This window comes from Notamacropus eugenii, chromosome 4 (genome assembly GCF_028372415.1).
Source record: "Notamacropus eugenii isolate mMacEug1 chromosome 4, mMacEug1.pri_v2, whole genome shotgun sequence".
NCBI classification, from domain to species: Eukaryota; Metazoa; Chordata; class Mammalia; order Diprotodontia; family Macropodidae; genus Notamacropus; species Notamacropus eugenii.
Window position 1 is genome coordinate 37,932,813 of NC_092875.1, and position 222,446 is coordinate 38,155,258.

The 222,446-nt window shown below is 45.2% G+C and overlaps 4 protein-coding genes and 1 long non-coding RNA gene across 15 annotated transcripts; 3 read left to right on the plus strand and 2 right to left on the minus strand.

Moving 5' to 3' along the window:
• Positions 1-7,629: 7,629 nt before the first annotated feature.
• DENR (density regulated re-initiation and release factor) lies at positions 7,630-27,421 on the plus strand. The gene is made up of 8 exons (XM_072600607.1): positions 7,630-7,780; positions 10,278-10,392; positions 22,102-22,121; positions 22,670-22,754; positions 24,372-24,455; positions 25,658-25,774; positions 26,709-26,848; positions 27,112-27,421. Exons 2-8 carry the CDS (start codon positions 10,287-10,289, stop codon positions 27,154-27,156), a joined length of 597 nt encoding a protein of 198 aa, XP_072456708.1. The 5' UTR covers positions 7,630-7,780; positions 10,278-10,286; the 3' UTR covers positions 27,157-27,421.
• Positions 27,422-27,972: 551 nt separating this feature from the next.
• On the plus strand, positions 27,973-79,347 carry CCDC62 (coiled-coil domain containing 62). Of its 7 annotated transcripts, XM_072600602.1 has the most exons (14): positions 28,003-28,296; positions 34,529-34,657; positions 36,957-37,152; positions 40,770-40,936; positions 44,897-44,998; positions 45,859-46,030; positions 46,791-46,892; positions 58,564-58,652; positions 59,909-60,009; positions 62,790-63,533; positions 68,146-68,302; positions 70,934-71,050; positions 77,423-77,512; positions 78,503-79,347. In XM_072600602.1, the coding sequence occupies exons 3-13, from the start codon at positions 37,062-37,064 to the stop codon at positions 77,486-77,488; spliced, it is 1,908 nt and encodes a 635-aa protein (XP_072456703.1). In that variant the 5' UTR covers positions 28,003-28,296; positions 34,529-34,657; positions 36,957-37,061; the 3' UTR covers positions 77,489-77,512; positions 78,503-79,347. The 7 variants fall into 7 exon arrangements, with proteins under 7 accessions (XP_072456706.1, XP_072456701.1, XP_072456705.1 ...); XM_072600599.1 differs by lacking the exon at positions 34,529-34,657 and having other exon boundaries at positions 28,002-28,296; XM_072600603.1 differs by lacking the exon at positions 34,529-34,657 and having other exon boundaries at positions 28,003-28,120.
• A 3,773-nt stretch (positions 79,348-83,120) lies between these two features.
• On the plus strand, positions 83,121-157,081 carry HIP1R (huntingtin interacting protein 1 related). Of its 3 annotated transcripts, XM_072600608.1 has the most exons (32): positions 83,121-83,301; positions 115,168-115,231; positions 116,862-117,004; positions 117,230-117,286; positions 121,818-121,898; positions 125,136-125,212; positions 126,487-126,548; positions 128,861-129,001; positions 131,018-131,075; positions 132,472-132,547; positions 133,347-133,487; positions 133,716-133,777; positions 135,264-135,336; positions 136,387-136,570; positions 137,426-137,514; positions 137,887-138,003; positions 138,198-138,299; positions 141,321-141,515; positions 142,629-142,776; positions 143,801-143,887; positions 144,884-144,991; positions 146,559-146,695; positions 146,951-147,061; positions 147,525-147,583; positions 147,798-147,828; positions 147,954-148,016; positions 149,917-150,017; positions 151,771-151,876; positions 153,315-153,438; positions 153,613-153,674; positions 154,667-154,873; positions 156,399-157,081. In XM_072600608.1, the coding sequence occupies exons 1-32, from the start codon at positions 83,209-83,211 to the stop codon at positions 156,444-156,446; spliced, it is 3,207 nt and encodes a 1,068-aa protein (XP_072456709.1). In that variant the 5' UTR covers positions 83,121-83,208; the 3' UTR covers positions 156,447-157,081. The 3 variants fall into 3 exon arrangements, 2 of the variants coding, with proteins under 2 accessions (XP_072456709.1, XP_072456710.1); XR_011965402.1 differs by lacking the exon at positions 149,917-150,017; XM_072600609.1 differs by lacking the exons at positions 83,121-83,301; positions 115,168-115,231; positions 116,862-117,004; ... (2 more) ...; positions 125,136-125,212; positions 126,487-126,548 and adding an exon at positions 127,382-127,516.
• Positions 157,082-161,595: 4,514 nt separating this feature from the next.
• On the minus strand, positions 161,596-183,422 carry VPS37B (VPS37B subunit of ESCRT-I). Of its 3 annotated transcripts, XM_072600611.1 has the most exons (5): positions 183,271-183,422; positions 166,493-166,664; positions 165,486-165,568; positions 164,147-164,676; positions 162,700-162,788 (listed from the first exon to the last, which is right to left on the minus strand). In XM_072600611.1, the coding sequence occupies exons 1-4, from the start codon at positions 183,409-183,411 to the stop codon at positions 164,173-164,175; spliced, it is 900 nt and encodes a 299-aa protein (XP_072456712.1). In that variant the 5' UTR covers positions 183,412-183,422; the 3' UTR covers positions 162,700-162,788; positions 164,147-164,172. The 3 variants fall into 3 exon arrangements, with proteins under 3 accessions (XP_072456711.1, XP_072456713.1, XP_072456712.1); XM_072600610.1 differs by having other exon boundaries at positions 161,596-164,676; XM_072600612.1 differs by lacking the exon at positions 183,271-183,422 and adding an exon at positions 182,696-182,783 and having other exon boundaries at positions 161,596-164,676.
• Positions 183,423-197,434: 14,012 nt separating this feature from the next.
• LOC140498080 (uncharacterized) lies at positions 197,435-221,186 on the minus strand. The gene is made up of 2 exons (XR_011964998.1): positions 220,642-221,186; positions 197,435-197,745 (listed from the first exon to the last, which is right to left on the minus strand). It is a non-coding gene; the product is annotated as an uncharacterized lncRNA (long non-coding RNA).
• Between the last annotated feature and the right edge of the window lie 1,260 nt (positions 221,187-222,446).

Below are 222,446 nucleotides of genomic sequence, written 5' to 3' on the forward strand. Positions count from 1 at the left end.
TCCCAGCTCCGTGTCCCCCGTGGCTCAAGCTGGGGTCCAAGGACTTCACCATCTGTATATAGAACAGAAAAAGACAAAGGAAACGAGATTAAAACCCCAAAGCTGAATTCTCAGTCATAGGGCCTAAAGGGAGAAAGGGCAGGTAGTCCTCTGTCCCTTGCGGGGAATTTAGTTCATGCTCCCTGCTCTGTGGGTAAACATCACCCTCATCCCCTAGAGCTGCTGTGGCGTGGGGGAGGAAAGAGAGACAGAGACAGAGAAAGTATTCCTACCTGATGGACACAGACTGTTCTGGAAAGCAGCCAGTGGAGACTATTCCCACCCACATGGTAGGCCAAAACAGGCTATCTTCTAGAAGGAAGTTCTCGCTGTCTCTCACATAGTTTTGCCCTCCCAGCCATTTTATTGGAACCCAATGTTCTGGTGGGCAGGTATTTTAAATATGAAATCAGAGGATGTCAGTGATGTCTGAGCCCAATGACCAAGTGAGGCTTGGGCTGGGACCTTTTGCTGGTCAATCAATGAGAACCAGAGTGATTTGGGTTTGAAGCATGGTCCTTAAAAAAGAAATCTAGCTCATAAACCCCAAGATATCTCACTAGATTATGACAACCAAAATATATATATTCCTTTGGGCAGAGAGTCCACAAGTAAGAGTATGAATTCCTATGTGAATGGAGGGAGAAAAGAGGAGGAGATTAGAGAGGAAAAGAAAGGAGGGAAGGAAGGAAAGTCAAAAGATATTGTTACCATGTATGTTTTTTTCTTCCCTCCCCCCACCTACCCTAGAGATAGCCACCATTAGACACACACACACACACACACACACGTAAAATTATTCTATACATACTTCTATTTATCAGTTCTTTCTCTGGATGAAGATAGTGTCTTTTTTCATATGTCCTTTACAACTAATTTAGATATTTATAATAGTCACAACGCCATATTCACTCAAAGTAATTTTCTTATATATTGAAAATAAAAAGCAAGTTGTACATAATAGATCTGCAGTTTTATATGCAATCATCTTTTTTATTATACTGTGTTATGGAAGAGATTGTTTTATCCCATAAATTAAGAACAAATGAAAAAAGTATATTCTCTTACCTCAATGGTTATAGCCTCAATTTTTTTTTTTTTATGAGGGTGGGGTTCTTTGCTCTGTAGACTTGCGATTCATTCATGAAGCCAGACCGGATGGCATCCCATTGAATAGGGCAAGGAGATTTGACTCTGGAGACAAGCTCTGTCCTTATTGTGAGGTACTGAATGAGATGTACCAAATAAAGTCCTCCACAGAGTAGTAAGGTCATTACTTAAAGGCAGGATGTTATCTAAAACAGACTCGTTAAAAGTCATCAAGTTACTGGGAAAACAATAACTGATATTCAAGTAAATTGAACACTTCCATCACTTAGAAAGGCTTTAAGACCTGATTTAGTTAGTAATTTTGGACAAGAAGAATGATAGTACTCCTATCACAGATGTCACTATGCCCTTTGAAAATAGTCTACCTTTTACTAGCTGTGTGACCCTGGGCAAGTCACTTAATCCTGACTGCCTTCGAAAAAAATGAAGGAAAGAGTCTACCTTTCAAACCCCCAGAGATAGTACAATTAAGAAATGCCAGACACTTTGTCAACAGCTGGCCCAGGAAAACACTGAAACCCACTGTTAGTGGGGGGCCTTAGGAAGATGGGATCCAGCTAACATATTGGACTATACTAAATTAAAGAGCTTTTCAAGGTAGGCTAGCCTGATATTGAAAAGCTGATAGTATCAGATTCCAACCAGTGATCAGGGATATAGGTGTAGAGTGAGTAACCAGAGAAAGAATGAACCCATGAGAAGACATTCAAAAGAAATTGTGTTTGTTTATTAATTTATATACAATATTCTCTGATGTTCCCTTGTGGATTATTTTAGGATTGAAATGTCCAAATGTGATTTTTGCCTCTTGATTTTATAGTACACTTTTACTATTATCAGATATTTGATTAACTGTAAAATATTACTGAAATCCCTCTAAGCCTGTTCACTTAAACATTAGTTGAATAATGTAACTTTGGGGGCATCGTCCCAAATTACTGGATCAATTCACAGCTTTATTAACAGTGCAATGATGTGCCTGTTTTTCCACAGTCTCTCCAGCATTTGTCATTTTTCTTTTTTGTCAACTTCGGCAGTCTCTTGAGTGTGAGGTGGTTCCACTTGGTTTCTTTTGCATTCTTCAAATTATTAGAAGCATTTTTATATGTCTATTAACAGCTTAGATTTCTTCCTCCTAAAGGAACTTACATTGTAATAGGGAGACACAATATATAAAGGGAACCTGGAAGGGGGTAGGGGAAGAGGGTACCCACTCAGGGAGAAGGCTGCTGGTGAAGAGACAGAAGAGTCAGGAGGGTTAAGAAGAGAGGGCTCTACTTCTTAGGTCCCCCTACTCAACATCTGTTTTGATTTCTATGTCTGATTTTTCTTCCCTGCAAGCAAGCTGGGCCAAGGTCAAAGTACTCACCAATAGTAGAGCTTTGCTTCCATTGTGATAAAAAGACCTGCAAAGCTGGGAATGACAGTGGTAGACAGATGAAATTCTTGGCAATCACACCTCATCCACCCCAGGGGTATCTGTGGGCAAGAATTCAAGGTAGCAGCTGTAGAGGGTGGTTGGGCATCTGACCTTTACCTGAAGGCCTCCAGTGAGGGATAACACATATCCTCCCACTGTGGTAGATAGCCCATCTGCTCCCCTTTTGAATAGTCCATGGGAAGGGTTTCCCAGCAACAAGCTGGTAACAGGAGATAACTCATCACTAAGTCCTCTGCCTTTTGGGTTCAGGCAGAACAGGGGCTGGGATTAAAGGGGCAGAAAAATTCAATGAGCCAGCTGAGGATGAAAGCTTTATTGAATTTGTTTATAGGAGGGGCTGAAAGAGAAGCCCACGTGACTTAATTGCAGACACCTAAAAGAGTGGGAGGCAGGAATAAGGATGAAATGCTACTAAGGGAAGCCGATGAAAGCCTCTCCCTGGAGTCAGGATAGAGACCTTCAAATTAGTGTTGTCCCCCTCTCCCCAACTCTCTCACACTGAGAACAAGACAAACCTCTAAAGTAAGCCTGGGAAGGGCAGGAAAAGGTAAGTCTAGAAATGCTGCTACGATGGCTTTCAGGTCATGGCAGGCCAGGATCAGCTTGGGAATTCCTGGGGGCTAAGGGGTTAGGGGTGGTCATGGCCATTTGCTCCTCTGGGGGGGTGTCATAGTATATCTTGGATTAGAGCTACTTGGGTGCTTAGGGGTGCTGGTGCTACTAAGAGAGTCTGGAGAGTGTTAGACTTGGAGTCAAGAAGACCTAAGTTCTAATCTTACTTCAGACACTTACTATCTGTGTGACCTTGGGCAAGTCACTTAACCCTGGCTACCCTCAGTTCCTTTATCTGAAAATGGAGAAAATAAGAGCCCTTACCTTCTAGGATTGTGGTGAAGATCAAGCAAGATAACATAGGCAAAGTGTTTTGCAAACCTGAAAGTAATAAATGCTAGTTTTATTTTCTCCAGGTAAAGATCATGCCTTCTGAATTCTGAGTTTCGCCTGTGTGGGGTGGGGGGTGGGGATGGGGGTGTGAGATGTAAGAAAACAAATTTTATATAGTACCTACTATGTGCCAGGAACTGTGCTAAGCACTTTAAAAACACTATCTCATTTAACCCTCGCAACAATTCTATACAGATTGGTCAGCTCTGTAGCTTAGTATAGTACATACTTAGTGCATTCTGCTGGATTGTATTGAAGGATCTTGAGGCCTCACACCAGGTGAGCTCCAATTTATCAGGACTACCACCTCTCTTAGACCATGTGACACCAAGATTGTGAAGCTTTCTTTCACTAGAGGTCCACTAGAACCCCTAGATCATTTTCACAGTAAGCACTGTTGATCCTTGCCTCCCCCATTATAACTTGTGAAATTGATTTTTTTTCTCTATCCAAATGTAGGACTTGCAATTTACCAGTGTAATGTTATGTTATTAGATTCAGCCTAACATTCCGGCCTCCCAACCTCTTTTTGTTTCCTTACTCAGTCAGCCAACATTAGCTATCTTTACAGCCTGGTGTCATCTAGATTTGATAAGCACACCAATTATGCCTTGGGTCAAGTAACTGACTAAAACACACGCACACATTGAACAGCACAGGGTCCAGGACTAATCCCCCTGGGTGCTCTGCTCGGTGACAATATTCCACATTAACAATGACCTAATCAATCAATCAATCAATCAGTAAGCATTTAGTAAGCAACTAAAAAAAATATTTATAGCAGCTCTTTTTGTAGTGGCCAAGAACTGGAAATCAAGGGGATGCCCTTCATTTGAGGAATGCTGAATAAGTTGTGGTATATGAATGTAATGGAATACTATTGTGCTATAAGAAATGATGAGCAGGAGGACTTCAGAAAAAACTAGAAAGACTTATATGAACTGATGCTGCTGAGTGAAGTGAACAGAACCAGGAGAACATTGTACACAGTAACAGCCATAGTGTGAGAGGACTGTTTCTGATAGACTTAACCCTTCATAGCAATGCAAGGACCTAAAATATTCCCAGAGGCCATCCACATCCGGAGAAACAACTATGGAATCAGAATGCAGAATGAAGCAGACTATTTTCTCTTGTGTCATGTTTTGTTTTGTTTCAGTTTTTCTCATGGTTTCTCCCATTCATTTTAATTCTTCTATGCAACATGACTAATGTGAAAATATGTTTAATAAGAATGTATGTATAGAACCCATATAAGATTGCATACTATCTCGGGGAGGGAGGGAAAAGGGGGGAGAAAACTGAAAACAAATTAATTAAATTTAGAAAGAATAAAAACTAAAATGGCTGCCTTATTTTAAAAAAAGAGCAAAACAGAGTTAAGATCAAATGACTTATTCTTTTTAAAATTAATTTACTTTTAACTTTCCATATTCATTTCCACAAGATTTTGAGTTTTAAATTTTCTCCCCCCCCTTCCCAAGATGGTGTGCAATTTGATACAGGCTCTACATTCATATTAAACACATTTTCACATAAGTCACGTAGAAGAATTAGAACCAATGGAACCACAAGAAAGAGACAAAATAAAACAAGAGAGAGCAAATAGTATACTTTAATATACATTCAGACTCCATAGTTCTTTCTCTAGATGTGGACAGCACTTCCCATCATGAGTTTTTGGTGTTATCTTAGATCCTTGCTGAGAAGACCTAAGTCTATCAAAATTAAGTCATCGCATAATGTTGCTGTTTCTGTGTACAGTGTTCTGGTTCCGCTCACTTTACTCAGCATCTGTTCATATATGTCTTTCCAGGATTTTCTGAAGTTCACCTGCTCATCATTTCTTATATAACACAAAATTATTTCATTATATTCATATACCACAGCTTGTTTAGACATTCCCCAATTGATGGACATTGCCTCGATTTCCAATTCTCAGCCATCACAAAAAGAGCTGCTATAAATATTTTTGTACATGTGGGTACTTTTCCCATTTTTATGATCTCTCTGGGATACAGGTCTAGAAGTGGTATTGCTGGGTCAAAGGGTATGCACATTTTTGTAGCCCTTTGGGCATAATCCAAATTGCTCTCCAGAATGGTTGGATCAATTCACAACTCCACCAACAACCCACTAGTGTTCCAATTTTCCCACATCTCCAACATTTATCATTTTCCTGTTTTGTCATGTTAGTCAATCTGATAGGTGTGATGTGGTACCTCAGAGTTGTTTTGATTTGCATTTCTCTAATTAATAGTGATTTAGAGCATTTTTCATATGACTATAGATAGCTTTAATTTCTTCATCTGAAAACTGCCTGTTTTCCTTTGACTATTTATCAATTGATGAATGACTTGTATTCTTATAAATTTGACTCAGTTCCCCATATATTTTAGAAACGAGACACTGACTGTAAAAATTATTTCCTAGCTTTCTGCTTTCCTTCTAATCTTGGTTGCACTAGCTTTGCTTCTGCAAAATATTTCAATTAAATGTCATCAAAATCATTCATTTTGCATTTCATAATGTTCTCTGTCTCTTGTTTGGTCAAAAATCCTTCCCTTCTCCATAAATTTGACAGGTAAACTATTCCTTACTCTCCTAGTTTGCTTGTGGTATCAGCCTTTAAATCTAAATTATGTACCCATTTTGACTTTATCTTGGTATGGGGTATAGGATGTTGGTCTACGACTAGTTTCTGCCATACGATTTTCTAGTTTTCCCAGCAGTTTTTGTTAAATAGTGAGTTCTTATCCAAGAAGCTGGTGTCTTTGGGTTTATCAAACAGTAGATTACTATAGTCAGTGACTATTATGTCTTATGTATTTAGCATATTCCACTGATCTACCCCTCTATTTCTTAACCAGTACCAAGTAGTTTAGATGATTGCCGCTTTATAACACAATTTAAGATCTGGTAAGGCTAGGCCACCTTCCCTTGCATTTCTTTTCATTGATATTCTGGACCTTTGGTTCTTCCAGATGAATTTTGTTATTAGCAACTGACTTATTCTTGATGCAGCAGTCCTGGCTATTTGTGATTATGGTTTTCCCTATATTTACCAACCATTTTTTACCAACCTCTAATAGTAAATACATTCTAGAATACTTCCAGGCGTAATAACAATGAACAGTTAACATTTTTAGAGAGCTACCGTTTTATTATCTCATTTGGTCCTCGCAACCTGTGAGGGAGGGGCAATTCTTGTCCCCATTTTACAGATGAGGAAAATGAGGCTTAGAGACATTGAGTTGCTCAGGGTCATGTGATTCTTTTCTAAGGTTGGATTTGAACTCAGGTCCTCCTGGCATCTGCTGCACCACCATGTTGTCTTTGGACTCCCCAGCACAAGACCCGACGCTAGTGGCTTAATACGTGCTTGTCTAATTGAATGGAAGCCAAAGCCTGTGTCCTTCACCTGTGGATCCAGGTCAGGCACAGTTAACCAGTACAGATTAAGACTTGTGTTTCAAGCATTGCCTTAAATAGTAACAAGTCCCAGCCTCGGGAAATTTACAGTCTGCGGGGAAAGAAAATAGGAAACTTTGTATCCATCTCGTGGGATCAAAGAGGGCAGGCACGAGCATTAAGCAGGATCTGCTACAAATAGGATTTTAGCTGGGATCTGAATCCTGGATCTGCAGCTGAGAGACCCTGGAGCTCTGCCAGTCCTCCCCACTGTAGAGATGAGGGAGCTGAGGACCAGGGAGTTCAAGGGACTTGCCCAAGGTCCCCATGGGGGTGTGTGATAGCAGCAGAATTTGAACTCGGGTCCCTTGGCTCTACACCCAGAACTTTCTATCGCCCAGCTCCACGGCTGTGGCTTCTGCAAGGCTGATCCGACCTCAGGGCTGGACTCCAAGGCTCCCTCCCTCTCAACGCCCACATCCTGGGGGCTCCCAGCTCGGTTTGGAGCGTTCTCCCCCTCCCACCGCGGAGCCCGGCCCCGCCCACCTCGACGTCACCCAGGATCTCCAGAGCCCCGCCCACACTCCCGCCCCTTCCTCCGCGGCGCGTGCGCACCGGGCTCTTCCCTGCTTCCGCCTTCTCGCGACCAGCCCCGGGCCGCCGGCGGCCTCGCGGGACGCGCCGGCTTCTCGCGTGAGCGGGGCTGCGGGGGCTGCGGGTCGGGACCACGGGGTGGACGGGGCTGCGGGGCCTGGGCCGGGGCCGAGGCCGGGAGCGAGAGCTGCATGTGTCGCTTCTGTGGCCGGAGGCAGCGGGGGCTGTGCGAGCGCACGGGTAACGAGGGCCCGACGGGGCCTGCGCGGGGCCGGGGAGGGGGCGCGGGCGGACCCCGAGGGTCCGCCGGGCCTGGAGCCTGCGGCCCTCGGCACGCGCGCGCACGCACGCACTCGCCCCCTCCCCCCCTCCCGCGGCCGCTTCCGCCCTGCCCCCTCCCCTTCCCCCACCTCGCCATCCATCTTCCCCTCCCCCTCCCCAACCTTCCTGCACTCTCCCTCTCACCCCCCCCCACGCTCTCCTGGTATTCCCTCCTGGCCCTCCGTTCCCCCCAGACCCTCCCCCTTCCCCCCCCATCTAGACCCTTCTCTTTGCTTTCCCTTCCCCTCCCCCTCCCCTTCCTCACCCCCCCACTCCTTTCTTTCCCATTCCTCCCCCTCCCCCATCTAGACCTTCCCCCTTTCCTTCCCTTCCCCTCATCTAGACCTTTCTCTTCCCCCTCCCCATCTAGACCCTCCCCTTTGCTCCCCCCATCTAGACCCTCCCCTTTGCTCCCCCCATCTAGACCCTCCCCTTTGCTCCCCCCATCTAGACACTCCCCCTTTGCTCCCCCTCCCGCTCCTCCCTCCCCGCGTCCACCCTCTCCTCAGTCCTTTCCCGCCCCCCCGCAGTGTCCTCTCCCTTCAGGAGCCCTCCCACTCCCCCCCCCTCGACCCTCGCCCGGGCCCTTCCCCTTCGCCCTTCCCTTGCACCTGTTCCTCTGTTCCTGCTCGTGCAAACGTGTTCCCTCCTCCCCCTTCTTGATCCCTCTGCCCACGGACCCCCCCTTCTCCGAGCTCTGGGACCCTCCGCCCTCAGGCCTTCGCCCCCCTGGCCCACCCCTTCCCTCATCTGGCCTGGCTCTGGGATCCCCCTCTGCTTGCCTCGGGTTCCTTTGCCCCTTTGGACATCCAGGCTCACGGCCTTCAGACCCTCACCTTTCTATCTTCGTTCTCCATACGTTCTGGAGAATGCGCTTCATGAGCACATCTTTCATACGCTCTTCCATGTAATGGGTTCATCCCTCGCTTCCTTGGATTCCTTATTCTTACTCCCTTTCTTCCCCTCCATCTTGGGCTCCCCCTTTGCCTCTCGAATCTTTCAATTTATTTATGCCTCCTATTGGCTTTCCCCTTCAATCCTCCGTAGTCACTCGTCCTTCTTTCCTTATTCTTTATTTGGCTACTCTTTTCAGCCTTTCATTGAACAAGTTATTCAGCCTCTTTTAGGGCTTGCTTTCTTCTTCTAGCTGTTAGATTGGGATGCTGTGGTCTTTCATAATTTCTTATACTCTTTGAATCTTCCATACTCCACCTGCATCCTCTTTGAGATTCTCTGCCTCTCATTCTTCTCATACATTCTGTTCTCTCTAAATTTGATTAGATCAGGAATTTTTAAACTGGAGTCCATAAATTTTTTTTTTTAATATTCTGATCAAATGTATTTCAACATAGTGGTTTCTTTTGTAATCCTATCTAAAATTCTTATTTTATACTTTTAAAAGCATGGTTCTGAAAAAGATCCCTAGGCTTCACCAGACTGTCAAAGGGGGTCCATGACCCAAGAAAGATAAAGAACTCATGGGATTCAGTGATCTCTAAGTTCTATTCAGATTCTAACATTCTCTGATCCATTCTCTCCCCCTTTCCTACTCCCCACCTCCCTTACAGCTTCTTTCTCCCATACTTAAGAAGCCATCAGACCTTCATAGGATTGTAGCTTTAGAGCTGGAAAAGACATCTAGTCTAACCAGTTGGTGGTGTGGAGGAGGAGGTTGAGGCTCAGAGATGTGAAATGACTTGTCCAAGGTCACCTGGTCCTTGGATCCACTTCTTTTTACTCCAGATCCCGCCTCTGCCTGGTGTCCTCTGCTGTCCTCCTCCTGGCTGCTGGCTTAGTTTGTGTTTTTTTGCATGAGGCTCTTGATCACATCCTTATCCATTCTCTTTTCACAGACTCCCTAGACTAGAGAGTTGAAAAGGACCCAAGAGACCAAGTAGTCCAGTCTCTTACAAATGAAGGAACTGAGGTCCAGAAAAGGGGAGTGAGCACCTCTTTGTCTATGTGTTCTTGCTACACAACACATTTTTCTGCTCCCTCTTGAATCTCCGTATGTTGCCTCCCCCTTACTTTACTGATTTTTCTCCCTTGTCCAGGTCATGCTCACTTCTTCCTTTTGTTTACCTACCCCTTCATCCTTTTCATACTGGTTTGTTTTATGTGGTTATAGTTTTTAAGAGTTTTTAAGCTGGAAGTCCAGTCTTCCTGTTTGACACATGATACAACAGGCCTATAGTGGTCAAGTGACTAGCCTACGTTATTGTCTTCTTATCCATACCCTGTTATGTTTCATTTTTTGTTTTTGGCACTATCTTCTGAGCCTCATTATTACAGTTTAGTGCTCGATAATCCCCTTGAAATGGATAGATGTAGGAGGAAAGTGGATTACTACATTTGAGTGTTTGGTGTTCTAAAGGAATTCATTGAAAATCATAAAGTTTATCTTTTTGTCTTCTAGGTTTGTGAGATGGCTACAGACTTTTCTGAGTCCACTGCCCCTGACTGCAAAGGAGACCTGAAGAGCAACCCCAGGCTAGACACAGACTACCCGCTTCGAGTCCTTTACTGTGGAGGCAAGTATTCAATCTGTGGTACATCATCTGATTGTCAGTAAGCAGTCTGCTTTTCATTTTCATGTGTCCTAAATTCCTTCAGAATTTTGTATTTTTTATTAAACTCTTCTGCTAAATTTCCACCTGGATGCCTCAGTTTGATGAAGAGGTGACCCTGGGTTCTCAAATACTGTTCTGGTAAACCATGACTGAAAAGATTTCAAGCACAGTGCCAAAGGGTAGATCAATTTACTTGTTAACTCATGTCAGGCAGGGTCATCACCTGTTTGACCCCAGGGTGAGGAATATTCTCCCCATAGCTCACCTGAGGCATAAAAGTAGCTGACCTTTGCATTGTACTTATAAGTCCAGAAAGCACTTTACCTACATATCCCATCTGACCTGGACAATAGCCTTACAGAGGAGGTACTATGAATATCATCCCCATTTTACAGAGAGGGAAACTGGGCCTAAAAGAGGTCATTGTTTATGGTCGCACAAGAACTTGTGACCTGTGTCTGGAAGGAGGACCTACACTGGCCCATTCTTGTCCTCCAAGTATTGTCATTAAATTAAAGTAGTGGATGGAATTTCTTATATGTGGACACAAATCTTCGTATTTTTTTGCTTTGTGTGTTTTCAATCTCATGTGGAGATAATTTGAATGGGGTGTGCTTTTTAAATGTTGTCACAGTGGATAGAGTGCCAGGCCTAGAGTCAGGAAGACCTGAGTTCAAGCCTGAAGATTCTTACTAGTTGTGTGACCTTGGACAAGTCACTTCACTGGGTTTGCCTTAGTTTCTTCATCTGTAAAATGAGCTAAAGAAGGAAATGGCAAACCAGTCTAGTCTCTTTGCTAAGAAAAGCCCATGTGGGGTCATGAAGAGGCAGATACAAGTAAAATGACTGAACAACTCTTTTCAGGCCTGTGCCAGGCCTGAAAGGCTCCATTTCTCACCTTTCCCCTCTGCATTCCTCACACTTCCTGTCACTTTTCCATTCTCCTTCACACCCAAAATTTGGAAGGAATTTAGGATACATAAAAATGAAAAGTTCAGGGAGTCTGGAGTTGATAGAACAGATGCTGCTGAAGGGGAAGCAGCTTGGGACAGGAAAAGATTGCTAGCCCTAGAGTCCAAGGACGGGTCCCACTTCTTCCCTACTGGGTGACATGGGGCAGTCAGCAGGGCCTGTGGGCCTCCACTCCTTCATCTTAAGGTGAGAAGACTTGGATAGCATGGCCCCTGAGGTTTCTTCCAGCTCCCTGTCTCTGAAGACCTTTATAGGGAAGTGGCACGGTGCAGAGGGAGGGGGAACCTGTAGGCTGCAGAATGCTACTATCATCCTGTTTTGTGCCAGGGAGAGCTTGCATCAGGCTTGTGACCATGGAAGTGGAGGAGAAACAGCAAAGATCAGACTGCATGTACCTACAATTGAGATAGAATGAAGGAAGAAGAGAACTGAAAAAGGACTCTGAAAAAATGGGACTAACCCTAAAATGAGACATCTGGGAAAGGGAGGGCTGTGTTGGAGAGCAAGCTGGTGAATTTGACTTTAAGCATTTTGCATTTCAGATAACATCTAAGTAAGAGAAATCCATTGGGGTATTTTGAGATTTGGGTGTAGAGAAGTAGATTTGAGAGTCCTTAGTTTGAGGTAAGAGCAGATGGTATCTAGGTTATGATTAGAGAGAGAACAGCAGAGGGTTGGAGCCCTGGGTGGCACTGACCCTCCGGAGGGAGACACTATCTTCAGTGGATCTGCCAGAGAATGGCAGAGTTGGAAGGCATCTCCGAGGTCCTCCCACTCTGCTCAGTAGCCAGAGCAGTAATTCCCTGTCCTGGGTCTCAGATAAGTGATCACATCCAGCCTTGGAGACCTCCTGTGGTGTGCGACTCACTGATTACTGAGGCTATGTCATTGTTATCCTGCTCAGATTGTTAGTAACTTCTGACTGATGTGGAGCCAAAGCGCCTCCATCATTGGTGCTAGTTCTGCCTGCCAGGTCACAACAGAATCAGTCTGATCCCTCTTCAGCATGCTCAGATACCTCAAACAGGAAAAGAAAATACTGAGATTTGGTGGAAAAACTATGGCAACATGTTTCTTTAGATGTCTAAAGTGTGACTGGAGGACAGTGTCGTCCCCCTTGTAGGCTTTCTCTAACTATGATAAGAGGCATTGTGGTCTCTTGGGAACCAGGAAGAGCTGGGCTGCCTCTCACTCAGGTTATATGACTGGGCAAGACCTGAAACCTTTCAAAAGAGATTTGTGAAGTGCTTAGCATAGGGCCTAACACACAGAAGGCACTTCACAAATGCTTGTTCCCTGCCTCTCTCCCTCTTAATGACAACTTAGGGGCAACTTCCTAAGTTGCAGAGAAGATACAGACCTGAATTGACTGATAAAGGTGGGGCTTCCTCATGTGGGAGTTTGCTGTGACAATAAAATCGTAGGTCCGGGCCAATCTGTGTCTAAGTTTAGATAATTGTTCACATTTATATGAAGTTTTATGGCTTTCAAAATACTTTACTTTCAAACAACCTTGTGTGGTAGTTGGTGTTCTGCCTTATTTTTTGTAGACGTGGAAACAGGCTGGGAGAGTTTAGGTGACTTCCCTGGGGTCACAAAATTAAGGCTGAATTAGAATTCATATCTTACTGATTCTAAGCTTGATGTGACATGGAAACTTGAGATAAGTATTTTTTTTTTAAATCCCACTTTTCCTCAAATAGTTTTTTTAAACATAATTTTGTTTTAGCCTGAATTATCTGGACAACCGTGCCTATGTGATTGTGTTGTGCAAATGTGCGTGAATGCACAAAACTTGCATAATGTAGAGTAATCGAAAGAGGGAGTGGACCTTTGGCCCCTTCTCAGCAAATTATAGGCTTAGAGCTTTGTCCAGAGCACTGAGAGTTACCATTTTGCAGGGTTTCAGAGCCAGGACTTGAACCCAGGTCTTTCATCCTAGCTCCTAGGCTGTGTCTATTTACTGAGCTGTGCTGCCTTGTAAAGTAGTCTGCAAGAAAGGGTTACAGATGAGAGGAAGAGATACAGAAGTGAAGAGAGGGGCAGCAGTCTGATTGGGGAAGGGAGTTCTGACTGATGGTATGTATTAGCCTTGAATATTGTTGGACTTAATACGTAACTGCTGTTTGACATTTCACTGGCTTTTTATAGCATGAAGCTTTTTAATAGTGGCCATTGTTCTGAAACTAAAATATGTTCAGCTTAGCATGGACATAAAATTACAAAAGCAATTGTTTCAGTGAGAAAGTAGGAATCTTAGAGAGAATCTCAGCTTTGTCTTTGTAGTTTTTAAATTTGGTGATTGCAAGAGCAGTGACCAGAGAGAAAATTTCAGTAACGTGACAGTTCTATAGCTAAGGGCTCTCCAGGGGTCACTGTGGACATGAGTTAATTCTCTGAATCACATGAGTGTAGGGGTGAAAGGGAGCTTGGTGGTTAAGCGTGTGCTCAGAGCATCTCCATGCAGTCATGCAGGCTCTCCTGGAAGGGGAGCTCAGTCCCCCCCATGGGGACCTGTTTACTTTTGGGCAGTGTTAATTGTTGTGAAGTTTTTCATGACATCTCCTCCAAATTGATTCTTATGCTTCCACCTAGGACCAAGCACTCTAAAGCTGGATTTTTCTTTCATGTGACAAGTCTTCAAATACTTAATAACAGTTTTTGTCCCACTTAATCTTCTCTTCAGGCTAATCATCCCTAGTTCTTTCCTCTGGTTTTAAGATGATATGGACCCAAGATCCTTTCTGGTCCTGGTTGGCCTTCTTTCTGCTTTCTCCAGTGCATCAATGTCCTTTCACTGTCTTGTGTAAAATAGAACACAATATTTGAGGTGTGGTTTTTGACTGGGAGCATGAGGGAGTGTCACCTCCTAATTCCTGAAGCTACATATCTCTTAATTCAACCTGAGATTGCATTCGCCTTTTAGCTATCACATTAATGATTCATTGAACTTGTTAGGCCACTAACACCCCTAGATGTTTTTCAGAAAAACTGCCATCTAAATGTAAATAGTACTTGTGAAGTTTGGGATTTTTTTTTCAAGCCATGTGTAAAATTTTATACTTATCCCTTTTAAATTCCATCTTCCTAGGTAACAGCCTTGAACTCTAGCCTCTCAAGCTGTTTTTAAAACTTGACTCTGTTGTCCATTGTGTTAGCAGTTTCATCTTGTCTGAGGACGTCTGCCTTTATCCAAGTCATGGATGAGCTCCCTTGAGGGCTCCATTGGCAACTTCCTCCATAGCTGACATTGAGCCCTCAACTACTCCTAGAGTCTGACGAATCAACAAATTGCAGATGATCCAAGTTCACTGTCTTTTAGTTCACTTACTTTTCCATAACGGTAACAATACATGCTTTCTCCAGTGCTTTGCTGAAATACAGGTAACTACAGCGATTGCATTTTCACACTTAGCAAACCCTGTCAAAAAAGTAAAAGGCTGCTGGGACCTATGCTTGATGAAACCACTGATGACTCCTTGTATAATCACCACTTCCTTTTCTCTTATATTTACTTAATGAACTTATTAATCCGAATTAAATTAATTAGATTCCAATTTAATTAATGAAAACCTACCTTTTCTTTCTCCCACATCCCCCTACCCCATGGAAAAAGAAAAACAAAACATATAACATAACAGTTATGCACAGTCAAGCAAAATAGATTCCCACATTGCCACGTTCCAAAAAAAAAAAAAAAAGTTTTTATGTCTGCACTCTGGGTCTGTCACTTCTGTACAAGGAGGGTGAGTTCCGTGTTTCATCATGAGTCCTCTGTAATCAGGTTAGCCATTTTCTTCAAGGTTGTATTGTGAACATTGTTTAAATTGTTCTCCTGGTTCTGTTTACTCTGTATCTGTTCTTACAAATCTTTCTTTTGTAGAGATTGATCAACTGTCTCATTGTCTCATTAATGAACTGTTCTAGAATGTTCATAGGAGTCAAAGTCCAGCTCACTGGCTTGAAATGTACAGACAGTTCTTTTCCCTTTTGGGGAATGAAGACATGCCCCTCTTCATCCCTCTGGTGTTCCTGTGGGCCTCATGTTTTTGTCCAAGACTCTGGTAATCTTTTGGGTTTTCCTTTTGGCTCCTTTGAGCTAGTTATCAACCTATGTCTTTTGACTTGAAACTAGATTTTCTTGTTGTGCCTGCCATACTGCCTCTGCTATAAAGATGGAGAAGAATGCTATGGCAGTATCCTTTCTATTGAATCCATAAGAGTTTATGAGATCACCAAGAGAACATGCAGAGAGAATAGTTAAGGGCCTAGGACAGCATTTTGGGTACCTCTCATAGGTAAACGGTCTGATGAGAGGGAAAGAGGATGATCTAGCAGAGGACACTGAGGAGAAACAGCTTAGGCAGAGAGAGAGAGTTGTCATGGAGGCCACGAGGCGAGAGAGGATCCAGGGAAGGAGGTAGTTGTCAGTGTTGGATATTACAGTGAGGTCCAGAAGAATGACTGGGAAAAGAGCATAGCAGTTAAAAAGATTGGTGGTTTTGAAGAAAGCAGTTTTGTTAGAAGGGTTGGAAGTCAGATTTCAGGGGTTTGGGAAGTGAGGAAATGGAGGTCAGTTTGGGGGAGTTTTTTGTTTTTGTAAAGGATTTCAGGAGAGCTGGGCATGGTGCAAGTAGAAGGGGAAGGATAGTGTCTATAAGGAGAGTGAATATGAGAGAAAAAGTAATAACCAGGGCAAGTTGCTGGAAGAGAGGGGATCAAGAGGACAAGTTGAGGCAGCCTGGACTGTGGCAGTGAGAAGCCTCAAAGGACTAAAAAAGGAAAGGGGGATGATGGAGGTGGGGAACAGAGGAGAGGAGGAGCAAAGCCGGAGGGGACGTCCTCTGCTGGGACCCTGGGGGGTAGTGGAGGAGGCTAGATGGCTACAGCTGTTGTTCAGAACACAGTGGAGAGTCAGCCAGATACCAGTGAAAAGGTTGTAAAGCCAGAGAGCCTCCCACTTAAGCAATCTGGAGTGCACTCCAGGGGCACTGCCACTCATTTCCAGAAGGGGTCAGTAGAATGTAAACAGGAACTGAGAAGATGGGTAGTTGGGGGATGGTTTCCAAGGCAAGAGTGATACTGGGGTCAGTGAATCAGACAAAAATGGGTGGTCAGGATTACAGAAGGAAGGAAGAAGGCCAGAGCAGGGGTAGAGTGGAGAACAGGGAGCAGGACCAGAGTAGACTGGGGTGATGTCCAAGGGAGAGATGCAAGAGAGAGAGCTCAGAGCTTTGGCTCATGGAGGTACAGTAGTTATGGGGATGGTGAAGTCAGATAGCAGTGGTGGAGGGGAGCTGTAGTATTGGAAGAGGTGTTGATAGCTTGTCATCAAGTCTCCACACATAGGGGCAGGGACCGAGAGGGATGTTGTTCGTCCGTCCTTTTCAAAGAGGACCAGTGACATCCCAGGTGATAGCCTGTCTTGTGTGCAAATTGGACTTAAGTGAGGCAGAGTCACACAAAGTCCTCAGTCTTACTCTTCCTAAGTCATCAAAATCTAATGGCAGGATGAAAGTCAGAATGACTGACAATGGCTCAGGCTTCAATGGATGACCTCGGTGTCTTCAATGTCTAACCAAGCTCTAAGTGCCCCGCAGTGCCTGCTTCAGCCACCTTCATGGCTGTTGGAACAAAATGTTTTATTCTGCCTGGGAAAATGCTTGGTGTAGACACTCCCTAACTCACAGGTTTGAGACCTGTCAGTTCCCTTCAACCTGCCTTAGCCCGTCTGTTGAGACAGTTTGCTGGATTGTGGCTGCTGTGCACACCACAGCTTCTTGGAGCCACAGGTGAGAGTTGACTGAATCAGGTGAGCACCCAGAGGTGGCTGATCAGTCCTCATACAAGAGATGCTACTCTTTTCTAACACGCCATCCAGAGGGGGATACAGTGAGTGAAGAGTACTGAATGCCTTGAGAAATGAGGGGGAATGGCCCACAGGCTTGTAGTTGGCTATAACCAGGGTCTGAACAGGGTGTTGTAGACAGATGGAATGAACCTCAGAGAAGGAGAGGTTGCACAGTGGTGGGGACGGGTGAAAGAAGGTACTTCCCTTGAGAGAAGCAGCACTCTGTTAGTCTCTGACAGTAGCAGACTGCCTATCTGACTAATCTAGGCCTTGGTCCCCTCCCCCTCTAAGATGAAGGGGTTGTTCAAGGATGTAGAATTCTCTTTATTCTCCCTCTTGGCCTGCTTCTCCCAGAAGGGAAAGATACCACAGTGTGAACTTGGGGAGGGCTGGATTGAGGGATGCGAGGCTGACATAGGGAAATTAGGCCTAATAGGAAAAATTATACTGTCCCATCCCCAGGTAAAATAGTGTAGTGAGCAAAGGTTTGGTTTTTGTCCTTTTCTGAATGAATCCATTGTTTACCTGTTTTTGCCTTCTCACCTGCCTTACACTACTTAGTCTCATGTTTCCCCCTGGCTGAAGTCCCTCACCCCCAGCTAGGTTTACTTTTCCTTTTCTATCCAAATCAACATTCCAAAAGTTCTGGGCTAAATAATTTATACTAAGGTATGAATAAGGCTTAATCTCAAATAAGGCATCCACATACTGAAAGGGAAATTGTTAGCCCCAAAGCATCTTCGGTAGTGGGCTTTTAAGTGTTCCTACTCTCCTTCCACAAGCAGAGGAAATCAAAATGGTCTCTGCCTAGCACACTTTCTTCTTTGCTAAGAGGGTCCTACAAGCTGCAGGGCCCGGTAAAATGAAGGTTCGTTTATTGCTCAGAGACACAGTGCACGCTTGATTTATGATTGCCCCTTTCTGAAGATCAAGATGGAGCATTTTCTGGGTTTGTCCTTTTTCCATTCAGATGAGATCTTGCCAGGCCTTGAGGTCATTAAAGTTCTGTGGCAAAAGCTTTCTTCTGAGTGAAATGGGAAGGAACTTTCCAAATTGTTGCTTAAAGAGATTTAGTGTCCTGCAGTTCAAAATTATGTTACTGATTTTCATTATGTTACTGATTAATAAATGCAAAATGTGCATATATGGTTCAGTGATTTCATTATTCACAAAATCTCATTGATCTGCTTTTTTACCACCCTTGGAATTATTTGACATTGTCAGTTACATACATTTTTTCCTTGGGGCAATTTGAGAAGGGGCCTGAGTTGCTACCATCACCTCCCTTTCTTAGGGGGAGCCCTGAGCCTCACCCTCTCAAGGGATTCCTGCTTGCTAGAGAGTGGAAAAGGCTTCATCCATATGCTGTGCAGTATGCAGGGCTGAGGTCATGTACAAGGAAAAGAAACCAGCCTCTAGGCTGGGTATCTGGAGTCTGCCGTTTGCCATTTCTTTGTTGAAGAATGCCCTTTGAGTGAAATCAGTGCCGCATTCAGAAATGTTAGGGATGAGGCATTGATCAGTGCACATATGTGCACCTTACTCTAGCCTTAAGAATACTTTCTCAGACACCAGGGGACAGTGTCTACCACAGTGTCTACCTTTTGCATTATCACTATACAGTAGAAATTTTCTAACATCTTTAGAAAATATTAGAGTAAGTATTCTAATTTATTTTCTAATACTATTTAAGATTAGCTCAAAGTATTGTATTAAGCAATTTAGCATCAGCTGATTGCTGATCTAGCTAAACTATGTGTGTGTTCATTAAGTTTCCTGAATTCTAGAGCTTGTAGGCCAGAAGGCTAAAGGATGGTAATGAGATCCACATATTGAATGATCCAGTGTTCTAAGAATAATGAGTTGACATTTCCCAAGCACTGTAAGGAGAAAGACTTGAGCTGAAGAAAGACAAAGACAATGAAGGTGATTAGGAGACCTTCAGAATTGTAATGAAAGCCAGAGATTGGATCTGAGGAGGGGAAGTCTGGGAAGACTTGGGAAAATTTGAGAGAGAAAAGTTAGGATAAAAAAGTATATTGTGATCAGCAGCCCCATGATGATGGTGATATCAATAGTTCGCATTTATATGATGCTTATTGTATGCCAGGAACTGTGCTAAGAAGCACTTGACAATTAGGATGGCATTTGATCTTGAGCTAAAGGAGAAGAATGATTTGAAAAGAGGGAGGATTCAAGGAAAAGTTAGTTAGCTCAACAAGGTGAAATGTGCAGAAGGGTTTAGCTTCTAAGATATCCACTAACTGCCAGAGGTGGCCTGCAGTACCAGTTACAGGCAGTTTGTCATAAATGTTTTTCAGAGCAGCTCCTACAAGAAAAAAAATTAGGACTTACAACTCATTTTTAGTAATTCTGGATAGCAGAGAATTTGGGAGGGAATGTGCGATGCGTATGTGATGTTTGTATTTCTGTTCAAAATGTTGACTTATAGAGGGTAATCAATAAGCATTTATTAAGGGCCTATTCCACTGTGCTTTAGCAGTGTGACGCGTGCAGAAAGGGGTAAGAGAATCCTTGTCCTCAAGGAGCTTATAATCGAATGGGAAGATAACATGCAAATGTATACACAAAGCAATCTACATACAGGATAAATAGGAAAAAAGTAATGGAGGAAAGGCAGTAGAATCAAGGGATTGGGGAAGGCTTCCTCTGTAAGGTGGGATTTAAAGAAAGCCAGAGCTCAGTAATTGGAGTAGAGGAGAGGGAGAACATTCCAGGCATGAGGGACAGCGAGAGAGAATGCCTGGAGGTGAGAGATGGAAAATCTTGTTTGTGGAACGGCCAGGAGGCCGGCATCACTGGATAGAACAGGAGACAGCAGCTTCTTCCTTAGAGCATCTGCCTCCCTCTTCTGACTGGTTTTTAAGCTGTAATTGTAGCATTTTCCTTTTCCTTCTGCTTCCTCTTTGGCATACAGTCTCCTGTCTTTCATTTCTGATTCTGACCTCCACCCTCCCTTTTCCCTGTTCTTGAAGCCATGTTTCTGTTTCCTTTAGGAACGTCAGTTTTCCTGGAGTGTGGAGAGGCAGTGTCTCTCTGTACCTTCTCCTCTAGGAGGGAGATTAGACTGTGGGAGAAGTACAGACATCACCCACTTGTACAGTCAGTGCACAATTTCCCGTTCTCTCCATAAGGGGCGAAGTTTTTAAAGACTTGTGGGTGTTCTCAAGCCTGCTCTAAGCACCTGGTGAAAACAAGCAATGTTCATCTCAGCTCTGGCAGCCATACCCTCTGACCCCTGCCTCGCACCATTTTCACCTGCCCATCCATTCTGCTCTTTCACTTTACTCTGAATAATTGTTTCATTTCTCTTTTCTTAGCTTGCCTTGTCTTACTGACAGCTTTCCCTTTCTCCTTCTTGGGTCTCCCTCCTCAGGAACTAGGCTCTAACCCTTCTTGATCTTCCTTAATCCCTTTTTAGCCTTGATCCTGCTCCTTTTTCAACCCTGAAGTATAGAATCTGGGTGTAGAGATCATCCTTCACATTCTGCTCACTTCCCTGGCACTCTCAATTGTCTAATTCCCTCCTCTGAAAGGTTACCAGCATAATTTCCTTTTTACTCCAAGTTCCTTGCTTCTCCCTTTCCTTCTCTCTCAGAAGCTGGAAATTGAAGGTCCAGCAAAGAGAGGAAATGAGAGTGGTTGCTAGCTCACATGTGGTATTTGAATGCTTGCTATGTCGAACAAGGGATAGACATTTTCTTAACATCTCATGAGAGCAGAATGGGAGTGTTTGATGGAATTTTCAGAACAGATTTAGTTTTGATGAGGAGGAAAATGCTTTAAATGATTTTCTCTCCCAAAGTAGAGTTGACTTGTTGGGAGGTAGTGGACTCCTCTTTATCAGAGATCTTCAAGCAAAATCTGCATCTTCTCTGTCAAGTGTGTCAGAGTGAACCTTATTTCAGTCTGGCTCTCTTTAGATGACTCCGAGTTCCTTTCTTACTCTGAAATTCTGTTAAAATTATTTGGGCTCTTCTGTATCTTGTGAAAACAGAGCATGAAGCTTATGGAGTCAGGTGGATAGGTAGCATAGAGGAGAATGGAAATCATACCATGAAACTCGGTATTATTAGAGTCTTGGTGTTGCCACCCACCAGTGTCCCTGGTCAGGTAACCCATGAACAAGTCATTTAAATTTTGTGGCCACAGTTTTGCCATCTGGAAGATAAGGGGGTCTGATTTGATATTTCTTTCATTCATTTTATTTCAACTCTGCAATTCTCTGATCCTACTTACTCAGAGAGAATGTGAAGGATAAAAGAAAATGTGTGTGTGTGTGTGTGTATTAGAAAAAACAGGAATTGTATTAAAGGTGGTTCTATACAGGTATCTTTGAATACAGAGGCAGTGATTGAGGGCTTGCTTTCAATCCAGGAAGCTTCTCTCTAATTCTTCCTGGTGGGAGGGTGTTCGAGGTCCACTTGAGTCCACCAAGGGGACTTGAACAGAGAAGGTGTCAGTGTAGGGAATATCCCTGTAACCCTACAATTACAGGTCCAGTACCTGGGAACCAAATGTGAGCATCTAACCCAGCTTATCTAATAAGCCTTTGGTCTTTGTTAGAGAGAAGAGTTTAATTTAGCTATGTCTGAGGGTCACTGAAATAATTATGACAGTGTTTTAGTGGAGAAAAGACTTATTTCCTGGTCTGTCAATGGCTTATAAGCTCATTAGACCAAATTTGAGAAAGGAGCTCGGTACACTTTATTTTCAAACTAACAGAGGAAGATTTGAATAATATTCCATAAAATTCATAAAGAGGAGGGGAGGGAATGAAATAACCTGAAAGAAAATTAATTCCCGTTTTTTTTTTCTTTCCCCAGTCTGTTCATTACCAACAGAGGTAAGTCTTTTTAATGCTCTTAGGATCTTTCGCTACTATATGTTTGAGTTGTCTTTTCTACCTTTGGATTGGTCAGTAGTGTTAATCTTCTGGGCGTTTGGATTTAGGAAGATTTTTTTTTCCCTTAGCTTCCAAGTCATAACTCCTTTGTTCTTTCTGCCTGTGCAGTTAACAGTTTTTTAAATGAAACTTAGCAACAGCCAGCTGAGAAAGGCAGTGACTTGGATTTAATGCAGCTGAGATGGTGACAACGAGGCAGATGAGAAGACACTGAAAGTTTAGGGAATATTCATGTTTTCTTTTCTTCCCTTGTCCTGCCACTTTTTCTTTATGCCTGACTCTGAATTGTAATAATGGAATTGACATGATGCGATTCTCCCTGACTGCGGATTTCCTTTAGGTCTTTCCTGTTGCAATCTAGGTACTGGGTGGACAAGTGGGGGAGATATTGTTTCCTCACTGAATATAATTATGGCATGCACATTAAAATAATTTTAATAATGTACAGAGTTGACCCTTGTAACTGAAATTTGGTCTTCTTCCTTCAGTACTGTGAATATATGCCTGATGTTGCTAAATGTAGACAGTGGTTAGAGAAGAATTTTCCAAATGAGTTTGCAAAACTCACTGTAGGTAAGAACATTTTTATTTTTCTGTCTTCAAAGCTTATGGGGGGTGGGGGGTGTGTGTGTGTGTGTACGTGTACGTACACACACGTACTCGTCTGCCTGTGTATAAGTAAAGCCTAACAACTCTTTTTTTAGCCTCCTCCCTATTTTTCTAAGTTTATTTATTTTTAGTTTACAACATTCACTTCCATAAGTTGTAAATTTTCTCCCCCCTTCCCAAAATTGCATGCAATCTGATATAAAACTGAATAACTTTTAATACCATAAAGCTTACCTGTACTGGGGTAATACCAAACAGACTATATGTAGAAGATATTGTCAAAGCAAAAAATCTGAGCTGAGTGTTGTAAAAAAAATAAAATTCAGGTAGGAGTAAATATTTTATAAAATGTTGTTTTTAGTAATTCTAAAACTTTGCATGGGAACTTTGTAGCTAGAGAAGCACTCACATGCCATTGCTCATTATTTCTGATCTTTTGGAAATGGGATATATCATTCTAGTCCAGGGGTGGCCTCAGGGTCACATGTAGCTTTCTAGGTCCTCAGGTTTGGCGTTTTGACTGAGTCCAAGTTTTACGGAGAAAATCCTTTTATTAAGGGGATTTGTTCATGCAGTTTGGATTCAGTCAAAGGACCACATGTGGCCTCGAGGTCACAAGTTCCTCACCCATGGCCTAGTTAATAAAAGAAGGGAAGTTCATGCTTTGACAAGTTAAATGATTTAGGCATAAGTCTAAAATCATAAACATGACTTCCGTCTAAGATTGGGAACAGTGTGGGTTGGTAGCTGGGGGAGAAGTCTGGGTTAGGTGTCCAAAGGGGATGGTGCAAACAGTCACTTGGTGTATGGATGATTGGTGCCCGGCCCTCTTGAGGCACAGGAGTTGTAGCTCACACGACTGGGATCCTTTCTGCCACTGTGCTAATCAATGCTTGCTGAGCTCTCAGCCTTCAGTGTTTGGGGCGGGAGTGCCTGGAGGAGCTGCTGGGGCACTTCTGAGTTTGACCCTGTGCCTGCTGTGCCTTACTTTGCCTCCTAGGCTCTAGATTCCCAAGTATTATGTGGGATTTGGGGCATTAATTACCCATTAAGTGGGATTAGAATCCAGCCCCTATGACCCCAAAGTTAAATTTGGGTCTGTTCTGTTAAGTTTGATGTCTTGGAGAAGGTGCTGTTACATCTGATCATGACCTTGGCAGGAGCAAGCAGTTCTCTATGCTGTCATGCAGATGAGCATCCTGCTAAAGTATTGTCTTTATGTAGAGCCTATAGTCCTTTCGCTACCTACTTACACTGTTTTTGGAGAACAAAATACTCATCAAAATTGGCTCAACAAGCATTTACTAAATCTTTGTTCTCTGATACTTTGTTGGTTTGACTTTCTCCTGTGGAATCTGTCCCTGTAACTTGTAGGGCTTTCAAAATTAGAGCACTTAGGGATTCAGTCATTTGTATTGTCAGTAGTAGACTCTCTCTTTAATGTAGACATAAAATAGAAACTCCTCCTACTTTATCCATAAGGTCATTTTTGCCTTTCTGGAGGTGCACAGGGGTTGGAGGGGGCAGTAAATGTGAAAAAAAAAGAAATTAATGCTTTTGTGATTGCTTTTTTAAATGTAGAAAATTCACCCAAACAAGAACCTGGAATTGGAGAAGGCCCAGGAACAGCAGGAGAAGAGGAGGAGAAGAAAAAGCAAAAAAGAGGCAAGGCCTAAGTAGACCCTCATTGGAGGAAGAGAAGTGCAGTGACAAGATCTCTAGTTGGCAGACCCTTCATAAGATAATGAATTAATCATTTCTGCCATTGACTGTTATAATTTCTCATGCGTGATTTTATACAAGGAATATGATACCACAGTCCCTAGGGAGGAATTGGATCCAGTCTGATTTGGGACCACTGGTCTCTTTCCCATGAGTCACATTGGACCTTGGGGAAACAAGCTTCCTTTGTACATGTCAGAGATGACCAGCCAGCTGCCTCAGTATTATTCAGTATAAATTAGAGGCAGGTCAGTGCTGCTGCTGTTTTTATAGGAATGCTTTCTAATTAGAATGTGTCTGTACAAGATTTCTCCTTTCAAACTCCAGAGTGTGTGGCTGAGAGTTTTTGTATTAACTGCTTTTGGAGAATACCTGTGTCTCCAAAAGAAGCAAACAGCTGAATATTATGATTTAATATTTATATATATTAATTATATTAATATATAATATACATTATATAATATTATATGATATTGTATATATTAATATATTATTGTATTAATAATATATTCCTTTAATAATCTATATAGCCCCACTCACATTTAATAAAAGTTGTTTTCAATATGTTTCACATAAAGCAAAGTAGGTGAGAAAATAGGTCAAGGCCCTTCTGTTAAAAGGAGTAATGTCTACCTGGTCACTGAGCACAAATGCTGTTGAATGGCTGTTATGATTTGTCCTTTTCAATGATCTTTTTAAATTGAAGGCTCACCTTTTAGTCATAGACTAGAAAGGGACCTTAGAGATCATGTAGTCCACCCCCCACCTGCCCTTTTTCATTTTATGGCTAAGGAAACAAATTCAAAATAGATAATTTCCTATTATTTAAAACATGGAAAAGAGAGGTGAAACTGAATTAATATTGGAAATCTGCTTACTGTTTGTTTTATATTAAAGAAGCATTAACAAAACTTGCCCCAATGAGTGACATCCTAACCTAATTCTGTTCATCATGGCTTTAAAAATTGGGATGTTTGTAATAAATTTCCACATGTATGTGATCATATAAATTCTGTAACAAGGAAAAGAAATTGGAAAATCTTACTCTTTTCACTTTAAGTAGTAAATTTTAAGAATTTGACTTGGTGTACTTTATTTTTGCCTTAAAATCACAAATAACATGGTGTTCTCTTGTTAAAATAAAGGTGGAAGGGGTCAGATAAAACAAAAAAAGAAGACAGTTCCGCAAAAGGTTACAATAGCCAAAATTCCTAGAGCAAAGAAGAAATATGTGACCAGAGTGTGTGGCCTTGCAACTTTTGGTGAGTTTGGGTTTAAACATGTCAAAGAACCCAAGGTTGAACTGTACTTTTAACCTGTTTTGTCAGCTATTAAGAAGCTTTCACAAGCCTGTTATTTTTTTTTTTCTGAGACTGAAAATCTCTGATTTTATAATTCTGGTTTTAAAATCAGAATTTTTTGAGAGATTGGAAAAGTATTTTTGCAGTGGGGGCCATTAGGAATTTTTTCCTTCCTTGAGGGTCCGATTAAGGGGAAGTTTAGCTCCGTAGGAGGAGGACTGGCCAGGATTCCCTTTGAAGCCTACCAATGCTGCTCCTCTGTCCTCTACAGGGTTGGTGGCAGAGGGTTGCCAAGTGGCTCATCCCTCTGTGAGTGGCAGTGGAGGGTAAGGGAAGGCGGGTAGCTGCAGAATGACCTGCCTTCACAACTCCTTCAGTCCCTGGAGGCCTTGAACAAGTAGTGAGACTGGGGTGACACATTTAACCAAGGTCTCTTCGTGTGACAACACAGATTGCAGAGCAGTGGACTGGGCCTCACTATAAATATTAAGGTCTGTCTCTGCTGGGAACGCTGCCTCTCTTTTTCCTTTTCCAGAAAAGACAACGGCAACAAGATATTCTGATTTTGAGTGTGTGTCATCAGTGTGTCCCTCAAATTAAGTTTGCTCTTACTACGTATACTCTGTATACACACACGTAGGTTCTGCGTGTGCACTCCGGGGTTACTGTTTCAAGTAATGAGGTTTCATGTGACTTTAAAAATCAATCATGAAAATCACTGTAGTTCAGTGATCTCTTTTTAAAAAGAGGAAAGCAGAATGCATTAAGTAAGTAATACGTAGTGAATTGACATGAAAACATACGTTGTTTTATGAATTTGAAGTCAGGCTTAACGATGTTGAAATAGAGATTTCCTTGTGACACCCAGGTACGTTCTACCCCTTTTTTTTGACAGAGATTGACCTTAAAGAAGCACAAAGGTTTTTTGCTCAGAAATTCTCCTGTGGTGCCTCAGTTACAGGGGAGGATGAAATCATCATTCAGGGAGACTTTACAGACGACATTATTGATGTGATTCAGGAGAAGTGGCCAGAGGTGAGTATGGAAGACAGAGGGCGGGCGCTCAGGGAAGGAATAGGATAGCGGGGTTTTCTGCCCTGACTGACCCCTTCCTGCGCCCTGCTCCCCAGACTTGGGCCTCAGATTTTTCCTCCTGGCTTCTGTGATTCGGAAGTGAGCATGTTCAGCTCTGAAAGGGAGACGTAGAGTAATTAAGTTCATTCATGAAAGTGAAGATAAGGCTCCTTCAGCTCCTAGGTCTTACCCCAAACCAGCTAAATGCCTTGCTTGTTTTACAGGTGGATGATGACAGCATTGAGGATCTCGGAGAAGTCAAGAAGTGATGTAAACAGTGTGTCTGTATTTAATGACCTGAAGTTAGAGTTGATGTAGCCAAAGGGAGGGAGGCCTTTAAAAATATATATATTTATCCTACAGTGAGACTGTAGACTGCCCTGATCCTTGGCATTTCACTGTTCTGTACAAGGCTGCTTGTGTGTTTTCTTTTGTTTTATTTTTTAAATTGCCAAAGTCCAATAAACTGGGGAGATCCATCATGCTTCTGCATGACATAGAGATTTAGCGAAATAAAAGATTTTGGGCATCCGGTCCTGACGTTTCCTTTCTCAGCACCCCGGACTTGGCGGGAGCGCTGACGCCTCCCTTGCCATCCTCACTCACTGTACCACCCTAAGGGAATGCGGCTTCTCCCCGCAGGCTCCAGCGGGCGCTAGCGGGCGGTGGGCACAAGGCGGCCGGCGGAGCCGAGGGGGGCAGGACGATGCCGCCTGGGAGAGAGCGGGGCGGCGCGGGGCCTCGCGGCCAGGCCTGCCGCTTTCTGCCCAGCCTGCGTGCGGGGGGCCGGCCGAGGAGGCCCGGGGGGGGGAGGGGCCTGGCCTCCAGTCTGTGTGTACTCTTGTTTGTGACATTAAAATGAAGTTGGACGAACCCTGCTCGGAGCTCTAGTGGTGACTGAATCCGACGGAGCGCCCACGGGCGGGATGGCGAAGCGGGGCCGCAGCGTCGCGCCCGGCCGCCGAGCCCAGCCGAGCCCGGGGCCGCACGCCCAACCCCCACCCTTGGCTTCGGAACTCGGCCCAGGGTTTCCTCGAAGGGGAGGAGGGGGCCGCACGCAGGCCTCGGTCCGCCCGGAGCAGTGGGGGGGGGGAGGGGAAGGGAGGGGCGGAAGAGCGCTCCGAGCTGCCCGGGTCCGGGATCTCGTGGGTGGCCGGCTCTCGCGAGAGCCAGGTTCGCCCTCCGGGCCGCGTTTGATTCAAGAAGGCGGTTTGTGAGCACCGAGTTGGGCAGGTAAAGGCGAGGGCGCGGCCCCTTGAGGCCAGTCCCCACGACCTGGCCGGCCGGTCTGGGGAAGGCAAGCCTATGGAGCTTCCAGGGTGAAGCTCCCCGACTCCGACTTTGTCTTGAGGCGGACGGGAACCACCGAGCTGCGGCCCCCTATGAACCCGACCCCATTCTCCCGCATGGTACGTGCGCCGCGGTGCGGCCCCCCCCTGGCGCTCCTTGCCCAGACTCCGGGCCCGGCGGCCTGGCCCCGCCCCGTCGGGCCCTAGTCTCCTCGGCCTCGGCGGCCTGGCCCCGCCTCCCGAGGCCCCGCCCTGTCGGGCCCCGAGTCTCCTCGGCCTCGGCGGCCTGGCCCCGCCTCCCTGGCCCCGCCCTCCTCGGCCTGGGCGGGCCCCTCTCGCGCCTTCGCCGAATCCTGCCTGCGGTCCTCGTCTCTCCTGGCCTTTCTTTCCTTCCCAGCCCCCTCATTAACCTTGGTTCCGACACCCGCCCGAGGTGGGCTCTCGGTTCCTGTCTGCACGGGCCCTCGTTAGACTGGAGCTCCCTGGGGGCAGTGCCCCCAGCCTGCCCAGCCCGGCCTGGCCGCCCTCCCTGCCCTGGGAGTGTAGACTCGTGGCTCGGGAGGTCCGCGGGGCCCGGCAGGTGTACGCGGAGCCCCGGGCAGGGGCGGGACAAGCACCTGCTGCTTTGCTGGGCCTCTCTCCTCCCGCATTCTCTTCCCTCTCTCCTACTCTTTTCTAATCCACCAGCATCGCGTGAGTGCCTTCCTGTGCCGGTCTTCACGTACATCATCTTCGCCCCCCCCCCCCCCCAAGCCTCCGAGGACGCGCGCCTGTAACAAAGAGAAACCTCGGACCCACCCTGCCCGAGCTCTCCAAAGAAGTCCCGGCAGGATCTCCCCTTATCTTGTTTCCGGGGTCGATTTCATCACCAGGACCTAGCTTGGCACTGGTCTGGGAGGGGGCGGGGCCTGGCCCTGGGACTTCCCTGGGGTGGGGCACGCCCTCCCCCCGGAAGACCCGCACAGCCCTGGGGGCTTGTTAGAAGGCCCCGCCCCCCATTGTGTAGCTTTCCGCGGGCAGCTCGCTTTGCTACAGTTTCCACTAGAGGAGGTTCCTCCCGGCCCCGCCCGGAGCCAAACTCGCCAGGTGTCTCCTGCCTCCTCTTGGTCCTCCTGCAGCCCCCCAGCTCCGTGCCGCCGGGGGGGTGGCTTAGCGGAAGGCCGGAGAGGAGCAGACTTGGGGGGAAGCAAGCTTTGGCCCCGGGAGCAGTGAGGGCGCGTGTAATCTGTGCCAAAGGGAAACCCCCAAACGTTGCGAGCCATGGAGGATCAGCCGGCCGCCTTGGGGCGCTCCTGCCTGCCCTGTGACGGGGAGGCCTTGGAGCAGAGGTGGGAGGGCCACGTGCTGGGGAGGTGGCGGAGAAAGACAGTTCTTAGACTCAGAGCTCCCCCCACGCTTAGGGAGCGCTTCCGGGCCTGGTCTCCTCCATCCTGGTCCTCCTGGTAGCCTACCCCTTCTCTTTCTGGCCTGGCCTCTTTTTTGGTCTGGTTTCCCCCCCCCCTCCTCTCTCCAGGCTTTCCATTTGTCCTTTCCTTCCATCTTCTCACCTTTGTCCTTCTCCTCCTCCTGTGTGCCCCACTCCCCTCTCTTATTTCTCTCCTCTGTTCTCTCGTTTTTTTATCAGTTCAACGTCAAGCACTTAATAGCTGACAATCTAGAGTTTTCACAGCACTCACGTTTATAGGTTTGAGCCATTGAGGAAACTGAGGCTCAGAGAAGGAATGACTTACTGACGGTCGCATAGCTGGTAATGTCGGGGGGGACCGGACCAGCTCTTGCCCACTGTGTCTCTCCGTGCGCTCCCTCAGTTCTAGGGATGCTGTTCTGTCCCGCCCGACTCTTCTTGGCAAACATCCTGCGGTGGTTTTTCCATTTCCTTCTCCTGGGGATTGGGGCAAACCGAGATGAAGTCACTTGCCCGGGACAGTACGTCTTAGTGAACGTCTGAGGCTGGATTTGAATTCAGATCTCCCAGACCCCAGGCCCAGCGTTCTAGCCGCTGAGCCATCCAGCCGCCCTGGAGATACGGAGACTGAAAGAAAACTGTGCCTGCTCTCAAGCAGCTCATGTCCCATTCTGTGGAGTGGTGGTTGTCCTTCGTATGGCGTCACCATTGTAAAGTGAAATTTCAGTGTGTCCGGCTGGGAATGCCCTGCCGCGGGTTGGGCACAGATGGTCCCCATGAGCATTTGGGGTGGATGCCCTGCGTTTACTTTGGGCTGTCTCATTCTATCTCTTTGTGCTGAGACATTCTATTGAGTATATATGCCATGAATACAGTAAGCAGCTTGGAGAAGGAGAGATCATTTACAGCTGTGGGCAGTAGGAAAGGCTTCCTTCCCTGGGGATGTGGCTTTGGAGTCTGTGGAGCTAAAAAGAGTGAATTTCAGGCCTGAGTGGGTGCACGGACAGAAATGTGTTGGAGGAAAAAATATTAACACCATGCTCTACATTTAGGCACAGCAATAATCTAATTTCTCATCTTTCTAGTATCTAGCTTGGGGGAAAGAAAGGGAGGGAGGAAAGAGGGGAAGAAGGAAAGGGAGAGAGTGATATTAATTTTTCTTCTTAAGGACCTCATAACCTAAGCCCTTGCTGAATAACCAGGTTGTGATCTCATTCCCTCAGGGATCACTTTCTCTTCTTTCTAGGAGTTAAACAAAGAGACCAAGGGAAAGAGAATAAACATTTATTTAGGCTTACTGTGAGCCACAAATATCTCATTTGATTTTTACTACAACACTGGGAGGTAGGTGGTATTAGGATCCCCATTTTATGGTTAAGGAAACTGGGCCAGACAGAAGTTAAATGGCTTGCCCAAGGTTGTACAGCAAGTAATTGTCAGAGGTTTAATTTGAATTCAGGTCTTCCTGACTCCAGGCCCAGAGTTCTCTATCCATTGGGCTACCTAGCCACCTTGGGATAGGTTAGTCACTTCCTGGTAGAGAAGATCTCTCTTTTAGACACAACTTCCTAAGAAAGCCCTTAGCTAGTTGGCAGTACGTGGAGTACTAGATAGTGTGCTGGAGTCTGGAAGACTTATCTACTTGAGTTCAAATCCAGCCTCAGATACCTCCTAGCTGTGTGACCCTGGGCAAGTCACTTCACCCTGTTTGCCTCAGTTTCCTCATCTGTCAAATGAGCTGGAGAAGGAAATGGCAAACCCCTCCAGTATCTCTGCCAAGAAAACCCCAGATGAGATCACAGAGTCTGACAGGATGGAACAGCAGTAAAATAATTGAACATTCAATGTTGCCTTTTGAACAATTCTATTGAAATAAGACTAATAGCCATTTAATTAATTTAAGCAGATTCTTGGATTCTTGGATGTGCTAATTTTAAAAATTAAGTTTAGAGTTGTGGTAAACATATTTAACCCTGAAAACTATTAGCAGATCAGAACCATGGCTGGGCCAAAGGCCATCAACCATTAAGCATTTATGAGGAGCTTCCAGATGCTGGGGACACAGTAGCAAGAGTGGAATATTTCTTCCCCTGGAGGAGCTTATGGAGTGTGGAGGAGACAGTATGTACAAATGTAGGCATACCCCAAAGAGATACAATGGAGATGGAACATTCAGAAAAGAGCTTCTGTACTCAAAGGAAACAGTGAGAAGCACTGCCTTCAGTCCTTCCAGTTATGGGGGCTGGTCAGTTCAAAGGCCTACACCATTCAGGTAGAGTGTTAGTGACTCTGCAGCCTGCCCTCTCTCTAGTGGTATTTTTAAAAACCACATGATCATTTTTAAATTTTTATATTTTTAAAACACTTGGAATACTGGCCAGCCCTGCTACTGGGGAGGCTGGACCTGGTGAATCTCTTGAGCACTGGAGTTCTGAGCTGAAGATTAGCTAAACCAATTGGGCATCTGTGCTAAATTCAGCATTTGTACTAGGAACCCTCAGAAAATGAGGAAGGGGGTGCATTGGGATGCCCAAGGAGGTACAAACTGGCTGGCTAGAACCTGAGCAGCTCCAAATCCTGCTAATCAGAGTAGGTCCAAGCCATGAATAGCCTCCTCATGGCTAGCCTAATTGTGGTGGAGAAACCATGTGTTAAAAAAAAATTTTTTAATTAAGAAACAAACAAACCAACACTTGATATTTACTGTTCTATGTCCTGGAAATACAATGGTGAAAAACCCCAACATAGTCCCTACCTTCAAGCAGCTTAAAATCTAATAAAGGAAATGTGACATGTACACAAATAACTTTGATGCAAGGTAGAATGTGATAAGGGCAAAGAATAAATGTGAAGTGGAAAATATTGTACTTTGGTGGAAGAGGTCAAATGGAGGAGCCAGGGCAAGTGTCTTGAAAGGTTGGTGCCTTGAAGAGCCATTTTAGTGGGCAGAGATGAGAAGGCATGGCCTTTGCACATACATGGAGCCTAGTGGGTGAAGGGTGAGCTGAGAGGCCAGTATGGCTCAAGTGTGGGCCTGAGAAGGTGAGCCCAGGGAGGAAAGACTGGGAAGAGATCAAAGCTGTGTTGTGGAAGGTCTTCAGTGCTGAAGAGTCTGTTGGAGGCTATTGGCTCTCCTCTGCATTCTTAAAAACTATTGAAGATCCTACAGAGCTTTTGTATCTGTGGGTTATATCCATCAATAGTTACTATATTAGACATTTAAATGAATAAAATGTTAAAATAGTTATTATTCCTTTAAAATGACAATAATATGTTTGTGAAAAATAGCTGTATTTTCCAAAACAAAAAACTAGTGAGAAAAATGGCAGTTTAACCTTTTGCAAACTTCTTTAATGTCTAGCTTAATAGTAGACAGCTAGATTCTCCTATATGCTTTTGCATTCAATCTCTTTTTGTGATAATGTTGTTTTGGCTGAAATATATGAATAAATCTGGTCTTAGATATGTAGTTGGAAGAGGGGGGGTATTTTAATAGGCTAATGATATCTTAGTAAGATGATGAAAGTAGTTTTGACCTCATGGCTGCCCTGGAAGGGTCTCAAGGACCCCAGTTTAAGGATGGCTCTTTTAGGCAATAGGATCTCAGAGACCTCCAAGGGTCACTTTGAGAACTGCTGCTCTAGGTAATAAGGTCTTAGGGACTCCCGTGAGTCTGCCGATCCCACTTTAAAGACCATTACTCCAGGTAATAGGTAGCAACCAAAGGTTTCTGAGCAGACGCATGCGCTAGGAAGATTATTTTGACAGCTGGGTAAAGAGTGGATTGTTGTGTGTGCTTTGTCCTTCGTTCTGGAAGATGACTGTGATGTCAGGGAGATAACATCATGATTTGCAATTCACTTTGATTTAAGTGAGAGAGGGCTGTGGAAAGGCATCAGCCTCTCTCTCTCCTCTGGAGCCATCTGGATCCAGTAAACAGATATATAGATCAGGACAACTGGAGATAGCCCGGGATGCAGTGGGAGACCTTGGCCTTTTTAAGCTGAGGTCTTTTCAAGTTCTCACTTTGAGTGAGGCAAAGCCCAGCAGGGAAGGCAGGTAGGAAGTTCGTGCAGTAGATGTGGCAAGAGGTGTGATGAGGCCCTGGAGCAGAAAGGAGAGATGAGAGAGATGGTAAAAGTACCACTATGTAGGTCTTCACAGCCTGAGGTGGATGTGAGCAGGGAGGGAAAGAGGAAGGAATCCTTGATGGAGGTTTCAAACCTGGGTGGCAGGAGGATGATGGTGATGTCAACAGAAATTGGGAAAAGTAGAAGATCTAGGGGAGAAAGACAAATTTTGGTTTGGGGTGTGTTGAATTCATCACATTACACCATCCCATGGAGATGTCCAGTAGGTAGGTGGACATGGAGGGCTGGAGTTCAGGTAAGGGTTTGATTGGGGCTGGATTTTAGAGATGGCTACTGAAGCAGTGGGAGTGAATGAATGAATAAATGAATGAAAAAACACTTAGGTGTTTACCAGAAGGCACTTTGCTGAGTTCTAGGTATGCAAAAGCAAGCACACCAGATCGCCTCTGCCCTCTAACAGCAGACCTGGGGAGCAAGAGTGGAAAGAAAGGGGAATGCAAAAGCAAGCACACCAGATTGCCTCTGCCCTCTAACAGCAGACCTGGGGAGCAAGAGTGGAAAGAAGGGGAAGCCATGGCAGGTGGGGGAAGTCTGCAGTGGGTCAGAGCCCGAGGCCTCAGAGGTAAAGTCCAGGGGCCACAAGGGAAGGCCAGTTCAGGCTGCTGGCTTAGTGTAGATGGGAGAACAAGAAGAAAGGTGAGCCTTTGAAGGGAGCTAAATGAGTCATAACTGACATTCATGCAGCACTTCAAAGTCTGCAAAGCATTTGAGATCTATTATCTTGTTTGAACCTCACTCTCAACTGAACAAGATCAAAACGATTTTCACTTTGTATTTCTACTGTCTGCTCACTTAGCCCAGTGCCTGGTGCATAGAGGGTGCTTCATAAGGACGTGCTGATTGATGCTGGAGGGATTACTGCCTCTGGAAGCCTCCTCAAAGTGAAGTGTCTTGGTTATAGTCATGGAGCCAATAACTAGCTGAGGTAGGATCTGACTCCGGGTTTTCTAGTCTCAGAGGTCTGGCCCTTCATTCATACTGTCATGCGGCCTCCCAGGACAGAGTTGTCTTCCTATGTTGTCCTCCCCATTGATCCAAATAGGATTGTTTAGTCTTCAATTCAACTTACTGTCGAAGCATAATGTGGATTGGTTCAGAGTAATAGAGCTTGGATTTATGGCAAAGACAAAAAACACAGACTGTTGTTGTAGAGTCATGACTCTTCATGACCCTTTTGGGTTTCTCTTTGCAAAATTACTGGAGCGATTTACCATTTCTTTCTCAACGTCACTTTACAGATGAGGAAACTGAGGCAAACAGGGTCACACAGTTAGTGTCTGAGGCTAGATTGAACTCAGGATGATAAAGTTTTCCTGGATTCCAGGCTGGACATTCTGTCCTTTGCACCACCCAGCTCCCCTGTTAGACTAATAGCCTCGAAAAAAAAAACAATTTGCAGTGAATAAAGTGCTGAACCTGGAGTCAGAACATTTGAATTCAAATTTTTCCTCAGACACTTATTAGCTATGCTGTTGGTTGGTTGGTTGTTGTCCTTCGTCATCAAAGAGAACCCAAATGACATCACCATGATAAAATGAAATTTCAGTGTGTCCGACCGACTGGTGAAACCCATACGAGCTCAGAATGCCAGATACTCCATGTGAATATTTGGGGTGGATATCCCAAATTTGCGCATCCTGTGTTTACTTTGTGCTGTCTCAATTCTGCTTTGCTCAAAGAGCACAGCACCCTTTCTGATGTGGGCACGCCATGCTGAGCGATATTGTGCCAGTGTCTCCTGTATCCCACAATCAAATCCAAAGTTCTTGAGAGAGACCTTGAGAGTGTCCTTGTATCGTTTCTTCTGGCCACCATGTGATCACCTGCCCCATGTGAGTTCTCCATAAAATAGCCTTTTTGGCAAGCATACATTTTGCATTTGAACAAAGTGGCCAGCCCATCAGAGTTGTGATCTCTGAAGCATTGTTTGAATGCTTGGCAGTTTAGTGTGAGCAAGGACCTAAGTGTCTGGTACCTTATCCTGCCAGGTGATCCTCAGGATCTTCCTAAGACAGTTCAAATGGAAGTGATTCAGTTTCCTGGCATGGCGCTGATAAACTGTCCATGTTTCACAGGCATACAACAATGAAGTCAGCACAACGACTCTGTAGAGCTTCAGTTTGGTCATCATAATGCCTCTTCTCTCCCAGACTTTTCTTCAGAGCCTCCCAACTCTGGCAATGTATACATTAACACCAAGAAAACACAGGTGCTCCATCAGCCATACCACACCATCCATATGTGGAACCATCGGTTACAATAAGTGGAGAAATTGTGAATGCTGTGGATAAGTTCACTTACCTTGGTAGTGTACTTTCCAGGGATGTACACATCGACAGTTAGCTATGTGATCCAGGGCAAGTTACTGGCAGACTATGAAAATAAAGGTTATAGCAAAAATTTGATACCAACTGTCCCCTCTGACAGCTAAAATAAAATCGAAGAGCTCACAGAGGTTATAAGCAAAAGCCTTCTTTGTTCTGTTCGAGGAGGGAAACTAGACATATGTGCCAAGACAGTGAGGCTAAGCCTTGATAGATATAGTTGTGGCCCAGCGCTGCGGAATGGCAGCAACAATGAGGTGTGTGAAAGAAAGGTTATTTATGCAAGGCTTCTTGACCACAACATGGTTCCTGCTTAGCTGAGCTCAGCCCCCCGGGGCTGGAGTGAACCAATTCTGGGATTTAGCGGTGGGAAAGGTCATCCAGAGGGCAAGCACAAAGGATTGTTGTCATGCCAAGCTCAGGACACAGCCTGCTTGCTGGTCTGTAAGTGCCAGAAAAGAGAGGAGTTGCAGTGGCATGGGAATCCTGGCATCCCTGAACCTCTGTCTGCCTTATCTATGTAATGGAAATGATAAGAGTATAGACTTTCATGGGAGATTGTGGGGATCAACTGAGATTCTGTTTGTAAAGTGCTTTGCAAACCTTAAGGTGCTCTGTAGGTGCGAGCTGTTATTGTGTTATAGTGTTGTGGGGAGTATAGGTAGAAAGGCAGGACACACCGAAAGGGCATCTCTGGGGACATAGTTGGATTCTGTTTACTATAGAACTTCTTCGTGCTCTTTTGTAAATCTTGAAGATAATTATACTCTGTGAATTCATTTAACTCTGAACTAGATCTCATGTAGCCAGACCAGTCTTTTGTTTAGAAAATGTTTGCTCAGGGGCTTTTTGATTAGTCTTCTTGATTGTGGGATGGTAAGAAAAATTTTCTTTGCATAGAACATCATCTATTCAGAAATTGAGGCTCACACTATTGAGAAACAACGGAAAGAACTGCAACTGTTAATTGGGGAACTAAGAGATCGGGACCGAGAGCTCAGTGAGATGGTTCTGGCACATCAGAGACAGCTTCTGGCGTGGGAAGATGATCGGCAGAAAGTGCTGACTTTGGAAGAAAGATGCTGCAAATTGGAGAGTGAGTATTGTCCCAGACAGCCATCCTAGCTGCCCCCAGCAGGTCCCAGCTGCCCCCAGCAGGCCTCAGCTGCCCCCAGCAGACCCCAGCAGGCCCCAGCTGCTCCCAGCAGGTCCCTAGATGCCCCCAGCAGGCTCCAGCTGCCCCCAGCAGGCCCCAGCTGCCCCCAGCAGACCTCAGCTGCCCCCAGCAGACCCTAGCCTCTCCTAGCAGGCCCCAGCAGGCTCTCTGGCATGCTCTCCAACCATCCCCACAACATTCTCTTAGGCACTGCTAGAAAGAATGCCGGAGGCAGGGACACGCAGGCCTTGCTGAATTTATGGTTCAACTTTATTCAGAAACACTGATTAAATATCCACTGCTTGGAGTGCAATGCAGAGTGATTAGCACTGTCCCTGGTACACAGGCAGTGCTATACAAATACAAAGCTTAGAAAAGACCCCTTAGATACCCCCATTGGAGCAGGCAGGCTCCTGTACAGATTCCTATGGCACAAATGAATAGGTGGTATGTGCATTGGAGAGACGTGGATCAAGTGCTGTGAGTCTGTAGTGCTGTGTAATTGTTAGCAAATATTTTTCCGTTGTGGTCAGAATCATTAGGAAGTGATAATGTTATTTTAAAAATTAGAAAAGAGTATCAATGAAATATTTTTAAAAAATAAAGAAATAGAACAATATCAAAAAATAAAGTGGTAGTCATGAACCTATGTGGCTTTGTAAAAAACAAGTCATGTCAGCCTAGTTTCATTTCCTTTTTGACAAGTTACTAGACAGAGCAGATGAAGGAAGAGCTATAATTGACCTAAGATCTTAGCAGAACATTTACATATTACTGATATTGTGAATGGTTATAAGCTAGGTGATTACACAATGAAGTGTTTTCAGGACTGGTTGAATGCGAGACCCAAACAACGGTCATTAATGATTCCACATCAGCTTGGAAGAACTAGTGACGTTCTAGGGATCTGTGCTTGGCCTTGTGCTAATGAGCATTTTTATCATTTACTTTAGCAGAGCCAGTGAGGGCAGTTTGCAGATGACATGAAGCTGGAAGGGGTGGCTAACAGTAGGTGGCAGAATCAGGACTGAGGAAGCTCTTGGCAGGCCAGGGCCCTGTGCTGGATTGGAAAGGCTGAAAATGAATTGTTGTAAATATAAAGTCTTCCATTGAGGTTCAAAAACTCAGCTCCACAAGTATATACTGAGAAAGACGTAATTCGAAAGTATTTCATCTGAGCAAAGTCTGGACTTCTAGCAGACCGCAGTATAAGTTCAGTACAAGTCAGCCATGTGGTATGGTATGCAAGAGTATCCGGAGCTAAGGAGGGGATGGTCCTGCTGTGTTCTGCGCTGGTCACACCATATAGCGTGCTCAGTTTGGGAAGCCTCATTTCAGATAGAAAGTGCCAGTTCCAAATAAAGATGGTTAAAGGAAGGTTAAAGGTGAGTAGTCTAGAGAAGACTTAACAGGGACATGATAATAGCTGCCTTTCAGCATTTGAGGAACTGCCCTGCGCAATAGGATCTGACTGATTTCATCTACTTGGCCCCAAAGGAGTCATGGATAGAAGTGGCAAGGAAGCCTGTTGAGACTGCGTGTGAGGAAACCTTTCTCACAATCAGGAGTCTTCACAAGTGGCCGGAACGGGCTTCCCAGAGTGCCCGGATCATAGTAGTAATTTAATAAATGTTATTGACTGACTGGGCTCCCTTGGACAGTATTGAGTTCGTCGTCACATGACGTCCTCAAGTCAAAGCTTTTTGGGTGTTGGACTCAAGGCTCTGCAGCCCACAACATACCCAGTGCCATCTGAATAAGGTGAAAATGTAATTGGAAAATGTTTAACACAATGAATAGTAATGCAATACACATACATAATGTCAACTTGAAGTTTTCTAACTCAGTCTATACCTGCAGCGACCCGTTTCTCTTTGATTAGGAAACCCCAGAGACAGAGGGAGTTCTTATTAAGGTTCCAAATGGGCTAGATAACCTCAGAAGGCTTTTCCAACTGAGATTTTGTGATTCAGATTGCAAATTTGCACTTTACTCTGTTGGCTGTATTCAATATTTCTAAGCAGAATGTTTCTAACCGTTGAATGTTTCTAAGCAGAGCAGTATATGACCAGATACAAGAAATAACTTAAGTATACTTGTAAAGCAGTGTACAAACAAGTGAAATTCAAATTGGTACAAAGAGATTGCATATGGATGGGATGATACAAAGTGAAATACATACAGTGCACAGAGCAATAACAATATCTTAAGATGATCAGCGGTGATTTGCTTAGCTGTTCCCAGCAGCCAATGGTCCAAGTCAGCCTTGACAGACATGATGAAAAATGCTTTCCTTCTCCAGAGACGGATGGTGTCTGAATATAGATTGAAGCATACATTTTCTTAAACTTTATTTTTCTTGAGTTTTTTTGTCTGTGTTGTCTTTCACAACATGACTATTATAGATATGGTTTTGCATGTCTACAGATGTAGGTATAACCTATAACAAATTACTTGCCTTCTCAATGCAGGGGACGGGGTAGGGGGAGGAAGGGAGAGAATTTGGAACTCAAAGTTTTTAAAACAAAGATTTAAAAATTGTTTTTACATGTAACTTGGGAAAAATAAAATGTTAAAGAAAAGCTAAAGGAAAAAATGAGAGAAGTTATGTATGCAGTGGTGGAAGGGTTTGGAGTTAGAAGGCCTGAATTCACTCTGAACCTCAGTTTGTGTCTATGGGGAAAAAAAGAGTTGGACTAGAAGATTTCTGTGGACCCTTCCAGCTCCACATCCCAAGTTTGGAGAGGATGCCAAGAAGAGCAACAGTTGGAATGGGACATCATTGGGCACAGGAGGGAAGGTTTCCAGAGAGGGGTCTTAAGCCAGACTGTAAGGACAGGATCCTCCACTTTCCTGCTTGTGCCTTTAGTTCCTGCCATGGTGGTAAATCCAAGTATTCTTGAAGCTTCCCATGGAAATAGGTGCATTTTTAAACTTCAATACTTCCCTGTTTTGGAACCCATCCAGAATAAGCATTTAAGGCAGAAGGCTCTGGTAACATGCCATCTCTTCATCTGTGATGCCCTGGTTCAGCGTCCAAACTGTCCGCCTTCTCTTGACACCATGTTTATTGCTATGGCCATAAGAGAATGTGGTGAGGAAAAGGGTCCCAGAGAATGTAAGACTGTGCCTTGTGTTCTCACAGCCTAGCCAATTCTGTCTTTAGTTTTGATTTATACTCAACCTGAGGTTCTTTATTACAAAGTACACTTGAGGAAATGTGGTTTTTCGGTTTTCATGATGACATATCTATGTTGTTTGGTATGTTTATTCAGTGATTAACATGCACCAATACCCAAGTACTGTGTGTGATGCCTAGGCACCTCAGTATAAGGTGACAGATGCCCTTTAATTCAAGCAAGTGAAGAAGAAAATGACTGGTAAAAATTTATACTTTTGATTATTTAGGCCATCTATCCATGCCTAGGTGAAAATGTCTGTGTGCCTTTAAAGAAAAAAATACTCCATAGCTAGGACTCCCCCCGGCCCCCCCAGAAGGGCACCCTGTCACTCCTCAGACTTGTCCATAAAGAAATTCTTGCTGTCATTTCCCTCAGATGAAGTGCATAAAAGGAGTGAAGTAATTAGAACCCTCACCAAGAGGATCAAAACACTGGAATCTCAACAAAATGACCACCAGGAGGTTCTTCAGACAGCTCAGCAGCAGCTCCAGGAAATGGCTCAGAAGGCCACCAACGCTACTTTCATCTGTGAGGACCTCGAGGTAGGCAGGGAGTCTCTGGCTACAACTTCCTGTTGGTCAGATGGTGCCAAGCTAGGGAGTCTTACCGTGTTCCACACATGCATAATAAAGGCAGGAGAGTGGGCCAAGAGGAAGACCACCACTTTCTCTCTTAGTTTAGCTTTGTTCTCGCTTTGATTCTTTGGTGTGACAAGACCCAAAGGGGGACCTGGGGAAAACCATGGGGCTTTGAGCTCAGATAGCTCTTTGTAGTTTGTTGAAAAGTAGTTACTAAAATGACTCGAGGGACAGGCAGGGAGGGAAGGGGCAAGCATTTGTCCAGTATCTACACTGTGCCAAGCATTGTGCTAAATGCTTTACAGATATTATCTGAGGGGAATGCAGATTGGCAGGAATCCACAAGAGTTAAAGAGAATCTTCTTACAAAACAAAACTTGTCTTTTTTAATTTCTGTAACAAACTTTTATTTTCTCTCCCTTTCACCTCCCTCCCTCCCTAAAGGAATCCTTCTTACCCTAAGTCCAATAGAGGTTTGGGAAAGGAGGAAGTGAGGCTAAGGGCCTGTGGACTCTAATTAGATGTGACTGACTCTTGGCCCAGAGACCCAGAACTTCACCTCTTTAAAAAAGGCCAGGCATTGACAGTAGCCAGTCACTGGACTTCATGAAGGCCCTGCCTTTTTCAGTAACTTTGTTTTCTTAAGGAGAGATTTGGCAGCTCCCAGGGTCAGCTTTGCCTCTAGGGGCCACACTCTTTTTGCAGTATTTATTACTTAGTAGTACAATGAAGTAAGGCTTGAAATTAATCAGAAATTCAGTTATGAATTCTAAAGAATTGTATATAAAGAGAAAAAACAAGTGCTAAATGATATATCTTCCTTCAAGGCTCAACTCCAGTGCTACCTCTACCATGAAGTCTTCCCTGATCCCCCAAGTGTGTGCTTACTTCCACCTCAGTTTCCATTCTGTTTTTATTATCTGTGTATGTTTCATCCTCCTAGGAGGATGCCAGCTCCTTGAAAGTATCTTTGCATTCTCTAGCACAGTGCCTTGGGTGTAGTAGGTCACTGTTTATTGAACTGAAAAGAATTATCCAGCATTGGAATCAGGGTTTCATCTTTCATCTTCATCAAAGAAACAAACATTTATTGAGGATTGACTCTGAGCAAGGCAGCCTGACAGGTAGGCCCTATCATGGAAGCAATGAACACGAGTTTAGGTAAACTTCTGGAGAGAGTGGAGGGTAGAAGGGGCTGGTGTGTCATGGACCATGGGGTCATGAAGAGTCAGCCACAATCCAATCAGCAGGATAATCCCGAAGAGAAGGCAAACCCAGGTTTGTGAAGTATAATTACTGGGAGGCTTAATCTAGGTTTTTATGGGGCACCCACACACATTTTGTATATGTATGTACATGTCTCTACCATGTAATACCTATTTTATTATTGTTTCAGTCATGGCCAACTCTTTGTGACCCCGTTTGGAGTTTTCTTGGCAGAGCCTGGAGTGGTTTGCCATTTCCTTCTCCAGCTCATTTAGCAGATGGGGAAACTGAGGCTAACAGGGTGAAGTGACTTGCCCAGGGTCACCCAGCTAGTTAAGTGTCTGAGGCTGGATTTGAATTTAGGACATGAGTCTTGCTGACTCCAGGCTCCAGCACTCTGAGCACTCTGGCACCCCCTGGCTGCCCTACAATGCCTACACTCAGTGTCAGCGACACAAAGTTCCATTGACCTTCTTTTCTTCCCTCTTCACAGCACCATTCTGAACAGTCTTAAATGGCTAATGCTTTATAAGCTCTTCTAGTTAGAGCATCATAGGGAGTTTATCTTTTTTTTTCTAAAATAAAGATCACACTTGTTACCACAAGTAACAACACACATAAAACACAGACAGCTTTACAAAAATGATTTTGGTAGAAAAATATTTAAGTGTAAGTACATTATGATGCTGGAGGAAAACCACACACTCTTTTGCTGTGCCTCCACTAATGCTCCAAAAAACTAAACATCTCATAGTCAAGATATCCATTTTTACCATAACCTGTCTTTGGAAGTAAGTTTGTTGTGTTTTTTCTTTTTTTAAAAGATTTTATTTCATTTTTTAATGTTTATTTATTTTTAGTTTTCAACATTCATTTCCACAAAAGTTTGAGTTCCAAATTTTCTCCCCATCTCTCCCCTCACCCCAAGACACTGTGCATTTTGATTACCCTTTCCCCCAATCTGCCCTCCCTTCTATCACACCCCTCCCTTCCCTTTTCCCCATCTCCTCTATTTTCTTGTAGGGTAAGACAGATTTCTATATTCCATTACCTGTATTTCTTATTTCCCAGTTGCATGTAAAAACAGTTCTCAAAATTTGTTCCTAAAACTCTGAGTTCCAACTTCTCTCCCTTCCTCCCTCCCTACCCATCCCCACCGAGAAGGCAAGCAATTCAATATAGGCCATATCTGTGTAGTTTTGCAAAAGACTTCCATAATAGTCGTATTGTGTAAGACTAACTATATTTCCCTCCATCCTAACCTGCCCCCCATTTATTCTATTCTCTCTTTTGTCCTTGTCTCTCCCCAAAAGTGTTTAATTCTAATTACCAACTCCTCCCATTTGCCCTCCCTTCTATCATCCCCCACCCCACTTATCCCCCTCTCCCCTAGTTTCCTGTGGTGTAAGATAGATTTGCATACCAAATTGAGTGTTCATGTTATTCCCCCCTTAAGCCACATGTGATGAGAGTGTGTCACTTTTTCTCTCTCTCCTCCCCCCTTTTCCCCTTCATTGAAAAAGCTTTGTCTTGCCTCTTCTATGAGAGATAATTTGCCCCATTCCATTTCTCCCTTTCACCTCCCAATATATTCCTCTCTCACCCCTTAATTTTATTTTTATCCCTTTTATCCCTTCCTATTCAACTCACTTTGTGCTCTCTGTCTCTGTCTCTGTCTCTGTCTCTCTCTGTCTCTCTCTCTCTCTGTCTCTCTCTCTCTCTCTCTCTCTCTCTCTCTATATATATATATATATATATATATATATATATATATATATATAAATACATGTATGTATGTATGTATAATCCCTCCAACTACCCAAATACTGAGAAAAGTTTCAAGAGTTACAAATATAATCTTTCCATGTAGGAATATAGACAGTTCAACTTTGGTAAGTCCCTTATGATTTTTCTTTCCTGTTTACCTTTTCATGCTTCTCTTGATTCTTGTGTTTGAAAGTCAAATTTTCTATTCAGCTCTGGTCTTTTTATCAAGAATGTTTGTAAGTCCTCTGTTTCATTGAATGACCATTTTTTCCCCTTGAAGTATTGTACTCAGTTTTGCTGGGTCACTGTGCTTTTTTAACAAGCCAAATCATGTACTCATTCAAGTTAAATTGCAAGCTGTATGGTCCTTTGGTGTCATTGATACAGCACATTAGTAAGTAGTAGAATCAGAACTGAGCAGGATCTGAGAGATCATCTAGTCCAACCTTCTCATTTTACATATGAGAGAACTGAGGCCCAGAGAAGAAATGATTTGACCAGAAGAGATAAGGCTGAGAACCCAGGTCTCCTGATTTGCTGGCAGATGTTCTTTACCTTCTGTCAGCCGGACATAAAAAACAAACCAAAGGATGCTGATGACTTCAGACATTCCTTCCTCTGTGTGGAGAATCACACCAGGTGGGGAACAGTTTAAAGTAGTGTAATCAATGGAACAGGCTGAAAACTCGTCATCAAAGGTCACTTAGGTCAAGGGGCTGGCTCAGTAGGGCCAGCGTAACAGCAGCTTATCTTATAAGGGGTGAGCTGGACCCAAGACTGGGAGATTCTGCTTGAAAAATATTTTTTTTAATGGATGCTTGTTTAGCCTACTGTCACACTAGACAGATGTAAGTCACCAGCGAGGAAATGAAACGAAGCCAGATTCCTGTCCTAATGGGAGTTCTGGTAGTACAGACAGAATGTGCCAAACATCTTTTTCTCTTCTCGTAGGGAAAAAACAGATGTCTCAACAACTCAGTGATGGAACTTTCAGCACAGGTAGGACAGTTACAAGCTCGAGAACAGGCGCTGTCTACAATGATCAAGCTTAAGGTAACACACAAGCTTTCTTGGATATCTTTATTAGGCTTTATGAGAACCTTGAATAAACAGTTAAGTAACTGGTGCATTTACTTGCAGTGTACTTCCCTAGTGGGCACTTTGCAGGGCTCCTTTTGACCCTCAGGCCAGTTCTGTTACACTGGCCACTCACTGAACTCTAAAGAACAATTTTCTCCTGGGGGCTGCTGTGGCCTTGGGCCTGAGTTTACTCATAAAGTCTAGGTGAAAAGCTGTCATACATAACTCAATCAGCAATTAGTATTTCCAAGAAAGGTTTGGCATGTCTAAATCTAAAACCAACTTAACCCAGCTTCCTTTAAAGCTCCTTTTGGTCACCCCCTTTCCAAGCATCCTCTCCTGAGAAATGACCTTATGTATATTTTGAATTGAATTTCTGTGGGCATGTCTATATGAATACAAGTAAACTTCATGGTTTTTCCAAAATTTAAACAATGATAACTTTTAGGAAAGAATTCTACCTAAATGTTTTAATTACTTTATAAAGATTTTAATTAGTTGTATTAGTCTCTCTGTAAATACATTGCCTGCTTAAGCAGCAATTCTGTGCAGTGGGGAGCATGCCCCACTGGGAGTCCCAGGGAGACAAGTTCAAATACAGCCTCAGTTACTATTAGCTGTATGACCTTGGACAAGTCCTTTGACCTTTTTGTGCCTCCTTTTCCTCAGCTGTAGAATAGTGGGGAGGAGAGCAGACTCAGTAACCTGAAAGGTCTCTTTCATCTCTCAATCTATGATCATGTTTCCTAGGGCATTTTTTTCCTGCTTTGGTTTTCTGTGTGTGGTTAATGTAAAGGTAAGTAAATTGAAATGTTTCCATTTCTGATCTGCAGGACAAAGATATTGTGGAGGCAATCAATCATATTACAGACTGTTCAAGTAAATTTAAGATGCTAGAACATGCCTTACATGATGCCAAAATGGTGGAGTCCTGCATTATCAAGGAAAAGCAAGACTGTAAGCAGAAAATGAAAATGCTAAAGTTTGAAGTCAATAAACTAAAAGGTGAGGAACAGAATTACATGATGCTATGCCCTCCATGCTTTTGTGTATTGAGAAGAGTGTTCCTAAGGTGGTTTTCATGTTGAGAAGCTCTTTAAAAAACCAAAGCCTTTTGCACATGTAGCCTAAGTGAAGTTTTCCTTAGCAACTGTCCATTCTTCTAGCAAACGAGAAACTATTTTTACAGCTCATCTTAATGTATATTTAGCTGCCATGCTTGAATTACCTGCAGAGACCTTGTGGATTTTCTGGCCTATTTTTATCTTTTCCTATTTTGTGTGATTTAAAAAGCTAAGATCTTAATTAGGCCTTATGAACAGTCTTAATACATGTAATTCAGGCCTTGGAAGTGCTTCCTAACCTCAACTCTGTCACTGTCCTAATTCTTAGCCCAGAATATTCCTGTTATTCATACAAAATGATGCCGCAGTAGATGGGAGCAGATTGAGAGCAGGTCAAGGGTCAGACCTTTTATGGTCGTAAGCAGTATTGAGCAGAGTTGATCATGCCCACACATGGAAACTTACAAGGACTGTCCCCATTTGAAATTTCATATCAAACCCTTATCACAGTCATTGTGTTGAGGTAGGGAATTGTAGTCACAGGAAGGCCAAGTAGGTAGTACTTTATCTCTCCTCTCAAGTAGTACATTATCTCTCCTCTAATGATATCAAAAGATAGGAAAAGATTTTAAATAATAGTACTCTTGGTACTAGTGCTTCTGTGTAATTCAAAGAATAGATTCTTCCTATTTATATTAAAGATGACCTGAATGAAAAGACAACTGAAAATAATGAGCAGCGAGAAGAAATTATTCGCCTCAAACAAGAGAAAAGTTATCTTCATGATGAGTTGGTCTTTACTGGTAAGTGTGGGCAGCTTGTTCAAATAGCATTTATTTTTACTTGGTATATTTGATGCAGTTAGGCATGTGTGTGCAGTGAACTTTTGTCGTGTTCTTGTCTAGTGTTAGTTACATTCCTGTAGTATGTCAGAAGATGCACCTCTCCCCAAAATATAATTTTTAAGCCCTTTTAGTCTTTTCTCTTGTTAAATATGGACATTCGTCAGTAGTGATGGACACCTCTATGGATGCATACGCTGATGCATCCTCGTGGTATGGACGGTGCCCTTGATTCTCTTGTGCTAACTGAGCATAGATCGTTGAAAAGTCTTACCGAGCAGGTGAGGCTTCCAGAATAGGTCCAGTGGTGCACTGTGGGTGTGACTTCTACCTGAGGAAGGAGTATCCTTTCCGGCTTCTGAAGGGGGAGTGTGTGCGGCACAAGGGGCTGGAGACTTGAGCTGACTCAGAGGGAGGAGGAGGACTTTGTGAAGGCCATCTGGATGATTTTAGACTTGAGAAGATGGCCAGAGATTGGATTTGGGGAGAAGACATTGGAGAAAACCTGAGAAAAAGTTGGAGAACAAGCCAAGTTGTAGAATGAGACAGCTGAGAAGAGCTCGGTTGGCTCCTTTTGAAGGATGAGGGAAAAGACTGACAAGAAAAGCCTGAAGAGGAGGATGAGCATCCAGAGAAGAAGCCAAGAAGACATCAAAAAGGCAAGGTAAGGAAGGAAAGGTGAGTCAAACACATCAGTAACACAAATGCAAGAAGGGAGAGGAGGTTTGGGAGTGCTGGCTGTCCAGTTGTTGAGAGGAGGGAAAGGAAGTGGGCTGTGCTATTTAGGGGGTTAAAGATAATAAATAGACGTTACAGAGTTGTCCTCACCCAGAGGAGTTTGAAAGATAAAGACCGAGGCTCTTACTACCAGTGAGAAAGGAGAGCTTTGCGCTGATTGGCATTTTTACTCTGTGCAAAGTGCACAATGGTCTCCCTTCCAAAGTAGAAGGTGAGAAGATTAAGAAATGCCTCCTTGTGCTCTAGGTTGTGAGGGATAATGAAATGTTCCTAAAAGTCCTGGAGGAGTAGCATTGATATCTCTAAGGCTGAGGAAAGACCCAAAGTGACACCAGAGAGACTAGCCCTGTGCCAGAAGGTCAGAGAATAGAATGGCACCTGGTGGTGGAACATTTGAGCCAATAAAGAAACTGGAGCTTCTTCGACAGGAGGAAGTGGAGTGCCTTGGGAAATGAGAAGCTGCTTGTCCTGCAAGGTGTGACAATAGACACTTGGTAAGAGATCACTGGGAAAGATGAGAAGAGAAGACCAGGGGCGCTTGGTTACTCCTTGTTGAGGGAGGTAGCAGTATGTCTCTGTGAGACCAGTTGGTGAGAAGAGACATTCCATGTGTCCAAGACATAACTGAGAACCTACCAAGACTTGTCCAATCAGATGACTGCTACCCTTTTTGTGATTTATGTAGGCATAAATAATTCTGCTAGAAAGAAGTTAGAAGCATTATGCCAAAAATTCTAAAATATCGGACAAGAAACTGAAAACCCTCAGGCATGAGTGGTATTTTCCTCCCTGCTTTCCATTAAAGGCTAAGATTGCAAAAAGAGAAAAATGGATTTGGGAGGTGAACAGCTAGTTGAGTTGGTGCCTGAAAATGGAACTTAGGGATCAAGGCTTACAATATAAGGACTTCCTGGCCACAGATGGAATACAGCTAACATATTTTGGTAAGAATGTATTTGCCTAATATCTTGCAAATCCATTCTTTTCTCTAAAAAGGAGCAGAAGAGGAGAGGAAATTTCCTGTGTGTGTACTCCAAAGTAGACGCCATTGAGAGCAACTGCAGAAGAAGAAGGATGATAGCTAAGACATCCAGAAGTTCACAGGAGACAAAGTTCAAATGGTGAAACTCGAATCCTCAAATGTCTAGCCACAAACGTGCCAGGTGTAGCCAATGGTCAAAAATGAACCAGAGGATTTAATTTTAGGTGATAACTTTGCAGTGGGATCAGACCATATGACCCCAGTAGGCTTATGTGATTTGAAAGAAACATGCTAGGGAAAAGAGATTGGGAATTAGCAAGGTGTATTAAAGTGTACCCATATGAAGAAATTCAGAACCCAGAGAGGGGAAGCATGTGGTGGAGACCACTTGGTTGCTTGCAGTAGAGGGAGAAGCAAAAGTAGTTTTGTCATTGGTATATATTGTAGAGTACCGCCTTGGTTGGCTGTTGTTCTTCATTCTTGAAGAGGACCAAAATGACATCACTGTGCTAGAGTCACGTTTCAATGTGTCCTACTATGGCTGATCAGACCATAGATTGATACGAGTTCAGAATGCTCTACCACAGGTCAGGCACAAATAGTCTGTGTGAACATTTGAGGTGGATACTCTAAATGTGTGCATCCTACGTTTCCTTTGTGCTATCTCAATTCTGCTTTGCTGATAGAGCACAGCACCCTTTCTGATGTGGGTACGCCAAGCTGAGCTTTCCTGTACTAGTGTCTCCCATGTCACAAATCAATTCCAAAGTTCTTGAGAGAGATCTTGAGAGTGTCCTTGTATTGCTTCTTCTGACCACCATGTGAATGCATACCCTGTGTGAGTTCTCCATAAAACAATCTTTTTGGCAAGTGTATGTTTTGCATTCAAACAACATGGCCAGCCCATCAGAGTTGTGCCTTCTGAAACATAGTTTGAATGCTTGACAGTTTAGTTCAAGTAAGGACCTCACTGTCTGGTACCTTATCCTGCAAGGTGATCTTCAGAATCTTCCCAAGACAATTCAAATGGAAGCTATTCAGTTTCCTGGCATGGCACTGGTAGACTGTGCAGGTTTCACAGGCATACAACAATGAGGACAGCACCACGATTCTGTAGACCTTCAGCTTGGTAGTCAATCTAATACCTCTCCAACCTCACATTTTTCTTCAGAGCCTCCCAGATGCTGAACTAGCTCTGGCAATGTGTGTGTCAACCTCATTTTCAATGTGTACATCCCGGAAAGTGTACTACCAAGGTAAGTGAACTTATCCACAGCATTCAGAACTTCTCCAGGCTACCTGGATAGAAAAAGGAAAGCAGTGAGGCAGTTTGGGAAACATCACGAGTCTGCACAGAGGCATCACATGAGGGAAGAGTTCACTCATCCAGTCCTTGGAGTTTTCGTTCTGCCGAAATCAAAGGAGCTAATGATTTCTTGCATTGCCCTAATAAAATGATCTTATTGTTCAAGTGGCAGAGAAATCAACAAGGAGGAATCTGATTCTTGAGCTTATGTTTAGCCAACAGGGCAGAAGTGGTTTCTGGGGAAGAAACTGCAGAAACTTTGGGGAGAAGTGGTAACTCATGGATTGGTAATCATGAAGGAAGGGAGAGCTAGGCCTAGTTTAATGTGCAGCTTTGTGCAAACTTACTTCAAACAATTCAGAGAAAAGATAAGTAAATTGTCATGAGTCCAGAGGTCTGCAGGGGAAGTCAGGTTTGGAGACCTAGAAGCTCTCTAGAATGAGATGTTGTACACATAAAGGAAAATGGTTTTTAATGAGGGAGAAAACCATTAGCTATTTTTAGACGATGATGTGGGTGCCCGGGGAACTCATCACCTAGCGTGGGTTTTAAAAAGATAAATACAGAAGGCAGAAACAGTGTTCAGTAAGAGAATAGGAAAATCAACGTCTGTGGCACGGTGCTGTAAGAGCATGGCAGGTATTCTGGGGCTCCGAAGTCGCTGAACACAGCCAGGGACCACCAAAAGGGGGGCCACAAAGCTCTGTCGGGAAATGGAGGCTCAAGGAAGAGGCAGACTTGTCAGAGAGAGGGCTGAACTGCACTATTCTGATTTTGTTTTTGTTTTCTCTACCAAGAAGAGTGACCTTTGGATGGGCAAGGACAGAACAAAAAAGGCTAATAGGGAGTTGATACCCAAGAAAAGTAAGGAGATAAGAGAGGACATAGCTGTCCTTGATGAATTCAAATCATCTGGCCCAGATGAACTACAGCCTTGAGTATTGAAAGAATATGCAGCTGCCGTTTCTGGGCCACTACCACTGATATTTAAAGGCTCATAGAAAGCTGGAAGGGCATGATAGGCCAGGAGAAGGGCTGAGGTTAGCCTGATGTTCAGAAAAGAAGCGTACAGTGACCAGTGCACTTGCTTTCAATTTTGGGGAAAATTCTGGGATATATTATTAAAGTCAAGGTTAATGACCATTTAGAAAAAGAAGCGATGATCACATAGATCCAAGGACAGGTCATGAACAACTAACCTTGTTTTCCTTTTTTGACAGGTTTCTTATACTGATAGTTCAGAGGACTGTTGTAGATAGGAGTTTACTTAAAAGTATTTACTGAAGTATCTCACTTTGTTCTTGTGGAAAAGAGAGAGAGGTGTGAATTAGCTAATATAATGTGGGCCCTGTAATGTCTGCTGGGCTTGAAATTGATTGGATGACTGAGCTTAGAGAGAAGTCATTAATGATCACCTGTCAGTTTGGAAGGCAATCACTGGTGGAACCCCCCAGGGGAATTTCTGCTTAATCCACAAAGAGGAATTTCATTCTTGAGCTTATTTTTGCCAACAGGAAAGAAGCAATGATTTCTGGGGTTAAAATTATGGCAACCTTGTAATCCTGCATAGTTTATGAGTTCCTTGTATAGTTAACCCTGTATAGTTTAATGTTTTATTTTTTATCCAAACTTGGACTAAAGCAGGGCTGGGGAACATGTGGCTTCGAGGATACATGTGGTGGCCCTGCAGGTTCCCCACCCCTGGACTAAAGCATATATAGCATGCTTATCAAATTTGCAGATGACACAGACCTGGCAAAAATAGCTGACCCCACTTGATGATAGAGTCAGGATCCTACAATTTCTTGAGAGGCTGTAGCATTGGGCCAGTTGTCATCAGGAGTAACTTGATAGTAACAAATATGAAGTCTTATACTTGAACTTTAAAATCCTCATAAGAGCAGTTTGGGACGGCAGTATAATTTGGCTTGTCTGGAAAAAGATCTGGGAGTTCTAACGAACTTGCAAATTCATTATGAGTCAGTAGGGTAAAATGGCGGGCAAGAAGGCAAATGCAGCTTGAAGGTTTCATAAACAGAGAATGATACTTACTTATAAGCTGGAGAGAAAACCAAACGGCAAAATGCTTTGAGGTCATATGAGGATGAGTTGAAGGAAATGAGGGTATTTAACCTGCAGAGCAGAGGACCTGGGAGAGAGGGAAAGGGAATGGGAAAACTGTCTTTTAGTGTTTGAATGACCCTAGTGTGGAAGAACATTCTGGAACATGGAAGAAGGTCTACTGTTTGGCCCCAGAGAGCAGAGTAGGAGGTAGAAGTGAGGAAGCACATCTTGACTGGGTGGCAAGAAAAGCTTCTTACCAAGGAGACATGTTTCCGAGTGGAAGGAGCTGCCTTAGGGACCTCCACCTCATTGAAAATCTTCAAGTAGAGACTGGATGACCATTTATTTGTCTGATGTCTCGTGTCAGGGATTCCTTTGGGATCATGACCATTGAGGTCTGGCCCTTTTAGTTGTGAAATTCTGTAATTCTGGAACCAGCCTCATATATCACCAGGATACAACCTATCAAATGATTCATTGGTGGGGGCAGGGCTCCCAAAATCCTTGGTGGAGGAAGCATCACCCATGTTGGTACCTAGTCCAGAGAGGTCCACATGGATGAAATTTCAGATCTTTTGAAGTAAATAGTGAAAGATGTGTAATTAAAAAAATAGTGGAATCCCCTCCCTCACAACAAAATTCCAAAGTTAAAATCATTTTAAACAATTGAAAAATATTCCCTTGCTAGTCTTTTCAATATTATTACAAATATTAAGTGCACATAGTACAAACATTTTTACACGGGCAGGTTAGAACACATTTTATTAGGTTAGCAGTACTCATGTGCTTATAGTATGCTCCTCTTTTATCTGTCTTCTTTACCCCTGTAGGCATGCTAATTATGAATTGATCCTTTATCAGTGCACCTGTGATCTGATCCGTGTGACCTCTTGCTTCCGTGTTCAGTATGGTTCTTGTTCATGTCACTCCATGAGTCCTCTGGTGGGTGCTTGAAACTTGTCTCGAGGGTGTGTTCCTATTCCAGACAGGCCTTCCCTCTCACTCTGTGACCTGCCTCTTCCTTTTCTGGTTGGATGCTGCCTTTACATTACCTCTCATTTATAAGAAGGCCTGGGAACGGGCTGGAGCCTCCTCACTTGTATCTATCTCGTGTCTCTCTTTTGTCTTTTGGGTCACCCGCAATTGTGATTACTCTGAGATCTGGAGTCATTGAACATCATGGGGAGAGTCTCGGTGTGAAAACCATGGGTATGGTGGGCAGAGAGCAGCTTGGCATCGTTGAAAGCACCGAAATTATCCTGAGCTGATGGACTGAGAAATTAGAGAGAGAGAAAAAAGACAGAGTTCTCCACCACCAGAGGCCACTCTCTTTATTGGATGAGATGGACTGAGCAGTTGAGGTCATGTGACTTGCTAGAGTCACTGACTAGTGAAAAGGTGACACTGCACCTGCAGGTCAGAAGAGTGTAGTTGTGCTTGGTCAGGTCAGGGAGCTCAGGGCCCTCTTGGTCAGGTCAGGGAGCCCAGGACCCTCTTGGTCAGGTCAGGTCAGGTCAGGAGAGCCCAGGGTGAACTTGGTTAGGTGGGGGAGCTCAGAGTGTGCTTGGTCAGCTCAGATGAACTAAGGGCATATTTGATCATCTCTGGTCAAGAGAGAGCCAGGAGCACTTGGTCAGGAGTATGGTGACCTGGATGAGTGTTGACAAACAGCCTTTGGTCTTGTGGCCATCCCCTAATTCCCACCAGCTGGAGCTGCTGGGGCCATTCACAGGTGTTTGCATTTCCCTTAATTCAATTGAACTCTTTATTAAAAACATTATATTTACTGTAGACATTTTCATTTCACTTTACTTTTCACTACAGACATTTGCATTAGAATTCAGTTGACCACTTTAAAAGTTTTTTGGATTAAATGTATGGTGCCAGGTTCTAGAGATGCAAAAAGAGACTGGATACGGTCTCTGCACAAGAAGCTCTAACCCAAATTATAACATACCAGGATAGAAGATATCCAAACAGGGAGGGGTGAAAGACTCAAAGTGGAGAAAACTGTTTGTTGCTGGGAGGAATCAGTGAGAACTTCGTAAAGAAGGTGGCAGCTCCTGCTGGCCTTAAAAAAGGGGAAGATTTCAGCATGGTGGGAAGGTAACAATCTGGGTATGGAAGGAATAGAGCCCAGATAAGGGGGGATGGTATCCAGAAACAGCGACTAGTTTGGTGGGAATGTAGAGTGCAGGATGAGTGCTGTGTGATAAGCATTGGTATCATTGGGTGAAATTAGAGGCCTCAAATGCCTGTGACTACAGAATCATTTTTCCTTCCCCTGAATCCCTGTTGTATTTACAGGGGAGGAAAGAATATGTTCTGTCATCTTCTGAAGGCTTTCAAACAGGGAGAGTGAAATGATGACTGATCCCAGATATGCGCTAGCTATATGATCCTGGGCAAGTCATTTCACCACTGTCTGCCTCAGTTTCTTCATCTGTAAAATGGGGATAATAATAGCACCCACCTCCTAAAACATATTCCTAAAGGTCTGTTAATGAACATTTAGAAAAGGAAGTGATCAGCACAAAGGGAAGCATGAAGAGCAGGTTGTGCCAGACTAACCTCATTTCCTTTTGTGACAGGGTTACTAGACTGGTAGGTCCAGGAAATGCTATAGAAAAGAGTTTACCTTGATTTTTACAAAGCATTTGATTGGATAGCTTGTGCTTTTCTTTTGGAAAAGGTGGAGAGACACGAGCTAGAAAATAATACAATTAGATGGATTTTGAAGTGGTTGAAAGACTTGTCTGAAGGAGTCATCATTAATGGTCAGGTGTCAAGTTGGAGGGTGGTCTCCAAGGAAGCTGCCCAGGGATCTGTGCTTCACCCTGGGCAGCTGAACATCTTTACCAGTGACTTGGATACAGGCATAGAGGGTGTGCTCATTACAGTTGCTGCTGACAAAAACTTGGAGGAAAGGACAGGATCCAAAAAGATTTTAATAGGCTAGAAGATTGAGCCAAACCTAACAAGGTGAAATTCAGTAGATGTAAATGTAAAGCCTTACATTTTGTTTCAAAAAATCAACTTTATAAGCACAGGGTGCAGAAGAATGGATAGATGACAGTTTGTCTGAAGAACATCTGGGGGCATTAGTGGGCGTGTAAGATCTTAGAAGATCAAGGATATCATTACCTTAGAGTCTTTCAGAAAGTTACGTCATCAAAAATATTAGACTTGTATTTTGAATTTTTTAACGTATCAGTCTAAGAATGACTTAGATGTCTATAGTGCTCCTGGAATTCCTTAGGCACTATTTCAGTTTTTACTTCCATCGTTGCATCACAATTCACTTGTCTGGAAGGAGGTTTGGTTTACTCAGGTACTGAGGCAGATCTCTGATCACACGCCATCCATGTCCTCCCCTGAGCTGCCCTGGGAGGTTCATCCAACATGCCAGAGGCCTTCCTCATCCTCCCTTGACATTGTGAGCATAGTAGCAAAGTCCTCTGCCTGTCCAGCCTCCCTCTTTCTGGTCACAGGATGAGCCTACATTGTGTTCTCACCAGCCAGCTCTTTAATGACATCTTTGACTCTTATTCTCCTTGAGAATTCTCCTTTGGTTACATGTTGTGTGCTATTCGAACCTCTCACCTGTCTCCATCCATCCTTTCTGTGTGAGACTCGTTTTCATATCTTTGGAGGTAGTCATATTACTTCTCTGGCTGCCGTGTACCAGCACCAGTGCAGTGATAATATAGAAAAAATGAGCCTTTCTTTCATGGGAAGTGTAGGATCATTAAAGGAGCCCCCGCAGACAGCCAGCTTATTCTGTTTCTTCTGTCTCACTATGAGCTCAGCTTGCTTTCTGTCTGTACTGTCTGTCCCAGATATATTGAGGAAAAAACTCTTAGAGGGGAACAAACATTTGTTAAGCACCTACTATATGCCAAGCACTGTGCCAAGTGCTTTATAGATATTTAATCTCTCACAACATCCTTGGAAGGTAGGTGTTATTCTTATCCTCATTTTACAGGTAATGAAACTGAGGCAAGCAGCTTAAGTGGCTTGCCCAGGGTCACACAGCTAAGAAGTATCTGAGATTGGATTTGAACTTGGGTCGTCTTGACTCTAGGCCCAGTGCTCTGTGCATTGCACCACCGGCTGCCTCTAGAATAAGGTTTCTTTACCTGGGAACTGTAAATTTTTTTTTCTATTTTTTTTCCTGGTTTTATAACTATATTCTAATATACTTGGTTTCCTTTGTCTATGTATTTTATTTTATTTCATACATTTAAAAGCATCATTCTGAAGAGTGGCTTTACCAGACTGTCAAAGGGGTCCACGAAACAAAAATGGTTACTGTCCCCTGCTCTGTGGGTATCTATCCAAAACAGTAGATAACTTTTCAGCCATTTGATCTTTCCTTTGTGGGTGAACAGGCCAGACTCCTTTGAGTGATTGCAGATCCCTTCCAGGAAACATGACAGTGTCTTGGATTTAATACAGTCAGCACAATGTCATCCCCAAATAACAGTATCTAGAGGGTGATGCCATCGACAACTTGTCTTTTGAGCTCTGTCACAGTGGCAGATGCCTTTGGCAGGCACATATCTCCTTGTCTTAGACCTTGCCTGATGATTATCAGAGGTCATAAAACAGGATTCTACCTTCCAAGGAACCTTAAATAGTTTTGCTATATGGATGAGAGCCATCTTAAGAGAGATCCTGTAAGACACTGTTCTGTTGACTCAGATACTTTCTTGGCATCAACAAGCAATAAATGAGTGGGCTCTTACATCTCCACATCTGTTGGTTAATTGTGAAAGGTAAAGCTGTCATCCATTCTTGAATACCACTTGTTCTCTATGAATGACCTCATCTCTTCCTTTCAGATGCAGCTCAGGCCCCATATTCTGCAGCAAGCCTTCCCTGGTCTCCCCAATTACTGATGCCCTCCTTCTCTAACTATCTTGGGAGGGGCAAGGTGTATTCACTTCATATTCATGCCGTAGATGTTTCTATATGTGCTTGTTTCTTGAATTAGAATGTGTGCTTGTTAGGTGGGGATAGGTCATTATTTGTGCTAATGTCCCCAGGTCCATTAAGAAATCCTTACTGACTGATTGTTGGTTAATCAGATATGTATGGAGGATTCTTGTTATATCATTGAGAGTTAGTCTTGTCGATCAATGTTGTTGATGTGTTTTCTCTTCACATTCTCTTTCTGTTTTGTTTTCACAAGGTCCAGCATTTATTTCCCCCAAGCCTTTGTCCCTCGGTGCCCTCCCAGCTGTGCTGCCTTCTGCACAGATCTCTTCTGGCTAGTTTTCACCTTTTTGTTCTCTCTAGAGACTGTTGTGTTAGAGTCCAAGTGTGGTGATTCTGCTGTGTTTAATGAAGAAAACAGCTTGTTATAAGACTTTGTGCAATTTTTTCCATTTTTACTTTGTTTGTAGCCCTCCTTCACTTTCATCTGCTGGTTTCATTTCTGGCAAGAATGTCAAGATGGCATCATTTAGCTCCTCTAGCAACGTTTGGGGAAGGTTCTCCTACTCAGAGGGCCAATAGTTAAAATTTATGGATGGTCTAAAAAACGTGATTCTTAACCTCTGAGACCCCTTTTTCTGACAGTTTCCTATGGTCACTGCATGAATAGAAGGGACCTGCTAGGCCTGAGGGAGATTTTATTTTTCTAGTTTTCATGGATTGCTGTGGCCCGGAGTGGCTGCCATCCTGGTAACAAGGCTCTCTGTAAAGAGGGAGCCTGGCAGAGCCTGCCTAGGTTCACACTCACACCAGGAGCAGGCATCCAAGTAGGCCTGGGGAAGGGGACATTTACTTAACAGTTTCAACATTGGATTGCACTTCAGAGTGGGTTATTTGTTCTAAAGAGATTGATTTGTCAAAACGAAATACATTAATAAGAAATGCAAAGTCCAACATGTCACCGTGTGTTAGTATAATAATGCTGACAAATTCCTAATCAACAACTCAAGTCAAACCACTGTGCTGCTCAAATAAGCATTGGTCGCATCCCCATGTTTTGGATTGGTTTTCCTTTTAAGACAGTATGATAATGCTACCGTTCTTCTGGGAGCTGCTCCTCAAGCATGTGAGCCTCCTTGCATTCACAAGATGTTGAAGCGTGTTACTGATCACTCCGACTCCCTGTGGCCTATTTTCAGGAACAGAAGGAAGTGTTCACATTTGAGTCCTGCATTGGAAGAAAACCAACTTCACCTGATCAGACTTTATTCACAGAGTAGCCAAATGTATCATTACTGTATGTCAGAAAATTCATGCCTTAGTGATCCAAGTCTGTGGTGAAAAAAACCCATGGTCCTTAATGCTCTCCTGGGCTTTTAACAAAGATAAAACAGATTTTGCCTGTGAGATGTGTATTGCCTGCAGAAGAAATGTCAAGGGTTATCTTTAAGCTATTGCAGGCCAAAAAGGAGTATCCTGTTTGTGAAGTTTATGGGCTAATTTTCAGTAATGAGAAATCTTGGACTTGAGAATTGTACTTCTGGAAATGATATTTTTTTATATGACTGGTAAAAAATATTTTAATCTTATTTATTTTTAAACAGTTGAGAGAGAAAAGAGGAAAGAACAGTTACTTGATATTGCAAAATCAAAGCAAGAACGAACAGATACTGAACTTCATAATTTGAGACAGGTACGGATCTAACTATGATCTGGGCTAGAGTTTTGTTAAAGTCATTATTAGGTGTGTGTGTCTCTGCATTCTCCTTTGATTTTTTTTATGAGTCTTGATTCAGGGATATCAGGGTAGAAGGTATTCTCTCCATCCAGATAGATCATACCTAATCTCTTCATGCAGCATAGACCCCCACACAAGCATAGTCACAGACACTCCTCCGTTTGGCACTAAATCTGCTCCTTTCCAGACTTGGGTCCATTGGGTTCTACCCAAGTGCTTCCTTTTCCCATAAAGCAACTACTCTGGGGCTCAGAATTGTGGGCATCAACTACCTCCATCTTGGTCATCCTTGTAGCCCCAGAGGTTCATAACATTCCTTGGTGATTGATATGGGACTCAGGGCCTGGAGCCTCTCAGGTTCACAATCCCCAGTCACTCTCCCCTTCCTCTTCTTGGCTTTAGAGACTATTCTCCATGTACCCACTGCAGAATGGGCTGGCAGGATCCCCATTTCATGTCATTATTTTCACTCTCTTTAAACAGGGTCAGTGCTATGAGTCTACTGATGCCCACCCTGCCACCTTCCCCTTCACCTCCCCATTTCAAACCGTGATTTGTGCTTACTCTTTCAAAAATACTCCTCAGACTGGCTCTCACGTGGCATCTATCAAGTTGGACACTCTTTAGCACCCCAGGCAGTTAAGTAGCAACTGCATGTAGCTATGTGGATGTGCCACCTTCCCTGCACATCTCTCTGCCTGCTCTCATGATCCTAACTTTAACAGGAACCTTCTTGTCCTGTCTGATTCTTGTGACACAGTTCCACGAGGATCCACTTGATGCCAGTGCCTATCCTCCCAGGACACTTTGGCAGCACTGCCCACCACTCTCATTGCAGGCCTTTTGTCCTGGGCCTGCATGCTGAAAGGTGCAAAGCTCTCAGTGGGAGCATGCTGCAGCCTGCTCCCTCCCACCTTCTCATTGTATATGGATGTACATGTGCGTAAATAGATATTTTTGGAAACAAAGCCTGGGAGATTAGTTTAGAAAAGAAAAAATTAAGCTTGGCCCCAGTGAGTCAGACTGTTTGCCTGCACTTGGAGAATTTAACCTGGGCAGTTGTGCCTTGACTCGAAGGTTTAGAGACTGCATCACACTGAGAAATTTGTACTCTATTAAGTTGTGTCTGACATGCCAAGGGTCAAATTGAAGTGACGTCATTGCATTCTTTAGATTAAAAAATGAAGTAATCTCTCCATGTTTGTATGCAGGTATATGTCAAACAGCAAAGTGACCTGCAGTTTCTTCATTTCACTGCAGAAAATTCTAGAGATGACTCAAGGATGGATGAGTCCCGGACTCATGAAACTAGGTACAGAGCATATGCCATCTGAGTGCTGAGGAAGGGATGCCAGGGGCTTTCTAGCCATGGGCTGATCAGGGGTCTTCTTATGCTCCTCTTCTCCTTGGGTGCTGTGGGAAGGAGGCTTCTCTTACCCACCAGAAGCAGATGAGACTTTCAGTTCATGTCTGGGAGAGGAACATCACCATCTGTCCCACTGGTATAGCACTCTCTGGCTTCTGGGCCCTTCCCCGTCATTCTCTCCTGCAGTCTTCACAGCAGTCTCAGTGATGATTATCCCCTTTTTACTGATGAGGAAACTGATGCCTGGGCATTTTGTCCAATGCCTCCAGTACCCAGGGCACTTGTTAGGTCATCATCCTGTAGCTGAGGGGTTCTTATGCCCATCTGACCTACATCATGGATCCATACGTAGTCCATGGCTCTGTGGTTTGTCATTAGGAAAGAGCAAAGGCAGGCCGAGGTGGAGGGGCCCCTGGGAGCCATCGCCTGCGGAGAGTCTTACTGGCTACATAGATGCACTCAGATGATTTTGAACAAGTGGATTTTTAAAATAGTAGGGATTTATTTTTTGTACAGTGATTTAAGTCCTCATTAGCATTTCATTTAATTTCAAGAACTTGTACTTTTCCCTGATGGCCGGAATTCTGCTTTGATTCCGAAAGCTGAATTTGACGACCTTGACATTAATAGCTCATTAAAGATGACAGGGTTGTGACTGATGGCACAGCTTTCAAGTAGCAGAAGAAGTCCTTGGAGGCAGATGTGATTAGGAGACACAAACACATGCTAATGACATCATCGTGCACATGGCAATTTTCTAAGCCTCAGTTTCTTCATCTGGAAAGTGGGGATACTGTTCATTCAGTAAAACATTGATGAAGTGTCGACTGTGAGCCAGGGACTGTGCTAAGTGCTCCCCACAGGGTTGTGATCCCACTCCAATGACAGAAGGGATGGAAAGGGCTTGGGGAGCTTTCCAAAGCTCTAAACCATGTTAATTTCTGTTGTCGTTGGTAACAATAATGATATAAGTAAAAAGTATTTCACTTGGGATTCCCCAGAGCCTCCTGGAATCATCAGGTGGAGGGAAATGTTCCCAGCCCTACACTCTCCCTCCCCGAGCAGGTCCGTCCTCAGGGCCAGAGAGAGGGCAAACGCTCTGCTCCCAGCACAGCCCTCAGCAGGGCAGGAGGGCTGGTAGCTGCTCCCTGCTATACTTGTGCCCCAAGCAGCTCTGCATCCACACCTGGGAGCACCAGGGGAAAGCAGCCCTGCTGCTGGTGCTTCAGAGTCCTGAGGCCTTTCTCCTTTATTCTCGGCTTCCTCCGGGGGTGAGCTCATGGGGTAGTATTAGGCTGGCAGTAGGTTTTAATGCAAAATGGAGAGTTGTCATGTTGGGATCTGAGCAGCCCTGTGTGATCCTGAGCAAGACTTCTGTCCTCTCTTACCCTCAGTTTACACCTCTGTAAAATGTGGGTAGTCATACCCTACTAACCTGAAAGGGCTGTGGAATAGAGCCAAGGAGCATCTCGTAACGTGCAAGTGCTCTGTCAGTGGGGATTGCTACCATTAGAAAGCTGAGCCACCCCCACTGCCCTTAGAATACAGCTTGGTCACACAGTGCTAGAGAAAGGCACCCTTTCTCTGCCTGATGGAGATACTGCTGGAGGGATCAACTGAGGGGGTGGTATGTGGAGGGGGGCTTTGCATCCTCCAAGGACTGTCGTGCTTAGAACCACCTGCACAGCTCATCCTTGTTCAGCCACACGGGGGTCTCTGGGATATTGTTATTTCACATACACATGTTGGGGAAGAATGCATGCACCTGGCTCTTACTGTTTTGTGGTATGAGCCTGAGATCCAGTGAGGGGATTTATATTTCTCAGTTTACTTTTATTCCCTTATTATCATCATTCAATGATGATTTCCCTTTCCTTCTTCCCTGCCTTCTTTCCCTCCTTCCTTTTTTCCTTCCTTCCCTCCCTTCCTCCTTCCTTTCCCTCCCTCCTTTCCTCCTTTTCTTCCTTCCCTCCCTTCTTTCCTCCCTCCCCTCCCTCCCTTCCTCCTTTTCTCCTCTCCCTTCCTTCTCTCCCCTCCCTACCTTCCTTCCTTCTCTTTCCCTCTGTCCCTCCTTCCTTCCTCCCTCCCTTCCTCCCTTCCTCTTTCATTCCTTCCTTCCTTTCCAGCACCGTCTCTTAGATGCAGTTTGTCTGAATTAGTTGTTGACTGGAATTCCTTGCTGTGAGACTAGCAGCATTAGGCAAGGCCAGATTAGTATGGAATCCATCAGTGAGTGAAGAGACTGCCCTGGGCCAAGCCTTGTGCTAGTTACATTTACCATTGAGCCAAGTATGTAAAATGTGTTCCTTGCCCATGAAGAACCCATAGTGTTATTGGGTAGATCAGTCATACTCATGTGAAATAGTGATACATGGTTATATGCTGAAAAAATAATGAATGAAGCTCTGGATTTTATAGCATAGGTAATCAAAGAATAATGAGAAAGGCAGTGATCATGCTGAGCACATTTATGAGCACAATGGCGGCTGGGCCAGGAACATTCAGCTTTGACTAGAGCATTGAGGGAGGGCTTCCTGGAACCTCTGGGGGCTGGAGCTGGACCATGAAAGATGCCCTTTTCAGCATGGGTTTGATATATAGATTTCAGACAGAAGTCATCTTAGAGATTTGTCTGTATTGATGAGGTCCATATAAAATGTGTAGAGTAATGGTGTTAAATATATATCATAAATATATATCATAAATTCTTTGTAATGTCATTGTAGCAGAGAATTGAGTTTCTCAGATCTCGAAAGTAACACCCCCAAAAGCATCATTAAGAGAGAGGGAAATCAGAAGATGTACACTAAGAATCATGATAGTGAAGCCTCCCAGGTTCAATACTGGAGGCCAGAAAAGGGTGGTTATGATGGAGGCAAAGAAGATAAGAGAGTTAACTCTACATGTGGAGAGGAAACTAGTACTGGGACTTCAGTCATTTTTGCCAAAGATGTACTAGAAAGACAAAGGCCCCTGCTCTTAAAAGAGAAAGTGCAATTTAATACAGTAACCCCAATTGAGTCCAAAAGGAGAAGCATGTTGTGCAGAAGCAATATGAAGTCAGCTAAGAGCAGCGACAGTGAAGTCCTATCCCGGGATCATCCCCATCCCTACCACCACTTTGGAGGGCCCGATCACAAGCATTGTGATCTCCATATCTTTGTGAACCCAGGCTCATCAAGAGCAAAACAGGTGGAAAGACTAGGAATGGAATGTCCTGAGCATATGGAGGTGGCTGAAACCTCCTATTCCCAGTTCAATGAAGGCTCTTTGAGTGACTCAGACATTTGTGAATCTAAATGCTGCCACCCAAGTAATTTCATCGTTGAAGCCCCAGGCCGGAGCTCTGTTTCTGATATGGAGTGGATGAGGATTTTCAAGCCTTCTAAAGTGGAGAGAATTGTTCGTCCCAAGACTGTTTGCACGTGCTCAAGGAGTGTCTGTGGAATAAAGTATCGTGCCCTCAAAAGGTGAGTTATGTGCCCCATTGGCAAATACCCAGAATAAACTCAACTATTATATTTAGAAATCCTTTTTAAGAAATCCTTTGTTTGCCACTTGTGGTTATCTTATTCATGCTTATAGTATTCAGAAGGCAGAATTTTAAAACAACAAAAAGAGACCTTCCATATAGTCTTCATTCATTCAAGAAACATTTGTTAAGCTCCTTCTGTGTGCATGCTGTTAGCCCTAGGGATGCAGAGATAATACAATTTCTGTTTTCAAATGAGTCAGTTGATCAGCAAACATTTATTAAGCGCTTGCTATGTTCCATAGTACTTTGCTAAGTACTGGGAGTACAAAAAGCGGGAAAAATTGTGCTCTCTATCCTTGAGTGGTCTACATTCTAATGGAGCAGACAGTACGCAAATGACTATGTACGTACAAGATATATACAGTATGGATGAAAGGAAGGTACAGATCAAACTCCCTCACTTTACAGTTAGGGAAACTGAGTCACAGAGTGGTGAATTGATTTGCCCAGGTGACATAGCTAGAGTCTGAGGTGGGATTTGAACCCAGATTTTCCTCACTTCCAGGTCTGACCTTCAGTCTGCTATAACATGACTGCCTCCATGAAGTTCATAGGGATGGGACTTAGAGGAGGGAAATGGAGTAAGAGGGTCAAAGGAAATTATTTAGATTCTTTTTCAAATACTCAAATGGGGTGCCTTAATATGAAGGGGCAAGCTTGGTAAATTAAAAATAAATGTCCAGATGAAGGCCTTGGAGTCCCCTCAAGATATGTGTGCTAGCAGAGAATTCAGTATTGGAGGAGAGAGGCTCTGGGTTCAGATCCCCATTCTGCCACTTCATGTGACCTTGGGAAATTACACTTTATTGGGAGTGGGGGTGAGGAGATAAGAGAATGTGAAAGGTACACAGATAAATAGTAGAGCATAGGAAGTGCTGGAGGAAGAGAGAGATCCAGACAAAGCGCTACAAGAAAATTAGAGGAAGTGTCATCATCAAAGGATGAAAGGCTTTGTGGAGAAGGTAGCCCCTAAGCTGCACGTCAAAGGTAAATCAGAACTCTGAAAGGTAAAGGCAGTTCAGTGTGACTGGAACACAGTGCGCAATAAGGCTGGAAAGGGAAGTTGGAGCTTGGTTGTGGGGGGGCTTAGATAGAAGGCCAAGAAGTTTCTGTCTTTTCTTGGAGGCAACATCTGGAGCTTGGGAAGATGATGGTAGCAGCTGCATGAAGTCATGATGGAAAGACTAAGGGGAAGTCAATTAGAAAGTTCTTTGCTGTAGGCGAGAGATGGTTGAGACTCAAATGTTGGTGTCGGAGGCATTCAGGATTAGGGTTAGAGTTGGAATGTGCTCCTGGAGAGGACTTGTCATGGGCACAGATGTGATTGAGCCTGGCAAGGCGTGGGGGGCACAATAAGGGGGCAGGTTTTGAAGTGGAATTCTATGGGGCTCTGCCCCTTACTGCCACCACCCGGCTCCTGGGCAGGTTTTTTCACCTTTCTGGGCCTTGGTTATAAAAGTAGGGTGTTGAACTATATGTCTATGGGTCTTTCCTGCTCTAAAATCTGTGACCCTTAGGTGAGAGATGATGAGTTACATTTTGAATATTTTGGATATGGTAAATTTAAAGTTGACAGCAAGGCATGTCAGTGGAGGGAGATCCTGGGGCTGACTGGGTAAATGTGAGTCATGTAGGTAAAAGTGGCATTTAGGTGAGATCTGAGAGAGAGAGAGAGAAAGAGAGAGAGAGAGAGAGAGAGAGAGAGAGAGAGAGAGAGAGAGAGAGAGAGAGAGAGGGAGGGAGAGAGGGAGAGAGAAACAGAGAGGGACAGAGAGAATGAAAATGGAGAGAGAGATGGAGGGGAAGAGAGAGAAGAGAAAACCCAAGTCAGAGAGAAAGGAGCATGAAGCATAAAAGGGAATGGAGCCAGGAGCCAGGCAGGAGCCTTGAAGAGATCCAAGGGATGAGAGGGAGGAGAAGGCTCTAGAAGAGCCAGCAGTGTTAGTGTGGGAAGTTCAAGGAGGATGAAGCCTGGAGAAAGCTTCACATTTAGCTGTTAAAAGGTGGTTTGAGAGGATCCTTGGGGGTGAGGCAGGATTGGAGGGAGAAGACATACAAGCTGAGAATTTGTAGGGATGTCAGGGTGCACAGGAAAAAGATTTTTAAGGAGAGAGGAGACTTGTCATTGTGTGTGGCCCACAGGGAAAGGGCTGGTCCACAGGGAGATACTGAAAAGAAAGGGAAGAGAGGGGCTAACCATGGATGGGGGGAGCTCCTGAAGCAGGAGAGAGAGGATGGACATGAGGGGGTTTGACCTTGGAGAGGAGAACTGGCACAAAGTAGGGGACAGATGAAGAGGTAGAGAGGTTTGAAGACAAGTCTTGGGGAGGTTAAGGATAATGAACTGATCTCAATAAAGTAGGTCACAGTTATCTGCTGAGTGTTTGGGATGGTGACAGGCACTGGAGGAGGAAGAGAAAGGCGACGCTTTGTACCAGCAGCTCTGGGGAGTGTGACAGAGAATCAATCAATGACTAAGTGCATTGCTCTCTACCAGCGAGGGCCCAGTTGAGTTCAGATGACATGAATCTGTAGTAAGCTTTGTTGGCACATGACCCCCTGCGAGTCATCTTGAGTAGCTAGGAGTAGAAGACAGAGAAGCCTGCAGCAATGAGAGGTCGCCCAGGAGGGAAGACTGACTGAAGGACCAGGCCAAGGAACTCAAGGGGTGGAGTAGTATGAGGAGTTTGGAGGAGAAGGTAGTGATGCTAGATAAAGAATGATGGAAGAAGAAAAAGCAGGCAGGGATGGAGGAACTGGCAGTCCACTCAGGCTTATAAGGAGAGAGGCAGGGGAAGAGGCCCCGAGGCCTGAGTCTGTGCTTGGAGAGGGATCTCATAGTTGAGATGGGAGGTTGGGAGGAATTTAGTGTGATTGTGAGGTCAAAGGTTTGATTCCCAGGGACAGCTGAGATTCAGTGGAGATACAGGATGAAGCACTGAGAAGACTGAACAAAGGAGAGGACAGGGCATTGCTGGGAATATTGTTGTCACCCACGATGAGGATGGGGGGGTGGGGAAAGAATGTCAAACAGTCTTGAGTTCATTGAGGAAAAAGGAAGAGTGACTGGGGGTGGGGGGAGATTAGAGCCCTAAAGCTGGGGTGGGAGGTGGGGTGGGTGGCAGGCTGCCGAGGGGGGCGGGCTGCCAAGGGATGCAGGCCCAGGTCTGGCAGGGAGGCTCACCCTCTTTCTGGCCTTTTGTGCTATGCTGTGAGGAGGGCCAGTGATCAGCATCCCAGAAGGGAACAGGGATGTGTCCTCAGGCAAAAGCCACATTTCAGTAATGGCTTTTAAGGCAACCCTGGAGTGTGAGAAACCAGCTCCTCTGCTGCCTGCACAGGATTGATTCAACTGACTTTTCCACAAGTCTTTCCTAAGAGGACTCACTGGTTTGTTTTTTTTTTCATTTTTAGCCTTTTCTGGATATTTAAAAAAAAATTTTATATCACTGTCGTTTCCCAGTGATTCTATTTGTTCCCAGGAGACTCTCTCTTCTCACCCCTCCCTTGGATACAACTCTGTCTGTTCAGCATCTGTTGTCCACCACCTCTCTGAAGAGAGAGAGGCAGGCAGCATGCTGTGCCGTCATATCCTTAGTAGTCATTGTTGGTCATTGCGTTATTATCTTCCTTAACATTATTGAGTTCATTATGTCAATAATTGATCATCACAGCCGTCATTCTCTTGGTTCTGAGTTTATTCTGCATCCATTCTTGTCAGGCTTCCCAAGTTTTTCCTGATTCTTCCAGTTCATCATTTCTTACAGCCTCTCCCGGGATCTTAGACTGTCACAAGTGTATGTACAGTGTTTGCTCACTGTTGCCTTTGTGGGGCCTGCTTGTGTGCGCTTATATAGGTCACTGGCCCTCTTGGGGCCTCCTCTGGTCTGGGCTAGAACAGGGCAATGGGCCGTTCCAGGTCTAACAGCTGGGAGTGCTTGATTGTCAGCAGCACCTTCCCATTTAGGCAAAGCCTTTTCCTCACCTGCAGCAGAAAAGTGGGGCTACTTCGGTTCCATTGGACTTCCTCCAGGTGTACCAATGGGCTCCCTGCCACCCACTCTCCCCACAGTGAAGGAATTGGGACATGACTCCAAAACATCAGGTGGGCATTTTTTAAAAACTTCTATTATACTCTTACCGCCACAAACAAAACAAAAGCTCCCAGCAACTTCCCCCACCCCCAGCACATTTTATTGCACACAGTAGGCTTCCTAAATGTTTGCAGAATTTTATGACCATGTTAACTTCGTTTCTCATGATTTATTCTCTTGGATGACTCTTCCTGGGATACTTAATTTTTTTTTTTTTACCTTGGAAAGACTCTCGATGCTATAAGCATGTTTCAGTAAGGTGTCTGGATTCTTACTTGTAAAAGGATTTCTATAATATTGATCAATCCAATTAGGATTTGAGTTCCTTGAAATTGGATTGTTTATTTTTCAGCCTAACATGGTACCTTGCCCTGGGGAGGTACTTTTACTACAAGCCTAGTGATCATGATGATGGTGATACTAATATGAGAGTTTTCTGTATTTTATTGACAGCCCGCCAATCGCCTTCTGGCATTCCCACCGCCTGGGCTCCTCTAGTATAAAGTGCTCACCAAAGAACGAGGAGAGACTCACAGATTACTCTTCAGATAAAAGGCATTCATCTGGATTTTTATCAAACAGCAGATGCCTAGACCCTGCCTTCCATCATGTTAGTATTTGACTGAGAATGACATGAAGACGCAGCTGGTAATTCCAGGGGGCTCTTAACCATTCTACAGTACAATGATCAGCTGCTGATATTTGTTTTATTTTAGGAATCTGAGGCTCTTTTAAAATGGTTTTTGAAAGTTAGAACATTTAATTTCCCAGATTAGATTCCCCGAAGGAGGCTCTGAGTGAATCTGGGTGTTCTCAGTAGTGAACATGCTAGTTACATGGATTTTATTGTCAATTACTAAAATCAATAAAGATGGGCATTCTTTATGACTTATTGTGTAAAAATAAATGCGATAGGCATTCTTTATTATGCTTATTTTTTAGTCCTTTTACCAAGGAGAATAAAATTAATTTCTGAGAGCAAACATTCTAGATTCCTCCTATTAGTAACCTGCAATGTGGCTTGTCTTCCATGACTTGCGCATTGATGACAATGTAGAGGACCTTCCTTTGTAGAAAAGTACAGACCAAGACCACTGGATTTGGAGCTGGGAGACTTGAGTTCAGATTTTGGCTTAGCTACTTATTCCTTGTGTGACCTTGGGCAAATCATGACCTCTTTGGAAGTCTGACCATATCTGTAAAGTATTTATAAAGGATCAGACTGTGTGATTTAAAAAAAAACAAGCATTTAATTGTGAATTAATTTATCAAAATTGATCAACAAGCACAAAAATTCTAATATCCAAAGAGGAATATATATATGAAAATTGTGATAAGAACAGGTATTAGAATGGAGGATTTAGTTGGTAAGAGAACTCAAAGGTGAGGAATCTCCATCAATACAGATTGGTGCCTTCTCTGAAACTCATACTCCTAGAAAAATGCCTAGAACACAAAGAAAGTAAGTGACTTCGTCGAGGTCAGTCAGCTGGATGTCTCAGAGGGAAGACTTGAACCCAGGCCAGCTCTCTATCCACTGCCCCTCAAAGAAATTGTGACCCTCTGTTGGATACAGTTTGATTATTTAAAGTATATGTTAAATTTAACAAGGTAGCAGCAAAGTTGTCCTTTTTGCCCTCCCTTCTGACCTTTTGTTTTCCTTTGTGCATTTTCTCTTGTTTTATTAATGGTCTTTCCTTCTTCTTGCACTTTTCTCACTTCCTACTAACTCAACCTTATCCCGCCCTCAACTTCCTTGCAGCTAATAGGCAACTGATTTCTAAGGTCCCTTCCAGTTCTAAGTTCTGTTGTCCTGTGATCCATTTTAAGCAGTCGTAGATGACATTTAAAGTGAAATTTAAATTAAGAACAGGAAATGTAAAATCCCATTTCATAAATTTTACCTGCTTCCCAGGGGATAGCGAAGAAAGTACTTTGTAAACTGGAAAAGACAATATAGAGATGGTTTATTGCTGTTGTCTATTAATAATACATTTTTAAAAAACATGCTTTACTTTCAATATTTCCATGAGTTCAGAGAGGAATTGAAGAAGAGATACAAAGGAAGACACTCACTCTGCCTCCTGTGGTTTTTTTTATCGTGTCTTAGTGGCCTTCCAGAATATTTCTGCTAAAAGTTTTTAATATTTGTGTTGCCTTTTTGTAGCTGTAGGCATTAATGAGGATGTCACCTTCCAGGATCCAGCAGAGAACAGACATGTTTGACCAGAACTGCAACAGGAAATCAGAATCACTTTCGTACATCCCTCTTTTCTTTCAATATTATCAAACCACTTCTCTTGAAGGTTTCATTCCCCCACGCATGTCTAAGAGTAGAGGGAGCCTTTACAGCAATCTATTCCTAATCTTTTCACTAGGAGATTCTGACAGTTGGACTACCTTACATTTGATAATGTTACAGTTCTGTGTCTCTTTCCTGGATCAGGAGAGAATTAAGATAATTGACAAGAACTGATTGACCTCAGTGATGGTCAGTTGCTAAACTTAAAGAGCATTTCCTCATTGGAATGATGATGGACACCATCATTTCCTTGGAAAACAAAGTAAATAGTCCTCAGGAGCAGCAAAACCCAATACAGAGGGGATGGGTGGGACATCTCAGCTATAAACCTTCCTGGGGAGAGATAGGATTCTAACTCTCCTTCTAGATCCCAGAAACCTTCCTTGGGCTCCTCTTCTGACCCTGGTCATGCTGACATGTGACCCTGCACGATATCACATGCATATGAGGAATGAGAAAGTACTTTAAAGAAAAGACTCCGTATGCTCCGAGGGAATTTCAGCAGAGTTGTGAATGGCTCATTTTCACAGTGAAAATGCAACACAGGAAGGAGCCATTTCAACAGGACAAACTGGCAGTCATGATCACATGTTTTAGAATAGCAACATAGTTTTGAGTGTTTGCTACCACAGGTGCCAAAGGAAAGTGGTTCTAATGTACTAATTAGGGACCTAAAGAATTGACAAGAAAAGCTCAAGGATCTGATGTATAGATGTTACTAATTACTTGGCACCAGTAGTACCTTTGGAGATGGGAAACGATTTTTGTTGGGTAGGCCTTAGCGAGAGGAAAGGAACTTGTTCATATCATTTATCAGTGCTGCTGAGGAAGTCAAAGATTTGTTCATTGAGAGCTCTCATTTTCACACACCCACAAACAAAAAACATTTTCAAATGCTTCTTGATTTCATTAGCTTGTTAAAACTGTTATGTCTTCCAGGATGACTGTTCTCCCACAAGTAAGCTTCAGCGCTTGCTGGCGGAATCTCGAGAGATGGTTACTAATCTGGAACTTAGCACTCTGCTCCCTGTTAGCCCTAGCAATCCCAGCCACAGTGTATGTTCATTTTTCTCTCAACTAAGTTTATACTCTCTGAATACTAAGTATAAAGGTGCAGACTGATCTCTGGGGAAGCATGGAAAACTTCTCTGGTGTTCCTGCAGAGTGCAGGGAGTGGTGCATGGGCTAAAAGATGGCCCTGCTTCCATACTGTTTCTAAAATATGATACTTAATGGGACATGTGAGGGGAAGAAAAGCTTAGTAAAATAAGACCTCTTTCACAAAATGACCCCTTACTTAACCCTCTTGAGGCAGTGCGTTCCACTTTTGGATAAACCACCTTGGTAGGAACTTTCTTCTTACATTGAGTCTAGATCTATCTGTCTTCACAACTTCCCCACACTGCTCCTGGTTCTACCCTCTAGAACCAAGCAGAACAAACCTAATCCCTCTTCCCCATGACAACCCATCAAATACTTGAAAGGCAGCCACATTGGACCCTGTGGTTGTTTCTCTCCAGACTGAACATCACCATTTCTTTCAGACAGCTCTCATCTCCAGTATCATCACTATCCTGCTCACCCCTGCATTTATCAGTGTTCTTACCCAACACTGGATTGCCATACAGATGTCATAGACTAGGGCAGTGGTAAGCAGGGCGAATGCCATCCCTTTTCAACATGCCTCTCTCAGCTTTTCTTCTGGCTAATGTGTCATGCCTTTTATTCCTACTGAGGAAGATGGAAAATCACTAACCTTCCTTCCCCTATAGAACTGTTTTCTGGTCATGCCCCTGCCATAATGTACCTGTGCTGTTTATTTCTTGGATGTCTGTGTAGAACTTTACATTTACCTATTTTAAATCCCATCTTATTTGATTTGGCCTATCATTCTTTCTTACTGAGATGTTTTTGGATCCTGATTTTATCATCTGTGGACTCACAGGATTTCAGTATTGGAAGAGACCTCAGTGATCCATACATGATCTGTTACAATATGCCCAGTTAGTTGCCCAGCCAACCTTTGCTTGAAGACTTCTACTGAGGGGGAAACATAGCACGTCCCAAGGAAGCCCATTCCCCCATAACTCCAAATGTTAATGAAATGTTTCAATATATCAAGCCTAAATTTGGCTTCTTGCAATTTTCAGTCATTGCTTCTAATTGAACATATCTTGCTAAATTTGACAGAGGTGCCTTCTGTGCCTTACTCAAGGCATTCATTAAAAAAAAATGTAAACAGCACAGATCCCTCGGGCATTCTACTTAGAGACCTACCTCCAAGCTGACACCAAACCATTAATGTTTTTCTCTGCAGCCATTTATTCATTCAGTTCTAAATCTACATAACTGTGCTATCACCTAGCCCACATGTCTTCAGTTTGTCCAAAACAATAGTCTAAGAGGCTTTGTCAGGGGCTTTGCTCTAGTTGGTCTAAAAGCATTTCTCTCATCTACTAGTTGAGTTACCTTTTCTTGAATGGAAATGAGATTAGTCAGACATAACTTATCATCATCAATGAACCATGCTGGTTCTTAGTGATCACTTCTTTCCTTCCTAAATGTTTGCAAGGGATTCTGTTGGTTCTCAAATTTTCCCTTGAATTAACATCAAGTGCCCTGCACTATAATTCAGAGATGTTCCCCCTCTTTCCTTTTTTGAATATCAGAACTGTGCTTTCTTTAGCACCATCTTATGTTGCTCCTCCCCTGCTCTACCTAAGTTTTCAAGTCAGCTGTTCATCAGTCACTTTCACTAACCCTGGGCTGGCAACTTGAACTCACTGAGGGCAGCGAGATGCTCTCTTATCATCTATTCATGTGTCATGGGTTTCAGTTCCCTTTAATTTCCTTGTTCTCTCTTTCCCAATTGGAAGACCATTGTTCTTGGCAGAAGGGTTGGGTAGTCCTGTCTTCTATGTCTTATCCATTATCATTAGCTCATTCATAGAAATCCAGTTTCTTCTTATTCTTTTTCTTACCTCCATCATATCTTAAAAAAAGATTTAAATGAATCTGTGATCTCATCGATTTGAAAATTCTCTCCACCAGTTCCAACAACAAGCTGTCCATGCCTGCCCATCCCATGGGACTCTCGTCCGTGTTTTCCCCAAAGTTCACCACTGTGGGTCTAGCCGTTGTGTTGAAACAAAACAGAACAAACATCCTCTTCACCATCGACTTTTTTGTGTGTGCTGATTAGCTTCCTTTCTTCTTGGCATGTTAATGGAAAAACATCCATTACTTTGCAGACTCCGTCACATTAACCGAGTGGTGTCTGCATCAGAGGGATGTATCTGGTCCTGCTTTTGCCTCTGGCAACTTGAGTGATCTTGGACCAATCACCTAACTGGTTTTTAATCTCGTTTTCCTCGTCTGTAAAATGAGGGGTTGGGTTAGATAATCCCTTTCAGTTTTAAAATTATATTCTAAATCCTTGGGTTTATGTTAGTTTGCTTTGTTTTTGCCAACCTCAAACAGCTTAATATTTCCAAATTCATATGGAAAGTCATTGTTTTTCATGCACTTTTCTCAGTACTTGAATTCACTCGCATCTCTCTGGCTGTCTTTGCCTAGTAATGATTACAGTTTGCTATAATCTTGTGTAAGTAGGAGCGTTGATGCTGAAAGGGGTCAGGAGCACAGTGTGCTTCTGGCTTTGGACTCAGAATACTAGGGCTCAACCCCAGAGTACCCTGCTGTTGGCACCTGGGCTGGTTTTGAGCAAGTCACTTAACTCTTCCAGTCCTCACTTACTCCATCTGTATAATGAGAGATTTGGACGCCTTCATCTGTCAGATGGTTGGTAGTTGAAAAACCCACAATGCTGTGACTGGAATGGCTAGTTTGGGCTAATGGAGGAGACCTTCCTTGGCATCTTTGGGACAGTCAGAGATCTGGTAGTCAGGCAAACAACAGTTCAAGCACTATTAGAAAAGTACTAGTAGATTGGGCTTGCACTTTCATGGTCCATGACTTAAGTCTAGGTTCCTCCAAAGACTGAGGAAGGAAGGAAGGAAGGAACTGGGTGAGAAGACTTCTGGGACCCCTCCCCCCATCTGTGTTCCTATGTCAGTCTTTTTTGATCCTTCTCACTGCCCCTCAATACAGTGCCAGGCCTGCAGTAGGTACCCTGTGGAGAGAGGTTGACTTGAACTATGCATCATCTTATTTCTAGCACAATGGCTCTGTGGTCTGTTCAATTGGTGGCAGGGTCTTCATTCAGGGTCTCTCAGAATAGTATGGGTTAAATCTGGCAAAGAGCTGATTGGGACAGTAGATGACCTCTATATAGTGTAGTTACAATGTCAAGTCAAGAGAGCTGGGCACTCCAGCTGGTGACAGCTGGAGAGTGGCATGAGAACCTTCCCTCCCTCTTCAAAAAAAAAAAAAAGCCAAACAACCTAAAACTCAAGAGATGTTATTCCTTAGAGTGAATTGTGTTGAACTAATTCATTAACTCCTTAAGATTAGCTATCTTTTAAAAGAGCATTAGAAGCAGCTGGGGAGCTCAGTGGAGAGATGGCTGGGCCTGGAGTCAGGAAGCCCGAGGTCAAATGTAGCCTCTGACACTTGCTACCGGTGTGATCCTGGAAAAGTCACTTAACCCCATCTAAGGCACAGTTTCCTCATCTATAAAGTGGGGATAATAATAGCACCTACTTCTTTGAGTTGTGGTGAGGATCAAGTGAGATAATACTTGTAAAGCACTTAAGACGGTGCCAGGCACATTGTTGTTCAGTCGTTTCAGTCTTGTCTGAGTCTTCCTGAACCCATTTGGGGTTTTCTTGACAGAGATACTGGAGTGGTTTGCTGTGTCCTTCTCAAGCTTGTTTTACAGATGAGGAAACTGAGGCAAACAGGGATAAGTGCCTAGCACATAGCAGGCACTTAAATGTGTATTTCCTCCCTTCCCTTCTACTGAGACATAATCTGAATAAAAAAGATGTACTTTCATCTATGTTTGTATTTAGTGGTAGAGTCACAGAATCAAAGTTTGATAGTTTAAAGGGAGCTCAGAGGACTTGTTTTCCAGGCCCCACCCAAAAAAGAATCCTTTCCATAACTCTTAACAAGGGGTCATTCAGCTGCTGCTGAGAGACCTTCTAGGAGGTTAGCCCTTCTAGGAGGGCTAACCTACCTGTTACATATGTGCATGGCTCTAATTCTTACAAAGTTTTTCATTACTTTAGATCTAAATTTATTTCTTTGCAATTTCTAACCACTGCTCCTCTTTCTGCCCTCTGGGGCCTGATCCTTGTTTCAGGCAACAGCCTTTCAGATACCTGAACACAGCTCTCATTGTCCTCCTCTTCTTTAGGCTAAATGTTTCCAGGTCCTTCGAATCATCCTCTTCTGGTATGGTCCCAGGGCCCTTCACCAGCCTTCCTCTGGATACTGTCCACTTTGTCAGTGTCCTTCCTAAACAGTAGTGCCCAGAATGAGCACAGTGCTCAAGGTGTAGTATGACCAGGACAAAACGCTAAGGAACTATCGCCTCTTTATTTCTGGAGGGGAGACCTCTCAGTGCAGCCCAAGATCAGGCTTTTTTTTTGTTTGTTTTTTTTGGGGGGTGGCAACCACATTTAGCTTACAGGCCACAAAAATCCCTCCATCTTTTTCAGATAAACTGCTGTCTAACCAGGCCTCCCCATCCTATACCCATCAAGGTCAATTTCTGAATCCATGTATAAGACTCATATTTATTCCAATTCAGTTTCATTTTATTAGATTTAGCACAGAGCTGTAGCCTGTTGAGATCTTGTCTGCCCTGACTCTGCTATCCAACATGTTAACTGTTCTTCACAACTTTGTACCATCTGATCATTTTATGAACGTGCTAGCAATGCCTTTAGTCAAATTATTGATAATTGTTAAAAATCCCACGGCTGAGCATTGAGACCTCATGGTTTCTACTGGCAAGCTCCAGGCAATGGGTCTTTTTGCTACTCTATCCACCCCTCCCCTCATCCCCCAGTTTGGAATTCTTCAGATTGTATTATCATCTAGTCTACTCTTTTGCTTCATTTCACAAGAATGGTAGGAGATGCTCTACCAGTCAGTTAACTGAAGTATAGGTAAGTTGTATCTAAGACCTTAATTACCCTGATCTACTAGTACAACCTAGTGTCCCTGTCAAAGAAGGAAATCAGATTGCCTTGCCATGACCTATTCTTGGTGAAGCTAGTTCATCATTATAAGCATTGCTTTGGATCCAGAGATTCCTTTAGTGATCTGTTCTAGAATTGTCTTAGGAATCAAAGTCCAGTTCACTGGCCTTTCCTAGTAGTTTACAGACTCCATTCTTTTCCTTTTTTGAAAATCTGGAGATTTTCTGTTCTCCAGCCCTGTGGTACCTGCCAAGTGCTCTTGCCTTCTTCAGGTATCACTGGCAGAGGCTCAGCCAGACCACTGGTCATCAACCAGACTGACTGATTACCAGTACCCAAGGATAGAGTTCAGCTGCCTTGAGTTCATCCAAGACAACTAAGTTCTCTCTTATGCTAGCTTTACCTGTCTTGGGTATCATCTCCCTGTCTGTCATTTTTATTCTTCTCCTTGGCAGAGAAAATAGAAGCAAATGAGATTTGAACAAGTGTTGCTTTTCTGTATCGTCATCCCCATTCACCCTTGCCAGAGCCACTGCTTGTTCATCCTGTGCCTTTGATCCTCCTCTTTCTCCCATGTAGCCATAAAGGTATTTATTGGGATTCTTAGTTTCTTGCAACAGCACCATTTCAACCTGAGCTTTAGGACTCTGGCCGCTTTATAACTCAGTGCCATCCCTGGCTTTTTGATCCACGTCCACTGCCATTTTCTGTACGTCTCTTCTTAAAGGGAGTTTGGTGAGTTCCTTTTGCTTCCACTTCAGTGTCTTTAGACAACTCTCATTCTTCCCCCCACCCCCCACCCCACCCCTGCCACTCCTCTTTTTGGAATTATTTCCATCTGTATCTTCAGAATGTGATTCTTGGGAATTTCCCATTCCTTCTTGGCTGACTTCCTCTAAAGGGTTTAGTTCATGCACTTCATTCCTATCCTTTTGCTGACCGCTACTGGATTCTGATTCTAGTGGGTACAGTCTAGGGCGTGTGTCATGCTATGCCCAGCTTTCCTCTCCTTCCTCACCTCAGACTCTAGTCTCTTCCTCCAGATGTCTGTGTCATTCACATCCTGGCAGCCAGTCTTTCCTTGTTAGTGAGAATTAGAATCGTGATAGGATTCCCCTGGTTGGTGCCTTCACTAAGGCAGTGAGCTGCCTTTCTTTTTAGTAGACTCTATACTACTTGAGGGCAGGGTGATCTCCCTTTAGTGCCCAGCACCAGATCTGGCACATAGTAGGTACTTAATAATAAATGCTTGTTGATCAATTGATTGGATTGCTTTCCTGTGTCTGTCCTGAGTACTGACTGAAGGGTTCTTTTGTAGACAGACGTCTCCGACCTGACAAATCACAAAATGCCGCTGCCAGTGATTGAAGAAAGCAGCTCTTGAGTCCAGTTTTCCGGGTGATCATGGGTAAGTCACCTCTGCTTATCTTGTGACATTTCCTAAGCAGCTTCAGAACACTGATAATGAAAGGTCAAGGCCATACTTTGTTTGTGCCCCTTCTCTTTCACATCACCTGTACCTGCCAACAGGCCCCTTCCACATTTCAGGGACTAAGTAAGTGTGGCCATGACTTGGATGGAGAGTCCTCGTTATCACAGAGTGTTGGATAAGAAATGTACCCTAGAGGTCACTTAGCCCAGCCTCCTTATTTTGTAGGGGAGGGCACAAGGACCCAGAGAGTCAAAATAATTTGCTCAAGGTCACAGCCAGGACCAGAACCTGGATCCCCAAGTCATCCCATTGCACTGCTTTGAACAAAGGAGGCACTCAATATGTCCTAGACATTCTCTAACATGATTGTATATCAGCATTTTTCAAAATCAGATCCTATACGAGTGGTTTACAAATAGCCTCTTCAGAACTCCTCTTTTGTGGAAAGAGATTTTTCATATTTAGTTACAGGATTAATAAAGGATAGTCTTAAACTTTGGACCTTTCCCACCAGCAGCTGAAGTTTCTGTCATGATTCCTTCCACTAGGGTCATTTCTCCCTCCTGAATGGTCCTGTATAGAGTTTCTCTGGAATCCAATTTCATATGGGCTGTTTGTTCAGAGATTTTTGAAGTTTCTGAAAGTCAGCACGAGCTCTTGAGATATAGCTAACAAATCATTGATTTTTGGTGTCAGCAACTTTTCAATTCTTAAAAATCCCTTTTGTGATAGTGCAGTTCTGATTTGTATGCATTTAGGAAAGGAGAGAAGAGTCCCGACCCATTTCCTGGAGGCAGCAGGCGAAAGGTTCCTACAAAGTCCTCTCTTCTGCAGCAAAGGGGACTTAGAGGTCTTTCACACACCTCCGCTGTGTCAGGAGGCAGAGGCAGTGGGGAATTAGACGTCACTATTCTCTTTTTACTGATCTTGTTAAGTATGTGTGTTTTTCCTCTTCCTCCCCGCCAGAAGCAGATTTCTTGTCTATTTGGAAGGAAGGAAGCAAACATCCTTGTATAACACTTACTTTGAAAGAAGAGGATTATAATTTTTCATAAGCAATAAACCGCTAATGGCCAAGGGCACCAGAAGCTAAAAGACCATTTCTTAACACCTGGATTTTGAATGTTGTCAAGTTAGTAGTTTCCAAATGTCAGACCTAGATGCTAGGCCTTATTTGTATATATTTGTGAAACCAAACTTGGTATGATGCTGAGAAAAACATGACTCTTGTGTGTAGAGATGCCCTCCCCCCAAGTGTTAGAGAAACCTTGGGAAAGCATGAGCATCAAAGTGAGAGCCCAACGGTCGCTGAGGAATGGTACAGAATTCTCCACGCTTTTGACCAATAGTCTGAACTCTTTTTTCTTGGCTGTATGTGCATTTTCCTTTGTTACTGGTCTATTATCAGGGTCAGTTCATAAATGCCTAAGAAATAGCATTCTCTTATTGCTCTGTTGTTTTGGCTCTGGACTTTGCTGTGTAAATAGACACGAAATAATGTGCAAAGTGTTTTTAACTGGAATGTACTTCCTGAGTGACTGAAAATTGATGTCCTTCAGCTCCAAAAAACAAGCTGAGCAATCCCCCTCTTGTAGTTGGGGGCCCCTTGTACACTAAAAGCTCACTAGAAGATCAAGTGTTCTGTGTGGTATTTTAATTTTTTCACCTCCAAGGAATGAGAACAGTACCGTATTTAACTTGTAAAGTCATTTTATTTTTTAAAAATATGCTATGTATATCTGTCTCATCTAAGAGAAGCAACAGCTGCATTCAGTGGAAATACTTTTTAACAATAAAGAGGATGACTTTTCTGTGGTCTCTTCTTGGTCTTAGTACTGGAGTGGAATCAGAGTGGTTGGTGGGGAGATGGAGACAAGGGAGGCGAGAAGAAGTTGGTGTCCCTAGGCCCTCCCACTCCCTTTCCAGACTAGGAACAGGCCATCCAATACATTCCATTATTAAGAAAAGGCCCGGCCTGGCAGCTTTGCTTAGGAATGTGGGGATTTATTTTTTAATGCTTTGCCAGCTTTCTATTGTGCTCACCTAAGGGCGTCTTTGTTAAAAAAAAGTTCTCCATGTTGTGTCAGCTGATTTTCATGAGTGTGGAGGACCCACCCCTTTGGGCCTGTCTAATTAGGGTGCTGAAAGTAGAAATGGGGTGAGGTTTGCTTATGTTCTTCATAAATGCATACATTATATTTGGACAGAGTGAAACTGAAAATATATAGTTTGATTCTTAGTAAAAAGGCTGCCAAGTTAGGAAACCTAACATGTCCTGAGAAAGGCTGGATTCCCACAGATATTCTCCTTACTGGCTTGCCTAATGACAAGTGAACACTGCTGATTTGCTGGATCTTAAACTCTTGGGGAACCAGATTTTAATGGGACTAGTCTTTGTGGGGCTGGGAGATTGGAGGCTGAAGGTCTTTTCTAGATCATATGATTACAAATTCTAGACTCCTTAGCATTGCGTATGCTCTTCCACACAGTTCAAGAATAGGAGAAATTTTAAGTTTCTTACATTATCTACAAGAGATTTGGGAACATCAGCTGCAATGCTTTTCATAGTGGCCTTTTTGCAAGCACTTTGCATGGCCTCTCCAGCATGAGATGACCAAGTGTTCCATTGGGTAATGTTCCAGTGATGCCTTTGGATGCACAATAAGGTGACTTCACCAACTCCTTTACCCACCACTTCTCCAGGAACCACCTATGAGCAACCTCCTTCCCTTTATTTTTGGATTTTGTCTAGGGGACAGTTCCTGTTCAAAGGTTGGTATCATCACACTAATTTAAAAATGGCCTCCAAGTTTTGTTTTAAAATCATATTTTAACATACATTTCCATCACTGACATCCTTCAGCTGTAAGAGAGGGCTACCAATTTATTTGTTTCAGTTGTTTGTCAGTCAGGAGTCATCTCAAGCTGCTGCATGAGACTCTCTTTATAAGGGTAATTTAGAGTTTATGGAAAGACTTGTGGTTTTTTTTTAACAGAAATTGAAAGACTATTTTAAAAAGTGGGGGGTGGAGCGTGGAAATCAAAGCTTAAGATACATAAGAGCTAAAAAGAGTTTTTTGCCTCCAGATTACGAATATTTCTGCCTAGGGCCAGAAAAGGTCTGAGTAAAAGATGGCAAATGAAGAGTCACTCGGGAGGTCAGCTAGAGGCCCACCAGCTCCTGGGGCTCAGCTCTCCTCCAGGATTCCTCTCCATGCCCCACCCCTTCTCCCTCCCCCAAAGCACCTGCCTCGAATTTCCATTCTCATCAGCAGGGTCTTGTGCCGGGGCCATTTTGCATTTTCGCTTCTGTTTGCTTGATGCCTTTCTCAGAATGCATTTGGAGCAGGTTTGTTATTCCAGGCCTTCCGAAGAATCATGTGGGATGGAGAGCAGAGTGGGCTGGAGATGGAGAGCACTGGGCAGGAGACTGGGCACATCAAGATAGCAATTGAAGAGGGAAAGGTTGAAAGCCCAGTCAACTGGGAGGGTGCTTAGATCAGTCTCAAAGACACTCTTGCTTTCCAGGTCCTTGGGGACAGATACTCTCAGGAGGATGTATGTCCTGTACCAGCTAATGTATCAGCCAGATCAATTGTGTTGTTTCAACAAATGTTAATGTATAAGACACAGCATAAACAGGAGTACAAAGTTTTTAAAAATACATGATCCCTTTCCACTGAGGAATGGATATGCCCAGATAAGTATAGAGGCCATCTAAGTCATTTTGCAGATGAGTAAACTGAGGCCCAAGGAGGTTAAGTACAGGTAATAAGAGGAAGAGCAAGTATTGGAACCAAAGTCTTCTGACTTGAAATCCAGTGACCCTACTGTGGCACCATGGGGATAGCTGCATTTCTTACCTGGCACAGGGAAGAGGGAAATCATAATATCTTACAATAAACACGTATTAAGCAACTACTGTGTACAGGGCACTGTGCTTGGCAGTGGGGCAGAGAAGTGATAAAAAATTTAGAGATGACCAAGTCCCTACCCTCAAGGAGCTCACTGCCCAGCTGAGAAATACTGCATAATATTATATAAAGCTATTAGAGCATTACAAAATAATGTCTGAGCAGGATGGGCAACAAGGAGAAGTTGGACTCTAAAGGGCGGGTAGGAATTCAGTAGGGAGAAGAGAGGAGGGAGAACCAGGAAAAGAATGTTGTCCTCACCAGGGGAGCTGTCCAGAATATGAGGCACCCCTTGGCAGGGGTGGGCTCTCCATCCCTAGAGGTCTTTAAGCAGAGTCGGATGACCATGTGTCAGGCATGTGGAGGAGGTACAGGGTGGACAGGGTGGCCTCTGACAATCTGTGGTTCCATGACCAGGACAATGCATGAGAAAGATTATTTTGGCCAACAGCATGAAGTTGAGATTGGGGGTGGGGGAGGGGAAACATGAAAGGAAGGTCTTTTTATTGTTGTTCAGTCACGTCTGACTCTCCATGACCCCATTTGGGGTTTTCTTGGCAGAGATACTGGAGGGGTTGACCATTTTACGATGAGGAAACTGAGGCAAACAGGGTTAAGCGACTTGCCCAGGGTCACACTGCTAACAAATGTCAGGCTGGATTTGAGCTCAGGTCTTCCCGATTCCGGACACGGTTCACCTAGCTAGCTGCCCACCTAGGAAGAGGATATTACTGTTAATTAAGGCCATGGTAATGACTGAATATACTAGCTTCATAAGAGCCCGGACCTTGACTTTGCTGGGAACTCCCAGGTGAGGAAATTCCTCTCTATGTGTGCCTGCCTTCACCATCTCTGCCACGTCTAGCCTTAGAGAGTTGCCTAAAGCAGATTTGCCCAGGATCACAAATGTTAGAAGCCCGGCCCAAACCCAGGTCTTCCTGGCTTTAAAGTCCGCTTTTCCACCGGCTATCTTATGTTGACTCTGGACTAGGGAATGTAGGCGGGGTCAGATTCCACAGGGCTGGGGAGGTGAAATTGACAGGACCTCGCAGCTGATAGGATTTGAGGTCTAAGAGAGATACACAAAGCGAGCCCCCCGACCTGGAGCGTGAGAATGGCCAACCCCCGCAGGATGTGCCAAGGAAACCCCATGGCCATCATGGTCCGCGGGGTCTGGAGAGTCAGACCCTCCCGAATGACTGAACAAGAGTGCTGAATGGGGCTTGTTTGTGGGGAGAAGGACTCGGGCAAGCCTTGGTGTTTTAAGTACTGGGCAGATGCGAGGCAGAAGGGAGAGGCGGAAGGGAGCGGGGCAGAGGCAGGAATGAGCCGCGGTAGGGACTGAAGTTCTGTGACCTTTGACGAGGAGACGAGCTAGAGATGGAGGCCAGGTGATCTGCCCTCAGGGGACCTGAGGAGCAGGGAGATGGGAGGGGGTCTAGCTCAGGTCCCAGGCTCCAGGGGAGGCCTTAGACTTGGAGGGTGACCGGCGTGGGGCGGGCAAGGATGGAAGGTGGAAGGAGGGCCGGCGCCTGGAGGCGGGGTGGGCGGAGCTCTGGGTCAGGTGCGGGGCTGGCCCGCCCTTCCTTGTTGAGCCCTGGGCAGGGGGCGGGGCGGGTCCTGGGCGGGGCCGGGGGCGGGGCCGGCCGGGAGGCGGGGCCTGCGGGTGACGCGCTCGCTCAGTCGCGCTGGGCTCCGGGCCGGAGCAGACGGGCCGTTCCGGGTCGGGAGGCGCTCGCGGAGCTCGCGGGCGGGAGGATGAACACCATCAAGAACGTGCCGGCGCGGGTGCTGAGCCGCAGGCCCGGCCACAGCCTGGAGGCGGAGCGGGAGCAGTTCGACAAGACGCAGGCAAGGGAAGGGTCCGGGGCGGGGGCCGGGGGGCGCGGGGGGCGCCCCGAGGCGGGGCCGGGCCGGGGGGCCGGGCCGGGGGCCCTCCCCTCCCCGCCGCCGGCTCCGCGGCCCCCACGCCCGGGGCCGCCCAGCTTCTACCTGGCCGGCATCGTGGGCTCGAGCCCCGGACCGGACCTTAGAGGTCAGCTAGGCCGGCGTTCCCGTTTTACAGGGCAGGAAACTGAGGCCCGGAGCGGGGCGGGGGCTGGCGGCCGGGCAGGGAGCGCCGCAGCCCCCCTCCCAGCCTGGCCTTCGCAGCCGCGCTCGGGCGCTACCCACCCTGCCTCCCTTCCACGCGTGCGGATTTCCCCATGCTGCCGCGTCCATGTGCCTGGATGTCATTGGCCTGGCGTGTGGTTTCCCACGGGGGCGTGTGTGTGTGACCCCCGTGTTTGTTTCCTCGCCGCCGGGGCATCCCTCCGCGCCCGAGCTCGTAGACGGAGCTCCCGTCGGGGTGGACGTGTAGACCTGTCTGGACATCGGTGTGTTTGCGGCCGGGATGGGGCCTCGGTGTGTGTTTCCCTACATAAATGTGTGGATGTGTCACTTTGTGCGCCTGTCCCTGCCCATATGTAAATGCCTTCCTGTCCGGACGGATCCCAGTAGGTGTTCATATGTAAATACTTAGAACTGTCCAGGCATTTCAGGGTTTGTGGGTCCCTTGTTGTTCTGTGTTTAACTGGATATTTGTGAGACAGTCTGGGGTGTGGGCAAGGGGACATGGGGGGGCACACTTACCTGCAAGAAAGGGCTGCCTAGAAGAGAAGTATTTGCCCCTTTCCAGGGGTCTTGGGACTGAAGAAGGTGCCTGTAGGTTAGGGAGTGGGGTAGGGTGGGTCACCCCCTGCTGTGCCTCTGGGTTCTTCTTCTTAGCCCAAAGGTATTCCAGAAAAAAAAAATGTCCAAAGAAGGTTTTCTTGGCTTAAGGAAACACGGAAGCCCAGTTGGGGCTCTGCCACCTCAGCTTAGCTGACAGAGGCCCTGGCAGCTAGGGGGAGCAGGGAGGTGAGGGTCCTCCTGCCCAGCTCCTTCCCAAGGAAGCCAGGCCAGGTGTTCCATCTAAAGGGATTCTGGCCTTCTGGGCCACAGGTTCATCTGTTCTGTAATAGTAGCTGACATTTACATAAGCGCTTTGAAATTTACAAAGGGTTTTGCATAGATGATTTCGTTTGAGCCCCTCCAACACTGTGACTTCCTCCCCGAGATGTACCTGGGAAGGGCACTTAGGCTATCCAGAGCATCCAGGATGGTTTGATTTGGCTGTCCTCCTGTCTCCAAGGCTGCCAGACCTGGACTTGGAAGAGATCCCGTCTAGGCCAATCTCTTCATTTTTGCAGCAAAGGAAACTGAGGCACAGCAGGGTTATGGGATTTAGAATTAGAAGCAGAACTGGTCAGAGAACTCAGCTGCTCTCTGTTCCAAGCCCTTTATCTTTTAGGTGAGGAGATTGAGACCCACAAAAGTGAAGGGGCTTGCCCAGAGGCACCCCGTTTGTGAGCATCAGTGGCGGGGTGGAGGCCAGCTCCTTTCACAGTGATAGGACAGGTTGTGTTGTGGAAGAGGGGGTTATGACTGTCCCTGTGGGCCCCCACAGTCAGCACTGGGAGCAGTGAATGGATGGAAGTTGCCGGTTTAGATTCGACGTTAGGAAAAACTTCCTGACAATGAACACTGTCCCAAAGTAGGCCGGGCGGCCTTTGGGAGGTGGAGCAGTTTCTCCTTCGTTGGAGGCCTTCCAGCAAAGGCTGGATGGCTCCTTGTTAAGCGTATAACGGAGGAGATTCTTGGGACTCAAAGGCCTTTCTGTGTCCCTTTTAGCCCTGAGATTGTCAACACCCATGGAGGCAGGTGGGACAGGGAGAGATGATTATACCCATTTTACAGATCAGGAAGCTGCATCTCAGGACTTGCTTGTAGGAAGCCTGAGGGCCTACCTGCCTGTGCTATCCACAGCACCGCCCTGCCTCTCAAATGCATCCTTTGTAGTGTTGGGGGGGCTGGCTATCAGTCTTTTCCATATGGAAAGAGAAGTCTGTGCCTCTTTTCAAGGCTGAGTCACTAGAAATGAAGGAATCTCTTTCTCCATCTCCCCCTCCTATCCCCAAGTCTTTGCTTCTCACGGTAGGACCATGTTTCCTTAGCGGAAACTCCTTGTTTCCTTTTCCTCTGGATTGGAGTTTGCCAGAGAGGCCTAGTATCTCAGTAGTGCCAAGGTGAAAAGTTTGATGTATGTGGTCAGACTTGTTTGTCTGAGCTCTTGCCCAAATACAAACATGTGCACACCCTCTTATTAAATACCTGTTCCTCACAAACACTTCCGGCCCCAGACAGGCTTCCCCTGCTCTTTCCTTGGCTCCAGAGCCCAATAGGACCAGAGTTCTGAAGCCTGTGTTTATTTAAACACTTAAATCATGGAGGACCCTTTACTGAAGTCTTATTCTGAATAGTAGGAGCAGTCAAGCACCAAGCATTTATAAAGCACCCACTGTATGCTGGGCACCATACTAAGCCCTATGGATACAGAATCATTTCATTAACTAGCTTTTGTTAAGGACCTACTATGTGCCAGGTAGCCCCACTGTGTATTCAGTCCTCTTTATTAGAATTGAGAGCAGGGATTATTCCCAGGATTTAACATAGTGTTTTGCATATAATTAAAGCTTAATAAATGTCTTCTGATCATTCACATGGGTAGGCCCTTGAGAGGGGCCAGGCGGGGATTGTGATTTCACTGGTTTAGGGTCTCCTAGGTAAGGCAATTCCCTCTACTCATGCAGGTTAGTGCCTAGAGCCAGGGTCACCCAGCTAGGATGAGTCAGAGGCAAGATTTGAACCAGTGACTTCTTGACTTTGGGGCCCAGCACTGGACTGGACACTGGAGATACAGTCCTTGGCGAGATCCTGTTCTATCAGGAGAGATGGCTCGGGAGAGAAGGTGCCAGGATGATGGAGCCAGGGCTCAAAGGGACTGCAGACTGCATCCAGTCCCCAGCCCCTTCATTTTACAGAGGAGGAAACTGAGGCCCAGAGAAAGAAAGGGGCTTGCCAGAATTAGATCCTGGGGTATCAATGCCTGTACTGTTGTCCTGTCTCCCTTAGTTTGGCAGCCTGAAATGCCCAGCTCTCCTGGAGGCTTGGCCCTTGGTAAGGGCTTTCCTGACCTCAACTTGTTTCACTACCCATCCCCCACCCCCTGAAAATATTACTTTATTTTTACCTTACATATACTTTGAGTAACTGTCTTAGATCCTTTGGATCTTCATTTCATCATATGTGTTGTGGCACTAGGTGACCTTTGAGGTTCCTTTATCTCAGAATTCGTCATTCTGTGAGCCCGTGTAGACATTCTCTGTATTTCCCTACGGCTGGAAAGGGTCCTCCAAAGCCACCTGGTCTAAGCTTTTCATTTCACCGATAAGGAAACTGAGGCCCCGAGAGGTTAAGTGAAATCACCCAGGGGATAAAGATAATAGGTGGGCTTCAAAGCCAGGTGTTCGGACTGCAGAAGGGAGGGGAAGGGGAACAAACAGCCATTAAGTGCCTACTGTGGGAAGTTGGCACTTTATTATCTCATTCCACTGCCTGCCCTTCTGCTCCTGTCCCCCTGGAAACCCCCAAAGTAGCATGTAAACCATCAAAGGAAGGGCCGTGTTTTCCAGTTTTGTATCTCAGTTGTCTAGCCCAGCACCGGGCACGTAGTACATACTTAATAAATACTGAACTGACTTGAATTGGTGTTTACCCAACCGAGTCAGCTGAGAACTGATATCACCCACCCATTAAAGTTCCCATCGCTTCTCATTGGGTTTGGAGTCAGGAAGACCTGAGTACAAATGTGGCCTCAGACACCTAGGTGTGTGACCCTGGACAAGTCACTTTACTCTTTTTGCCTCTGTTTCCTCATCTGTCAAATGAACTGGAGAAGGGACTGCCACACTACTCCAGCATCTTTGCCAAGAGAATCCAGAATGGGGTCACAGAGTCAAACATGACTGAACAACATCCCTACTTAATTGAGGTTGAAATGTCCCCTGCATCACAGGGTGAAACAGTTGAGACAACCCATCAGCAAGTCACTTCCCCATCGTCCATGTTTGCAGAGAGCCAGCCCTCTGACTTCTTGGGCTGTTTTAGAATCAAGTCCCCACAAGCGGCCTGCACCTGCATTTTCACTCTGAAATGAGAAAAATGCATTGGGCTGCCCCCTTCCCCATGTGATGAACAGTAATGACTTCATGGTAAACCTTGGGCCGCCAGCAAGCCCCCACCTGATGAGAATCATCTGCCCAGAAATGGCCCTGCAAATTACTAATTTATCACCAAGATTACCATCATTACCCTACAGTGTCCTGCACTTTCTTGGCCCTGACATCTAATTCATAAAAACTGAATGTGGTTTTAAAAATTCTAGCTCTTTTAGAGGTACCAGAGTGTTACAGGGCCCGATGCACAGCAGACATCGACAGAACTGTTTATTGTTTGGACGGAACGTATATTATGGATGTTCCATAGGACTCACCATCTCTGGGAGGAGCAGTGTGACCCAATGGATGGAGCCCTGGACCTGGAGTCAGGACTGTGGTTCTTAGTTCAAATACTACTTTTGACTGGTTTGTTTTGTTTTGTTTTTGAGATTGCTGAGTTCAGCAGTCACTCTTGGGCTGATTTCTGTGTTAATTATCCCAGAAGCTTTAACCTGCCTCATTTTTCTGACCTGGGTTACTTTATTCCTTGGTCCTCTGCCCCAGAGGTCACCATATTGGTGCAGGGCTCAGTGTAGACCCCTGGTTGGCTTTAGCTCTGCTGTAGCCAAGAACTTCCAAACCCAAGGGATCCCTCAGATGCAGCCTTCCCCAGTAGCAGAGGTCAAAGGATGTGCCACCATATGTGTGGCCTTACTTTTTAAAAAATGGTTAATTGATAACACCTTCATTTTCAAATGGATCCTTTCCCTTTCCCCTTTCCCTCCCCTGTGAGCCATGTTTTGTAATAAAGATAATAACAAAGTGGGGGAAAAAATGTAGTTGAGTGAAACCTTTGCAGCATTCTATACTCTTAACCCCCTCCCCACCTCTGCAAAGAATCAGTCAGTCAATCAACAAACATTGGTTAAATGATTACTCAGTGTGTCTGTGGGACTGTTCTAGGTGCTGGGCATACAAGAAGAACCCCCAAACAGTCCCTGCCCTCAAGGAGGGAGTATATATATGTATGTATGTATGTATCTATCTATCTATCTATACACACACACATACATGTGTATATACACATATATATGTATACACACACACACAAAGTAAATCGGTACCTCTAATACTATGAATAAGTCACTTTTCCTCTGGGTCTCAGTTTTCCCATCTGTAAACCAGAGGAGCTAATAGTACAACTTACAAAGGGGTGGTTAGGAGGATCTCTCTTTCATTTACAATCTCCCTGTTTGTGTCAAATGCTTTACCAGTATTTAAAGGCCTACTGAATGCCAGTTGTTATTGAGACAATGGGATGAAGGTGAATCTGGCAGTGCATTCTGGACCCAGGTGTTCTCCAGGGCTCTTGGTGTGTGATATCGAAAGGACTTGATGGAAGTAGTGACCCCTGGGATGCCTGTGGGTCCCAGCTAGTGCTTTGGTGATGCCCCAGTAAGATCGTGCTCAGAAAGGGCTCTGCCAGCCTCAGCACCCTGGGGAGATGGATAGGAGCTCTTATTTGTGTCTGGTGCCCTTGGGTCAAGGACCTGTGACTTCAACAAGCCAGCACAGGTGGGCAGAGGCACAAACTACTAGGATGGGGGGATCAGGAAAGGCTTCAAGTAGAAGAAAAGGAGGCTTGGGCAAGCTTTGGAAGCAATTAGAGAGGATAACTTAACAGGTCAAATTGACAAGCATTTATTTATTAAACCCTGACTGTGTGCCTGGCTCTGAGCTAAGGGCTGGAGATATACAAAGAAAGGCAAAAACAAAAAACAAAAAAAAACCCCCCCACCCCAAAGAAGTCTTAAGGTTTGGAGGCAGAAGGACTTGCTAGTCAGTGTCAGAGGCCAGATTTTCATATACTCATTTATATGTTATTATTTTGCATACATGGCTTCTCTCCCTTATGAGATTTCCCCCTTTTCTTTGAGGTTTTTTTTTTTTATAAGGGATGGAACTCAGTAAATGTTTGGAAGAAGCAGAGAAAGCCTTTGATTAGCTCAGGGGGTCAGACTCGGTTTTCATTCATTCATCCTTCAGTAAGATTGATGCAGGTGCCTTTTGAAAACTGACAAACGATAGTGATAACATTGAATTCAGACTCAGGAACCAAACGATCAAGTATTTATCAGGCACCTCCTAAGAGCTGGGTCCCAGTCCTGCCTCCGAGGTCTGGTGGCTTGGTGGAGCTGGGTTGGTTCTGAGATCTTGGGGCGGTGCTCGAAGGTGACAGGGTACAGATAGTTGAGGACAGGTAATGTCCACCAGGTATGCTGAGTGCCTTCCTGCCATCTTCTCATTCAATCACTCATCTGCCGGAAAGACCCATTGATCGAACTCTGTAATATGTGTCCTCGAGTATCAGCCAACACAACCCTGTGAGATGGGTACTAAAGGGGTTATCCTCATTTTATAGATTAGCAAACTGAGGCTTAGGAAGGCTAAGTGACTTGCCCAGGGTCACACAGCTAGGGCTTCAAATGGAACCTACGCTGTCCTGCTTCCAAGTCTAGGAGTCTTTCCACCCTGCTATAGATAAAAGGGTTCCACTGCCAACTTGAGGAGATGGAATTTAAACCAACTCACCTTGATCTTATTCCAAAGATATCTTAAAGCATCAACGTCTCCCTCAAATGGAGTGGGGGTGGGGAAAGGGGGAAAGATCCATGAAATAAGATCGCCCTAGACGGCCAGTCTGATGACAAGGAGCCAGGGGGTTGGCTTGGCTTTTTCCCCTGATTGGGCCTCTCTTGGGAACTGGAGGGATGAGACAGTTGCTTGCATATCATTTTTCTTCCCATGCTAAACAAGCTTCCAAGCCCTCTGTCCCCCTGGAGAGATGAGCAAGAGCCCCGCCTTCCCCAGCGATGTCTTGACTGGGTATGGAGTCTGTCCTTCATTTTAAACTTTCCATGATGGATGAGTGAGGGCTGTGGGAATGAGGCTTTGTAACTGGTTAATATTTAACGGGATTGCTCCCAGGAAGATCAAATGAACTCCCTTCAGATTGAATTGCTAGGGGGAAGCTGTGTGTATATATGCATCATTCAGCAGAACATCTGCTTGTCTATCCATCCGTCCATCCCTCCATCCCTCCATCCGCTTGTTGTCCCATCTGTCCATTCGTGTATCTCTCTATCTACCTGTTTGTCTTTCAACCTGTCCACCTATCCATCTGTCCATCCATCTATCCATCCATCCTCCCATCTACTCATCCCTCTGTCCATTCATCCATCCACCCATGCACCCATTCATTCATCTATTCATCTTTCCATCTCTCTGTCCACCCACCCATCTGTCCATCTATCCAGACACATACACACTCTCTCTCTCACACTCTCACACTCACACACACTCACACACACTCAAACATAGGGCTTATTGACCTGCCTTACAGAAGATTGTCTAATCCTTTGTTGTAGACCCCTTTTCTTCCATCTCCTGTCAGGGTGTTTTCAGGTAACCAACCATCTTGGTTTCCTGAGAGCCCAAGGGCTTGGTAAACCCTAAAGTGCTATTTCAAGGCTTATTATTATTAGACACTCAGCTGCTTGCCAGCCTCCCTTTCTCTCTCTTTTTGGGCGCACATTGGGCTGGGAGGAGGGGGGAATGTTTCGGTGTAGAGTTTCTGGCTAGGGCAGCCTTTTCAATGTGCTCATCTCAGATGTTGATAAGCTGCAGAAATAGGAAGCTTTGGGGTCAGTCCTCTGCTGTGCGGTGAGGAGGTAGGAGGGGGGAAGCCTGTGAACTCATCTCTCTCTGTCTCTCTCTCTGTCTCTCTCTCTGTCTCTCTGTCTCTCTCTCTCTGTCTCTCTGTCTCTCTCTCTGTCTCTCTGTCTCTCTCTCTCTGTCTCTCTGTCTCTCTCTCTGTCTCTCTGTCTCTCTCTCTCTGTCTCTCTGTCTCTCTCTCTGTCTCTCTGTCTCTCTCTCTCTGTCTCTCTCTCTCTCTATATATATATATACACATATATGTTTCTCTGTCTCTTGGGCTTATGAAGGTTGCAGCCTGGGCATGGAACAGGGAGCTGAACTTTGTGTGTGTGTGTGTGTGTGTGTGGTATGTTTATCTGGAGTGGGTTTATCTGTGTGTATATAATACTCAGGTGAGTTCCCAGAAAACCTGCTTTGTTGTGTCCTTCCCAGTCCCCTTGGTGATAGCATGCACTTTAAAAGTGAACAGGCCTCACTGGGTGCTGGCAGCCTGGGCCCTGGGATGTGCCTGTCACCGCTGGCACCCAAGAGCTCAGACTGAGATAGGGCAGGTGATGCCATCTTTCTCCATAGGGAGGGAGTGTCTCCCCTCCCCTGGGGTGGGTTTGGGAGCCTTGGAAACTTTAGGCACAGATCCTTTTTCTGACCCCAACTCAGACCTTTTCTTATCCCAGCCTCAGCTTCCCCATGGGATTCAGTTCAACTAACCCAGTGTGTATTAATCACTAACTCTTTTCTAGACCGTATGCTAGCTGGTAGGAATATAAAGACAGAAAGAAACAGTCTCTGTCTTCAAGAAGTATATATTCTGTCAGGGAAAAGAGCACATGTGTGCAGATAAGGAAATAGAAAGCATACGAAAAGTACTTTCCAAAAGGAGTAAGCCCTAACAATTGGGGTAGATCAGGAAGAACCTTATATGAATCCTGCTTTGAAGGAAGTTAAAGGATTTTGAAGGATTTGAGTAATTTGAAGGATTCTAAATCGTAGAGGTATGGAGGGAGGACATTCCTGGCGGTGGGAACAGCCCATGCAAAGTCACAGAGGTGGAAGATGTACACGTTGTGTACAAGTATGTACTGGCAAAGGACTACTGCTCAGGGTCAGGATACAAGAGATGGCCTATGGAATACAGTCATTAGGAAGTGCTTGGTGACTTTGCATCAGATCCAGCCAAACTAGGCTGGTGGGTGGTGGGTAGGAGAGGGGTGTGTGTGTGTGGTGTGGGCAGGGGTGGGGATAGGTGGGTGTTGCACCGAAAGCATATTTATGGTCACAGCTATTTTTAAACAATCAGATTCTTCAGAGGACCCTTTCTTCAGGAAGGAGCTTTATCAAATTCCTTTGGTTATGTACGGAGTAGTTGGTCAACAAGCGTTTATTGGGCTCTTGTTGTATGCCAGGAACAGTGGAGTCCCTGGGGCCTTAGCTTGAGTTCTGATTCTGTTTTTTGCTAGCTAAGAAAAAGGGTTCAAAGATTAAGAGGAGAATGTGGACCTTAGATGCTGTCCAGGTCAGCCCCTCATTTTACAGATGAGGGAACTGAGCCCCAGAGAGGGAGGCTGCAGCCCAGTGAAAATAGCAAAGGATGAGCGGTCACCTGCTGGTGCAGATTCAGATCTCCCGGCATGAGCCGCTTTCTACCCCAAGGCAGATGTGGACAAATGTCTTTGCCTCCTTGGGTGGCACTTTTCTCGTCTGTGGACAGAAACCTTCCTCCCCATCATGGATCCTGTGCTCTTTGGTCATTTGGCCACGTTTGCACATGGAAGGGCTCCTAGAGTTATGATCTGGACTCGCTGAGGTCTCTTGACTTCACATCAGCCCCTGCTTTTTCCACTCTATTATGCCAGTATTGTCCAGAAACAGGGAAGGAGCCTGTCTCAGTATCCCCTACTCCAACCAACCTTTGGAGGAATTGACCAGCTGAGTGACCTTGAATGGGTTCTTCAGGCAGTCGATCTCTCTCCTCTCCTTGGTTTCTCGATTCTCTTCTCTCTCTTCTTTTTCTCTTCTTTTTTCTTCTCTCTCTTTCTCTCTTTTCTCTCTCTCTTCCTCTCTTCCTCCTCTCTCTGTCTCTCTGTCTCTGTCTCTGTCTCTCTCTCTCTCTCCCTCCCTCCTCTCTCTCTCTCTTCTTCCTTCCTCTCTCTCTCTCTCTCTCCCTCCCTCCCTCCCTCCCTTCCTCCTCTCTCTCTGTCTCTGTCTCTGTCTCTCTCTCTCTGGTTCCCCACTTCAGTTTTTTCATCTGCAAAATGGGGGTGCTCCCTTCCCTGCCCGCTTTCCCAGGCTGTTGTGAAAAGGCACCAGGATTCGGGGAGTCACTTTGTGGCCACAGAGCATCAGTTACACACATCTAAGTGATCTGGATCATTGTTCTCCCTTCCCCCTGGCACGGTGGGGCCAGGCCCTGGGGGTTCACTGCCCTGACTGGCTCTGCCAATGCTACTTTCACTCTGATGATTGCTGGAGCAGAAACCTGGTCAAAGATTAACTAACATTTATGAGCTGCGGCTGAAGAGCTTAGGAAACAATGAAAGAGGAAGGAAGGCAGCCAGCCAGATCCGAAGAGGAGCAGGGGGCCCACGTGAACCACAGCTATTTGCCAATCTCCCTCCTCCCCCTCTTCTCTCTTATTTATTTTTTAAAGTTAAGCAAAGCTGTCTGTTACATTGACCTCCACTGAGCGTAGATAGTGCAGAGGCTGGAATGCCAGGCTTGGAGGCAGGAAGACCTGAGTTCAAATCCTGCCTCAGACACTTACTAGCTCTACGATCCCTGAACGAGTCGTTTGCCTCAGTTTCCTCATCTGTAAAATGGAAATAGTTAATAATGCCCACCTCCCAAGATCAAATGAAATTGTAATTGTAAAGCACTTAGCACAGGACCTGGTACCTAGTAACCTCCATGTTTTCTTGTTCAGTCTTTTTTTAGTCATGTCCTACTCTCTGTGACCCCATTTGGGGTTTTCTTGGCAGAGATACTAGAATAGTTTGCCATTTCTTTCTCCAGCTTATTTTACAGATGAGGAAACTGAGGCAAACAGGGTGAAGTGACTTGCCCAGGGTCATATAGCTAGTTAAGTGTGTGAGGCCGATTTGAATTCAGGAAGATGAGTCTTCCAGACTGGGCCCAGCCATCTGTGCCACCTGACCTCTACGTAAACATTAGTTATTTTTGCCATAATTACCAACTGAAAGGGAGCATCTACAAAGCTTTGTAAAGTGCCCGTTGTTCCCAGGGCTCTTAACCTGCCCAGTGAAACCCTCAGACCCCCTTTCACCCTCTCAGAATCAGGCCCTGTTGCTAACAGTCACTGAAGGAAATGCTGCATTTCAGTTAGAGTTTACTAAAAATAAAGATGTTAGGGTTTTTTTTTTCCCATTCAGATTTCCAGACTCCCTGAAGTCTCTCACAGATCCCAGGTTTCTCCTGATGGGGAATAAAATGGGGCCCTCAGGATACAGAACGTCCCCTGGCCTCAAGGAACTTATGTTCTAGAGCATGTATGGAATTAAATATTGCTGAAAGGGAAATTGAGGAGGGAAAGACCCACCCATCACTGGTTTGGGAGTCAAGACCTGGGTTCAAACACTGCATTGGGGAAATCACGTAACTTCCCTGGGCCTCAGTTTCCCCTTGTGTGAAATGAAGGGGTTGGCCTCAATGGCTACTGAAGTCTTTTCTGGCTCTGCTTCTATGATCCCAAAATCATGAACAATGAGTGACCAAGATGTCCCAGGCCCTGTTCATACGTCTTGGAGAACCAGGGCTGACCTCTTAGGAGGAGAGAAGGCACAAGGTTCACCCTTGCCCTGATGCCAGTCCCAGGTGTGTCAAAGGAAAGATTTTTCCTTAGACTGCATGTGCATGGATGGTTGGCTGCTCTCCCAGTGCCAGGAGCCAGGATGGAGGGCTGGTCTGCTATGTCCTTCCTTCTGGGAGCACCTAGATCTGCCCAGGCAGCCAGCTGGGTGACTGTCGCTCATCATACTGGAAGGCCTGGGAAGAACCTCCCCAGAAGGTAGAACCCCCAAATTAGGATCCACCCCTGGGCAGGTAGCAGCATTTTCCCCATAGCGTCATGGGAGATAACCGTGCAAGGTGGGAAAGCCCCCTGGTAGGTGTGGGGGGAAGACAGGATATGACTTCCTTGGTAGAAATGCCACCCTTGTGGAATCATCATGTTCCAATTGGCAATACTACCTTCCCTGACTCTGCCTGGAGGCCTCTACCCTCAGACCCAGGGCTGCTGGTCTTGTTTCATCTGAAACTGACTAAGCTACTGGAGAGAGAACCAGGTCTGGTGTCGACCCCTCACAGGCCAGTCTCAGGCTGGCCAGAGTAGAGTGTGGATGTCCTCCACAGCTCTGGGCTATTCGGCTGTTAGGAGAAAGAAGAATTAGCCTTGGTCCCCTGGGTCCCAACAGCCAGAATTAGGAACAGTGGGGGAGGAGGTGTCAAGTCAGCAAGCATTTATGAAGCGCCTGCTGGGTACCAGACCTTTTCTAGGGGTTGGAGGAGGGAGGGGTGTTGCAGAGAGACAGATTTTGTCTTGGTGAATCAGAGCTGTTCAAAAGAGGGGCAGGTTGTTTGGGGGGGGGGGTCCCTCCCTGAGGTTTAAAGGGTGACTGCTGGTCAGGGTGTTGTAGAGACAATTCTTGGTCAGCTGTGGCTTGGACTGGGTGACCTCTGAGGTCCCTTTTAAATCTGATTGTTCATGAAAAACCCACGGACCAAATCATGTCAGCAAGCATTTAAGTACCTACTTTCTACTAAGTACCAAACATTGTGCCAGGGTTACACAAAAGGACAAAAGATACCCCCAAATCAAAACTGGCTCCTGTCCTCAAGGAGCTCACAGTGTAATCGGGCAGCTCCCTTCCTGGGGAGGCATTGGATTCTCATTGAGGACTTAGATTTCCCTGGATCCCCAGAATCCTTCTGAGGAGGAGGAGGAGACGATGATGATGACAGCTAGCTCTCTAAGGTTTACAGCATAATTTACAAATGTCACCTCATTTCATCCCACAACAACCCTGGCTGGCAGATTGTTATCCTCCCCATTTTATAGTTGAGGCAGAGTGAAGTTTAAGGGATTTCCTCAGGGTCACACAGCTAGTAAATGTGTGGGGCTGGATTTGACCTCTGGTCTCGCCACGTCCAGGCCCAGCGTCTTCTCTGTGGGGCCACCTCACTGCCTTGGCTGTGCTAGAGAAAGGGGCTCTAGAGGAAAGTGGAGTTTGTTTGGTTAAAATAAACCCCAGTCCTCGCCCTGCCAGGAGCTTGCTTCTTGGGTTGTAGGATCATTAGGCCTGGGTGGGGTGTCACCTGGCTTTAGGAATGAGGCTGAACAGCCCGACCTGGTACCCTGTTTGCCTCTGACTCGTCATTCCAGGCTGGCCAACCTGTGGGAAGACTGACTCCCTTGTCTGGCATCCCAGTGAACCCTGGGGGCAACCCAAATAAGCCATGGAACCCTGGGCAAATCATTTCCTCTCTCTGGCTCTCAGTTTCCTCATCAGCAAAATAGGTTTGTTGAGGGGACTAACTAGTTGTCTACCACCTGCATGGTCCTAAACCTCCATGCATCATAGAAATGGGAATTGGGATGAGGATTTAGCTGTGTTTGGGAGCAGGGGGAGTTTAAGTAGAAAAAGGAAGGGAGGGAAGAACTCTGGCCCTGAAGTCAGAGACCTGGGTTCTAATTCTGCCTCTTCATCTTACCATCTGCTTGATCTTGGATAAGTCACTTAACTTATATGAGCCTCAGTTCTCTCATTTGGAAAATGAGGGGTGGTCTGTCTCTTTATTGGATTGGATGGGCTTTGAGGTCCCTTCCAGCCCTGAGCTGGCTCCTTTGACATTTGAGGAGAGAGTCCTCACTAGGTTGTAGGCCATTCATCCTTCTGGCCATCCTGGGCTCTTGAGGATGCTTGGGCCCTTCTATGCTCTTGAGATGGCTGCTGTATAAGTGGATCTGGTTAGTGTTGGACTCAGGAAGACCTGGGTTCAAATCCTACCTATGATACCTCATAATAATAGCTTGACTTTCCATAACCCATCAAAACCAGCAAAGTATTTCTATTTGGTGTCTTATTTGGACCTCACAGCAACTTTTGGGGGGCAGGTGGGAGCGTCACTGCCATTTTGTTGTTCAGTTGTACCCAACTCTTCGTGACCCCATTTGGGGTTTTCTTAGCAGAGATACCAGAGTGCTTTGCCACTTCCTTCTCCAGCTCATTTTACAGATGAGGAAACAAAGACAAAGTTACTTGCCCAGGGTCACGCAGCCAGTAAGTGTCTGAGGCCAGACTTGAACTCAGGAAGATGAGTCTTCTAGACTCCAGGCCTGGTGCTCTATCTACTGTACTGCTTAGCTACTCTTCTGCCATTTTACAGAAGAGGAAACAGAGGCTCAGAGTGGTTCAGTGACTTGCCTGGGATGACACAGCTAGAAGATAACTGAGGAGGGATTCAGGCTCAGGTCTTCCTGGTTCCCAAGCCCAGCATTGTCCCTACTATGTGCTGCTCGGTGACCATGGGTCAGTCCCTGAATCTCTGTGAGCCCCGATTTTGTCATCTGTAAAGTGAAGCTAACACCATCTATGACCTCACTTCTCCAGTCATGTAAACTTTAGGTGATAGAGCCTTTGGTCATTGGAGAGCTTACGGTGAGAACGAATCATAGGGTCATGGGATTCCCCTTGACCTTACTGTTAACACTGACCCAGGCATAGGTTTAGAGCCAGAAGGCCCCTTAGAGGTCGGTAAGTTCAACCCTTTCATTTTACCCAGGAGACCCCGAGGCCCAGAATCACACAGCTTTTAAGTGTCTGAACCAGGATTCAAAGCTAGGCCTCCCTTACTCAGATCTGGCCTAGTATGCATGGTCCATTACACCGCCCTGCTCTTGGGGCAGGATTGATAAGACCAGCCCACAGGGGCTACGGACCCATGGGAATGCCTGCCTGGTTACGTGTGCTAGGGCTGAAGCGAAGCGTCTCAGGCCTGATTCAGCGCCCCAGCTTACTTGTTAATTTGGCTTTGGGCGGCAGCCCCAGATCCCCAGCCTCCAGGCTTTGTGAGCTGCGGAAGCCCCAGGTTTCCCTTTGTCTGAAGGGCTTCTGGAGGCCCAAAGGCGTGTGTACGGACAGCAGCTCCCTCTCTGGGAGGTGGCTCATGGTTCCGTCTGGGTGTAAGTCTTCTACGGCCCTGTGGAAGGAGGGCTGCTTCTGGGAAAAGGCTTCGCCCTGTGACATTTAACAGCGATGATGAAGATGATGATGACGATGATGGTGGGAGTGGTGATGACTGGTGACGATGATGATGATGAAGATAATATGTAGGGCTTACTATGGGCGAGCCGTTGCACTAAGTGCTTTACAATTTTTATCTCATTTGATGCTCACAACAACCCTAGGAGGTTATTCTCATTTTGCAGATGAGGAAACTGAGGCAGACAGAGCTTAAGTGACTTGCCCAAGGTCACACAGCTAGTCATATGTCCAGGCTCAGTGCTTTATCCAGCACAGCCCAGCTGTCAACAAGTCGCATACATGTGTCTTCCCCCATGTTCTGGCTCGTTCTAGAGCAGGGGTTCTTAATTCAGATTTCGTGGGCTTGGCTTTGTTCTACGTGTTTGTTTACTTATTCTTTTGCTAGCTGTGTTTCAGTAGAATCGGTTTCCTTTGGGATCTGTTGTGTTTTTATATTTTATTTGATGCATTTAGAGAAGGGCATTCTGAGAAGGGTGCCCTGGGCTTCACCGGGATGCCCGAGAGGTTTCGTCCTAAACACAAATGTTCAGGAAGTCCAGAATGGGTTCAGTAGTCTGGCCTTAAATTTAGGGACCAAACCAAAACCAGAACCTCCCCTCAGGAAGCTTCTGGAAGATGCCAGAGGGCTTCGTTCCTGGTGAAGTGGAAACTCCTCGAGGTCAGGGATCGCTTCACTTGGGGCTTTGCATCACTCGTTTCTGGCACGTAGTAGGTGTTCATTAAGTTGACTGAAGCACATACGCTGAGTCTCAGAGTTGGGAGTCCATCAGTCAAGTCAGCAAGCCTTTATTAAGCTCCTGGTCTCTATCAAGCACTGTGCTAGGCAGAAGACAGGCCCTGCCCTCAAGGAGCACGAACTCTCATGGAGGATACAGCCAGGTTGCCAGATATACTCAGCATGAATTGTGGTGCCCAGCCCCTGCCTGAGCAGAAATCTCCTCATCCATGCTTATCCAGCTTGTTCTGAGAGCTGGTTCCATCTGTGCCCCCAGGCTTCCTGCTGCAGGAACCAGGGCTCTCCTTCTGAGGCTCAGCTCAGAGCTTAGAGGATTTGAGTGAGCCCAGACCTGGCAGAAGGAGGCCCTTTGGGCTCCACTTGGGGTTATGTGCTGTTAACACCTAAGAAAGAGAAGGACCTTTTGTCACAGAGAGTTCCATTTCACTTGAGGCTTCCACACACCTCTGCCTCTTGGTGAGACCAGGTGAAGTGGTGCTCTTGGGGCTAGGAAGACCTCGGTTCAGATCCCAGCACTGATGCTTAGTAGGTCCATGACCATAGGCAAGTCATTTGAGGTTTCTGAACCTCAGTTTCCTCATCTGTCAAATGGAGCTGTTGCCTGTAGCCCTTGCTTCACAGGGTGATGGTGGGTCAGGAGATAATTGCTGAGATAATGCCTTTTGCAAACCTTAGGTGTCCTCTTGTCATTCAGCAAGCAGTTTTTAATTTACTAAGTAAAGCAGTTAGTACTTCTCTAAGAGGGCAGCCAGGTGGCACAGTGCTGGGCCTGCATTCGAGAAGACCTGAGTTCAGACACCATGTGATCCTGGGCAAGTCACCTCATCCTCTCTGCCTCAGTGTCCTCATCTGTAAAATGAGCTGGAGAAGGAAATGGCAAATCACTCTGGTTTCCTTGCCAAGAAAACCCCAAGTGGGGTCACAACGAGTCAGACACGACTGAAATGACTCAACGTCATCTTATATTTTAGTTGTTTCAGTTAGAAGTGATTCTCGGACAAGTCGCTAGCCTGCTGGTACTCTTTTATTATTAACAATCCCAACAGTAGGGCCTGTTTCTATGACTCTCCTCACCTATACATCTAATCTCGATTATTAATAATCTAACAAGCTAATGATAATTAATAAAAGAGTGCCAGCAGGCTGAGCTTGACCAGACATGTTACATGTGATCTGTCGTTAGATCCTCGTGACAGCCCTGGGAGGAAGGTGCTCTGATTATCCACACTTTACAAGTGAGGAAACTGAGGCTTCGAGAGGCGATTTGCCCAAGGTTGCCCCCTTGGATCTGAACTCGGGTTTTCTGGCTCCACCTACTGCCCCTCCCTGCCTGTAAAGCCTGAAACTCTTGCTAAATGAGCTTGCTGTTGTTATGGGGCTACCATGGTGTCCATGTGGGTATTCAGTAGGTACTCAATTTTTGCAGCCTTCAGCAACTTGCTGCACCGATTTCTGGGAATTATGTGTATGATGTTCCTTGATTGGTCATTGACTCTGGGCTTCCTAAGAACCGCCTTTTCTAAGTTCTCCTGATGACCTAATCCTCAACAACTGTTGGAAATCCTGGCATTTGATTTGATGAAGAAACAAAAAGCCCTGCAGTTGACAGATTTGGTATTTGAGCTTTATATTCAAAGAAGGGTCAGGTCAGAAAGCGGGGCTGCAGAAGGGGGCTGCTGAGGCTGCTCTGTGTGTGCATGTGCGTGTGCATGTATGTGTTTTCACAGGACACACATTTAGAGCTGGGGAGGGGGACTTTAGAGGCTATGTAGTCCAACCCCTGACTTTACAGAGGAGGAAAGTGAGGCACAGGGAGATTTCATGCCTTGACCACAGTCCCATGGAATATGACAGAGACCAGACTGGAATTCAGGGGCTCGGATTCCAAATCCAACTGTATTCCCACCATCAAGAAGGGCACAGTGGCATCCCAAGAAGGCAGATTGCTACCCACTTCTGTTCCCCTCCCCATCCCTTCTTTCTCCTTGATTGTTTGGCAGTGACCATTCCCTGAGTCAGGGGGCAGCAGCCCCCCTCCATCCCAGGCATGTACCCTCTCCCCCAGCCTGGGGCCTGCTTGTGGCCGGACCTGCCAGGCCAGGCGAGCCTGTGCAAAGAGCAGAGGACCACTGAGGCGGAACCCAAGGACTTACTCAGGGTATGGCCTATGCAGCATCAGCAGAGACCTCCAAGGCAGAGGCAGTGACCATTCCCCCCAGCACTGGAAGCCTGGAATTCAGCAGTGACAGCAGATCACTTACATAAATTCAGTGATGGGGGCGGATAGGAAGTAGAGGGGGACACCAGCTTAGAGCCAGCTTTGTGTAGGAAGGGTAGAATGAGTTGAACCACAAATTGAACTAAGGATTCCCACATTTTGAGGTGACGTAGGAGAGCCTTTTGGGCATGAGGGTACCTCATACACATGGGGAAACTGAGGCCCAGTCACATTGAGAAACATTGTCCTTGGGATATGCTGATAAAGGACTACCTTTAAGGGAGATTTGGACCCAGGACCCGCCTTCTAACAACAGTAAAAAAAATAATAGCTTGTATTTACATCCACACTTTTAATACATTACCTGATCTTATCCTCACAGTAACCCTGCAAGGTCTGTACTATTATTATCCCCATTTTACAGATGGACAGTTGAGACGGACAAGTTGTGACTTAGCCAGGGTCACACAGATAGTGTCTGAGGTAGGTTTTGAACTCAGCTCATCCTGATGGCAGATGCAGCCCTGCTAGCTGCCTAATCCCACACTACCACCGTGTGGCTTTGAGCAAGTCACTTCATCTCTGGGGAGCTGGACTGGATGATGATGATGATGAAAGTACTTTAAAGTTTGTAAAGGACTGTGCACATTACTTCATCTGAGCCTCCAACATCCCTGCAGGTGTTACTCTCCCCATTTTACAGCTGAAGAAACTAAGGTCCTAGAGCTATCAGTGGCAGGATTTGAACCCAAAGATCCCTGACTCTTGAAGGTATCCTGGAGCCTTCTAGCTGTAGACCTTACAGTCTTGTGCCATGTGTGGCCTGCTTTGTACATACTTGCATGCATGTGGCCTCCCCAGGTAGATGGTAAGCGCCTGAGGGCAGGACTTGTCTTTTGACTCTTTATGTATCCCCAGCATTTGGCATAGGGCCCAGCGCACAGCAGGTGCTTACTAAATGTTTACCAATTCCTTAAAGACTGAAGAAGCCTCCTTGCAGATGCTCACGTCCTACCCACATTGGTCCTGTGTGGGAGACGTGGGCAGCATGTCCCCTATTGGAGGTCGGCTACCCGACCTGGGGCTGCTTTCACAGTATCCCTTAAGATACTGGTGGGTTCATTTTACGCAGCTGGTCCTCATTCCAGGAACTGGTCCTGTTGGCACTCGTGAGCCTCTGTGGAGCCAATCAGCAAGCAGGGGAAGGCCAGGGGCTGTCCTTGGTAGCCCTGGGAGGTGCCCAGTTACCACCTCCATTCCAATGCCTTGGGCGTCAGGCCTTCTACTGGTACCTGAGTGGGTTGTTTTTTTTAAAATTTATTTGCATAAAAAACAAAGATGGGCTTGTTCCTAGAAGCATCGGCAGGTATATCTTGATAGTTTCAAACTTCCATGAGCAGCAGACAGTGGCCGCTTCTCAGAATCCCAGGGCCCAAAGGCACCTCAACAGCATTTGGTCCAGCCCAAACCCAAGCAAGGGTTTGGCACCTGGATTTTGGGGAGCGAGAGACCAGCCAGAGTTGTATAAAAAATTGAAGGAAGGAAAGGAGGAAGGAATTAACATTTATTAAGCACCTACTATGTGCATACCCTGGAGATGAAAATACAAGGAGATTATATTCTGAGATGGAGAGCTGGCACACAGAGCAGGGCGTTAGCCAGAAAGTGATATTTACCGAATGGAGTCACGGCAGGGTGAGGGGAACTGGTACGTGTGCCCTTTCTAGTAGCATCGACCATGTTGATTGGATTATACATCCCAGGTCCAGAAGGAGGGCGGAAGGTGGTGGTTTGGGCCGTGGCAGCAGGGTGGATGGCAAGAAGAAGGCGGGAGTGGGATGATCAGGGTGTCAGGGCCAGCCCCCCTGTCAGCTGGGGAGGCAACAGAGGAAGTGGCCCCTTCCTTGAAGGGTGATTGAAAGTGAGGAAAAGGGCCCAAGCCTGGAAGAACCAGCCAGAAATCCTGTCTGACTGGACGTAGACCACATTGAGGGCAGTCTTGTGCCCAAAGACTGGAAGCAGCCACTATGGGGAGAGCCTCGAATGCCCCTCTAGAATTAGAATCAGGGAAGCCTGGGTTCAAATGTCACCTCTGCTGCTTACTGGGTGACCCTAGTCCAGTCACTTAACCTTTCCCAGGCTCCATTTCCTCATCTGTAAAATGGGGACAGCAGTAGCACTTTCTTCCCAGGGTTGCTCTGAGGATCAAATGTATTGCAGTCTTAAAGTGTGTATTATTATTATTATTATTATTATTAATGGCATCTAGGTGGTCCAGTGGGGAAAGTGCCAGCCCTGGAGTCAGGAGGACCTGAGTTCAAATCTAACCTCAGACTAGCAAGTCACTTCATTTTATTTGCCTCCATTTCCTTATCTGTAAAATGAGCTGCAGAAGGGAATGACGAAAGCCCTCCAGGGCCTCTGCCTGGAACACCCTAGACAAGGTCACGGAGAGCCAGACATGATTGGAAAGATTCAGGGACCGCAGCACTCATCAGATTGCCTTTATCATCTTTGTCGTCAGTATTTTATCCTAGTGGCAATGGGGAGCCAGAGGCTTTTTGAGCAGACCGGTTACATGACCAGACTTGGGCTTTGGGAAGGTTATAGACGTGGCTGCACCAAGGCTGGATTCTAGAACTCTTGTGAGTTAGGGGATCGTAGGAAAGGTTACTGCTATTTAGAACCCTGCAGGACAGAGAGACAGACCCATGGAGGCACGGCCGGGCATGCTGCATTGGACCCAGATTTAGTCTGGGGGCCTCATCAGATCCTGCCTGTGTAACCCTGGGAACGCTCTGTCCTTTCCCCAGGCCTCAGTTTCTTCTGTAAAATGGAGACAGGATGGACGCTGGGGTCTCCTCCAGCTCTGTCCGCGACCTCATGGATCAGGCTTCCTGTCCCCGCTCTGACAGTTGCTTCCCTATTTGACCTCAGCCTCTGAGCATCTTTTTCCCCATCTGTGAAATGGGCCTATGGCAGCAGCTGTCTCGAAGGGGCATCCGGTGCCTGCTGCATGCTCCGCAGACTTTAAACCCTTGTTTAAATGCCATTTGTGACTCATGAGTCAGCAGGTTGAAGGTGAGCCTGTGGATTCTGCACCCGGATCTTTGGAGCACTCGCAGTCTGATTGCTGTTTGTGGGTCCAAGAGTCTTCCACAGCTGAGCTTTTCTTCCTGTGTTTGTGAGGCCCGGCGACTGTTGGGAACCCGGGTTCCTGTTGTGGGTCAGAGAAGGATGTTTGTCCACCTTGGGGGGCTTCCTCCACCCTCTGGCTGCCGGGGCTTCCAGCTTGTCCCCTCTTGTGTCCTCCCTCCCCCCCCCCCCCACATACACAGACACACCCTGTCTCTCCTGAGGGTCAGGCTCACTCTGCAAGCTAGATGTCAAGGTGGATAAAATGCTGGACGTGGGATCAGGAAGCCCCAAGTGTGAATTGCCCCTCAGACATCTGGATACTCTCAGTCTGTTTCCTCATCTGTAAAATGACAGGGTTGGATCTGATGACCTCAAAGGCCCTTTCTAGCTCTGAATCAATGATCATTTTCACCTGTGCCTTAGTCTTCTTATCTGTGAAATGACAGGATTGGAGCCAAGGCTGTCTGAAGTCCCCACACATCTGACTCTTAGGATCCCTTGATCCTTGAGGATAGCAGAAAAATGTTTAGGCAACCCCAGGCCTCTGCCTGACTGGACATCAGCCATCATCTTTTTCCTCAGTGACCAGTGGGCTGGACATAATCTCACATATTTCTCCATGGGGAGAAACATGCTCAAAGCCCCAAAAACTCTACTTGAGGAGCCGGCTCTTTCTGCTGTCTAGGGCGCCTAATGTGAGACCTGCCCTAAAACAGAAGATACTGGCTTGAGGCAGCCCCCATTGCACCCATTATGCAGAGGTGTGTCTGTGGTATTGAGGAAGGAAGTTTGCCTGCTGGCTAGAACAGCAGAGGAAACCCAGAACCCTCCAGCTTTGGTTCCTGTGTTTCAGTGAGTCCCTGTTTCTGGCCTTAGTTTTTCCACCTGCAAAATGGGGAGAATTGTTCTTTTAGTAAGCATTCATTCGACACCTACACACCTACTCTTTGCTCCCATGTAGAAAACCCTTCTTCGATATTTTCCCTTAGTTTAGGAGGTTGTGCTGGGGAGTAGATGAATGGGAAGAGGGATGAATGAATGAAAAAGCATTAATTAATCACTTGCTACGTGCTGAGCTCTGAGCTAAGTAAGGACTGGGGATGTAAGAGTAGACACAGTCCCTGGGCTAACCCTTAAGAGGGGATGGGTGTCCAGGAGGGGGCATTTTGATTTGGACATTCCCGAGAATGGGGAGTGGACTCAGCTCACTTGGACACGCCCTTCCCAGCAGTAGTTTGACTGTACTGCCAGAGCAGGTAAAGCAGTAGAGACTGGGGGTGCTTGAAGGGTGCAAACCCAGTGATCCGACTTACTAACTCAATTCAATTCAACAAATACTTATTAAGCCCCTCCCCCAGACACTGAAGGATATTAAGGGAAAAAAGCCCAAACCTAAAGTCCCTCAGCAAGCTTCCAGTCTGAGCAAAGGCTTTGTAGTCAGAGGTTTGTTGTAGTTCAGTTGGTTTGGTCATGTCCGACTCTTTGTGACCTCATTTGGGGTTTTCTTGGAAAAGCTACTGGAGTGGTTCATCATTCCCTTCATTTGACAGATGAGGAAACTGAGGCAAACAGGGTAAAGTGATCTGCCCAAGGTCACACAGCTAGTCAGTGTCTGAAGCTGGATTTGAGCTCAGGAAGATGAGTCTTCCAGATTCCAAGCAGGTGTGCTATGGTGCCACTTCACTGCCCCTAGTCAGAGGACCTAAGTTCAAATTCTGCCACTGCTTATTGCCTGTGACATCTGGGACAGGCCACTTCCCTGCCCCCACCTCAGTTTCCTCATCCATAAAATGAAGTTTGTTCTAGACGACTCCTAGAATTAAGACTCTGTGCTTGTGAGAACACTTTAGCCGGTATAGAGAAAGGCTTCATGGAAGAGGTACCCTCTGAGCTGAGCCCTAAAAATCAAGGAGAAGCCTGGAACTTAGAGGAGGAGAGACTGGAAGGATAAAGGCTGACCGTCTCCCTCCCCCAGGGGAGGTGACTTCACCTGGACACCTGGCCTAGACCCTCACCAGAAGATTGGACACGGCCACCACGAAGGGTGGCTGCCTGTGTCATTGGATAGAGTATTCCCCCGCTGGGAAAATGTAGATACCTGAGGTCTGTGCTCAGCGCTAAGGACACAAGAAAAGGCAAAAACTCGGTCCTTGCCCTCAGGAACTCAGTATCTATAGGCTTGTGGTTAGATGCAAACAACCAAAATGTGTGTGTATGTAACACTGCTGTGTACTATATGCACACGTGTACACACACACACAGTGAGGCAGCTAGGTGGTACAGTGGGTAGAGTGCTGGGGCTGGGCACCTGTTTTTCCATTGATTTTTGTCTCCTCAGTGCCCGGCATACTGCAGCCACTTACTAAGTGCTGCCCAGGTTGGGTCAGGAATCCTTCCATCATCTACTCCCACAGGGTAAGAGAGGAACCCAATGCACATTAGGATTGTGGGGTTGTTGATTTGGAGCTGGGGGACCTTAGAGATCACTGAGCCCAGTCCACCCATTTTATGGGCCACAAAACTGAGGTCTTGGACACATTAAGTGGCTTGTCCAAGGTCAGACGGTGAAATTCACAGGATCGTAGATTAAGAGGCGAGGGGGCCTCAGAGGAGTCTGGCTCCAGAGTCCAACCCTGCGTTGTGCAAATGAAGCAGCTGAGACAAGGGACCAAGAAGACCAGGTGAAGGGCCCTTCCTCCCAGGCTCTTGACTTCTGAGTCCTGAGCCATCCCTATACCATTCCTGGCTCCTGGGCAGATTTCCCTGGTATAAGGTTGGAGGAGGGGAGCCGAGGGGAGGGCAGGGCAGGGCAAAGCCTGTGTCCTTTCCCTCCCAGTTTCCCTGAAGTGGCCCTGCCCTGTCTTCTCCTGGGACAGGGTTTGGCCAGCCCAGCCTGTTTCCAATAGCAGGGCCCTGTGAAATATAACAAGCCCCCACTATGCCCAAGGACTGTGTCTCCTTGTGTGTGATTTCCTGTGCCTGGGGAAGCTGGAGGCCTCGTTCCCTCTGAGCTGCCCTCCTCGGCCCGAGACATCTGCCTGCCCAGCACACAACGGGGCTGTGTTTGCCAGGGGGTGGCAGAGCAGGAAAGACATCCAGCCTGTCTCCTCTAGCACACACGTACGTGTACACGCACGCGCGCGCACACACACAGACACACACACAGAGTCACGCTCTTCACAAGACACTGGGCTGAACTGGGTCCTGTTCTCTGCCTCCTGGTGAGGGGCTGATGCCATAGCCAAGGGATGGCTCTGGAAAATGGAGAGTGGGAAGGGACCCCACTAGGTTCTCAGCTCCCCCTCCATGCTTAGGCAGCCACCCAGACCTCCCTCCTCCTCTTCCCTTTGCCCCTCATCACTCTCTCCACCTGACCCAGCCAGATTTTCTCTAAAAGCATAAGGAAATCCTGCTCTGAAGTGACCTGGGATGTGGAGGAAGGAGGGCGGAGATGCCCGTTGCTTCTCATTGGCTGGAGATGAGCAGACTTCTGATAATGCCTGAGAAAGCAGCTTTCTGAAGCCCAGAGCCGTGTCAGAACAGCCTGGCGCCATTGGCTGGGATGTCCTGGGGAAGGAGCCCGCAGTGCCAAGGACCTAGGACATGGAAGCTTCTTCCCCCACTTCCTGTGGCAAATGCTCGAAGACCAGGTCAACTTTTCAAGCTTGGCTTCCATGTAGGATCCTTGACTTTAGGGTTGGAAGGTTCCACTGGGACTATCCAGTCAAGAGCCATCATTTTACTCATGAGAATATGATGAGCACCCATGAGCCACAGAGCTCGAGAGTTCTGGGGCTTTGGAGCTGGGGGGGGGGGGGAGAATTTGAGACTTGTCTTACACTCCCACCCCCATTTTTTAGAGGTGAGGAAACTAAGGTCCAGAGAAGTTTATGGACTTGGCCTATCTAGTAAGCTACGGCCAGGATTTGAACCCAGATCCTCTGAGTCTAAACCCAGTAGCCCTTCTGCTACATCAGGCTACTTTACCATAATATTAGCGTGCATTTTGTCAGTTCACAGTTGCATGAAACTTTCATTACTATTCTGTGAGGTGGGTAGTATAGGTTTTATCATTACCCTCATTCAGCTGAGGGAGGTGAAGTTGTCTCCTCCATTAGACTGGGAGCTCCCTGAGGGTAGGTCTTAGCACACAGTAGGCACTTATACTTATTGACACAAGTAAATAGCACTGGATAGGTCTCAAACTTGCACCCATGTTGGCTTGACTTCAAGTCACGGGTCCTTTCAGCTCCAGCCCGCTGGCACTGTAGTACAGTGGGAAGAACAGTGGCTTTAGAGTCAGACCTGTGTTCAGATCTTGCCTTGGATACTTTCTACTTCTGTCACCTTCAGATTTTCATGGACCTCCATTTTCTTTTCAGTAAAATGAGGAATTTGGACTAAGTGGCCTCTAAGGTCCCTTCTAGCTCCTTTCCCATTTCTGTCATCAAGGAGAGTTCTTTTGGGTCTAGAGTTTTGAGTCAGGGGTCTAGGATGAAGGCCCTCAGAGCTTGACTGTCCTGCAGGAGCCGTCACAGTCTGCCAAGTTGGTTTAGTAGGGAGGATGCTTGACCCCGGGTGGACTTTGAAGAGAGGTCAGGAAGGCCACCTTCAGACAGGAGAGCTGGCCATCAAGCTGGCTGCCAAGAAAGCTGATGCATCCTGGGGCTGCAGTACATGAGTCTTGGTGTCCAGGGCTAGGAAGATGATATTCAGTAAATGGGCCTTTGCCCTGGCCAGACCACACTGGGGATATTGTGTGCAGTTCTGAGCATCCCTGGGAAGTCTCCTTAGCTGGGGAGGGATCTTCAGGCTGTGGATGATAACAATAATAAAAATAACAAAACGACTAGCATTTATGTGCCCCTACTGTGTGCTGGACACTTCTGAGCACTTTACAGTTTTTATTTTATTTGATTCTTACAACAACTGCACAGGGTAGGTGCTATTATTGTCCTTATCTTACAGATGCGGAAATGGGGGCAGACAGAGGTTGTGACTTGCCCAAGGTCGCACAGCTCATATCTCAAGCTAGATTTCCTGGCATCTAGCCTAAATTAGCTTCTGCGGTTTCCACAGTTGTCTATGAGCTCAGGTCCATCAGTCAATCAATGTTTACCAAGCCCCTCAGTGCCCCACATTAAGCAGGTGCTGCAGATATCAAAGCAGGGCTGAAACCAGTTCTTGGCCCAAAGGAGCTTACATCCAGTTGAATTCTGTAAGTATTTTTCAGACAGAAACAAAATGATCCATCCTGACGAGTCCTGTCAGTGTCTAACTCATGTTGTGTTACCTAGAACCTGTTCTACATTGGATGTTTCATAAGCCCAAGTGCTTGCAAGGGAGCTGAGGTCACCCCTGGGAGGGAAGTTCCATGCATTCATGTTTCCAGGGAAGAGCAGTTGAGCCAGGCTGGTGTGATGAGGGAGATATAAGGGCTGCTTTCGAGGAGGATCATGTTCCAAGATTCCCAGGATTACCTTGGGGTGAGGATGAGAAACCTCCAAAGTGGCCCGGATCCTTCAGGTCACACTGGTATTCAGTCCTCCAACTCAATGAGAGCCCCCCCATTTCAGTATTCAGGACTGAAAAGACCAAAGCATCCCGATGTTTTGAGATGACTCTGGGAGAAGCTGGCATCCCCTGAGGTCCAGTGCCCAGTGGTGCCCTGGGGGGAGAGAAGAGCAAAGCTTCCAGTAATTTATACAGTTGAATTACAGCCTCAGATCTCAGAATCTAAATGAGTCAGGGGCACAATGGGGGCCTGTGTGAAAGGAGGTCAGAGTGACTGGGAGCTGGGGGTGGGAGGGCCTGGGAAGAGCAGGCTGTGCTGTGGTCAGCTGTGGGCTTGGCCATGTGGCCTGGAGAAACAGTGGAATGGCATGGGAAAAGCCTTGGACTGGGGGCGGTCAAAGGACTTGCTAATCCTGGCTCTGCCACTCACCATCTGGGTGACCTTAAGCAAATGGCTTAACCTCTTGAGACCTCGTTTTCCCTTTCTGTAGAAGGATGACTTCAAAGTCCAGATTGATGATTCCTCTCCCTTCCTCTGTCCTCCACGGTTCTGTGTCTTCCATGTAGGTCTCTGGGTTGGTTCCGAAAGCGGGGAGTCTTGGACTCCTCCCATGGTATTCCTTCTCTTATAAGAGTAACTGGCATTCATCATCTCATTTGATTTTTCACAGCCACACGGTAAGGCAGGAACTGTAGGCATCAATGTACCCATTTTACATTTGAGCAAACTGAGGCTCACAGACGGTGCAGTGACTTACTTGCCCTTTGTCACCCAGCTAGTAAATGTCAGAAGGGGTATTTGAACTCAAGTCTTTGCTGAATCCAACTTTAGTGGTCTTCCTGCTAGACCACACTGTCATTTATAGGGAGGCATAGAGGGCTCCTGTAAAAAGCCTGGGAAAATTGGCAAGGTCATGGTGCCCACTGGGAGGCAGGGGTATGGGAATAGCATCTGTGGTCAGAGCTTCAGTACAACCAGTTTGGCAGCTGGGCGGAGGATGGACTGAAGAGGTGGAGGTAGGGAGGGGGCTTTAGAAATGGCCCAAGGGGTGATGAGGGGCTGCATGGGAGAATCCATGCAAGCAGAGATGGTGGTTATGGGGGATATGTGGGGCTCTGTAGGGTAACATGAGCCTTGCTGGGAAGGTCCTCGTCCCCATCATCCATCATCCGCTGGGCTGGCTCATAGACTGGATTAGATCAAGCCTACCAGGCCATTCCATTTTCTAGAAAATCTGACCACACTCTTGTATAGATGAGTAAGAAGTAAGGCGTCTTTATTTTTACTAACCAAGGACTATGTTGTGAATTGGCCCTGGGTACAAATCTCTCTGTATCCACTCCTCCCTCAACCTTTTCCGCATTGCCAAAGGATGGGGTAAGGGTAAGGTTTTCTTGCTTCCCCGGACCTGCATTGGCTGTATGTACAGCCTGTTGACCTTTGGGGATGGGATCGAAATAGAAACCCAAACCCCTCCTCTGTGCATCCCTCCCTCATGCCCCTTCACCAAAGCTCTGACTACCTCCATCGTTGTGAATCAGCTGTGGTAAGTGAAGGCTGTCTGTCTGAACCACATTTCCGGTTCACTGGGGCCATGGGTTATGCCTCTAGGGGGGGTGTTGGTTGGGTGCTTGTTCTGGGCACACCAAGCACACCCAGCTTGTTTGCCCCTCCCTCAACCTTGGTCTACTCTGATAGACCATTCCCCATGGCTAGAGGGCTCTCCCTCCTTCCTCTCCTCCTGGCCTCTCTGGCTTCCTTGAGGGTCGCGCTAAAATCCTACCTTCTGCCCGAAGCCTTCCCCAGACTCTCTGCATTCCAGTGCCTTCCCTCTGCTAATTATTCCCTATTTATCCTGTAGATAGCTTCTCTGTAACATATTTACTTGCTGCCTCACCCATTAGACTGTGAGATCCTTGAAGGCAGGGACTGTCTTTTGCCTCATTTTGTAAACCAGATAAGTGGCCTAGTGCCTGGCACCTAGTAGGCACTCAGTAAATACTGATTGATTGACTGACTGACTGAGTTAAATTATCTGCGATTGAGTGTCCTTGTTCTAGCATGCCTCTGGAAGCTCTTTCACAGTTCAATCCAGAAAGCATGTGAGTGCCTACTATGTGCTAGGGATAGATTAGGGAGGAGAGAGACTCAAGTCTGGGAAGCCAATGGGGAGACTGGCTGACTGGAAGGATGGTGGCATCCTTGACTGCAGTTGGGAAGAGGAGGAGAGAGGGTCAGGGGGAATGAGAACGGTTTCTGTTCTGGACCGGTAGAACTTGAGATGGCTTTGAGGATATGTCTGAGAAGCAGCTGAGGCTGGCACTCTGATCAAGCCAACAGGCATTTGTTAAGGGGCTGCTGTGTGCTGGGCTGGGAGCTAAGCCCCTGGAATAAAAATAGTGAGCACGGCCGGCTTGGGCATCTCTTCAGAATGTAAGGTTCCGGAGGAACTCAGGAGCGGAACCAGGATGTGAGTGAAGGAGGAAAGTTAGCTCTGGAGCTATCAGCTTCTAGATGATAATTGATCCTGTGGGAGTTAACAAGGTCACCAGGTCAGGGAATGCCCAGGGAAAAGAGAGGGGGGCCCCAGTACAGAGCCCTGCCTGCTTGGATGAACCCCAGAGATAAGTTGGAGGTAGAAGTGGGGGGCAGAGAAGGGAGTAGACATGTATATAATACCTACTGACACTGTAAAGCCAAGTGCTTTACAATGATGATCCCAGCAACTCTAGGAGGGAGGTGCTGTGACAATCCTCATTTTGCAGTTTGGGAAACTGAGGCAGACAGATAAAGTGACTTACCTAGGGTCATATAACTCCCAAATTAAGGCCAGATTTGAACTCAGGTCTTCTTGTCTCCAGGTCCAGAGCTGCCTTATGACAAGACCTCCCACCACAGCTACCATCAGGTGGTGATTTTTTTAGCCACAACCACTCTGAAATGGATTTCAATTCAACAAGGATTTATTAAGTGCTTGTACCTCTAGAGTTGGAAGGTGCCCCAGAGGCTGGATGGTCCAGCCTCAGTGCTTTACACATGAGGGGCCTGAGGCTTAGAAAGAGAAAGCTGTGTCAAACAGCAGTTATCAAGGAGGAGGTCAATCAGCTGATCATCAAGCATTTATTAAGCTCCTACTGTATGCCTGGGACTGACGGTACAGAGACAGAAATTAAGTAGTCCTTGTTCCCAAGGAGGGAGCAGTAATTGTTGTTGTCCAGTCTTTTCTCCATCATGACTGACTCTCAGTGACCTCATTTGGGGGTTTCTTGGCAAAGATACTGGAATGGTTTGCGATTTCCTTCTCCAAGTCATTTTACAGATGAGGAAACTGAGGCAAACAGGGTGAAGTGACTTGCCCAGGGTCACACAGCTAGTAAATGTCTTAAGCCAGATTTGAACTCAGGAAGATGAGTCTTCCTGACTCCAAGCCTGATTCTCTATGCATTATGACACCCTCTAGCTGTCCCTAATTTACCTCTAAGTTCCTTTCCGACATAGAGAATCCTGTGATCCTCTTGGCAAAAGACTCTTGCCAGCCCCAATATTTAGCTGTGAGAGAAATTGTGAGAGTGCAGAATCCCTTGGAATCAGACCTGCTGTGTGACCTTGGGCAAGTCACTTCTCATCCACAAGGGACTTGCTGAGAAGACGTCATAGATGAGTGACTTGTCTCCATCAGGAAAGAGTTTCCACATCAGGAGTCTTCTGTCTCAGTGTAACCACCAGTCAGGGCCCAAAGAGAAAGATCTTAGCCAGTTTTCCAGCCTTCGGTTCTTTGCAGTTCCCTCCCTCCTCCCAGACCCTGAGCCCTGCTGGTAGAAGCAGAATTTGTGGTTGTCTGTTGTTGGGGTGAGATATGTGGGGCCTGTGGATGGCTTGGTTTCCTGGGAGGTCCATAGCCATACAAGCGAGTGGTTATGGGGGTGATAAAGAGGAAGGAGTACCAGCTGTGAGCTGTTAAAGGCTGGGTAGAGAGGTGTCTTTGCCTGAAGGGTGGAGATCAGTTATCACTGGGGTGTGACACTAAGCCATCTGTTTGAAAAGAGACTACAGCAAAGATGACTCCCTCCCTTCCTGGGGGGAGGGGGGGAGAAGAAGGGGATCCCTCATTTGGGGAGAGTAGGTTGTGTGAACTTGAGGGTGTTTCTTGTTCACCAATAGGTCCTGGTTTTTCCAGCATCTCCTGGGCCCTAGAAGGTTTCTGGAGACTCAGGGAGGGGGTGTGTGTGTGTGTGTGTGTGTGTGTGTGTGTGTGTGTGTGTGTGTGTGTGTGTGTGTGTGTGTGTCTGTGTGTGTGTGTGTGTGTGTCTGTGTGTCTGTGTGTGTGTGTGTCTGTGTGTCTGTGTGTGTGTCTGTGTGTCTGTGTGTGTCTGTGTGTGTCTGTGTGTCTGTGTGTGTGTCTGTGTGTGTGTGTCTGTGTGTGTGTCTGTGTGTGTCTGTGTGTGTCTGTGTGTCTGTGTCTGTGTATGCCTGTGTGTGTCTGTGTGTGTCTGTGTCTGTGTCTGTGTGTGTCTGTCTGTGTGTGCATGTCTGTGTGTCTTTGTGTCAGGGAGGGCATTGGGGAAGAGGACAGGGAACAGAAGAGTAACACTTTGACAATTTTTTTAGGCAGAGATACTATACCAAAACCATTTAGCTGGAATATAACATTTCCCTCCTTCTATCTCCTTCTTAACTCTGATTAATTTCCTTTCTTTCCTCAGCTTTGGGAATGGTTCCTTTTGTGGCCAGGTTAGGTGGTATAGTAACATGAATGAGCATTGGCCTCTGGATAGTAAAGGCTGGGTTTGAATCTTGTCTCAGACACTTATTAGTCATGTGACCCTGGGCTCTTAATCTCAGTGTTTTGTGGGGGTTTTTTTTCCCATTTTTAAAATGGTGATGATGATAGAGCCTCACTCCCAGGGCCGTTGTGAGGAGCAAACAAGACGAGATATATAGAATGCATTGTAAACCTTATGGAACTGTCTGTAAATGATAGGTGGGAGAAATGGTCGTCCTGGACAGGTGTCTGACCTCTGCTGTTTTCTCTTTCATAGGCCATCAGCATCAGTAAAGCCATTAACACCCAGGAAGCTCCAGTGAAGGAAAAGCATGCACGCCGTATCCTTCCAGTCCCTCTGCTCTGGATCCCTTGGGGAGAGGGCTGGGGGGAAAGGAGAGAATGTCACCATGATTCTTGGGAGTGGGATGCTGTAGAAGGGATGTCATCCCCCAGGAAATCCATTCTTTCTGCAGTTTGATGAGGCTTTTCATTTATTGAGACTTGGGGCCAAGGCAGGTATGTCTTTCCCTGCTTTCTGACTCGGCTCTGAGCATCCCAGGGCAGTCTGTCAATTTGGCTCTTCACGGAATTTGCCTTGGCCCTCCCCTTGAGGAGTTCATAGGAGTGGCTGATTTAGAGCTGGAAGAGACCCCAGAAGTCATCTGTCTAGTCAAGTCACCTGATTTAACAAAAAGCCTAGGGGGATCAAGGGCTAGGGACCTTAGAGGTCACCCAGCCCAGCCCCTTCATTTTATAGCTGAGAGCAGTGAAGGACTTTACCCAGGATGACGAAATTGTAGATTTAGGCCCAGAAGGGTCCTCAGAGGCCATTTAGCCTACTGAGAAAACTGAGACCCAGAGAAGCAGACTTACCCAAGGTCACACAGCTTGTGTGTTCTGACTCCATACCCAGCTCTGTGCCTTTTGCCACCACAGGTAGTCAAAGGCGAGCTCAGCCTCAGGGCCTTTGACACTGAATCCTTTGTCCCAGACTCCAGCCTTGCAAACCCATGGTGCTCTCTTGTTGAAGGAAGAATGCAATATAGTGGGAAACAGTCCCAGATCTGCAGTCACTGGACCTGAGTTCCAATCCTGCCTTTGGTACTTATGAGCTGTGTGACCTTCTGCAAGTCACTTAATCAATCAATACGTATAAAGTCTCTTCTATGTCTCAGGCTTTATGCCAGGAGCTGGGGACACAAATATGAAGGATGAAACCATTCCTACCCTCAAGAGGGGAGATGACAAACACTTATATAAGTATATGAAAAGTTAAAGAAAAACAAATACAAGGTAGAAGAAAACAAACATTTATTAAGCACCTACTGTGTGCACTGTGCTACAAATGCTTTACAGATGTTTTGTTTGATCCTTATAACAGCCCTGGGAGGTGGGTGCTGTTTGTTATCCCCATTTTACAAATAAACAGACAGAAAGAGGTTAAGTGATTTGCCCAGGGTCATATGCCCAGTAAGTGTCTGAGGCTGGATTTGAACTCGGGTCTTCCTGACTTTAAGCCCCGTGTCCTATCCCCAGTGCCTTCTAGGTGCCCACACAGCCCAAATACAAGCTGAGTCAGGGAAGGAGCCCAGCCGTGGGGAATTAAGAAAGCCTTCGTGTACAAGCTGGTATTTGGGCTACCCTCGGAAGACCTTGGATTCCTCCTCTTTGTAACCAGGGGGTTGGACTGGAGACTCCTTTAGGTGCTGTCAGTTCTAAATCTGTGGATTTACTACCTTCCTACCTGCAGATACAGGGAGGGTAGGAGATATGGAGAGTCAGTGACTTGCAGCCTTTGATAGAAAATCCCTGCAGACCGGAGCTGTTCAACCTACATCCCCCCACCAAAAAAGGGGAGGGGGTAATTCACCCAGAAAACCCTTATTAAGTACCTACTGTGTGCCTCCCCCTTTGCATGTCTGAATGTGAGCCCTCTCCCTCTCTGTGTTGACCTTGACCTCTGAGAAGGCATCATTCTGGGCACCCACCACGAGAAGGGGGCCTTCACCTTCTGGTCCTACGCCATCGGCCTGCCCCTCCCCAGCAGCTCTATCCTCAGCTGGAAGTTCTGCCACGTTCTCCACAAAGTCCTTCGGGATGGACACCCCAACGTGAGTAGAACTCGTGCTTCCTCTGATTCCACCCTCCCCTGTCACCCTGGAGGACTCTGGTCCCTGACAAAGGCCTGAGGGTCTTGGGGCAGTGATGCAGGGTCTGGACTGGCCCTCTTGGGCAGAGATTGCCCGCCATCCTCAGTAGCAGCAGCCACCACACTGATAAGGAATGCAGATCAGACCCTTCCCTCTCCCATTCTCCTCTCCTCCCCTTCATTCTAGGTTCTCCATGATTGCCAGAGGTATCGGAGCAACATTCGGGAGATTGGCGATCTGTGGGTAAGTGTCCAGAACCAGGCTTGGGGCAAGGGGGGATGAGCAGGAGGCAGTCGGTTTGCTCCCTTCCCCATTCCCTTTCTGCCCCCGACATGGTTTTTAGTGACCATTTCCTGCCTTACTGTGATGTTTAGTTCCACAGAGAGAGGCTAGAACCCCGGACTTGGAGTCAGAAAGACCTGGGTTCTACTTTTGCTCCTGACACTTCCTGCCTGTGGAACCTTGGGCAAGTCACCTCTCTGTCCCTCAGTTTTCTTCATCTGTGAAATGGGGATAATGAAACCCTGAAATACCTTCCCATAAAAGGTGTGATGAAATTCAGACAAACCACCAAACCCTGTTGAGGCATGTGTCTGAGGAGAGAAGGCAGAAGGGGCCAGACCTGGAATCAGGAAACCTGGGTTCGAATACCCCTCCAACACACAATCACTGTGGGGTTCTGGAAAAGGCACAGAACCTGTTTGAAATGTCTTGTAAAATAAGGGAAAATAAGAGATATTGGCTTTAAAGCACTCTGCACATCCTAGGGCTCTATGTAAAAGCCAGCTGGTTGGCGTTGGGTTTCATTTTTTTAAAACAAATTTGCAATTTCATCAGTGTATTGGTCATTGGGTTAGATTTTAAGTGGGCCTTGAAGGTCATACAAGGACAAAATGCCATAGTCCCGATCCCATGGAGCTCATATGCTGGCAGGGAGACCCTTCCCTCTCAGTACCCACCCTTCCTGGGGACAGCTGTCTAAGACTCCACATTTCCAGTGGTAACTAGTTTATAATTATACTCTTAATAATAGCTGTATTTACGCAGCACCTTCAGGTTTGCAATGCATTTTACAAATATTGTCTCCTGAACCTCATTTCAACCCTGGGAAGGAGGTGCTCCTATTATCCCCATTTTCTAGGCGAGGAAACTAAGGCAGACAGTGGTTGTGACTTGTCCAGGGTCACTCTGCCAGTAAGCGTTTGAGGCTGTGTCTGACCTCAGGTCTTCCTTCCTTGAGACCCAGCACCCTCTCCACTGTGCCACCTTGCTGCAGTTAAGTGACTTCCCCAGGGTCACACAGCCAGTATGGGTCTGACTGCAAAGACAAGTCCTCCATCCACTGTGCTAATAATGTCATGGTGATGACAAACCCTTCCAGTGAAGCTTTATGCGGGTTCTTTTGGCTTTGACTTCACGTGTATAATCAATAGCAAAATGCTAAGCTTCTCAAGGGGGAGAGGGAGAAAGTTTGGAACTCGTAAATTTTTTTTTACATATAACTGGGAAATATTTAACAAAATAAAAATAGATTTAAAAAGGGGGAAAACCCATTACATTTGCTTTTATTTATTCATTAATTCAAGCAGCATTTTCTTTTCCTATTTGATATTTTTTCTTTTTACTTTGTCTTTTCCTCTGACCATAGTCATTTCTGACTGTCGTCCCTTCTCGTGCCTTGTCCAGCAAGCCATCTCTTGGAACAAAGAGTTGAAAAGAAATGATAGCTAGCATTTATGTAGCGCTTCCTGGGGCCAGGTACTGAGCTAAGTAAGTGTTTGGCAATTACGATCTCATTTGATCCTCACAAAAACCCTGGGAAGGTAGGTGATGTTATTGTCTACCTTTTACAGATGAGGAAACGGAGGCAGGCAGAGGTTCAGTGACTTGCCCAGGGCCACAGAGCTAGTAAGTGTCTAAGGTCGGATTTGAACTCAGATCTCCCTGACTCTAGGCCCAGTGGTCTATCCATTGCACCAACCTACCCTCCCCCCAAAAGGCAGTTCAGCAAACAATTTAAAACATCAGCCAGGTCCATCGGTAGGTACCATGAACTGACTACCAGTTTTCTGTAGAAATCCACAGCCATTTTTTTGGCCCCTTTGTTTTTTTTTTTCCCCTCAAAGGATGTATTCGATTCCTTTGTTTTGGGGAACCTGCCCCTAGATCCATAGTGGATTTCTGGAGCCCTGGCTCATTCCCATGCCTGGATTCCTTAGTCCCTGCTCAGCCCTAGGAGGAAGAGCAGTTTCCTGAGTGAAGAGGCCTTTTTTCCTAATCCAGCTGGTACAGTGGAGATTCAAGGGGACCTGAGTTTGAATTCCCCCTCTGATATCCCCAGTTTTAAGGTCCCTCCTAGCCCTGACATTCCCTTTGGCCTTCACCTCTCTCAGCCTCAGTTTTCTCATCTGTAAAATGAGAGGGCTGGAGAAGATGCCCTCAGAGGTCACTTCTGTCTCCTCCCAGGAGATGGATAGTGGTGGTTCATCCTGGGGATGGAGGACGGAGCTGCTGAATAGTGAGCTGTGGTTTGGAATGGGAGGGTCCCCCGAGGGAGGAGTGGAAAATGGAATAAGCTGGCACGGTGTGCCAAGTGCTGGAGGCCCAGGGCCCCTGCTGGCGTCTGAGCCTGGGTAGCCCCCTGGGGAACCAAGGGGCCTCGGATGAGAACCCTGAGGTTTGGGGCACACACGTCTGCCTATGCACGTGAGCTGTAAGCTAAGATGTGTGTGCCCACGAGCATTCCAAAGAAGGTATCCCACACGGAGCTGGCCCATTGCCTGGAGAGAGGCACTCTCTCCTCCCACGTGTTTCTGGGGTGAAACTGGTGATGGGCAGTTAAAGGGGAGGCACAGAGAGAGAGTAGCCAGTCACTGGGGGTGACCGTTCCTGAGAGGAAGGAGTCTCATGATCCAGAGCTGGGAAAGGAAACTGAGGACACAGACTGTCAGGGCTGAGAGGGGCCTTAGAATAGGGTATGTATGTGTGTGTGTGTGATGGGTATGTGTGTATATGTATGTGTATATATGTGTATATGTTCTACAGATATATATATATGTATATATATATATATATATATATATGCAGAAAATCTGGCTTTGCACAGATGTGTAATTGGAAAAGGAAGGCATGTTTTAATGGGTAAATAATGCCTTGTATTATGATGAAAACAGTTTTGGCCTCAGGGATCCACTGAAAGGGTCTTGGGGACACCCAGGGTTTCTCAGACCATACTTGTGGAGAATGGCTTGATCTAGTCCAACCCCTTATTGTACTAATAGGGAAAGTGAGGCACAGAGAAGTGAAGGGCTTTGCCTGAGACCCCAGGATTACAAAAGCTCCAAGGGAGAAGGGGCCCCTGAGAGCTCTCCTGCAGCCTAAGCACCCCACCCACACTAGTGACCGACTAACCTCAGCTTGAACATATCCAGTCAGGGTGGGACCTGGGCCCTCGAGGCAGCCCCTGCCACCTGTGGACAGCTCAGAGGGGGAGGGGATTCTTCTGCCTGTTATACTCTCCATGCTGGGGTCAGTTCCTAGAGGCGAGCCCTGGCCACGTCTGACAGGGCTGCGTGAGCACAGGGATTACAGGGGGTCTCTTGGCTTCTTCTGTTCCACCGTCTGACTCAGTTTCCCAATTTATAAATTGACCTTATAAGGCACAATGTTGTCTTCCATCTCGTGCAGTTCATGGCTGGTGAGCTCCTCCTGATCCTGGTGGCTTCATTTCTTTCTTTTTTTTTTTTTAATGTATGTGTTTATATAAGCCATGCAGCTTAGTAGAGTCAGCCTGAAAACCAGGCAGTCCTGGGTTCAGGTCCTGCCCTATCTTCTCCTCCCCCACCTTGCTTCCTTCAGCAAGAAGCTTTCTCTAAAGCGAGCACCTTTCCTGTGAGGTGACCCCGATTTCTCCTGGGCACAGCTTTTTCTGTGTAGCCTCCATTAGCCTGGGAGTGCCTTGGGAGCAGCATTTGGCTTTCAGCCTTTGTGTCCTGGTGCTTATCATGGAGCCTGGCACAGGAGAGACCCCGATAAGTGACTATTGACTCGGTGGCTTCCAGCAGCTCCGAGATTCTGAGGTACCAAGAGTTTGCTCTTTGGAAGGCCATGTGCCCACGAAGTCAAGGGGCCAGTCCTCCTCTCTTTCTCTCTCCCTCCTTCCTCTCTCCCTTCATTTTTTTTCCTTTTTTCTCCTTACCTTTCTTCTCTGTTTCTTTCTTTTTCTCTTCCTTCCAGGAATCCATCCTTTATTCTTTCTATTTATATAGATGTATATACACATATACATATATATTGTATGATCTGTGGCTTGTGTGCACACGTTTATGTATGTTAAATGTATACACATGTATATACATTGCCTCATGTCACCACCCAAATCACACACGCACACACACATACATGCGCACACGCACGCACACGTGCACATGCACATGCACATGCACACACACACACACTGCCCCATAGAGCCCTTCCTTGTACCTAGGAAGCAAAGTAAATGAAACAAAGCCAGTCAGCCATGGGCCAGGCAAGTCTGACAGGGCATGCCTCGTTCTGCCCCCTTGTTCCACCACTTCTCTGGGCAGAGGAGGCAGGCTCACTCTGCTCCTGCGTAGACCTGGCTCTCCCAGGGCTATTTTCTTGTACATTCTTGCGGTCCTTGTGTGAATCACTTCTCCCAGCCTCCGTTGATCCAAGTCTCCCCAGGCTTCTCTCGCCTCCTCTCCGTATTCTCTGTGAGTCCTCCCAGCGCTCTCTCCTTTTCTCTTGGCAGGGCCACCTCCACGACCGCTATGGGCACCTTGTGACCATTTACACCAAACTTCTGCTAACCAAGATCTCCTTCCATCTCAAGGTAACTGGCCTTCTAGAATCCAGGGGCTGGGAGGGAGAGGTCCTGGTGGGCTCTTTCTTGCTCCGGCACCTTCTAGGCTGTGTTCCCTCTGACCTACAGTGTTCCCACAATGTCATCACTCCTCCCTCTTCCCAACCATGCCCTCCAGTTAGATATTGACAGAGGGATGTCAAGAAGCCAGTGCCCTCGTGAAACTGGACAGACGCCTTGCCCCACTTTTCCCCTCAAAATGTTGTGTCAGGGCTGGTTGGGGAAGAGTGACTGAGTCCATTCCCCACCATCCAGACAGGTCCAGGGGCTGGGGAAGGTGCCTGTTATTGAGTGCCTGTTATGTGCCAGGCACCATGCTAGGGCTTTACAAATATCCTTTCATGGGGTGGAGCTATTATTATTCCTATTTTAGAGCTAAAGAAACTGAGTCTGAGAGCTTAAGTGACTTACCCAGGATCAAACAGCTATTAAGTATTTGAGGGCAGATTTGAACTCAGGTCTTCCTGACTCCACCTGGAGTAGAGAAAGTGTTGAACTTGGAGTCAGCACGACCTAGGTTCATATCCCCCCAAACTCTTGCTATCTGCACATCCTTGGACAAGTCACTTACCTCGGTTTCCTTGTCTGTGAAATGAGTGGTATGGACGTGGTGGTCCAACTCGACATCTGCCATCCTGTTCTATTTGAAGAGGATTCTCTGATTTTTCTGTGTTGTTTCGCTAGTGCCTCACATGGAGCCAGATTGTGTGTTTGTTTGCCTTTTAAGCCTTTAAAAATAATATTTATTGATAAATTTGTTTCAGTACATCGTGGAAATCCCCACTCTACTTCTCATTGTTATCCTCCCTGCCCCCACACTATCCCTGATAAGTAAAACGACATTAAACTAGTAAGCAGATGAAGCCAAAGTTGTAACAGGGGTGAGACAGATGGGGCTTTTGTCATGGCACTGAAATTTAGAGGGCGTGAATAGTGCTCACCTTCCTTTGATAGTCTAGAAATAATTGAGCTTGGCAACCACTAAGCAAGAACCATTAGTCTTACCTTCCCCGCCCTTCCCATGTGGGCCAGAGGAGCTCCTCCCTGCTCCCTTCACGGCAGGCTCCCCATTGGCAGCACCTTGGGGGCCTGGGCTCCTCACCAGAGAGGCTGGTGACCCAGGATCTCTAGGCCTTGTGTCTCAAGGTTCTTCCTGTACCCCGATGGAATTCGTTTAAAAATGTTGGCTTGAGGGTGGATTTCATGCTGTTTGGGCCAGACCTATTTTGCCAACTCCGATTGCTAGCTCTGACTCTGCAATCAGCCTTACCTTTGAGGACCCTTCTGTTTGTCTGAGGAACAGGCAGATGTGTGCTTTTTAAGTTAGCACAAAGACGGGCCGATATTTAGTGCTATTTAAAGCTGTCTTCCAAGCCAATCCAACAAGCATATGTTAAGCATCTGCCGTCAGGAAGACTCATCTTCAAGGTTCTCCAAGTTCAAACCTGGCCTCAGACGCTTCCTAGCTGGGTGACCCTGGGCAAGTCACTTCACCCTGTTTGCCTCAGTTTCCTCATCTGTAAAATGAGCTGGAGAAGAAAATGGGAAATTGCTTCAGTATCTCTGCCAAGAAAACCCCCGGTAGAGGCATGGAGAGTCAGACTTGGCTGAAATACCTGAAGAGACACAACCTGAGCTCAAGATAAGAGAGAAATAAGAGAAGTACAAAGACGAAAATGAAATTTGAAAATTAATGATCTAACTAAAATAAAAATAATAAGTGTTATTCATATATGTAATTCTAGTATTTTAGTCAACCAGTAAACATTTACTAAGCCCCTAAGATCTTGGGAGACAAGAAGGACATATTTAATTATATGTTTGTTGCAAACACAACAACAAACATTTATTAGGCACCTACTGTGTGCCGAACACCGGATTAGGACCCGGAGATACAAATACTTGCTTTCAAGGAGTTTACCTTCTTTAATTACCTGGGTCTGGTAAGTCAGTCCATCAGTAAGCATTTAGTAAGCACCTGCTGTGTGCCAGTTACTGATAAGCACGAGAACACATAGACAGCCACAAAACAACCTCTGCTCTCAAGAGCCTTGTGTTGTATTGTGGGAGATAACATTAGTGTACCTATATGTATATGCAAAAGAGATCAATCACCAAGCATTCATTAAGCACCTACTGTGTGCTAGGCTCGAGGGATACAAGTATAGAGAATAAAAGATCCTTGCCCAAGAGAAGCTTATATTGTCATTGAGGAGACAAATGCTACATAACATTAACTAATCCTGGCTAACATTTCCGCAGCACCAACTATAGTCAGGCGTTGTGCTAAATGCTTCACAATTATTTCATTCCTATAACAACCCCATGAGGGAAGTGCTGTTATTATCCCCATTATACAGATGAGGAAACTGAGGCAAGTAGAGGTTAAGTACTCGCCCAGGATCACACAGCTGGTGAGTGTCTGAGGCTGGATTTGAACTTGGATATTCCTGATTCTAGGCCCAGCTGGCCTGGAATCTATGCATTGAGTCACCTAGCTGTCTCAAACACAAAATAAATGTGGATATCTACAGAGTGATGAAATATGCGGTAGTTTGGGAGGGAGGGCACCAGCAGGAAGATGTTGCAGAAGAAATAGGTAATTTTTTTTTGGTGGGAAAGAGGTGCTAATGGTTGGGGGTTCAGAACCTCCCATAGAAGGTGGCATTGAAGCTGAACTTTGAAGGACACTAGTGACTCTTAAGAGGTGGAGGTGAGGAGGGAGAGCCTTGCACACATGGAAACAGCCTGTGCACATGCATGGAGGTGGAAGATGGCCAAGAATTATAAATGGGTTTTGTTTTTCCCTACTAGGTTCACCTTGTGTCGGTAAATGTTTGTTGAATTTAATTTATTATAGTGTCAAATTTTAAAAGCCTGCTCTTGGCTGTAGAATCTGGAGTCTTTTCTGGAGTCCTTTCTGGAGTCTTACCTGGCCTTCCTGGTCAGCATGCACTTTCTTCCCAAGCTTGATTGGCCTTGAGAGCCAATGCTGGTTTATCCTGCAGCTCCAGCCCAAGAGACAGATGAGATCTAGCACAGAGCCAGGACTTCACCAGGGATGTGGAGCAGCCAAGAGGCTTCTTAGTCATACCCTGATCTCTCTCACTTCCTTGCTCCCATTCTCTCTCTCTTCCCCATGTCTCTTTCCTCCTCTTTCTCTTTTTCTCCTCTCTTCTCCTCTCTCCTCATCCCCTCTCTCGGCAGCATCCACAATTCCCCCCAGGCCTGGAGGTGACTGATGAAGTTCTGGAAAAAGCAGCTGGGACAGATGTCAACAACATGTGAGTTTTCTGAGGGTTCTGGGGCTTGGCCACCAAGGGTGAGGCCGCGGGCCTTGGGCAAGGCCAGAGGAGGGGGGTCTCTTTGGGAGAGCAGCCTCTGAGACAGAAGGAAGTGATGATGAACTCATCAGTCATCCAGACATATTTATGGGCCCACCCATTCATCTCCCAAAGTGCTTTGCTTCCCCTGGGTGTTTCCCTCAGAGCCATTCCCACAGACTCCTTCAGCCTTCTCATAACCAACGACACACATGTGCCAGCCCGTAGTGTGTCTGTGTAAATGAAAGAGGACAGAAATTGAGCCTGCTACCCTGGCCAGTTCCTTGGCCCCAGACAGGCTCACACCTTTAACTCCAAATTCGGTACTCTTCACACCACACCAGGTTGCCTCACACTTGGGAAACACACACACGCACACACACGCACACACACGCACACACACACACACGCACACGCACACATTCTCACATACATGTACAGTCTCTCTCTATCCTCTTTTTGTATCTCCCTTTCTCTCTTGTAAACTCAGTTGTGAGGTTTTTAAAAAATGTTTTCTTCATGTCTTTTGTTTTTACATAACAAATCATTTCCAAATCATTCTGTCTACAGCGAACTTTCCTTTGTTACAAGGTAAAAATGCATTATGGTGGAAAGAGCAGAATGGATTTGGGATGAGGACCTGAGTTCAAATGTTACCTCTGGTGCTGACTGCCCATGTGGTGTTGACCAAGTCACCCAAGCTTCTGAGGCCTCATTTTCCTCATATGAAGTAATGGGGTTGGAACGGATGACCCTTAGGGGCCCTCTGGGTTCTAAAGTGAAAGTCAGCCAGCCAATGTGTACATTCGGTGTCCATGGGCCTCTACCCCTCTCAGTTTCTCCAGAGCTAAGACTGGTCACTGGAGCAGCCTCGGTTTTTTTCAGCAAACAATGTAACTGTTGCATAATTGTTACCAAGTCTTATGTTGCCCAAGAGGAGAGAGAGAGAGTGTGTGTGTGTTTCCTAAGTGTGAAGCATGGTGCATGGAGTACTGTATTTGGGATCCTGAGCCCTGGGTTCAAATCTCACAGCTCAGTCACATAGCACCTACATGACTTTGGACAAATTTGGCTTTTTCTGGGCCTCGCTTTTCATATGTGTAAAATGACAGAATTGGACCAGATGATCCCTAAGGTCCCTTCTCTTCCACGTCTCAGAGCCTACCACTACCAGGCTGTGCCACTGCAGGCCTGGCCTCCTTCAGCTCTGTTCTCATCTCTCTCTTGGTCTTTAGCTTCCAGCTCACCGTGGAGATGTTTGATTATATGGACTGTGAGCTGAAACTCTCAGAATCAGGTGAGCCCTCCTGAGAAAGGAAGGTGATCCAGGGGCTGGGCGGAGTTTCCCAGATTCCCAGAGTGAAGATAGGGGGGTGGGGGTGGAGTAGAGAGAGAAGAAAGAGAGTATGGGGGCAGCCCTGTTAGCTGAGCCCTGAATCCTTCCAGGCCAAGGAGTGTCTGGGGCCCAGGTAAAGGAGGGCAATCTCCCCGCCTCTCGGAGCAGGTAGGACTGATTCCATGAAGGTAGTTCACTAGGCCACGTTTCCCAGGACACCCCCTTCTGCTGTATGCTTCCTCTCAGACAATGACTGAAAAATGCAGGTCATCTCCCCAGCCAAGCAGATAAGCCAGGGAACCTTAATGCTGGTAGCTGCCTGCCAAGGCAGTCGGAGGGCTAGACTTGAAGACAAGGATGACTGGAATGGAATTCTGACCCCAAGCAAATTCTTTTCCTTGCCTCAGTTTCCTCATCTATACAGTGGGGATAATAATAGCACCTACTACACGGTATCATGAGCTTCGCACTTACGTAGTTAAATTCTGCCTCAGATACTTGCTTACTTAGCTGTGTGATAACCTCTCTGTGCCTCTCTTTTCCCATCTATAAAATGGGGATAATGAGAGCAGCCTACCTCCCAGGGTTATTATGAGGACCAAAAGAGAAAACTTAGGTAAAGTGCTCCGTAAGCCTTAAAACACTTTATAAATGCTAGCTACTATTTCCATGGAGATGATGCATATTTTGTTTAAAAAAAAAAAAGATACTATTCAGTCCCCCCAGTAACTCCATTTGAACATAAGCCCATCCCATAGAGACCAGGAAAGGAAAGAAAGAGACTGAAAGAGGCCCGGGGGAGTTTGCTGGCTCGTTCCCTTCCTCTTTCCCTAGCGGGAGGAATCCTACATAAGCAGGTTGAGACTTTCCCAGGCAATGGGGCAGGAGCAGCGGCCCTGGCAGGAAGCTACCGCGGTTTTCCTGGCCTGGTGAGAAAATGACGGGGTTTTTTTAGGTGGCAACTTCAAAGCTGTTTGTGGTGATTCAGTTTTGTTTTAAAGAGTAAGGGAAGAGGCAAAGATGGGCTGAGGGATGGAGGGTGCTGTACCCTATACAGTGACATTTGTGGGAGGAGAGGAGAGGAATGTCCCATAGGCCTTGGAGGTGGGGCCTTAGGGTTAGAAGGGACCCCCCAGGCCATCTCATCCCATACAGCCTGACTAGGAATTCCCCTCCGCACATAAGCAAATCTCTGCTTGAACACCTTCGCTGAGGGAAACCCGCAACCCCCCAAGTTAGCCCACTCCCCTTGGGGAAAAGGCGCTGATTGCTGGGAGGTTGTCTTCACTGAACCTAAATCTCAGCACTTGGTGCTGTGACTGGGCACACAGTAGGCACTTGATAGATGTTTATTGATTGGTTACTGAGTTTGCTCCTAAGTGTGTCCTCTCGAGCCAAGCAAAGTTAATCTAATCTTTCTTTCTCTGTCTCTTCTTGGCTCCCAAGAGAGGCCTAAGTTGCCTGAGGAACGTTGGCAGAGGATAAAATCGCCCTTTATGTCAGACCTGCTTAAACTTGCCCAGATTGTCACAGGTCACCCAGAGGCATCTGTCCCAACCTGTCTCTGATCAGGGCACTGTGGAAAGAATGCTAGATTTGGAGACAGAAAACTTAAATTTGAATACCAGTACTACTCTTAGGAAAATCACAGGACCTCTCTGGGTCTCAGTTTCCTCATTTGTAAATCAAGGAGGCTTGACTAGTTGGGCTCTGAGGGCCCTTCCAGCTCCGAATCTATGATCTTGTGTTAATCAGTCATGGGAGGAAGTACCCCACCACTGCTGAACCATCCCCTGGGTCAGGGAGCTGAGGATGAGTGGTGTGAGGACTGACCCTTCGATGTGTGGCCTGAGGGCTGCCAAAGGCCCTCCAGTGTTGGTGTAACCTTGAGCCTCTACTAAAGGAGAGGGAGATTCCCACCCTTCATTTCTGGGCTAATCTGGTTGTCAAAAGTCTTTGAAGTCTGATAGCAGCCAGGCATTTAGAGAAGAGGACTGAACTGGGGATACAGGTATCCCCCCATCCACTCCCCTTTTATACCTTGCATATAGCCTGGAAGGGGCCCCTAACCCTGAGGCACACTGAACTTGGAGTTGGGAAGACCTGGGTTCAAATTCTATTTATTAACTGTATGACTTTGGTCAAGTCACTAAATTTACTTGGGCCTCAGTTTCCTCATTTGTAAAATAAGAGTGTTGGCCTAGGTGAGGTCCTCACCAGCTGCAGCTATAAACCTTTCCTCGTCTTCTTACAAATGCTTTCTCCCTTGTCAGTCTTTCGACAGCTAAACACAGCCATCGCTGTATCTCAGATGGCATCGGGCCAATGCCGCCTGGCCCCCCTCATCCAGGTGATCCAGGACTGCAGCCACCTCTACCACTATACAGTCAAGCTCATGTTCAAACTCCACTCCTGTGAGTCCTTCTCTCCTGTCTTTCAGCCTCTCTGCCCCCAACAATGGGCCATTCCCTGAAGTCCCCAGGGTTTTGTCGTCCATACAAGCAGCAGGTCTCTGTGCCTGGCGCAGGGTTCCATGAGAGCCTTCCGGTTCAGCCCAACTTGGATGAATGGCTTGGGCAAGATGGCTCCCACCAGCCTCATTTATCCATTTGCTACTTTGTAAATTATAGGGAGCCACTGTTTTTTTTTAACCCTGTGTGAGTCTGAGGTCCCTCTTACTGCTCCCACAAAGCCATCAGCACGAGCTGCAGCCTCATTTTAATGACTTGATTTTAATATTATTAATGACCTTATTAATATTAGTGCCTTAATTTAATTTTAATATTCCACAAAGCCATGCATTTATTTTTGCTTAACAAATATAATTTTCTTAATTGCGCAATGCATTCCAAAGACAACTAGATTGGAATAATCTACCATTTTTATATTTCCCGCATCACCTCTGTCTTCCATTATCACAGGTAATTAATTAATTAATTAGCAGGTATTTGTTGAGTGAATGAATAATTGGGAATTGGCTGTTAAGTTCATATCAATTCAACAAACATTCATTGAACACTTCCTGTGTGGGAGGCAGCAAAAAAGAAAGATCGACTATGAATCAGACCAGGCTTAGCTCTGAGTCCTTCCTCAGAACACGATTACTGTGTGACCTGGGAAGGGTCATTTCCCTTCTCTGGAACCTCGGTGGATTCACCTGCAAAAGAGACGTAATGATACGTATAGTAGCTTCCTCCAAGAATTGCTGTGATGCTCCAAAGGAGAGAGGGCAGCTAGGTGGTGCAGTGGATAGAGCACCAGGCCTGGAATCAGGAAGACCTGAGTTCAAATTCTGCCTCAGACACTTCCTAGCAAGTCATTTAATATTGTTTGCCTCTGTTTCCTCATGTGTAAAATGAGCTGGAGAAGGAAATGCAAACCACTCTAGTATCTCTGCAAGAAAACCCCCAATGGGGTCACAGAGAGTCAGACAGGACTGGACAACACAGAGAGAGCTCATGTGAACCATTCTACAAACTTCAAAGCTTTACAGACATAGAGTTGTTGTTATTAACGGCCCACCTCCCTGGCCAGTAGGGTGAGGGGGATTCTTTCCAGGTGACAACCAAGTTATTGCTATTTGCCAGGCCCTGAACTGGGTGTATAGAGATGGACTGGACACAGTCCCTGACCCTCAGAGTTGGGCTGGAGTTGTCATCGTCTCCTTCCTTCCACCACAGAGATGGAAATGGGCAAGGGAGGGGGAAGAGGCAAGAGATCTGCTTTGTGTGGGAGTTGAGTAGGGCCAAGTGGATTCCTGTTGGGGTCTCCCATCCTTCACACCCCCATGAGCTCCCCAGAAAGTGACACGATGCCTTCAGATCTGAAGCAGATGCATTTACAACAGGTAGAGCATAGTAAGAGCATTGGACCAGGAGGGAATCCTGGTGGAGAGTCAGCATAGCATGACAGGTAGATTGATTGACCTAGAGACAGGAAGACTTGGGTTCAGATCCCACTTCCAACACTAGCTATGCAATTATGAGCAAGTTAGTCAATTCCTCTTAGCCTCAGATTTTGGATCTAGGAAATGGGGAAAATGAATATCCTGTCATGTTCAGCATGACATTGTAATAGAGATCCAGCCTTGGAGTCAGGAAGACCTAGATTCAAGTCCTGACCATGGCACCTACTGGCTTTGTGACCCTGAGCAAGGCATTTAACCGTTCTCAGCCTCAGTTTACTTATCTGTAAAATTATGATACCTGGAATATCTTAAAGTAAGCACTCTTGAATTATTAGTATTGGGAGAACCTAAAGTGCTATGGCTGGCTTCACTGCTTACTGGCCACATACCCTCGGACCTGTCTCTGTATCTGAGCCTCAGTTTCCTGATCTATAAAATGGGGGTGGTAATGTAAACAAGATCATGTACATAAAACTTTACAGTGTTTCGTGATGAATATAAAGTGTTGTCCTTGCTCACTTAGGTCTGCCAGCCGACACGCTACAGGGACACAGGGATCGTTTCCATGAGCAGTTTCACAGGTAATAGGAGGCAGACCCCAAGGAAACAGCAATGGCCTATGGCACATTCAAGAGAAAAGTGGCCTGGCTTGCCCTCCTTGACGTCTGACGTGACCTCCTCCATCGTGGGGGTCCTGGGAAGGGGGAGATGTCAGGACTGTATGAAGAAGGTCTATCAATTTTATTAGCCTTCTGAAAGGGGGGGCAGCTAGGTGGATAGAGCACCAGTGCAGGAGTCATGAGGATCTGAGTTCAAATCTCACCTTAGACACTTGACACTCACTAGTTGTGTTACCTTGGGCAAGTCACTTAACCCCAATTGCCTCATCCTGGGTCATCTCCAGTCATCCTGATGAATATCTGATCACTGGATTCAGATGGCTCTGGAGGAGAAGTGAGGCTGGTGACCTGCACAGCCCTCCCTCACTCAAAATCAGCGTCAAGTGCAAGTAATGTCATCATTTCTCTGATGGCATGGTCTTCTTCGGCAATGAAGGACGAACACACACAGCCTTCTGAAAGAACCAACCTTCACTTTTTCAGTATATTATTTTCTCCTTCGATGTTTACAATTTCTTCTTCTATATTTCAAAATGAATTCAATTCAAACAGACATTTGTTAAGCAATTACTGTGCCCGTGAAACTGTATATCTGGGGCTCTTCACAGTTTTTGTATCACAATCCTCTCTGGCCGTATGACAGAGCCCTTCTCAGAATAAAGTTCTAAGTAACTAAAATAAAATAAAATACACAACATTACAAAAAGAAAAGCCATATTTTGAAATAAAACTTTAAAAACATTTTTAAAACAAGTTCATTCATCCCAGTTTAGGAATCCTTATCTGTGTACATTTTCCTTTTCTGCCCCCATGCCACAATAGAATATAAACATCTTGAGGACAGGAACTATTTCTTTCTTTTTTGTCTTTGTATCTCCAGTGTCTACCATAGTTTCATGGACATAGTGTAATTGCTTAATAAATGCCTATTTGAATTGAATTCATTTTGAAGTATAGAAGAAGAAATTTAAACATCAAAGGAGAAAATAATAAACTGAAAAACTGAAGACTGATTCTTTCAGAATGCTAATAAAATTGATAAATCTTTAGCTAACCTCATTGAAAAGAAAAGGGAAGAAAAGCAAACTACTAAGTAAAAAATGAACAAGTATAGATTAGATTTGGAATTCCTTATTGGGCTAGTTATGTCCTGGACCCCTTGGGCCATCAGTGTGATATGGATGTCTTCTCAGAATCATGTTTTTACATTCACAAAATAAAATACATAAGGTTATAGAGGAAACCAATTTTATGGAGATGCATTTGCTGAAAAAAGATTCACAGATCCCTAGGCTAAGCAGCCCTGTGCTAGCCTGACCAGTCCTCTTTCTAACCACCACCTTCTCCCTGTCCACAGTCTCAGAAACTTTTTCCGAAGAGCCTCAGACATGCTTTACTTCAAGCGCCTCATCCAGATTCCTCGGCTGCCAGAGGTATCTTTGCCTCTCTTCCTGAAAGTGTCAGTAAACCCCTAAGCAAGGCTGTGAGGGGTGTAGACCCTGGCTGACTGCCACATAGGGATCTGTCCTTCTCTGCTCCCTCTGACTGTGGCGCACTGAGATCCCCAAGAAAGCAGGGTGGGATGGATCTTGTGTTCTCAGCTCCCAGATAGGATTGGTCAGTTCAGGTGGCTCTAGAGTTAGGGAACAGTGAGTGACTGAGACCAGGCCATACAAAGATGAGTTGAAGATTATGGGGCCCCTCAGCCTGGAGAAGAGATTTGGGGAACCATGTGAGCTGTCATCAGATATCCAAAGGGCTATTGCGCACAAGAGGGGTTGGCTTTGTTCGAAGGGTCTTAGAGGACACAGTCAGGAGCAATGGCGGGGACATTGTGGAGGGACGGATTTTGGTTAGAGGTCAGGAGTAACTTCCTCCCAAGGTAGAATGAGCTACTGGGGATGTTGTTGAGTATACCTTTACTAAAAAAGTGTATCAATATCTTGGTTTTTTTTTTTACAACCCCTTTATTTCCAAATATATTCCTCCCTCTTCCCCTCCCAAAAAGGCTAGCTTTTGCAACAGAGAAGAGGTGGGGGAAGCAGTCTAGAATTGACCAAGTCTGACCATCCATGCAGTGGTCCATACCTGTAGTCCCCCACATCTGTAAAGAAGGGTGGAAAATACTTTTTGTCCCATGGAGGAGATTGTCATTCAGATGTGACTTGTACTAAATGCTGTTGTGACTCTAAGCTTTTCATTCTGAGAATCCTGCATGATTTCCTTCCCTAGGGGCCTCCCAATTTTCTGCGGGCCTCGGCTCTGGCTGAGCACATCAAACCAGTGGTGGTCATCCCTGAGGAAGCTCCTGAAGATGAGGAGCCAGAAAATCTCATTGAGATCAGCACTGGCCCTCCGGCTGCAGAGCCCCCGGTGAGAGCCTGTTAGCCATTGGTTTCCCTTGCTTCCTGAGCCCTTCCCCTTGGGAGGTTATAGCCTGGCTCTGGCATGGGGAGAGGGCCTCCCTTTTAGGCCCCCACCTAAGCCCCTGCTGGTTTGGTTGAATGAATGAATGCTGCTGCTATCCCTTGGGTTCCTCCTGGAGTGGAGGGGTGATGCTAAGGGGATCAGAGGTATTCATGGCAATCTGATTCTTCACAGGTGGTGGCTGACCTCTTCGAGCAGACATTTGGGCCCCCCAATGGCACAGTAAAGGATGATAGGTGAGGGCCCCAGAATCTTGGGAATAGAAGGGTGGGAGACTCTACACAGAGCTAGAATTGGGGCTCTAGCTTCAGTCTGGAAGGATGAAGGCTAGTGGGGATGTCTCTTTCCTCCCACAGTTTAAACTTATCATGGTATAGTAGATAGGGTATTGGACTTGGAATCAAGAAGATCTGAGTTCAGATCCTGCCTGAGACACTTGTGTCTGTGTGACTCTGGTCAAGTCTCTTCACTTCTCTGGGCCTTGGTTTCCTCATGTGTAAAGTGAGGGTGTTGGACTCAGTAACCCATGAGAGGTCCCTTCCAGTACTCTGAAGGGCAAGGGATGAGGGAGCAGGAACTGACGGATGCCCCTTGGAATCTGAACAAGTGCACAGTGAAATGCGCTTTAACCAGAGCAGTTTGGGGAGAGGGGATTCTGGTTCATTTCACGTCCTCTTTAACGTAGTATTTGTTAACCCTTTAAAGACCTCTTTTTGTCACTCCTTGTCAGACATTTTTCTATGCAGTGGGAGCCCATTTTCCTTCTCTGACAAATAGGTAACACAGACTACAATTGATTATCTTTTGGGGTCACCTTCCTGAGCACCATTTTTCATATGTTTTTATTCAGAGCCAGGCTTTGTGCTAAGCCCTGGAGATAAAAAGAAACATTTGGAATAGGTTCTGCCTTCAGAGAGCCTTACATTTGAGACAGAGTGTAGCTAGATACATCTATACAGACTAGATATAAAATAGATATGGGATAGTTAGGGGAGGGAGGGGAACAACCAGAAAGGTTTCATGGAGAAGGTGGCACTTAGGCCAAGCCTGGAATGAAGCCAGGAATTCTGAGAGGCAGAGGTGAGGAGAAGGAGCATTCCAGGCACAGGGCACAGCAAGAGCAAAGGTCCAGAAGTGGGAGACGAGGGGTTGTGTATGAGGAATAGCAGGTAACACCAGTGTGGCTAGGCTATGGACTGTATGGAGGGGAGAGTGAGCTATAAGAGAACTGGAGAGACAGGAAAGAGCTTTGAATGTCAAAGAGAAGAGTTTATTGAGTAGGGGGTGGAAGTGAGGGCAGGGTGATAAAGACCTGCACTTTGGCTACCGTGGAGGGAGGAGGAAGAGTGAACTGAGAGGGGAGGAGGCCCCGAGCTAGGGTAGAGAGAAGAGGGCTGAGGACCTTGGGGAAGTCACTTGATCTCTATAAGAGCAGGACTCACATGGCAGATGTCATTGGCAGGGACGGGGGGGGGAGTTCCTTCCTTGAAAATGCCTTATACAAATTAAGTCACAGGACAAGGGAGGAAAGAGGGAAGGTGGGATGAGTAAGAGAGAAGGAGGGGAGGAGAGAGAGAAGGAAGGGAGAGGGGAGAAAAATAGAGGAGGGAAGGAGAGTGACAGAAGAACCAAGGGCCCGGGACAGAGGCTTTGGAGAGGCCCCCAGCTAGGATGTGTACGGATGCCAACCCCTAAAGCAGCCTGACTGCCATGTGCCCACAGGGACCTCCAGATTGAGAACCTGAAGAAGGAGGTTGAGATGCTCCGAGCTGAACTAGACAAGATCAAGCTAGAGGTGGGTTCCCTGCCCCATCCCATCCCCAGGCCCTGGGAGTTGTGATACCTTGATTGTTAACAGCAGTATCTGTGGGGACACAGTGGGTTGTGCTGAGAAGGAATGCAAGGTCTTCCACCAGCCTGGGCATCTGCAGAGACCTGGGTTCAGGTCCTGCAAGTTGAGTTCAGGTCTGACCCCAGTCCTGGCATGGCATTTAAAACCTCTCTTGGCCTCTGTTTTCCCATTTACAAAAAGGCTACAAGATGGTCCCTGTAACACAGACCTCACTGAGCTCTTTTGAGCCTCTGATAAGGTGGTGCTTGTAAAGTGCTTTGTTATGGTGGTTGGTGCTGGGCATCATCAGTTATTATCATTTGCAAGGATCCCAGGGCATAATGGCTGTGCTACACTTTCTGAGCTTTAATGTGCTATAGAAATGCCTGCTGTTCTGTCCCAGAGTGAGGAAGTCTTGGGTTCAAGTCCTGACTCTTGGCTGTGTGACCTTGGAGAACTTTAGAAGTTTCTGGGGTGCAGAGCAGGTGCTGGCCTTCCCTGGTAGAAGGAAGGGTGATCACCTCCTAAGAATAGCCCACCTGTATATAATAACTGAGGCAGCTCGATAGCTCAGGATAGAGCACTGGGCCTGGAGTGAGGAAGACCTGAGTTCAGATCTGGCCTCAGATACTGACTAGCTGGGTGACCTAGGCAAGTCACATCACCCTGTTTGCCTCAGTTTCCTCATCTGTAAAATGAACTGGAGAAGGAAATGGCAGACTGCTCCAGTATCTCTGCCAAGAAAACCCAGAAGGGTCAAGAAGAACCAGACACAGCTGAGGACTAAGCACCAGTATTATAATGACAGCACCTAACAATATATAATCACACTCATGATGGGATAGGGATTGGAGCTGTGGCTTCATTAGGGACCTCCCAGGTGAGGAAAGCTCCCCTACCAGTGCCGGTGGCAGCTGGTCACTCAGTCTTGGTGATGCCGGCTCCTTGGGATGGAGGGTGGGGAGATGCAGAGGAGTGCCAAGGGATCCCCGGCTCTCTCCTCCCTGTGCCCAGGCGCAGAGGTACATCACGCAGCTGAAGGGCCAGGTGAACGGGCTGGAGGCTGAGCTGGAGGAACAGCGCAAGCAGAAGCAGAAAGCGTTGGTGGACAACGAGCAGCTGAGGGACGAGCTGGAGCAGCTGAAGAAGGCTGGGCTGGAGCACGCACGGGTCCAGGGACTCTACCAGGAGGCCGAGAGTAGGTCCTGGCCTGGGCTGGGGCGGGGGTGGTGAGGGGGCTGAGCAGAGTAGCGTACACACATACACAATACATACATATATACATATATATACATATACACACACACCCAACACCCACGCTCCCTCACCATATGATGAGGGGCCTCTCCCACTCCCAGGGCAGTCCCTGGGTCCCCTGCCATTATCTCCTGGGGAGAGCCTGGGGGGCAGACCCATATGCCAACTCCTGCAGTGATCCAGGTGAGGTAGCAGTGTTTTTTCAGGACAGAAGAGACCTGGTTCTAGGCAGGACACAGGGTAGACTGAAGATTAGTGTGAGGGGGATAATGGGGGGGTTGCGATCTGTTGGAGGAGCTGGGATGGAATGGGCTCATTTGTGCGGGTGGAAAGGTTATCCTTGGTCAGGAGAGAACCCTCCTCATCATGGGAGATGGTAAAGGAGGAGAGAGGGATGGAAGGGATATGAATGGGGGTAGAACCTCAGATATTTACCGTCCGTGTGACCCTGCACAAGTCACCTAACACCTCTCAACCTCTGTTTCCTCATCTGTACAATGGGGGTGGTGATAACTGCACCTGCCTCCCAGGGTGCTTGTGAGGTTCAAATGAAATAACATGCATCTGTAAAACTCTCTCTAAATGCGATCTATTACCTTAACCAAAGAAGCGAGGAGGGCACATTTCCCTGCCCCCCCCCTCCCCAACCAAGCCTGAGGTTGGTGGTTACAGTGACCCACCTTCAGCGTTATGTGAGCATGTTTTTGTTCACGTTACCGTGGTCATTTTCTCGAGAAGGGTGGCATGTGAGCACACTGCCCTCCCCAACCTGTCCTCACCGTGCTTTTTTTTCCAGAGAAGGCCAGTGCAACTGAGGCTCGGTACACCAAGCTGAAGGAGAAACACAGTGAGCTCATCAACATCCATGCTGAGCTCCTCAGAAAGGTACAGGCAGCTGCCTCTGTCCCCCAGCTCAGGGGGACCCGTTGTATCCAGGGCAGCATGCAGGGCCCTTGGGTCACTGTAGGTCATTTGAGGGGTGACCTCAGCCAAGCTGCTGCCAAGCTATAAGCAAAAATAAAACTAGATTTGGCGTGGGTCAGTAAAGCACCTACTGTGTGCCAAAGCACTGTGCTAAACGCTGAGATACAATGAAAAACAAAAAGCGTGGGAGACAACATGCAAGTTACCATGTACACCAATCAGGCAAGCTTTTACAAAGCACCCTCCCTTGGCCAGTCACTGGAGGTGGTTGGAGACAGGCCAGTGGCAGGCTTCCTCAGGGGTGACCATGTTCTCCCTCCCTGTCGAGCCCAGAATGCGGATACTGCCAAGCAGCTGACTGTGACCCAGCAGAGCCAGGAGGAGGTGGCCCGGGTAAAGGAGCAGCTGGCCTTCCAGATGGAGCAGGTGAAGCGTGAATCGGAGATGAAGGTATGTGTCTCCCACCCACACTCTCCTTGGGGATCCCCAGGGGGGAGGGGCCTCCCCTGCCCAAGCCCCCAAAACATCCTTCCCTGGTCCCCGATTGGGATGTGAAAAGACCTCCAATGTCAGAGCTGCCCCCATGCTCAGTGTCCCCCTCCTTGGTGGCCCCCTGCCCTGGGTGACATGTTCTCCTGTCCCAGTTAGAGGACCAGAGTTACCAGCTGGAAAAGCTAAAGAGAGAGCTGGACGCCAAAGCAGGAGAGCTGATCCAGGTCCAGGAGACACTGAGCCACAAGGAGCAGGTAGGAGACCCTGGGAGGGTAGAGGCTGTCGTTATACCCATTTTACAGATGAGAGAGTGGTTAAGTGAGTCAAGGTTGGATTTGAACTCAGGTCTTCAAGTCTCCAAGGACAGTGTTCCACTTAGCTGCCTTAAAGAACATTTGTAACCAACTTGGGAGGCTATGCTGTGCCTAAATAAGCATTGTGCAAGCAAGGGAGTGAAGAAGGGGAAAGATTGAACACACACATACACACACACAAACACACACATAAAGGAGCTCTAGGAAAATTTGGGGAAATGACTCTTGCATGTGGAGGTCAGAGAAGGCTATATAGAGGGGAAAGGGACAGCTGAACTGATCTTTGAAGGAAGCTGAAGATTCTGAAAGGAGGGAGGGCATCCCAGGCATGAGGCACAGCCTGTACAAAAGTATGGAGGTGAGAGATGGCAAGTTGAGTTCAGGACTCGACTGATAATCTAGTTTGGCCGTAATGTAGAATGTATGATAGGGATGGGTAGAAGTCAGATTGTGGAGGACTTGAATGCCAGCCTGAGTTTATTTTTATTCTAGAGGCAATAGGGAGCCAGGACAGCATTACATAGTAGAATTAAGTCCTGGGCCTAGAGTCGGAGCATGAGTGCTCTACCCCTTACCACCCTTGGGACCTTGGACGAGTCATTGAAAGCCCTCTCTGGTCTCAGCTTCCTCTTCTGTTAAATGAAGAGGTTAGATGGCCTCCATGGTCCTGTAATACTGGGCCATTGTGCTGCTCTGTGCCTCAGTTTCCCCATAGGTAAAAAGGGGGTTGGGCTCTCTGCCCTCCATCTCTCTCCAGTCCACATCACATGAGGGTCGGCGTCCCTTTTGGTTCTGACAAGAGCAGCCTTTGAGGTTCCCCCAGCATCCCCTGGGGAGAGAGGACAGGAATGTAGCTGAGAAGTGAGGCGGGGATCTTACTCCAGTTGGGTGTGGATGGATCGCCCCCTGGTGGAAGAACCTGTGCTAGGCCACCAAAGGCAATGAGCCGGGCCTGGCCAGGTGGATATAGCAAGACCCAGGTTTAGATCCTCCTTCAGAGACTTTCTAATTGGGCCGCTGGTCCAGGCTGTCTGCACTTCCCTTTTCCTCACCTGAAAAATGGGGATCACAATCCCCATAGAGTTGTTGTGGGGCCTGGGCCCAAGTCCTGCCTCTGACCCTTACCAGCTGTGTGACTTGTGAGTGTCACTTAACCTCTGAGCCTCAGTTTCCCCGCTTGTAAAATGGGGATGTCAGAGAGGCAAGCCCGGAGCTAGGAACGCCTGAGCTCAAGTCCTGCCACTAAAGTATGTGGGCTGCATTACCTAAGGCAGGTCACTTGACCCATCAGTGCCCTGGGCAGCTCTCATCAAGACTTTGGAGTGGCAGAGAAGATAGCAACCTACCATGGGAGAAAGAGTTTCCTCCTCTGGGAGTTCTCTACTTTCATGGCATCCTGGTCAATCAAAAAGTACATATGAAAGACTGACCAGATGGATGAAAGAAAAGGCATTAATTAAGCCCTTACTGCATACCAAGTGCCCAGGATCCAACTAGGAAAAGGAAAGCAAGACAGTCAGTGGCCAGGAGGAGCTGCTGTTCCAAGGAGCCTGAAATGTGTAGAAAGCACCAAATAAATACCAGTTGGGAGGATTGTGGTCCCTGCTCCCGGGGGGCTCTTTTGGAGAGGAGAAAAGGGGCTGTGAGCAGATGAGGATATGGATACACACAGGGATAGTTACGTTTTACACGTATATTCTCATCTGCTGTCTCTGTCATGAAAGGAATTGTGTGTGTGTGTTTGTGTGTAGATATGTTTGTGTGTGTATGTGTGTGTATGTGTAGACACACATATGGGAGGAGAGATCTCTACACATGTATATGTGTATCCATATGTATTTCTGTATCTGTATATATACATATGTAAATATATAAACTGGGATCTCTGAACTCCCACTTTAGGGGGTCAGTCAACAGACAAGCATTTTTAGGTGCCTACTATGTGCCAAGCACTGTGCTGAGCTCTGGGCCTGCTAAGTCAGTCCCTGCCCTCAAGGAGCTCATAGTCTAATGGGGAGACAGCAAGCTGCTACCAAAAAGATATAGATGAGATTAATTGAGAATCTCAATTCTCAATTGGGAAAGACATTGAGATTAAGGAGGATTAGAAAATGTGCCTCTCCCCCCTTCTCTCTCCCTCTCTCCCTCTCTCTGTCTCCTTCTCCCCTTCTCTCTCTCTCTGTCTCCCTCTCTCCCCCCTCCTCTCTCTCTGTCTCTCTCTCCCCTTCTCTCTCCCTCTCTCTCCCTCTCTCTGTCTCCTCCCCTTCTCTCTCTGTCTCTCTGTCTCCTCCCCTTCTCTCTCTCTCTGTCTCCCTCTCTCCCCCCTCCTCTCTCTCTGTCTCTCTCTCCCCTTCTCTCTCCCTCTCTCTCCCCTTCTCTCTCCCTCTCTCTCCCTCTCTCTGTCTCCTCCCCTTCTCTCTCTGTCTCTCTGTCTCCTCCCCTTCTCTCTCTCTCTGTCTCCCTCTCTCCCCCCTCCTCTCTCTCTGTCTCTCTCTCCCCTTATCTCTCCTCTCTCCTCTCTCTCTCTCCTTCCCTTCCTTTCCCTCCCCTCTTCTCTTCTCTCCCTCTTTCTTTCCCTCCTGTTTACTCTCTTATTTGAAAGGTTGTCTCATGCTGGAAGAGTTCCACTACACGGCCTCAGAAAGCTGCACTGGGGTCAGTGAGTGGAAGGTGCAGGTTTAAGCTTGCTCTAAGGACAAACTCTCCGTGCCAAAGGGGAATGAATGAGCTGTGTCAGTTAGAGGGTGGCTGGGTTCCCCTCACTCAAGGAGCCTGGATGGGGGTTGTAGAAGAGCCTCTTGGTCAGGCCCAGCTTGGCCTGGATGGCTGGGGACCCAGACAGGGTTGATGCTCTATGGCGTCAGAGACAGGGGATGGCAGGTATTGGGAAGGGCTCGGGGCTGAGCGGCAGAGCTGGCAGGACCAGCGCTTCACTCCATCTCCTGGGTGGGGGGTTTGCAGAGCGGATCCGAGCTGAGCTCCAAGCTGGATGCCCTCCATTTGGAAAAGGAGTCTCTGAGCAGCACAGTGAAGCAGCGGGAGGCCGAGCTGCAGTCTGCACAGAGCCTGGTGCAGGAGAAGGAGGCGGCCCTGAGCCGGGAGCAGGAACGGAGCAGCCGGGAGATTGGCGAGCTGCAGGGGAAGCTGGCAGAGAAGGTAACCCCTGCTCCCTGCCCCGTGGTAGGTGGGGAGCAACTTCTCTCCCCCAGGAAGCCTGCCTTTGGGGCAGTTTGCTTCACCTCTTAGACCTCAGTTTCCACATCTGTAAAATGAGGAAGTGGGACTAGATGGTTTCTGAGGTCTCTTCCAACTCTAGATCTAGGATCTTGTGATTCTCAAGCACTTTATTTTCCTGTGCCTCAGTTTTCTCATCTGTAAAATGACGAGGTTGGACTAGATGACCTCTGAGGTCCTACAGTCCTTTCCAGCCCTAGAGACAGGACCTCATGGTGTCTTTTCTGGTCCTCCTAGTCCTAATCTAGAGGTTTAAGGGACAGAGCAACTCTAGAGGGAAAGGGAGAGGACATGAGTGCCCCCTGGTGGTGAGTCACAAGTTTTGGGGAAGGAATCCTCTGTTGTTCTGCTTTAGAAGATGAGCCTGAGGTCTGAATGGGACAAAGGCATCTGCCCTTGTGGTGTAACAGAGCTCTTCCTGGTTGGGTGTCAGAAAACCTAGGTTTGAATCTCATTTCTGCCACCCTCTCTACCACCTATGTGACACTGGGCAAGTCACTTATTTTTTTTTTCCGTGCCTCAGTTTTCCTACTCTGTAAAATGAGGCAGTTGGAACACATATCCTCCTATGATCCCAATCTCCTCCTTCTGTGAAATATAACCCTGTGTATTGGGGAGAGCACTGGACTCAGAGTCCTATTCAGATCTTAGCTGGGTGACTTGGTGCAAATTTCTTAACTCCTCCGAGCATCCCTTTGCTTCACTATGAAATGAGGTCACTGGGCTAGATCACAAGTGTCAAAACCAGAGGGTTAGAACAGATTAAAATGATATTGGGAAATATTTAACAAAGTAGTTAAAAATAAGTAAAATATAGATAATGTTAATAGGTGGTTTTCTAAGTCAATATGCAGCCGGCAGGGATCCTCATGTAGAGTAGCATGGGCCCGGTGCCTTCCAGCCATCGTCAGTCAGTCCCCTCCACCTCCGTTTTCCATCTGCTGGATGGGGATGATCATAGCCCCCATTGCCTGCATGATTCTCCTTGTAAGCCGGGAGGTGCTTCATTGCTGTGGATGGCTTCTTCTTTCCCAGGAAGCCCAGCACCAGGGGCTGCAGCAGAGACTCCTGGACGAGCAGCTCTCCGTGCTCCAGAGTGCCGTGGCAGAGGCGGAGAACACTGTGAGGGATGCTGTGAGCAAGCTGGACGACCCCCTGCACCTGCGCTGCACCAGCTCTCCAGGTTGGGGAGGGAAGGAGGAACCACATCTGTGGGGGCCGGGCCCCTGCTTTTTGGTTTTGGGTGACGTTTTCTTGACACCTTTTAAGTTTTTACTCATCATTTCTGGAGACACCTTGTCCTTGTAGTAAAGGCCAGGGAGGGAAAAAGTGATTAAGCCAAGCCAACCAACATCAACCAGTATCAGACAGTGTATGTGCCCTTCCATACCCATAGTCCCCCACCTCTCTGACCAGAAGGAGGCAGTCCAGAGCCAAGACTGTTCACCTTAATTAACATATATAAATTATAATATTTAATTTAAATAAATTATTGTGTCCAAGGAAGTCTTTTGGCTTTGTCTCAGTGGTCTTTTCATTTCTCTTATTGTGGGCAGTGTATACAGCTGAGTGCCCATTAGTGCACGTAATGAATCATGTATATTCTAATAATTCATTATTAGAATTTGTCCTGCGTAGTTCCATTGGGCTAGAACCAATCACTATTTTTTATGTATTTATAACTTCCAGTAGCACTAACTCAAACACACGTGACTACTTTGTGGGATTCCTTATTTGCACTAATCAAGACCTCACTGTGTGTGTTTCCTGGTCTCACTTCCTTTCCTCTGCATCAGTTCAGATAGGTCTGCCATGCTTTTCTGTATCCATCATAGGGCATGGTGTGGTTCCCTTACATTCACAACCGTTTTGTTCAGGCGTTTCCCAGGGGATGGGCACCCACTCTGTCTCCAGATTTGGGCTAGCATACTCCACAGAGCTGGGTTTGAGAGGAAAGGTTGCAGGAAGCTAGCTTTCTCCAATCTAAAGGCCTCTGCTGGGCTGGGCTCTTTGGGGCTCATTACTCACCTGAGCCCCCTCTCTGGGTGCAGGTTGAAGTGGGTCCACACCACAGAAAGGTAGCTCCTAGAAGGGTCCCCAAGTTTGGCCAGGTCTGCAGCCACGATACTAGGAAGAAGCCTCAGCTGTTGGTCCTTTGTCCCTCATGTCCCCGTTCCCCCACCCCTCCCCCTGACCTATATTTCCAGATTACTTGGTGAGCCGGGCCCAGGCCGCTCTGGATGCCTTAAGTGCCCTGGAAAAGGGGCAGATGAAATATGTGGCCTCGATGACCGGTGAGTAGGAAGCAGGAGCACCCTCCCTTCATCTCCCCTCCCCCTGCGCCTCCCCCCTGGGCTCTCAGCTGTGGAGGGGGCAGGATTCTCAAGGACCTCAGGATTTGTCACCCCTGTCTCACCTTGAGGGCGAGACTGCAACCAGAGGCAGTCAGTAAGCATTTATTAAGCACCTGCTGTTTGCCAGACCCCAGGCTAAGTCCTAGGGGTGCAAAAAGAAACCCAAGACAGTCCTTGTCCTCAGGGTGCTCCCAGTCTAATGACCTTTTTTACTGCCACTGGTGGGCTGGAACACCCTGGGCCTTCCAGCTTCACTCACCCAGGCGGTCAATCAACAAGCATTTTTTAAGGACTCACTATGCTGCAAGCATTGTGTTCTGCCCTGGAGATAGAAAAACAAGCCAAGCAATCCCTGCTCCCAAGGACCTCACTTTCTTGTGGGAAAGATGGAGATGACGTGGACATGCATGGGGGGGTAGACGCTGGCTCAGTGCAGATCCTGGCCCCTGGGAGGGGATGTCTGTGTGCTAAGCACACAATATTGGGGCACCAGAAAAGGGCTTCCTGCTTTGTGCCAGGTCTGATGTCAGGCACTGGGGGCACATAGAAAAAATGAAATGGTTCCTGCCCTCAAGGTCTCATGTTCTCACATCCAAGGGGACGTTCAGATCTCTTGTTCCATCCTTAACCCCAGAGTTTAAAATAAAAAGTAGACTCTCTCAAGATGAAGAAAATCCCTCAATGACAGTTTCACCCAATCCTTTCACTGCCCCCAGAGAATCCAGTCCAACTATGTGGGCTTGAGGGAGAAATCAGTCCAGTTTCCACTTTGGCACTTCATTGTCACCTTTGCATTCCTCCACCTGTCTCTCTCTGTCTCTGTTTCTCTGTCTCTCTCCGTTTCTCTGTCTCTCTCTCTCTCTCTCTGTTTCCGTCTTTCTTTGTCTCTGTCTCATCTCTCTGTGTCTCTGTCTCTTTCCCTTTCCATTTTCACAGACTCTTCTACCCTGGTGGCAGCGCTGGCCCAGTTTTCCCACCTGGCTGCAGACACCATCATCAATGGGAGCGCCACCGCACATCTGGCTCCCACAGACCATGCTGACCGTAAGTGGCAGGCTTTCTCCGTGTCCACCTCCCTGCAGACCCTCTGGGTTGGGCCCTGGAGCAGCTTGTGGAGATAGAATATGACGGAGAGAGCGTCGGGCTCAGTCTCAGGAAGATCAGCTTCCTCTCCAGCCTCAGACCCTCAGGGCCTCAGTTTCTGCAGCTGTGAAATGGAGTCATTCTCAGCATGTTCATTGCTGTGTTGTGAGGAGCAGTTGATAGAATAGTGTGTGAAAAGAGGTCTGCAAGCCTTAAGTCAAAATGCATCACCTTCAATTACTCTGCTTGAGCCTGGGCTCACAATGTGGTTCCAGGAGCTGGGCTTCTGGGAGGCCAACCTGGGAGCTCAGCCCTGCTCTGACCATCGTACTCTGCCTCTCCTTTCCATCCCTGTGCCATAGCTTGATCTGATTCCCTCCCCCTTTTCAAAATCCTGCTCAGATGTCAAAGAAGTCCTCATCAAACAGGGTTACAGAATTTTAAAGGGATCTCAGCCCATATGCCAAAGGAGTCCCCACTCTAACCTCCTCAAGTGACAATCCGGCCTCTGCTTGGAGGCCTCCAAGGACACAGTGCACCAAACTCTGGGTCTGAAGTCGGGAAGACCTGAGTTCAATCTGACTGTGTGACTCTGGGCAAGTCACTTCCCCTGTGCCTGCCTCTGTTTCCTCACCTGTAAAATAGAGATAACAATAGAACCTGCCTCCCAGGGGGATTACTAAGGATCAAATGAGATGACACGCATAAATTGCTTTGCAAACCTTAAAGATCATGGTGGTGCTGTTATTAATAATTATTATAATTATGCAGACCATTGGGCCAATTTCTTAGCTCTTCTTAAGATCACTAGAGTAAACAGGACTGGGTTCAAGTCCCATTTGCTACCTATGTTGCCTCAAGCATGGGACCTCGGTGAGCCTGTTTCCCCTTCTGTAACATGAGCATAGTACTACGTACCCTAGCCGTGTAATGGTCTGGCTTTGTCCAGGATCAGCCTCCTACTGGGCCCTGCAAGGGTGAGGGGTCAGTCAGAAGCAGAACACTTTTGAGGATGGATGGGGTGAAAGGACAGAGAAAACAATAAATGAGGGGATAGGATGGAGGGAAATACAATTAGCAAAAGTAACTGTGAAAGAAATGCTGAAGCTAGTTTCTCTGCTAACGGCCTCGTTTCTCAGTCATAGAGAGCTAAATTGTATTTGTAAAAAATAAAAGCCATTCCCCAATTGGTAAATGATCAAACCGAGTTCAGATCAGTCAACGATGCTGCCTCTGACAGGCCCTGGCAGCGTGACCCCAGCCAGATGATCTCACTTGTCAGTGCCCCGGCTGGCCACCAACTGACAGCCAGTTTTAAGTCTGTGCTGACAGCAGGTTTCCCATCCGCATCAGTGTCCACACCACGGATCTCCAGCACCAGTGGGACTGCAGATCTCCTGCACCGGTGGCCAAAAGAATCCTGGGCCACTTGCTGGAGGAGTTGTGTAGTAGAAGCCTGTTCTCAAGGGTGCGGAGTCATCACATCCTTATTGTGATCAATATTATCGCTGCCTGATTTCTCCTGTAGGGCTGACGGACACGTGCAGGGACTGTGGGACCCAGAGCCTGGAGTACCTGGGCCTGCTCAAGGACAGGCAGTCTCTGAAACAGGCTGACCCCAGCCAGATGAGGGGCCCCCTCCAGGACATCCTTGAGCTGGGACAGGTGAGGAAGCAGAGGGCGCAGACCTGGCTCATGCTTGGAAGCAGGGACCCGCTTGGTGGTGATAGTCAGAAGGACATGGGCTCTGACCCTGGCTGGGCCACTATTTAGAAGCCATGTGACCCTGCTCAGATAGCTTTGACAGACTGCAGTACGTAAAAGGGAAATCCTAATTCTCCTGAACATGAGCCCTTCCTTTGAAGGGACTGGGCACCTCCCTTGTCACCCTGAATCACATCCCAACCCTCCCCCCAACAGGAGCTTAAGCCCAAAAGTCTGGATGTACGGCAGGAGGAGCTTGGTGACTTGGTGGACAAAGAGATGGCTGCCACATCTGCCGCCATTGAAAACGCTGTTCGACGGATTGAGGTGAGAGTCGGGGTCCACCCTTTCACCTCCAATCCCCTTACGGTGTGTGGCTAGGCCTGACTGAGCAACTGTCCGAGACACTTGTAAGCTAGGAGGATGACCTCAGCCTGAACTCCCTTTTCACTGTTACATTCTGGCCAAAGGGACCAGATACTCCTCTCCCCCATCTTCCAGTGAAGTGTTAGGGACCAGGACTCCCTGACTGGTCCTCAGTACAGTGCACGGCCACCTTCCTCTGGGCTGCTTGGCGACTTTTCCTAGGCTCGATGGGACCACACGGAGGAAAGCTGGGTTTGCTCAGAAGCATCGGGATCCTCCACTGAGGCTCGGATGAGACAGTGTTTGTAGAAGTCCTTTGCAGACCTTATAGCACTAGTCTCAGTGTCCCCATCTGTCACATAGAAAGGGCTGGACTGTGTGAGCTCCCGCGAGCTCCCCCTCAGCCCTTCTTGTCGGTCCCCAGGATATGATGAACCAGGCACGAAACGAGACTTCGGGGGTGAAGCTGGAAGTGAATGAGAGGTGAGGGGCCCCCACTTCCTGCTCCCTAATCCTGGATTGTTGCTTTGGTCACCCCTTCCCTTGGTACAGTGTCAGCCCGTGCTGAGTCCTGCAAGAGGGGAGGTTTGGGGTGGGGTGTGGGGGGCACTTTTCAATCAGTCATGATTGTGGATCAGAAGGAACTTGGCTTCAGACCACAGTCCAACCTGGTGGGGTGTCTCCCTCTTCTTTCTAGGATTCTCAACTCTTGTACCGACCTCATGAAGGTAACCAAGGAATCACCTCCCCCCATGGGTGGTGGTCTTATAGCTTTGAGAGGGGAATGGGAGGGAGGTGTCCCTCTCTGTGGCTGGCCCACTCCAGAGTAAAACACGATTCTTGACTTTGCCAGGCCATCCGACTGCTGGTGACAACATCCACCAGCCTGCAGAAGGAGATCGTGGAGAGCGGGAGGGTGAGTCCAGAGGGAGTCCATCCGGAGAGGGAAGAGGCTGGGTGGGCCTGGGGAATGCAGGGTGCAGGCCCTTGGAGCTATCTATGCATGCCTGATGTGTATGGCCCGTATTTCCTGCTTTCTTTGAGGTTCAAATCAGGGCCCTCCTCCTCTAGGAAGCCTCCCAACTGGTCATAAGCCAGAGTATCCGAACCAGTGGAGGCCTCCATGGCTCCGCCTGGCTTAGCAGTGTTTCTGGAGCTGAGAATGACCCAGGAGCAAAGGAAAATGATAGATAGCCCTGTGGTTTAGAAGGGACACCTTCAAAGTTTTGAGGTTTGGGGCTTTTTTTTTAGAAACCTCATTTGAAAAGATAGAAAATGGGACCCCTAAGGTAGGAGCGCATGTGCCCCTGTATCCCCCTGCACACTTTTGTCAGCTTTGCCCTCCTGTCCTGTACCTACTTGTCTGTCATACCATGTGAGCCCCTTAATGACTGGCATTGTTTGGACCGTTAAGTACCTGATGTGGCATGTGGCACCCAGTAGACACTTAGTGCTGGTTGGATTGGATTGTCCAGGTCAAGTAATACATAGAACCGAGCTTCCTGTAGGCCGGAGGCCGGTGGCTTTGCCCGTAACCACTGCCCCACCCCACCTTAAGAAATGTTCCCTGGCCCCCCTTCTCCTCAGCTTCCTCTAAAGCCCTCAAGGAGATGGGAGTCTTAAACAGCATCATAGGGTGACAGATTTATAGCTTCCATAGAGTCCTGTCCCCCTCCTCTTTTATTTTACAGATGAGGAAACTGAGGCAGAGAAAGACAGTTACCAGTCCAGGGTCCTATCCCTAATAAAGCCAGCCCTGTTATCCAGGCAGCTAGGGTAAGAGGGAATGACATAGTGGGGCCGTTTTGGACCTGCAATCAGTAAGACGTGGCTGTTCAGAGCCTGCCTCTGACACTTCTGAGTCTCTGTTTCCTCATCTGTAAAATGACATTTCAAGCAGCATCTACCTCCCAGGTTGTGACAAGTCTTGAATGAGAGCGATACATATGTATCTTGTTACAATTGTTACTAACTGTATTTGGTCCAGACTATGACTTCATCCATGGGAGAAGTCCCAGGTGTAGAAACTCCCTCCACCACTGCAGATACCAGCTCATCTGCAGTTGGTCTGCTAGGAGAGTTGTTGGGGACTCCGAAAAGTTATTTGTCCAGTATCTGCTGGCCAGTCAGCGTCGAGAGTGAAGACTTGAAGGCGGCCCTTGTTAGCTGTCTAGCCAGCCTCCTGTTGGCAACACTAGCCTGCCTGTGCTAGAATCCTGGCTCTAGCGCTTTAGAGGAACTCCGAGGCTCTCTCGTCTAATCTCCCAGTTTTACAGATCAGAAACCGAGGCCCAAGGAGGTGAAGTAATTTGCCACAGGGCGCTCAGGCAGTTCCTGAGACAGAGGTGGCATCATCTTTCCCCACCTCCTGCCCCCTTCTCATTTTCCCCTTAGAGTTGATGATCAATTGATTGAGACTTTCTCATCCCAACTGAATTAGACTTTAGAATAAAAACAGAAGATGAAATGAAATAAATAATTATTTTTTAAAATTGCATACGTATGTCATCAGCATCACTATTTAAAATAGTAAGTAGTCCAGATGTCATCTTTTTTGGACCCTGTAGGGTGTTACAGCAATAGAACGGTTTTATTAAGCACCTACTGTGGGCCAGGAGCTGGGGGTACGGAGACAGAAACCAGTCTCTGCCCCTGAGGAGCTTACTTTAGAACTAGGTGATGCTGAGGGTCATTCCCTGTCCCCTTGCCCCAGTGACTGAGTCCCCCATCTTGAGAATAAAAAGTCTGAGGGGCTTGAGACACCTTTGGGCCTCCCCCCATTGACTGAGCTTGTCTTGTCTGCCTATCGCCACCAGGGGGCAGCCACCCAGCAGGAATTCTATGCCAAGAACTCACGCTGGACTGAAGGCCTCATCTCGGCATCCAAGGCTGTGGGCTGGGCGGCCACCCAGCTGGTGTAGGTCCAGGCGGGGAGAGGGGGGGAAGGTCGTGGCGAGGCTTCTGGCTGCCTGGGTGGGAAAAACAACTTCGGCTCCCCCCCTCCCCCCCCGCTCTGGCATCGTTGGCCTAGGCGGGGAGAAGGAAGCCTGGTGCAGCCAGCTGGGCTCATGGGTTCAGATCAGAGCCCAAAGGAACCCGAGAAGCAGTTTGCCAAGGCCACACCGCTAGCCAGTGTTAAAGGGGAGATTTGAACCCAGGGCCTCAGATCTGGGGCTTTTTCCATGAACCCCATGTTACACATGAGGAAACTGAGGCCCAGAGGTGTGTAGTGACTTGGCCAATGTCTCACAGCTAGTATCAAAGAGGGGATTCCAAGCCAGGTTTTCTGGTTCAGAATTCAATGATTTTTCCACTGTCTCACTCATGAGCTGTGACTGACTTAGGAAGCTTCGGTATCTGCCATCCGTGGGTGACCAACCCCTGGCAGATTATGTGTGGGCATGCCTAGCCACCCCAGCTGGAAGCTTAGGTATCTGCCATCCGTGGGTGACCAACCCCTGGCAGATTACGTGTGGGCATGCCTAACCACCCCCAGCTCATTGTGTGTGCACACGCACGCACACCACACACAGAGACATGCACACCACACACATTTACACGCATACCACACACACAGACACACACACCACACACAGACACACACCACCCACATACACATGCACACCACACACATACACACACACCACATGCACACGCACACCACATGCACACGCACACCACATACCACATGCACATGCACACCACACACACACACACACACACACACACACACACAAACACTAGCCTGATGATGTGCTTCTCTTCTGATCAGACCACATACAGAGTCTCGGGTTTACTTCTGAGCCCCACAGTCTAGGAAAAGACGTTGATAAAACAGGGAAGGAGGGTGACCAGAAGAGCCTTGAATCCATGACCAGTGGATGGGGGGAGATAGGAGCCATGGGGGTGGTTTGACCCCAGAAATGAGGCCTAGCTGTCCTCAAGCAATTTGAGTGGCTGCCTCAGTTTCCCTGACCTTGCTCTGAGGTTTCTACCCTTGCAGCCCCAGAGTGGCTGCTGCTGCTTGGGGAGCGAGTCTGGGCCACTTAGTTACAGGTGTGAGCCTATCTGTGGTGTCAGGCCTGGTCTTGCCCGGCTGTCAGACAGACAAAGCCAGCAGACCAGCCTCAGAAGTCTGGGCAGAGAGGATGAGCCACTCATTCCCACAGTTCTGTTCTTGTTGGTGGAAGGAAGGGAGGGCATTTAGCCTAGAGGAGAAATGAATTTAGGGGACAAGGTAGCCATCTGATGTCTTCAAGTATCAGATATTGGCTGCCTTGTCCTGCAGGCCTCAGTAGGCAGAAGTAGGAGCAGATGGTCCAGAAAGTTTGAGATCAAAGCCTGTTCCAGGTATTTATTAGCTAGATGACCCTGGGCAAGTCACTGAAGTGCTCTGAGTTGCCTCAGTTTCCTAACCTGTAAAATAGTTCCAAGTTTGTGGCTTCTTGAGGTCCATTCCAGCTCTTAGTGACCATGATTCCAGTTGCGAGGGGGCAGATTTAGGCTTGATGTCATTAGTGAGAGCTGTCCCAGAAGGCTGCCTAGAATGATAGTGAGCTCCCTGTCGTTAGAGGTCTTTGGACAGAGGCTGGCCTAGCATTGTTGGGAATGTGGGAGTGGGGCTTCTTGGGGAGCTCCGAGCCTCTGTGTGATTCTCTGCCCCTCTCCAGGGAGTCTGCTGACAAGGTGGTTCTGCACACTGGGAAATATGAGGAGCTCATCGTCTGTTCCCACGAGATCGCGGCCAGCACAGCCCAACTAGTGGCTGCCTCTAAGGTGAGGCCCTGAGTACCACCTCCCACAAGGTCTCCTGGTCTTGGGCAGGGCTGCCCAGGGACCCATCCGATGACTTTGCCGAGATCTTGCCTTCTTTAGCCAGAGAATTACCTCATCAGGGCTTTAGATTAAGGCAGGAAGAGACCTTCAATCTAGAAATCTAATGTGATCCTTTTAATTCAAAGCTGAGAAAACAGAGGGGCCGCAAAGCTGAGTGGAGAGAGAGCATGGAACTTGGAGTCTATAAGACCTGGGTTCATATTCTTTCTCCAGCGGTATCACCTTGGCTAATTCACTTCCCCTCTCTGTGCCTGTTTCCTCATTTATAAAAAGAGGGAATTGCACCAGATGGCCTGTGAGCTCCCTTCCCATGCTAGACCTAAGATCCTCAGAGGTTCACGGAGAGGTGACTCGTCCAAGATTCCACAGGAAGTGGATTCGCGCCCAGGGGTTCTGAGTGCAGATTCAGGGCACTTCTCTTTTTTTCCTTTATAATGTTTCATGATCATAAATTCTCTTTTTACATCACTGCCACTTCCCAGTAGGATACTGCCTTGTAACAAATAAGTACAGTGGGTCCGTTGCTAAGCATGTATTAAGTGCCTACTATGTGCCTGGCACCAGACTCAGCACTGGGGATTCTTTCAAGATGTATACTGCACTCTGACCCACTCATCCACCACCTGTGATTCACCATCAACCCTTCTGGGGGATTGATTTCACCCTCTGGGGATCTCCCTGGTGTCACCTTCTTGGGTTCTCTGTCTCTTCCGTATCATGAGCTGCTGCCGAGAAGCTCTTGAGTGAAAGTTGGAACAACAGATTCTGAAAGCTCCCACCACTTAGAGGAGCAGGTGACCCGAGTTGGAAGGGAGGGGGTAAGGGCCTAAGCACCAGGCTGCCCAATGGGAATCACACAACAAGACACTTGAGATCAGCAAGAACCGGGTTCGGATCCCACCTCAGAGACCCTTGGCAAATCTCTGAACCTGTTTCCTCCTCCATAAAATGAGAAGGGAGGGAGGTCTCTTCCAGCCTTAAATCTGGGCTTGTCGTCCTAGACGCCACTCGCATTTCTCTGAGCCTCGTTAATCATCACATGCCCTAATTATTTGTTATATACGAATTTACATATATTTAATATATAATAGTATGTAGTTTACATATTTTTAATATTAAAATTTATTAATGATGATTACTTCAAGGAATCTTCTTGAGGAAAGTGCTTCCATACCAGAAATTTTTAACCTTTTCTGTGCTGTGAAGCCTCTTCTCAGGACTGTGTTTTTAAATACACAAAATAAAAGGCAGGGGAATCACAGAGGAAACCAGTGACATTGGAGCGGTCTGAAAGCATGAGAAAGAATAAAGGATTCTGGGATAAGGCCCCCGGGTCTCTGCCGTAAAGCACCAGGACTGACTAATGCTTCTTGGGCAGGTCAAAGCTGACAAAACCAGTAAGAATCTAAGCAGACTCCAGGAGTGCTCCCGGTCTGTGAACGAGATGGCTGCCAACGTGGTGGCCTCTACCAAGTCCGGCCAGGAGCAGATCGAAGACAGAGGTAGGACAGCAGCATTGAAGAGGGACCTCGGGCAGGGAGGGAGGCAGATGGGCAGGGGTGGTATGCCTTGGGCAGCCATTCAGTAAAGTTAGAAGCAGGAAAAGAGAGGCAAGGTAGGAGGAAGAACCTGGAGTGTGGGCTGCCTCCTCACCAGTTTACTCTCCCTCATGCCAGACACCATGGATTTCTCGGGCATGTCGTTGATCAAGCTGAAGAAAGAAGAGATGGAAACGCAGGTAGGATGGGGGGACCCTCCCCAAAACCCCCTGGGAGCAGTCCCAGGGATGGGAAGGCAGAGGTGTCCAGAAAGTGTGTACAGACCTCAGCTGTGAATCATGGAGGATACAAGAAGTATATGACACGGTCCCAGGGCTTCAGAGGGCTTTGCACTCTTGTTGAGGAGACAGGGTAACATTAATTTGTTCAACAAACACTTTTCAGGGTAACGTTAATTTGTTCAGCAAACACTTTTCAAGTCACTGGCCTCGAGTGGGCTGGGTACAATAAAAACATGTAAACGTCCATCACTGATCTAGGTATACACTTAGCATGTGTACATGTAATCTTCACATGTGATATTTACGTAAACTAACATGAACATGTATGCATGATTATAGATACAAAACCGTAGTTGTACACATGACAGTGAGGAGTGAGAATTCACTTCAGCAGACACAAAGCTCTCAGGATGTGTAAACTGGATGAGGGTTGAGGGCCAAAAAGTGAGACCATCCACCCTGCCCGCATGGTGCTTCCATTTTCCTAGTGGGCTGTGACAGATACACAGATAAGTGTAATAGAAGGTAGGATGTAAAGGGGCAGAGAGAAGGAATCTAGTAGTATTTAAGGAGAGACAGAAAACACTTCCATTTGGAGGGGAAGGAGTCAGGGAAGACTGTAGAGAACTGAGCTGAACCTTGCAGGAAAATTAAGCATGTGAGAGGCAGAGATGAGGAAGGATGTTCCAGGCAGGGAGGACAGCCAAGGTGGGAGATGGTGAACCTGAGGAGTTTAGGAAATACCCAGCAGTGATGCAGAATAATGCATGTTAAGAGTCAGCTGGTAGGTTATGCCTCTGAGAAGGGAGTGTGGGGGTCTTTGTGGGCTGGACTAGTTAGGAAGGGCATCATGGAGAAAGTGGGACGCTGCTTGACCTTGAATGATGGGACCAAGGATAGACCCTCAGGGGCTGACACATGGGACTGACTGGGTTCTGGGGTCCCTCCAGGTGAAGGTACTGGAGCTGGAGAAGACTCTGGAGAACGAGAGGATGCGGCTGGGGGAACTTCGGAAGAGGCATTACGCCCTGGCGGGTGTGATTGACCAGCCTGTGGAGGAGGAGCTTAGCCGCCCTGTGGCTAGCCCTCGACGAGGTATCCTGAAGAAGCCCCCGCTAGCCCAGAAGCCCACCCTGGTGCCCAAGCAAGACTGCCAGGTACCCTCCTTGAAGACATGGCTCTCTGGATAGAGCAGGCCATTCAAGTGGTATAGGGGAAAGATGGCAGGACCTGGAGGAAGGAGAGACTTGAGTGCCAATACTGCATCTGACGTTTACTAGCTGTGTGTCCTTAGGAAAGTCACTTACAGCCTCTCTGGGAGTTTTCTCATCTGAAAAAACGGAGATAATAAAGACTGTAGCATCCACCTCACTGGGCTGATGGCAAGGCTCACAAAGGACGGAGACCTGAGTCCCTCTCAAAGAGTGCTGGGTTTGGAGTTTAAAAAGCCAATGGCCTGGTGCTGCTGTGGTCTGTGGTGTTCAGTGTGTCGTGTTGTCCAAGTCTGTTTGCTCGTGTACAGTGATGGAGTGGAACTGTATTTTATCTGTGATCCTTGGGGAATTCATGTTCTGGTGGGATGGACTCCTTTCTCTTCTCATCCCTCCTGGAAAGAGAACACACACACGCACACACACTCACACACACACACGCACACACACTCACACTCACATACACACTCACACACACCACCTAAATGTGTATGATCAGGTCAAGCATTTGTCATGTGGTAATGCTTTGTGACCATCCTCCACCATAAGGGAGGGCATGGGGTAGCTCTGTGGATGCTGTTGCCATGACAGGGCTCATAGCCCCTTAACGGGCTCAGATGCTGAGAATAAACAGGGGGAGTCAGTTCACTGCAAAGCTTTACTGGCAAACAGTGGAAAGGGAGGAAGGGACCTGACGTACAAGTCAGACACACACACACACACACACACACACACACACACACACACACACACACACACACACACACACACACACACACACTCTCTCTCTCTCTCTCTCTAACATAAATCACATAAGGGTGGTGCTGTATGGGGGAGCACAGAGGCACAAGTCTACTCACCTGAAAGTGCCTAAGGTACCCTGCTGAAAATGGGGTGCTTGCACCCTGATATTAGTGGCAACCTGGGAGCTGGCTGCTTTGCAAATTGGGATTTGGGGTATTTGTGATTTGGGGGGTACATAGAAGCAGGGAGAAAAGCAATTGGAAAAATTTTTTTGGATTCAGATGCACTAACCTTAAACAAAAAGACCATTGCCAGCATTTTTCCATGAATAGATCCTATAAGCTATAGTCTTGCTTAAGGGGAGACACTGGCATGGTGGTCTCAAGACCCCCAGGCCTAATGTTTGACAGTCAAGCACTGTGGTAGGGGCTGGAACTAGAAGAAAACACTAGGATGGTGCCTGCCCCCAAGAACTTTCATCCTACTGTCTGAATAGCTGTCCTTCAGACTGGGATGGGATGGGATGGAACGGGTCAGGACAGGATGGATTGGCTGGTAGAAGCAAAGGCATTCTAATGGAGGTGGGAAGTTGGGGAAGCAGGAGAGGCCATGGGTTATCAGGAGAGAAGCTTGGATTGAGGTCCCTGCAAAAACCCCAAGGCAGGGCGTTGGCACCAGGTGCCTCCTGAATCCATCCACCCTGAGCAATTCCCTCTTGTCATTTCAGCTCGAGAAGGAGGATGGCATCTACCAGGCCCAGCTTATGAACTCCTAAGAGCACTCTGCTCTGGCTTTGAAGAGAAAGGAGGCTGGGGGACCCTCCCTGGCCCCAGGGCAAACGGGAAGGCTCTCTCCTAGCTCCCCTTTACCCAAATGGCCAAGGAGATATCCCCCCAGGCCCTGCAGGGCTTGAGGGTGGGGAAGAAGAGTGGATCCCAGAGCCAGGAGATATCTGTGTTTTAAACAGATCACAGCTGGATTCTCCCGTGGTTTGCTGTGGCATCTTCTCCACCCCACCCCCACTGTGGCTCTGAAGCCCCACAGGGCTGTCCACTTCATGGGCTCCTGTGGTCAAGCAGGGGGTGGGGAGGAGCAGGCTGAGAAGGAAGTTGGTGGCTCCAGAGCTTGAGATGTGCTGGACAGTTCTCCATCCTAGATGTGATTATTTATCTGCAATAAGAAAAACTTAACCCAGCCAGGTTACCTGCCCACCCGATCTGGAATCCTTCAGGAGACACAGGATGTTTTTAAAATATGGCGTTCCATCTTTTCTCTACTGTTTTATATTCAGCGTGTTGGGGACAGGGGCTACACTATTCGCAAGGGATGCTTTGGGGAAGGTCTGACCCTTTCCTGGGACTCTGAATCTGTGATTATGGCTTGTTGGGGAGAAATAAACATTAAACGCAATCTCTGAGGTGCTCCCTGGCTATTGGGGTGCAGGTGCACCCTCTGATTGGGTCTTTATTTAGGGCAGCAGATAGAACTAGTTCCTGTCTTCAGCAGTCTCTCTGATGGGAAGTCTTTCAGTTCAACAAGCATTTATAAAACACCTACTGTGTGCCAGGCACTGGGATAGAACAGAAAAGTCCTGCCCTTGTAGACTTGACATTTCAAGTTCTTGTCAGTCAACAAGCATTTATAAAGTACTTACTATGTGCCTACCAAATGCTGAGGATGAAAGAAAGGCAAAAACCCATTTTGTGTCCTCAAGGAACTCGCTTTTTTATTGGGGGACACGTGCCGGTAAGAAGTTCTAGTTGCTTTTCGACCATGGTTCCATTTTATGTTGCAACCTCATTAGTACCTTTTGAAAACTCCCCCCTCATCTCATCTGTGCAAGTGGCTTCAGGGCTGGTGCAGTGGAAAGAGGAGTGCTAGATTTGGAGTCAGGATTTGGGTGTGAATCCTGACTTCTTATGGCATAGGTGGCTTTGGGGAGATGTTTGAACCTTACCTTCCTAAAAACAGTGGCTTGGGGCACATGGTCTCTTGGAAGTCTCTTCCAGCCATAGCATTCTATGATCCCATGAAATGCCAGGGAATTAGAGGTACATGATGAGAGTGGAGGGACCAAGGGAGGGAAATGTCACACCTGGCCTTGGAATCAAGACTGGTTCAACTCAACTCTTTTAGAAAAGAAAAACACACGACTTCCTGTGTCTTTACAGCCAGACAGATTTGAGGTCATTCTCGCCCTAGTAGGTGGTCTTGAGTTGAATCTGCTTTCTGGTGGGGACTCGTTTCATGCCACACTTACCTCCCCTTGGTCCTCAGATGGCAGAACCTGCTACATATTCCACTGATATCACATGAGAACCCAGGCCACCTCACTAAGGTATTTGATAAGGTATTTGAGTCAGGGGAACAAGAAAATGGACTGAAATTCTAGCCGAAGGGGTTACTGTTAGATATTACCAAGAGCTTGGAGTCAAGGAGACAAGGTATATACTTGCTTTTCTAGGGAAAAAGGGGGAAGGGGAGCTACCTCTGGGGTAATGTGAGAGCCCTTCTCTGGAGGTAGAGCCCATCTTTTAAAGGACCTTGACTTCCCTTCCCCCCCCCCTCTACCCATGGAGTGGGCTCAGTCTGCCTCTACCCCATCCCTGTTTCCTGTTTTTCCTTCCTTTGATGAGGGCTGACCTCTGCCCTGGGAGGCCCAAGCCTGCCTGCCAGCACCTTGCTGAGAGCACTTTTCAGGGCTGGCAAAAGGAAAGGGGGGGCGGGGGTGTCAGGGAGGGAACTTGGCAGTGAGCCCTTGTAACTGGCCAGGGAAAGGAACAGCCCAAGAAGCAGCTGGCCTGGCTGCCCTTCAGTAAGACAAGGGAGGGCCATATGCTGGGCAGGAAGTTGTGTCTCAGCCTCATTAGAAACGGAGCTTAGCTGGGGTAGGGCCTCAGCTATTTGCTTAAGCAAGGAAGTGAAGCAGTCCCAATTCAGTCTGGCTGGGGAAATGGTTTGTAAAGCCACCAAACATTAGTGCTGGGAAGGTTCCTGGGAGAACAAGGCCCAGGCCCTGCGACAGACACGCTGCCAGGCCAACATGAGATCCTGAGTTTCCCGACTTGGACTGAGGACTTTGGAACTTACTGGAGTGGAATGGGGGTCACCCTCCATGGGTCCTTCTGACCCCTGCCTGTAAGAGCTTTTGCATTAGCTTTGGAAGGCTTTTTGTTTGATGCTTTCACACTATGGTCTACCTTCTGGGCTGCTAAGGGCATCCATTTGCAAACTCCTTTGATGCGGTAGGATCAAACAATATGGGAAGGTGCTTGGCAAACTTTAAGGAGCAATATAGTTGGCTGGTATCTTAAGGTCTTCAGGTCTGAAAGTAGAAGAGCCTCATTTAGCTCAACTCCTCTGTTTTACAACCAAAGAAAAGTACCTCAGAAGTGAGCTGCTGCCAGGGAGGGACCAAACCTTGAAACATGTCTATGAGAAGAATGGGACTGTGAGTGACCTTCCCAACTGCCTCTGAAAAAAGACCAGGAAAACTGGCTAATCTGTGTGGCTAACGAAATCCCCAGTAGGTTGTTCAAACTTGCCAGAAGCCAGACCAAAGCCCACCCACTTCTGACACATACCTGGGCAAGTCACCCAACTAGTCAGTCCAGACAACTCAGACTAAATCAGAACTGTGGCTGGAGTGTATCGGACAAGGGGAGTTCCATCCTGTCTGGATCATAAACACCTAGTCCTTATCTCACCTGTTCTAAGACTGCAGAGCCCTGATCTTCTTTGCCCCCTAGCTGCCCTCAGAGTTAACCTACAGTATGAAAACGGGCCTGGGTGGCAGGAAGAAATGGAAGGAGTCACTAGAAGGGTTCGAGCAAAGGCTTCACACTGTAGAGATTCCCACTCTCAGTAATAAGGAACTTGAATGTTTCTTCCAGTCCTGCGATATTGTGTCAAGTCCATTCACTGCTAATCAATGCCTGATTCTGGAGGAAGGGTAGGAGTTGGGCAGCTGGGTGGCACCACAGTGGATACAGCACCAGGCCTGGAGTCAGGAATATTCATGTACCTGAGTTGAAGTCCAGCCTCAGACACTTCCAAGGCTATGTGACCCTGGAAAAGTCACTTAACCCTGTTTGCCTCAGCTTCCTCATCTGTAAAATGAGCTGGAGAAGGAAATGGCAAACCACTCCAGTGTCTCTGCCAAACCCCAAATGGGGTCACGAAAAGTCAGACACGCCTGAAATGACTAAACTACAAAAGGAGTTGAGCTATTTTCTCCAGGATCTCCTCCATACCCAGGGGCCATGGACTGTGATGGATAAACCATTCGTGATAATAGATTAGTTAAAACCAGAAAAATGAACCACAGCTGCCTCTGGCTGTTCTGGTCACATGACTGTCCTGTACAAACTTTGCCCCCGTGGTGCTTCTCCCCGCCCCACCTGGTTCGATGATAGACTTGGCTGTTCTGGCTCCCATGTGCACAGTCAGAGTTAAGTTGGCCTGGGCATCTCTCTCCCCACAACTGAGAGCATGGCTGAGGCAGTTTCTTAGGGCACAGAAAAGGAACATAAACAGGCCATCCTGGCCTAGTTCACACTAGAACAAAGAGCTATGAACACTAAGCAATGGTGTATTTTCAGAGTGTTTACAAACAGAATCCTCCTGTTACTTTTACAAGATCAATCGGCTTTTCTCACCTCTAGCCACTTTGGGCTTGGATGTGTTCATTACACAAGGTTTTTGTCCTTGTTAGAAGGGATTTCAAAGCCTCTCATTTTCTGAGCACAGCTGAGTTTGAAAAATATTTCCTTTACTTGGGAGGACAGATTTGTAGGAAAAGGTTTGGCAGTCTTAAGGGATGCTTTCCCAGGAAAGGGACTCCTTCACCCTGGGTGATCAGTGACAAGAAAAAACCTGGCATAATGTAAAGCACTCTGGACTATCAGTGTCATGGGTTCCAGAATCTACGAGTAGTGTGACCGTGGCCATTTCCATTTCCCAGCTGTAAAACTGAGATGTTACCTGCTCCACTCATAATATTGCTGTTTTGAATAACAAAGTGACAGGTATGAAAATAAAATGGGGCAGCTAGGTGGCACAGTGGATAGAGCACTGGCCTGGAGTCAGGGGGATCAAAGTTCAAATCCAGACTCAGATACTTGACATTTTATTAGTTGCATGACCCTGGGTATATCACTTAACCCTGAATGCCTTGCAAAAAAGTAAATACTCTAATAGAACATTATACACATATAAAAAGATTATAATCTAACAACGTTGGGTTGGTGGTCGTGAAGGCAATGTATGAGAAGAAGTCATTTCCAGAAATATCTATTTAAAAATAAATGGCATCAAAACATTTAAAAAAATAAACAGCAATAATGGAAAGTATAAGAAAGCAAGGAGTAGTTTACACTTTCCCGATCTACTCCAGTCACACAACTGAGACCTAAGAAAACACCCCCCAAATCCTCACGCATGACACTTAGTAGGAAGTCAGTGGAAGGAATCCTAGACAATTAATAACTTTTATATCCCTACGGATCATTCACTAGCTCTCTGGCCTTTAGTCACCTATGTATGGGCCTCAGTTTCGTTTCCTCTTAGTAAAATGGGGATTGCACCTCCTCCTGAATCTACTTCAACAAAGCCCTCAAGATCTGCTAAGATAGTAAAAACAGGAAAGGGCAATCAATACAGACGTGGAGAAGCCCTCTTAACTGTGCCCAGACAACCCGCCTTTTCTGTGTGGGAACAGGCAGCAAGCTGAACACCAAGGAACCCTTGATGAAGCCACACACAACTAGCTGACAGGGGAACACACTTTTTCCAAGTCGATAGGTCATTAAATGCCCATCTAGAAATGAGTACCTTCCTGCCCACAAAGCACAAAAGTAACTGATTCATGTGTAATGACCACGCAACAGTGGGCCCCAAAAGTAAAGCACAAGGATCAATGCTGCTCAAGTTCTACTGTTTATTGGCAATAACCAGAGGTCACGGTATCCACAAAGGTCCACCTTAGTTACCCAGCTCAGAGTAAGCCTGGCTCGGGCTTTTACATGTGCCCAACCCAACTGACTCTCCTGACCCAGGCCTGATGCCCTAGGCAGATTTTGGGGATCAAGGTACAGAAATGTGCGCTTTGGCGCTCCTCACCAGCATAATCTCTGAGAACCTGCCATCAACGTCCATTCTGTGTTCCTTGGGTAACAGGGAAGTTCCCTAGTAAGAGGGAGGGAGGCTGTCGGTGTGAAGTGCTCCATTACTCAGGGGTACTGAACAGGAGAGCACGACCAAGCTCCAGCACCATCAGGGTCTGCTGTTTTGGAAGAGGCAGCATAGGCATATCTAAGCTGTTATGATCATCCAGTTTCTTTCAGAACTTTGACCAATGGAATTCTAAAATGGAACATATTGTGAATATCCCCCATGCAGACCAATGACAAGATAATTATTAATAATCACTTCTTTTATTAAAGTTTCCTACAGACCTACACTCACAGTTCCAAACATGGCCCCTGGAAGGAGAGGACAAAGCCAGCCTCTTTGTGCCATTTTCACAATCTCAAAAACAAAACACAAAGGTAAATACTTTTGGCTGCTGACTCAACGGCCATGGGAGCCAGATGTCCTTGAAGAGTGGAGCACAGCTAAGGAGGTATAATAAAAACCGGCATTTCGAGCCATAGGTAATAACTGGCAAGTCCACTTGACTGATGTGGCACCTAGCATCCTATTAGAGTTTTGTTTTCTTTTTAAATGGTCGACCATCCAGTAGAGTTCAAGTACAGAATTACAACTGTTTATAGGAATGGATACAAAGGTTGGCACGAGCTGCCAGCAATCAGACACAGAGGATGCCCATTGCAGCTGTACCTTTCTCCAAGTTCCAAGCACCTTTCGAACCTTCTTTGAAGTTGACCATCAACACCCTGGAAGCACCGCTGACATGCTGCCGAGGGGCCCTACCTACTGTGTCAGGTTGAGGATGCTTGGAGGCCCTTTTGGAACAGCTGAGCAATGTCCCTGGGCACAGCCACAATGCTGAGACTGAGGCTTAACCAGATGGTGTGACACAGAGTTCACGATCACTGTCAATGTGGCTACTAGAGCCTTGGCCTCCTCTATCCATCCCCATCATCTGTGGGCCTTCCTGCAAACGAATTTGAAATGTTTTCCATGGTCCCTCCCCCCTCCCCCACAAACACCACGTTCCCTGCAGCACCATATTCAGACCCTATCCCCATCTGCACATCACTTGGAGTACGGCAAGTAATGCTCAAGACATTTCAGGCTCCATGGGACAGGGTTTTTCTTGTTTTTTGCAGACGGATGGACATCAGTGCCATCATAAGAAAAAGCCTCCCTGAAAGGAGAGCCACTAAATCTAGAGGATGCCCCCAAGCCAGACGAGGGCAAGCCTGTTCCCAAGCCCTTTGAGTCAGAAAGGAAGCTATGGCCATGAGGTGATTGGAAAGATTAGCAAGTTACAAGTCCAATCACCAACAGTGATTCTAAGGCACGGCACACACGTGCAACAATGCATTGCTTGCAAGAGAGGAATTTGCATTTTATCTGCATGATAAATATTCTATATTTTTGATCATTTCCCTGAATGGTGCTGTGAGCATCAAACTTTTTTTTTTTTTTGTAGAAAACAGGAAAGTTTCACAAGTTGTAAAAATATTTTTGGAATATTTCTTAGTGGAAATGATTGGGGGTGAGCTCTTTAGGGTTGGGTATGGGAAGGACAGGGATGAAGAGGAAGTATCAGATATAGAATTCTTAATATAAAAACCCAGATCCCTCTTCCTTCTCCAGTCCTCTCCACAGGGCCTGGATTTCGGAGGCTCTGGAGGTGTAGACGGCCTTTAGGCAAGTGCAAACTTTGCATTGTGGCTTCTAAGCATCTTAAAAGCAGCAAGGTTTAGGGGGGTGGGAGGTGGAGGGTGCTAGTAATGATTCCCCCCCAAATCAGATTCCATGTAGAAATGAAATACACCAAATTTAACACCGGCTGTGCCCATCTGGGATTTGAAAAGCAGTAGAGAACCCCAATGCTGCTTTGCTCCCAAGCAAAGACAGTTACCATCCAGTACTGGCCTGATCAATGTGGAATTGGTTTTTGAAAACCAAACGAGAATTAAACATGCTGAAATGAACTGCAGTGGGAACGTAATTCTAGATGTGGCTGGAATAATGGCAGGTAGTCGGCACTAGAACATTAAGAGACCTCACTGAGAGTTGCAAACAAACCTAGAGTAGGTCAGCTTCTTTCTCCAGCTCAACTTATAAAAACCTGCTGGATTTACACAAATCAAGTGGTATCACACTACCTACCAAAGAAACTAGGATTCTAAAAACACAACATGTTCTTGCTCCACAAGAAATGGAGCCCCCAGACAAGACAGTCTGCCCCTTCTTTCCTCCCATGTGTGCAGAGCCCAGAAGTTCCCCATGCATCGGGGAAGAGTTTCATGGGAAGGAGTAATACAAACTCCTATCACTGACCCAGGGATGGAGGTACAGCTGCAGACTCACTGAAGGATGAAGCCAGGATGTGGAGGCAGCCTCGGAGGAGGTCTCTGAGGGAGGGCCGGAGGGTACGGTGATGCAAACTGAGGAGGGTATCCTGGCTGAGGGTTGTGACTAAGAGACGGAAGGCCCACCCTGGGAGGAAGAGGAGGGCACTGCAATCCTGGGTAAGGAAGAGCCTGTCCCGATCCCATGGCCACTGTAAATGGAGTTGCGAACCGTCCAGCAGGGACTGGGGGTGGGGGTGGAGGGATACGCCGGGGCACAACAGAAGGGGGCACACTGGCATCTGAAGTTGGATAGGGCACCATGGGAGCTGGTGTTGGATCTGGCACCCTGGGCTGCAACTGAACTTGGGCCTTTGGAAGTCTCTGGCCCTTAAGCACCATTTCCTGAAGTTTCTCAATTTTTACTCGACGTAAATGGGCTAGTTTCCGTTTATTTTGATATTCGTCGATGAACGAATCTAGTGGGACCTCTCCATCAAGGAACTTCTCCGCCATGTTCTGAAATAATGAGGTAATACTGAGTTAGAGGGTCTGGAATCAAAACAGAAGCTACAATTCTGTAGCAGAGACACTTTGGAGCTACTTGGCTCCTCTCCATGTCGGTCAGCTGAGTGACTCTTCATTGGTTCCCATCTACTTTTGTGACTTCTTCTAGAAGGATGATGGTAAGGACAGAACTTTGTGTATGTCCATTTAGTGAAGCTCTACGATCACACTACACACCCACAGAATCACCCTGCCAGGCTCTGGCTTCTTGGTTAAACAAGCGGCATAGAGTGACATTCCTCAACTCTTTACTGAAGCCTGAACATTCAATACTAATCAGTCTCACAGTCCAACACATCTTCAGATAGTCAGTTCCCTCCTGTCTTTTCCCACATTTATTATGGCAGCTGGCTAAAGACAAAGCCAGTCATGTTTAGGAAGCCAGCCAGCTGTGCCCTGCTCTATGTCACCTGCACCCAGACCACACTCTGCTTCTGACCATCTGCAGCCTAAACACCCCCTGGCACTACACCTGCACTCTGCAGCTCTTCAACAACATCGCCAATGTGCTTCTTATATAACACCCATGTAATGGACAGAATTACAAGTTTATAATTTATTGGCCCTGACTCCATAGGAAGGGACTTAACTTGTTCTACCATGAAGACCTTTCCCCACTGCTGTAGCCTAAAGGTAGGAAATAGAGGATGTTCAATTCACCATGTATTCAGCACCTACTATATATGCAAGTGTGTAAAGCCCTGGGCCACATGCGGGGGATACAAAGACACAGGCCCTGGCAGCATGGAAGTGCACCTTACCTCTGTATCTTCTTCAATCTTGGCTCCCTCAGTTTGGAGAAGAGCTAGCAATGTCTCCAGAGAAGCATTGCTGGATTGCTGATCTATAAAAGGCAAGACAAAGGAAAATAAGGCAGCCAGACATTTCCCAGGAGTCCCCCTCCTTCTTGGAAGGTGCACACACCTGCAAACATACCACCTTTTAAACTTATCTTTTGTAAGTTGCTACTAATGAGTATATTTTAATTTGGGAAGCCCAAAGGAGTCACATCTTCCTACTTATAACTGGTTGTCATTGTGGGAAACAATGCTTCCCTACTGCTCCTGAAGCAAGCCTTGTACCTGGAAATACCCTGCAGGGGGTGGGGGGGAGCTCTAGAAATGGCCTGGGAACACCCTGACAGGGGGTGGGGGTGGGGGCTCTAGGGGAACGGGATCTCTGGAGATGGCCCAGGGACACCCAAGAGCACATATGCTGCTTGGGCTAATATACCAGGGCCATAACAAAAGGTCATGGTATTAACAGGACTTTAAAACTGCTTAAGCCAAATTCAGTTTCTCTAGGAGTACCATTAAAGTATACCAAATCATTTCCTGAATATTTCATATATAATATATGAAACGTAGCATTACAACAAAATGTTCTAAGTAGAGAGGTATGGGAGAAAGGAAACATGAAAAGCAATATTGATGATTTCTTCTACATTTAAGGCAACAGTTCTATTTTTCAAATATTGGGGGATTATATTCATTACGTAGGAGGAGGAGTATGGCAAGCAAGCCAATTCCGTTCCTCCAACTCTGTTTTCCAGAGTCTGTCATGCTCTTCTGTTGTCTAGAGATGGTTATGGTCTTAGGATAATGAAATAAAATCTGTTTGCAACAGACAGCAAAATTCTAAAACTAAATAACTTCTCATTGCCACTGACTGACCATTGTAGCATCTAAACTTTGTCATGGATCACCATCTACCTGAAAAATGTCCTGCCTTGCCTTTATTCTTCAAAACACCACCCCAAGAAAATTACCTAATTTGGTTTTCTTGATCTGATAGGCTTCAAAGAGAACCTGGAGTTCCTGGTATTTTTGGGTCAAACTGGCTTTCAGAGTGTCCAGTTGTGGTTGGTACAAAAGATTTCCTTCTGCCAGGCTCCGGTTGTGGGCAAGAGTCATCTCTTTGTTAAGCTGAACATTCTCTGTCTGCAAAGGACATGAATACAGGAGAAGAACCAAAAGCTTATTATTATAGTTCATTGGCAAATCTCAAAAGACCTCTCTCAAAAGGCCTCTCACTCCACATACCCCCAATCCATCTGTTTGCAAGCATTTTCACTCTGGCATTGTCTACAAGGGAGGCAGGTTTCAGTTCATGCGTAGTCCCACTTGTTTATACGTAGTCTTAGTTTCAATTCTAATACTACCCTCCACCTCAAAATCTTTGGGAGAGACAGAAAAACAGCTTTTTACACATCTTCTCAGGGGACTGTCTGACCCATTACTCAGCTAGGTCTTTAATTTAAATATTTACAGAGCGCTTTGAATTCCTGAATACTGTCACTGGTCTTTCCAGAAGATTGCAGTTCTATGGGTTCAAGACTAAATTTTTAAAAGAGATTTAGGAATCAATTCTCTCAGGAGGATCAGACAGTAATCTGGGGTAGAAAGACTGGTACAGTGTCAACTCAGCCTTAAGAATAAGATTTAGAGATCAAAGGAAAAATATAAGAGCTCAGGATTCTCATCTTCAGAAAGGGGGGTGAGATGGAAGGTGATGCTTCCTTCAGACCCAGGTCTTTAAAGCTGTTATAGTCTCATAAAAGATGACAAAGTAGGCTCCTTATTGTCCTTAACATCCTGCTTTCTGTAGTACATTTTTCCTTCCAATAGACGGGAAATTATTCATTAAGACTTTTAAGAACCTGCTTTTTAAAATCTTAATACAAGCAGCTAGGAGATAGGAAAGAAATTTGCCAACCCTCCAATAGAAGTTAAGCCAAAGTCAAAACTTCCTACCCACTCAAATATTTTGAGAGAAGTGGCAAAGTGATTATCTTAAAAACAATGAAAGGCCTCTATGTATATACTCCCAGCTCTCCTTTTCTCAGTCTAGGATCTTTCACACATCACAACCTGCCCACAGTGACCTCTCTACCTTTTGCGTTTCATCAGGACAAAATTCCTTACCCAGTTATTCGTCGGCGTTCTGTCCACAGCCTCTTGTCCAACCCAACCTAGATCTCTAGTTTTCTCCTTAATATTTCTTGCCACCCTGCTGTCTGATCTATTTTAACTGCTACTTGCTTCTCCTGAATGAATTCAGTATATATGGCTTGCCTACAGCTGCTCATATTCATTTAGAGACTAAGTATAATGCAATGTATATGCAGATGGACATACCCACAAAGGAACAAAGACAAAAGCTTCTCTTGCATTTTCTCTTTGCCATAAAATAACAGAAGGAAGAGCTCACCGTTCCACACACATTAACACTGAGCCCCAGGCAGAGCTACAAAGAAATTAGGCCCAGCATGAAAATCCAGCCATAAGTTAAAATTTAAATTAAAAATAAGGCTAGTTCCAAATACAGGGCAGCCAGAAGAATAATCTACCTCCCTGGCTATTTTCAGTGATTAACTCAGACCATTCTTGTACTCAGGGGGAAGTAAGGGGACGAAAAACAGGAGGATCAGGGCACTGAACTAGTTCTAAAAACAATGATTCTTAATACACATCAATTTATTTTCAGGACACTTTACAAGCATAACTGAATTCACAAAAATCAAAGAGCCAATGACTGTAAAGAAACATGCCTAACTGAATTTATCTACCCATACGATTGTTCCTTTTCAAAAGTCAGCTTATGAGCTTTAATTTTTCAAAGAACAAAAAATATCTCATCTCTAAAAGCTGAACAATTTATTGGAAATTAATCAAAGGAAATTCCCTTTGACTGTATATTACAGGCTCAGAAGAACCTTCCCCTTCAGTATAGGCTACCTCAAAAATTCAAGATAGGGCAAGGCAGTCTGGAATTAACCGTAAAATCCAACAGTAACTAAAATCTTGCTCTACCAGAACATTCTAGTACTCAGAATTATTACTTATTTCACTCAGAATCCCAAAGTTCCTAAATGAAACTTTCCTAATCAAGGTGTTTCTGGAAGCAAGGACTTTTAAAAGGTCTTTTAAACTAGTTTTGCAGGGTAAACCATTCAACCTACTTAGTTCTCTAACTGAAATTGTTCCCCACACCACCTTATTTCCTTTCATCTCTAAGCTTGAAAGTACAAGGGATATATATACACAAATAATCAAAAATCCACAAGTGGGAAAGTAAACTATCTCCAAAAGAAACCACCAAAAAAATGTCAATCTTTAAATGAACCAGGATTAAAATGGGGCTAATGGGCAACACTGAGAAAGCCTGAATGACCAAGAGCACACATAAATGGACTTTGGCTTTCATAGCCTTGGTGTAGAGCACAGACTTTTAAAGACAAGAAAACACACTCAGAAGAGGCTAAGAACAATCATGAAAGCAAGCCTACCAAGTTACAAAAAACAAACACCTCGGCCACTAAGATGTGAAAACTGTCCACAATCAGCCCTATGACTTGGCCTTTTTGGGCTGCCTCAAGATTTAAATGTACAGGCCTTATCTAGTAGTGTATACCTGGGAATACTTGTAGAAAGTACGCTGCATTCCAGACATAATATTCACAAAAGTATCATTATCTCAAGACACTAAGAAACTATAAGCAGCTGGGAGGTAGGAAAGAAATTTGCCAAAAAGCAGGCCCTCCATGACCTCAAATCAAACAATGCCTATCAAGCTATTTGCAAATTTTAAAGCACCCTATCAATAATAATTATGATTCATATTAATAAAACACCATATATTATAGCCTGCCAATCCCTGAAACCTGATTCACAGATATCCTCAGCAGAGATCTGGCATGTTTTTAATGGTACTTACAAAAGGCAAGCATTATCCTGGGAGCACAAAGTGGGAGAACAGAAGGAGGCTGAGAGATAGAAAAGAATCTCTTAATTATCAAATGGCAGCTATACATGATAACGCTGGGAAGAAAGTCTGGAAACAATAATGGTCAGAGCTGTGTCATGAATAATGCTCGTGTGGAATGTCTTCCAAACCAGACACAAACGACAAGGTGAAATTTGAAGACCCAAGCTGTCCCCAATCTGGCACTTCCATCCACAGCTATAATCTTGCATCTATAAACACTGTGGTAGAAAAATCTGTCATCATTTCCATGCTATTTTTTTCAGAAAAATGCATTCTGAATTACTGAACCAAGCACACAGAGGTGTCTCCCTCTTTATCTAGTCATACAAACCTTACTATTCACTGTAAATACTGAAGAGTAACTGTTTCTCTTTTACCCAAGAACCTTGACGGTCTTCCCCTCCCAGTTTGATTTTTTTTTTTTTTGAGTCAAGGGACCATCCTTTGAGTAACTACTTAAAGAGGTCTATTCATTGAATGGGTGTTGCCTCACTGGCAACAATGCCAGGGTCTCTCACTGCATCCTCGGTCATTTCCAGACTTCCTAAAGAACATCTGGCCACTGGACCCAGATGGCTCTGGAGGAGAAAGGGAGGCTGGTGACCCTGCACAGCCTTCCCTCACTCAAATCAAAGTCAACTGCAAGTTTTGTCATCATCTTGATGTCATGGTCCTTTTCGAGAATGAAGGACAAACACAACAACTACTTACTTACTACATACAAAGACCCATCCGTGACAGAAAAATCATTCCATCTACCTACTCACCTTACCAGACAGTCATGAGTTTCTGTGGTCAAAGGAATTAATCACATGGTGGCCAGCATTTCAGCTGGCCTCCACACTTAACTGGGCTCATCCTCAGAAAACACCCAGTTTCTAGATCCACACTCAAAACTTTTCTAGGATCTTCCAGCTCTTGTACTCCAAAAAGGCAAAGCCTTATAGAATTCAAGGTCATTTCTACCAGAAAAATGTTTAGGATTTTTTCAAAGGTAACAAGTGAAATAAATTACATGATCGTATTAGGAATGCACCTTCAACATGGAATGGAATAAGGTGTGCAAAGCAGTCATCTCATTTGATCCTCACAGCAACCCTAAGAGATAAACACATCCTATTTTGCAGATGAGTTGACTAAGAAGATCAGACAGGTGAAATGACTTGACAACAGTGGCCACTCATCTGGTAGGTGTCAGATACCTCATCCGAACCTAGACCTTGCCTGAATACAACCTTTCTTTGCCACATCCTTCCTTTGCACTATACCACACACGGCCTCTGAAACAGGCAAAATTCTAGTGCCTGAGAGAAACTAACTACAGCACTCTTGAAAAACTCAAAATAGAGGACAGACGAAATCTGTTCTAGGCAACGACAGACAGAAACACAGAGAGAGAGGGGAGGGGGAAAGGAGAAAAGGGGGAGAGAGAGAGGGAAAGAGGAGAGAATGGAAGAGCGAGGACAGAGAGAGGAGAGAGAGTATGAGAGAGCATGTGAGCGTTACTCTTGACACAGGAGTAAACTTTAGAAAACATTAGTCATCAGACTGTTTTTATTTAAACAAACAGTTCAACAGTTGCCTCACTTGTTCTGTACAATTTTAAAGTTACTCATTTTGAGTTGTCTACCTACTAAGACCAAAGACTGGTGAACAATAAGGCTATACTATACTAATAGGACTTTCACTAATACATCTCAATTTTCTCTTCTGTAAATTAGGGTTTATATGTCACTAGGCAATTGTGAGGCCTTAAAACTTCACTAAAGCTTTTTGGGACACCATGTATTTTTAATAACAATAAAGTACTTTTAAATCATAATATCGACAGCTAAGCAAAAGATGCTTCTCTATCTAGCTGATACTAAGGGAAAGGCAAAAGACTAAACTGTTTCTAAACTGTTATCTCCCCAGCACGGAGTACACATTAAGTCTTATAAGTTTGCTCAATGATTATTAATATCCTATATTAATGGTTACTATTAATAAAAACAGTCATGATGTCTAATGAGAAATTATTTTGCATTCCTGTAATAACAGCACAGCCTTTGCTTTGAAGTGGAGGAAGAATAAGGTAAATTTGATTATGATCATAATTGCAGCTAATTCTAAACAAAACTACTAATGAGCCAACAGCATTACTGCAGAGTAACACTGAGCTGCACCAGCCTTCCAAATGAAAGCCATAGTAAAAAGTTCTCAGATGTGATTTCAAAGACTTATCAACATAAGTAAGTCAGGGATCTGAAGACAGGACTCATGGCTTTTTTTACTGAAAAATGACTAAATTCTATAGCTCTGAACCATGCCAATCATTAACTAAAGCTTGTCTTGATAACTAAAATGAAGTCAACAGTTACTTTAAGCATGTGAACAAAAACCTGGATACTGAAACAAGTTTTATATGACCCAAGTTGAAGTCACTAAGCCATGAACACAACAGGTTTGAAGGATGAGGCTATGTAACCATCAAATTCATCCACTAATTCAACTGTAACAAAAGCAATAGGGTTTAGGCTGCCAGTAATAACTAAAGGAATGGGCTGCCTCAGGGGCTAGCGGGTCCGCCTCCACTGGAGGTTTTGGAGGCAAATGCGGGATGACCACTTGTCAGGTAGAATGGGAGATTTCTTATCCAGTCTATCTGGGTTGGATTAAACGGCCTGTGAGATCTTTCCAACTGAGATTCTGTAAGCACCAAGCCAACACAGGCTCCAATTACTTCAATTCCAATTCCTACATAAGTCTTAGTGGAAAAAAGATAACAGCGATTTTTGGCTGCATTGTTTGACATGTTTAGATCAATAACAATATTTAAAACCCTGCCTTGTGAAAATGTCCCAAAATACAGCAAATCTGTGGGCTGTGTGAAACTGTCTCCAAGGATACAGCCTACTTGTAAGAGGAAATTTACCAGCTGCTTATCAGGAGTTCAGGCAGGACAACCTCCTCGACAAACAAAATTCATTACTTCATAAACCAATACATAGATTAACAAAAGACAAAATCTGATGCACTAGGTAGAAGACAGACCAATTCTCTTTGCTGAAATTAAACTTGAGATGTGACGGTAATCATTCTCATTTTTATAAGATGAGCATCAAAAACCATATCTCTTTGATTAATAACAACGACCTGTTCTACTGTCTCCCTACTGAACCATTTCTAGGTGGGAGACCCCAAACTGGTGAGAATTCGTTTTTTTGGAGGGGATTTTAATTCTGTTCTTATTCTGAACTTTTCCAACACAAAAAGAAAATGAACTTTTCAAAAACAAAGATGAACACAAAGACTACATGTGGAAACCACTAATATCTATTACATATAGCTTACCTTTCTAATAAGTGTATTATTTTTAAAAGTGTCATAGTATATTATTAAACAGTATATTATATAATATATATTATACATTGTATATTATTATATTAAACACCTTACTTTCAAAACTGTCTTGCTTGTCTGTTTCCTTCTGAATTTGCTTTTAGAACTTTTTCAATGATTCAATGGCCATCTTTTTTTCTTTTGTTTTGGCAACTCTACCATTGGCTTTCCTCTCCTTCCATAACTGCCCCCTCCATGAAAAACACAATTGTTGTCATAAATAAGCAGTCAAGCAAAACAAATCCAGACGTCTACCATGTCCGAAAATGTGTACCTTGTTCTGCACCTTGGAAGTTGGGGCTGACCAAAGTTCCTAATAGAAATTAAAATCAACAGGGAATCAGGAACTATGGGCAGGAAGGTAGGAATTAAGAGGGAGATATCAGTTATAGACTATCACAGTTCAATGTCATTTGTCATTTAAGAGAAAAGAGATGATATGCAATCTTTGCTCCTTACAACCTGGGGCAAATCATGTCTCCTTTTGGGGGGCCAGCGGCTATGTTTCCTCATGTGTAAAGCTAGAGGACTAGACTTGATCCCAAGTCTCTTCAAGCTCAAAAATCTACATTCTAGGATCCCCACTAGACTATAATAAACTCCTTGAGGGTAGGGACCATGTAACCCACTCAGTGCTTAATATGAGGAAGCCCTTCCTTTTAATTAAGCCCTGAAAGCGCCCCCATATTCACACAGTAATACACACACACACACACACGAACATAATAGGTACTCAATATATACTGTTGAACCAAATTAAATTTAAAGGAAATTACTAAAAATTGAAAGTTGATCCTATGACAGCTACAAATAAGCAAATACTTATAGCAGGTTGATTCTAGGTTTAAATTTACTAAGAATCTAATGCTTTGGGCAGTTTTGCTTTATGTTCTAAAAAAAAAAAAATCATACACTAAAGCAAATTTTTAACACAAGGCTAAAAATTCAGCTGAATTCAAGAGAAATTCATATTTACAAGACTAATGTTAATGGAGATTCAATAAAAGAAAGTGGCATTTAGTCTATAGGTCTATTTTATTTGAACTCCAGAGTTCATGAAGTAGAAAAAAAACAGTCCTAGAGGAATCGGGAAGTCTAGTTTATTCAACTAGCTTTTATACAAATAACATAACCCAGCACCACTGGAGGACAAAGGGGTTAAAAGATAAATTTTTAAAAAAGAATATTTTGGACAGAAATCTTTCTAAAATATATCATATTCTCTTTTCTGCTTAAAGCGAAATAAAGTAAACATAATTAATAAAATTCCTTAATTCAAGCTCAAAATCTCCAAAGTATCTTTGCCTTCTTTCTCTCCCATTAACCCACCACATCTAATCAACAGCCAAGTCAATTCTACGTGTCAATTCTATCCCCACCCCAGCTCCAGCCTTCACCTCTCCCAGAAACTCCTGCAGGAGCTGCCTAACTGGTAATCCCCTCTCTTGCTCAGCCTTCAACGTGCATTCCTAAAAGCCCACACCCCTCAGCAGCATTCTGTGATGTACACAACATTGAACTAAGCCCCTACTATGGGCTAGGCACTGTGCTAAGTACTAGGACTACAAAGAAAAAGCAGTTCCTTCTCTCAAGGAGCTTAGCTTATTTTGAGGGAGACATGTACGTAAACAGCTACATAAACAGCAGATGGAAGGTAGCATTAGAGAAGGTCCTAGTCGCTGGGATGACCGAGGCCAGCCTCCTGCAGAAGGTGGACCTTAAGCTGAGTCCTGAGGAGAACATTTCAGCCATGGGTGCCTATGAAAAGGCACTCAAGCAAGAGCTGGAGAAGTGGATCCCATGGCTGGACTACAGATTACAAGGAAAGGATTAAGGTATAAGGAGACAGGAAGAGCTTGAAATGCCAAATGCAATGGTCAACATTTGATCCTAGCAGTCACAGGGAGCTACAGAAGCTTACTGAATTGATGTGAGAGACCTGTGCTTTTGGAAAATCTTGTTGGCAGCAATGAGGAGGATAAATTAGAGTGGGGAGAGGTTTGAGGTAGGTAATTAGAAGGCTACTGCAATAGTGCAGACAAAAGACGAAGAAACTCTGAACCAGGGTGATGGCTGTGTAAATGGAGAGGAGACATGTTCAAGAGATACCATGGAGAAATAAAAAGACTTAGCAGTAACTAGGGTGACAGAGAGTGAGAAATCAAGGATAATACTGAGGGGTCAAACCTAGATGACTGGAAGGATGAAGGTGCCCTTAATAGCAAAAATAGGAAAATTCAGAAATAGGGTGGGTTTGGAGGATAAGAATGACTTCCATTTTGGACTGGCATTAGAGACGCCTACAGAACATCCAGTTCAAAATGTCCAATAGGCAGTTGATGATGTGGGACTAGAGCTCAGGAGACACTGAGCTGAACACACGCTGAACCTTTGGAATCATCTTGATGGAAGCTGATAAGCTCTACATCAAAAAGATGTAGAACAGAGCCTATGGGGACACTCAGTGAGCATAACATAACATCGATGAAGAGCCAGCAAATGAGACTGAGAAGGAATGATTGGATAGGTGGGAGAGCAAAGAGAGCAGAACTATGAAAACCTAGAGGCCAGAAGACAATAGCATCAACTTCTGCAGAAAGGTCAAGAAGGATGAGGAATGAAAACAAGGCCACTAGACCTGGCAATTAAGAGAAAAGCTATAGCTGAATGATGAGGTCAGAAGCCAGGCCTCAAGGAAGGAAGGGTAAATGGGCCTTTCATTGAGAAAGGAAAGGGAATGAGAACTGTCCTGGAAGGACCCAGTGAGGATTTTTAAGGATAATGGAGACGGGAATATTTGTAAGTAGTGGGAAAGGATCTAGTAAAGATGGAGGGGCCACAGAGATTAAAAAATAAAAACAGAGGGGCTGCAGATCAAGACACGGTCACAATGGGGACGATCTAGACATAAAGGGTGATACCGTAAGCAAATCAGAGCAGAACAGAATAATTTACCTGTCAGATCTAGGGAGAAGGGAAGAATTTAGGACCAAACATAAGATACAGGCATCACAAGATACAAATGGTAATTCTGATTATATTAACAAAGGTTTTGCAGTCAAGGTTAGAAGAAAGGCAGAAAACTGTGGGGGTGCGGGGGAATTTTTACAGTAGGTTTCTTTGCTAAAGGCCTCATTTCTCAAATACACTGACAACTGAGTCATATTTATAAGAATACAAGTCATTTCCCAATTGATAAATGATCAAAGGATATAAAAAGGCAGTTTTCAGATAAAGAAATCAAAGATATATTATATGACATAGCTAAGATTTATGAAAAAATGATCTAAATCACTATTGATTAGAGAAATGCAAATTTATAAAAGTCTGAGGTACCACCTCACACCTATCAGATTGGCTAAGATGATGTTGTTGCTTTGTCCTTCATTCTTGAAGATATCAGGAAAATGATGCCAAGATTTGCAAGTGAATTGGAGTTAAGTGAAGAAGGGCTGTGCAAGGTCACCAGCTTCACTTTCTCCTCTGCAGTCATCTGGGTCCAGAGGCAAGATACAGATCAGGATGACTGCAGATAGCCCCCAGCTAAGGTGACACAAAGGAAAATGACCAATGCTGGAGGGAATGTGGGAAAATTGGGACACTAATGCATTGTTGATGCAGTTGTGAACTGATCTAGCCATCCTGGAGGGCAACTTCAAACTATGCCCAAGGTCTATAAAACTGTGTGTATCTTTTGGTCCAACAATACCACTATTATTAGGTCTATATCACAAAGAGATTTTAAAAAAAAGAAAAAAGAAAAAGGGCCTAGGGCTACAAAAATACTTAGAGCAGCTCTTTTTGTGGTGGCAAAGAACTGGAAATTGAGGTGATGCCCATCAACTGAGGAATGTCTGAACAAGTTGTGGTATATGATTGTGATGAAATACCACTAGTAATATAAGAAATGATGAGGACACGTTCAGAAAAAACTGGAAAGACTTACATGAACTGATGCAAAGTGAAGTGAGCAGAACCAGAACACTGGACACAGTAACAGCAATGTTGCGTGATGATCAACTGTGAATGACTTAAGCTATTTTCAGCAACACAAAGAATCAAAACCACTGCAAAAGACTTATGATGAAAAATGCTCTCCACTTCTAGAGAAAGAATTGATGGATCTGAAAGCAGATCAAAGCAGACTACTTTTTACTTTATTTTCTATAGCAGTTTTTTTTTTTTTTTGGTCTGTGTTTTCTTTCACAACATGACTAATATGGAAAGATATTTTGCACTGACTTCACATTTGTAACCTATTTCAAATTGCTTGCCTTCTTGATGAGGCCAGGGAGGGAAAGGAGAATTTGGAATGCAAAATTTTTAAAAAATGTTAAAAACCGTTTTTGTAATTGGAAAAAAATAAATTTTTTAAAAAAAGACAGTGGGGGCAAGCTGCTAGTGAAGGTAAGAGATGGGATTAAAGGCTCACACATGTAGAAGCACTGGCTTGGTCAAGGTGGAACACCTCTTCATCAGAATCAGAAGTTAAACAGGAAACAGTCAATAAGGCCAAGAGGGTTCCGAGATGAGAAGAGGGAACTCTCAAGTCAATGGCCGCTGTTTTTTCAAACAAAATAAACTTAACCCAGCATTAAAGACATTCACAATGTTTCTCCAACCTTATTTCACTCTACTTCCTTCCGCACATTTTATATTCAGATAAGGACTTTGCCCTCTCCTGCCGCTTGGCATTCTAAGCAGGCTAGGAATGGACTTCCTTCACCAAATCCCAGTTGAGATCCTTCTCTCTTCCTTCAATGACCTCAGGTGCTAACTGCTGTATGAAGACTCCCATCCCCCTCCCCTAAAAGGGACCCATTTCCTCCTCCTCAAATGTCTCAGAATTTTTATGCAAAGGAGCAACCTAGGTAGTCCAGGGGTGGGGAACCTGCTGCCTACCTGGCCTTCTAGGTCCTTCGGTGCAGCCTTTTGACTGAGCCCAAGTTTTACAGAACAAATCCTTTTAAGGGGATTTGTTTTGTGAAGTTTGGCTTCAGTCCAAGGGTCACACCAGAAGATCTTAGAAGGCCACATGTGGCCTCAAGGACAAGGTTCCCCACCAGGGGTAGTTTATCTTATATCAAACTTGATTTGCATCCAAGTCTTAACTGCCCACCCCCAGTCAGATGGCAAGTTCACCGTGTACAACAAAAACTCTTCAATTAAGCACCAAGTTTAAGGCTAAAAAGTGGGACTTCTTTTCCTTCTTATGCAGCTTTTGGGGCAGGTAGGTGGCACAGTAGATAGTGTTCAGCCTGAAGTCAGGAAGATTCCTGAGTTCAAATGGGCTTCAGACACTTAATAGCTGGGACCCTGGGCAAGTCACATAAGCCTGTTTGCCTCAGTTTCCTCATCTGCCAAAAGAGCTGGGGACGGAAATGGCGAACCACTGCAGTATCTTTGCCAAGAAAACCTCAAATGGGGTCATTAAGAGTTGGACAGGCCTAAAACAACTGAACAACAAAGCAACTTTTTACACAGCAGGTGTTTAAAAATGTTTACTGAATTGAAGACTGCCTAAATAAGTGATCTCTGGTTAAGTGATAAATACATTTTAAGATATCACAGTTGAAAATAAAATCTATTTGAATTTAATCCACTTTTGGATGTTTTTTAGCCTACAGACTGCACAAACATCATTCCAAAGCCCATGTCCCACCCAACCCCATGGGCACAATCTTTGGTTGACTCCACTGCTGGGACTTTGGCTATGGCTAAAGAAATGGTCAGCCAAGATACAAACATACCTTATTCTTCTATAAGAAAATGTCCCTAAGCCCTTTCTTTGACCATACGCTATAAAGCAACCTACTAAATGCTCAACAAATGTTTGTGGATCAACAAGAGCTTATTGCATAGACATTAAAAATTACCGGTCCTCTAAATGTATATCAATAGAAAAGACGATATCTATTAAACCAAAGAAAATTACATACAAAAACCTCCTAAGAATATAGTACTTTAAATTTTATCCATGCATGACAGTGATGAGGCAAGTACCACTAAAATTACATGGGGATAATGAAAGGTATTCCTGCAAAATGAGTATTATGCACAGTAGGAATCCTTATAACAAGGTTCTGCTACAAAAACTATTATGAAATCACACTGCTCAAAAATAACCTGAAACCAGACTCCATTAATTGGACTGGAACATAATCACTATATACACATTTTAGTAACAACAAGGTTAGCTAGCCATAGTTCTGTCTAAAGTACTCTTCTGAATATCTTATACAGTTAAGAAATGCTAAAAGAATGGGATTGAAAGGATGTTAACTTGTCCGTAAAAAAAGGTCCTCTTTTGGGGGGCAGTCAGGATAAAAAGCCAATTTTTGGCTGTACTGAAGTGAAGTAGTATAATAGATATCAAGTTTTCACGTATGACTGGACAAAGGAGGCCAGCGATACATCAGAGGGCAGTGCTGGCTCCCACAGAATACGCAAAACCCTTGGAATATGCCCCTAGTGTCTCAGGTTGAGTCAGATAGAAGGATTATGGAAAGTCACAAACAAGTATAGCAGAGAAAGAAAAAACAGAGACAACTTGTGATATAGCCTCAGTGCAGGAAATAAACAAGGAATGGAAAAAAGTTATTATGGAATTGTAAAAATATGTAAAGAAAGAAAATTCAGCTCATAATTTTCTTGTATTGAGAGGCATCTACACAGCACCCAGACTACATTCTAGCCATCCTTCCAAAGCCCAGGTCCCACTTAACCCTATGGGCACAACCTTGGGTTGATTTCCACCCCTGGGACGTGGGGCCATCTCTTTACCTTGTCTGGCTCCAAACCACTTGGGTGGTTTCCAAGTAGACCTCGCTCTCCCACCCCCACCTTTTCCAGCTCCCCTTTTTGTGTTCTCTTTTCCCAATGGAGATTAAGCTGCTGGAGTCAGTTATTCTTGTTTGTATTTGTTTGTCCGGGATTAACATGATACCAACATACAGTAAGCACTTAATAAATGCTTTATCTACCTACTATAAGCACGTCCCAAGGATCTTGGTGCAATTTTAAGCTATTTAAAACTGCACCAAGACCTCTAGGACATCCACTACAAGCCTAATCAATTTTTAAATTCTTTTATAAGATCAAAAACGTAAACAAACTGAATTTCAAAATGTTCTCTGGAACATTAAGGCAATTCTTTATTCAGGATTTTAAATAAGAAACCTCAAGATTTAAATACAAAGATTATAGATTCTTAACTATTTGAACAAGGTAGAAGCAACGATTAATTTCTAATGTCACTTCTACATTCCAACCAAGACTAAAATCTGCATTCAAACTAAATCATACTTAGAAAAACCAAGCTATTTCAATAAGCGTTTCTAATCCATTGCTAGGGATTTATATTAAGGTTCGGTCCTTTCAATGAGGCATTATGATTCATGCAGCAGTTCTCCACCACTAGTCACAAATCACTCCAGAACATGCCTCCAGGAAATAGACCCCACAAGAGGGTGGAGCTTTTCTCATTTTCCACAAAGCAACTGGGTCTTCCAAACCCTGAACATGCTTCACAGGGCATTTTCAACTCGGAGTTCCCCTAGCAATAAGAAGGAAGATTAAGGATTGAATACATAGTGAAGTCATTAGTAACTCTCTATCAGTGTCACCTCTCAAAATTTAAATCTTTTTACTTAAGTGTCCCAAGAGGCCAAATGTAGCTAAAGCAATCCCCTTTCTGAGGCTACTTCTTTTAAGGGAGTACAGTCCAAGTCCAAAGGGGTTAAAACTAGATAGAGAAACATTCCTCTTCAATGTAAAAATAACCTTATTTTACATATGAGCCATCAACTTAGTTAATCCCCACTCATAAAGTCACTAAGCATAGACAGGACCCATTTGAGGATCTCACATGCCAAAATAAAGGGAAAGGTGAGGTGACTTGGTGCCAGAGGAAATAATGATCCATATGGCAGTTAGACACTTTTTAATGGTCTGTGCTCTACTACAACTCATTCAAAATAATAAAAAACATGTTACTAAAGCATAATACCTAGTTGTCTTTAAACCCAGCAAGGAATGCCTTCAAAACATAGCCACATTTTCCATACACCACAAAATATCCCCTCAGGCTCGAAGAACCTTACTCTACAATTTAAGACACTTTTCTCTGCCAATTAAAAAGGAAAGCTTTTAGTTCCAGTTTAGAGGTTCTACATGACCTTTTACAGTCTCTTATTCTCTAAACTACAGAGCTCCAGAATCAACTTTACCGTAACTACATTCGTTAGGCTTAGGAAAAGGTAAAATAGGCATCTTTTGAGCTCAAGAACTTTTTTTTAAAACTGCCTATATATTTCATGTAAAGGAATCCTTTTGTCTGGCCATGATGCACTCTTTCGTTAACTGTAACATTAATTATCCCAGAAGGCGAAGACAACAATAAATTTCATGAAAACAACACACCCAACACTGACATGAGCCAAATTATCAAGCTCAAAACTTCAAGTGTTCAGAAACATGCCACACATGACATGGAAAGAAACATGTACTGTATGTTACACCACAATTAGGTGAGTTGACTAAGGTATTCTGGCATTAACTTAAGTTTCCTTGTTTTGGAAGTGCTACACCCTAAAAAGTAAACGGCCACTGAGTAATTTAACAGGAACTCTGGCCTAACCAACTGCAATAAAGTCAGTTTTGAATATGTAAAAAAGGAATCCTTGTCTGAAGGTCAAGTGAAGTCCAAAAAGTTATAATACTATTACGTTAAAACCTGCCTTCCCCTCTAAACAATCACTTCTCCCGGCTCCAAATTCTCAAGGTCCAGGGTTCTAGCCTATAAGTTATTTTTAAGAGCCTCAGAGTCAGAGGAACAGAACCCTTCTATGGTGTTTCTTCCCCAACGGAAAAGCTATTTTTGTTACCATTCCATGGACACAGTTACCCTGGTTCTCACTGAAACAGTGTGATTACTTACAGCAAACTGAGTTGTAGGTATGTGTTACAACTCAGAAATAATAACTGATTTTATTATTAAACTTGAAAAGGCCCCCAGCTGACAACTAACGACAGCTTTCACTACAAGTGGAGGGAACAAGGAGCCAAATCTTTTCCTCCTCCCTAGAGACGAAACTCGCATGCGGGGAGCAGAGAAACTGGTGGATTTATTATTATTTTTCAAAATGGAAAATGCGGCCCTGAGCCCCATCGCTCCGCGCCAAGTTCTGAGGCCCCTGAACACAAGGAGTGTATTAATGGCAGGGCTGATAGCATCGCACCACAGTGGCCTCTCTGTAGTTCAGGACAAAGATCCGTTGAGGGTTTTCAGGGTTTCTGAATGGGTAACCCAGACACAAGCCCCCTCTGGAGGGAGGCTGGCTCGGATGGAGAGTCTACACGGGCTTCGGGGGAGTTATCGCGGTGGAGGCGTGGGAAGGCTTCGGAGACAAAGGCAGGGTGGCGGGAGGCTGGAGGCCACCTGCCCAAAGCGGGCTGGAGGAAGGCAGGACAACCGCCCCTGGGCTATCCGCGAACCGGGAGGTCTGACAGCAGACCACGCCACGGGGTGGGCACTGGGCAGGATGAGGGCGACGGGAGCCTGGGCACGGGGAGGAAGGGGGCATGAGCCCCTCGGCCCGCCCCATTCGCCCCTTTATCTCTGCCCTGGAGGGCCGGCAGCGGCGGAGGGCACCGTCCCACCCACCTATGCCCACTCGAAACGGGCACCTGAGGTTGCTAGGCAACGTCTTTGCGGTTAGCTCCAGGCACTCCGTGGGTCCCCCCCGCCCCCAACTGTACGACCCCACGGGCTGCTTTTTCCTCGTCCGCATTTCGCGGAAAAGCTGCGCAGCTGGAGTCCTACCTCTCACAGCGCCTTATCTCGGCCTCCCTCGGATTCCCTGCACTGGCAAACTCCCCCTGCGGAGCCCTTTCCCAGCTCGCCCCCGGGGTCCCCCTCCCCCGCCCTCTGGTCACCCTCCTCCCTCAATCCCCACCCGAGAGTTCCCCCCCACCTGCTCAGGCCTCCCGGAAGGCCCGGATCGGGTCCCCCAGGGGGCCCCGCCCCGGCCCTGGCCCCCTGGGCGGCCCCCCGCCCCCTCCCCCCAGGTCACCCCCTACCCCCCAGGCCTCCCCTCCCCCCAAGGCTGGCCCCCCCGGCCCTCGCCCCCCCGCCCCCTCCCCCCAGGCCGCCCCCCGCCCCGGGCCGCGCCCCCCTGGCCCTCGCTCCCCCGGCCTTGGCCCCCGAGACCGTCCCCTCCCCCCCGGGGCGCCCCCTCCCCCCAGGCCGCCCCCCCCCCGGGCCGCGCCCCCCTGGCCCTCGCTCCCCCGGCCTTGGCCCCCCAGACCGCCCCCTCCCCCCCGGGGCGCCCCCTTCCCCCCCAGACCCCCCCTCCCCCCCAGGCCCCCCCCCCCGGCCGGCCCCCCGCCCGCTCTCACCTCCTCCATCTCCTGCACCATGCTCGTCAGCTGCTCCTCGTCCTCCAGCAGCTCGTTCAGCTGCACCAGCGACAGCCCCGCCAGGCGGCCCGCGACCCCCGCCGCCCCCGGCCCGGGCCCCGCCGCCGCCATCGCCGCCATCGCCCGCCCCGGACCCGGCCCGGGCCCCGCTGCCGCCTCCGGACCGCCGCCTCACGACGCCGCCGCCGCCGCCGCCGCCGCCGCCGCCGCTCCCGCCGCCCTTTTCCTCCCTCGCTCCCTCGGCCCGCCCAGACCGAGGCGCGCGCCCGCCCCCTCCCGGAGCCCCGCCCCTCGCGGCGTGGCCCCGCCTCCGGTTACGTCACCGCGCTGAGCCTGGGGGAGGGGCTCCTCCCCACTCCCCCCAGAAGCGCCGCGGGCCACCGGGATGGATGAAGTGACGTCAGACGGAGAGCGTGATCCGCTCCCCCCTCCGCCCCACCCCTCACTAGGGACCCTGCAATGGAAACCCAGGGGCGATGGTGACGTCAGAGGGAGAGCGGGATTCCCACCCGCCTCCTCATCCAGCTGGGAGCCCAGGGGCCGGTGGTCACCGTGCTGGAGACGTGGGAGGAGGAGCCCATGGACAGAGGTGACCTCAGAGGAGAGTCCGCTTCGTGAGCTCTAGAGGCGGAGCTGCAAGGGACCTTAGAAGTCCTGGAGGTCGGCTGGCTCCTGGGAGAATAAGTGATGGGCCCGGGGTCTCTCTGCTATAAAATGTTCTGGGGCAGGATTTGAATCCAGGTCCAGGGCTCTGTCTTGTCTGCTATGGAGATATGTACAATATGTAATGGAGATGTGTATATGTATGTATATATACATACACACACATATAGTACACATGGTTGTGTGGATGTGTATCTGTGTGTATATGTGCATATATGTATATAAAATATCTAGGGATATTGAGCATTGAACACTGATGGACTGTAGGGATGACTGTGTCATCTAGCCCCATCCCAAGGCATGGGAGTGGGAGACAACGGCCTGTGTAGTAACATCAGAGGGAAAACTGGATCTCCTCGTACAAGGCGCTTTAGAATAGGGATCAATGGAAGACAGAGGGAGAAACCCATGTCTGCCCTTCTCCCCAACCTCCCTCACATCCCCAAAAGGGTCCTAGACTCCTCGTCAGGACCCTCCCTAATCCCTCCTCTAGTTCCCCCGGACTACTTAGCCACCCGTAGATCCCTCCTGCAGTCTTTCTGCATGTAAGATCCAACTTGTTTGCGTGGAAGCGCTCAGATTCATTCTGGCCCACTTGTTCATACAGGCATCACAAACAGATTCCTTAAATGCCTACCCAATATGACAGATCTTTAATAAACTTTGTTTTTCTTTTGCTGAAAGAAGGCTTGGGTTGAATTCATTGGGACAGGACCCATGTGTCACTATTTCAGAGACCAGCACCCCTAAACCTCAACATTGTGCCATGAGACAGAGAGACATAAGAATTAATAAACTAATCTGGGGTCATAGAACTGGAAGGGACCTTAGAGGTCATCTGGCCCCATTTTAGAGAAGTGCAGATCTGGTCAGTGACTTTCTCAAGGTCACAGAGTAAGGGGGCAGAGCTGGATTTGAACTCAGGTCTGCAGACTCTAAATCCAGTTCTATTTCTGCATTTCTTCTCCCCTTCCCTGTGGCCTGGAGAGAGGATGTGTTTAGATCGTGAGGTTCTCCAGGGCAGGGACTGTCTTTTGCCTTTCTTTCCCAGTTCTTTGTGTCCTAGGCCCTTGCACAGTTCCTGGCATAGAATAGGTGCTTAATAAATGTTTATTGATTGAAGTAGGGAATATTAAATGTAAGCTCTTTAAGAGTTGGGAGGTTCATTTTTGTCTTTTGTTTAGCTCCGAAGAACGATAGAATCAAACTGAATCAGACCAAATAGAATTGGATTAGGTTGTGGTTCACAGGGGAAAGAAGCAGAATTTCCTAGGAAAGCTATCTCAGTTGGTGTTTCCAACACCAGGGACCATTTTGTGCCCCAAGGTTGCTATGACAATGAGAACTTTGTGGATGATCTAAGCAGGCTGGGAAGGGTTCCTGCCCATCAAGAGAAGAAAGGATCATTGATTAAGGCTAGAAGGGACGTTACACACCCGCTAATCCAGTCCCCTTATTTCACAGATCAGAAAACTAAAACCCAGAGGCAAAAATGACAAGTAAAAGCTGAAACCTTAAGTCCTAGATTTTCTATGAAAATTCGAGCCAGGACCAGTTGAATTTTAAAATTAAGTAGCTACCCTGGGGTAGGCACTGAGAAGTCCTAGTTTATCCTGTCAGTTTCTCATTGGTGCCTAGATGATTGCAAATCTCCCCCTTTACACCGTGAGATCCTTCAGGGAAAGGCACTATTTTGCTTTTCTTTATAAAACAAACTCTTTTCAATATAAAAAAGAAACAGTACCTGCTCCTCAGGTAACTTACCTTCTAATAGGGGAGGACACCCCCCCCCTCAGAGGGAAGTGGCCTCCAAGGAAGGGGATCTCTGTTCTGGAGAGTCCCAGTTGGCATGCCCTTTCCAGAAGCAATGATACTTGTTGATTTGGTGACTGTGCCCAGAGCAAGAAGGCACACCCTACTCCAGGAAGTCTTCCAGAATCCTCTCCCACTCCTTGAGAGGGTTCTTACTCACCTCAAGTGTTCCCACTTTGCTTGGATGTCTTTCATTTGTTCCCATCACACCCTACCTTGTATAACTTGTATCCCTCTGGTAGAATAAGAACTAGGACTCTTTCTTTGCCCTTTACTTTGTATTCCTATGGTAGATGCTTAATAAGTATTTGTTGAATGAACACCCAGGACTTTGTGATGTGATGGCAAAAGAGACATTGAGACCAAGTGAGAGGCCCAGGGGCTGGGTCAAAAAGCCTTCTTCAAATCCAGATTTCAATCCCAGCTCCAACACTTTATTAGTTTGTGATTAGGGGCAAATCATTAGCTTCTCTGAACCTCAGTTTTTTTATCTGTAAAATGGTTGCACTACTACCTCCTAGGAAAAAAAAGTACTTTGTAAATCTTGGGGAGCTCTAAATGTCTGAGTTGTTATCAAGATTCCATAAAAAGTTGAAAAAGGGAGAGCTCACCACCAGCTGAGGACAGAGGGGAGATGATAGAGGAGAAATATCTCCTCGGCTTTCATCATCGTAGGTAGGTTACTGCTGCTAGAAAAAGAAAATCTACTACAATGCAGAAATTATAGGGTTTTTTTTCCTTAAGCACAGGTTCAGCCTTCATAAAAATCCAGATTGGAGTTTCTGACAGTCTTTTATAGAGAGAATTAAATCAGAGAAATAAATTCTTTTAAAAATTGGAATCCCATATTTAAATATTGGAATCCCATTCTTTTCAACTCCAAAAGTTGAAAAAGACAGATTCATGATCCCATGCTTTCTTCAGTGTCACACAAGTTGAACAAACTTAGTTAAACGGAATCATGATCACATACATGATCCCCTAAAGAAACAAACCTAATGAAACACACTAGGTTATAGATTAAACCACGTTTAGAATGTCCCAACAGTACATTGACAATGGGCTGATTGAGAGGGGTGATATGCATGCCTACAGAGTAAGTATAACTTAAATCACCTTGGGAAGCTCAACCTCTCCTTTAGTTTCTTACCTGAGGAATGTCAAAAAAAATCTTCCCTTGTTTCTACAATTCCATGAGTCAGGTTTTAGCCAAGTGGGTTTAGTATTATCAGCAAATAGCTAAATATCTAGGAGAAATACCATGATAAAATGTGATAAGAGCAAAATGAAAGATTTATATCACAGATGATAGATTGGATTCTAGAGAGTGGAAGAGGCAGGTCCCTTAAGGCAGCATCTACCCCAGCCCTCCCACTGCACTGAGGAGACACTTGAGTCCCAGGGATCGTGATGGTCCAAGGTTACCAGGGTGAGGAGAAGCAGTAGAACTACTGAAGAGACCACTAGACACTTGGACTTTGAAAGAAGAGGAAGACTTTAACAGATGGAGAAGGGGGGAGTCTGTTCTAGTCACCAACAAGGTCTTTACTTTTCATTCTTTTTTTTTTTTTTTGAGGCAATCAGGATATGTGACTTGCCCAGGGTCACACAACTAGTAAGCATGTGAGGCTGGATTTGGACCCTGATTCCAGGGCCAGTCCTCTATCCACTGCACCTTCTAGCTGCTCCATCTTTCATTCTTGTCTAATTGTTCCCTAGCTAGATTGTAAATTCCTTGAGCTCAAGGTCTCGAAGCATCAGGACCCAGCACATCCTAGGTGGTCAGTTAAAAACATGTTGATTGATGGATCCCATGGAGAGATGCTTCATCTCAATACACCATCAGAGGTAGGATAGCATAATGGTAAAGCACTGGACTTGGCATCAGAGAAGTGTGGGTTTGAATCCTGGTGCAGATAATTTTCCAGCTGCATGCCCCTTCTCTAACCCTCAGTTTCCCCATCTGTAAAATGGGGATAACACTAGCACCTACTTTGCAGGATCGTTGTGGGGATCAAATATATATAAAGAATTATATAAAACTGTTTCTTATTAGAACATATTTGGCTTTCTTCTCCACTAGTAGGAATGGAGAAGGCTTAGCAAGTCACATTCTTTTCACAAATGGTACGTTTGTCTTAGAGCATCAACCAGGGTCCTACCTGTACCTCAAATCCTGTGGTTTGGGTCTCACATGAGCTGACTAGGTGTTTTCTTTTTTTCATTATTATTCATTTTTATTCTGAACCTAACAAACATAAATTAGAATGAACATTTGCTTGAGTTCAAGTTAAGAAGATTGTACAAGCAACTACAGATCCTTATTCGGTACATCTTTCTTTTGTTTTGAAGTAGATAAGTTCAAGTTCAACTTGCATTTCAAAGCTGTCGGTTTGTGCCTCTTTCTGGGAATTCTTCCTGGTTTTTTTGTTGCATTAACAAAAAAAATGAAACCTCTTCTGTTTTTACTTCCTTATTCCCCCCTTGCCCTCTCACCCCTTCCCCATGGAATGAAAGCGAAAAGAAAAACAAAACCCTTCTAAAGAATATACATAGTCAAACAAAACTAATTCCCACTTTAACCAAGACTCATGAGTTTTCCCAAGCTCTAAGGATGTTTGAACATTTCCCTTGTAAATTAGATGCCTAGAGTTAATGGAGGAATGAGGAGTTGTGGGTAAAAGAAGGAGGTTTTTCCAGAACCTCTGAGGCTATACAAGAGTCACTCCTCAACAGAGACCTCTCCTCCATCCTTGGTGCAGCGTACGGATGAGAGTCACTTCCCCCTCCCCAAGGCAGCCTATTTCTCTGTTGGGAAGTTTCTCCCAGCTTCTATCCTAAATCTGCCTCTCCACTATTCCCATCCATTGCCCTTAATTCTCTTCTCTGGGGCCAAGGAAAAAAACAACACGATTCTCTGTGGAGTCTGAGTGCATATGGAAGCATCCTTTTTAAAACTTTATTTTTCTTGGGTTGGGTTTTTTTTTGTCTGTGTTTTCTTTTGCAACCTGGCAAACATGGAAATATCTTTTGCGTGACTGCACATGTATAATCTATGGTAAATTGCTTGCCTTCTCAAGGAGCAGGGAGGGGAGGGAGGGAGAGAAAGAATATGGAACACAAAATTTAAAAAAAAAAGAATGTTAAAGATTATTATTATATGTAATTGGGAAAAGATAAATTACAACAATTTTCATTTAAAAAACCCCTCATCAATTCTCTGTGTCTAAACCTTTTTTTACGCAAGGAGGCTTCAGCTACCTAGAGAGAATTATCATGTCCCTCTGTAGTCTTCTCTAGGTTAAATATGTCCAGTTCTTTCAACCGATTTTTGATTATAGGGTAACTGTGAGACCCCTTACTGCCCTTCCCCAGTTGCCCTCCTCTCAGTTTTTCTCACCTTGTCAGTGTTCTTCCTAAAATGAGACACCCAGAACTGAATTCAACATAGCAAATACAAAGTGACCAATAGAGAATACACACAGTAGGACTTTTACCTCCCAAGCTTTAGGTGCTATCACCCTCCCAAGGTAGCATTAGCTTTTTTGGTTACCATATCACTTTGTTGACTCGTAGTGAGTTTGCAGTCACTGAAACGATCAGACCTTTTTGGAGATGCACCTCCCTCGCCTTGTACTTGTGAGGTTGATTTCTCTTTTAATAACTTCAAGCATTAGAAGAGTGTTGGTGGGGAGTAAGTGCTTAATAAATGTTTTATCTATTCATTCAAGTTCATCTACTTGGAGGAGACCCTATGAACTAGCCTGTCGAGCCAGATCTCCTTGAATTCTGACTTTTTCATCCAGTATATGGATGGCCATGATTAACCTATCCACCATCTCCCAGCAATCTCTCCTAGCTTGTGTCATTGATGAATTTAATTAGTATTCTATTTATTCCTTTATACCAGTCATTGGTTGATCATCTCAAACAGCATGGAATAAACATGGAGGCCTGGGGCATTCCATTGATGGGCCTCCTTTCAAATTGGCATTGGATGATGAATGACTGTTCTTTGTGTCTAATCATTCAACGGGTTCCAAATTCACCCAAATAGACTATTGTCTAGCCCACATTTCTCTCCCTTGCTAACAAGTAAACCATGGAGAGATTTGGCTGAATGCTTTGCCAAAGTCTAGGTAAACTATATCCATAGCATATCCTCATGTTTTGTTAGCATTGTTAATACTGTCAAAAAAGAAACCGAGATTAGTCTGGCATGACTTTCTTGATGACGCCATACTGACTCTTTGTGGTCACTGCTTCCTTTTCTAGATGTCTACTAGATATATTTTTAATAATGTAACCAAGCTTTCTAGCGAAGTCTGGGGCATTTGACTTGCACCTAGGTATATGAAAAGAGACATGACTCCAGATTGGTAAATAGAATGTGAACAGGATGTTGCATGCCTGCTTAAAGAACTAGAGGAATGGGGCTTGTAGAAGGGAAACGTGTGGTCCCAGAAACTCTTCAGCAGAGGTATGCTACAGACATGTAAGGGAAGCTAGCTCCTCAACATGGTCTTGATTGTCAGTCTGCCTGCCTGCTAGCATGGACCACCTTTACTGAGATCAGATCCTCTCTCCTTTGAGTCATATGAAATCCTAAATTAATTCCATTTTGTTTGGTTTTTTCAATTTTGTGAGCTAGCCCTGCTTTGCTGTAAATTTTATATGATTGTGGGGAAAATGAGATGTTAATATGATTCTGAGAAATTAGGGAGTGGGTACTGAGCACAAAATGTTCTGTATGTCTTGTGGTCAGTTCTTGTAATGACCACAGAAAATACCAGCATATTCTTTTTTCTTTAATATTTTTCCTAATTATATGTAAATTTATATGTTATGTAACATATATAAACAATTATATATAACATATATAACAAAATATATAAGAATTTGAACATTGACTTTCTTAAAATTTGGGGTTATAAATTCTCTCTCTCTCTTTTTCCTCCCTCCTCATTGAGAAGGCAAGCAATTTGATATAGGTTATGCATGTGGAGTCATGCAAAACATATTTTTATATTGGTCATGTTGTAAAAGAAAATACAGACCCCCCAAAAAGCAACCCAAGAGAAATAAAGTAAAACAAATTTTGCTTTGATCTGCATTCAGACTTCATCAGTTTTTTCTCTGGAGATGGATAGCATTTTTCATTATAAATTCTTGGGAATTGTCTTGATGTTGTGTCACTGCAAATAGCAGAGCCATTCACTGATGATCATCATACAATATTACTGTTACTGTATACACTCTTCTGGTTCTGTTATCTTCATTTTGCATACGTTCATGTAAGTCTTTCCAAGTTTTTTCCGAAAGCATCCTGCTCATCATTGCTTATAGCACAATAGTATTCCATTTCAATTATATACAACCTGTTCAACAATTCCCCAGTTGATGGACATACACTCAATTTCCAATTCTTTCCCTCCTCAAAAAGAGCTGTTACTCTTTTAATAACCACAGAATGTACCAGGATATTCTTGTAATACCCACAAGGTTTGTAATACTCTGGCCAAAAAGAGAGAATACCCATATTACTCAAGATTGTGTAAGCTGATTGTTTCTTCATTATTGACTATTAGAAACCTTTGTTAATTGCCAAATGGCATCCTTGCAACCTACTGAGAAGATCTTGGACCTGAGCGGCAATTGCTAGCCTTGCCAATAAATCATCAATATGTTCTGATTTGATTGCCTCAGTCCATGTCAATTTCACTCTTGACAGTTGGCAAGCCAACCAGGATGTCAAGAGAAGGACCTGTCCTCTGAGAAGAACTCCCTAGAGTACACTGAGGGACTTCTCCGTATGGCACTGCCTCAGAGGTCAGACTCCCCCTCAACCTTGATCTCAAATTCTTCCAAGTCAAAGTAAGCCCTGATATTAGTGGAACCTTCACATGATTTTCTCTTAAGGGAATAAAGCCAAGGGAAGGCACATAAGATATTTATGGAATCTAGTAGTAGCCAACCAAAGGGAATCCACTTGGAGAAATTTCTCATGTCATAGAATCAGAGAAAACTCTCAGTTCAACTGAAATGACCAGGAAAAAAGTATGTTACTAAATTTGATGAAACTTGGTCTAAAACTGCAAGAGATTCAGCTGACAAATGATATTGGCTTAAATTCAGCACTTTCAATTATTGTTATTATTATTATTAATATTAAAGAAATTGAGATTAGCCGTTGAACAACCTCACCCCTACAAATAAACTATTGGTTTTGCTGGGATGTCCTGTCTAAAGGATCATGACTTCTACTCCTTAAAAGGTCCACTCCTATTTATCAGTGATTTTGAGATTACTTTCAGAAAATTGTGTGCACTGACTTTCAATTAAATTTTCAGTGGCAGATAGAAAGGAAAAACTTTGCCAATGAGTCTATCTATGTGTCTGTTTTATCGTTATTGCCTTTGTTTTGAATCTTTGTAAATGCTGCTGACTTCTTCTTGTGACCTGATCAGTCAAAGGAAAAAAGAGCATATTTTTTCCTGAGGACCTTTCAAAGCCTTCAAAAAGGAAAGTCTCTCTCTCTGCCTGTCTAATTCTGGCCAAGGTGGAAGGCTGACAAGAGACTCAGATAAGAAGAAAGGGAATCTTTGTTCCCAGTCTGTAGAAATTTATAGCATTGTGAACTAGAGACTGAAATTTGTGACTAAACTTTAGTATCTTTACTGTAAATTTCCAAATTGTGGTTTGTGTTTTTATACATACTGAAATGTTTTAGTGAGTTAAGACTGTGAAAGTTACATAGAAAAAGACCAAGAAAAGAGAGAAGTTTTTTAATTAGGGAGCAACTTAAAAATAAATAAAATCTAATTTGGAAGAATGTTCTGTTTTCTTCTTGAGTGATATAACAGAACTTAACTGTAAAATTTGTGCCAAATTGTAAAGGGAAAAATTCAGTGAAATGAAGATTAATTCTACAGATGGTATGAGATATGATTGAGAAATAAAGACTAGAGGAATTAAGAAGAAAATAAGAGAAGTGCTAGATTAGAATATGAAAAAAATACGATAGGTGAAGTTAAGAAAATTGCAGTCTATTTGGTGCAGCTAGATGGTGCCATAGTGGAAAGAGCTGGGACTGGACTCAAGAAAACACATCTTCACCAGTTCAAATCTGGTTTCAGACATTTACTACCTATGTAAGCCTGGGCAAGTCACTTAACAGTGTTTACCTCACTTTTCTCATCTGTAAAAAGAGATGGAGATGGAAATGGCAGACCAGTGCAGTATCTTTACCGAGAAAATCCAAATGGGGTCACAAAGAGTTAGATACAACTAAAAACAATGATTGAACAACAAAGATTAAGAAAACAAAAGGAAATGATTTTGTCCATTGGGTGATTTTAAGCTAACTGAAAAAAAATTGGGCCCTGAAATTTGAAATGTTACCAGTAAATAGCCCTTGGGAAAATGTAGGTTCTAAATATTACCATTTGAGATTGTAAACCCAAATTTGATTGATTGAAATATTATCCTGAAATTATGTGGTCTCATTTTTTACAGTAAGATGTGGCCTCCTATTAGGGAAATTGTAGTAAGTCAGAATTAAATGCAAAATACATTTGGTATTTAGAACTATGCTGAAAAATGCATGAATCGAGTAAACCTCAGTTCAAATCCAGTCTAAGAGGTTTATTAGTTGTATGACCTTAATTAAGTCATTTCACTTCTGTCTGCCTGTTTCCTAATCTGTAGCAGGATAGTAATACTAATACCTACCTCCCAGGGTTGTTGGGAGGATCACATGATTGTAAAGTGCTTAACATAGTGCCTGGCTTGTGCAGAGGGTAATTCTCTGCCACTTAAAGAATGATTTTCTAAATTGTCATTGACTCCATCCCTCACAAAGGGAAAAACTTCAATTTTACTACTTATAACTGCCCTGTGAAAATTATGGTATGTGTGAGAAAAGCAGCTTCTCCTTAATTCAACAGTAGTTCTCTTTTACTCTGGATAATGTTTGATTATGAATTTGGCTGTTAAATGAATGTGGTCAAAATGTTTGGAATTGTCTTGAATCACTGTATCTCTGAAAATATCAGAGCCATTCACTGCTGATCATCATACAATATTACTGTTACTGTATGCACTCTTCTGATTCTATTCACTTCACTTTGCATCCGTCCATGTAAGTCTTTCCAAATTTTTTCCGAAAGCATCCCACTCATCATTGCTTCTAGCACAATGGTATTCCATTCCAGTTATATACAACTTGTTCAGCAATTCCCCAGTTGATGGACATACACTCAATTTCTAATTTTTTCCCACCACAAAAAGAGCTGATACTCTTTTAATAACCACAGTATGTTTAATGGGACGTATATACAGGTCTTGAGTATGTTTCGGTAACAAGTTCTCAAAATTGAGTTAAGGATTTTACATATAAAATTGCATTGATAACAGTTTGTGAAGCTGTGAATGGACCCATCCATTCTAGAGAGCAATTTGGAACTATGCCCAAAGGGCTATAAAACTGTGCGTAACCTTGGACCCAGTAATACCACTAGGTCTGTATCCCAAAGAGATCTTTAAAATAAAAAAGGAAAAGGACATATTTACACAAAAATACTTATAGCAGTTCTTTTTGTGGTGGCAAAGAATTAGAAATTGAGATGTCCATCAATTGGGGAATGACTGAACAAGTTGTGGTATATGATTGTAATGGAAGTCTATTGTGTTATAAAAAATGACAAGCAGGATAGTTTCAGAAAAACTTGGAAAGACTTATTATAGACTGATACAAAATGAAGTGAGCAGAAGCAGGAGAAGGGTGTACATATATATCATAAGCAAATATTCTAAGATGATCAACTGTGAATGACTTAGCTATTCTTAGCAATACAAAGATTTAAGACAATCCCAAAGGACTCATGATGAATAGTGCTATCCACCTCCAGAGAACAAATTGATGGAGTCTGAATGTAGATCAAGACATAATGTTTTTCACTTTTTTTTTGTGATTCTTTTTGATCTATGGTTTTGTTTTGTTTTTTCACAACATAACTGTACTCTCCTTTTTAAAAACATTTCTGACTTGTGGTATTTCTTCCATCCTTCACAATCTTTCAGAGATCTCTGATGGGGAGGGATTCAATAGTCTGCCAGTTCTTTCAGTACTCTAGGATGGAATTTTTCTAAGTTCACTGACTTGAACCCATGGGGGGGGAAGAGGACTAGGTAGGTGTTCTTTTATTATCTTCCTACTCATCTCAAGTATGAATTCTGTTTTAGTCATTTTTGTTCTGTGCTTTCCAGTCTAAAGATCATTCTCCTTGACAAAGGAAATGGAAAGAATGTAAGAGTTGAGCAGTATTCCCTTTTCTCCATGTTCAGTTATCATCATTTCATCCATCCTGACTAGTGGTCCAGCCTGATCTTTGATCCTCCTCTTTTTCCCTATATAACTCAAAAAAAAAATTTCCTTAATTTTCCTTACAAGCTTCAACTCATTGTAAGGTTTAATCCTCTAGACATTCTAACAGACCTATTACAAGTTTCTGTTTCTTCCCCTTGCTTTCACATGTTACTGGGTTGTTGTTTTTTAAATTGGTTGATGAGTTTCTAGTGCATTCACATCAGTCTCTTTAAAAAACTCCAGTTTATTCCTAAACAGAAACACTGGACAAATGGGTCAACCAAAGGTCTAACTTTACTTAGACAGGCAAAGAAGACAATTCAATTAATTTTTCCCTTTGAATTCATAAGGTATTACACCTCTGGTTTTGTTAGTATAAGGCACTCTCATAGAAGAAAACTTTTCCGATGCCAGAAGGCACCATCTTTGTGACTTACCACCTCAGAGAACTATATGGGGCACTGAGAAATTAAATGAGTTGGCAGGGCAAGATTTAAACCCAAATCTTCCTGATTCTGACACCATTCGTCTAACCACTTGGCCCCACTGCCTCTTTCAGAAGTCATAAAAATCTCAATTAAGACTAAGAGTTTGTTGGGAAGTAGGGATAGGCATGGATGAAAAGGGTAAGATCCCGAGCAATTTCACATTCTAGTTGCCTTCAGGATCTCAGAAAGAAACAGGTCACCAAATAAGTACCTAACAGTTTGTGGAGAAAAAAAAACAACTTTCCTCAGCAAAGTTATGATCAATTCCTATTAGAGTTGTGGAAACTCTCACTTTTCACAGAGAAAGTGTGACACACAGAGGTGTAGAAATCTTCGACAGCTGCGTGTTCTGTCTGCTAACCTGCTAGGCAAGGGGGAGGGTATGGGATTCAATTTTGATCTGGCTATTCCCCAAACTTGTTTTCTGTTACCAACCTGTCTACTACACACCACTTCCTTTTTTTGTATTGGCCAAACCACAGAAATAGCTTGTTTTCGGCTCCCCAGAAAAATCTCATCAGTTCTCTGGCTTTTGAGAATTGTTGTGGGGAAGGGGGAGGAATTGATGGGTGATATTCTTGAGTGTTGGGTAGACTATCAGAGTAATCATCTTTCTATTTTCTTATCCCTTTAGGTGAGTCTGTCGGGTTTTCCCCGATTCTTCCCTCAGTCTATAATACTTGTGGTTTAACTAAGATTAGACTCTGCCAAGCTCGGAGCAAAGTGTGGGCCAGCCTTTCCCTTCAAAGAAGACATTGTCTTAACACGCCTAATGAGTCTCTAGTTCCAACAATGTTGGGAATTGTTTGGGAAATTTAATTTGTATTTTATTAAGGCTTTCAAAGGGTTAAACCTCAAAAGGCATTTTGGAATGAAGTAGCCTCTTTCTAGGAAAAAAATGTATAGGAAACTATTTGTTGGTATTTTCACCCACTCTTCATTCCAGACAAATTAGCTTATTAGATAGTCCCCATATGTCATATCTCATCTCCCATCTCTGTACTTTCAGAGGCTTTTTGTTACTGTTGTCATTCAGTCATTTCAGTTTTGTCCAGCTCTTCATGACCCCATTTGGGGTTTTCTTGGCAAAGATACTGGGATGGCTTGCCATTTCCTTCTCCAGCTCATTTGACAGATGAGGGAACTGAGGCAAACAGGGTTAAGTGACTTCTCTGTCCACTGTGCCTAGCTGCCCTGAATGGGCTGTATATCAAGGCTAGAACGTGCTTCTTCATTATGATGCCCAACTTAAGATTCTTAGTAGATGTTTGAACATCCTTTAACCCCACTGACTCATGGAGTTTTAGATTTGGAAATCAGGAAGACCTGGGTTTGACTCTTGCTACGTCAAACACTAGCTAAATAACTTTAAGCAAGACGCTTGTCTGTGCCTCATCTGTAAAATGAGGGACTGATTGGCCTCTAAGCAACCTTCTAGATCTAATCTATGATCAAGTAAAGGATTCCTAGCTTCCCCCAAAGTATAGTTCTGGTGTCACGTCTTACACAAGGCTGTTTCTGGTACCCCTAGTCATTGATACTTTCTACAGATTTAAATTATATTGTATTATTTCACATCCATTTTGAATTAACAAAAAGAAATGCAATACTTACTGCCCTAAAGGCCTAACATTGTCTGAAGGCCAACTGTTATATTTCATACCACATCCAGGGTTCTCTAGGACCTGTAAGGGGGTTTGGGGTATCTAGGGTCTCTGCAAATGGCTCCAGCCCCCACTGATGGAGTTCCCAATTGTAGGAGTGGGATCTCCAACACTCCATTTCCATTTAATCACTGACAATCACAGCAGGTTTAAAAAGACATATTTACTTCAGATGGTGAAATCACAACTGTACAAACATATTCCCTCAACACATGAGAGATGTAATCCTTTGTGTAGGAGATGAAAAGGATTAGGTTCATAACTTAGCTCCGTTCCCATAGAGCACGGTCCCATTTCCAAGTTTTTCCAAACCCTTCTTGGCCTCAAGTCCCAGGCACCCTGGCTTCTCAGGATATCCACGCCAGGTTAGCTGGCTGTACCACCCCACCTGCAAGCCTGTCTCCAAGGTCACCAGGGCTTGATTTCCAGGTCCCATGAGAATCACCTCTGGCACCTGAAACTGAGGACAAAGAACACAGAACAGAAACAAGCATTCCTAAACTATTTCTCAGAATTTGTGTAAAAATAAAACAAAAAACAAGCAGGGGAAGGACTTCTTCCTCTCAGTGGTTCACCTCATGGCATCCATCATGTGGGAAAACTGTGATCATCACCCTCTGGATGCAACAGATAAGAGCAGCTCAAAAGGGGTGATGGAAAAAAGAGACTGAAGGGCTCAGTCCCATCATTTTAAAGAGGAAGGAAGTCAACCAATCAAAGGAGCTTACCGCCATCCATGTGGTAGGTAGCCTATGCAGAAGGCTCCATATTAGGCAAAGGAGACATGCTCCAAAGATCCCTGGAGGGTACCTCTATGCTAAGAGAACAGGGCATGCCCACATTGTCCCTGAATATAAAGGTAGTGTGGCATAGTGGAGAGAGATATGGGACCAACCCCTATCTGTGGGTTGGAAGACTCTGTGACACATACTGCCAGACTTTCACTCCTCAGGGCTCTAGGCAACTTGGTGAGATGATAAGTACAAGAAAAGAGACCAACCTGTAATGGTGGAGTGGGTCTTATCACTGGTCCCATCCCTCTCCCTGGACTTTATATTTTCTTATCTGTGTTCAGTAGAATATAAGCTTCTTACGGGCAGGGAATTTTTCTCCTTTTTTTTGTATCTGAAGTGCCCTGCATAGTGTCCAACACATTTTTTCCCTCCCTTCCAATGTATGATTTCACAGGTTTAAGGAATTATTATTAAGGAAACTCCCTTATCTGACAGATCTTCTGCAAGATATGATATTACAACATTTCCCTAGGGTACTGAGAATGTCCATGATAGGGCCAGTCATACTCCAGTCCCCTTCCACTGCCCTCCCCAACTTTGATTATCTCTCATTTATATCTTGTTTGTACTACCGACCTGAAAACTTTGTTAAAGAGGCAAACAGGCCAGGCGATATGAAAATTCATATTATTTATTCCCTTAAAGCTAGCAAATACATAATCATGGAGCCAGAAGGAAACTTCTGACTGATTGATATAAGAATGACCAGGCTTAAATACACTTTACCATGAGAAAGGAATTTTCTTAGTTGTATGAATTGTAAACACAGTGAGACAAGACAATTGACAAAGTAGCATCAGTTGGAAATTAAGACCCCAGGATGTCTGTTTTTCTCTGTCTCTGCATATCAAGATAAGAAGAATCTCACCACTCTGGTTGCAGGCATCCTGTCTTTGAAGTTACTGAAGCAGGAAAGTGCATTGTTAGAGCAAAACAAAGCAGTCTGATTGATTAGTTCAGGCTTTGGTCCTTATTAAAGTTAAAAAACGATATGAAAGGATTATCAGTACATAGTTGCTTTTATGTCCCCATGACCTTTGATTATCTCCCATCTCTATCTTATTTCTACAGTTTCTTGCATGTTGTCTTTTCCATTAGACTGAGCTCCTTGAGAACAATGTCTTTTGTATCTCCTGTGCTTAGCACAGTCCTTGACACAAAGTAGGTGCTTAATAAATGGGGTAGGACTTGAACCTAAGTCTGCCTAACTCTAAAGCCCAAACATAGTAGGTGCTTAATGAATGTTTGGGACAATGAATTGAACTAAGTTGAGTAGATTGAAATTCATTTCCCTAGGAGTGTACCTCTGAGAAGTGAGGGGAAATGTTCCACTTGTTAGAGCATCCTCATAGCCCTGAGGCCTTTGTGAGTACCATCCCACAAGCTTTTGTTTGGGTTAATCAATCACCAAACATTTATTAAACTCCTACCTCATACCAGGAGATGGCTCAGGAGAAGAAAGTGAGGCTGGTGACCTTGCACAGCCCTCCCTCACTCAAATCAAAGTCAACTGCAAGTCATGTCATCATCTTGATGTCATGGTCCTCTCCGAGAACGAAGGACAAACACAGCCTCTGAGTGAGCAGCATCTCCTCTCCTCTCCTTTCCTTTCTTCTGCTGTTCTAGCCAGGAAAGGTACACCCCACTGTCAAAAGCTGCCTTTTTTTCCTTTGGGTTTACTGGCTACATTTCTTGCTCAAAGATCAAGCCTTAAACCCAATTCACTCTGGAGCTCATAGACTGGACAACAAGTCCCCACCTACCTAGCGTAGAGTGGATGTAATAACTAAATAGTAATTGTTCCTCTTTTACCCAGAAACCCTGAGAGTCTTCCCCTCCCAATATGATTTTTTTTTTAATTAAAGGGGTCATCCCTTGAGTAACTTAAAAGAAGCCTATTCATTGGGGGCGGAGCCAAGATGGCGGAGTAGAAACACACAAATACGCTAGCTCCGAACCCACAGCCCATGAAATATCCATAGTAAAGAGCCGCCAATAAATTCGGGAGCAGGAGAAGCCACATAATAGTGGAGCGGATAAGATTTCTGTTCCAGAGGGACCTGCAAACCTCTTGCAAAAGGTCCATCGCGCTGCGGACACGGAGCCCAGCCCAGCCCTGCACCGGCCCCGGCACCGAGAGGAACAGATCCGAGCAGACTTCAGGGACAGGATCTCCAGCAGCCGCGCGGGTCCCTCCACCCACAGGTGATGGGGGTCGGTGAGAAGGTCTCTTTGGTGGGTTGAGAGGGGAGTGGGGTGCCCCCATACTCAGGCCCCCTCGGAAGGCAACAGCAGAGGCGGAAGCAGACTGGGGCTCCCCAAGCAGGCAGGAGCCTGGATCCATTGTTGAAGGTCTCCTCATAAACCCCCTGAGGGAACTGAGCCCGTGAGGTGGCCCTGCCCCCACCTGAGCACCTAAACTTAATCTCACACTGAATAGCAGCCCTGCCCCCGCCCAAAGCACTGAGACTGGGAAGCAGCATTTGATTCTCAGACCCCAAGCACGGGCTGGGAGGATCTGGAGGCGAGGTGGGTGTGAAGAGAATATTCAGAGCTCAAGTCACTGGCTGGGAAAATGCCCAGAAAAGGGAAAAAAACCAAGACTATTGAGGGTTACTTTCTTGGTGAGCAGATTTCTCCTCCCCTCCCTTCTGATGAGGAAGAGCGGTGCTCACCATCAGGGGAAGACACAGAAGTCAGTGCTTCTACATCCCAGCCCACTCAATGGGATCAGTTCTGGGAAAAGGTCTTAAAGAGCTCAAATAATTTTCAAAATCATGATAGAGAGGTGGAGGAAAAACTGGGAAGAGTAATAAAAGACTTGCAAGCAAAGTATGAACAACAAGTCAGCACCCTGCTAAAGGAGACCCAAAAAAATGCAGAAGAAAATAACACCCTGAAAAATAGGCTAACTCAATTGGCAAAGGAGGTTCAAGAAGCCAATGAGGAGAAGAATGCTTTCAAAAGCAGAATTAGTCAAATGGAAAAGGAGATTCAAAAGCTCACTGAAGAAAATAGTTCTTTCAAAATTAGAATGGAACAGATGGAGGCTAATGACTTTATGAGAAACCAAGAAATCACAAAACAAAACCAAAAGAATGAAAAAATGGAAGATAATGTGAAATATGTCATTGGAAAAACAACTGACCTGGAAAATAGATCCAGGAGAGACAATTTAAAAATTATGGGCCTACCTGAAAGCCATGATCAAAAAAAGAGCCTAGACATCATCTTTCATGAAATTATCAAGGAAAACTGCCCTGATATTCTAGAACCAGAAGGCAAAATAAATATTGAAAGAATCCACCGATCACCACCTGAAAAAGATCCAAAAAGAGAAACTCCTAGGAATATTGTGGCCAAATTCCAGAATTCCCACGTCAAGGAGAAAATATTGCAAGCAGCTAGAAAGAAACAATTCAAGTACTGTGGAAATACAATCAGGATAACACAAGATCTAGCAGCTTCTACATTAAGGGATCGAAGGGCATGGAATAGGATATTCCAGAAGTCAAAGGAATTAGGACTAAAACCAAGAATCACCTACCCAGCAAAACTGAGTATAATACTTCAGGGGAAAAAATGGTCTTTCAATGAAATAGAGGACTTTCAAGCATTCTTGATGAAAAGACCAGAGCTGAAAAGAAAATTTAACTTTCAAACACAAGAATGAAGAGAAGCATGAAAAGGTAAACAGCAAAGAGAAGTCATAAGGGACTTATAAAAGTTGAACTGTTTACATCCCTACATGGAAAGACAATATTAGTAACTCTTGAAACTATTCAGTATCTGGGTACTTGGTGGGATTACACACACACACACGCACATGCACACACTCATAGAGACAGAGTGCACAGAGTGAATTGAATAGGATGGGATCATATCTTAAAAAAAAAAATGAAATCAAGCAGTGAGAGAGAAATATATGGGAGGAGAAAGGGAGAAATGGAATGGGGCAAATTATCTCTCATAAAAGAGGCAAGCAAAAGATTTTTTTTTAGTTTGGGGAAAAAGAGGGGAGGTGAGAGAAAAACATGAAGCTTACTCTCATCACATTCCACTAAAGGAAGGAATAAAATGCACACTCATTTTGGTATGAAAACCTATCTTACAATACAGGAAGGTGGGGGACAAGGGGATAAACAGGGTGGGGGGGACGATGGAAGGGAGGGCATGGGGAGGAGGGTACAATTTGAGGTCGACACCCACAGGGAGGGACAGGATCAAAAGAGAGAATAGAAGTAATTGGAAGCAGGATAGGATGGAGGGAAATATAGTTAGTCTTATATAACATGACTATTAAGGAAGTCATTTGCAAAACTACACAGATTTGGCCGATATTGAATTGCTTGCCTTCCAAAGGGAGGGGGAGGGGAGGGAGGGAGGAAAAGAAGTTGCAACTCAAAGTTTTAGGAATAACTGTCAAGTACTGTTCTTGCCGCTAGGAAATAAGAAATACAGGTAAAGGGGTATAGAAAGTTATTTGGCCCAACAGGACAGAGGAGAGGATGGAGACAAGGGCAGAGAGGAATGATGGAGAAGAGAGCGGAGTGGAGATGGGGGCAATTAGAATGCTCGGTGTTTTGGGGTGGGGGGAGGGGACAAGGGGGGAGAAAATTTGGAGCCCAAAAATTCTGTGAAAATGAATGTTAAAAGTGAAATTAAAAAAAAAAAAAGAAGAAGCCTATTCATTGAATGGGTGTATCTTACTCAAAGTGAGAATGTGATAAGACCTTAGCCTGAAAGACCCAGGGTCTCACATCGCATCCTGGGCCATCTCCAGTCATCCTGATGAATATCTGGTCACTGGACCCAGATGACTCAAGAGAAAAAAGTGAGGCTGGTGACCCTGCACAGCCCTCCCTCACTCAAATCAAAGTCAACTGCAAGTCATGTCATCATCTTGATGTCATGGTCCTCTTTGAGAACGAAGGGCAAACACAGTAACCCCATACCAGGCACTGTGCTAGGTCTCAAATTCATATCTTATCCAAGGTCCACAGACTGATTTAAATATTCCTCATATTCATTTACCATGTTCTGATTTTCCTAAATATACTGGGAATTCATTACTCATATGAGAAGGAGGATGGGTAGAGAGGCAAGCAGACTTTTGGGATGTTTGCTTTCTTTTTTTGGTGGTGGTAGTTGTGGGGTTTCTTCTGTTGGCCATTTACAAGCTGAAGGGGGCACAGGTGAATTGGCCATTAAGCTTGAGAAGAGTCATCCCCAACCTATGAAGTTATGCCAAGTCATATATTTTCTCAGTTAATAAATACTAATCAATCAATCAATCAATCCATAAACATATTAAGCACCTACTATATGTGTCCAGCCCTGTGTTTGATGCAGAGGATAAAAGGACAAGGAATGAATAATCCTTATTCTCAAAGAGCTTACATCCTAATAAAGAAGACAACAAGGATGTATAGAAATATTTATAACATAATTATAAAGTGCGAGAGTACAAATATATACAAAGGAGTAAAAGACAAGATTGTTTGGGAGGGAGGGAAACAGCAATTGGGGGAATCAGGAGAGGTTTCATGCTCATGATGTTACATATGGGGGCTTTGCCAAAAATTTTTGATATCTTTTTAGAAGGCTGGGCATTCCTACTTTAGTTGGCAAGAACATCCTGATACAGAGAACATGGATGGCTGTAGGCTCCTCAGGGGAAGGACATTTCATTTTTATCTCTGTATCCCTATCACATAGCCTCAGTACCTGGCACCAAGGAAATAATGACTAAAATGATTTTTGATTGAATGCCTGATTGAAGGTCCCTGAGTTCATGCCACATGGAGGTCGATTGAAGGAATTAGGGGTGATTGATCTGGAGAAGAAAAGACTGATGGGGTACGTGTGAGGGGTGGATGTGACACTTGTCTTCAAATAGGTAGAAGACTGCCATGGCAAAGGCAGGCAGGCTAATCTGCTTCGACCCCTAAGACAGAATGAGGTAGGGGCATACATTCCTCTCCAGGCTATAATTTTACCTCTCTCCAGACTCTTCCTCTTCACTCTGCAAGCTCACTCCACCCAGGACTTCACCCATTCTAAGTACCCTCTGCCCCTGAAGGGCAACCTTCTGATTGGCTGGCTCCTCCCAGAACCCCCATTTTAGGAGACCTAGGTCAACTCCATTGTTGGTCTGATTGGGAAAAAGTCATAAAATACAGTAATAAATGAAAAGTCATAAAACTTTAAACTCTGTGAAAGGTAGAAGCCCAAATATGGTGACCTGTTTACAATCTTGGATACAAAATCATAACTTAGGTACTGAATCATAACTTAGACACTAAGTCATAATTTAAGATACCTACGAAAGTCAGAACAAGACTATCATGATCTATATGTGATGAGGACATGATCGATATGCAAACTTACGTTTGAACAAAACATTGGCTTAACTCCCAAGGACATTACTAAGCAGAAAACCAAAAATATTCAACAATTAGTAACGATGCACTCTCGTGCTCCTCCTGCCTTTCTTTGTTTTCTACAATTACCATGGAGATTTTGAGGTTCTTTAGAGGGAATTCACTAAACTGGCTGGCCACCACCCCAGAATGAAGAATGCCCCTGTTTGTAAGTGTTCATAATGATTGATTAAATTACTACCTGTAATCAGTCTGGAGCTCTGTGGTCTCTTTCTTTGGTATCGAAAGAATACCCAATGGTTATGGGAGAGGTACAGGGTTCCCCAGCCAGGGGAATTACACCTGTCTTCACTCCTCTCTAGGTTACACTCTTGACTCTCCCAGGCTTTCTTTAATTTGCATGAATCACCCACCATTTTCCCCTTCCTTTTAGATGTCCTCTTCCCCCATTAGAATGACATCTTCTTGTCTTTCTGCTTGTATTTGCATGCCTAGCTCCTATGGTAACTGGTACATAGTAAGCACTTAATGAATATTTGTTGATTTGTCACTGAGAAATGAGTGAAAGTCGTAGTGGAAGATTTAGGTTTGATGTTTTCAGGCACTTCCTAACAATTAAGAGCTATGTCAGCTTGGAATGGGATTCTCCAGAAAGTAGGTTTCCTCTCACTGGAGGTCTTTGGCCAAAAACCATGATTGGGGGATGTCAAAAGGGTGATTCTTTGGAGGGGCCATGGTAACATTGGACTTGATGGCTTCTGAGGTCCCTCTGAAGTTCTGGGATTCTTTGAGAAATACTCTAGTCCTACTCGGTAGAGGTTAGATGGGGGTGGGGGGAGTGGGGGGAAGAGTGGGTGATGGTGTTCATTATTAATCCCAGATGCTGTGAGTGAGAAGTAACCCCATAAGGCTATTTGGTGCAGTTTCTACCTGAATAAAAATCTCATCCAAATTATGCCCAAAGGGCTATAAAACTGTGCATACCTTTGATCCAGCCATACCACTGCTAGGTCTGTATCCCAAAGATGTTATACAAAAGGGAAAAGGACACACATGTACAAAAATATTTATAGCAGCTCTTTTTGTGGTGGCAAAGAATTGGAAATTGGGGGGGCAGGGATGCCTATCAATTGGGGAATGACTGAACTAGTGGTAGTATATGAATGTAATGGAATACTATTGTGCTATAAGAAATGATGAACAGGAAGACTTCAGAAAAAACTGGAAAGACTTATATGAACTGATGCTGAGCGAAGTGAGCAGAACCAGAACATTGTACTCAGTAATAGTAACATTGTGAGATGACCAATGATGATAGACTTAGCTCTTCTCAGAAAGACAATGATCCAAGACAGTTCCAAAATACGCATGATGGAAAATGCCATCCGCATCCAGAGAAAGAACCATGGAGTCTGAATGCTAAGCAAAGCATATTATTTTCACTTTTTTGTGGTTTTTTGTTTTTTCTTTCAAGTGATTTTACCCTTTTGCTCTGGTTCTTCTTTCCTAACATGACTAATGTGAAAATAAAACAAAGTAAACACAGGATGCGCAAATTTGAGATATCCACCCCAAATATTCATACGGACTATCTGTGCCCACCCTGTGGTAGAGCATTCTGAGCTTGTATTGGTCTGATCAGCCACAGTTGGACACACTGAAATTTCACTTTATAATGGTGATGTCATTTTGGTCCTCTTCGAAGATGAAGGACAACAACCAACCAACCAATGTGAAAACATAGATGGCTCAGGAGGAGAAAGTGAGGCTGGTGACTTTGCACACCCTCCCTCACTCAGATCAAAGTCAACTGCAAATCATGTCATCATCTTGATGTCATGGTACTCTTCGAGAATGAAAGACAAACACAATGTGGAAATACGTTTGTATGTATATAACATATCAGATTGCTTGCTGTCTTGGGGAAGGGGGAGGGAAGGGAGAGAGGAAAAAAATTTGGAACTCCAAATCTTACAAAAATGAATGTTGAAAACTATCTTTACATGTAATTGGAAAAAAATTAAAAAAAGAAACATCCAAATAGTCATCTAGCTTTTGCTTTAAGACCTCATTTGAAGAGGACCCCTTTCATGTTCCGTCTTTGTCACTTACTCCCAGTGTATTAGCTTCTTAGAGCTTCCAATTCATCACCTGAAAAACAAGGGGGTTGGGCCCCCTCCCAGCTCAAGATGCCATCCTACTTCCACCTTCTGGATAGCTCCCGCCATTGTTAGAACTAGTTCCTTGCATGGTTCCTAATTGTGTCTCTTCAAGTGCAAGTCATGTCATCATTTCTCTGATGGCATGGTCTTCTTCGGCAATGAAGGATGAACACACACACACACACACACACACACACACACACACACACACACACACACCTACCCTGACACCTCATTGTGGCACAGAGGAGACCCTGAGGTCTCACAGGCTACAGTAGTAGAGTGTTAGCTCTAGTGGATTCTACCGACTTAGAAAATCTTTTGAGTACAGTCTCAGGGATGGACTACATACCTTTTATTTGAGGATCAACCTGGTTAAATTCTAAGATTTTCCAGTCAATCAATCAACTAGTGTTTAAGGGTCATATACTAGGTACTGTGTTAGGTATTTGGAATACACAGTTAAAAATTAAACCATTCCTGGCCTCAAGCAGCTTACATTCCATCAAGGGAAGCAAAACATACACATATAAGGTGCTTAACTTCCCTCAGTCTCAGTTTCCTCCTCTGTAAAATGAGTATACTAAAAGCAGCCACTTCCGTGGATTGTAATGAGGTAATATTTGTAAAGCATTTACACTGGGTGGCACATAGTAGTACTGAATAAATGCTTGTTTCCTTCCTTCCTTTATTTGCCACCTTTCTCATTAGACTATGAGGGTAGGGTATTATTTTCTTGTTTTTTTTATTATGCCCTGCACATAGTAAACCCTGAGCAAGTGCTTGTTGACTGACTGATGGTATCAATCACCTGAAGAAATCTCAGCTGGTGAAAATATTATTAATTAATAACAGTAAAAACAAATAGAAAAGTAATCAGAGAGGAGCCATAGCCTGGAGTAGATTAATGGAGAGAACACAGGAGTCCAGGAGGACTGAATTTTTTATTTATTTTTATATATCATTATATTATATATTATTTCACATATATATTATATTACATATTATTTCACATATGGTATATATATATTTTATGTATTATTTCAATCGCAATTGTGATTACTCTGGCTGCTTCCCTTCTCTACCTTGAAAAGTTTAGTATAAAGTTAACAACCAAAAGTGAAATGGTTCCAAGACAGAAAACAAAAGGAAAGGATGTAAAAGGAAGGAATTAAAGAAATGGCTTTATTTGAGAGTCCAGAGCGCATTAAGTTTTATTTTTGCCCTTTGTGTTCTATACAATAGATATTTCCCCTTAATCCTTCCTCCTCCAATCCTCTCTTGTGAAAAAGAAAAACAGTTACTGTAAAACCATCTGAGGCAGCCACCTCCTTCTGACAGCCTAGGCAGCATTCTGTATGGGCATCTGTTCTCCAGACCGCTCTCACATTAGTCGTTAAGTTGAATCAAATGAGATCATATGTGTAAAGTGCCTGCCACATAGAAGGCACTTATTAAATGCTCATTCCCTTTCCCCTTGCCCTTAATCTGAGATCAGCCATCTTTTAGGGTTTTCAATTATATTATAATTGTTACTGCTTCTATCACCTCCTAATTTTGCTTTCTTCTCTCTACATCAGTTCATTAAAATCTCCCTGAATTTCTAATAGTCATTTCTTAATATTTCATTATATTCACACACCCCAATTCATTCAGCCAGTCCTCAGATGATAGACACCCACTTTGTTCCGGCTACCATAAACAAATAATAATAGATAGCATTTATAGAGAACTTCAAGGTTTTCAAAACAATTTACATGTCTTACCTCATTGATTCTTACAACAAGTGATATTATTATCTACATTTTACATCGGTGGAAACCGAATCCGAGAGAGGTGAAGTTCTTTGCACAGGGTCGCACAGCTAGTGTCTGAGGAAAGGTTCACACTTGGGTCTTCCTGACTCCCAAATCCATCACTCCTTTACTATATCACCTAACTGCCACCAAAAAAAATGTTCAGTTTTGAATATTTTGGTATAAATGTTCCTTTAGGGTATACATCCAGGAGGGAGAGCATTGGCTAGGAATATTTTAGTGACTTTTCTCACATAATTCCTTTTCTAAAAAATTGTCTTTATTATTATGAACCTAAATCATCCATAAACATAAATCTCTGCCAACTTGAAGATGCTACATAAATGTCAGTTTCCACTCTCAGCCGTATTTACTTTATTTTACCTACTTGACTGCTTTTCTTATTCTAGTTGTATTAATTTTGTTGGCACAGAAACTTTTGAATTTTATATAACCAAAATGGTTTTGCTTTTTGTATGGAGAAGGGGAGAAGAGGGGAGGGGAGGGGAGGAGAGAGAGAGGAAGAAGAAGGAGAAGAAAAGAAAGGAGGTGGAGGAGGAGAAGAGAAAGAGAGAGAGAGACAAGTAGGAGGGAGAGGAGAGGAGAGAAGGAGAGACATAGATGGAGGGAGGGAAGGCAGGAGAGAGACACATACACATACACAAATGTGCATTTGTGGCATGAGAGGGACTTTCCCAACTTTTGTTTACTGTGTCAGTTTCAGAGGAAGGAAAGTCTGCAGGCTTACTCATACCCCACATCCGACAGCCTCCATTAGCTATAGCTGGAAAGGATGATGATTATTTTCAAATCCAGGATCAGCATTTTTCTGGACCAAGATGACTTTTTAAACCAGGTGACCAACAACTGTATTTTCTCCCTGGGAGTTCCTTTTCTTTGGGTCTTAGGGTAGTACAATGCCTAACCATCCAGCTTGGAAGAGAGAGGACCTGAGCAGTCTGTTCCCTCTGTGGGTATTTTAGTAGCTATGAGAACATTGTCAAGAACACCCAGTCCCCAGCTCAAAACTGTGGTTCAGCCTTATGGTCCCTGAGTCTTTGCAGCTCTCCAACACCTGGCAAGCTTGGGTAGAGACTATTTTCAGCCAATTTGCATGATGGTAAAGCTCCAACCACATGACTTTCAGGCATGTGGTTTGTTAGATTTCTAGGTAGAAAATTAAACCCTTTCTTTTGGTTTCAAAACTCTTTTCCCATGCTACATATATTTGCTTTGGAAGGGGGGTCCCCAGAGTGTGATTACTACTTTTGCTCATCAGGATTATAAGAACAGCCCCAAATGGTTAGAATTTCTAATAGTCACCCAAAAGCCCCAACCAGAGTGCTCCCCACTGATTATTAGGTGACTTAATTTTCTTTTAGAATGGGTATTTATTAGTGTAAGGATGGGGATTTCTACACCAACCTTAATTAACGTAAGGCCCAAATGTGTAAACTCAATATGATCCTCAGTTAATTTGGGAGGAGCAAAGTGCTCTGATCCCACAATTTATGGACTTATGGACTTTTCTTAGCTCTCATCCTTCTCAAATTGATTCACTTGACAATGTCTGTCACTCTTTCCTCTTGGATATTTCCTCCTATCTGGTGTGTGTGTGTGTGTGTGTGTGTGTGTGTGTGTGTGTGTGTGTGTGTGTGTGTGTGTGTGTGTGTGTGTGTGTGTGTGTGTGTGTGTGTGACTACTCTTTCCTGCTTCACCTCCTACCTCTCTGACCACTTTTTCTCAGTTTGCTTTGATGGCTTGTGAACCATATCATGTCCAGCAAGGTGGTGCAGAGGATAGAGCAGTAGGTTTGGAGTTAGGAAGACCTGTGTTCAAATCTGATCTCACAAATCTGCTCCTTGTGGGACTCTGGACAAGTCATTTAACCTCCCTCAGTCTTAGTTTCCTCAACTGTAAAATGGGGATAATACCAGCACGTCCCCGGCAGGATTATTTTGAAGATCACATGAGATAGTATTTGTAAAGCACTTAGCACAGTACCTGACACATAGTAGGGTCTATAAATGCCTCTTTCCTACTTTCCTCTAACTATGGATATTCCTAAGGTTCTACCCCCTTCTCTTGTCCCTCTAATACTTACCCCCTCTTGTTAACCATCATCTTTATAAAGATAACTCACAGATATTGTCAAATTCTCAAATCTATCAACCTGTCCTAACCTCTCTGGTGACCTCCAATCTCACATTCTTGCTTCTCCACCTGCCTTCACAAAATGAATGTTTAGTAGACATTCTAAACTAAACATGTTCAAAATGGAACTCATTATCTTTACCCCTAAACACTCTACTTTCCCCCTTCTTCCCAGTCCCCCAGGCTCAAAACTAAGGGGCCATCTCAAACTCTCACTCCTTCATCCCTCATATCCAATCCATTGCCAAGGTCTGCTGATTTGACTTTTGTAACATCTCTCAAATATTCCCCCTTCTCTCTTTCTATACTGCCCCCACTCCTGTGGTTATTCCATATACAAGACACTCATCTCTCATCTCTGGTCATTTTCTTTTACTGTTCCCATGACTGGAATGTTTCCCTTCCTCATCTCTACTTACTTATTTCCCTGACTTCCCTCAAATCCCAACTAAACTTCCATCTTCTACAGGAAGCCTTTCCCAACACATCTTGATTGGAGTGCCTTCCTTTTGTTAATTATTTCCTCTTCCTGTTTGTCCATATTTGTTTATTTATTTCTCTATTAGGTGGTGAGCTCCTTGAGAGCAGGGTCTGTCTTTTGTCTCGTTTTGTTTTCTCACAACTTGGCACAATGCCTGACACATAGCTGGTGCTTAATAAATGTTAACTGAGTGACTGAGAAATATATAGTTTAGTTATAAGAGGACATATAAATGTGTATGCATACACACATAAATACATATAGATAATCGTGCATATGTGTACTCGGCTCTAGACCCTTCTCTGAGCTTTAGTTCCACATCACCATTTCCTATTGGACGTTATAAACCTGATGTCCCAGTAGCATCTTATATTCAGTGTGTTCAAAACTAAATTCATTAGCTGTCTCCTCTTCCAAGCTTGGCGATATCTGTCTAATGCACCATCCTTCCAGCCTCCCTGGTTCGTAACCCCAGCATCATCTTCCACTTCTTTCTCTCCCTCACCCCACATATCCAATCTGTTGCCAGATCTTGCTGTTTCTGTCTCCACCATTCACCTTATTAGCTCTTGCCTTCTTCTCAATAGCTTCTCAATTGTTTTGCCTGCATCAAGCTTCTCCCTACTCCAGTCCATCTGACATGCGGCCACCAAAGGAATTTTCCTTAAACACAGATTTGACCATGTGACCTTGATTCAAAAAACCCCAGTGGCTTCCATTGCCTCTAGGATAAAATATAAACTCTTTTGTTTCTCTTTTAAAACCCCAGAATATCTTTCCAGCCTCACCAAATGTTATTCTCCCTCTTACCCTGTAAGCCAGCCAAACTGGCTTTTTCTCTTCACATACAGTACCCCAACTTTGTACCTCTCCTGGTCAGCCCTCATGTCTGGAATACACTCCTTCCTCATGGCTCATACAGTCCTTCTCTTTCTTCAACATACAACTTAAGCATGTACATGAAGCTTTTCCTGATTCCTTCCCCCCCCCCCCGCTAGTACCCTCCTCCCTGAAACCACTATTTAACTATTTTGTATTTATTTTTCTTATTTTGATTCTATTTGCTCATACAAATATATTTATACATACACACACATACGTAGGCACAGGCACTTAGTCAGTGTTTGTTGATTCATAGATCACTGAATGAAAGCAGCCCCATCATTGACCAAGATTGGACCCATTAAGAAACAACAGATAAACTGAGAGTCTCAAACACTTCCTAGCTGTGTAACCCTGGGCAAGTCACTAAACGCTATTTGCCTCAGTTTCCTCATCTGTAAAACGAGCTGGAGAAGAAAACGGAAAATCACTCCAGTATCTTTGCCAAGAAAACCCCAAATGGGGTCATGAAGAGTTGGACACAACTGAAAACAAACCACAACACAATCCATCTTGATTCCAAAACTAGCTTGCTGTTCTTATAAACAATTCCATGGGAAATGGCTTATTCTCTTTAAGCTGTCACACAAATATTGCCTGTGTGATGTCATCTGCTTTCATCCAATGATCCTTTCGCATTGTTTAAGGAGTTTTCCACATCTAATTTATATCTGATTGATTGATTTAAATGAGACACGATCTTCTGTGATTAATTGGGGTGGGGATCTACCACCATTCTGGCATTAGTAAATTTAGATAGTTGACAAAACATCCTCTTGAAATTCCCTATGTGCAATTATCAGAATCTCAGGGTACTGTTCTTTTAGGTATTGACTGACATGATCTCAACCAACCAATCGATATGATCTCAAGGCTGATTTTTAAAATGCACATTATAGATTTAAAGCTGAAACAAAGGACCTTAAAGGCCATTTAGTCCAACCCCTCATTTTACATTTACTGAGGCCCTAGGAGATGAATAGACTTGCACAAGGTCACCCAGACAAAAGAGGTAAGATTTGAACCTACATCCTAACTAAATCCTCTTCCCTTTCCACTATTAATTTACTTTCCCTTCTTCCTTCCTTCCTCCCTTCTTTCTTTCCTTTTTCTTTACTGATGAACAGGCTTGCAGAGGTGCTAAATGTGTTGAAACGAAGAGGCTACATTTAGAACATTCTAATTATCATCTGATTTTGCATAACCACTCTCCAGAAAGAAAAAAAAAAACCTGTGAAAACACATTTATTCTTAACAAAATTTCTTCCCACTTCTGTCTCTAAGCTGCTCTCCCAGCTCATTCTTCTACTTCCATACTGTTCTTTACCTTTTCTAAACCCTAGTGAAAGAACCCCCAAAGCCAGATTGTTCACCTGCCTCCATTCCAAGGAGATCTGACCCACCCAGGGGAGACTTTCTTCAAATACCATTTCTTCCCATTATTTTAGTCTAGACAATACTCCTTGGGGCTCTCTGGGACTGAATTAAATTCAATCAACATCTATTAAGTGTCTACTACATGGAAGGCTCTGGGCTAAGTGCTGACAAAGCTTCAGTAGTTTCTGTCCTCAAGCTCTCCATCTCCAGAGAGAGAACTGATGAACTCTGAATGCAAACTGAAGTATAATTTTTTCACTTTATTTTTTTGGTTTTTTTTTCCAGCATAGCTAATATAGAAATATGTTTTGCATGATTTCACACATATAATTGATATATTGCTTGCCTTCTTGTGATGGGGGAGGGGGGAATTTGGAACTCAAAATGTATAAAGAAAAGTATGTTAAAAATAAGTAATAATTTAAAAAAATTTTAAAAATAAGTTACAAGCTTTTAGCAAGGGTGAAATATGTGTAAGAAAAAGTGAAATATGACGACTCGTAGCCTTCTGATTGGTCTCCCTACCTCCAGTCTGTCTCTGCCCTCTCCAGTCCATCCTCTGCCTAGCTACAAAATTGGCTTTCTTAAAGCACAAGGTTGACCAGGTCACTGTCTTTCTCAAGAAAGTTCAGTGGCTGCCTTTTGCACCTTGGCAGCTTAGCCTTTAAAGCTCTTTGTAATCTGGCTTCAAGCTTCCTTCCAGATTGATTTCACACGATTCCCCTGCTGGCACTGCACGTTGCAGCCAAACTGGCTGATTTGCTATTTCTAGAATTCAGTATTTCATCTCCAATCTCCCTTCTTTTAGTTCTGGTTGTCCCCTATGCCTGGACACATTGCTTTTTAGAATCCCTGAGCATTTTAAGGCTTTTTCTGAGCCCTCTCTCAGTGCAGGCTTCCTTTCTCCTCCCTCCGTTATTAGTCAGTGGACATCTAGCCTCCCAAATGGAATCTAGATCCCAAAGAACTAGTCTCATTTTTTTTTTTTTGGTCTCATTTTTGCTTCCCTAGATAGAACACAGAACCAGGCACAGAATTGGTGCTTAATAGATGCTCAGCAGAGAGGACTGGATTAGTTTGACTGGATGCTTCATTAAGTACCTGGACGGAAAAGAAAATCTCCCCCAGGGCTTAGCCCAAGGCCTGGCACGGAATAGATCAAGAAATCACATAATTCTAGAGTTTGCAGAGATCTCAGCCACCCTCTAGTCCAACCCATTCCCCAAAGGAATACCCAACAAAACTGGTGATCTAGACCAAAGGTGGGGAAGCTGTGGCCTCAAGGCTGCATGTGGCCCTCTAGGTCCTCAAGTGCTGCCTTTTGATCAAATCCAAACTTCACAGAATAAAAGGATTTGTTCTGTAAAACTTGGACTCAGTCAAAAGCCTCTAAGGAGAGAAAGGACTTAGCATCTCTGTTATCAAACCCAATGGGACCCTGAGCTACCTTCCCTCACCGTTCCTGACTCTATCCTCTGGGAACAAACAGAATAAAGAGAATCTCTCTTCCACATGACAGCTCTCACTCCCCCTAGAATCTTCTTTTCTCTCCAGAATGAGTTGGTTGTTGTCTTTCATTTTCAAAGAGGACCAAAATGACATCACTATGGTAAAGTCAAGTTTCAATGTGTCTGACTGTGGCTGATCAGACCAATAGGAGCTCGCAATACTCTACCATAGGTCGGGCACAAATAGTCTGTATGAACATTTGGGGTGGATTCTCTAAATTTATGCATCCTTCATTTCCTTTGAGCTGTTTCAATTCTGCTTTGCTGATAGAGCACAGCACCCCTTCTGATGTGGGCATGCCATGGTGAGCAGTCCTGTGCCAGCATCTCCCATGTTGCACAATCAATTCCAAAGTTCTCAAGTGAGACCTTGAAAGTGTCCTTGTATCACTTCTTCTGACCACCATGTGAATGCTTGTCCTGTGTGAGTTCTTCATAACACAGTCTTTTGGCAAGCTCATGTTTTGCATTCGAACACGGCTTCCCCATCGGAGCTACCCCATCTCTGAGAGCAGAGTGTGAATGCTTAGTTTAGTTCGAATAAGGACCTCAGTGTCTGGTACCTTATCCTGCCAGGTGATCATCAGAGTCTTCCTAAGACAATTCAAATTTCTCTCCAGGCTAAACTTTTCCCAGTTCCTTCACAAAGTCCTTGACTACTCTGATCCTTCCACCTCTTATACCTGGCTCTGCAGTCGGAGATTACTGTCGTTTGTTATTCAGTTATGTCCAATTCTCCATGACCCATTGGGGTTTTCTTAGCAAAGTTGATGGAGTGGCTTGCCATTGAGGAAACTGAGGCCAACAGGGTTAAGTGCCTTGCCCAGGGTCACACAGCTAAGTTAAGTGTCTGAGACTGGATTTGAACTCATGAAGAAGAGTCTTCCTGTGCTCTATCCACTGCACTGCCCAGCAGTTAAAGGACTTGGGATCAAATCTTGTTCCTGACACTTGCTCCCTGTGTGTCCATGAACAAATCAATTAAACTCCCTAGTCCTTATTTGAAAATAAAGGCACTAAACTAGATGATCTCTGGGATTCCTTTCGGCTCCAGTAGATGTATGATATTATGATATGCTAGTGACTCAAGGATCTTTACCACCCTGGCTGCTCTTCTGTTAGATGCACCAACCAATCAATGTCCTTATTAAATCCTGGTGCCCCAAACTGAACACAAGGCTCCAGAGGAAGTCTGATGAGATCAGAGTACTGGGAGACTGTCTGTCTGTTCTCTGTTCTCTTAAAGCAGCTCCAGATCCACTGGTTTTCTTGGCTGCCTCATCCAACTGCTGAATGACTCATCTTGATCTTGTAGTCCGCTAATATCCCTTTTCAGACAAACTCCTGTCTAAGGATGACTCCTCCATCTGGTACTTCTGAAGTTGATTTTTTGATGGTGGTTGTTGTATTTTTTCTTTGAATTTCACCTGATTAGATTTAGCCCAGTGCTCTAGATCAGACCTACACAACTTGGCAGTAGGTAGGGGCCAAAATTAAAATAGACTAAACTTCTTTGGACCAGATAGGTTAGACTAGAGGCAAACTGATGATGGTTGATTGCCACAGGTCAGACATCTTTTGATGGGCTGTTCTAGACTGTCAAGATCTTTCTATGATACTAACTTGTTCATCCTCAGCATGAACTACTCCCAGTGTCTAGTTGCATATACCTACGTGGTTTAATGGCTAGAGCTCTGGGCTGGGAATTTTAGATTCATCTTCCTGAGTTCAAATCTGGCCTCAGACACTTACTAGCTGTGTGACCCTGAGCAAGTCATTTCACCCTCTTGGCCTCAGCTTCCTCATCTATAAAATGAGCTAGAGAAAGAAATGCCAAACCAGTCCAGTATCTTTGCTGAGAAAACTCCAGATGGGCTCATGGAGAGTCAGCAACCATCATAGGTTGCAAACTTGATGCTTGATTTGTTGAATTGAATTCATGTGTGTCTCATGCTGCATTAACATGTCAAGTCCTGGAGGGGCACATCTGGATTCCATGTATGCTGGAGATGGAGTCCCTACTGTTCCTGCCTCTTACCCTTTCAAATGGGTGAGTCCTTGGGCCCTTTGTCCAGGATGAAAAGATGTTGCCTCAATGTAGAGAGAAAGTGGCATTATGTACCTAGTTCAGATGAATAGACTCCTCCCTTATGGGAAAGTTTTAGTCTGTTTCTGAGGGCCTCTTCTGAATGTGGCCTATCAGTGATCCAGCAGCATTCCTCCAAGCAGATATTAAACACAGATAAGGAGGAGGGTGGGGGAAGAGAAAACAAAGTGGAAGAAGAAATAGCAAAGGTTGGTTTTTTTGTCAGGCAGTTAGGTGGTGCAGTGGATAGAGCATGAAAAACAGAGTCAGGAAGACCTGAGTTCAAATCCAACCTTAGGCACTTACTAGTTGTGTGACCCTGAGCAAGTCACTTAACCTCATGTGCCTCATTTTCCTCATCTGTAAAATGGTCTGGAGAAGGAAATGGCAAAGCCGCTCCAGGATCTTTGCCAAGAAAACCCCAAATGGGATCGTATGACTCGACAAGAGCAACAAACAGAACTAGACACAACTCTATGGAGAGAGAGGAGAGATGAACAGAGAGATAGAATGGGGAGTTAGAATAAAGAGAGAAATATTAGATGTAGGCAATAAAGATTGAGAAGATAGGAATAGATAGCTAGAGGTAGAGATAAAATAGAAAGGGAGGACAAAATACATTGAGAAAGCATGCCAGCAGCTGCTTTTGTAGGTGCTTTGAAAAGGCAGACTCCCTTACACTGTACCAAAGGGTATTCTGTATAGTTTTTTCATCTGTAACTAGTAGGTAAGTCACTAGAATATATGCTAAATTTGGAGGCAAATGACCAGGGTTCAAATCCTGATTCTGCCAGCATCTGAGTAGAGAGATGCAGAAAGACATGGACTTTGAGTGGCAAAATCCTTGAACTTGGCCCTGACCCTCTCTGACCTCACTTTGCCCATGTAGATGGTCAGAGATCAGGATGTCATACAACAATCACCTCTGGGCTCCCAGCACATTCTGTCTCAGGGCCAAGAGCTGATATGATGTCATTCTAGCATCTGGCCAAACCCTAGCTTCAAAGGTCTCTCTCTCTTTCTCTCTCCCTTCCCCTCCTCCCTCTCCTCTCTCCCTCTCTCTTTCTCTCTCTTCTCTCCCCCCCTTTTTCTTCTCTCCTCTCTCTTTCTTCTCTTTTCTTTTCCTCCCTACTCTTCCCTTGTCTCTCCCTCTCCCTCTCCACCTCCTCTCTGTGCTTTGTCAGGGAGGGCTTGCTTACCAGATGGCTGAATCAGGGTTAGAGGTCAGGGGCCTGGCATCTGGCAGTTCCTGGAGCCTTATCATCCAGGAGCAGTGTATGAGTATCTTATGTAACATCCATGAGTCATGGAAGGACAAAACCTCCGAGCCGGAAGGAACTGCAAAGGCCATTTAGTCCAACCCGGACTCAAAAAAGAATCCTCACGGCAGCATAGCCTAAAAACAGTCCTTCAGGATTAGCAGTATCATGTACTTAGCTCAGGAAGGGACCTCAGAGGCCATCTCATTCAATCATCCCATTTTATAGATGAGAACACTGAGGCCCCCTGAGGTGGAATGAATTATTCCATGTTTTTCAGGGGTAAATGGCAGAACAGACTCTAAGCCTCTTCCCACGGTAACATCCTGCCTCAGGGAAACTTGCTAACCTCTGAGGTAGGCAGTTCTACTTTTGGGAGAGCTACGTTTGTTAAGAATTTTCTTCTCTCAAGACTTAAACTGCCCCTCTGTAACTTGGAGGATCATATAATTTAGAGTTAGAAGAAAGCTAAGAGGCCATTAAATCCATTTAACAGATGAAGAAACTGAGACAAACAGGGTTAAGTGACTTGCCCAGGATCACGCAGCTAGGAAGTAGCCGAGACAGGATTCAAACCCAGGTCTTCCCGATTCCAAGTCTAGTGCCCCATTATCTTTGCCATGTTGCCTGTAATTCATCTATGGCTTCTACCTGTTCCCTCTGGGACCAGATCAAAAGCACCTCATCCCTCTTCCAGGGGAGAGTTCCTGATATAGTTAGAGGCAGCTATCCCGTCCCTGCTCAGCCTTCTCTTCTGCAGGCTCATTCGTTCCCAGCTCCTTCAAACAGTCCTCACATAGCATGAACATAGCCCTTTACCATAACTGATTGCCTTCTTCTGTACACTATCTACCTTCTGGAAAGAAAGATAGAAAGAAGCAAGCATTTAATTCTTTTCCTTTAATTTTTAACATTCCTTTTTTAAAAGTTTGAGTTCCATATTCTTTCTGTCCCTCCTCCCCCTACCCCACCCTTTGAGAAGGCAAACAGTATATCAGTTATGCATATGGTCACCCAAAATATATTTCCATATTAGCCACGTTGCAAAAAAAAAAAAGAGAGAAATGAAATGAAAAGAAGAAAAATAAAGTGGCAAAAGTATGTTTCAATCTGCAGAATTTTTCATCATGGGTCATTTGGAAATGTCTTGGATGATTGTCTTGATCGGGGTAGCCAGATCTTTCATATCCGATCATTGTTCGTTGATCATCGTGTACAATGTTCTCTGGTTCTGCTGACTTCACTTCGCATCGGTTCATATAAATCTCAGGTTTTTCTGAAACCATCTCGTTTACCATTTATTATAACTCAACAGACTCCATACACAATCATGGACTGCAACTCGTTCAGCCCTTCCTTGGTCAATGGACATCCCCTCAGTTTCCAACTCCACCAACAGTGCATTAGTGTCCCTATTTTTCCATGTCCCCTCCAGCATTTGTCATTTTCCTTTTCTGTCGTGTTAGGCAATCTGGTGGGTGTGAGATAGTACCTCAGAGTGAAACCAGTATTTATTAAGCATTTTCTATGTGCTACATGATTTACTATCTCATTTGATAAACCAGATAGTTATTATTATCTCCATTTTATAACTAAGTAAACTGAGACAAACAGAAGGGAAATAACTTGGCCAGGGTCACACTGCCAGTAAGTGTCTGAGTCCAGATTTGAATGAAGATCTTCTTGATTTAAATACAATATTCTAGATGTGATCCGACAAGGGCATTAGACAGTTTCATTTATTCAGGGTCACATGTACTTTAAATCATTTCCATAATCCTTTAATGTTTGGGGTTTTTTTTGTTTGTTTGTTTGTTTTTTTGGCAGGGGAGGAACCGTTATGTAGTAGCTATTTTAAAGGAATAGTACTTTCCCAGGGTCTTTCAAATGCGTTTTCCTTTACATTGTTGTGGTCAGTACATAAATTGATACGGCTCTATTCTGTATCAAGTCAGACAAGTTTTCTCAAGAATCTCCAGATTCTTCATATTTATCATTTTCAACACCCTGGGGTATGTATTAATTCACAAAGTAATTTTTGCATGTAAATAGAGAGCCCGGGGATAGAGTGCTGGGCCAGGAATGAGGAAACTCTGAGTTCAAAGCCAGCTTCAGACACTAGCTGTGAGACTGTGTGTGGGGGTGGGGGACATTAACTCTTGGTCTATCTCAGTTTCCTAACCTATAAAATGAGAGTAATAATAGGATTGAAGCAAGGATCAAATGAGATATATGTAAAACACTTTGTAAACCTTGAGGTGCTGTATAAATGTTAGCTATTTAATAATAGGTATTATGTTAATATTAATAACTATCTTTATTATTAATTCCTGCCTGCAAATATCTTTCCTAAGAATCTCCATCTTCAGTTCTAAGATCAGAGACAAAACCAGAAGGGACCTCAAACGACAACTAATCCAACCCTTCATTTTACAAAGAGGGAAACTGAGACCTATGAAGGTAAAGTGACTTACCTTAGAATCACTGATGTTAGGCTAGTAGACTCCATCTACTTCCACCCTTTCATTTTGCAGATAAGGAGACTGAAGTAATAAGAAAGTCAAGGGAGATTTGAACCAGGATTCTTTGTTTCCAGAACCAGGGATCTTTCCACTGGACCATGCTTCCTGATATCCTCCTCGTGATGAGATCTGGTTGGAATCCCACTTCTCCTACTTAACTGGGCAAATCATTTAACTTATTTATACCTCACTTTTCTCATCTGCAAAATCAGGGGGTTGGACTGGTGAGATGGTACCTCAAAGGTTCTTTCCAGCTCAACATTTATGCTCCTTAGATGCCTTGAGTGTTTTTATAGTTTACAAAGCACTTTCACCTCCAATCTTTAATTCGTTTGGTTCTCCCAAAGTCCCTGGGAGAAAGTCAGGGAAGGCAAGGATAACCACCCTATTTTATAGATGAAAGAGCTGAAATCGTTGGCCTGGTTTGTGTTCCTCAGGCAATATACTGGATTAGAGAGGGGAAGGGCTGGATGCATAGAGACTAAGTCATATCCTCTCTGACCTATTTCCTTATCTGGAAAATGGGAATAATGCTTCCTGCCTAACTCACCAGGATATAGTGAGGATTCAAAGAGAGGAGGATGGATCGGAGAAACATTGAGGTGCTAAAATTCATCAAACATATACAGGGAAGGGGGTGGTGAGGGAAAGAGATGATTCAAAGAGAAAATGGACCTGAAAGCACTTTGCAGATGGGAAAGCCCCTAAGAACAAAGGGATTTTTACTCACTTATCAACCCCATGTGGTGCTGTCTGTGGTTCCGGTGACAGAACAACTCAGAGTAAATTTCATTGACAACATTTTCAGCTGTGGATAAAGTGAAAAATTCAGTGAAACAAAGACTTCAGTTTCTCACTTTCCCTCACTCTCCACCCACCTCCCATATTCAAATTGTAGCTTCTCAATATCTCTTCCATCCACCCCCTTTCTCAACATTCAGAAAACCTGCCACCCTAGTGAGGGTGCCCATCATGCGAATGACAGTAACAGTCTGCTAATTGGTCACCCAGCTGCCATTCACTCCCCACAGCTGCCGAAATAATCTGGTGTTGGACCTGGAATCAGGAAGACCTGAGCTTCAATTCAGCCTGAGAAACTCATGAGTTGTACAACCCTGGACAAATCACTTAACCATTCTCTGCTTCAGTTTCCTCAACTGTAAAATGGGGATAATAATACAGTCTACCTCCCAGGGTTACTTTAAGGATAAAATGAGATAATATAACTGAATATTATATAATTATAATATAATCATATTATAATAATATAATTATGACATAATTACATTATTATACTATTATTACATTATTATAATATTCTAACATAATAAAATGAGCTAATATAATTGTTGGGAACCTTAGCATGCTATGAAAGGCCAGTAGTTATTATAAAAGACCAGGTCTGACCACATGACCAGTGGTACTCAGGGATCTCACGACTCTGTCTTCCAACCAGGATGAAAATTAGGAATTCTTCAGCTTGGGATTTAAAGCCCTTCACAAACTGGCTCCAACCTCCCTTTCCAGGCTGCTTTCCCTTCACAGGCTCCGTGTTCCCACCACACTGGCCTGCTTGTAGTTCTCTGAACTCAGCATTTCCTCTGGGAACACTGTGATTTGCACAACACGTCCTAAAGTTCCTCAAGTTATGTGTCCTTAGAATCTTTTTCATCCTTTCAGATAACCTCTTGTAACAGATAGAGTGCCCTGCCTGAAGTCAGGAAGACCTGAGTTCAATTGTGACCTCAGAAACTTAT

Excerpts from the sequence above, each read along its gene's own strand:
- DENR (XM_072600607.1), top strand. The coding sequence starts at position 10,287 with ATGGCTACAGACTTTTCTGAGTCCACTGCCCCTGACTGCAAAGGAGAC. Across the intron at positions 24,456-25,657 it reads GAAGAAAAAGCAAAAAAGAG|GTGGAAGGGGTCAGATAAAA; the intron begins GCAAGGCCTAAG and ends GTTAAAATAAAG. Across the intron at positions 26,849-27,111 it reads TTCAGGAGAAGTGGCCAGAG|GTGGATGATGACAGCATTGA; the intron begins GTGAGTATGGAA and ends CTTGTTTTACAG.
- CCDC62 (XM_072600599.1), top strand. The coding sequence starts at position 28,270 with ATGAACCCGACCCCATTCTCCCGCATG. Across the intron at positions 44,999-45,858 it reads CTACAATGATCAAGCTTAAG|GACAAAGATATTGTGGAGGC; the intron begins GTAACACACAAG and ends TCTGATCTGCAG. Across the intron at positions 71,051-77,422 it reads CTAGCAATCCCAGCCACAGT|ACAGACGTCTCCGACCTGAC; the intron begins GTATGTTCATTT and ends GTTCTTTTGTAG.
- HIP1R (XM_072600608.1), top strand. The coding sequence starts at position 83,209 with ATGAACACCATCAAGAACGTGCCGGCGCGGGTGCTGAGCCGCAGGCCC. Across the intron at positions 125,213-126,486 it reads GGGACAGATGTCAACAACAT|CTTCCAGCTCACCGTGGAGA; the intron begins GTGAGTTTTCTG and ends CTTGGTCTTTAG. Across the intron at positions 153,439-153,612 it reads GGAGCAGATCGAAGACAGAG|ACACCATGGATTTCTCGGGC; the intron begins GTAGGACAGCAG and ends CCCTCATGCCAG.
- VPS37B (XM_072600610.1), bottom strand. The coding sequence starts at position 183,411 with ATGGCGGCGATGGCGGCGGCGGGGCCCGGGCCGGGGGCGGCGGGGGTC. Across the intron at positions 166,665-183,270 it reads TGGTGCAGGAGATGGAGGAG|ACAGAGAATGTTCAGCTTAA; the intron begins GTGAGAGCGGGC and ends TGTCCTTTGCAG. Across the intron at positions 165,569-166,492 it reads GATCAAGAAAACCAAATTAG|ATCAGCAATCCAGCAATGCT; the intron begins GTAATTTTCTTG and ends TGCCTTTTATAG.